This window comes from Dipteris shenzhenensis, chromosome 5 (genome assembly GCF_047967505.1).
Source record: "Dipteris shenzhenensis isolate YYH24624 ecotype China chromosome 5, Dip_SZ_1.0, whole genome shotgun sequence".
Lineage (NCBI taxonomy): Eukaryota > Viridiplantae > Streptophyta > Polypodiopsida > Gleicheniales > Dipteridaceae > Dipteris > Dipteris shenzhenensis.
This window is the reverse complement of record NC_141600.1, coordinates 9,518,206-9,771,056: the sequence shown is the minus strand read 5'-3', so window position 1 is coordinate 9,771,056 and position 252,851 is coordinate 9,518,206. Positions and strand designations below refer to the sequence as shown.

At 42.6% G+C, this 252,851-nt stretch overlaps 5 protein-coding genes and 2 pseudogenes across 8 annotated transcripts; 2 read left to right on the top strand and 5 right to left on the bottom strand.

The window, feature by feature from the left end:
- Positions 1-23,222: 23,222 nt before the first annotated feature.
- On the bottom strand, positions 23,223-29,125 carry LOC147901598 (formyltetrahydrofolate deformylase 1, mitochondrial-like). Its single transcript, XM_087375178.1, has 8 exons — positions 28,811-29,125; positions 28,529-28,650; positions 27,765-27,915; positions 27,574-27,647; positions 27,326-27,485; positions 23,992-24,090; positions 23,786-23,872; positions 23,223-23,554 (listed from the first exon to the last, which is right to left on the bottom strand). Exons 1-8 carry the CDS (start codon positions 29,123-29,125, stop codon positions 23,405-23,407), a joined length of 1,158 nt encoding a protein of 385 aa, XP_087231304.1. The 3' UTR covers positions 23,223-23,404.
- A 15,578-nt stretch (positions 29,126-44,703) lies between these two features.
- Positions 44,704-46,532, top strand: LOC147901597 (jasmonate-induced oxygenase 4-like). The gene is made up of 3 exons (XM_087375110.1): positions 44,704-45,390; positions 45,558-45,882; positions 45,972-46,532. The coding sequence occupies exons 1-3, from the start codon at positions 44,804-44,806 to the stop codon at positions 46,203-46,205; spliced, it is 1,146 nt and encodes a 381-aa protein (XP_087231236.1). The 5' UTR covers positions 44,704-44,803; the 3' UTR covers positions 46,206-46,532.
- Positions 46,533-57,967: 11,435 nt separating this feature from the next.
- On the bottom strand, positions 57,968-65,041 carry LOC147901596 (uncharacterized). Of its 2 annotated transcripts, none has more exons than XM_087375263.1 (6): positions 64,823-65,041; positions 61,205-61,280; positions 60,970-61,105; positions 59,437-59,517; positions 58,986-59,141; positions 57,968-58,804 (listed from the first exon to the last, which is right to left on the bottom strand). In XM_087375263.1, exons 1-6 carry the CDS (start codon positions 65,008-65,010, stop codon positions 58,242-58,244), a joined length of 1,200 nt encoding a protein of 399 aa, XP_087231389.1. In that variant the 5' UTR covers positions 65,011-65,041; the 3' UTR covers positions 57,968-58,241. The 2 variants fall into 2 exon arrangements, with proteins under 2 accessions (XP_087231389.1, XP_087231390.1); XM_087375264.1 differs by having other exon boundaries at positions 64,818-64,949.
- A 37,069-nt stretch (positions 65,042-102,110) lies between these two features.
- Positions 102,111-222,806, bottom strand: LOC147901593 (serine/threonine-protein kinase 12-like). 3 transcript variants are annotated; one of them, XM_087374482.1, is made up of 12 exons: positions 222,666-222,806; positions 222,000-222,388; positions 213,173-213,241; positions 212,896-213,003; positions 200,523-200,608; positions 179,263-179,383; positions 179,061-179,140; positions 166,756-166,818; positions 166,029-166,150; positions 111,543-111,628; positions 111,173-111,297; positions 102,111-102,496 (listed from the first exon to the last, which is right to left on the bottom strand). In XM_087374482.1, the coding sequence occupies exons 2-12, from the start codon at positions 222,336-222,338 to the stop codon at positions 102,358-102,360; spliced, it is 1,338 nt and encodes a 445-aa protein (XP_087230608.1). In that variant the 5' UTR covers positions 222,339-222,388; positions 222,666-222,806; the 3' UTR covers positions 102,111-102,357. The 3 variants fall into 3 exon arrangements, with proteins under 3 accessions (XP_087230608.1, XP_087230611.1, XP_087230609.1); XM_087374485.1 differs by having other exon boundaries at positions 166,038-166,150; XM_087374483.1 differs by having other exon boundaries at positions 222,677-222,806.
- LOC147901595 (uncharacterized) lies at positions 156,101-157,435 on the bottom strand (annotated as a pseudogene).
- On the top strand, positions 177,890-178,962 carry LOC147901594 (uncharacterized; annotated as a pseudogene).
- Positions 222,807-243,679: 20,873 nt separating the features above from the next.
- LOC147901592 (proline-rich family protein) lies at positions 243,680-245,540 on the bottom strand. The gene is made up of 3 exons (XM_087374847.1): positions 245,156-245,540; positions 244,581-244,718; positions 243,680-244,492 (listed from the first exon to the last, which is right to left on the bottom strand). Exons 1-3 carry the CDS (start codon positions 245,369-245,371, stop codon positions 244,091-244,093), a joined length of 756 nt encoding a protein of 251 aa, XP_087230973.1. The 5' UTR covers positions 245,372-245,540; the 3' UTR covers positions 243,680-244,090.
- Positions 245,541-252,851: the final 7,311 nt, after the last annotated feature.

Below are 252,851 nucleotides of genomic sequence, written 5' to 3'. Positions count from 1 at the left end.
TTCATGGGATCATAGTCCATTTGATAATATTTCAAAGGTCATAGTGATTATTACTTTGCATACTATCAAAGTGAGAACTCACAAGCTGATGCAAGCCATGCCTTGTTCACCTATTTGTTGGGCTTTAATTTGTTAATCTTCATCCCATCATAAATAAGAAAAGCATCACCCTTGATAATTAGAGGGAGGATCAAGTCGAATGGACATTGTGTCATGTATCATCCCTAAAATTATCCTACTACTTTTTTACCTCTTTTTATAAAGTTGGGATTCTATTCCAAAGGTAGGGACCATGTGCCCCATAATATAGTCACTATCATGTGTGACTGCATTAATCTCCTCGATCTTCACTTTTCCTTTGTTCTCCCTTGGACTCTCTTCCTTTTGATTTGCACCCCAATTTGCATTCTTTTTCTTATCCTTTTGCTCTCTTTTTAGCTTGTAGCAATCCTTTTTCATATGGCCCTTCTTGCCACAGTGGTAACACTCAATGTTCCGTGCCTTGGATTTGCTACGAGACTTCCCTCTTTCTTGGGACTTCCCCCTAAACTGTGATCTGTGCCCCTTTGCACATTTAAGGCTGCATCCTACTTGTTGCCATCCATAGACTTCCATCTAATCTCCTCGGCCAACAAGCTACCCACAACATCATCAAATTTCAGTACTCCACCAGGTGCAGAGTTACTGACAACTGTACGGAAGGTATCCCATGAGGATGGCAATGAACATAATATAAATATTGCCTTAGTCTCCGCATCAAAATTCATCTTCTGAGCCTGAAGTTGGCTGAAAATAATATTGAATTCATTCAAGTGAGAAGCAATGGAGACCCTGAAAACTGCCACATGGCATGGAGGAGATATCCCACATGCGAGCAAGCATATGGATGTAAGTACCCTCACCTATAAAAGGGAGATTCATTTGAAGTAATATAAATCAAGCACTTTGCACTATCTCAAGATTCTCTTTATGAGTCCAAGCTAATCTATCTTGGAACCTAATTGACTTGAGGTACATGTCATGAGCACTCTCTTCATCATGTTTGCACTTAGGTTGCATCCTCCTTAGATTAGTGTTGTATTAGGATGTTGTCTTAGTGACTAGGAGAGTATGATCCTCACTTTGTCATGGTATCAGAGCTTAGGTGCTCCACAAGCCTAGGTAGATTAGTGAGTGTTTTCTTTCCCATGCTTTGTGTATAGAGAAATAAAATTTGGCACACCCATAGTACCTTTAGGGAGAGTTCTTATGTGTGAAACTATGTCCATGGAAGACATTTCAAGATTGATGTTGCTGTGAAGAAGGTGCTATTGCAAAAGGTGTTTTTACAAAGATGTTTCTTTACAAATGAAGACTTGCAGCTCTATGCGCAAGCTCTGAATAGCCTCCTTCAATTGCCTCTTACCAAGGGAACTCTCTATCAAAGGCTCCAAAAGTCATACGAGGCTCTAGCTCCTAGTAGCCTTATCTTTTGCATTGCCTCGACGTAGCCGTGACTCTAAGTACTCTGATGGCCTTCACTCAGCCAGTGTTTGGTAGTAGTCTTAATAGACCTTCAGTAGCCCGCAATAGGCATACAAGGCCAGCAGGTACCTCCATCAAGTGGTGACTTGAGTAGAGCTCAAGAGAGGACTAATGCCAGTAGCCTCTCAGCTCGACCAGCGACTCCACACCCGGCACTACCAACGAGCTGGCCTCCAACAAGCCTCCAGTCGCTCTCCGTCTATAGCCTCTTCAATGTCTACTATGCCATTGCCAGTGAACGGCTCGACTCACTTGCGCCTTTGATTGGGCACCGTTGTCACACATGCCATAGCTACTTGTACCAGTGAGCCTCTGCATCAACGTCCATCTCCAGGACCGAGCTCCTACCAGCAACCATCGCCTCAGCTCTTTCGCAGCCCACAAGCTTCCAGACTCGACTCCATCAGCAGCGACGGGCATCTCCTTCACAAGCCAACCTCAAGGAAACTTACAGCGCCCTATGCGAGTAGCTCACGAGTCATGCTATATCCAATAGCTAGATGCCATCTTCCACAAATGAACGACTCTACGCCTCTAGAAATAATGGATGCCAGTAGCCCAAAGCAAGCTCCTGGATGTTCACAGCACTAGATAGCTTACCAGACTCCATCAACAATTGCTCCAACCACTGTAAACATGCATGGCCTTCAGAGGCGCTCCAGCCCGACAACTTTAGAGGCGTGGCCTTTTGAGAGCCATCTGAGGAAGATGATGCCACGTGGCTAACATAACCATGGTTAGTAAATGTTTGGTTAGCCACACTCAAGGTCAGCATTGGACACGTGGTAGGATAAGATTTAGCCATGGTTAAGTTTTCTTAGACTTGGGTTAACTCAATCTGGTTAGGAGATTGCCACATGGCATAGTGCCACCTAAGCACAATCCTTTTGTAAGCATAGTTTGAATTCTGCATGTGAATCCCTGTGCCACATCATCAAGACCCCCTCTTCACAAAAGCTTCGACAAGCCATAACTTGCAATCCAAGAAGAATTTGGCCACGCTCCAAAAAGGAAAAGTCATCATCTTTTCGAGCTCTCTGCTCTATCAAGTCAGAATCATTGTATGCAATTAGACACTGCCAATATTGAAAGTAATCAATTGGTAAGACCTTTGCAACAAATGGAAAAGCAAAGCATGAATGCACACATCATTGTCATAAGCATGCCAAAAGCTCAAGTGCATGAGATGACCATAGCACAAAGCATGGCATCCACACATAAAGCATTAAGGCACATGGAAGAACAAAGCATCATGCATGAAGCTACACCAAGCAAAGAAGCAAACACATCATCATCAAGCCATGAGTAGAATTACAGCAACAACATGTATTGAGACACAAAAACCTTGCCAACCTTGCCTATATTTTGTAAATCAAACCTGACCACCTAAGAGTAGCTATGTAAGCACCCAAGGGAGGATTTGATCTTGTAACTCACATCTGACCACCTTGCAGTAGCCAAAGGATTATGGCACCAAGGGGAGGTGTTGAGAGTTATGGTGCCATGAGCACATGTAGAGCAAAGGTATGAGTAAAGGGAAAGCTGCCACATGGCATGGAGGAGATATCCCACATGTGAGCAAGCATATGGATGTAAGTACCCTCACCTATAAAAGGGAGGTTCATTTGAAGTAATATAAATCAAGCACTTTGCACTATCTCAAGATTCTCTTTATGAGTCCAAGCTAATCTATCTTGGAACTTAATTGACTTGAGGTACATGTCATGAGCACTCTCTTCATCATGTTTGCACTTAGGTTGCATCCTCCTTAGATTAGTGTTGTATTAGGATGTTGTCTTAGTGACTAGGAGAGTACGATCCTCACTTTGTCAACCCCTTCCTTCATCTGCAACTCAAACAACCTCTTCATGAGGTAAACTTTATTAGAGGCAGTTTCCTTCTCATAAGTGGCACACGGTATCTTCCACAAATCTTCTGTAGTCTGTTCATTTACTACTGTGAAATAAAATGACTCTACAAGATGAAGTCTAATAGTAGATCTTGCTAATGCATCCAACTCATTCCAATCATCCTCAGACATATCTACAAGCTTAGCTTCAATACCTGCCAAGGGTTTAATCTGCTTCTTTTGAATAAGGACATCCCTTATCTGTTCTTTCCATGAATAAAAGTTTGTCCCATCAAACTTTTTAATGCTAAAAAACTCCTTTTCAGACATGGAAGAGGATGCCATGATGCAAATGAAACAAAATCCCAAATGCTAGTACTTACAAGAGAGAATCACACCAAAATACCAGGTGCACCCAAATGTGTATGCCACAATAGAGTGAAATATCACCAAAACTCAAAGCTCAAAGCATCAAAAGAGACAGCTGACTCATGTGCATGTACTATGCATCCATATGAGCAAATCTAGCTCAAAAGAAAATGCCAATTGCAATGGCAATCCAAAATGCCAATAAGTGCCAAATGGCTCAAGCATAAACACTGTCCATGGGCATATGCATCAATAATATCTCATCCAAGAGAGCATAACACTATCAGTGCATCACCTGTAATGTGTCAAAGCTGTCCCTCGGCATAAAATAGCATCCATGTGCAAAGCGTCCATAAAAAATAGCATCCCACAAGGCAATCTGGGCCTATCAGCGCATCCAATAAGGATCACAATGCATCCAAATGGCCTATAAATCATCCACTGCAACCCAATGCACACCACGAATGAGCGCACATGGCTCAAACTGCAACCAGAGTGATCTGCATAAGGTATGCTCAACAAATCATGGTCCCACGGCAATGACCGCTATTGAAAATAGAACCTGAGATGCCTCAAAGCATGGGTGCCATTGCATAATCGGACTTAGCAAGAAAATCTGCAAATATATCTCTTCTCTTGGAACTCCAAAATCCCAACCGATGAGTGAGAAATGGGAGTCAACACTTATCCACTGCCATGTGGCATAAATCTAAGGTTTCAAAACCTTAGAATGAAAAATGCATAACAGAGAGACGAAATCCAATACACAAATATCTATAACTCTGAAAATACTCCACCGAATCACACAAGAACTGATAGGTAGGGGTTTTTGGGCGTCCAGAATGCAATGGAACAGATGGTTTTAGAAACCGTGGTCTCAATCATTAGGTCTAACACACAGACTGAAAAACGTTTTTGGAAACTGAACTGTTTGTAAACTCCACCGGAGTGTGAATGATGAGCAACATAGAAGTTTTAGGACCTCCTAAGTCCACTAGGACTGACAAATCTGCAAATGGTTGCTCCAAACTTGAGTTCCAACACCCGAGCAGAAAAATGTAGAAATTGACATAGTGAGTCAGAAATCCAATGAAATGATCCCAAATTCAAGAATGAAGGTGTTTCCAAGCTCCTGAGGTGAAGTGGACACCAAAAGCAAGCAATAGTTGCCTCTACAAGTCAATACGGAGTCTCTGTCATCGAACGGAATAGGGAAAAATTTTAAAAATGGCTTTTTCTTTGAAAACACTTAACATGCTCTCAAAACCACTTCGCAAAACCAAAGTGACTTTTCCAAAGGTTCCTTCAAGATCTTTGCGCACTCGGATGCAAGTAAAATCACCCACAAAGCCTCCCACAGAGCTTCTCCTTCCACCCACAGAGCTGCTGAGCTTCCAGGCATTCACGCACGCTCAGCTAGATCACCCAGGCTCTTAAAAGTTTGTCATTGCCTCCTCGTCCTCCTTGGTGGAAAGAAGTGGATCTTTTTTTGGAGAAGTTTTATAATAAGCACACTTCCTTTCCTGGACTACCTGATCCTCCTTCCTATGAGCCTATGGTAATTCAACTTGGCTAGCTACACAACAGGAGCACTAGCAACAACAATTGCCACCAGGTGCATGGATTGAGGAGGTATTTTCCACTGAGCAATGCCCTGAACAACAAGTGGTGGATTGGTCAAACCCACATCCTTTGTAGTGTGGCTGATGAATATGGAGTAGGATCGCAGGCTGAAGATTTAGTTGCAAAAGAGGCAGCTGGAAACTATTGGTGCTAGTTCGAGAGGAGGAGAACTGGCAAAGCAGTTGCTGAAGGAGTGCCATGAAAGTAGTGATCTAGGACTGAGCAAGGTGGGAGTAATTGATGCACTTGTTCAGTGTATTTTTAGTTTGGATGATGAGTAGAGATCCGGCGATGGCTTTTGGGTGGCCTCGTAGAATTAAAAAACACCCGAAGTGCGGGATGCTTTTGGACAGGCAAAGATAAAAGGTACCCAGAGTGCTATGTGCTATTGCACAGGCAGGGTAAAAGATAACCGGAGCACTATGTGCTATTGCACAGGCAAGGTAAAAGATAACCGGAGCACTGTGTGCTATTGCACAAGCAGGCAGGCGATGAAAACAAAGGACGTTCAGATAGGCATTTATAACTAATGATAGTTCATGTTTTTCTGGATGGATTTGGAAATGAGATGCTTCTAATTCATGTGTATTGACTGAAGGATTAAGATTAACTTACTGCACCTGTTTCTCTGCCGAGGCTACGCCCAAAATGATTGTTGCACTGATGCACATGCACTATTTGTATCTATCATAGGGATGGGTATCTGTTATGGATTTGCACAGTCCACCATGAGGGCCATGTGTTATTGTATAACCATGCGGCTTAGTAGCAGTGACTTTAAGGGGTGTGTGAGGGTAGGTTAGCCACAATAATTATCGGTTCAGTCCTCCAAGCGGTTGAGTCTTCAACAGCCTCTTCTCTAATCGACATATGGTTCTTGTACGCATGCTATTACTAGCATTCCGACATTGTTCTTTACCCTGTTGTTGTGAGAGCTCTTGCTCCGAAATACACAGATCCTCACTGTTATGTCTCTATTTGCATTCTCGATATTCCTTTCCCATAGCGTATGCGCGTAGTTATGACACTACTATAACATACCGCCAGCAAAGGCATGACGCCCATCTCACGTAGCCTCCTATGAAGAGCATGATATCCAAGGAGAGTAGCTTCTCCCATCTCCTCCTTTATAGGGTCCCATCCATAATCTTTTGCTTGCATTAAATTGAAGATTATTATTTTTAAATAAATATGGAATATGAGTTAAATAATATTTTTAAAATATACTTATACTCACAAATTGAGCAAGAAAGGTTTGCTTTCCTCCTTTGCCCAAGCATTGCACTATCCCCTTCTCTATTCTTTTGCATGCTGCATCCTTTTAATGTGTCCATGCTTACATTTTTTGTGTGATATAAAGGTAAAAATCAACTGTTGAAAATAAGGGCACTGGTGATGTGTGTAAATACAATGAATTTCAAGCTGAATATGTGATATATTAAATTTAATAGAATGATTTTCAAGTTACCTTTTTGTTTCTTATTTGTTTATGAAAGAAACTTCATGAGGCCTTTGATACATTCAAAGGCCTCGTGGGATTTCCCACACGTGCTTTTCACTTGCATTAGATCATAATAGAAACTTGAAAATTGTTAGGATACTAAATGCAAGAGAAGAGTGTTTTGCATATAAGACATCCATATAAACTAGTACAACTAGGAAAAAAAGATGAGATTAATTACATAATACAAGTACCACATTGTCAATAAACTAGAGTTTTCTTATCTTTGATAATGGTTTGCAAACCCGAGATCTCAAGCAAATTCCATTTGCACTTTATATTCATTAAAGTGTTTTTCCTAGCTTATGCAATGGTGGGTACTATGCTCAAACAGATTCTCATATACATTATATATTCAATAAAGAGTTTTTTAATAGCTTGCATAGATATGGTTTGTAAAACTATCATATTAAAATAGAATCTCATTGTAATTTTATTTTCATTAAAGTATTTTTCATCGCTTTTGTAATGTTTTGGAAAAGATAAGGTACTAATTGTTCAAAAAAATGTTATGACATGTTTGTTTTCCATATAGGATATGGATTCTGGAAATGAGTCATCAGGTACACCATCACCACCACCTATACATGGGCTCTCTAGCACCCATGTCCCCTAGTAGTAGCTACCATCATCCACAGAGGAGGATTCTCCATTATGAGATACCCAATGCAGATTTGAGGAGAAGAGCACATGTTGGTATGTAGATTGCAAAGGCCTTCTCCATAGCATAAATTAAGGATATGTGGCGATCATGAGATGTTTAGAGGTAGATGACCAGGTGCACCAATACCCACGGTATATATATCTTTAATACATTCTTTTAAGATCTATTGTTTTGTCTTGCTCCATAATTTTATAACTTAAGAATGTATAAATATGAATGATATTTAAGGACACAAAGACAAGATTGCCTCAAATCACACTTAAAGAGGAGGAGCAAGAACATTCATTACATGATCTTGATGATATTTCTAGCAATTTTAGTGGATGTTTGACTCGTTGTAGGCATGCGATGTTAGCTTGCAGCAAGATATTAGTGCACGACCATCATCAACATAAAGTACTGGTGCTATGATAGATACCTCTGGCAACTATCCATTTCCTTCTAGGTTGGCACAGCTTGTAAGGAGTTATGATTGCAATGCATATATGGTGCTGGGCTACAGCATGACCTTCCTTGTGATCAAGAGGAGTTCTCTTATTATTGTCATCAATACATGATAGCTCCATCTACTCTCAGTGGTACTGGTTGAGGATTATATATCTTGTGGGATGTTTATGTACCGAGTGATCATGTTGCCATTTTGTGGCCCTGAGTGTTCATGGGGTGATTCTCATCTGCTATCTAGATATATGCTTAGTTTGTCAACATATGGATTATGCATGGATGTTGCATCTCCTTGAGAGGAGGGGGGAGCAACTTATGCTAATTGGGTATATGTAGATGGCAGGCCTTATACACAAGGCAACATCGCAGGATTTATAAATAGCTCCATGGGATATAAAGGTAAGACGAATTCTATATATGAGGAACGTGTAGGACATGATTCTAACTATAGGCTTCGTCCTGTAGGGTGATACGTGGTGGTTGCAGCCATAAGGAGTCTATCCGCATTTGTTTGTACATTATTCATCTCATAGGGAGATACCTACTCGCAGGTGACAAAAGTTAGCAAGATTATCCCTAGATGTTCCATCATTGCCCAAGAAATGGATAGCTTCTATGCTAGCCATATGGATTTTCATACTTGGAACTCTCTTATACAATGCAAAATGATTTTTAGTAATTATCTATGAGGATGAAAGTAAATCAAACATCAAAATGTCCTTTTCATGATATATGATTTTGTATGAGATTCTATGAGTAGTTTTTTGTTTGGTTTTGGGATCGGTTTTAATATGTAAATTGAGGATGAAGATAATGAGATGGATGGAAATGTAAAAACATGAGATGGATGGTTTTTCATGATATAGGATTCTAACAGATTTGTAATCATTTATAATATGTGGATTGAGAATGAAGATACTGCGATGGGTGGCAACGTAAATATGGATAGATAGTTTTTCATGATATATAAGTATGCATGGGATTTTTTTGATTGGTCTTCTAATCGGTTTAATATGCAAATTGAGGATGAAGATAATGAGATGGATGGCAATGTAAATATCATCTTAGGTCCTCACCATGGACCTCATATTTCTCAATTATCACGAGAACACATCAGGATAATTAAAGAGAAGGTGCCTGCACTATACCAATGTCTAACATCGAGTATGATAAATCCTAAACAATTATTGGACAATGAACAAGAGAAAATGTATGATGATGGACTCAATTATATGTTTGATGATTGGTTTACTCATGATGTCAATACCAATAAAAACAATGGTGTGGATAACATTGCAAAGTTGAAAAACGAAGCTACAACTCCAACTTATGAAAGTGCAGCTGTATCAAGACTTTAAGCAAGCCTTCTAATCATGAATCTACAAGCACAATTTGGATGGAGCAATACCTCTATATCAACACTCTTCAAGTAAGCCAAAAGCTACTTAATCCTTACATAAGGGACTATGATTTTATGTCTTTCACTTAGTTGTTTTTCTCTATCTTGTAGGTTACTACATACAAAAATATTTCCACAAAACAATACTCTACCTGCATCAAGGATGGAGGCAAGTTCACTAATCGCTTCATTAGGAATGGAATATAAAAGCTATCATGCATGTCCCAACGATTTCATTTTATACAGAGAAAATTTTAAGAACAACACAAGCTATCCCCAATGTGGAGAGTCGCGCTACAGAAGTGATAGCAATGGTTAGTGATCCACCAACGTGCAAAGAACATTCTTGAGGCACTTTCCAATCATACCACTACAAAACATATTTCAACATCAAATGTTGGGACAATACATGGGATGGCATGCGAAGAATTTAAGTACTAACACTTGCATGAAGGATGACTTCCTAGTGGGCTAGCCATTTGGCTCTACTTGGGGTTCAATTCTCCATAAGTTACAATGATTTGAAGATAAAACACTAAGCATTTATTATATAATTGACTTGGAGAACACAACGGAATCACCAAGGGGTGGTTGCCAATATCTATGGACTTTTGGTAGTCCATCTGTCGATCATTTGTTGGTCCATTGTCAGTCATCCATTCACTCAAATGGTGTTTCCTCTTCATTATGTGATTCTTGTCCTCATGGTAGCCATCATGCTTCCCATGTCACCATCTCTTAGAACCCAAGTCCCCCCCCCCCCCTAACACTCTCCTCTTAGGGGGTCTTACAAATGGGGAGGCAACCCCTTAATTTCTAACAATACCCTAAGAAGAGAAAGCAGAATAAGAACTTCTTCCTTTGTGCCCATGCGTAATCATTCCAATGAGTGAATTCTATAATTGCCATGTGGAGTCATTGTCCTTGGACCTCATGTAACGTCTTGAAATCACAGTCCTTTTTTGGTCCATCTTATCATATAGGAAAAAAGAGATTCAGGCTTGTTGCCTAATATTCTATAGGAACAGAGGACTCTCCCTCATTCTGCTAAGCCTCATCAATCATCCTTGACCTGGGGATCATCATCCTCATGCTCAGCCTCAGAAGCATCCTCTGCATCATTGTCAGAGTGCTCATGTGATCGAAATCCAAGATACGGTTCAGGATTGCAATCTACCCTAAACTTGTTAAGAAAACACAAGTTTGCATTAACAAATAAAGATCTTTCACCTTTTGAACCCCAAGCCTTTTACTCTTTTTTGTTGCAATGTTCCCAAAATTACTCCAGAACCGCTCAACGGGTGAAGAGCTAGCCCCTTGGCTGAGTATACAAATGGACATACCCTACAACAGTGGTGTATCTACCCCATAGCCCTCCCACCAATGAATAGAGGAAATCTTGAACACCTCTGCCTGTGCATCCTCCAATCCAAATAACCCTTTTCCTTGCCTATAAAATGACAACTCCTCCCACACCTTCCTCCTATCATTTGCATTGCATCTACTCCCTCACCTTCCTCCTATCATCTGCATTCCATAAAGTCATCTCAATATCTACTCCCATCCTTGCACCACCTCCTTATCTATTTCTATCCCCTTCCCTTGAAATTTTGGATCCAAAACAAAGTCTGTAGCCTCTAAAGGTGAATGGTATAATCCATCGAGAGGTTACAAGTGCCCTAGTCTCCTCCTTCAAGCATATAAGTCATCAATGCCCTGAATAGTCTCAATTATCCTAACCAACCCTTCATACATCTTACCAATGCAAGGAATATCCCCATCAATAAGCCTCAACATCAAAATAATAGGCTTTCATACCCGAAGCAAGAGGAAAAAATCATCCCAAAATATGTCATCCAAGACAATGGTCTTGCATCTTTGAGTCCTTACAGTGCTACACTCATGCCATGTGTCCCACTCACTTCTTGAAATGGCAAGCTATCTCAATTGAATTTTCAACTTAAGAAGATGCCTCAACATGATGAAATTATATGTAAAGAGCGTCTCAAAATACTTCAAGAGATTCTTGTTTGGGGATATCTTGCAAAAAACAGCCAAGATGTAGTGGTGGCACATGATGAAAGAGAGAACATGATTACCCATATCAAAGATAGGATCCACCCAATCCAACTTACCAATATCTTTCAAGAGATTATTCAGCCCATGTTCTATGTAAGGAGTGAAAGTAAGATGAGGGTACTTCACTTCAAGAATCCTCCTCGTTGACTTGTTGGCATTCTCACCATCTAAAACAAAGTAGACGACTTGCTGTGCCCCCACATACTCTATACAATGATGCCCTGAATAGAGTGGCTCCTAGTGTCACTCCATCCATCTCCCATCAATGTGGTGACATTGCGTCTCAGCCATATGTCTTTGATGGGAGCCAAAGCATGCTCTATGGCTATCTTCTCTGTCACCAATATGGTGGTGCACAATGACTCACGAAGTGTAAGATGGACCAAATGCTGCAATCTCCTTCACCATATCAATGAAGTAAGGATTGTGGGCTTTCACTATGGGCACATCTGCTCCATAAAAGAATCGGCCCATTACTTCATCTACCGTGACCTCCTCCCAGTATGCCATGAGGCCACAAGGCTAGCATGCAAGACTCTCAAATCGCCCGAACTGGCAGCCCTTGAAGGTGTGGATGAAGCTCTACTCCCGAAGAAGAAGGCAAAAATAGAAGAAGCAAGAGTTGCTACACCTAGGGCTGGTGGTGGTATTGGTGGTCGACCTCGAGGATCAAGAATGGTAGGTTTCTTGTTTGCCTCCTTGTCCACTCTCTCTCCAAGTGCCACAAAATGTGCATGGTCATGATTGGAAACATCAGGGCGGCTGAGCACTGAGTAGTGAGCAGAGAGAGAAGGGGGCTGAAGGGAGTGGAAGGAGTAGAAGGGAGTGGAAGGAGAGGGGGCTGAGTGGCTAAGTGGAAAGTGATGGGATAGATGGGACGACATGAGGGGATGGGGTGGGTGGCATTGGATGAGAGGAATGGAGATGGGTAGTGGGCAGGTAGGTAGAATATGGATGTAGATGGGAGATATATGAGGATAGATGGGGGATGGAGATAGATGGTATATAGGGAGTGGGTAGGAGGTAGATATAGATATGGGTTGCATATGAGCTAAATTTAGGGGAGAAGCATATAGGAGTAGATATGGACTGCATACCAGGGATAGATGGGGGATACATATGGGCTGAAATGGGTTGAATTTAAGGTGAGGGATAGATGAATATAGGAGGTAGGTATGGGGTGCATGTGGTGTTGGAAAGGTCACCTCCCCAGGCCTACAAATGAGGAGAGCATGGGGGAGGGAGACCTAGGGTAAGATCTGCCCAGAGAAGAAACTAAGGTGGAGAGGGGGTTGCCACATGGGCAACACCTCATAGAGAAAGAGAAGAGGCTATCACATGGGTAGCACACAGGCTGCCATGTGGGCAACAAGCCAGGGCACATACCTGGAGGTACAAAAGCAACCTAGAGCAAGGTCTCTGGGGTGAATGGATCTGCAGCAGAAAGGGAGGATGACAACATTCATTTTTTATGTCATCTCTAGCACCAAATTTCACTGACATAGCTTTATCTATCTCTTCGGGTATGGAAAACATTGTGCCAATTCTATCTAACCCTTGAAAATTTCCCACATTGTAGGACAATTTCTAAAAAAGGTTCCAATTGGCATTGTGACGGGGTAGTTGATCAACTGGCTAGGGCGGCACTATTCAATTGGGGTTGAGTTGCATGTAGATCCATTACACTTGGGTTGGTGGTGGCTTCAATCATCGTGTCAATACCGTGTGGTGTTAGTTCCATGCCCTCTGCTATTGCTCTTTGGTTTGTGTCAAATTTTTCATGTTAATGTCTTACCCATTCCTTCAAGGCTTCATACCGAGCTATCTCCATGTTGGCATTGGGATAGACTTTGCTTCTTGAAGCACCGGGGCCAGATGTGCTTGGTGTTGATTCACTTTGTGTTGGGGTTGGCAAGGCTTGTTTGGCTTTTAGACTCTTTACTTTTTGAGCATAAATTAGTTTTTCTCGTGCTACTTCCTTTGGGACTCTTTGCTTTTTTAGCATAAATTAGTTTTTGTTGTGCTGCTTTCTTTTTCTTTCTTGATATCACTAGTACATGTTGGGATACAAAACTTTGTGTAGCTACACTATGATTCTCAATGCCAACTTTGATTCATTGGGCTATTGAGGCTTTGCTCTGAGTGGGGAATCCATGCATGCATGCCCAACTCCACAATCTCTACACATAGGCTAAAATGTACTTGGGCTTCCTTTGTGTCGGCACTCAACAATTTGATGGTTTTGTCCACATCCGAAACACTTAATGGATGCTCAATATGTGGTTGGTCTTACTTAATTGGCATACATCGTAAATGAATGCTTCAGCACCATCCATGTAATACATGGGGTATCCTGTTTCATAGTAGTTGATTGGGATTTCTTAGTAGTTGAGGCACTAGTGTGCTCACAGGGATGGATTGACCCATGGCACTTGTGCATTGGATGCGAGTGTTGGCTGCCTCTGTAAACTGTAATTGGTGCTTATATACTACAATTTGTGTGCTTGTTGTTGGTACTAGTGGGGCCAGGGTTGTGCAACCATCATATTATAGAAGCATGTGTTGACCTTGTGGCCTGCAACATTGCAAATGACACACCATAACCTTGGGGGTTGGGCCACTTTAGTTAAATTGAGTCCTTAGGAGGATTGGGCACTCATTGGCCGTGTCGTTGGCCATACAGTGTGGGCACCATACATTCTCTCTTCTTGCATATTGTCGACTTGTAGATTTTGCTCAATGGCCTGCATCATTTCCTCCTTCACCCTTAAGGCCATGGCTTCCACCCGATCCTTAGTGGTGAGATTCTTTGTGGAAGTGCTTCCCTTCTTCACCCTTAAGGCCATGGCTTCCACTAAATCCTTAGTGGTGCGATCCTTCGTGGAAGAGCTTCCCTTCTTGGAAGATTTCTTGTCATGATGAATTGATTTTTAGTCATCACTATAGCTATCACAGGCAGTCATGTAGTCCTCAATATCAATTGAAGCTTCACGAGCATTGCTAAAATGCGCATAGTTGCTGAGATTTTTAATATCTTTGCATGTTCCGATTTTCTCTTTTTTGTGCATTTCCATATTTCCCAATTGGAGGGTTGGATAATTTTGTAGCCTCTTAGTTTGGAACCTTTTTTTGAATTGTTTGGATAGCACTGCGTAGCTCTTTCCTCTAGAAGAAGTTCTAGGTACCATTCTAAGGCCCCATTGGTTAAGGCCATGGGAAACCAGTTAGCTTTAGTTTAATTTGATTGGTCACCTCTAGCACAATATGTTACATCAAAGAGTTGAAGGAATCTTACAGGATTCCCTCATCCATTGTACTTTGGCATTTTTGATTTACCAAAGTGTCTTCTCCTAGGATTGTTGTTATTATTATTGTTGTGTTCTTGATTGACTAAATCTTTGGGATTTGCTTGTCATCTAGTACTTGCAGAGTGTCAAGGGTAGGAGAAAGATAGGTAGTCGCTAGCCTTCTTCCTGATCTGTGCATACACCATGCTTAATTGTGGCTTTCGAGTGAGTTAATATGATTGCAAAGTCTGTAATTGATTTCAACCTTCGTATCCCAAAAATGGTAAAAAATATGTGATCGATGGATCAAAATAAGTGCCTACATGGCAGCGACTACCGAGGCCTAAAAAGATCCCAAAAGTTTTTTAATTTAGATCTTTGCATGCGTCAAATCTAAGTTCGATCGGGGTGCAATTTGGCCTCCAAATGACCAAGATAAGGGCCCTCAAAGAAGGGGCTAAAATGGGCAATTTTTTAAACAAAGGCCATTCTCTCTTTCTTTTTTCTAAAAAGTAGGATGAAGACCCAACTTGCCTAATGTACTATAGTTAGTTTTGTCTAACCTATGGGTTAGTTTCTATCCTTCTCTCTCTCTCTCTCTCTGTGTGTGTGTGTGTGTGTGTGTGTGTGTGTGTGTGTGTGGACTGTGGAAGTGAGGGGGGCACAATGATCGAAAGGCTAATCAACAATGCGCGCAGTGTCCTAAGCATGGTGTGAGCATGATTTTTGGTGCAGGCGGTATTTTCAATATAGTGGATGCAAATCGATAGCGTTAAGTGTGATTTTTTATGCAAGCGATATTTTTAGTGTAGTATATGCAAATCGACACCGTTGAGGCAAGTTAACGATAGTGACAGATGGGGAGCATTGATGGTAGGGGCGGTGGTGATGTGATGCTTTTGGCGACACTTGAAGATCGACATGCTGTGCTTGAGGGTGCACAAGGCATGGCACCAAAAGGTTGTACAACATGAGCGCTTGTGCCACCTAAGGGCAGTAAGTAGTAGCAGCTACCTGAGGGCATGCAACAGGTAGTGACAATTGCCTAAGGGCATGCAGCCAGCAAGATAGTTTCCTGAGGCAATTAATGAGTGGGGGTGAGAGCGTGCAGCGAGAAGGGAAGAGAGGAGGGGGGTTAGAGAGAGAATTGGAGAGAGGGTTAGGGAGAGGAGACAAGGTGAGAGGATGGAGGGGGGGAAATGGTGAGGGGTGGTGGGGGAGGAAAGGGGTTATGGAGAGAGAAAGGGGTGGTAAAGGGAGAGAGGGGGTGGCAGTGGTGGAGAGAGGAAGGTGGTGTGAATGGAGGGATAATGGGGGAGATAGTGTGGGGTGTATGGAGAGAGGAAGGGGGTGGGAGAGAGAGAGAGAGAGAGAGAGAGAGAGAGAGAGAGACAGAGAGAGGGGGGGGGGAGGGAGGGAGGGAGGGAGGGAGGAGAGAGAGAGAGAGAGAGAGAGAGAGAGAGAGAGAGAGAGAGAGAGAGAGAGAGAGAGGATGGAGGGGGGGAAATGGTGAGGGGTGGTGGGGGAGGAAAGGGGGTATGGAGAGAGAAAGGGGTGGGAGAGGGAGACAGGGTGGAGAGAGGAAGGGGGTATGAATGGAGGGATGATGGGGGAGAGAGTGTGGGGTGTGTGGAGAGAGGAAGGGAGTGGTAGAGAGAGGACTGAGGGTGGTGGTGGTGGAGAGAGGAAGGGGGTGTGGATGGAGGGAAAATGGGGGAGAGGGTTTATGCCTTAAATGGTGGAGAAGTCAGTGGTGGAGATCGAGGGGGGAGTGGGACGATATGGACAAAAAAAGGGTTGTGGTAGTAGGGATGGAGATGGCGGGAGGTGGAGGTGGAGGGGGGTGGGAGGAGATGGATGAAAAAAGTGGTGGTGATGGTGGGAGATGGACAAAAAAAGTGGTGGTGGAGGGGATGGAGAAGGTGAGTGGAAGGTGGAGGGTATGGATGCCAAAAAGTGATGGTGGGGTGAAGGCAAGTATTTGACGAAAAAGTGGTGGTGGAGGGGATGGAGAAGGTGGACAGAAAGTGGAGGATGGAGGGGAGGAGTTTGACGGAAAAGCTAACTAGGATTCCAGGGAGTTCAAGGTTGAGGAGTACAAAGCTAGTCTCCTTCGTGATTTCAAGGGGTAGAGGGGACAAGGGAGGAAGGAGGAGATGGAGGGAGGTGAAGATAGAAGGAGGAGTTCTAGAAGGGAGGAGGAGGAGGAGGAGGAGGAGGAAGGAGGGGGAAAAGGAAGGAGGAGGAGGAGGTGCAGTAAGGGGGAGGAGGAGGAGATGGGAGTAGTAAGAAGAGGAAGGAGGGGGAAAAGGAAGGAGGAGGAGGTAGAGTAAGGTGGAGGAGGAGGAGATGGGAGTAAGGAGTACAAGGGTAGGGAGTGCAAGGGTAAGGGCATGCTAGAACATGGTAGTGTAAGGGAGCATGAACACAATGGAGATCAATCACATGAACACATAAGTGAACTTGAACACTGAACTGCAAAGAGTGAGCTTCATTCCATTGAGAGAGATTTATACATGTTGGTTCTGAACACTGAACCGCAAAGAGTGGGAGATTCATTCCATTGAGAGAGATTTATACATGTTGGTTCCTACACAATTCGTAGGAACCTCAATGGTGGGACCTCTTTTGTAGCAAACCTCTTGGATAAGCGTCCCTCCACTTTTTGGGGGACCTCTTGGGCCTCTACAGTTTTTGGGGGACCTCTTGGGCCTCTACACTTTTTGGGGGACCTCTTGGGCCTCTACACTTTTTAGGGGGGGACTTATAGGGTCTTTACACTTTGTGGGGGGACCTCTTGGATCTCTACACTTTTTGGGGGGACCTCAAAAAGTGTAGGCTTTTAATATTTCTCTCTCTAGTTTTAGTATGTCTCTCTCTAGATCCTGATTTTGCAAGTACCATTGGATCTTTTTCAAAGAGGATTTTGGATAACCTCATCCTTTTAGATTCATCATACCATCTTTCAATCTCAAGATATTACAAGCGAAGCTTTGTCGCTACTCTACACACACACTTAACTGTACTTCTGGCCCTTGTTGCTACATGGTTAACACCATTTCTCTATAAATCCATGTATTCTCTAACTACATTTTCATTTTGCGATTGGGCATTCGGGTGGAGGAGCTAGTTCTTCTTTATTTTTGCATTGCATTGGGGTTGAGATACTTTCTCTCTAGTATGTCTATACCTATGATCCTTCAAATGTCACATGGTGTATCTTTCTCATTTTCATCATACAATGTAATATCCATCTCTCTAAAAGCCTTCAATATCTTCATACAACCTTGAGCATAATTATAGGGAGATCTTTGTTTCATCAAATGGATATGTTGGCATGCCTAGGGAATTTTGGTGTCCTCACATGAAGCTAATTCTTTTGTGGAGATTCACCATGCATGATTTCCCAAGTTGTTAGCACATCTCAAATGTGGCTTTTGGTTCAATCCAAGCAAGAGATAGAAAGTGTTCAAATGTAACTATTTCATCTACATATAACCTATCACCTCCCAAAATCACCTCCCAAAGCCATAGAAGCAACAATAAAGGCTGCGATTGAATACATTATGGTTCTATTCCTACACGTGAATATAGTGAATCTCCTTTGTCAACATGCTTGAGAAAGAAGAGGTTGCACATTGATAAAAGATTAATTAGTTATGGGAGGAGGTGGAGGACGTATTTCATATACAAGGCTTAGGTGAAGGAAACAAGCCCCACAATGTGTTGTGTTTGTATAAGAAGAGTTAGGAAGAGAAAGTTAAAAGCCATGAGGACACAATACCGTGATTTGAATCATGAGAGCAACAAGGTTATTACTTGAATGTAGGAATTACTCCTCTAAATAATGATTAGGCTGAGTATGCAAATCTACAGATCGACATTTTAAAACATTCATAGCTTGGAGAATGTAAGGCTGCAATGTGTGCAAAAGAGGATAAGATGCTTCAAAAGTCCACGTCTGAGGTTTACACTTGTACGAGGAGGAGACAATAGAAGGGGATTAAAGTTTTCTAGCTAGTGATATTTTAGTAGACTATGGGGGGAGGGGAAACTCAATAATGTGAAGATACTAAATAAAGTAAGGATTTGGGTACATAGTATATGTCTAAACCTTGAGCCAGGTGACATAGTAGAAACCACTACCAAACGAGATACTAATATTTATATATGTACATGTGGTCCCTATGTGGTCTCTTTAATTTTTTTTGACAAATGTTCAACAATTTGAAAAATACAAATAAATATTTCAGAATCTTTATAATTGGAATGCACCAAAAGAAGACCAATATACCACACTATATAAGAGTTCCAAAAGAATTGAAAGAGCAAATTTATGCAGATGCATCTGCCTTGTGTATTATAAAAAACTTCAAGTAAAGGTGTCTTTCAATTATCCCAACGTATACAATGATCCAAATTTTCTAGTCACAATGATTCATTGCATTATGACATCATGGGAAGGTCCTCTTCCAAGCACATTATATTTCTGGCTTGAATATACAACAAATAAAAGTAAAAAGTAGACCTTCCTTGTAGACGTGTATTTGCTTATGGATAAGAAAATTATTGATAAGTTCAAAGTTGGACTATTCTTGGTTGGGCATACTCATGATCAGACCTATCCAAATATTCAATACATTCTCTAAGGAGATTGAAAGGAATGAATGCGTTCACTTTGATAGAGATCATGGTATTTATGAAATAATCTTATACTCCATAGCTAATGTGTATCACTTGAATGAGATTGTAATTTTAAGAAGTTAATACTAGTGGCGAAGGTGAGGAATATTGTATCAGCATCATATCTCATACGAAGAAGAGCAAGTCAAAGAATATATCCATACAAAAAATAATATACCTCATTTCCAAATTGGATACCTCACATCATTCATGTCCTTTGTTCCTGTCTATGAAATCCTTATGTCAATGCAAGAACCTTTATAGACTAATAGTAAGATCAAGCAGGCACATGCTCAAGGAAGGGATATCAACCATAAATTGTGCACATATAAAAATAGATGTTTGATGAGAAGTGAAAAACATATTTTAGAAGCAAGATTTTGCGATGTGGTGGAATACTTATTTTGAAGACCATGTCCTAATCCTTGGTGGTTGGTTCCAAGACTATGAATACTACTTTATGCAATTCATTTTTATGCTTAACACCCTCCGCTACTTCAAGACAATTTGCTCAACCTTTATTGCTTGAGGTAGAAGCTTGTGCAAATCTATCCACACTAGAAACGAGTTACTGGAACGAGGATGAGTATCAAAAGGTTGGCTCTATGATTGCAAGTCTTTCGCAAGAAAACCCTTGTATTCATTTTCATTTGCAAAGGTTATGGAAACCTACAAGATGGAGCAAATCTGGCTTCCATCAAAGTGCAATGGTTTAAAACTACCAAAGCTAACCCACTAATGGAAAATATGTTCATGAATGAGCTACAAGTCCCAAAAACTGAAGAACAAGGAGTGCCAAGATCTCAGCATCAATTGGTGTTCTTAATCAACAAACATAGTATGATTTTCACCTTACAAATGATAAACACCCTAAAAAGAAGACAATAGACATCCTTTTTCAAAAGGTTCGATCATATGTCACACATCTTGTTGGCTCCTCAATATTAATTGGCATGCAAATGAAAGCCGCATTAGGTCTCTCAATAGGAATAAAAAGAATACTCTTGCTGATAGTGCTAAGAAGGATGAATCATCCACTTCATCTAGTTATATTGACTATCTTGATCGTAATGTAGATGTTGATCAAAAGAGTATGCACTCGTAGAGTAAAAGGATCTACATTGTGTGCTTGGCTCTGTAACAATAATAAAAGTTCATACCATCTTCAACAATATTGTATCAAAAAATTGGACCAATTTAATACTCTTTTGACTACAAGAAAAACAATATATGACAATCTACTAAGCTTCTAAGAATTATTGAAACCATGTGAGCTTTCTTAACACCTAATTAATACTATAACATGACATAAAACATCATGTTAATGATTTGAGAAAACACAAGAACAACTTTTAGAATTCCCTTATCCATGCTCAATGTACATTACCCTTACATTATGATATTTATTAAAAGGAGGAAAAACAATAACGTGTCATGGTTAGACCATATTCAATAGTGTTTGGTGGATAAGACTCACGATAGGTACAATTCTAGAAAACTTTCCCTCTCAAAATTTTTTTAATTAAAACATTTCCTTGTCCATGCTCAATCTACATGACCCAAAAACCATGAAACAAGTCATGGAGGGATGAAAAACATATCATCATCTAACCCTCTTTGAAATTGATAAGTGAGTACACATTTTGAATTCGAATTTGGCATTTGATTGGGTATAAGTGAGAAGTTAATTGTGCCTGAGAGGGTTTTATGAGTTTAATTTAGTATCTTATAGTCCATGTAAAAGACATCTTTAATATGTCACTAAATTTCTACCAATTTGCTCATCTCAAGACATAAATGTCCCAAGAACTTTGTCATGTTACCAAAGTAGTTAAGATTGCCACAAAAATTAATCTTAAACTTAGGTCTTTTTCTTAGTGAAACTATGCAATTGTTCAGAAAATTTGGGGATATGCTATAGTGTTTAGAAAATCTGGGGAAAACAATCTTAGCTTTTTTATTTTAAAAAATTCCATTTAGTTCTCGTTTATGCATGATTTTACCCACTTTATACATGATAGCATTACATGATAAGACTGCATCATATACATGGCACTAACCCATAAACTTGTTAACCTCCTAAGATGGACGTCTCCCTTTGTTGATCCTAAAATGTGCCATCACACGTCACCTTCTAGGACCTATGGCAGCAAAGATCGTGGCATCACAAAGGTAATCCTTTCTTAATCCCTAATGGGTCGCTCATGCTCTAAATTTTGTATTATCGAAATGAGACATGCTTTTACTGAAACTATTTGCAAATCGCTTCTAATTTTGGAAGAAAATTCTAATGAGCGTAGGGAGAGAGGAGGTAGGTGAACGAAGGGAGAGAGAGAGACTAGGTATTAATGGGATGAACGAAGGAGAGAGCGAGTGACTAATGTATTGATGGGCTGAGCGGAGGAGGGAAAAGGACAGAGCGACTGAGAGAGACTGAGGTATTAATGGTCAAAGGAGAGAGAGTGAGAGGCTACGGGCTAAGCAAGTGAGAGACTGAGGGCTCTCTATATACGCGCGCTGCAGCCAATCTGAACCTTCTTGAGACGAATATTTGAAATCCCCTTGCATTTATATTGATTGCCTTATCACCTTCCGCCACAAATACTAATAGAGAATAAAACTCATCATGGGAACCGATTATATATGGCCTTACCTCAATCATATTATTCGCCTCTCCCCCATTCCACCACAAATACTGATAGAGAATAAAAAACTCATCGTGGGCAGCACCTATTATATATGGCCTTACCTTAATCGCCTTATTCACCTTACCTTAATCCCCTTACTCGCCTCTACCCCATCCGGCCACAAATACTAATAGAGTATAAAACTCATCGTGGGCACCTTTTTATGTATTGCCTTACCTTAACCCCCTTATTCGCCTCTACCCCGTCCGCTACAAATACTAATAACTCATCGTGGGCACCTATTATGTATGGCTGCCAAGAGACTGAAGGTAGCCTGCATCCCACTCCACACAGTTCCGTAACAGCAACTATACGAACTTGAACAACTTCCTCCAACTTGAGGAGAATGTTGCCCACTTCATGGTCTTCCTTTCTTCATCTATAAGAGGCTAAGGCCGTTGGCAACATCTAAAAAAGCTGCCTCTCTTCCCACAGCTTCTTTAGTGCCTAGCTGCTCTCCTAGCACATATGATGTAGAGTCGTGCAAAATAAGTGACTTCAGGAGAGTTTTGGTTTACTATTTTGACAACCTTACTTATTTTCGATGGCTGCACAGGTTCTCCACTATCAAAGCTCAATGCACGCATTAATCTTTCTTGACTAAAGCTTCTTTGTGCGGAAATACTTGGTCAAAACCATTGCAAAACAATCAGCTTACCTTAAAGACAGTAAAGTCTAACACCTGTAGAGCATAATTCTTGAAAAGGACTGCAGTACACAATTTCCCCAAACCTTAGTCCTTACAAGCCATTAATAAGATACACTAGGCTAAGAAACAATGGCCAGTCAGTAACCATACCTAGTACGAAAAGCCCTTGTAGGATTAGTTTTCACTGAAACAATTAATCGTGAAGATAAAAATGAGAAATGGAATGGTCGTACACCAGAGGAAGCTTCCGCTGTTGCACTCTTGTCATTTTTATAACATACCTCAATTTAACCTTGCTGTTACAAGTGCTTGCATTTAAAGCCCCTAGAAGAGTAGGCATTGACTGATTTGTTACAAAACCCTAGGGACACTAGTATATGTATATACAATGCAAGGAAGAGGACTTCCAAATATTTCATTACTAATACAACCTCTCCAAATGCTATTGAACGTGTGAGACACGATTTCAGCACTGTCTTGATATTTTCTTGCTTTAAAAATTCAAGCTGAAGAAGAAATTGATGGTGGATCACTAATAGCAGTTGTTGCAATTAGACAGCAGAATGGTTTTAGAATTTGAGTTTCTCATTATACAACTGGGGAGACCAATATAGCAGGTCAAGAGGGTATGACAAAAATTATACAATTAGTCAAAAAGAATAGTTCTGTTGCCACGGTAGCATATAATCCGCAGCTCACAGTAGTATTTAATGGCCTTGGCTAGGCATGCCTTTTCCAGATACTCTGACTTTGTGGCAAAAGTAGAGAGCGTGTCTCTATGAGATACCCTCTCCACCTGCAGAAAGTCGTAAAAGCCTTTTGAGCTTGTACTGGGTTTGCATGTGGAAATTTTTCAGACGGACTAGAAATTTACCAGCCCTAAATAGCATTATCAAGCAAACGTCAACTGTAGCTCAAGACTACAGACTCCAAGAAAAACGGGCAAAATAATCCTCAACCATTCTATAGACGAACGGACTCTGAAATCCTAAACACGATCAACACTACATAAGCTAAAAGCACTTACCATCTGTTCAATAATCGGTCCATTATCCAGTTCTTCTGTCACAAAATGACTTGTTGCACCAATCAATTTTACTCCAGCTTCATAAGCCTGTAACATAGGGCAACATGAGGTGTAAATACAGGATATACAAGTGCACAAGCCAAAAACAAATTAATATAGATAATAATAGAAGCAAGACAAGGCTTCAAATCTTAATGCAAGATCACCTGTTTATACGGATTCGCGCCTTTGAAAGAAGGCAGTAGACCATGATGGATGTTGATTATATCTTTTCCATATGCTTTTAGAAACTCTGATGACAAGATCTGGATATTCATGACAAGCACTTCAATGTTCACACCAAAGTAAGTGTGCAACAAAATTGAAATGCATATATTATGAAAATTTCTCAGTCCACATAGGTCAAACTCGGTCAAATACACCTGTGACTCGCTAGACTAACAGTTTAAGTAAAGGATCTATACCATAGTTCATTTTGCCCAAATGGCTATGACTTGTTAATGGGACAAGTTGCTTATTTAGAATTGTTTATCATGTTTAACTGGGTTATTGTACACATAGTGATAATAGGTATGTAGAATGTCTTTGCCCTTGAAGGATTGAAAGTATGTCCAAAGGGCTAGATTATGGAGGCTGTCATGTCTATCCTGGCCAAAGGAATATCTGAGACAACCCTGCAGCCTAAGTATGTCCAAAGGGCTAGATTATGGAGGCTGTCATGTCTATCCTGGCCAAAGGAATACCTGAGACAACCCTGCAGCCTAGTAGAGCCTAGCTCCCACCAAGGACCCTTGAATCTGATGGACAATATAAATTGCTACTAGGATCCCGTCTTTCAGGGGGGCGTCTCAAAAGAATGCTCTTCCTAGCTTGTCCTGGCAAGGTCAGGTTCTTGAATTTCCTCCAACATCCCAGGAACCTACATCCGATAAGCAAAAACAGCAACCTGTCAGCTATGGTCAGAAGGGTCCTCATTGCTGTCTGCAAGTGGAAGCAATTCAGGTTCTTGAATCTCCTCCAACATCTCAGGAACTGTCCACCCGGCTGCCAACCAGGGGGCCATTGCGGCTCTTGCGTAAGGAACATTCTTTGAGGCCTTACACAGTCACGGGATTCATGCACATTGTCCAGCTCAAGGGATGGTGAATAGGGGCCCCCTGGAATGCAAACTGTGATGATCCCTCCAATTTAGTAGAGTGCAAGGGCGGTTTGCAGGCCAAATAATCCAAAATGTCTACCACTGCACACTAGAGGCATCACTCACTGCAGCCCCACCTTGTAGGTCCAAGTCACGAACATGGAGGCATTACCCCACAATCTAATTCCCTTGCTGCAGATGGTCCTCACCCATTCGCACCCAATACGTAATCTCCCAGCTTCCGGTGTCCCAAGTATAGATGCTAACTCATACACAGCACTCGCTCCATGCATAGCCTACAAGTCACAGCCAAGAGACCCCAACCACTGCCCTACTATCTTCATCAGAGAGTGAAGCCAAAAAGGATCATAGCATACGGATACCCAAAAAAGGATGGCAAACGCTAGCCAATGCTTCAATCAGGCCCCTTTACATCCAGCACCTGTCCAAGTAACTGTCTGGTAGCCTAGTGCCTGAATCCTCAAACAACCAGTATAACCTGTTCTTGAAAGACTGCAGTACGAAGTTGCAGCTCTAAATGGTGTATATTAGAGCTTCTTCTGCTCTGTTCCAGCAGCCAACAGCAGTAATCTCCCCATTCTTCACACTTCTGGCAAGCTAAACCAGTACAGCACCACAAGAAGAAGGTACTCGCACATGCACACTGCTGACTAAGTTCAGCAGTCTAGCAAAAAAAGCATGGAATAATCAAGTCTGAGAAGGCACTGGGACTGCTTGCTGAGTCATGCAGCTAAACCTCTCCTTGCTTTCTTTGCTGGCGCCCCCATGTAACCCAACCTGAACTGCTACAGGAACCTAACCTGCTGCTGACTGCTGCCTGCCTGCTCATGTGACAGGTTGGGCTGTTCTAGGCCTGCTTGCTGATGTGGCTGCCATGCTTGGCAACAGCCTCAGGTACAGTTACCATTAGCTACTTTGAACATATCTCAAATATTACCAACTAATCATTATTAACCTTGAGACCCTCCAACCTTCGCCACTACACTCCCTTAGGGTGTTCCAACTTCCCTAACGCTTAGAGTTTAATATTGGCTCCTGATAGGGTCACATCTTGTCACCAGGATAATGTTAATTGACTTGGGGCTTTTTTAAAGAAGGTACCTCTCCTCCTCATCTTTGCTATCGTATCTGTTGACAGTTAATTACAAGATTGTGTTGAAGGCAGTAACCAAATTCCACAAATCTCATTGCTTCCAAACCAATCCTTTGATATATTTTGTACTGACAAAAAAGCATCACGCTCAAATTTGAAGAAAACATACCGAAGCCCTGCTCTCAGACTCAAACTAGAACAAGAGAATCCTTCCAATATCCGTCCAAAGTCTTGCAAACCTACAATTCATAATCTAATAAATAACACAATCAAAGATATACAAGGCTCTCCAACCTCACTTATCAGATATTAACACAGATGCTGTGATTACGTATGTCAATGTATTTCGACATTGTCATGTTCCATCAGGACAATATGCCAAACAAAGACTACCACTCTGGTCTGCATTCTTTCGAATTCGTTGAAGTGCTCTATCCTGGCCTTTTGGCGCTGGACACCCTCCTTCCAATGCCTTGGATGGATCTAGACCTACCTCAGTGCCAATCAATTATTCTGCACTGACCAGACATTTGGTGACTGCCAACAACTACCTTATTCATTGCCTTTTAAATCATCATCATGCAATTGGCTCCAAGCGGTTGTAGGGGCAATGATGTCCATAGAGGTTGAAGCTTGATAGGACTGGCACAGGATGGCATGGTGGGGTCTTCAACTCACAGAAGTTCAAGGATGAGACGAGCATTCCTAGTCATCTAGAGAGTGGCTCACTAAGCTGAAAAACTTTTTCATCTTCTAACCCCAAGCATGAAGGTAGGAAAATAAAATAGACTAGTTTACACTTGCCTGATTATGACCATTATAGTGTAGACCCTTTGCCAAGAACCTCCAGAATGCTCGACAGTTGGGAAAAATTGGGCCTCAATTACCATATTATTTGTATCTCAACAAGAAAACATCTTCAATTGAGGGCTGCCTAGTCTTAGCTCCATTTCTCTAATTTCTAAAAATCAGTGCTAGCCCTCCCCATTGCAGCCTCTCTATAAAGATGCCTTTAAAGACATATTACACTTAGATAATACAGTATTTCTAAATTGTTACTGTATAACTGTAAAAATTAATTAAGAAAACGAAAAAAACAAGCAGTACATACACTGTCCCTCTTGCAATAAAACAAAAAGGAAACAAAATCAAACAAGAATATTGTTTCAGACACTCTGCAAGAAAGTAATAAAACCCTTCCTGCCCAGGCTTCTAGCTTTTCATCGTCTAACAGAATCATGAGGGCAGCTTCAACTTTGAAGTAAGGACAAAAACACAGAAACAATACCTGCATATAATGAGCCAACACTAAGAAATCTGTACCCACAATAAGATCCAAAATATCCTCTTCTTTCCTGCTGTCCTTGTTTGCAGGTATATAATGGTAGGGTATTTTGTGACGAGCTAGGAATCGAATGACATGTGTGTCTTCTTCTCGCATGTGGTTACTGCAAATGTGATGAAATGTCATCATTTAAAGTCTACATTCTGTTGTAGCAATGCAATTTGAAAGATGCAATCCAAAATGACTGTGACCTTATGACGCAGATAATTTGCACAGGAATCTTTCCTTCTTGCCATTGATATAACAAGTCCACCAAGCAATGGTCCTGCACTTCATAAGGCAAGATAAGCAGAGCTGTAAAAAAGTCTATGGAAAACTAAAATTACGAATCCGTTTTCTGTCTATTTAACAGCACCTTTGAGAACTACATGAGAGCTAACACCTTTCGGGAGACGAGCACAGCAATCCTCAGTGGTGGATCTCTATGAAGAACTCTAACAATTGACTTCTTAGCGTTGAAAGCCTGCTTCAATTTTAAGAAATCGTCATCCATGACATTTCGGGGCCACTGCACAGGATCAAAGACAAACTCACTGGCATACGTATAAGAATGTCTGAAGCCCATGAAAAATGCAAAAATTCAAGCTTAAAGTGCAATGCCATTATTGCTTGAAATTGTGAAAAAAAACTAACTTCCTTGGAGATCCAGGTGCTAGACGAATAAATACTCAACGGCAAGCATGAGATATGCAAGGCTACTTTATATCCAACGCACAGATCGATACAAAATGCCAAGATTTTGTTCTCTAAGAGGCGAATGCAAGTTGACACTCAGGAATCACGAGGGCATGGCATTTCCTTCTTTAGGCGTGACTTTATTCCACTGCCTTACGGATTACGATAAGAAAGCTTGATAAACTTCCATGATATTGCATCCCCACCCCTGAGCTCACTTGATATTTATACAAAGGGTGTGGATGATGCCACACAGATGCAGGAGGCTCACCCAAGGCTCAATACTGGGTACCCTGGTAAGGTTGCCTACAAGCACTTATGAATTAGACACAGGATAAACTCATATCGCAAGGCAAAGAAATCTTCCAGCTATCACAATTTAGCAGTAGAAAGACAAGTTGACAGTGACCGGTTTCAAGTGGATTGCGGCTTGAGGCGTCGAAACAAACATACGAGAAAAGCGTTACTTACGTCCTTGCAAAGAATGCCGGTTGTTTTACGAAGTCCAAATTGACGTAGACTTCGAAATCAAGGATACTAGCTCCTCGGCTGGCGATACACTCGGTGATCTTGGCGGTGATACCGACCTGGTCCTGCAAATGAGGGGCCGAGGTCATTTCCAAGTGCGGTGGAAGGAAATAGCAGTGCTAAGGCAGAGAAACGACGCAATTCTCAGAAAATGTAAGAAGAGTGAGGCGATGCGAGAAAAATGAGAGGGAAGGTACGATAAAGGGAGGAAGAAAGCAAACTGACAGGGCATTCGAAGGCATGGACGCCATGGAGGAGGGGGTCGGGGGGCTTGATAAGGGGGGGGGAGGTGGAGAAGGCAAGCAAAGAGCAATGGCGAGCTCTGCAAAGCAGGGAACGAACACCACCACCCACTCTGTGCATGCTGCTAAGATGATAGATGATGAAGATGAAGATGATGATCATATGATCAACACCACCACCTACAAATTCAACAAGAATGGTCACTAATAGCTTGGTTCTTTCCCCACCTCTGGAGCACTTACAAACATTGCTCCTCCCACCTGCCGCATTCCCGAGCACTTTTCGATCGAACCTCATCCACTTCGAGGGCCACCAGAAGGTCACCTATTTTCACCATGGTTTTTTTTTCTAATCCATCTAACTTAGCACACCCCTTACAGGATTTGAGGGAGGGAATAAGACAGAATGATCCATTCACACTTCCGACCTTGACTATCGGGTGCAATGACTCTCCCGCTAGGCTACTTGCCCATCCCTGATATTTTTATTTGTACCATGGTTGCTTTGAGCTGTTGATGTCTTAGCTTTTACCATGATTGGTTAGAAAATTCTAGAATTGAGTAGGTCTACTATCTCTCTATGAAAGTGGCCCAATCAATGGTGGAGATGAATCCTCCATTGACCTCAAACCTTTGCATGAAGGGAGGGGGTCAATTCCTACAAAAGGAGACACACAAGAAGTTGTCCATGAGGAGACCTTTCCCTACATGAAAATGGAGAATGTGGAGCCACTTTTACCTCAGAGGGAGAGCAATCAAACTCGCAAGGCCAAAAGGAAAGGGTTAAAAAAATGAGGCCTCCATCTGCCAAGGCTAGAAGGAAAAGGTCAAAAAACCTTACGTTACAAACAAAGCCTCACCATGTGGGGCCCTCCACATTTTTATAAAGGAGTGCAATATGGTTGAAGCTAGTGTCTATAAACAAGTGCTGGAGGGTTAAACATCATTAATGCATTAATTCCTCTATTGCTTACCGCTCAACCCATCTTGTAGACTTTGAACTTCTTGCAAATAGAGGAGCATGATCTAACCACTCTCTCTCTCTCTCTCTCTCTCTCTCTCTCTCACACACACACACACACACACACGCACGCATGCACGCATGCATCATCAAGTGATGAATTTAAAGGCCTCTTGAACACTCATCGTTGGATTTTTCTATGGTGAGATGTGCAAAAGTTATCCAAGGGTAGAGCATCATAACACATTGAGCCCATCGCCACTTGCATTTGTACGGGCAAAAAGACAATAGTCCACAAATGACATCAAAGTTGATGGGGTGGTGGCACTCCACTTAGAAAATTTTTGTGGCTTGTGTGGAATCTTGCCCCACTTATCCTATTAGGAATGATATGGCCTTCAATAATGAATGTCCTTTTCCAACATGGATTTCAACCTGACCATAGCTTAGACTCGACTCGATGATTTTATGTATGTGGAAATATCCATTAATCTTGTTGATATCAAGATACATATATGGATATTTCAATCATAACTTTGGCTTTGTTCTTGGAAATGTCTTCAAGGTTTTTCCATGATTACATCAATGATGTCTTATCTTTTATTTAAAATAATGAGGATCGACTGGGTCTTATATGTACCCCAAGCTACCCTAAAGCACATGCGCACGAGCGAGCATGTGTGTGTATGTGTGTGCATGCATGTGCGTGAGTGCGTGCGTGCATGTGTGTGTGTGTGTGTGTGTAGACTACAAAGGATGAAATATTATCACAAATGGTAATGATTATGAAGAACCATGTAGACAAATCAATGAGTAAAAATACCAATTTTTTAAAAGATTAAAATTTTGAAGCATAAAATCTTGTAGAGTACTCTACCCAGGAATGTTCATACCTACCACCTTCTAATACATTAGAACATGACATTATCCTTACTCTAGTTGGAAAGAGAAGCTTCATAGCATAGGTAGACTTTTTATCAATGGCCAAACTAATGTGGAAGACCACACCATGGGCTAGAAAATTATTAAAGTTATACATACTACACATTAAGACTAAGTAAAGTACCAACAAAAAATTGTTAATTTACAATAGAATTCCATTGGATGTACATAAGTATTTGAGAGTAGGAAAATCCATACTTGGTAAGAAGCATAAATAAAAGTAAAAAAAATTTCTAAAAAATAATAAATAAATGTAAAAAAAGACCCGTTTTCTAGGTTAGTCTTGTGATGAAGCATTGCCAAAATTAGGTGCTTTTGATTATCATACTTTTATCCACTGATGAAGTAAATATAAAAGGATTAACTAGCAAGCAAAAACACAATAGGGATACTTTCCGTACTGCTATCGGTAACTCTGCACCTGGTGGAGTATTGAACTTTGATGATGTGGTTGGTAGCGTGTTGGCCGAGGAGATTAGACGGAAGTCAATAGAAGGCAATAAGCAGGATGTAGCCTTAAATGTACAAAGGGGTAGATCACCGTCCACGGGGAAGTTTCAAGAAAGAGGGAGGTCTCGTAGCAAAGTCTAGGGCACGGAACATTGAGTGTCACTATTGTGGCAAGAAGGGCCACATGAAAAAGGATTGCTACAAGCTTAAAAGAGAGCAAAAGGATAAGAAAAAGAATGCAAATTGGGGTGCAAATCAGAAGGAAGAGAGTCCAAGGGAGGACAAAGGAAAAGTGAAGATCGAGGAGATCAATGTAGTCACATATGATAGTGACAATGACATTCTCTTCATGTCTAGTTTATCTGCAGAGTTGCTTACCCCTTCAGATGATGCATATTCCCAGGATTGGATTTTGGATTCTGGTGCTTCATTCCATGTTACTCCCCATAGGGAATGGTTCTCCACTTATGACAGTGGAAAGACAGGTTGTGTGCATCTTGGAAATGACTATGCATGTGACATAGTGGGAGTAGGTGACATAAAGTTTTCTTTTGCAAATGGGTCTGCATTTATTTTGAAAAATGTGAGACATGTGCCTAACCTGACCAAGAGTCTCATTTCAATGAGTCAACTAGATGATGCTGGTTTTCAGACCATCTTTCGTTCTGGGAGTTGGAAAATTCAGAAGGGTTCTATGCTTTTGGCCAGGGGTGCCAAGTGTGGGACTTTGTATCCCTTACATGTATCAGGGGTGTTTGATCATGTTGTTGCAATAACTGAGCAGCCAAGCACTTCTTTATGGCATTGCCAGTTGGGCCATATGAGCCAAAATGGGATGAAACTCTTATTCCATTTGGGTTATGTACCGCATTTGAGTTTCTCTGATTTTGAATTTTGAGCAATGTCTCTATGGGAAGCAGACTAAATCAGCCCATAAAAGAAGGGAAAATAAAGAGTTTGAAAAGCTTGATTTGGTGCATTTAGACGTATGTGGTCCCATGCCTACATGATCATTAGGCGGAGCTAAATACTATGTGACATTCGTTGATGATGCAACTAGGAAAGTGTGGGCTTATGATATAGCTCGGAAGAGTGATGTGTTCCAAGTATTTCAGAAATGGCTGGCCTTGGTTGAGAATCAGTCATGTAGAACGCTTAAATGCCTACGGACTAACAATGGTGGAGAGTATCTCTCTCATGACTTTTAGCATTTTTGTGATACACGTGGGATTAAGAGGGAGCTCACATCCCCTCATACTCCAGAGCAAAATCCAATTGCAAAAAAGATGAACGGTACCATTCAAGAAAGGTTGCAATGCATGCTTTCCAATGCAAGTCTTTCTAATGGTTTTTGGGCTAAGGCAATGAAGATTGCAGTGCATGTGATCAATAGATCACCTAGTAAGAGTTTGGATCGTGGTATTCCTGAAGAGGCATGGAGTGGCAAGAAGCCCTCTTACTCTCATTTGCGTATATTTGGGTGTGAGGCATATGCACATGTGCCAAAAGAGCTTCGAAAGAAGCTAGATCCTAAGTCTAGGAAATGCATCTTTCTAGGTTATGGTGAAAGTGGAGAGATGGGCTATCGTCTCTAGGATCTAGAAACAAAGAAGATCATATGCAGCCATGATGTAGCGTTCAATGAGAAGAAGATGCATAAGGCACCCATGAGGGATGTGGAAATGAGGAGAATCACTTTCCAGGATGTGAATCCACCTGCATATGTTGATAGACAGCAAGCTGTCCATGCACCAAATGTGCAAGAAATGGTACCAGCAAGTACTCCCACAAGTACTCCCACAAGTATACAATCAAGGGTAGATGATGGATCATCTATTGGTGGAAATGATGAGCCAAATGTGGCTAATATGCAAGTGGGACAGCAAGCTGAAATGCCCTTGAGAAGATCATCTAGAGTGTCTAGACTGCCTGATAGGTTTGTTCCAGGGGTAGACTATGTGATGCTTACTGATTGTGGGGAGCCTTCTTGCAACAGAGAGACTATGATGCGTGAGGATCAATGCGAGTGGGAGTATGCTATGCAATCAGAGATGAGTTCACTTATGAAGAATAAGACTTGGGACTTGGTTTCTTTGCCACATGGAAAGAAAGCATTGCCATGTAAATGGGTTTACAAGATGAAGGTCACAGGTGATGATGTGCCTATGTACAAGGCTCGTTTGGCTGCTAAAGGGGTAAAGCAAGAGAAGGGTGTGGAATTTGATGAGATATTCTCTCCGGTTGTGAAGATGACCACACTTAGATGCATGCTTGGCCTAGTGGCAGCAAAGGATATGGAGCTTATGTAGATGGATGTCAAGACACCTTTCTTGCATGGGGATTTGCATGAGAAAATTTACATGGTGCAGCCAGAAGGCTTTGAAGAAAAGGGCAAAGAGCATTTTGCAACCTGAAGAAGAGTCTCTATGGTCTTACGCAAGCGCCTAGAGAATGGTATCAGAAGTTTGATGCTTTCATTCAGTCCCAGGGTTTTCGAAGGAGTGAAATTGATCCACTGCCTCTACACTATAAAAGGGCTAAGGATAATAGCTTGATACTCTTGGCACTATATGTGGATGATATGCTATTGGCTAGCTAGAATACTTATGAGCTAGATGCATTAAAGGCCAAGTTGCATGAGGCCTTTGATATGAAGGATTTGGAACTTGCAGGTCATATTCTTGGTATGCGCATCACGCGTGATCGGAGTAGGAAACTCCTTTGGCTTTCATAGAAGGAGTATGTTACAAAAGTATTGCAGCATTTCAATATGGAGGGCGGGAAGGCAGTGAGTACTCAAACTTAGTCATACAGATAGTCCCAAATCAGATGAGGAGAGAGCCGTGATGGCCAAGGTTCCTTATGCATCAGCGGTTGGGAGCCTTATGTATGCTATGATAGCTACTAGACCAGACATTGCATTTGCAGTGGGAGTTGTTAGCTGGTATATGGCTAATCTAGGAAAGAGGCATTGGGAGGCAGTTAAGTGCATCATGAGGTACATGAAGGGTACCAAGGAGACGTGCATCTACTTTGGTAGAGGAGACATGCGTGTACTTGGGTACATAGATTTAGACTATGCAGGGCATGTGGATAATAGGAGATCCACTTTTGGTCATGTGTTCACCTTTGCAAGTGGTGCAGTGTCATGGATGTCTCGCGCACAAAAGTGCGTTGCTTTGTCTACCACAGAGGCTGAGTATGTTGCAGCCACAGAGGGTTGCAAGGAGGCTATATGGCTTGATCGGCTAGTGGGAGATTTGGGGATTCATATAGGTGTACCAACATTGCATAGTGATTCCATGAGTGCTATTTAGATAGCACGGAATTCGGTCTTTCATGCAAAGACCAAACACATTGAGGTCAGGTACCATTTCATCAGGGAGGTACTTGAGGACAAGCGCATAGAGCTTGTCAAGGTTCATACAGATGATAACCCTATAGATATGTTGACGAAGAGTCTACCTAGTCAGGGGTTTGAGTATTGTCGTGTATTGATGGGCATTGGATAGTATGCTCACTGGTTGTTCACTCTCAGTTAGGTAGTCCAGGCTCCAAGGTCACGGTCCACTTACTTGCCACCATCCAAATAATACATATATTAGAACAATATAGCTTCATTTGAAAAGATAGGTAACGCCTGTGCTCCTTGGCTTGTTATCGCTTTACCTAGGAATGAAAACTTTCTTCTAGATTCTAAAGTAAAAAATATGAAAAAAAGCAAAAAATCATAGGCGGGGTAGTCTGCTCCCAAGAGATAAAAAAATGAATGAATTTATAAAGGGGGTAATCCACACCCATTAATTAATTTGATACTCTAGATTTATTAGATTACTCTAGATTAACTAGAATAATTTCAATGAAGCAATTGCTTAAATAGAAGTAATTAATTATATGAATAATTTCTAAATATTAGCAATTGATTTATTAAATCTTAAAATGAATAAATGAGAATGTATAATAAATATATATATAAATAATTTGTTATCTATAAATGCTACCTTGTAAGGAAAAATAAACAAGAGTAAAAATTTATCATGCGCATGTGTGTATTTTAGAGTCTAAACAACACAAGTTTAATTAAATCATGCAATTGAAATGCATAAGAAAAAATATTCATTAAATAAATCCCTTATAGAAAAAGTATAATACAATAGCTAATCGAACCAAATTTATTATAATAATAACGTATAATAAAAGAACTTAAAGGAGTACACGAACCAGCTAAGAGAGAGAGAGAGAGAGAGAGAGAGAGAGAGAGTGTGTGTGTGCACGTGCGTGCGTTCATACATACATACATATAAACAAATAAAAGCACTACAAATATTAAGGCAATAAGAGAACATGAAATGGAAAGAATTGCGCATAAATGTAGAGCAATGTATATACTGATCGAAGAGCAGTTGTCATTGTCTCAGGGGGGTCACTATGTATAAACCCTCTATATCATGTGCGTTCAAGGCCTATTTTTAAAATCCCTTATCTGTAAACTTTTCATTAATAAAATGTATCCCATTTCTCTATAAATCCGTAAATATTAATAACTTTTGTTTGCACATTTATTGCTATCATCCTTTTTCATAATCTTTATATTGTCGTACTTTATTATTTATCACTTTAGAATATGTAGAGTAGTTTTTGTTCTTTGGTAAAAGCAATAACAAGCAAGTTGCCTACCCACTTGAAGCTATGTTGCTCTAACAGCTAGTTTCTCTTGGATGGTGGCAAGTAAGTTGACCTTGACCATCGTGTTGGAACTACTTGACAGATTCGATACTATTAGACTTATTTTTGAAACTCTATTGGCATCAAGTCATTTAAATTCAAACTAAAATTGAGTTCTTTATGTATTTATTTTTCATATGTGAATAATTTTTATTTAATTTTTTAAAATCTATTCTATGAATGAATCGATTGTATGGTTCATTTATTGTTGGGATTAGTAAATCTAAACACACACATTGATCTCCCAACTAGCCCTTGGTCGGTCTAGTAACATACAATCATTTTTTAGTTTAGTAATAGCTACTCTTTCCTTTGATTTCTAACAATTGGTCTCCTTTGCAGACCTACCACCAGCCTCCAGGTGACCACTGCCATTGACGAGGGTACTATTTGTGTAGGATGGCAGGCAGCAACCCTATGAGCAGCGGGAGTTAGTACTCTAGCAACGTCTGGCTTCCGTGTAAGTGAGGTAGAAATAAAGGCATTGGAGTACTAGAGGAGAGGAGGGGGTATTTAAGGTTTGGTACTCAAGGGTGTGCCGCCACTACATGCGGAATACAAACCAAGAGCACATGAAGCATTGCAAGGCATAGGAATAGAAGGTCATCCATCGTAGTTTAATTGGGAATAAGGAGAAATAAAGAGTTAGGGCCAAGGGGGTTTCGTTAGTGAGAGATATAGGGGGTTTAAAATTGGTTTTATTAGTGAGAGAATAGGGGGGTTTAAATAGGAGCTTAGCAAAAAAGGTTTGCATAGTAAATAGGTAAATGTAGGGGGTTTAATTAAGGGGTTAGGATTAGTTTAGATACCTTGATTAAGTAGAGCCATTAAGAAAAAGGAAATTAAGAAATAAATAAAGGGAAAATTACATGAAAAATTAAGAGAAGAGAAAGTAACTAAGGAAAAATGATGAAGGAGGTCTTAAAAAATTTATAATAAAGGGAATTAGAATAGGTGATGTAAAAATAGGAAAATAGAAAAGGAGAAAAGGGTTTAAGAAAAATAGGAACTTTGGGAGAAAAAGGAGAAATTTAAAAAAAGGGGGGGGGGGTAAATGAAATAAAGAAGAAAAATTAGAGATAATGAAGAAATAATTTTAAAGAGATAATAAGAAAAATTAGAGAGAAAAGCAAAGGAAAATAAGGGAAAGGGAAATTTTGTAAAGGAGAAGAGGGAAATAAGGGGTTCTTGAGGAAAAAATTAATTAAGGAAGGGCTTGAAAGGAGAGCGGGAGAAAAGAAGGAAAAATCAGGGAGAGGAATTGAATGAGGGGGCGGGGGGGCGGGGGGGGGACCTTGTGCAGGGGGGTAAGAAGGTGGGAAGATAAATAGAAAAAAGTGGTTCAAAAGGAGGAAAGTGGTAGGAAGTGTGTGTGTGTTTTGATAGCACCTTTTTTGTGGCGGGTGATGATGGGGGTCTTTCCATTAGGACAGCTTTTAGGACACAGACACATTGCTCCTGCAATTTGTCACCGATGTTTGGCTCCACAAGAATCTATGCCTTATCTACTTTGGCATTTTCCACACACTAGAGACTTTTTGGGTCTTCTTCGGCAATATTTGAGAACTAGATTTTCTACTGCTACCTTTGGCAAATGATTTTTGGTTTTTTGGGATTCACCCACGTAAACAATATTATCTCATTGACATCAGCACATTCTAATTCCAGTGACGTACAACTTTCAAATTCATGCATGGATCTGACTCCATCTACTATCACACAGATGTAGATACAGAGCAAGAGTTCAATGATGATCATATAGACTTTTAGCAGATAAGTCCTCATCAGTACGAGGCACTCACAACTCCAACAGCATGGGAAGAGACATGCCCCAATGCATTCACTTCCTTAGGTGATTCCATTCACACATCCATCACTGATGCTTTCACCTCTAATACGGAGCATGTCACATCCTTGGACATAATTTCCTTCAGCAGTACAGATCATTAGATCACTCTTCAAGACATTCAGCATTGACTCAATCATGCTGCATTGCATCACTCTTGGATTCCAGTGGTCACCACCTCTTTTGATCAGCATATCATTCCTCAGCATGAGGATATTTATGCATCAGTGCAATCCTGCCCTAATGTAGTGGATATCATTAGGTTCAACCATAGTGTGACCTAAAAACCTCATTGTTTCAACATGCACTTATGGCTGTCGTACCTGATGTAGACTAGTGGTTGGATCCAGGATTTCAGATCAATCTCGACATCAACATTTGGCACCGCATATGCCTCAAGGATACCTTGTGATTTTTCAGTGATTTTTTAGGCTTGTAGGCCTTCATACTATCAGCTCCTTCTTGATGAGTCTTTAACAGATGCCACATCCCATGTCGACACATGTTTAGCCATACACACATCAAATAACCTTCACCTCATGATAGTTCAGTATATGGGATCGACAAGTTGCCGTACCTTATCAGTTTTATGGGCCTCTTCTTTAGTAGAGCAGTGTATCATACTTGCACCTTCGGCCCCAAATTTTCATCCCCTGGATCTCACTCTATCCACACCGAACTATGGATAATGCTTTTCAGCATGCATAAGATGGTGAAGTAATTGAAGATTTTAGTGTGCAATTAGAAAAGCATATTTGGTGGCTTCTCACGATTCATTTCATAATCATCCACCCATTTCTCCTTCCTCATACTTCCATGGCAAGGACTAAACAAGCTTTCAAGGAGACTCGAAAGTCATGTGCACAGATAGCACAAGAGATCCATAAGAGAAGGAAGAAACTAAAAGAGAAGGTAGAAAAGCAGCAAGAGAAATGAATGGGGAAGGATACTACAGATCCCCCTTTAGAAACTGACTCTTTCAATACATCGGAGGAATCAGATAGGGAATCAGATCATCTTTTGGATGAAGTAGTGGTGGAAAGTTTTGATGATGTTGAACAAATGGAGAAATGGAAACAAGAACAAGAAAGAAAACACAATGAAAGAATAGAGACGATGAAGAAAATCAAATCCCAATGTGAATAACCATGGGGACAATCTCTCAATGTCATTCTAGATGGGAGGCCTCTAGTGGGAGGAAAGAGAACATCACAAGCAAGTCCAAGCCAACGGCCCCCACAAGCAAGTCCAAGTCAACATCTCCACAAAGCCAAAAAAAAACAAGAGGATGAGGCCAAGAGGTGGTCGCTGTGGTGGTGGTAGAGGCGGTGGCAGTGGTGGTGGCGGTTGTCAACACTATCGCATGAAAGCAGGGAGGAGGAAACCCTATCATCTTCAGGAAATAGTGCAGACAGTTTCTCATCGTCAGGAAACCCTATCAAAAATTGTAAATCTTGCAAAAAAAAGTATTCTGTCATCGAGGAAATAGCGGGTAGATATTGCAACATGATTTCATCCAATACAACGTCCCCTCGTTCTTGACCCTCGACATCAGCCATCAAGACCTCTTCAAGTTCCAAAGCACTACATGGTTCTGGTTGTTGACGTTTAACCTAGTCAATGGCTCTACACTCTCTTCCACCTTTTTAGGGTCTGTGACACTTGGTTCTGTTTATGGTCCTGCCCTCTCTTGCTCCATTTGTGGTTGCTCTTGAGCTGATTCTTTGTACATCTAGATGGCCAACCTTTCCTGCATGTTGACATCAATGATCTCTTTCAACATCAGGAGCTTCTTTAATTGAGAGGATTGCTGGCACATCTTGCAGAAATTATGGAACATCGGGGTCTTCCATCTCAAGTAAAACAAGGTAGTAGGCCATCTTCCAAAATAATACCATTTGCCATACTCTCGCAAATGGAGCTCTTCTAATTCCATGTCTCAGAATTGCAAAAAGTGATACTAGTAGTAGAGACATCTTTACAAATCCTCTACATCTTATGTTTGAATGATGGATCCATGCAACAACACTCAAACAATAGGTCACAAGGCACCCATGCACGTGCCTCAATGCCAACTGGAACAGTGTATGGCCAGATGGTTTCCTCCATGAATTGGATCACCTCTTAAAAGATGTAGTGATGCTTTAGGATGGTTTATGCTATATCAAGCTGGCAATCAAAAATCTCGTAGAGCTCATCCTCCCTACTTACGTAGGGGGTAGTAGCCACGAAATCATGGAAGGCAAGGTGTGGGCCATGAGCTGTGTTGTTAGGATGTGTGTGAAGATAGCGAGGAAGTGAGAACACAATGACGAAGGTATTGTACCTTTATAAAGGCCCACCTTTTATAAAGTCATAAATTAATGAAATAATAAACTAAGGTACTATTAAGACATATGGAAGAACAAATGATAAAAATAATAAACATATTGCAATAATAAACTAAGGTAATATTAAAACATATGGAAGATCAGATGATAAAAATTAACAAAGATCAAAAGATCGACATTTCTCTTATACAAACAAAAAGATCAAAATGTCCACATATATATTCAATCAAAATGCAGACAACAATTTTACATGGAGGTTTCCAATGATTGTACAATGATGCAACTTCAAGCCGTCTTCTTACTTTCTTCCCATACAAAGTAAAGAAAAAGGAGAGAAAAAGTCATACTCATCAAATGTTATAGCAAGGTACTCTCGAATGTCTTTCAATGTCTAACTATTTATAACTTCAAGACACCTGATAGCACATGCGGCATACAAATTTGTACATCTTTCATCACTTCTACTACACAATCTTATGCAATCCAAGGATTGTGACTATTATTCCAATGCCTATATGCATACCTTATGGCTAGTGTTTCTTTGGAAACTAGACATCTAAACCTCCAGACTTTGTTTTCAAAGTTAGTATGCTACATACATGTTGGGGCTCACCGACTAAATCAAGTATGCCCAAATTGAGTGCATGCTTGCCCTTATCAACATCGGTCGGTTTAGGAAGCGGGGCTTTAACTTTTGCTCCCACAAAAAAACATGCTATTTTTAAGCTCTTAAATATGAGCCGATATGCCCTTGTACTTATCCCTGTAGTATCACAAACTCCCTGTGCACTAGTTGCATTGAAATGCTCTACAACTTTGTTCATTTACTCAGATGTTATCTCTGATTTTAGACTTTTGAATTTTGGATGTTGTATAACAGACTCCAACATTTTTTTTGTAAACACTTCACCCATAGCACCATAATGTTCATTATGGATAGACATGAGTTCTAAAACACTCCTACAAGCTCTCACTCGATGCTTCCAATGACCACTTTTCTTGGATATTTCATCCATTGGACACAATTTCCTCTTACGTAGTCTTGGACCCATTGGAGTATCCTTCATGAATGATAATGTTTTCTCTAACTTCTTGATCTCATCCTTCAGAGCTGTGTTTTGCCTCTGTAAGTGAATTGCATTTATAGTGCTCTCTCCCAATTGAGCATCTAATGTTTGAACCTTTACTTGTAATTCTTGATTTTTCTTCTCTATGCCATCATATGTAGACATTTGAACACTTGTAGCTTGCATAGATGATACAAAATGTTGATTTCAAGCCTCCAACATTGCGATCCTTTTGTCTCTTTCATTAAGCAAAGATTGATATTGGGCTATGAAGGCTACTTGCTCCATGACCAATCAACCTTCGACAATATCCTAACAAACCATTCTCACCCTTACATAGAAACTTTATTAAACTAGTCAATCCATGAAATTGAGGAGTCTGACAAGTTTGTGGATCTACTGGATATATTTTCCCTTCTAACCACAAATCCATATGTGCTTTTCCTTGATTTTGAAGAGCTACTAAATCACTTTCACTTGCTAAGGAGGATTCATTTCTCTTTAAAAATGGTGCATTCTCTGCATCTATTTGAAAATGGATATCCACCTCCGAGCGGCTTTTGCATGATTTCATGCACTTTCCACCTAATATAATATAACATTGACATCAATAAATAATATACAAACATGACATGTTTTAGAAAAGTATCAAACTAAGCAAAAATGAAAACCCCAATTGCATGCAAAATCTAACGATTAAAACCTATAAATTCAAAAAAACATTTATTATCATCAAACACTGTTAAACTATGTGAATGAACAATACCTCACAGGAATCTTTGAAGAAAAAACGTGATCAAACTTGTCCTCCTCAATGGTCCCTCTTGTAATCCAGGATGCTGAAATTGATGGATTTTTCTCCAATACTAATTATATGCTTCCAAACAACTCCAAATCTATTTCTAATCATCTTCTGTAAAAAAACTCAATAGTAAGCGTGTATCTTTTAAAACAAAAAAAATCTTTCTTCCTCTTTAAATCATGTATTGAAAGAAAACAACAAAATTACCAAAACAAACTACAAATTAACTATTTCTTCAAAGTTGCATCATAAAATCTTATTATTTTCATTGTCTTGCATTGTTCTAAAGGTTTTCTCACCTGAATCTCCATGCAAGTTGCTCTGATAGACCCTGATTTGAGTTGAAAACTAAAAACATTCTAAAACTACATGAATAAACAATACCTGATTCTTGGAGCAAGATTCTTTGAAAGAAAAATGTGATCAAACTTGTCCCTCCCAATGGTCCCAAATGTGTTCCAGGATTGATGAAGTTGATGGTTCTTTCTTTAAAACAAATTATATACTCCCAAACATCTCGAAATCTATTTCAAGTAATATTCTATAGAAAACCATTGATAGTAAGAGTGAAAAAGACTCATTTCTCATGGAATTTCTTACAAAACAAACAAAATTTTCAATGTTTTTAAAGCATGAAAGAAAACAAAACAACACAACTACACAAAATGAACTACGAACTAACTATCTCCTCAAAGTTACATCATTAACAAATAAATCTCGTCATAATCACTGTGTTGCATTGTTCCAAAGATTATCTCACCTGAACCTCCATACAAGGTGTTTGGATGGACCCCAAACCTTCACAAATGGTTCGAAATCATGCACCCTTAGAGATTGCAGCAGCTGGAAAAGTAACTAGTATTGAGAGATGGGCAAAAGAAAGATTGATTCTCATGCATCAGCAAACTGCAATGCCTGAAAGTCAATCTTCTTTGATCCTTCTCTAAGAATCTCGTCTAGTAGCTCCTTCTAAGCTCCAAACACCTTACATCATTCATGGCTCGCTTAGAACATTGATTGCCTTGTCTTCCTGAATGAAATGATTTTAGATTGTAGGAGAATCTTAGATGAGAGAGAAAGTGGCAAGATTTGAAGGAGAAGTGCCCAAAATAGAGAAAGAAGAAGGTAGGTTGAATCTTATTCAAAAATCTTGAATGTTTTGAAAGAATGAGAGTGAAATGGGAGGGAAATACATCTAGAGAAGAGAAGTGACAAGATTTTGGCATGAGAGTCCATCCCATGAGAGGGAGAATAGAGAAAGAAGCTTCCCGCTCAAGAGCCAGTAGGAAATTTGAAAAGAGGACTGGAGCAAAGAAAAATTCGAAATGGTACTCAAAAATGAGGGGGAAGCAAGAGGAATCAGAGAGAATGAAAGGAGTGTGGTAGTTGGATGGGAGGATTTGGTTTCAGGTCAAATGGTTCAAGTTTGGTTGAGAAAACTAGGTTTCTCAGTTTGGTTATAATTAAAAAACGTGATGGGAGAGTTGAGGCAGCAAGTGGGTGCTCCACCTCATTGTTTGGGACATTGAATAAAGAAATAGAGAAGTCAAGCCACTCCTAATATTCTATTGCCCTCCACCAACAAATATTCTATTGGGTTTTATTCACCTTATTCTTCCATGTCACTAGCCCAAGGGCTCCCTTATAGGACCCTTTTTGAGTCCAAATTTTTTGTAATGCTTAAAAAAATAATAAATAAAAAGGTATTTTCGCTTCTATTGAGCGTTGCCTTCACTAAGGCCTCCTCGTGTAGGCCAAAAAGAGGCATGGTTTTTATGTGTAACTAATGGTGTCATTTTGGATATTCGTGGAAGTGTCCTTCTTGGTTAGGATGCAACACATAGGTGGGTGTAGCGTAGTGCCCACTATAGGCCAAGTTTTGTATAGGTCTTTTTTTTAAAACTAACCACCCCTTACTATTATATTTGGCATTAAAAATAAATGTGTCATTTTCAATGTATTGAAAAAAGAGGCATGCTTCTGCTCTCAAGGCACAAATTATTTTTGAAGTTTGAAAGTGAAAATGATAGCCTCATTTTCAATGGAGTGAAAATCCGCATCTGTGAAGTTGACTTCAAGAGGATCCAAATAATTGTTTAAGGATCCAAAAGAATTATTCCTTAGATGCACCATCCCGTGGGCAAGCCATTGTGGATTGAATGGGAGCCCCTCCTTAGTTATAGCTTTGAAGGAGAAGTGACCTCATATTTTCATGTGAAGGAACCCCCCTTCTCTAAAAGAGAGTTAATGAGGGCTCCTCAAAGGAGTTTGTGTGAAAGATTAAAAGCTCATTACGGCACATCGTTGGGTTGATAAGAGCATGTTCACCACACGGCCTTGCAGACCACCATTTTGCTATCCAAGATGACCTGCGACCGGTTTTTCTCCTGGTCCCTATTCTAGAGAAGAGCCAAAAAAACAAAGTGAATGATATTTAATCATTCATAAAGATAAAAAAAGCAAACAAAAAGGAAATGGTATGGAGAGAGAGAGAGAGTAAGAGAGAGAGAGAGAGGGCGGAGGTTTGGAGGAGGGGAGGGAGAAAAGGTGGAGATGGTGTGTGAGAAGAGAGAGAGGGGGTATGGATTAGTCCAATGAAAAAGAGTGAACATATATTGTGCAATAGGAAAAATGCACTTCTAAAAATGCCTAATTTCTACGTTGCCAAAAACTTTCGATGTGTGAACAAGGGTAGGCTTACTTTATTTGCATGGAAGATCACGTGGGGAGGCTATAGCGGATTGAACGTGAGGCCCTTCCTCGCTCTCCTCGTGCTCTTGTTCAATGCACTCCACACTCGCAATTCCTGTGTCCTCTCGTCGTGCCCATCGCCCCCGTTGATGGTGCCTGTTCATGGTCTCCTCTCCCCTTTATATCTCACTCCTTGCTTCCCTTCCATATTCCACCTCCCCTTTGCATACTGCCTCCCTCCTCATGGCTCCCGCTGCTGATTCCCTCCACGCCCATGAACAGCCCACCACCCCTTTTGGTGAGTCTGACTTGGTCGAGAAGTTGGCCGGGTCCGATATTCCCTCGAAATTCATCTTGCCCGAACAGCACCGCCCCTCTGTCTGTCTAACCCGGTCCAGCGATGAGATCCCTCTCATTGACATGGCTGGATTGTATGATGATAGGCGCGAGGAGACCCTTGCGATCATGCACAAGGCCTGCCTTGAATGGGGCTTCTTCCAGGTCAAGAATCACGGCGTGGCTCCCTCTGTGATGGAAGCCATGAAACAGCAAGTTGAGGAGTTTTTGGCCTTGCCAGTGAGCGAGAGAGCTCCAGGTGGTGTGAAGAAGGGCGTGGCAAGCCAAGGCTATGGCAGTGGGTATGTGAAACCAGACACCGGAGCCAGAGATTGGAGGGACTACTTCCTTCTCCGAACGTACCCAGAATCCATGAGAGACTACAACACCTGGCCTAAAAGCCAGGCCTTCAGGTATTTAGTAACCAAGAACCTCCTCGGATTGTCCTCTACTTTAGCCATGGAGCTGTGCTGTCTGATTTTTCGAAGAAGACAAGCTTAAAATATCATTTTTTCCATTGATCCCTGTTGTTTGATTTTCGAAGAAGACCTGCTTAAAATCTTAGTGCATGTCGCTGCAGGGAAGTGATTGGCCAATACACCCTTGAGCTGAAGAAATTGGCAGAGAAATTGCTCGAATGCTTCTCCATCAACTTGGGACTTCCCCCAAATTACATTCAGCAAGCCGTGGGTGAACTTCACCAAGATCTTCTGATCAACCATTACCCTCCTTGCCCCCAGCCCGATCTAACTGTGGGCGCCAACAAGCACACCGACCTGGGGGCCGTCACATGCCTGTGGCAATTGGAGGATGTGATTGGACTGCAAGTGCTGAAGGATGGGGAGTGGGTGCCAGTGAAGCCCCTCCCGGGAGCGTACATCATCAATGTCGCTGACATGGTTGAGGTACTGAAATCTTTCACCGTACTTTGATTCATTAACTTCCTATGAAATCCACTGACCGAGCTCACAAACGACGACTGATGGGTGTGCAGGTTGTCACGAACGGCATTTACAAGAGCATTCAGCACAGAGCGGTGGTGAACACGACGAGAAGACGCGTCTCCATAGCTGCCTTCTATGATTTACACCCAGAAGCGGTGGTGAAGCCAGCACCGGAGCTGTTGACCCTGGAACGTCCAGCTACGTATTCACCAGTGCGTTTCTGTGATCACGCCATGAAGCTTGCCATTGAGACTGATAAGATTGGGGAGAAGGTTAGCCATTAAGTCGGGCAAGCGACCAGCTCTTCGCACCTATACGCTACAGAAATGTAACTGTCGTTTCCGATCCGTTTAAGCAGACCAAGACCGTTGTATCGTCGCAATAATAGCTGAGTACAAAGATTTCGTCGACAATTTTGACATAGAACTCTGTTTTTTGGTATCACTATAAAAGGCACATATGTACATACGTTATACCTATATAAAAGACCTTCCTTTTCTTCTATAAGAGGCAGATATGTACATACGTTACATGCTTACTATAATCCGATCGGCCATGTAGATAATTAAGTATTTTCTTATTAATGCAATTTGAATGTAGCTTTGCCTCTAGGACGTTGACTTTTGGTGTAGCACTTTGGAGGATCTTGTATATCATATGGTGCTTTATTTAGAAACTCACATTTAATGCTCTATTTAAATATTCAATTCGGTGTAAATGATTGTTATTCTTGCCCACATTGCTTAAGTCACCACTTCTCTTTTTACTAAAATTCTCTAATTGAAGAGGAACTCTAACTTAAGCTTGGGAAGAAAAAAATTATAGGAGAGGAAAATTGAACAAAATGAGTATTATAGGTAAATGTGTGTAAACATAAATATGGCCATAGACCTGCAGGAGGAAAAATGCTTTTGTAAAAATTGTGATAACAATGGTATTTTATCAATTATAAATGTAGAGAAAAGAGATGAAAGTTTTATTTGTTGAATGATGAAAATGACATGAATATAGGCATGATATTAAACATAAAATTATAAAATTAATAAGTTCAAAGAGAAATAGCGAGCTATGGCATGAATGTTAGAACATAATAGATATATTCAACCAAAGCCACATTGGTCAATAAATCAACACTTATGCATCTTTACCAATGAATCTATTTATAATAATTGGTATGAAAATATATAGATTCTTTTCAATTCTTATCAATAAAAATTTAAAGGAAATAAAAGAGCTATCTTATTAATGTTATATCATAATAGATTTATACAACCAATGCGACATTGGTCAATGAATCAACACTTATGCAAATTTATAATAAATCTGTTGGTATGAAAAGATATAGATTCTTTCCGATTCTTATCATGGACAAGTGTAAAAGTAAGCAATCCATAAATGTCTTGAAAGTAAGTGTTTAAAAAAGAAAGTTGTTTACGTGGTCTTATATTATATTATTGAATTTCTCAATGAATGAAAATTTATCCAAGCTTATAAATAAACCATTGACCCCACAACTAAATTAACATAAACCTTCACACATGCAACTTTGCATTTGACAAAATTTTATACATGAAACATTGCATCATGATAGTGATAGGGAAAAAATGAAGCAAAAAAGGATAGCATTGCACCATGACATAAATAGGGCACCAAAAGTAAAAGGTTGGGACATTTTCATTACTTTAAATAGCATAATCTTTTTTTATATTATTTCTCAATGCTTATTCATGGAAAAACATATGACAAGCTTCAGAGTTAATGTTGATATGTGTAGTCAGAGTAGCATCCTTATTATCATTGGTTTCACCTACTTTTTCTCAAATTTTAGTTTTTAAAAAAGAAAATATATTCTTATGATCCAGACTTTTTTTGACATTATTTGTCAACACTTATCATGAAAAAGATGAGAAATGTCAAATTAAGCATAGATAAGATCTTTAAGGTTAGTGTTGAAATTATTCTAAGAGCAAGCATCTATTAAAATCATTCACAAAACTGCAACAAAAAACATCATCACTAAAAAGACTCAAGCTCAAGGAGAGCTCAAGCAACACAAACTAGTCAGACCAGCCAACTGAGTAGCTATAACACCCCACTCTATATTGACTCATGGACACTACTGCTATTGTAGATGGCACTATGTCGACAAGAAACAAAGGCATGAATGGTAGTGCACTCAATATCTACACATGCTCTACAATGATTTGACAAGTAGGTTGATTATACAATAAGTAATGACCACAACTATGAGTGTTACGCAATAGCTGAACAAAGCAAGCTAGGCAGACTAATAATCCTACAATGATGCTCAAATGACCACACAACTATGATAGACTCTACAATTCAACCTCTTCCTTGATGATCTTCACCTCCTCTGCATTGTCATTGCAGGTCTGCCATCACTTCTACATTTTCATTTCTTTTATAGCCACATGCACCTTCACGTCATTAGCCCATGTGGTAAACTACGAAGTGTAAGGTAGGGTTGGATGGGTTTGTAGGTCTAGTTAGCACAATTCCACGTGGTAGATAGGCCTATTTATATTTCTATGTAGGACCTAATACACATCATCACAAGCCAATTAGTAATTAGAAACATGGTAGGGCCACGTCTTTAGACACTTGGTAGGGCCACATTGACAGTATCACCTCAATTGCCACATCGTCATGACTACCATGTGCACAAGTCCATCCATCATACATTTCATCATGCCATATCAACATCCATGTCATCAAGCAACATCATCATTTTTAAACCACTCCTTGGATAAAGTTTGTTACAATTATCAAATGGCCATAACTTTTGATTCTTAAGGAATTTTGTAGTGGTATAAAAAGAAAAAATGATTAGTAGATTATGATCTACATGTAGAGCTCATCAAATCTATATGTTTGAATTTGCATTGTTAATAATCATCACACCTCATCCTCAAAACCAACTCCTAATCCATTGCAGCATCTTTAAATCATCACATAAAATGAATAAAGTAAATCTTTTATTGCATTTTATGCATTGGTGGAATGTAGTTGTAGATTAGCATAGAATTAGAGGAGATCCAAATCCAGCAACCCAAGTAATCCATTGCCTCAACCACCCGATTAGCTCCCCTGCCATATCAATTCTTTTAGCTCTATCATTGATGTTCACACTTGTACATCTGACAATAGCTCACTATTTTTGGCATTGGGAAGTTCATCACATGAGAGATTTGTGACACTTGGCCTCAGATAAAAGACAATTGCATATATTTGCACACCCATGCCACCCAAGTAAATTCACATTTTGTTGACTATTTCTTTTCACATTGGTTCCTACACACATCCACTAGGATATTTTTTGAGTACTCTCACATGCACATGATTGAATGGATCATGCTTACAAAGTGTTACAGGGAGTATCAAAGTATTACATCTTGAAAATTTAGCATAAGCTCCATACTGGCATCTCATAGTGTTCTCATAGGTAGGCACTGTCAATGGTACATGGGTAAGCCTTTAGTATAGAGCACTGGAGAGTCTTAAACATGGAGATACTCACACTTAGATTATTCTAATGATATACTAGTTACATACTCATGCCACCGAAGTAAAGCCAAATTTTTGATTATTTCCTTTGGCATTTGTTCCTACACACATCCACTAGTCTTCTAAATCTATTTGGCAATTCTTGTCACATTGTTGTCATTAGCTTACTATAGGCTTGAACTTTGGGACACATTTTTCCACCATGACCTGGATTAGGTATTTTTTGAGTACTCTCACATGCATGTGATTGGATAAATCATGCTTACAAAACACTTTGTTTTTACAAGGAGTATCAAAGTATTACATCTTGAAAATTTAGCATAAGTCCCATGATGGCATCTCATAATGTTCTCATAGGCAGGCACTCCCAGTTGTACATGGGCAAGCCTTTAATATAGAGCACTGGATAGTCTCTAGATGGAACTACCCATAGTTAGATCATTTTGATGATATACCAATAACACTCCAAACAAGATCCTTGAGTGGAAAGAGAATCTATTTTAAACATTTGTGTATGATTTTGATGCTCACCTAATAGGTCTTGAGAGATTGAACATGGATGTATCACACAATTGCATGGATCTGATTCCACATTTTGATCATGCACATTGTAGGTAAGTCCCCTACATGAGGACATCAACATAGATTGATTGTATTGATGTATATCCATCACACCTATGCATGGATCCAACTCCATCTACTACCACCTCACATTATGTAGAGACACAATGGGAGTTCAGTACTGGTGACCATGTGGGTTCCTAGGTAAGCTCTTAGTATGAGGCTCTCACATCTCCAAAAACATGTTGAGATAGATGCCTCAGTGCATCCAACTCCTTAGCTAATTCCATTCCAACATATCACTAATTCTTTCATCTCTAATATGGATCATATTATCTCCATATTATAACCATGAACTTAGTTTCCACCATCACCAGTTCAGATCAATAGATTAGTCTTTAGGACACTATAGCCTCGACCCACATTACAACACACTTGGATCGAAATATTACCACTACAACATATCAACAGCTTGTACCTCAACACGAGGACATTTATGTATTAGTGCATTCTTGCATCAAGTTTAGCTATAAAGAAACCTCAAGAACCTCGGTGTTTTAGCATGCACTTATGGTTATAGTATATAGTACATACTTGATGTATATAAGTGGTTGGATCCAAGACTTCAAATCCCCTTCTGACAATAACATTTGGTAGCTCGTATGCCTTAGGAGCATTTAATGACTTATTAGTACTTTAGGCTTCTAGGCCTCCTTACTACTGTCAACTCCACTATGAGACTATGATAGATGCTACATCTTATGCTAATAACAAATGTTTGGTCATGCACACAATAAATCGTGCATTTAGCTCATAACAATTAAGCATATAGGTGTGCTTTTTCAGTTTTTTGGCCTCTTTACTAGAGCATAGTATCATACTTACACCTTTGTCCCCTATATTTATGCAACCCCTAGATCACTCTATCATCATCAACTATGTTAGCCTTCTACAACCTCGCATCCTATGATAGAGGTTACTATGCTACAACATACCTCAAATAGTGTTATCAGATCTTCGGGGTTGCTAACCTTCTTATTTGTCACAAGCATTTGAATCATGTTCTCTCAGTTACACCGATCAACTTTACATTTTGATTCTTCATCTACAAAGAAGCTACATAATCCATTGAGACTTATGACATGTTCATCTTTGACATTTTCAAAACACAGTTATACTTGTAGGTATTCACATAATCACATCGATTGGATTGATGAGCTTTTGATCCAAAGGGACTTCATTATTTTTGGCATTCTTTCCTCTTCCTTTCGACTTATTTTTGGGGTTTTGTTATCAAATAAAAAGGATGACCTACAACTTAACAAGGGGGAATGTAGTTTATGTACAAGATCTACAAAGTTGTACTCATTGTAAAGAATTTCACTCTATAGTCATTGTTCTAACATGCACATGCCACTTTGATTTCTTTAGTTTTATTTTTTAGTTTTGGTTGCTACTTGGTTGCTATCATACAAATTCCAATAAAATCTAGAAAAAGGATCTTGTACGTGCTCCCTCTACTTATATAGTGCAATTTAAGAGGTATAAAAGATAAGCGTACCATAGATAGAAGAACATAGGGTCAAACTCTAACCCTAACCCTTACCCTACAGGATTCATTTATAGATTCATTGTTATGTTCAATACAACATAGTGTACAATAAGCTATGGTGTGCTCTCCACTCTTCTCCCACCATTCTCCAACAAGCAACCCATGGTTTGTCACTATTGTCATGCAATTCAGCAATGTACTTATTGGATACCTCTCAATAATTTTGTTTCATATTTCAAAAAGGTGAGGATCACACCCACTTTTTCTTTTAAGGAATCTAGGAAATCATTTATGAATTTAATAAAACTCAATTCTTTAACCATTCAGCTTAGGGAATTTGCTACCACATTGAATTCCCCCTTCTAATGTTTCAATTGAATATTAAATTCTTGCATTAATTAAGCCCATCTAGCCTCTCTTCCTTTCACTATTGGTGCCTATGTAATCTATTGCTAAGGGAGTTGTTGAGAGTGTTGCCATCTAATGTCACTACGCCAACACCCTCCATTCAACACCTCCCATCCATTCTTCAAGCTAGCTACATCTAACGCTTGCTAGTATAGTTTCGCTAGCGAAACTACCTTTCATGAGAGAGATTCTATTTCATGTGAAGTTCAACCTACAAAATGGACATTCTAATGCCTGCAACAATTGACACTCATAACAAATGTTCCTAAGGTATGGTCTCCATTCTTTGAGCTAGTTGCATCTGACGCTTGCTAGTATTGTTTTGCAAGTGGAGCTACCTTCCATGAACTTGCTACTATTTCATGTGCACTAGTCTTAGAAGGTTCAACCAACATTATGGTGCTCGCAATGATCAAGAGTTTGAAACTCTCAACAAAAATTCCTAATGTATGGCCTCACACTACTAATAAGCCTTAGCATTTGGTTATCTGATAATTTCTTGATCATATATTGTCTCAAACTTAGCAGAGACAAATTTAGCACCATATAAATAGTGCCTTTATGCTTCAATGAATAAATTATAGCATATAGTGCTAGGGTCAATGCACGATCAAGTGTACCCGATTGTGAAACTATTTTCAAGGCAATTTTGGGGTCGCGATGTGACACGCTGGTGGGCAATGTTTTGAATTTGGGGTGGGCTCGCACTTTTGCCGATATTTTTTCTAGCATAATGATTGCCTTACTGGCATAATAATGAGACCTAATCTGTCAAAACTTGCTATTCTAACCACTACAAAGCTCGACACATGTCGCTACATGAGCAATTATACCCTCCTTTGAGTAGTCTTTATGCAACATCTTTGTACAATAGACCTTGTACACAGTCTATCCTATCATCTCACCACTTTTTATGTATCTGTGGCTCACCATTTGTCATCTACCCATAGCTCACCACCACGGGCCCTACATTGATGTAGATTCACAACCATTGCACTGATGACGTCTTTGAGCGACCACCATGCTGGTTCTTGGAGGTGGTTGTAGCTACTCCTAATTAAACCAAAGAAAATGTATTTACATTAATTGGATGGGTCATGTGAGACCCACATTGAAATTGCATCAAGTTTAAAACAAGTGGTTAAAATCTACTCCTAAACAAAGGAAATTCTATTCCCTTATGTGCAACCACCACGCTGGTCCTATTTTAGTGCGGGTTACAGTTAATTCTAAAGCAAGGAAAATGTATTTTCTCGCAAACAACTGCACTGGTACTATTTTAATGTCATCATTGCACAAAGTTAAACATTTTTCTTTGTTTACAAGCTAATCCTAAATGAAGAAAATAATTTTCCCTTCATTTTAAAGTTAATCCTAAATGAAGGTGTTTCCTTGTGCAACCGCCGCACTGATTCTATTTTAGTGGGGTTGTAATTAATTCTAAACCAAGGAAAATATATCTCCTTGCCATGCTGGTTCTTGGAACTATTTTAGTGCTACTTGCAGTTAATCCTAAAACCAAGGATAATGTATTTTCGTGTGCAACCACCACGCTAGTTCTATTTTAGCACGGGTTGTGATTAATCCTAAACCAAGGTAAATTTATCTCCTTGCAACCACTGTGTTGGTTCTGTGAACTATTTTAGTGCTACTTGCAGTTAATAATAAAACCAAGGAAAATGTGTTTCCTTGTGCACCAATTGCTAGCAACAACTGCTACTAACACAATTACAATAATAGTATTATTTATATTAAAGTTGAAACTTAAAAGAGATTACACCTGGCTACTATGACAACTCAACCATTGTTGAGAGAAAAGGTCGAACAAAGAGATTACATCTAAAGATAACTTATAATAACTCAACAATTGCTAGAGCCTCATCACATCCAAAAACAACTTATGACAACTCAGTAATTGTTGAGAGCCTCATTAAGAAAAAATTGAACAAAAGAGATTCCATCTACATCCAAAGACAGTTTATAAAAAGTATCAACTCACCAATTGCTAAGAGTCTCATGGAGAAAAAATTGAACAAAAGAGATTACATTTGTAGGAGCTCAACAATTGCTGAGGGCCTTAGAGGCCCCCCAACAACACTAGAAGGAAATTAAGCCATAGCGATGGTGTGGTAGTCCTCACCCAGATTAGCTAAGTGACTAAATCTCCAACCTATCAAATGGCGCATACCTTTGCCATTGACCTTTAACAAAACTAGCAATATGAGGAAGCACATCAAATGCACTGGCAAGCTGAGCCAATTAAGAGAGATCAATCCTTGAATTAATGATCCATAGGTCCAAAGGTCACCATACCACATTGCTCGTAGGCCAATCCGGCCTAGGTCAAGCAAATGTGGCAGCAACAAATCTGACCTCTCTTTGAGTTAACAACTACATATCAGGGAAATTCTAAACTCTCGACTATTCTCGAGACCTCTCTAAAGTAGGCTGATGACACATCTCCTGGCCAATCGCCTCCACTTTCACAAACCTCCTAACAGTCTCACCACCACCTTCTTACAAATTTTACCTCCTTATAGGCACACACTAACTCCTCCTTGTGCTCCAAGCTTTCCTCACCTTCGCCTTCTCTCTCAATATAGCTTCGAGTGTGCTCCATTTCCTACACAAAAACTTATAGCATAAGGCTGCTTATGGCCAATTGTTGACATGATGAACATGAAACCAAGAAAAAGGGTAGAATATTCACCCTCTCCACGATGTTCATATAAAAAACAATCAGGCATGTAACATGTTCTCTTTGTAGTCCCTCTCCATTGGAGCAAGTTCTTGCCTTTGCTCATCAAGAAGGCACCTTAGATAAGAAAACAAATGTTGGAAGGTTCTTGGGTAGTAGGCCAAGATCTATAGGAAGGACACGCTACTAGGAAAAGAGGATGGCAAGGAAAGGTTTCGGGCAGAGAGACCGTAGCAACAAAGTAGAGCAAGGGCAGATGAGAGCAAAGTAGCCAAATCATGTTTGGAACCATAGTTAAATACACCTTAAATTAATAATAAATCAAGCCATCGCGATGACTGGAGTGCCATCCAAATAATCATGAGTGATCTCCATAAGCTACCTTAAATTAATCAAAATTTGAGCCACCTCGGTGATTGGAGGCCCAATTGTGCCATCCAAATAATCATGAACCATCTGAATAAGCTACCTTCAATTAATCACAATTCAAACTAGTGCGGTGACTCAATTCAGTGCACTAAAAAGATTTTGCCCCAAGAGTATAACAATCATTTAATGTATTTTGAAAAGGTAGGGAGGGTGGGGTAAAACCCCTGAACCTATATAGAGTAGGTGTATATAAGCTGTCTAGTGCCCAACCAAGAAAAGATATAAGCCCTAATAGAGATGACCCTAAAGAATAAATGGTCTATACTCACTCAACCCACGGCCCAAGACTAGTGCAGACTACAAGTGACTTGCACCATTAGCACATGGAAAGTAGACAGATGGGCAATAGCAGAGAAAGAGACGTCGAATGAAGCCTCGTGATGGTCGAGCAACCGTCACGTAGACTCAGAGATAGTGATGAGCTGCTCATTAGCATACACAGTGGCAGAGTTGTGTGAAGAGTCAAAACCTGAGCTCGAGATGACGTATGAACATGTGAACACTTCTACAAATGTCTCACAATAAGAGGCGTCAACAAAGAAACCAAGTGCTCTTAGTAGAAAAGGCGATCAAGCTAGCATAAGACTCTCATAATGACTCTCATAATGATGTCCAAGAGATACAATGAAGACAACCTGGCCTAAAACCCAGGTGGCACGAATGAGAGTAAAAGACCCAGGTAATACAGTCGTGGAATTCGCGGTCAAGTGTATGCAAGTTCATTATGAAATTACTCGCACTGTTGAAAACAAGAAAGCGAAGAATCATCTCTTAGAGATTCCACCATATCCATCTCGGCATTGGCCCTGAGTGACCAAATGATTTTCGTTCCAGCAACACTTCGACCTCACAGTCTCAAAATTAGCACGCTCTAACTCGCACTCGCATTTATATATTCCACCGTCTGCAACTCCTTTTGTAGGCAAACAAGCACGAAGGGATGTCATGGTAATAGTAGATACTTTAATCGACCACTCGTCCACATAATTATAAACACAATTCCGCCACCTAGATTCCATGCAAGAAATTAACAATCATATCATGTCGTCAAACCATACAAACACAGACGACAAACGAGAGCACAGTCCTCTGTAAGTCCCTCTCACTATTCCCCACAACACCGACATGCAACAATAGGAAGTTGCATCTCATAAAATCTTGGGGATTCAGAAACTAAGCTATAATAGTAAGTCCGAAAAAGCAGACAACTGAAGGAACCGCTCAAAACTGCTTCGACTGAACTGGACAACACAAGACCCACTTACGCCCAACCTCAGAACATCACCCTCTTTCTAAAACTGACCAATGGCTTGCAGCATAGGCTACACTGACCACCTTCCTTCATCCTGACGAATCGCGAAGCAATTGTAATTACCATGCTACACCGACCACCTTCCTTGCATCGTGACGAATCGCAGAGCAATTGTAATTACGATGCCGATGGAATCGGATACACAGAAATAGAAATATGCCGATGGCGTGCAGCACCGACCGCCTTCCAGGAAACCTAACGAATCGGAGACAAGCTGGCACAACAACGAACAAACACTAGAGATCCGAAGACAGAGGTAGGCCGAGATCATAAGAGGGTAAAGAGACAAAACTAGGCCGAGAGATCCAAAGACAGAGGCAAGCCGAGAGCATAAGAGGGTGAGGAGACAGAGGCAGGCTAAGAGGGAAGAGCGTGAAGGTAAGAAGATGAAATTTCCAAACCCTAACCGAACCTCACCATCCCACCAACCTAATGGTCTCGCTAACTCAAGCCGTCCTAAAAATACCCTTGGAGGGCCAAAAAAAAAGGCCCATGATCTTTGAAAACCGTCTTTTAAGTCTTTTGAATGTCCAAATTGTATTACCAGGAATAATGGATTGAGACACTCAAACAAGATGAATTTCATTCATGTGGCTTGGAGAGAGAGAGAGAGACACACACACACATACACACACACACAAGGGGGGGGGGAGAAGAACGAGAAGAGAAAGGGGAGAGGGGAGAGAGAAAAAGAAGAAGGAGAAAGAGAGGAAGAGAGAGAGAGAGAGGGAGGGGGAAGGCGGGGCGAGGAGGGGACGGGAGGGGGGGCCAAAGAAGATGAAGTCACTAAATGCATGTATTAAAAGCCCCTTACAAGGAGCATACTTGAACCAATCACCTTAAAATAAAAGAAATGTCTAAAGAAATACCGATTTTTCCTTTCTTATCACACATCTTCACTAAAGCCTTCCTATGGCAAGCCAAAAAAGCAACATTTTGAAAAATGGTCATCCATTTGCGCACCCCCCACCTGCTTGACATATGTATGGAATAATTTGTTGAGATTAACGACCTTTAGAATCAGTAAATGCCCCCATAGATTTGCAGCAGGCAGTCTTTCCATCATGGAGCAAGTAACTACTAACTTGAAATTGAAGTTGAATCCTACTATTTTATCAATTGTTTAAGGAAAAAAGAGAATGAGTAAAATAGTGGACATGAGACGCGACACAGGGTCCCTTAGGACCCGATCCTCCCTGCAAATGTCAGGGGTGGTGATTTATTATTGATTTTGTGATCTCCATATTTTGGAAGCTGAAGTCCAACAAATACATGAATAAGGCGATACTCTAATTGATTTCGTTGCAGTTTTTACAATATTGTCACATGGACTACAACCATATGAATAAAGGTGTAGTCATCCTTCAATCTTGCATCCATCTTGGATTTCCTTGCTCCCTCGCATCGACAACATGCATTAAATGAGAGGAATGTTGTAAGAATACAGATTGAAAACACTTTTTTTTGAATGGACCAGTAATTGAAAATATTTATGTTATAATATATAATATTGAACTGCAATCAGTCAATAACCAACCCTATAAGCACTTAACAAATGGCATGCTGCATTTCTAAAGAGAGAATTTTATTACAATATACATATATATAGGTTTAACCATCAAATGCTTGAAAGTTATAGTTGTTTACGTACCCCCAAAATTTCTCATCACAGAATATGAAAGAAAAGAGAACTCCAGTCAGGGGTGTCAAAGCATCCTCTAGTCTTGATAAAAGTGTACACAAACTTGACACCATTTGTGGATTTTCAGTGATGTCTCAGTTTTCACCAGTACAAGTAAAATGCTTTGATCCCCAGATCAAAAAGTACATTTGGCTTAGTAGTTCACAGACAATAATTCCCTTATTAAACGACCTGCATCATTTCTGTTCCATCGTCCTGAGGCTGAATTCTGTCTGTCTTGAGAAGGAATTGTGCAATTATATGAGAAATAAGCCCCTTGACAATTATTGTGAATTGCTTTATTCAAATAATGTTCCGCATCATGCCATGCTTCCTGAAAGCATCCTTCCCCAACACACGGTGTGCCTTTTCCGCCCTTTACATGGGAAACTTTCCCTTTGAGACTTCGGACAGGGGTGGGGTTACTTACACATAGTTGCCAAGAAGCTATATTTGTGTCATCTGATCTTGAAAATTCTTCCACAGAAATTTGGCTTCTGGATGTAAATGCAGTCCCTAGGAGCACGATGCTCTTCTGCAACACACCAATGGCTAACTGTATCATTGAAAAGCAAGCAAGGAAGCAAGCAAGATGCCAAGTCTGCAGGTGGTTTGAATATAGAATCAGCTGCCAGGGATAATTCACTTCAATTTCGCATCCACCCTTCTGTTGCATTATGATAGATCCAGCAAACACCCTATGTCCCTGCGAGGTGCCTTCATACAGCCCAAGGATGTGAAATTACTTCCAAGCATATTCAATTCCTTCACAAAAACTTCAAACATGTCTTAGAAGAATGTCCTAGATGTGATCAACAGACTAATTAGTACTACTACAAAATGCTGCCATACAAAAAGAAATGCTACGAGTCCCATAAAAAGAAAAAATGACCTGTACCAGGCAGTTCAATCGGATGACTACTTTCTTTCCAATTGTCAGCGGCACAGACCAGCAGCATGCTCTCATGGTAAGCCTTGAGAGCTATTGACCCAGACTGTACTTGCCGGCTCTCTGGGATAGTGCTTCCAGATCTTGATCTTGCCCCCTTTTTCTCTTTCCACCAAACATTAAACATACACAATCAGGACTCCCATAAATGTCAAAATTTATCAGAACAAGATAGCTCATTATTGACAGATGCTCTCACATAAATTTACAGTTCCTATATTAAAGCTGGTGATTGGAAAAAATTTAACACCTAGTCAAGAGTGTTTGCTAATTTTAGACACGATTAAACTATTCTTGCAAACATTAAAAGTTAAGCTCTGATCTGGCAATCGCACCCATGAAATCGCATTAGCAATGGTAAATTCCCAAAATGATACATGATATCCAAATACCATATTACCTCCGACTACATTTTCCTGGCAATTTGTTGAAGCTATGGCCTCTGCAACATCCACGTCAAGCCTGTATGCCCCAATGTCATCTGAAAAGTCCCCACTGAACATTCAGGATAATCAATCTGTTTGGATTGATTATATGGATTGCAATCTTTCACAAGATTTATCTTAAACAGATAAAAAAACTCCCCAAAAAAAAGAAAACTCATCCAAAGCTTGCCTGAGCAAATAGAAAGATCATCTAAGGCTTACCTGTCTGCTTAGCCTCCTTTACCCCTGCCTTTTTCCTTTGCCACTCACACACATCCTCTAGCCCCTCACACACTTAACTACACTACGTGTATGGAATGAAGAGGGGGATAGATTTCATGGCCATTAAAAGAAAAAAAAAGTAAAAATATACTTTTTGGAATATATTTTTTAAAGAATTGGGTTTGGTTTTGTGTATGTGTATGTGTATGTGTATATGTATATGATAGTTATGCTGCGAGGGACTTGGATGCTACTAGCCTTGAAGTGTTTTCTCACTGTTTTTGAGTTCTTCCATTAGGCTCTCTTTTGGAGTCTAATGTCATGTACATTGATTTCATGTTAATTTTATAGCTACTGGTTTCACAAAAAAAAAGTATGTGTATATGTATATGTATATGTGTATTTGTATGTGTATGTGAGTGCACTATGTACTAGAGTCTATGTATGTGCACTATTTTTTGCATGTGAGTGTCCTTTGGTTTTTTTATCATGTGCACTGAGCAGTGTAGTCTGTGTGTGTGTGTGCGCGCGCGCTCTCTTTGGTTTTTATCATGTGCACTGAGCAGTGTAGTCTGTGTGTGTGTGTGCGCGCGCGTGCGCGCGTGTGACTATGTGCACGCGGCGTATGTGTAGAGAGAGAGAGAGAGAGAGAGAGAGAGAGAGAGAGAGAGAGTCCATATATGATAGACGTTTTATATTGTATACAGTATTTTATATACATCATATATTATGTAATTTTTAATGTATCACTAGAGCGCACTTCTAGGAGAACTCCAATCCAAATCTTGAACGTTTGTAAAGATTTCTGGGTGACACGGATAAAGCTTTCTCTCAGCTGTTTTCACGAGCTCCATAGCATCAACAGCTTAGTAGGAGAGCCCATTTCTTACCAGAATATATGCGCCTGAAAAATATTTGTGAAGTTCATCCTAGTTTTTGTTCTTTGACTCAAATGAATATGGCTGTATTCAGCAAAAAAATTGAAAGAGTATCTCCCATATAAAAGCATGTATTCTTCCATTCCAAGGGCTGAAAGGTGGCGGCCAATAAAATTATATACATATTTCATTCGTAAATGGGAGTAACTTTTGATCATGACACATATTTCATTTGTCCATCTGTGACTTGGCCAAAGCACCAAAACTTGACAATCACCTTTGATAAATGCCAATAGCCTCTGCAAGAAAAATAACTTGTATATGTGTTTATTTTAAATCTACCAAGCGTTCCAGGCGTACATGTGGTGTAAACTTTGCAAGAATTGTGAGAGAGATATTTTATCCTACCTTGAATGACAAAAGATTGGTTCCATAACACCATTCCGTCCCTCGCAAACATGGAGATTCTTCCCTCCAATCCAGAGAATTTGCTTGTTGGCAATTGGAAAGCATAGTATCTGCTTTGCAGACTTTGAACCCACACCTGTCAAAATGTTATTCAAAGGCAGATTCAATAAAATAATAGAATGTTTTTTATACAATCAGATGTGCAGGAAAAATGTGTAATAAAAACTGCACTTACATTCTCTCCTATTTCCAAAGAGAGCTGATATTTGCATCCTTCCATTTTTCCGTACTCATCATAAGAATGTATTTGTCTAAACGTGGAAACAAACAAACAGAGTCATCGGTCCCAACCAACTCTAATCAGAAAAAAGAAGAGTTTACTAAGCATTTCAATATGTATGTTCCTTTTTGCATTCTTCAACTGTGCAAAACTACTTGAACGTAGAAATGTGTGTGACATGTCAACTTTTAAAAATGCAGCCTCTAAATCTTTATTGCCTGGAAACCAATGTCTGTGCATAAGGGATGCAATATCGACCCGTTGATCGTTTCCATTTCGACAAACTTCAAGGCAAAAGAAGTTTAGCCTCTCTAAGCAGAATTTTATGTCTCCATGATAACTCGTAGTCATTTACATTATGAATGATAAGACGTGGTGATCCATCAAAATTTTACACAAGCTTAAGCCTGACAGGACCCCGTTCCTGTTAGTGTAAGTATTATACTACAAATGTTGCGAATATTAGGACGCGTTCAAAAGTTTGAGTACTTCGTCAATTGTCCTCTGCCTGTATTCAAATTGTTTTTGCTACTTAAAAATCAGCCTTCCCAGGACTTGTCGAGAAGCAACACCTTGAAAAAGTTGTAATGTGGCTGGTAAAGAGAGTGACATTTCACTCTGACATACAATAACCATGGTTCTCAAGGGGATTAAATGAAACATGTAAACCCTCAGAGACTTAGGATGAGGTATTTTGTGTTCCTCTTGCACAAAGGTGAAAGCAGTCTTTCCATAAATTGTGGGGGAGGACCTCATCATCTAGCAGCATAAAGCTGCCATTGATATTCAAGTACCGTTTCAAGCCACAAAAGGGAACGTGGTGGCCATTTTACTCAAAAACCGCCCTTCACAAGACCAACTTGTTGCATCAAGAGGCATGGGAATGGCCCAGAAATTGAAATCAAAGTCGGGTGCAAGAGTGGCATGTAGTCGTTTGATAGGGATTTGCAGGTACACTGAAGGCACTGTTGCCTCCCTCGTTGCAACTTGCAACACGATTTTAACTCTGGCCAAGAGTCCGATAAGAAAGGGGTGATTTCACATATGATGGCTTGAGTACAAAGGCGTGAAGCATTCGATATAGAGAAGCCTGATCATTTAGACCATAGCAATGTCACTTTAGAGGTGTATGTACCATGGTCCACAACTGTAAACGTTCTGTATACAACTCAAATACGATTGCATTTATTGATCTTCTTTTCTTTTTCCTTTTTGTTTCATTACAAAGACTTCTATTCAGTATATGAAATGGCCAAGAGCCAAGAAACAAGAGGTAAATTGCCACTAAGAATATGCAAGGATAAGCAAATTCTGAGAGAAACCAAGACTGTGGCTGTCACACCATGCTAGTAAGAGACTCAGAGAAGAAAGAACTGCCTCTCCACTCTCTAAGAAAAATTGATCTCCTGGCTGACACAGATCTCAAAGTCCCCTACATCCTAGACATGGTATGTGTCCAGACGCTAACGATGGTATGAGCAGGGTGGACCTAGGTGCTATCTAAAGACTCTATACATCAGTAATGCTAGCAACAATCTCCCAACATGTGTCCACCTATGCAGGTGGAGTTCTGTACCAAGAGGCAGAAGCGGTGTCAAGACGACAGCTCTCTGCCGAATCAAGAAAGCCCAAGAAGAGACCTGGCCCTCATTAAAAACCTGAGGCCTTGTCAAAGAGAGCCAAGTCACTGAGCCCCAAGTAATGAACAAAGAGGATGACAAAAACCTACCCAAAATTCTTGCAATCTCAGCCCAAATGATATTGGCTAGTCTGCAATCCTAAAGCAATGTTCAATCTACTCCTCAGCAAACAAGCACCAAGGGCAAGAAGGGTCAACAGTCAGCTCCAAAAAGTGCTTCTTCCCCTGATGTACCACAATCGCTCCATGAATGAAAAGCAAAAGAAAAGACAGATTTTCATCTTCCTGAGGGATTTCCAAAGTCTCCTAAAAAAGACCTCTACGAATCCAGAGTGATCTCAAAGCTCTCCAGTGATGAGCTCTAAATGATCTCCATCCCCTGGCTCTAATCCAACACTTGCTGACTATAAAGACAGAGAAAGGAAAGCTCTAGGAATGTATAACTGCATCAATCCACTCCCATTCACTTGGGTCCCGTTGTAGAAAATTTATGGGAACACCTCCATAAAGCAAAAGCCTCCAAATCCCCAGGGTAGTGCCATTCAGACAAAGGTCAATGTACCAATCCTTAGCACAAAAGCAAATGCTCCACATGACCCAGCACTCTAATTGGCTCAAGTTGTGCATACAACGTAACCCTCATCCAAAGATCTAACCAATCTACCCCCAGACTGCATCGTGAAGACCAAGGTGTCTCCGCCTATGTCCCACATGAGCCCAATGATCTGCAGAGAAACACCAGTCATCCATTTGACAAGCCTATGCTGTGCCCCACAATGGGATAGCTGCATGTATCTGAGCAATTCTTTTACCACAGCCTTTGAGGTGACTAATCATCTACGTTCTGTGCTCTTCGGAGAGGTTCTTAAAAGACTTCCAAGATCCCACCGAAGAAGTGTGACCTCTCCCACTTGGACCACTGCAAACAACCAGAAACACCAAAGGTCTACAATGGTCATCCAATATAGTATCACTGGCTGTCCATCAATCTCATCCTGCAAAATGGGGAGAGCCCTCCACAAAGAACCTCTGAAGCTGCACCAAGTGGTAAGAAAGGCATCCTCAGAGATGTAGAAGTAAAAATCAATTTGGTGCTATGATCTATCCAAGCACTCCTCACCTGTAGAGCTGAGTTTAATCGAAAGCTCAGCTCCTCGCGCTCTCCTTTTTAGCCTCCCCTTTTTGCTCCTAGGGCAAACACTAATTAGGCCTCCTCTTCCCCCTTTATTACAAACTTCTTTCTTTATCTCCTACGTCAACCTTGCCACCAAGTGACTCCAGATCTTGACCTTCCAAACAATATAGCTCGTACGATTTAATTCCCCAATCTCACCAAGACTCAAGATTGACATACAGGAAGACATGACAAGATATAGAGCTTTTGATTAAACACGCTGCTTGAAGTTGAAACACGGGACTTTCTGAAATTGGAGTCTGCTCCTGCTTGGATGGATGCCTTCGTTAGTGTGACCTTTGGCTCTGATATCATCTTAGAGAAAGAGTTCTACTTGCTGTAGCAAACCTATGCAGAAGAATCTTTGGAAGTGTAAAGAATCTCCCGTAGACAATTCTATAGTTGATGTTCACAATGACCGGCAGGAAAAATATGAAGGTAAAATCAGCGCTTCGTGGATGTACGTCGTATTGAGCGACGAGGAACGCCGCTTCAACTTCTCCCTCACACAGGGAAAGCATTAAGTACTTCCGTCCTAAGGCAATTACAGACTGTTTATTGCCGCTGGAAGTTGCATTTTTAAAAAAAAAGATCATGAAAGGAGGTCTTATGAAATATGCGTTGCCAAGGGCGCGGCGCTGAGTGTGTCTATTGCACAAGCATCCATGATCGTCCTCTACGATGTCGTTCATTTGCGAGAAAAATCACAATACTCCCAAGAGGAAGATACTAAGGGAGCGTGAGGGGCAGGAAACCTGACCCAAACAGCACGAAATGGTCGAAATGCAAAGCCGATTTAACGCTGTGGTGAAAATCTGGGATGGAGTGGTGCTGCAAAACGTCCTCCGGAGAGAATTTCTGTGCAGAAGAGAGATGGAAGAAGGGAGCAAAAGCAAGGTGGAAGGAGAGAAGGAAAGACGTGAGGTAGCTGAGGGAGGTGCTCGCCATGGCAATCAAACTCTCTCCAATCAAATCACTCTCATGCAAGCGCACAAAGTTGTGAAGCCACGAAATTGGAAATTACACCACCTGGGAATGCCAAATGTTCTGGATCCAAGGGGGCCGTGTGCCCTCTATATTATATAGAGGCGCACGAGCCCCTCCTTCCATTAAATGAGTTCTAACATGCTTCCTATCATGGGCACAAGATTCCATTAAATTCACAATTTGATGCATGAAACTTTACCAAATGGTGCAAAATGTCATGATAATCATTTGAATCATGCCTTGCCATTTGTTTTGATATGTGACATGACCCCATTTGGATTTGTAAATCAAAAGATCCAAGACTTTGAAATTATCATGTTTTGGGTCAAAACAGGGAGCGCGTTACGAGCGCCTCTTAATGAGCGTCCAAAACATGAGAATTTCCATGTCCTGGTTTTTTTTAAAATTTTATTTACAGAGAACTTCTTGGATCTTTTGATTTACAAATCCAAAAGGGGTCATGTGACATATCAAAATCAATGGCAAGGCATGATTCAGATGATTATCATGACATTTTGCACCATTTGGTAAAATTGCATGCATCAAATTGTGAATTTAATGGAATTTTTCCCAATTTCTTGCACCAAATTTAGAGTAAGGCTGCTCATAATAGGAAGCATGTTAGAACTCATTTATACATTGGGATAAAAACAATCAAATATATAGAACACTTTTACCAAGGTAGACTTTCAATAACATGATCATGTTCAATGTTGAAGTTTTTATTCAATGATGCACTTCAACTATATACTACTTTTTGGTTGGTAGCCAAAGCATTTCTATGCAAGTTCATCTCATGAGAATAAATAACACTATCATAATCATCTTCAAAATTGTAGTGATACTATAAAACTTTATTAACAATGAGTACATACATATAGTGAGGTTATGTTTTTCTCAAGTGATGCACTTCAAGTATATAGTACCTATTATTGATAGCCAAACCACTTCTATTTAAGCTCATCTCATGAGAATATAGAACACTATCTCCAATGTGCACTTGTAACATTATATTATAATCATGTTTAATATTGAGGAAGCACTATAAGTCTTTATTAATGATGAGTACATATATAGAATGACATTATGTGTTGGTGGCCCAACCATTTTTCCTTCGCTCGCTTTTTCTCGCTCACTAATTTGGCCTTGCTCGCTCAGCATTGCTCGCTTGATCAACTGCCTATCTATCGATCTATCTATCTATCTATCTATAAACTAAAGTGTATTCTATTATAAGCTTTATGAATGATGCTGTTCTTTTATATTCATTTTTGTTGCAAGAGTAGGTGGCTAATTGGCAACAAAATTCCACACAAGTTTGAAAGCGTGATTACCTTTGTGTAGGAACCTTACCTTTCACCTACATGTATCAAACTCTTGAAAAGACTGAGCAACTATTGGTTAAAGATACAGTGCAATAGGTCCCCCCCATTGAAAAGAAGTCAGATCTGCATCATGGAACTCTTAACATGTGACATGAAATTCTCAAAAATAAGAGATATTACTAGTTGAATAAGATGTTTCGATCATTTAAAACACAAATCACTTTTGATCAATAACATCTTATATGTTGTGTGTCCAAGTCATTTCATTTTTGTTTCATACAAAAATAGCATACCTTATTCACCCAACTAATTCAAGCCATGCATCCCTTATACATTACTCAATCCATGTTTCAAGTTAGAGAGTATAGTCTCTGTGCAACTTCAAGTTTGTTGGTAGAGTTGGCACTCGATGAATCCTCGGTGCAAGGTAAAGCTTTTGAAGATGCAAGCCTCGAATAACTTGATATTGTTGCCTGGAATGCTCCCACTAGCTTTGAGATGTAACTTGTGCTCTACTCTCTGAAGGCTTGCTACTTTGCAAGCATTTTTCTTAGAGTCCATTGCAAACATACCATAGCTATTTGAATATTGTACCATTATTTTCCTTCCTCATCAAGCTCCTCCTTATATCTTGATTAGGTTTTCAACTTTCCTATCTCGTAGTTGGGAGAGGGGGAAACACAAGTCACAAGAGCACGAAGGGAAAGGCGTTATCAAATCAAAGTGCATGCTAAGAGGGAAAATTGATAGAAGCTTGGAGACCAAGGAAACGAGAGAAACAAGGACTTTCAAGAAAAGAAGTATAGTTGGTAATATGTTACCAAAGCACAAGACATGAAGTTTGAAAAGATAATGCATGAAATGTGAAGCTTTCTATAAGATAGGTAGCTATGTTTGGACTTCCATAAGCATACACATCCCCATATTGAACTTCTTAGTAACCCCCAAATAAGCGCTTTGAGGCCTAAAATTTTGAAAAAAAACAAAGTGCAAAATGGCACGTGGGTGGGTTTGGTGCCTAGATTATGAAATGTAGGCTTCCTTGACACATTCTTAGGGCACATTTCAAGGAAGTGCATGGGAAAGGAAACAATGCAAAATGATAAAATGATGTTGGATTTCTTCAAAGAGAATTGCACATGTATTAATGGAATATTTTCTATTACATCCATTTAAGGGTAAGTCAAGCTACAAATATTAGCAAAGACCAATGTTTTATGATACCCTGTAGTAGCTCCATAAGAGGAGTCGAACTTATTTAATATTTTTAGTTGCAAAAAAATTTAGGGAAAGTTGTGGAGCATGCCCTTGATTGACTAGTGCAATCCTAGTGGGGTTCTTGTGCAACATTACACACTACCTAAGCCATTATAAATATTATCAGTTGGTGGTCTCCTTTAGGTGTGAGAAAGCTTGAGTCATGCACTTTTGATTGAACACTTGCTTGCATGTATGTGTAAAATAAATTTTTGATATTTTTAAATAAATCGTTAATCCTATACGATCTAGGATACATATGTGACATGCAAAATAGCATTTGCAATGGTTTCTTGATCTTAATCAGAAATGAAATTCCATTATAATTTGGTCTCATATTCAAGTTGGAATGTTGACATTATTTTGAACACCAAATTAGTTAAATTCCATTGAGCAATGCATAAGTTATGGATATTGCATAGATATGTTCAAATTCTTTCAAATACAATATCGTACCTCCCTGCTAGTGACCCATGAAAGTCAAGAAAAGGAAATGCTAGATCCTTTGAAAGGGCTAGCATTGATGGTACAAATCAGATTTGGTCAAATTGAAGATGATACTTGAGGGGACTTGATTAGATTTGACATAGACCCTAACCCTTTATATGCACTCTCACATTTTGATATGATAAACAAAGTACTGAAACCTCCTAAAAGGAGGTAAGCTTCTGTTAATAATCGGAAGTATGTAAATCTTGTGGTATCACCCATGTGAGCCTTGGTAGCAATACTTTTTGAAATGCAATGGCACTCTCTAAACTACCCTAAATTGAGGAGTGAGGAGCATAGAGTTAACCATATACAGGCTCAAAATTGATAGCCCATGTGATCATCAGTTAAAGCATTTATGTAAAATTCACGCTCATAAATGAGATATTTTCTATCCCTTCAATTTCTACTTGAATACAGATGAGAATGACATAATTGTGTAGAATTGTTTGGCTAGTCTAGCTAAGATATCCACCATAAATTGAAGGCAATAAATAAACTTGGAAATCTTCCCAAACAACATTGTATTCTCAATTTTTGTGGATGACAACAATGCCTCCAATGATTCACAAATCTCATGAAGCGCTTGGTGCCTACTTAGCCAGCCTACTTAGCCATCAAACTTTCTGTCATCAACTCATATGAAGTATCACACATCCAAAACTTTTTGGCATCGATGTTCTTATTGGACTTCTTGAAAACAATTCAATGTTCAAACTCATGGACTCATCAATATATGGGGCAATGTTTGATTCTCTAATGGCATCTACAACGCACAAATTTTTCTTATGTGCAATGCAATATATATTTGTCATAAATGGACTATCACTCTTTTAGAAAATTTGCCAATCTTCTATGTTTCCCAGTCATAGTTGCAAAACCATTGAAACCAAAGCACATCATTCTTCTGCTATCCAAGATTTTCATGATAGATACTCAAAATTACTACACAATGCAAAGGCTAAACCACTCTCAATTTTTCAAAAGACCTAGAAAGATTGTAATAGGTTCAAAATCCTCTGAACATGACTATTGTCACTCCCAAGTCCATGTTTCGAGGGTATTGGTCACCTATAATCGTGCAGTTGCTCATTGTAGCATAGGTGCTCACAAGTGTAGCATAGGTCGTTGGGTCGTATCATGATGAGAGGTGTAGGCTAAAGCATGGAAAGCATATCTCATGCATGCATGGGTGAGAAAGAAGGCTTGATCACTATGATGGATGGAGGCCCTCGCCTCCACGAGAGTTCAAGGGTTTAGGAGGGGGGTGCAGGGTTTAGAAGGGGGATAGGGTTGAGAGAGCTATCTAGGAGTTCCATGGTTTAGAGAGCATTGCAGGCTTTAGGAGGAGTCTAGGGTTGAGGAATGGAGAGCAAGTCTCCTTCATGACTTTGAGAGGTAAAGGTTGAGGAGGAGGGACAAGGGAGGAGGAGGGAGGAGGCAGGAGGAGGAGGGAGGAGGAAGAACGGAGGAGGAGGCGGAAGGGAGGAGGAGGAGGAGGGAGGAGGAGGAAGAAGAGGAGGGAGGAGGAAGAAGGGAAGAGGAGAGGGAGGGGGAGGGGGAAGAGATGGGAGCAAGGAGTACAAGGGTAGGAGTCCAAGGGTAAGGGCATGCTAGAACATGAAAGTGTAAGGGAGCATGGATGCAATAGAGATAAATCACATGAACACAATAGTGAGCTTGAACACTGAACCCCAAAGAGTGGGAGCTTCATTCCGTTGAGAGAGATTTATATATGTTGGTCTATACACAAATTGTAGGTACCTCCAGGGTGGGACCTCTTTTGTAGGGGACCTCTTGGAAAAGAATCCCTCCACTTTTTGAGGGGACCTCTTGGATCTCTACACAACGTGGGGGAACCTCATGAGTGCCTACACAAAGTGGGCAAACCTCATACCTCCCTCCACAAAGTGGGGGGACCTTTTGAGTCCCTCCATAAAGTGGGGGAGGCTCAAAAAGTGTAGGCTTTTAGCCTTTCTCTCTCTAGATCTTGATTTTGCAAGTATGATTAGATCTTTTCTAGAGAGGATTTTGGCTATCCTCATCCTTTAAGATTCATCATACCATTTTTCAGACTCACGATATTACAAGTAGAACTTTGCCGCTACCCTACACACACAATTATCTCATCGTCATTGCTCTAGACTGCACTTCTGGCCCTTGTTGCCATAGGGTTAACAACTCTTCCGGACTGATTTGATTACCCGTCCTCAGTTTATGGTTGAGTTCAAAGACGATGTTGTGTTGTTCTTGGTGATAGATGGATCAAGCTTGTTGTTGATCTTTTCCTTGTAATCCACGAACACCGTAGATTGTTTGCTCAATTTTTAAGAAGCTAGTGTCAACCATTTCTTCAAACAAACACGCATACCACCCTTGAAGAGATATGTATCTTTGAAAGTTGTTTGAGCATCTATCTGTTGATTTGGCTTGAAACTGAGCATGGGTAAATGGTCATCAATGGTGAGGGGCACCTCCAAGGGTTACTACTAAAGCTTCATTTTATTTGGTGCTCTCCTTGAGTGTTTTGTCATAACTACCTTGCATCTGTGATGCATGTTTGTCAAAGGCTCTTATGAGTGTTTCTTGGCTGGCCCATTTGACCTTCGAGTATCTATTGATTAGCAGCCAATTGTAAGGAGCATCTTCCTTGTCTGGATCATGCTGATTGGCATCCCACTAGTAGCCCACGGGGTACTGCATCAAATGTGGGGCGTGTTCATATTAGTTAACAATAATATATACCTCGACGGATATAACCCACCACGTAGGATTTATCGCATTGCACCTCCTCACCACATAGAAGGATTAGTAGCCACATCAAATATACCTCGAAGGAGGTACCCACCACATAGTATAACCACTCTGTGGATAGCTAGATCATTCAAGCAAATAGTGTTACACCCCAAGAGCAAGAGTGGAAGAAAGGTTAGGATAGGAATGGACTCTTGCCTTAGCATGGCCAAGTGGTTGTAGCATGAGAAATAGGGAGAGTGATGAGGAGGAGTAGGGTTGGCCCTCCCTTCAAAAGGTGCTATGTATAAAAGCTAGAAAGTTGCTTTTGTTCTTCAGTTGTAAGTATGCAAGTTTGAGAAATAGAAGACTTCCTTCTTTTCAAGTGTTGTTGTCTATGTTTCTCATGCTCTTGCCCTTGTGAATGCCTCTCACCCCCTTTCCCCTTCTTTATCCATGCATTTCCTTCCCTTCCCTCTCTCTCTCTCTCTCCATTCCCCCCTTTGAGGATTCACATTGTTGCAACTCTAGAAGCCATTGAAGTGACACCTTGGACCGCATAGGCTTGCATTGCTCCCACAAGGAGTAGTAGGAGGTGTGGAGTTTCCTTAGCATTGCTCCAAGATCCCCTTCCCGCATGAGTCACCACTGGAGACCACACATTTCTGGCACCATTACCAGGGAAATAGACGTATGCTTTTGCTTGCACATGCTTGCTCCATTATTTCCCATTGCCATGAAGTGGAGTTTAGTGTAGAGAGTGAGTTGAGAAAAAGCAAAGAAAAGAGAGTGAGAAGGAAGAGAAAAAAGACTCTAACTATTTTTTGGAAGTTTTGTTGTAGTTTTGTGTTCCTTAGAGGTCTCAAAATCTAGAAGGAGTGCTTTGAATCATTGCTAAACCTTGGATAAAGTCCCATCCCATTGGAAAAGCTGAAAAGTGATGATTGGGTTGAAGTTTCAAGGTCTTGGGAATGAGAAACAGTCCATCTTGGAAAAGAAATCTTCCATTTTGGTCCAAACTTGCTTGTTTTTGCTACTTTTGGTTGCTTCTTGTTGTTTAGTAGGCAGTTTAGCTAGAAAACTAGTCCTTACAAACTCCAAACACTGTATAGAGTCCCAAGAAGCTCAGAGAATCCTCAAAATTCCATCGACAAGGGGTTTCCTAGAGAGAACTGTCGTTTAGCCTAACGTAGTGCACGTTAGAATAATAACCCCATGCACGGTGAGTTATTTGTTTGCCAAGATACCATTGACTATGCCGAGATATCGTTCACTTCACCGAGTTAAACTACTGGCATTTTAACATCTTTTGACATGAACTGATATCTTGACACCTAACCAAATCTCTAATAGCTGGCATAATTAATGACTAAATCTTGTTGAAAATAGAGGTCAACTCTAACTCCATGCATAGTGAGTTAGCATCTCCACGCACGTTGAGTTAGCATAAACTGAGTTACTAACCCGCTACATATGCAACCTAACCAACTCCATGCACATAGAGTTAGTATCCTAGTGCCCGTTAGGATACTAACCCAGTGCACACATGGGTTAACAGATTGACTGAAAAAGGGAATTGGAAAATCCATTGGCTAAACCTCCCGGAGAGCATCCACCCTGAGATACCTAAATGCTATTGAGATCTAGAAAAACCCTAGGAGCTGAGCCATAACCGGAAGATAGTGCATCCAACAAACTTGATGTTGAGACAAGGGACCACTTTAGCATCAGCCTCATCCAAAATTTCAATCCCTAGCTCATACTATGTACAAGAATCTTCATAAGGCAATAGTTCAAGTTCAAAAGACTCAATGAGCTTTGATGTCAAAATAGGAGAGAACCCAAATTTAGAAGCCACTATGTCTCCCAACCCCAACTCGGTTAGGCCCCAATCGCGTACACTTTCAACCACAACCTCGCGCCTAAGGGATTCCTTCTCTAATTTCATGGGGATGGTTCAACTTGTCAGATGCCGACTTAGTTAATCCCTTTGCTAAGCAAACTAGGGTGAGTGGAGAGCAGCACGATCCTCCACCAACATTAGATAATGCTCAGAACAACCCCATGCTTGCCTCGATCGTGGGTCCTACGGTTCATGTTCAATTTTATGAGGGTGAACCCTCCTTCACTCGAACCACTGAGGTACCTAGGTTTTGGCCATCGAGGCCCAAAGGGTAGGGGAATGATCAAATGGACTTTGGGGAGAACACCTTGCCACACCTAATGGCCCCTCATCCTAACCTGTACTCATCGTGCATAGGAACCCAAGAGGGCACTCCTTAGCCTAATGTAGTGCACGCCAAAATAATAACCCCATGCATAGTGAGTTATTTATCTGCTGAGATACCATTGACTATGTCGAGATTCGTTCATGTCACTGAGTTAAACTACTGGCATTCTAACATCTTTTGAATTGGATTGATAGCTTGACACCTAACCAAATCTCTAATAGTTGGCATAATTAATGTGACCAAATCTTGTTGAAAATAGAGGTCAACTGTAACTCCATGCACAGTGAGTTACCATCTCTACGCACGTTGAGTTAGCATAAACCAAGTTACTAACCCGCTGCATACGCAACCTTACCAACTCCATGCACATAGAGTTAGTATCCTAGCGCCTGTTAGGATACTAAGCCAGTGCACACGTGGGTTAACAAATTGATTGAAAAAGGGAATTGGAAAATCCACTAGCTAAACCTCCCGGAGAGCATCCACCCTGAGCTACCTAAATGCTATTGAGATCTAGAAAACCCTAGGAGCTGAGCCATAACTAGAAAATAGTGCATCCAACAAACTTGATATTGAGACAAGGGACCACTTTAGCATCAGCCTCATCCAAAATTTCAATCCCTAGCTCATACTATGTACAAGAATCTTCATAGGTTGATAGTTCCAGTTCGAAAGACTCAATGAGCTTTGATGTCAAAATGGGAGAGAACCCATATTTAGAAGCCACTATGGCTCCGAACTCCAACTTGGTTAGGCCCCAATCACGTACACTTTCAACCACAACCTCGCGCTTAAGTGATTCCTTCTCTAGTTTCATGGGGATGGTTCATCTTGTCAGATGCCGACCTAGTTAATCCCTTTGCTAAGCAAACTAGGGTGAGTGGAGAGTAGCAAGATCCTCCACCAACATTAGATAATGCTCGGAACAACCCCATGCCTACCTTGATCGTGGGTCCTACTAGCTCATGTTCAATTTTATGAGGGTAAACCCTCCTTCACTCGAACCACTGAGGTACCTAGGTTTTGGCCATCAAGGCCCAAAGGGCAGGGGAATGATCAAATGGACTTTAGGGAGAACACCTTGCCACACCTAATAGCCCCTCATCCTAACTTGTACTCATCGTGGGTAGGAACCCAAGAGGGCACTCCTTAGCCTAATGTAGTGCATGTCAGAATAATAACCCCATGCATGGTGAGTTATTTGTCTGCTGCCGAGATATCATTGACTATGCTAAGATATCAGTCACTTCACCGAGTTAAACTGCTAGCATTCTAACATCTTTTGACATGGACTGATAGCTTGACACCTAACCAAGTCTCTAATAGCTGGCATAATTAATGACCAAATCTTGTTGAAAATGGAGGTCAACTCTAACTCCATGCACAGTGAGTTAGCATCTCCACGCACATTGAGTTAGCATAAACCGAGTTACTAACCTGTTGCATATGCAGCGTTACCAACTCCATGCACATAGAGTTAGTATCCTAGTGCCCATTATGATACTAAGCCAATGCATACATGGGTTAATAGATTGACTGAAAAAGGGAATTGGAAAATCCACTGGCTAAACCTGCCGGAGAGCATCCACCCTGAGCTACCTAAATGCTATTGAGATCTAGAAAACCCTAGGAGCTGAGCCATAATTGGAAGATAGTGCATCCAACAATATTGAGACAAGGGACCACTTTAGCATCAGCCTCATCCAAAATTTCAATCCCTAGCTCATACTACATACAAGAATCTTCATAGGTTGACAGTTCAAGTTCGAAAGACTCAATGAGCTTTGATGTCAAAATGGGAGAGAACCCAAATTTAGAAGCCACTATGGCTCCGAACTCCAACTCAGTTAGGCCCTAATCACGTACACTTTCAACCACAACGTCACGCTTAAGTGATTCCTTCTCTAATTTCATGGGGATGTTTCAGCTTGTCAGATGCCGACCTAGTTAATCCCTTTGCTAAGCAAACTAGGGTGAGTGGAGAATAGCAAGATCCTCCACCAACATTAGATAATGCCTGGAACAACCCCATGCCTGCCTTGATTGTGGGTCCTACTAGCTCATGTTCAATTTTATGAGGGTGAACCCTCCTTCACTTGAACCATTGAGGTACCTAGGTTTTTGGCCATCAAGGCCCAAAGGGCAAGGGAATGATCAAATGTACTTTGGGGAGAACACCTTGCCACACCTAATAGCCCCTCGTCCTAACCTGTACTCATCGTGGGTAAGAACCCAAGAGGGCACTCCTTAGCCTAATGTAGTGCATGCTAGAATAATAACCCCATGCATGGTGAGTTATTTGTCTGCTGCTGAGATACCATTGACTATGCTGAGATATCATTTACTTCACTGAGTTAAACTACTCGCATTCTAACATCTTTTGACATGGATTTATAGCTTAACACCTAACCAAATCTCTAATAGCTGGCATAATTAATGACCAAATCTTGTGAATGGAAAGATCTCACCTGCGATACATTGTGTCGAATTGCCCGTATCGATAAATAACCATAGTGTGGTGAGTAGATGTTATGTCATGCCTATAGGTGCCATTTACAAACATCTCATTCTTGGTAGGACGTGGTGCTACACGGTGGTCAATTGTCAATTGACGGCGTGAACACACAGCAACACTGACCAATGATGGAGGCACCTCAATCATCTCGATCGGTTCCCAAATCTTATGCCCCTCAGCAACTTGCCAGTCCAGCATTACGCAAGCCTTTAGCCACAAGACAGCCGCTCCATTAAGTGCTACCATGGCTTCTTCGACCACTTCTACTATCATCAAGATAGTAGATGCATCCCACCCTAACATCAAAAGGGCTAATGGAGGGGCCACCCATGTTTGTACCCTCCGCATCAACATCCCCTTTCCCTATCCCTCTCATCAGGAGAAAAGAAGCTCATTGAATCTAGAAAGAAGTGCCTCCTATCTATACCCAGCACCCAGTAGAAAATCAGTCTCAATGTGTGGCTTTTCTATCCCCCTTGCTCCCCATGCCAATTTTACTGCAAGCCACAAGTCCAAGAAAAGATTAGACAAGAAGACACTCGTCAACAAACAAGAAGCAAAGGAGCTCGATGTGATGGATTCCTAAGCAACTGCTCCAAGATCAAGGTTACTATGAGGGTAATAAGTATATCTGGGTGCCTAAGGCCTCCAACCTCGCCACCCCATTGACCCTTGAAGTACCCATTGAGACTGTGCCCTCGGGACCATCTAATAGTAAGGCAACAGTGGCACCATAAGAATCTACTCCTAACATGGGGGTAGAACCACAATAACCTACTATTAGCTTCCCCATGAATACTCACACCAAGACAAGAATGTAGCAAGTCCACTTTACCCATGGGTCCTTATGTTACAGGCAAGGCTGACACTCACAAAACTGTAGTAGTAGCACAAGAATCCTCTATTATGGCAAAGGGTGAGGAGGTTCAAGACCCCAAAATGCTCTAATGGGTGCCTAAAAGGAAGTCACCAAGTCTGAGCTCTTCTTCTATGCTAACGTTGATGATTGGCATGGTGGTTACACATGAACCTACTCCCAAAAAGGGGATCAATACCATAAGAACCCACCACGGTCTCCATGGGAAGTGTACCTGCAACAAGCTCCGACATGGCCATAAGTGCCACGAAATCCTGAGCACTACCTAAGGTTTATCAAGACTTCCAAACCATACTCCTTCCAATAGATGCTTGAACCCCATGCACGTGACTTGACACAGACAAGCTGAGGGCATCGTCAGTTCATAACTTTAAGGCTCAGCTCTAGTGCACTCACAAAATATGCAATTTGGAGAGATGCCAGTACACCTCCATGGGGTTTAACCCTTCCATGGATACCTTGCAAATTGTTATTAACCTTAAAATTTTGGCTTTAGGCTACCGTGCCCTAGCTTCCCCTATCGCTTGTCGCTTCATACGAGCAACTTCCTTCTTTAGCTCCAATGGATGGCTTGTAGTGTTTGGAGGGTCAAGGGACCATAATAGCATTTAAGATTGCTATTGTTGATGTAACCAACACCATTAAGGATCGCGATTCTACATGATCCTTGTGGTGTGATTTCCACAACCTGGTACGGACCCATTCCTTGATACTTTAACTTACACTTCGTGTTCCTCATGCTATATAGAAGTGGACCTTTCTTTAAGTCCTTCTTTCAAAGGTTGCGGTGGTGGAACCACTTTTTGTGGTGTAGTTTCTCGACTTTATGCCATAGGCCACTTTGAACCTTGTTTCATCAAGCTTTTCTAGCTCAATTAGAATTTTTAGAATTGCCTCCTTAGATAATCTATCTCTAATCACAACTCTAAGGCTAGGAATGATAAATTCTATAGGCTTGACTACTTCCACTCCAAATGCTAGGTTGAAGCTATGCAAATGGTGGTGACCTTATATGATGTCTGGATAAGTTAAAGTGCCGCAATGAGTTTATATTCTCAGTTGTGCATGTCATTGTGCAACACAAGGTCTTGTTCAAGCTCTCAGCTTGCCCATTTAATCTAGGGTAGTAGGATGTGGACTTCCTATGAATGATGAGGAACTCACTCATTAAAATGCAGATCATATCATTAATAAAATGTGTTCCTTGATCACTCACAATTTTTAGTGGAAGGCCAAATTGGAATATCATGTTCTCATATAGGAACTTGGCGGTTGTCCTCGCATCCGCCTTCCTGGTGGCCTTGGCCTCTGTCCACTTGGTAAAGTAATCTGTGGCCACAATGATATATGTGGCCTGGGTCCCTTTAGTTGCCAGACTGATTGGTCCCACGAAATCAATATCCAACTTTTCAAAGGGCTAATTTGTAAGGACTCCCATTAGAGCCATATAGTTTGGATTTTGGGGAATGGAGACTCACCTAGTAGGGTCACAATGTTTAACAAACTTGGCCACATCTACAAAAAGAGTTGGCCACCATAATCCTGCTTCCAACACCTTACAAGCTGTAAGCTCTCCAACGAATTGACCACCTGTGATGCCCGAATGGGCTTCATCCAATACCTCCACAAATTTGACCTCATGGCTGCAGCGATGCATTATGTTGTCCTTGCCTAGGTGATAGAGCTGGCTGGATATTAACTGATATGGACTTGCATCTTTAATGAGTTTCTTGGCCCGATCTTTATTAAGGGACTTATCTTGAGGGAATCCATTTGTCAAATCGGGGGATCAAGCTCTCCTAGTCACTGAGACAACATCCTAATGCAACACTAATCTAAGGAGGATGCAACCTAAGTGCAAACATGATGAAGAGAGTGCTCATGACATGTACCTCAAGTCAATTAGGTTCCAAGATAGATTAGCTTGAACTCGTAAAGAGAATCTTGAGATAGTGCAAAGTGCTTGATTGATATTACTTCAAATGAACCTCCCTTTTATAGGTGAGGGTACTTACATCCATATGCATGCTCACATGTGGGATATCTCCTCCATGCCATGTGGCATACCTTTGCTCTACATGTGCTCATGGCACCACAACTCTCAACACCTCCCCTTGGTGCCATGATACTTTGGCTACTACAAGATGGTCAGATGTGAGTCACAAGATCAAATCCTCCCTTGGGTGCTTACATGGCTACTCTCAGGTGGTCAGGTTTGATTTACAAAATATAGGCAAGGTTGGCAAGGTTTTTGTTTCTTAATACATTCCATTGATGTCATCTTTTGGCTCATGGCTTGATGACGATGCTGTATAGTTGACATGCTGGTTCTTCAATCTGCAATCTTCTTCCTTATGTAGCTTTATGCATGATTCTTTGTTCTTCCATGTGCCTTGATGCTTTATGTGTGGATGCCATGCTTCGTGATATGGTCATCTCATACACTTGCGCTTTTGGCATGCTTATGACAATGATGTGTGCATTCATGCTTTGATTTGTCATTTGTTGCAAAGGTCTTACCATGAGCTTTGTTTTACTTCAATGGCAGTGTCTAATTGCTAACAATGATTTTGATCTGATAGGCGCATAGAGCTCAAAAAGACGATCACTTTCTCTTTTTGCAACATGTCCAAATTCTTTCTGGATTGGAAGTTATGGCTTGTCGAAATTTTGATCAAGAAGAGGGGCCTTTGATGATGTGGCTTGGCTGTTCACATGATACTTGCAGGACTGTGCTTGGCAAGGGGTTACTATGCTGAGGTGGCCCTATGCCATGTGGCAGTCTTTTAACCAATTGTAGTTAACCCGAGGTTTAAACAAACTTAATTATGGTCACACTAACCCATGCAACTGAACCTAACCCAGCTTGACTGGTGAGTTTAACTTAACTAGGATTGAGGTTTACCATGGTTGATCTTAAACCTTAGTTAACCACGTGTTAGGCAAGGAGATGCTGATGTGGAGAAAACATTTGTTCTCTGTTGGAGTCTCTGTCTCTGCTGAACCTTCGTCGCGTTTACATCTTGAGGTGCAGAATCCTAAGGTGCATCCTGAAGGAGGTCAAACATAAACAGGGCACCTCCACTTTGAAAGGAGTACTAGCCTCATCATGCAAGCCTTTAAAGGAGGTTGGACATAAACAAGCCCACTAGTGGAGCTCCACTTTGAAAGGATCATTGCCCTTCCATGCAAGCCTTTGAAGCACGTTAGTAAACAGAACAAGGTTGCTAATGAGCCAAAAGGGCAAAATGAGTAACCTCATCCATAAGAATGCTAACTCCTATATCAACGTCTAAATGGGATCCATTAAAAACAACTAGATATAGGCTAGCTTTGTGCATTTGGAATATCTTGAGACCTCTGGAGTACTACGAGAGAACACAAAGCCTAAGCACAACACACAACATTATAACATGTGTGCAATGTAATGCAACCAGCTTGTAGGAAGAAGAATATAGAAGAGGAGAACACAAAGACTAAGCACAACACACAACATTATAATATGTGTGCAATGTAATGCAACCACCTTGTAGGAAGAAGAATATAGAAGAGGAGAACACAAAGCCTAAGCACAAACACACAACATCATAATATGTGTGCAATGTAATGCAACCACCGTGTAGGAAGGAGATAGAAGAGGAATGATGTTGGTAATAATAGGCATGTTGGTAACATCATGTATGTTAAACAGTAGGCATGGCAAATAGGGGAGCAATGGAGAAATAGGTGATAAGTAGTGGAGAAATAAAGTTTTTGTATGGAAAATGGGGGAGCCGATGAGAAGCAGCAAACAGCCCATGAGCAGTGAAGAAATAGCAATCTCCATAGATGACGGTGCTCTTTTATGCCTACATCTAAGTATTAGCAACCACCAGTAATTCCTAGTCAACCACATGCCATTTGATTAATTGGCATGTCCAAATAATCATGAGTGGCTTTTAATGAATCAAAGTTAGTATGGCCCTTGAGGGGTTCCCTTCAGGAGCAAGGGCCATATTGATAGGCCATATATATCCCAGTGGCATCATTCACCTTTCAAACCATCATGTGACAAGTAATTCCATGTAACTCGTCATGTAAGGTGGAATAAACTTCCATTACTCTTTTATGCATACATCCAAATAATCATGGATTACTTTTAATCAAATTAAATTTGAGCTAAACTAATCACACATGCCAACCTAGTGGCATGTCTAAATAATCATGAGTTGCCTTTAACTAATCTACATTCGATCCGAATTAATCATGCACGCTATCCATTGGCATATCCAAGTCACCTTCAATATATCAAAATTTGAACCGAATCAACCATGCACACAAGCTTGGTGGCATGTCCAAATAATCATGCATCTAATGCATGCAAGTTAGCTGGGGAACCAATCAAGTGTCGATGTGGCTAGTAATTCACTACTCACTCTAATTACTTTGCACACAAACCGAGTGGTGTATGTAAGCCCAATGGACTGCCAAACTAAGTCTTGGTATGATTCATAAAATTAACTAGTCACTCTAATTATTGTGAACACAAGCCCAACAGTGGAAGCAAGCCCAATGGTTGTCATCATGTCTGTAGTTTGAATAATCATTACATTCTTAAGTTGACCAACACTTGTACACACTGAAGCACCCTTGCATCTAATGCATGGATATCAAGTGGCTTCATTACCTATGGGGGGGCTACAAATTTAATTCTTGGTGGCTAGTAATTGACTGCTAGCTCTACATACTCTACATGCAATCCCAATGGTGCGTGCAAGCCTAGTGGTTGTCATAGTGGCTGCAATTCAAATCATCATTACATTCTCAAATTGAGTTGTATACTTGCATTTAATTAACTAAGTACTTTGCATGCAAGCCTGCTTGTCATCGTCCTTACATTCTTATATTGATGCCACCCTTATGCACTCCCTTGCACTCAACCATCTTACTCGGTTGCAATTCTTGACCTTTTTTCCTTGCACCTAGCCATCTTGAACTTCCTGCAAGTTCTATCCCCTCTTATACTTATGTTCCCTCACATAATGGATCTGTTTGGACATAACGAATTCCATCTAGCTCCTTCCCAATGGATTCCTCTCCAGCACACCATCTAGCCCCTACCTAATGGAATCCCCTCCTATCTTGAAACTATAAGACATAGTCCCATCTAGTTTTCCTCCAATTTTGAAATCATGAGATATAGTCCCATTCAACTTTAGATGCCCGATATGTGTTCTCTTGCCAACTTCACCAAGATGACAAAAGAAGTGAGCATGAAGGAGGGATATATTGTCAATCATAATCAAAACATTTGTATTGACAAAAGCATGATTGAAAAGGCATCCACACCCTAGAGGTAGTTGACAAGCTTGTTACATGGAGAAGGCATGGAGAAACAAGGACCTTTTAGATTTACTCCCTAAAGCTCATATTCATAGACATGTTGGAGTCAAGGTTTCAAGATTGTTAGCAAATGTTCAGGCTATTTTGAAGGAGATTGCATTTTTTTTCTAACACTAGAGGAACCATGACGTTCTAGCAGGTTCAAGTAGTAGTATAGCAATTGAATGGACCTCCGATCTCTTACTCAAGGGTGATCTCTAGGACTGTGGTAAAAAATTTGAAGAATGTAAAGGATGGAAAATCCTTGAAAATGACTTCTAAGAGTTGGATCAACTCGATGGGCACTTGCCTCACGACAATCTTTTGCCAATATAAGAGGGGGATGAGGAAGCTACAAATGGAAGCCACCCATGCATCATCGATAGTGCAATACTAGAAGATCCTCAGGGAGGATACAAAGGCCAAGGTAGAGCTGGTACAAGCCAAAGGTAGAAGCAAAGTAAGCAAAGTCAATATAGGCACTAGATCAAGCTGATGCCACTAAGGACCAAGCAACATTAGCTAAAAAAAGGATTAAGTACCTACGATACTAGATTGAAGATAGTATAGCATATGAGAACCAAGAAGAGGCTGATCTAGCAAAAATAAAAGAACAACTTGATGCTCATAGAGCAAAAAATGAAGTTCTTTCATTAGGGGAGAAATATGGTCTCAAAAGGGCCTCATAATGAGGAATGGATTAGTGAAATATTAGTTTGCATAATCCAATCCAATATGTAGGGGTCATAATTGAATACAAGGTAGTTTTCATAGCCTATACATTGTTTTGGATTGCAATTATGGTTAAGCATCCAGCAAATGACAAAATAGTCTTTATTTATAGTAGTAAAATTACAAAATAGACTTTATTTATAGTCTACGTAGTAAAATAGAGTGTCACCATTGGCTTGGTAGCTTAATGGTCAAGGCTCTTACCTAAAGTGTAGGTGGTTATGGTTTCCATTCTTGACAATGTGCATGGCGCATTTTTTTTTTTGGTGGGTTGTTAGATATCAATGCTCCACTCTCATGTAACTACGCAGGAAACCAGCTAACTCTACTTGTAAGCCCCCCTTATGAGGAGAAGGCATTTGAGTAGCTCGTTTATCCGGTAGGTTCTAGTTTGTGGTGGACACCAAATGGGGGCCATGTGTGGCCTGATGGCTGGATGGAGTTGGCACACTGCCAACTAGGCTACATGCAAGAGCAGGAAGGCATCCCATGACTGACTGCATTGAGGGTAGATGGAGCATTTCTCGAGGTAGTCCACTCTCGAGTTGCGAGGCTCGTTTAGAGTCCCAGATGATCCTGGATGGTTGTGGGCCGAACGGAGACCGTAGGTTAGTTTCTCTATTTTGTGCACCAGTTCTATCGTGTGGTCAGTGGCCTATTTTGGGACCGACCCCTAGTCGACCGTTTTGGGCGGACTGGGTCGGTCACCCAATTGAGCCCAACCAACTATGACTGGTAGCTATATAAGAGCAAGGCCGTGAAGCCCATTTCATCACTGGCTACAGCAACCCTGATTCCTTAGCATCCAGCCTCCGTCCTCTACTGTTTCCAGCTCGCCATCGAAGCTTCTTTCACAGGAGCGCATGGTTGGGAGGCAGCGCCATCTATTGTATCAATTCTACAGTAATCAAATTTTTTATTCTCCATACTATCTGTTTTCTCTCTTGCGTACGAGATCCTGTTATCTGTTGAGGACAGACGTTGTATTGTTTTCTTACATGGTATCAGAGCTTGGACTCTAGCAAGAAGATTTGGTAGTGTGTTTCTATTTGCAAGCAGATTGTGAGAGATGGCCTAGCCCGCAAGACTGCGAATCCCACCGTTCGACGAAAGCGGAAAGTTGGACGGCTCTAACGATCCACTCTGGAAGTTCAAGATGAAGACCATCCTAAGCGCATATGAGCTTTAGGACACTGCTACTGGGGTGGATGTGAGGCCGGTTGCGAGACCAAATCCAGCCAATGCAGGACAACAGATAGTACCAACTGTGGATGAGATTCTCGCGTGGACAAGAAGAAATGCAGATGCGCTGTGTTCTATTGTTTGCAGTGTAAGTGATTCCATCATGGCATTAATTCAACATGTCACCACAGTGGAGGAGGCATGGATGGTCTTGAAAAATCAGTACGAGACCACAAATCAGACGCGAATTCAGAATCTAGAGACTCAACTCGCGAACGAGAAATTGTCTGAGTCCGAAGCGGCAGAGAAGTTCATCACCAAGGTGAAGAATCTGCACGATCAGATGACTGCAGTTGGCATCACCATCACCAGTGAGAATTTAGCATGAAGGTGTATACAGATTCTCCCACCAAAGTATGATGGTCTTGTTATGGCACTGAATACATAGAACAGAAATCCGCCCCTCAACTTTGAGGATTTCAGCGCGATGCTTCTGGAGGAGGAGATGCATCAAAAGATGAGGACAGTCGCATCAATTAGCGGAGGATGCTTCCTTCCCAGACAACCAGGACCAGGATATCCATCCAGTACCACCACCAACAGCAGACCGAACTCCCCCAATGGTGCTTGGGAGGATTCAAGATAAAGAAGATGAAGAAGAGCCTGCAGAACCACAACGGCAAAAGCCATTCCCGAAGTGGGTAAAGCAGATTTTGGATGGCAGAGAACCTCCAGCCATTGAGGGGGAACCATCCGAACACCGCCGGTCCAAGAGATTAGAGGAGCAAAGAAGAACGCAGGAACACTTGGTCAACTATGCTTTGATGACAGAAGTGATCTGTGCTGATGAACCCAAGTGTCTTGAAGAGGCACAGGGTGATGATAGGTGGATGGAGGCTATGCAGTCGGAGTATGGCTCCATAATGAAGAACAACACTTGGGACCTTGTGGATCGTACACTAAAACGCAAGGTAATCGGCACCAAGTGGGTGTACAAGACCAAGTACAAGTCCGACGGCACGTTGGATAAGTACAAGGCTCGGCTCGTGGCAAAAGGATTTGCACAAGTACATGGTTTTGATTATCAGAATACTTTTGCTCCCTCAGCTCAACTAACCACAATTCGCAGTGTTTTGGCTTTAGCTGCCCAGGGAAGTTGGCCCGTGTTTCAGATGGATGTAAAATCCGCCTTTCTGAATGGGAATCTCAAGGAGGAGGTATATGTGGAACAACCACCAGGTTTTGTGATCCCCGGTTGAGAAGGTAAAGTCTGTAAACTAAAGAAGGCACTTTACGGGCTGAAACAGGCCCCACGAGCATGATACCAGTGAATTGATGCTTACTTTCTGCAAAACAGGTTCAGGAGGAGCCCATCAAATGCAAATTTGTATATCTTCAGAGAAGGAGGTAGGTGTATGATCGTGGTCCTTTATGTGGATGACCTTGTCATAACAAGAAACCATGAAGAGAAGATCTCGTAGATAAAGCATTTGCTAGGAAGAGAGTTTGAAATGACAGACCTGGGACTGATGCATTTCTATTTGAGGATTGAAATTTGGCAAGAGCTGAAACAGATCTTCATTTCACAGCTGAAGTATGCTGGAGAGATACTGAAGGCATTTGGCATGGCTGAGTGCAAGATAGTTGGTACCCCTATGGAGGTTGACGTGAAGCTCTCAAATGAGGATTCATCACCACTAGTGGACGAAGCGAAGTACAGAAGGCTTGTGGGCAGTTTGATTTACTTCTGCAACACACGGTCGGACATCAGCTTTGCGATTGGTGTATTAAGTTGGTTTTCCACCGGGAGAACCATTGGAGGGCAGGGATGTGGGGGCTGAAATACATCAAAGGCACACTTGATTATGGCATCACCTATACCAAGGGCAACATCTTGACCAGATTCTGTGACTCGGATTGGGTAGGAGACGTGGACAGCAGGAGATTAGTGACAGGTTACTATTTCTCACTTGGATCTGGAGCTGTGTCATGGGTCAGCAAGAAGCAACCCATAGTTGCTCTTTCTTCTACCAAGGTTGAGTACAAATCAGGATGCTTTGCTTCTTGCAAGGCAGTGTGGTTGAGGAGGACTTTGGGGGACATGGGTGCAGTGCAGAACAAGCCTACGTAGTTATCATGTGACAATCAGAGTTGCATGGCGATTGCAAAGAACCCTATGTTCCACGCTCGCTCAAAACACATTGAGATTCAATATCACTTTGTACGCGAGCTCATCGTGGATGGAGAGGTCGACATGGTGTTCTGTCTAATCACAGAGAATGCTGCGGACATCTTCACAAAGGCTCTTGGAAGAGACTCGCTGGAGAGGCATCTTCATCGACTTGGCATTGGACCGAAAAAGTAAGTTCACTTGCGAGTGGACATTGAGAGGGGGTGTTAGATATCAATGCTCCACTCTCGTGTAACTACGCGGGAACCAGCTAACTCTACTTGTAAGCCCCCATATAAGGAGAAGGCATTTGAGTAGCTCGGTTATCCAGTAGGTCCTGGTTTGGACACAAGATGGGGGCCATGTGTGGCCTGATGGCTGGACGGAGTTGGCACATTGCCAACTAGGCTACATGCAAGTGCGGGAAGGCATCCCATGACTGACCGCATTGAGGGTAGATGGAGCATTTCTTGAGGTAGCCCACTCTCGAGTTGCGAGGCCCGTTTAGAGTCCCAAATGATCCCGGATGGCTGTGGGCCGAACGGTAACCGTAGGTTAGTTGCTCTATTTTGCACATCGGTTTTATTGTGTGGTCGGTGGCCTATTTCGGGATCGACCCCCAGTCGACCGTTTGGGCGGACTGGGTCGGTCACCCAATTGAGCCCAGTCGACTAGGACTGGTGGCTATATAAGAGCAAGCCCGTGAAGCCCATTTCATCACTGGCTATAGCAACCCTGATTCCTTAGCATCCAACCTCCGTCCTCTACTGTTTCTAGCTCGCCATCGAAGCTTCTTTCACAGGAGCGCATGGTTAGGAGGCAGCGCCATCTATTGTATCAGTTCTACAGTAATCAAATTTTTGATTCTCCATACTATCTGTTTTCTCTCTTGCGTACGGGATCCTATTATCTGTTGAGCACAAACGTTGTATTGTTTTTTTACAGGGTGGGGTGGACCACTTGAGGTGTTGATATATGCATGGCAAGCTCACACATAGTGCAACTTGCACTAGTCTAATTTGTGGTCCTTTTCACATTCACATAAGGATATAATTTCCAATGATTTAGCCACATAACGGCACTAAAGATCTCTTCCATAATACCCAATTGCTAGAGAACTTCTATAGAAACACCTTTTTAAAACACACTATTGTTAAGAAGAAATTGTTACCAAGGTGAGATATACTTGGTGTTCATATAAGGCATTTGGTACTAGTTAAAGGACAATAATCGCATCAATTTGCATGTCCTTTTTCCCCCACATTCTCACAAGAAACACTTTCTATTTTGCACTTGTAGTGAAGGTACTTACACTATGAGCACCAAGTATCAAACCAGAACCTTCAATCCTTGAAATTTAAAACGTTCATGTTAGACATTGTCCAACTAGAGTACACTTGACACAAATTCACCCAAAATTTTACTATAAATCACCAAATTTGGCATGACTTGAATTGCATTTTGTGGTCACTTTTTGCAACATCAGGATTAAAAAGTTACACAATAGGAAATCTCCTTTTGTGCCACAATGGTAGGCTTTCTAAGTTCAAGTTGATAGAGAACAAAACTTAGATCTCTCAAGCTAAGTGTTGGCTAGTGAATTACCATGTGTTGCAATCCTAACACTTGCATGTACAAGTAATAGATATAAGTGATAGTCTAGTTTTTTATATATTTGATAGATATAAGATAATATATGAGTGTCTCCATGCAATCATTAGCCATTGTGGTGGTTAGTGTGATAGAGTATTTCTAATACAACCCTCGCTAAGTCAGCCCTCTTGTCCAAAGTTGGTGGTGATATCCCTCAAGGATGGCCATCAAATCCCATTCCAGCTGTACACTGGCGTGTAAATCAATGGGTGGTGGGAGGCACTCATTTCACAAAAATATCTGCCAAAGTTATATATGAGGGTTTTATCGAAGCAGGTCAAGTTGGAGGATCTGAATGCCAAATGGGATCTCCTATATAGTTTGGGCTAGTGGAAGGCGGGCTGTTGTGATATTTAGAAGGCTTGGATGTCAAGAAAGTTGAGATTTTTGCTCTAGAAGTTTCTGCATTAGTGGGTTCCTATGCGTGGGCGCTTAGCTAAGTAAATGAAGGTTAGCCCAGTTTGTGTGCTGTTGGAGCATGTGAAGCACTTATTATGGGCTTGCTTGGTGGTGAGGGAGGTTTGGAAGCATTTAGAAGGAGCTATACATCGTTCCAGGATTATGGGCTCTTTTTCTATTAGGGCAAATTGAAAAATGACACTCTTAGGAGAGACCAAGCGTCTCCCCTTGACCCTAGGGAATCTATTGATGGTTTGGACGATTTGAAACTCAATGTGTTTTTGTCATGCTGTATCTATTGTCTTCCATGTTCAGACAATCTTAAGGGAGATGAAGGCTTTGCTCTTGGATCTAGGTAAGGTGGTATTGAAGAATGATTCTCTTATGGGCTTGTGCCTATTGGATGTGTTATATGTCTTTTGACGTTTCTCATTACTGCTTTGCATTGCGGACTACAAGCAATATGCCCTTATAGTTGGCCCAGTTTTGTATTAAGTATTTTCTTTTTGGGCTGGCCACCCTTGTAATATAACCTGGCTTTCTGTTTTCCAAAAGTAAGCTTCTAGGACAATCCTCGATTTTTAAAAATATACAAAACAATTTCGAAGTGATATATGAGATGTTCAGGATTAAAAACATAAACCTCCATTTTGTACCTTTGAGAAAATGTCGATGTACTCTCTCTCTCTCTCTCTCTCTCTCTCTCTCTCTCTCTCTCTCTCTCTCTCTCTCTCTCTCTCTCTCTCTCTCTCACATACAGTTTCATGACACTCAGGCACGAACGACTCTCGGCTTTACGACGCAGGTAAGTCCTTCGAGATCAACTAGTGATTTCCATGAATCAGGACCTCACCCCTCTACAGGTTGGAGGAGAGACACTCTTTGTTGCAGCAACGGGATCAGGCCTAAAACGAGGGGAAGTGGTCAATGGTACGAGAGGGACGACTTCTTACAAGCCCCCGTAGGACACCAGCCCCCTCCCCTACATAAGGAAGCGAGGTCTATGAGACTCAAATATCCGAGACCCTATCCTGCACCATTTGGAATTGTAATGGTACCTTATGGTCAGAACCAGGGAACTTCTCGAAATCCTATACAGGTCACAACATAGTCTTTTACACAGAGAGACATCAAAGTCTAGAGTGCTCACTACCAGTAGTCAGCAGGTGTACATGGGACTTTGCCTACAGAGATGAGACGAGGGATACAGGGGGAGTTTGAGGGTCAGGTGGAGTAGCAGTCCTTTACAGATCCACACTTTTGGGGACCATTTCAATAGAGCAAAGAGATGCACATTCGAGGTTTCTTTGGATCCAGATTCGGCACATGGACAGGTGGGATCTGTTTGTTGCAGTTTGTGAATTCCCCCCTAAGACCTCCCACTTTGCTAGAGATATTCGAGGTGAGGATGAGAAATCTCCATTTGCTACTCTTTATCAGTCCATTGTTGACTTTTCGAGCCGCAAAAAAGTCCTAGTTGGAGACTGTAACACGAGGACAGACGTCCCTCATGTACCACTCCTCAACTTCAAGGATGATGCTACCAGACATTGATCTTGAGGATACACATATGCTATGGGTTTCGACTGACAGCAAATGAGGTCCGATCACATCTTATGAGCAGGCCCTATTAGACCTCGGGAGAATGCATGATCTCATTATTTATAATGGTCTTGATAGATGGCCCAGATCAGGTGGTTTCATGTGCTTTTCACATGGGGGAGGCTCCAACGTTATTGATTACATCATGGGATCCCCTACCTTCATGTCTCGCATCACTGATTTTACCGTAGCACCTCTCTCTCTAGGGGTTGATCATACCTATCTTTTCTTTAGCATTTCCACTCCCCGTCGCACAACACCTTCCATCCCACTGAGTTCTTACTCCACCTATCATGATATACGCTTTGATCATGATCACTCACCTACTTACTCTGGTCGTCTATACATACTTCTTGCTTATATTGACTCCATACCCCTAGTAGAGGATCGTGCTGCCCTGGTCACCTGCTCACTACACGAGGCTACCCTTCATGCTTTCCCTCACACCACCTGCTCCACCCGCCCACCACCCCCTGGGACCATACCTTGTAATAGCTGGTATGATGATAAGTGTAAGGCTTTACACCATCAGCTCAGATTCAAAACCAAAAATAGTGTTCCGAGCGAACCAGAGACGTTACGCAAGTATCGTTGACAACAGGTATGCAAAAAGAAACTAGACTTCATTCGTCGGAACGAGGAGTTACTAAACATTTTATTTAGTAACAACTCTAAGGACTTTTGGCTGAGGTTTCTAGAGGGACGGTCCCCCTCGCCATTCACTGACACTCAGGTTTGCTATGATTATGCATGCATACTCTATGACATCCCAAATTAGCCAGTCCCTAATGTCTCACATATGCCACACCCCAATCATGCACCCTCTTCACTAGGGGGGATTGGATGTCGTAATGAAACTTCATAATGGCCGAGCGAAGGATCATGAGGGACTATGCACTGAGTTCATTGCATATGGGATTAATCTCCTAGCCCCGATCTTAGCAAAGCTCTTTAATGAAGCTGTGTGTTTGGGGTTTCCACGCACCTGGACCATTAACACTATCTCACCCATCCACAAGGCAGGGGATCTCATGAGCCCGGAGAACTACAAGACCATTACGATTGGACATGTCATGTCCAAGATTTATGCATCAGTACTTGATTCCGAGGTCAGCAGATTTGTGGAGTGTCGAAGACTTAGAGCAGCATGACACATCTGATTCCAGCATGATCATGGAACCATGGACCACATTCTCATGCTCATATGTATCATTGAGGAGACAAGGACACGGAAGCAAAGGGTTTATTGTTCATTTGTGGATTTCCGCAAGGCATTTGACACCGTTCTGAGAACCCGCCTCATACATCGCATACAAGATTTGGGTTATGACCAGGAGATCATTTGGGTTGTCATGGCACTTTATGAGAGAGTTTCAGGCAGAGTTCGAGCAAGATCTGGGTGGACAGACGAGATCATGAGCATCATAGGGGTCATAGAACGGTGTCCATTATCACCTACTTGTGATGCAGACACAGGGGGGAGTAGGTTGCTCTCTGGTGGGCATGCTGATTCGGATATTGCTTTAGGCAGATGACATGGCTCTCTTGTCTTCTTCAGCAGAGGGGCTCCAGAGACACCTTGATGCACTACAGTCCTTTTGTGAGTCTCATGATTTAAAGGTCAACCTAGGTAAAACCAAGGTTATGATCTTCAATACATCTCGAGCCGTTATGCGCCAGGAGCAATTCACATTTGATGGATCACCTGTTGAGATAGTTTCATCATACACTTATCTTGGGGTTGTCTTTTTCGGACCCATCTTCACTATGAGACCCGTGATGCACACACGCTTGAGCAGAGGATATGCTTCATTGGCCAAACTAGAGAGGCAGTGCTTCCGCTCGCACTTTCAGGATCCACGGACCAAGTGTTTGCTTTTTGACTCCTTGGTCTGTCCAGCGAGAATGTACGACAGCCCATGTTGTCGAATACAGAGTAGGCCCGTGTAGAGCGGCTATAGGTTTTGATGTTATCATTGATGATTCATGGTAAGCAATCTATTCCTCGCCAAATCATTTAAGCTGAGTTTGGGTCACCCCCATTACAGCTAGATGTTGCATTTCAGGTCATCAAGTATCCGTATCGGGTCAAGGAGTATGGGGATTACACCTTTGGGCGTAGCAAGCTACCTTGGCTAGCACTGTCCTCTTCTATAGTATGAGCGACTGGGGCTCTATATGGATACACTACCTCCCGCTCCATTTTCTCCCCTCCTATCACACGAGGTCAACCAGGTTATTCGTGAGGATCTCTTACAGCTACACATATTTCGGACCTGGTTGGAACCGAGTAAACTCCCAATGAAGCTTAGCTTCTACATAGATCACTTCTTACATATCACAGCTGAGGGTTTCAGTGACCCCCTAAGATACACGCAGATCTACTTACCCCACTCACTGAGGATCTCTATTGGACAATGGTTCCACGTCTCTTCACATTGACTTCGTATCAAGAGCAACAGAGTTGAGCGACTACCCAAGGAGAGGCACATATGCACATTATGTGACATGCAATAGGTTGAGAAAGAGGAGCACTTCATCTTCAGGTGTCTTGTTTACTATGAGATCCGAGGGCGTTTCTACTGCCTCTTCAAAGATAGCTATGGGATTTTGGCCTCATTCCTCTCCTACCCAGAGCAGCGATGTTTGGCATGTTTTATTCATGAGGTACTAAGACACTGCGAGAGGATACTTGGAGCATGGAGACAGGAGCAGACTTTTTCCTTGGCTGATCCGTCTCAGAGCTCTATCACAGAGTTCTTTCAGCCAAATCACATGGACCCCCATAGGATGAGGCCTCGACATGATCGTGACCCGGAGCCAGTGACCCGACAAAACTCAGACAGAGGGTTGCCACACATATCACAATTGGGGACATCCCCTCCCTATTTAGAGTCGGGGAGCCCGATCGACAGTGGTTACGATAGTATCCGTATCGGGTCAAGGAGTATGGGGATTACACCTTTGGGCGTAGCAAGCTACCTTGGCTAGCACTGTCCTCTTCTATAGTATGAGCGACTGGGGCTCTATATGGATACACTACCTCCCGCTCCATTTTCTCCCCTCCTATCACACGAGGTCAACCAGGTTATTCGTGAGGATCTCTTACAGCTACACATATTTCGGACCTGGTTGGAACCGAGTAAACTCCCAATGAAGCTTAGCTTCTACATAGATCACTTCTTACATATCACAGCTGAGGGTTTCAGTGACCCCCTAAGATACACGCAGATCTACTTACCCCACTCACTGAGGATCTCTATTGGACAATGGTTCCACGTCTCTTCACATTGACTTCGTATCAAGAGCAACAGAGTTGAGCGACTACCCAAGGAGAGGCACATATGCACATTATGTGACATGCAATAGGTTGAGAAAGAGGAGCACTTCATCTTCAGGTGTCTTGTTTACTATGAGATCCGAGGGCGTTTCTACTGCCTCTTCAAAGATAGCTATGGGATTTTGGCCTCATTCCTCTCCTACCCAGAGCAGCGATGTTTGGCATGTTTTATTCATGAGGTACTAAGACACTGCGAGAGGATACTTGGAGCATGGAGACAGGAGCAGACTTTTTCCTTGGCTGATCCGTCTCAGAGCTCTATCACAGAGTTCTTTCAGCCAAATCACATGGACCCCCATAGGATGAGGCCTCGACATGATCGTGACCCGGAGCCAGTGACCCGACAACTCAGACAGAGGGTTGCCACACATATCACAATTGGGGACATCCCCTCCCTATTTAGAGTCGAGGAGCCCGATCGACAGTGGTTACGATAGCCCTGATTAGACACAGAGCTATAACCAAGAGATGTGCCAGGGCTGCACCTGTGAGTGGCCGACAACACTCTGTTGCCGATTTATGCCCCCATTGCCTCATCCCCGATGTTCTGATGATGATGAGATTGATATATAGTCGACCACCAACATGACTATGTTGTACTTATTGTTGGGGTAAAGGCACATTGCCACCCTTCTAAATGTTATGACACCTATGCCTGTCTTAAGACAGTCATAGGGTGAATCCCTAATCCTAATAAAACTCTTGAGTTTGTGGTGTGGCTCAACACATTATACACACCCACACTTCTTATGTCTCCCTCTCTCTGTCTCCATCGTTCCACTCTCACTCTTTCCCTCACAAGTGGTATCAGAGCCTCTACCTCTCCCTCTCATTTCCGGTCTACCCCTCCCTCTACGCCTTCCTCTCCCCTCGGGCCTCGTGCCCTCTGGCAGCGGTGTTCGAGCAGGGCGCAGCAGCAGCAAGCAGGGCACCGCCACACGTAGCAGGTGCGCGACCCGCCATGCACAGCAGGCGCGCACGCAGCCACAGCTGCAGCAGCAGCAGTAGTTAGCTGCTGCTAACTGCTACCCGCTACCAGGCGGGCGCAGCTAGCGCGTGCACCGCACAGCACCGGTCGCACAACCCGACTGCATAGGCAGCCGTACCGGAGCGTACAGAAGCCGTACAGGTACGGCCAGCCATACCGGTACGGCCAGCCATACCGGTACGGCCAGTCGTACCGGCTATACGAAAGCCGTACAAGCAGCCGTACCGTACCAGCTGTACGGACGCGGTTGTATGGACACCGCGACAAGCAGGTACAGGTCGAAATTTTTTTTTGGGGATCCATGCCCTCGCAGGTACAGGGTACAGCAGGTACCCTGTGCAGGTACAGAAGGTACAGCAGGCACTTTTTTTTTTTTGGAGAAGAAGGAAAAGAGAGCACACTCTGCTCTGCATTCCCGGAATTTTTTTTCAGTTCTAAAACTGTGTGTTTGAGGTACAGCAAGTACACTCGTGTCCCTCGTGCTTAAGGTGACTAGTGCCACAGTGTGTAGTGGTTGCACAGTTATTTTGTTTCGGGAAGGTCAGATGCCTTAATTTGCAGAGGGCTTTTATGCTTTTGCTGAGTGCAAATCTCAGTTTTCGGGTGACAATTTCAAAGGGCTTTTGCCTGGAAGTGTATGCAGTGTATGCCTTGAGGCAGTGTGGAGCTAGGGTGCCCACATTGGTCTTGTTTCCACAGTGTATTCAGTGACATTTCTTGCAGGTCACATTCTGTGTACGACACTTTGAAAATCTCAGTTGAGCCACGCTTGGCCAGGGCGCATCGAGTTTACTCGGTCCCTAACTGTCCATCGTTGACAGTGCTCAAAAGATTTTCTCTTCAGTGTTTGTACGTTGGGATCTGTGTTACTGTGTACACAGGGCCGTTTATGCATTACATTGTCAGGTGAAAGTGCCAGGAGAGCACTGTATTTTGTATGCTACCTCAGTGTTGAGGTGTTTTTCACTTGGTACAAGTGTCAAATCAAGGGGCTTTTGCCCAGATTTTGCTTGTGAGCACTTGAGTTACTGTTTGAGAACTTTAGATGCCTTTTATCCCCTTGGCAGAAGGGTGATTGTTTGGGATTTGTCCCATACTTTGTTGCAGGTTTGTGACAGGCTGAGGTGTTTGGAGCCTTTTTCAATGGACAAAATAGTGTATGACAAGTGGTTTATGCATATAAAATCAGTGCAATACCTCATCTGAGGTGGGAGAAGTGTCCAGGACAGCAATGTTTTGTGCTTCGTCAGATGATGATGCACTGATAAAGCACTTGTGGAACAGCTGCAACATTCTGAAGTTACTGTTTTATGCCTATTTGAGCACGGTACAGTGTGTCAGAAGGTACAGTGACTGGAGGGAAAATTTTCTGTTTTGCTGCAGATTTTTTGACAGTAAAAAACAGCACTATTGTGAGTGCTCCTGGCTCTTGATAGAGCAGGTTTTCTGAGAAATCAGAATTTTATTTAGTCATTTTTTGACTTACAGGGAGTCAGGCACTTTCCTTATCTGATATGGCATCAGGGGGAAGTGAATCTTCAATACTGAACATAAAGAAATTGGAAGGGGCACACAATTATGCATTATGGGCAGAACAATGTTTGAATGTACTTCTGCTAAAGAAGATTTCTAAGCCCATAAGGATGAAGGGTGTCAAGCCATCTGGGATGGCAGATGATGAGTGGGAGGAGCTTGATTTGTCCGCAAGGGCTGCTATCATGCTTACTCTCACTAATTCTCTTGTGTTCAATGTTCAGGCTAAAAAGACCTCTTATGGCCTATGGCAGAGGCTAGAAGAGTTGTATGCCCAAAAGAGTTCAGCCAGTAAGGTTTATTGGTTGAAGAAGCTTGTCGACCTTCGCATGAAGGAAGGTACAGCTATGACCTCACACTTGAGTGAGTTCATTGCGATCTTTACACAGCTTATTGCACAGGGATTGAACCTTGATGAGGAGTTCAAGGCTACTTTCTTGTTGTGTACCCTCCCTGAGAGTTGGGACACTTTCAAGACCACCCTGTCTAATTCAAATGTCACTCTTATGTATGCTGATGTGGAGAGCTCTCTTCTCATGGAGGAGATGAGCAGGAAGAATAATGCGGGTAGCAAGTCTTCCAATGCTTTGCAAGTACAGGAAAGAGGTAGGACTCAACAAAAGGGGAGATCTGCTGGCAAGTCCAAATCTCGCAGTCGGTCCCGTGGCAAAAAGGATATTGAATGCTTTTACTGTGGCAAGAAGGGACATGTGAAGTCTAAATGCTTCAAGTTTATACGGGATCAGAAAGCCAAGAAGGCTGAGACAAAGGATGCAGGCAGTGGAAGCAAAGGCAAAGGCAAGGCTAAGGCAGATGACTTGGATGCAGTGAATGTTGCAGCAGAGGACAGTGACAGTGACAGACATGATCTATGAGACTGCGAAAGCTTGGTACAAATGAGTTGTGGTGGTGGAGCTACTAAATGAGCATCCACATCAATGCAAAATGCAAAAATGTAGAATGGTAGTACTAATTCATAAGTGTGAGGGAAAGAGTGAGAGAGTGGAACGATGGAGACAGAGAGAGGGAGACACAAGAAGTGTGGGTGTGTATAATGTGTTGAGCCACACCACAAACTCAAGAGTTTTATTAGGATTAGGGATTCACCCTATGACTGTCTTAAGAGAGCCATAGGTGTCATAACATTTTAAAGGGTGGCAATGTGCCTTTACCCCAACAACCTCCCACCTAAAGGCCAATGTGCCTAAAGGGGAGAAAAGAATAAACAATTACAGCAATATATAGTTACTGTATACAAGACCATAAAATAAGAATGGTCTCATCCTAATCCCATGATGTGGCGACAATGTACAAACCGCTCTGTAGGCAAGCTCTTAGTGAGCAAATCTGCAGGATTATCATCAGTATCCACCTTCACAAGCTCAAGCCGCTTGTCTTCCAGTACCTCCCTGATGAAATGGTATTTCACATCTATGTGCTTGGTCTTCTGATGAAAGACCGGATTCTTTGCCAACATGATAGCACTCTGACTATCACAATGCAAAACTGGCATATCTCCTGTAATGCCCAAATCTCTCACCAGCCGAGTAAGCCATATTGCTTCCTTGCAAGCCTCAGTGGCTGCAACATATTCAGCTTCAGTGGTTGACAGAGCAATGCATTTCTGCAACCGAGACACCCATGATATAGCACCTCCTGCAAATGTGAAAATATAACCGGTAGTAGACTTCCGGTTATCTGCATTCCCTGCATAGTCTGAATTTGTAAAACCATGTACCAATGCATCCTGCCTACCATAGCATATGCACAAGTATTTGGTACCCTTGAGATACCTCAAGACGCCTTTCACTGCTTCCCAGTGCCGCTTGCCTGGATTTGCCATATACCTGCTGATGACTCCCACCGCAAAAGCAATATCCGGACGAGTGGCAACCATGGCATACATCAAAGAACCAACTGCAGATGCATACGGAACCTTGGCCATTTCAGCCTTATCATCATCTGATCTGGGGCTGTCCTTACTGCTGAGTTTTAAATGTGGAGGCAACGGGGTACTAATAGACTTCCCCCCCTCCATTTTAAACCTCTGCAGTACTTTGTCAATGTACTCCTTCTGTGACAGAAACAAAAGTCCCTTGGACTTGTCACGAATAATCCGCATACCAAGAATGTGGTTTGCATCACCCAAGTCTTTCATGTCAAAAGACTTATGCAGTTGTTTCTTCAAAGCACTAATCTCCTGCTGAGATTTGCTGGCAATCAGCATGTCATCTACATATAGAATGAGTAGCATCAAACTGCCATCCTTTGCCCGTTTGGTATACAAGCAGTGATCGGTCTCACACCTATGATACCCTTGGGACTGCATGAAGGCATCAAACTTCTTGTACCATTCTCTTGGTGCCTGCTTGAGTCCATACAAGCTCCTCTTGAGCTTACACACAAGCTGCTCTTTCCCTTTAACAGCATATCCCTCTGGCTGACTCATGTAGATCTCATCATGGAGATCTCCATGAAGAAAAGCAGTCTTCACATCCATCTGACATAAATCCATGTCCTCATGAGCAACAAGAGCTAACACTGCTCTCAAAGTAGTCATCTTGACTACAGGGGAAAAGATCTCATCAAAGTCAATGCCCTTCTCCTGCTTAAATCCCTTGGCAACCAATCTGGCCTTATACCTCGGTAAAGCATTTGAATCCACTTTGACTTTGTAAACCCACTTGCACGGCAAAACCTTTCTGCCTGCAGGTAGCTGCACCAAGTCCCATGTATCATTTTGAAGTAAGGAGTCCATTTCTGACTGCATGGCTTTCTCCCACTTCCTTTTCTCTGTTCTTCCCATAGCTTCCTTGAAGCTGGAAGGCTCACCACAATCTGTCAGCATGATAAAGTCAGCCACATTATTGGCTCCTGGAACAAACCTGTCAGGAGGCCGTTGTACACGGGTGCTCCTCCTAACAAAATGTTCCATATTAGGCTGTTGTCTAGCCTGTTCGTCATGCATGACGGGTGGCTGTACCACCATATTTGGCTGTTCTACAGCGCCATTTGCTGGCATATCCAGTGGTGCATCATTGGCAAAATTGTCTGGCTGATTTTCACCCTATATACCCTCTTGAACAGGGTTATTTACAGCAGCCTGCTGCTGCATATTAATGGGCATTCTTTGCTGTCCGACATCATCATAAACAACCCTTTTGTATTCCACAGGTTGCACGGGTTCTTTGTGTACACTATCCTCTTTAAAGATGACGTCATTGCTGCGTATAATCTTCCGTTTGATGGGATCCCATAACCTGTACCCCATTTCACCTTCGTCACCGTAACCCATGAAGATGCATCTGAAAGATTTTGGCTCCAGTTTGGTGCGCAGTTCTTTGCGTACATGAGCAAAGCACTCGCAGCCAAACACACGTAAGTGCTTGTATGAAGGTGGCTTGCCAGACCACACCTCTGGCACTTTCAGCTCCAAAGCCTTGTTCGGCGACCTGTTAATTAGGTGAACTGATGTTTGCATGGCTTCTGCCCAAAAGCCATGGGGCAATGCAGCATAAGACAACATACATCAAACTTTCTCCTGAATAGTTCGATTCATCCGCTCACTCACACCATTTTGAGATGCATTATGAGGGGCTGTGAGTTCCTGTTTAATGCCCTTAGCTTCGCAAAACTATACAAAAGCATGTGACACATACTCACCCCCATTATCGGATCTGAGGCATTTCAGCCTGCGTCCTGTCCGATTCTCAACCTGAGCGACAAACTTCTTGAAAGCATCTAAGGCATCGCTCTTATGCTTCAAGAAATAGACCCACACTTTGCATGTGGCATCATCAATAAAAGTAATGAAATACTTTGCACCCCCTAGTGATAGCTGTGGCATCTCACACAAATCAGTGTGCACTAGATCAAGCGGTGCTCTTTTCTGGGGAGTTCTCCTCTTATGAGGAGTCATAGAATACTTTCCAAAAATGCAATTATCACAAGTAGGCAAATCTGAAAATGAAAGAGACGACAGATAACCCAAACGTGACAGTTCTTGCATTCCTTTAACGGACATGTGTCCCAACCGGCTATGCCACAATGAAACCTTTTGGCAGCTCGGTTATGGCAACAACATGATTACCTACACTGGAAACATAAAGAGGGTACAAGGTATCACTCTTATAACCCTCAGCCACTACAACCTGGCCATCAGTAATTACCCATTTGGAATCCCCAAATGTGGTGTGATAACCACTATCATCCAACAAGCCAGTGCTAATCAGATTTTTCTTGATTTGCGGCACATGGCGAACATCATCAAGCATAAATATGCGTCCATCAGGGAATATTATCTGTATATTGCCAATCCCTGCAATCTGACATGCATAGTTGTTTCCAAGGTGAACAACTCCATGAGTACCTGTGTAGGAAGTAAACCACTCCCTATGAGGAGTAACATGAAAAGAAGCGCCTGAATCCAAGAGCCAGGTGTGCATGTCATGGCCATCAACAACCAATGTATGTGCAATTACATCAATCTTCCAAAGACTTTAATAAACTTTCTTTCTTTCTCTTTCTCTCTCTCTCACTCACACACATGATTCCTAGGACTCTCCCAACTAAGTGAACTCTACTTCATCTACATTTTTCTTTGATAAGAACACTCTGGGCGTCAACATAGCTTTGAAAATTTCTCCTTTTAACATTAGTGAATTGACATATATGAAGTCATCATTCCAAGCCCTTTATGACATCACAAGTTAACCCACCTCAAACTTATTCCTAATAACCTAGCCTCCCTCTTCAATAATTACTATGTAAAACATCTATCTGGGTCTCCAAAAAATGCTTAACACATGCGTGGACCCTTGCCCATATATCTTGGCCAATAGTTCAATATATGTCCCTTCTCCTTACATGACTAACACCATTATGTTATCTATAGGTAGGGTTCACACTATTGTAGAGCAACTACCATGGATCACATAGATTGTTTAAAAATATATGTAGTGCTTGACGAAAATGTTAGTGAGAATGGCAAAGCTAGTAAATCCAAGCATGATCTCTTCCTTAAAAACAATGCCCCTATGCGTTTTCTTAATTGAGAGGGCACATGTCCAAAGCTACATGAATTGTTCTTCAAGAGAAATGGCTGCTATCTTGAATTTAAGGTGACTATTGAATCTCTCTCTCTCTCTCTCTCTCTCCAATCCAAACAAGTTGCATGGCATAGATCTCAAGGTGACTATAGAAAGTAGCCCTCCAAAGACCATGATATTGGGCCCCCCTCACAAGTCGATCAAACACACAAATCCACCTGAGCTTGAACACTTCCAAATCGTAGAGACTCCCACAATTTTACAAGGACCAATTATTGCCAAATAATAGAGAATGAAGTAATTTAACAACCTACCTAACTAGAGAATCATCGATCTTGTACCATGGGGTTCACCATGAACTTAATCACATCAACTCCACACTAAGACAATACATTTTGTCCAAGATTTCAATAGACTATAGATTCACTTTGGGACATCCATTAAATCAAGCCAAATGACCACAAGATAGTTTGATGCTCAACTTTCTATGAGAACCCTAAGGAGACTCAACAAGGGTAGCAGTGCTTAGCTTCGATTTGTACTAGGTAGCTCTATTAAAAAGATTGAGGCATTTCATAAAAATTTAATGCACAATCGCATCACCTCTTTCTTTCAAGACGAGTTGTTGAGAAGTCTAACACAAAGAGATCCTCAGACACTACTCTAACCCACTATACAAATAGATGAGATTGTCTTTCTTATTGGTTGTACGCGTCTAACTAGAAAAGTAGACATCTTTAACCTACTAACCAAGGACAAGAGGGGAAAATTTTGAGGACACGTGGCAACTTAGATAAAATTAAGCTACCACATGTCACAAAGAAGGAGCTCATGGATGGAGGCTTTGAGAGCCACGAGGAGATGGAAGGTCAATGGAACAAAGGGAGGAGATGGAAGGTCTCAAAGCCTTGGTTTAAGACTTGGCCATAGACAAAAGAAGCAAATTGGAATCCTGAATCTAGCATTGATGAAAGAAGCTAGCAGAAATCATTCAAGACATAGGGGAGATTGAGGCCTACCTTCCTTACATCTCTAGAAGAATGATTATTTTAGTATATGGCAATAGTATGTACCATGTACTAGCTTACATCTCCAACTCCATTTCTTTTTTGAAAGTCTGTTTGGCTACCTATCAAGTGTTGTCATTATCTACCTTATCCTTCTCAAGAGTGACCCCTTTTCCTATCTTTGTGATATGAACATAGGCTGCTGTTTTTCCCTTGACACTTTCCAAGACTTTCTACCTCACAATTAGTCTGAGATACCATGTAACTTCTGTTTGTACGTCATTCAATCTCTAATAAGTTGTGCAGGGTGGGCCTATGCTTCATCCCATTTTTTTTTCAATTGCATCCCCCTAAGACAATTCTACCCACAAGCACAAAGCTGTGGTTCTGATGTACTTCAAACAAGTTGATATCATTTTGCCCAGAGGGGATACTTGATTAGGTCAACACAAAGATGCCTGTGACTTAGCGAACATTTCTTTTCTTATATATGCATGTACTCGGACAGAGTGGGAGCGTGCATGCAATGCACACCCCTCAGGTGCATGCACATGCAAATAAGTCACACATTAAGCTTTGAAGGGATGCAAAACTTGAGCAGATCCAAAAGATCCCTCAACATTTTACGAGACTTCTAATAAGATCAGATCAATGCACAAAGAAAGCCCTTCCAAAAGAAATGCAGGTCTTTATGCTTGGAAAGGATACATGGAGTTGAGCAGATCTACAACATCCCTATATAATTTTGTAGAGCTCGTCTAGTCAAATAGTTGATTGGATTTCCCAAAAGACAAGCAGGATCCTCCAAGTTTACAATACATGAGTCACAGTCACAGCCTGATTTAACAGGACTAGGAAAAAGTTGTCTAGACCACTGAACAAAAATTTGCCACCTTCCAAAAAATACTCTGTGAACATCTATATTTAATGCTCTCTAACCGGTCTATGATGTGCATAAAATTTGGTCTTTTTCCAGGGTTACTATCCCAACACTCTTCAATCAACCTGCACATGCGATGAGAAGCAACCTTAGAATTGAGAAAAGAGGACACAAAGCAGCATAACATACAAGTGCCTAATAGTACCACCAAAATGTCAGGATATAACAGACCAAGATCATGCCGTGTGCCATGGATATTTCTAGCGCAGAGTATCTTGCTTAATTTAATGCGCAAGGAAAGTTATAGAAATCCGAAAGCGGAATAGCTAAGTTGTCGTGCCATTTTGGATCATTTAACCTCATCAGACAGTTTGCATTCATATAAATCCCTAATTTTCACCGAGAGAATCTTTGAAGCACAGAAAACAAAGAGTCCCATAGTCCTCATGCTGAGCATTGAGGAAAGGTAGCCTAGATCATGAGAAAAATAAAGACCCAAGCTAAAACAACATAAAATTGAAAGAAAAAGCCAAAAACAGATGGAAGATTGACGAACATCGCAGACCCCTTTATTTTCAACACTGAATGTTATTAACTACAAGATTTTCTATAAATATATATCTAGATGGGTGCAAAAAGCCCAAACTTGTCCTGATGGTCTGAATTAATCGTGTCCAAACTCATGAGGCAAAGATCCGATGCATTTATGATGAAGGCTACACTCTGATCCAAAACAAGCCCACAGTCTTGATCCAGGTGATAACTGCCCATGCAGCGATACTTCCATTTTAGTCTCTTTCGAATCGAACGCCTCCAAGCAAAAAACATTAGAGAGGTTGTGAATAGGGCAACCCACCCCTATAATGGAAAGCCTTATCACAATATCAACGCACTTGGAAGTGAGTAAAAACTTTGCGACACAGTTTCGGTGTTCACTAATACAAAGAAAACAGATGTCTATACAAAGAGCAACCCCAAATTCATCCCACCCTTATAAAGTGAAAGACGTATCATAATATCAACACTTGGAAGTGAACAAACACTTTGTGACAAAGTTTGTGTGCACTAATACAAAGAAAAAATCTGTCTATACAGAGAGCAGGCCCAAACTCATCCCATAAAACAAATATAACAGTGATATTATCCCCATGATAGTTACCCACAAGGTGGAATACCAAAGCTATGCCATGCCTAGCAGGAATAGCTATTATGACTTTTCGACCAACTTCATCGATCACCACGTGTGGGTGTAGCCTAAGGATTTAAACAAGAGGCACGGGGTGCCAAGAGCACTGCCCTTACAAGAAAGAATAGAATCTTTACTTTTTGGTCACAACAGTTCAACAGATCTGGCTGAGAGTGTCTTACAAGGAAGGAATAGATCTGTCTTCTATTGCGGAACAACGGGTGCAGGGAAAACTCACACCATGCTTGGGACAACGCAGAGCCTTGGGGTTACGGTCCTTGCACTAAATGATTGTTTTCCAACCTGAGGTAGCGCAGTAAGGAAGGGGACTATGTGGTATGCTTTTCGTATCTTGAAGTATATAATTGAGTCCGTGAGGGAATTGCTCTCACCTGGAAGACTGCTTGTTCTAAGGGAAGACAGCAAACATGCATTGTATCTTTATTCTGCGATGTGCCTCTGTTTCCATCATCAGTCGAGTAAGAAGTCCTTTTCTTTTCAAATGGTCGCTTATACTATTTAGGCTATGCAAGGCATTATTGCGGCAAAGCTCATGCAATATCAAGAATATTCCCGCAATGAGGTTGGTGCTCCTGTAGCACAACACTGCTACCATTACATATGTGGAGAGAGAGAGAGAGAGAGAGAGAGAGAGAGAGAGAGAGAGAGAGGATCTCATAGGGGATGGATGCACACAGGTAATGGCATTGCTTCAGTAGGGCAATCAAGATAGAACCACAGAACCAACAAGAGTGAACGAGACTTCTCCCCGTTCCCATGCGATCTTGCAGGTATACTTGCCTCACAAAACGAGTTCTCATGATGTTAATTTTGAATTCGGATTTGGGGGTAAAGACTCTGCTTGAACATGGCTAGCACAGGTTAGAGTAGAGTACAAAGTGCAGCTGCAAGAAGACTCGCTTTAGGCATCTCACATTGGAAAGCTATCGCTGATTGACTTGGCTGGTTCAGAGAGAGCTTTAGCAACAGATCAGCGCACTATCAGGTCACTAGAGGGTGCCAACATCAACATACCCTTGCTAGCCCTCAGCAAGTGTATCAATGCTCTGGGAGAGGGCAAAAGGCACATTCCTTTCTCGACAGTCAACAAAATAATACAAAAGACAGAACCTAGAGGTGAAATTTTTCACATAAGAACTTAAAATATGTCAACACTATAGTAAAAAAAGCCTTCATGCATTCGTAGCTTACGACCATCTCTACAGAAAAATGTGTTGTTTTGAGGCTTCAGCAGAAAGCACTTTCCAAAAACTCCTCTCTCTCTCTCTCTGTGGATCTCTCAATCTATAGATATCCGTTCAACATTTGATCACTGAGCGTGTTGTTGAAAGGCATACATAGCTTCTATAAAGTGATACGAAGAAGAATCCACTTAGTGCAAAAGAGAACGGATGAGCGAAAGAGCACTCAATGTAGGCCTCCACAACTGCACATCCAATTAGAGCCCAAAGAAAGACCTTCCAACTCTTAAAGGTATTTATCAGCACGCTGCAGCATCTGACTTTTGATTTTTTGATACTGCTGCTGAGATAAGTACAAGGCTGTTTTAGGTGTGGGACTTGCAGGATTCCTTAGGTGGTGCCTTTCAAACTTCTATGATCGCAAACATCAGCCCGAGTAATCTGTCTTTGGGAGAGACTCAAAATACCTTACACTGCGCCGATCGAGCCAAATAGATTTGGACCAAAAGCTATCATGTTCCGGTGTTTATGGAAAAAGAGGGAAGCAACCCGCTTTTCTGTGTTTGGATGCTAATACACAATAATTTCTTTAGGCTTGCGAGGCAGATTCAATTTTTGGAATCCGGTTCAGAGCAAGCGAGGCTAGTATTAGAAGCAGGTAGACACTTTATAGGTCAAGAGCGCAGGATCAAGAATCTGCAAAGAACTGTGCAGGTGTTAGACGAGAAGAGGGATCAAAATTGGCGAGAGTCAACTTAGCGAGCACAGCATTGATCTGAGTCCATCCGCCGCGAGCACAGCTATGGAAGGAGGTAGCAATCGAATTCCGTGACCACGCCAAAGCCCAAGCCCCACCCCCACCCCCCCTCCTAGTGCAACAGTGGACAGGTGCACCTGAAACAACACCGCCGCCACACCTTCCATGCTCCTTCAAGTGAGACCCAATCAATCTCAATCACAATGTGTCTTGTATTTGTGCTGTGCTGCACCTGGTTGACACACGACTTACTTGTTTGGTGTTTGCATGTTGCATGTGAAGCCAACGGAGAGGAGAAGAGAGTGAGAGAGGAAGAGAGGGAGCGGAGAGCTTACCTTTCTTTTTTGGAAAGTCTCTTTTTCCAATGTAAAAATCCACCTTAGCAAGTCCGCATTAGACGGGCCCTCAAAGGGCAACTCTCTCATTGCTATAGCCTGCCCCTAGCAGGGCAGTGCTAAAAATGCACAAGGATATATTAACATGCTCGCACATGCACACATATCCACACACCGACACTTGCATTGGGATGCTCATTCAATTGCACCAAATAAATTCAATGTAGAATTGAAATCTTATCTTTAGTGCTCTAGTTTACCTCATCCATTGGAACTTCAATAAATTTGAGTCATACCAAGCACTACCTTATCAGAATTCTGCAAAGAAAGTACCATAATGTAATGCCCACATGGCTTTCAAAACAAGTTTTCCTAATAATTTCCCCCAACGATACTTGTTGATCGATAGGTGCAGGGCAACGCACCAAACGCAACCTTCTACGTCAATCATCTTGATGGTGCCTCAAAGATTTGAATTTCACTGCTCCTCTTGCATAAATAAAGATTACTTTGAGATGTGTTGGTTGTAAAGCATATACACAAAAAATAAGAATGTATCTTCAGGCACGTGGTGCTGACAATAGCTTTTTAATAAGCATCCACCTTGATACGACAAAAATTTTATATTCTCAATCACCCCATCGGCATGGCACCTCAAATTGTATGTCAGCATAATGTCCATAATATTGTGGCTTGGAGGTGGCAATACTTATTCTCTATGGAATGCTGTGATTCAGCATGCCCATTTGCATTGCTAAATAACAGGGGTTTTGAGCCTGCATCAAACTAGTCATAAGTGCATGGTTAGCCTCATGAATGACTTGTTTGGTGTGGATCTCTCATTGTCCTTGATGGAATAGACTGCACATTTGCATAATCTTGAACACTTTTCATACCAGTGTGGCTTCTTGATTCTTAACTGCAAGCAGTATAGGGGGATCTCTTGTTCAAGGAAGCAAAGTCTCAATATATGCATCTGCTCATGAATCTACATGTGGCTATACCATGATCTGCACATAGAGCTAACATCAACATCAAACAAGGCTAGCTCATGTGCTCCAAATATGATTTTCCTCTACAGTACAATGTTACTAGTAGAATACATTTTTTTGGCTGGGTTGTCGAACAGGTATAACTCACCTACTTTTACCGACCGTTGCCCTGCAATCATGGTTGCTACAAAACCTTTATAACTCCTAGGCGACAAAACCTTTATGACTCCTGGGGAGCAATCATGGTTGCCACAATATCTTTATAGCACCTAGGGAGCATGCTAAGAAAAAGCCTAGCCATCTGAGCCGAATCCGTTTGCTGACCAACTGCTGAGAGTTGATCCCTCGCTACCTTCACCTTAGTCATGTGATCCTGTACCAAGTCCCCCTCCTCCATAGGCATGTTGTAGAGTTCCGTCTCTACGGAGGATTCTAGATACGTTGTTGATCTCATACATGTCCTTTAGAAGAGGACCGAGTCTGCAATCATGCAAATGACTATGACTAGGGCCTCTACATGACGTAGTACCCACTCTCTCTCTGCATCAGGATCTGCTGGCGTCACCACTACCCCAGAAGCATTCTTGATATCTTAAGGCCTTAGCTCTACTCTTGTCGTAATCATCCAGATCATCCTTACCAACAGGTGGCTCTGGAGCTTCCTCTTCAAGAGAGGATAAAGTCAAGCTTACCCGATTCCCCAAATCTTGGGATGGGTAGTCTACTAGCCCATGACAAGGATGTGAGGCTTAGGAGTTCCTTCATTGAAATGTAGGAGATAATGTGTGTACAAGGCTGAACTGAGATCTCCTTCCAAAGAGGTTCTCACGTTCGAGCTTCCTGCACTAGTGAGTCTTTCTCAGGGCTCTGATATCATGTTAGAAAAGAGAGATGGAGGTTTCTTGTCCTAGCCAACGATCCCGCAGTAGAAAATTGTGTAAAACATTCCCCACAAATCACAAAGTACTAGCTTAAATCTCACTCCTTTCCCTTATTCTGTACACAAGTTAATGAAGACAGTTAGTGGAGCAGAGTAGAAACAGTAAATATGTGTATTGCTCACAGATAGACAAAACCTTGTGCAAAGGTGTGCGCAGTGTGCCACCATCTAGCAGATAAGGTACTGCCTAGATCTGACCCCTGGCACCACAAAACTGTTCTCCTACCTCCTCCTGGCACCTTCAAAACACTGTCAGCTTGCATGCTCTCCTAAAGCTTCAGTGGGCTGAGTAGATGCCCTACAAACAGACAGACTTCCTTGCTGCTCCAGTGGACAGCCAACGGTGAGATACTGTTTGTACCCTGATCCTTGACCTCCTTGCTGCTTCCGATCTGTAACCAATCCTCCACAGGCCTTTACATAGGGCTGGAATCCCCCCAGAATCAGCAACCAGATCTGCACACTGGCCAGACCTGATCTGCCATCTGAACCTGCTCCAAACCTGCCGCCTGACTGCCACATGGCAGTCGCCTGTTGGGCTAACCTGTAGGCTGCCAGGGTCATGATATAGGCCCTGCAGACAGCGCAGCAAAGAGCAGCATTTGCTCAGCAGAAATGTACAGCAGGTAGGGGCTGTGCTAGAGTATGTGTGCTGCCCTTGCAGAGCCTTCTCTGCTCCAGTCTGCTGCTGCCTCTAATGCAGTCCTGTCCCAGCCCATATGGGCTTTGTCACAGCCCCATGGCCGGCTGTAGACACCACATAGACAGCCCTTAATCCAGGGCATGGGTATAGCCCACGTGGCAGCCTTCCATGCTGTCCATATGGCAGCCCCTTTCCCATCTTTCTCTCCCTCAGACCTGCCCTAATGGCAGCCTCTCTCAGAACCCTATTTTGATGCTGGCACAATTCCCCCATGTCCTCAATTGGGGGCTCACTGTGGGGAGGTGCCCTATACAATCCCAACAACGCATGCACCATGCTAGTTCTATTCTTTCTTTCAGCTACACTGCCAATCATGGGGTGTTGGGCATTGTAAAGTAATGATTATGTGATAATCTTAAAGACATGTCACAATCAGGAGCTACTAGATGCCATGTTTGCATATTATACATAAGCTTTGTGGAGGAATCCGCCGCTTGCCCTTGAGAGGATAAAATGCCTCTTGGATCGGTATTACCTGGCCTTCACACTTGGATAAGTTGGCATAAGTCCATTGATGCAAATTTTTAACCCGGCAAATATAGGTAAATTCCTCTTGTGATGCAAGTTTTCAAGGAACAACCTTTATCAGCGAAAGCCCTCTATCTAGCCCTAGTTTCCCATTTTTAACCTTCCTATCGTCATTGCCTTGAAGACAGTTTGTAGCTTGACACAAGCAAACAGCCTCATCTTGAGTTAATGCCCGAAAATGACTAATTACTGTCAATCCTTGACATGTACTTTTAGCTTTTGTAGCATCTCCTCTGAGAGTACGCATAAAATTCTTAGCATAATCAAGAATAACATGCTGCATACATGTGACAAAAGCTGTCCATGCATAATTAGCATCAAAATGACAATTTGTCCAAAGAGGAGCAATTGCCTCCCTCACCATATTTTGATAAGGCTCATGCTGCAAATAACTATTATTTATTAGAAGCAGCCTTCTATCTTGCAACCTGTCATCCTGGCTTTCATAAAATGATAATTGCAGCCACAGAGGAGCATGATCTGAATGTGTGGAAGCATAATTAGCCCACATGTTACAAGTGAAAGCACCATATTGCTGCGCATTAAACATATACCAGTGATCTAAGTGGCCTCGATAAGTAGAGTCGCATTGTGCTGAAAGGTAAAACCCGGAAGCAAAGCCAAGTCACTTTCCAGAGGTCAACAAGACCGAGCTGAGACAACAATTGAGTCCATTGCATTCTCTCAGAGGCAAGCATATGTGTAGGACCCGATGTATTGTCTCTAGGTTGCAGCACGTTATTCAAATCCCAGAAGTCACACATGTATCCTTGTTTTGTACAGGGGAAGGTATAACATCTGAAGGCATCTTATGTAAAGCCACGGGACATTGTGAAGCCATGTGACCAAATTTTTTGCATTCAAGCAAGCTCCTGCACAAAGACACCATTAATCTTGTACAATGCATTACCCTTTGCCACATTATTCACAGCAGTGACAGAGTACAATTCTGGGATGGGGCCATCCGTGTCCCGCAAGATAAACCCCTCGTGCATCACTTCTAAACAAGCTGAGCCTCATGAGATGCATTATGAGAGTCATCCTGACCCATGGCCTGCTTCTGCCTGTTATTATGAGTTGAAAGTTTTGTCATATTGATAAGAAACCGTAAGAAAAGTCTTTGAACCTGAGGTATATAATATCACCCTAAGATATGAACAGGTAGGCTAGAAAATCATGATAAAGAGATGATGTTTAAAAGGTTAAAAACCAGTACATTAAGAGAGCGAAAGGGTATGTGAACTAACTGAGCTTATACACACAATGTCCCTAGCAAAGACAGCTAGATAAGAGCTGTCTACACAGAGTGAGAGCAGAAGTTTATACACAGTGAGAATCAAGGCAGCAGTATAGAACTGAAAACTAAAGAGAGGTAAAGGCTATATGGAAGCAAAGTAAAGGGAAAGAAAACCCAGCAAAGAAGGCACACAAATACAAGGAAATGGAAGCCCCCACTCACATGCATACACTCTGTGGGCAGTAACTGAAAGTAGTCATGGAAAAAGGGCGAGAAAAGAGGTGACAGGGGCAGCAAAACTCTAAGAACTGCCACAGACAGAATTTGCGACAGCAAGGAAACCCAAAGCAGGGCTGCAGGAACCTCTGAACCGACAGAGCTGCAACATCAGCAGCTCCTAGGAGAAGTTTGCAATAGAAGTACAAGTCCTGGGCGCTGGAGGAGGTCGTACAGCAGGTTAGGGTAGCACAAAGGATCGATCAGGAGGCGCATCTGCAAGCTGGGCAAGCTGATGATTCCCGAAGGCTTGGCGCACGTCCACCAGAGCAAGGGCGGGGAAAGCACCCCCTAAACAGTCCATCAACTCAGATTTTCCATAGCCACTCTCTCCAAGCTCTCCACACACCAACCATGCACACTCTCACACTATGCGCACACCTTTTTTTTTGTGAAAACCATTTATATTATTTTACAAGAAACTGAGAAACTGTCCCTAGAAAAGAGGGGACAAGTAGTTACACTGTGTGCGTGCGCACACACAAATATGTACATATACACAACTGATTCAGACAAACCATTGAAAAGCATGTTGACATTCTTTGAATGTGTTCCACAAAATGACGAGACTACGCAGCCTTTATATTTTCATAATGTATTGTAATTTATCTGTAGCAATTAAAAAATGAAACCAAAAGCTCTTACTTCTTCAAGTCTCCTGGATAGCGCCTCGGTGATGCTTTAAAAGGAGGCCTCATATTCTTATCTGCATAAGCAGCTGGAACTTCCTTGTTTTCCATACGAGGAAAAGGTAGACAACCTTCAATCATCTGAGCCATCAAACAAAGTGTAAAGGAAACTTTTGGCTACGCCATCTGCATTTAATATCTAGCTCATCAAATGTAGACTCGTCAACATACTTTCAAAGGAAATCTGACTTAAGAATTCTAGAAATCAAAATGATCAATGTAGTTCAATGTCACAAAGAATTCATGGAACAAAACAATGTAGATATAATTGATCAAGGAAGAAACACACTAAAACCAAATTCTTCTACACAAAAGTGAGTACGAACCTCTTGAAGAATCAATCCAAATGCAAAAACATCCACTTTTTGGTCATAGGCCTTCCTTTGGAACACTTCAGGTGCCAAATAGCGACCTGATGCAAGAAATTTCAAATATCAAAACAGCTCAAGTTGCAAGAAGACACCATAAAAGAGCTAGCATAAAGCCTATAAGGAGGCAAGTTGAGACCTGGATTGAAGTATGTTCTTGTACATCTACAATCTTCTTTTTTAAATGAAAATCGGTCTTTTAGAACCTCAAATATATTAGTTACTATACTCAAATTACAAAAGCATATGAAATTATACATCTAGAAGCTATTTTTTAACAAAGTTATTCAAATCCTACACTCAACTTCAAATATCTGACCTAGTGCACCCAATAGACAGCCAGTCAAGACATCAAAACTTCAAATGAGAGTACTTCAGAGTTCTTAGGGCTCCAACATCCCCGTAAAGGTTGATGAGAATGAAACTGTGCACACATGCAAGACAAGCCTTCATGGTCTACAACTTGCTTAGGAATAGCTCTAAGTTGCTTAAGCTTATTTCTTCTTGCTCTCAAAAAATGGGGAAAAAGAGAAGGAAAGGAAGATTTAATGATGTCTATGGAAAGCCAAAGATGCCTATGAGACCAAACATTCAAATTACATCATGCAAAAGAAACCCCGGGGGCTAGAGGTGTGTAGTACACCTCTACAAACCTGATGTGAATGAAGTTGAAAGAAGGATGGAAATTGGAAGTCTCACATAGTCATGGCAGATCTTGGATCGACTTGAGAGCCATAGAAACTCACCAAGATATGCCTGGGATCTCAAGTAGTGACCCCTCTCCACGATCCTCCATGAGTGACCTAAGCACTACTAGATCTAGAAGTCTTGGTATCTTTGGAATATGCCTCAGATTTGTTGATGACATTATCTATATATACCTTTGTAAGACTAGAATAAGTCCAATCATACAAATTTAGATTTTTTGTTGTTCTAAAGATAAAAAATCTAAATAGAAAAAAAGAAGAAAATGAAAGAGAAGAAATAAGAGGTAAACAAAAACTTTTATGAAATACAAAAGGAAGACATACTTAGCAAGCAAAGCAACACTTATGTCGTCATCAGTGCCCAAGCATAAGCAGCTATACTCGGTTTCTAAAGACCCGCAGAGTCTCTTATTTACTCTACTATGTACTGAGGATTCGAGGATATGGTAGGGAAATTCTCAACAATAAGGAAGTCTTGCTAGATAATTGAGTCAATATTACAATAAATAAATGACCATGCCAGTGAATGTCATTAATCATTACCCCCCCTCCTCTCTCTCTCTCTCTCTCTCTCGCACACACACACACTTTTTTTTTGTTTTTTTAAGTAAAACTTTTGATTGATTATATTACAAGAGTAGCGACCTCAAAACGAGACAGCCGAAAATACATAAACTGAAAATCTCAGTGTATGCTAAATATACATGATCTATGCAGTGTGTTTGCAAGAAATCAAAGAAGAATTGCTGCAAAGAACGCTTAAAAATCTCTCTCTCTCTCTCTCTCTCTCTCTCTCTCTCTCTCTCACACACACACACACACACACACACACACATATGAAATAGAATAGAAGGGAATGGAGCTAAATGGAATGACTATTCATGTCCATTGGATATCTAACACGATATATGGGAAACAAGGACTATAAAATCCCAATAACATGCATAGCTCTAGTACGGCAGCCACTATAGATTGTATCAAAACTACACCTAGGAGATGTGTGTGCACGCGTGTATGCGTGCGCGCGCGCGTGTGTGTGTAGTCCATGTGTGTGTGTGTGTGTGTGTGTGTGTGTGGTGTAGAGAGAGAGAGGACCTGCAGCCCATCAGCCCCTTAGCCTCTTCAGATAAGCCCATATGCTTCAGCTGCCTGCTGCGCCAACTCCGTGTTCATAAACCGCTGTCTCAGGCTGTAAATCCCTGCCCTACAGTCCCGCCAGACTTCCGTACAGGTGTACGAACCTGTACGGACTGTTCCACCTTGTTTAGGCTGCTGCTGCGGGCTCATTCTCTGCTTCTGGGTTGCTGTCTGTATAGGGTTTGCTCACGGGCTACTTCTACACACTGGTTTGAGGGGTTTTCTCTTCCCCTTTCTCTCATCTTTGGTTTCTGGGTCTTGTACACTATTTCCATCGCCAGAACTTCTCTTTGCCTCTGATCTATAGTTCATCTTGGATCTTTTCCTGGTTTTTTCTCTTTTCCTTCTTCATAACTTGTATTTTCTTCTCTCTAAATCCCTAAATATCTCTTTCCGTTTCTTCTCCTTGCAAATACACTATTTCTTTTTTCTTGGTGGGTCATTTTTTTGGGACTGTTTTCTCTTTTATCACTTTACAGGTATCCTCTTTTTTGGTTCCATCTTCTTCAGAAGATATGGCTGAATACTCTTATGAAAAAACATTTCAAAAGGATAGATCGATTCAATGCAAAAAGAAAAAGCAGGCTGAGGGTCAGCATGACCCTGTGCATGATTTTGTTAAAGCACAACTGGTTTATGATGTCATTCACGAAGGATTTGCAGACACGAGGAAAGAGTGGAAAGACTCTGTTCCATCAGTTGGTCTCATGGTTGAAGTGGATGAAATTGTGGATCCAGTTAGAGAATATGCCAAAAATGTAGTCATTTTATTTTTCCCAGGTCGGATGCCACCTACTGCAGAGGTAGGCAATTGGTTGACCCGCACCCTGGCTGGTTTGTTTGTTCGTAAGGTACACTATGTAGCTCGAGGCTTTTTTGAGGACATCATGGTAGATGAGATTCACAAGCAAATGCTTTTGGAACATTCGCCACTTTTTTTTGGGCAGCAAATGGTGCATGTTTTGCCATGGTCCCCCACAAGGGATTATCAGGCTCTGATTCGACATCAATGTCCGGTCTGGGTTGAAGTTGTAGACTTCCCCCCATGCATGGCTTCACTCTTACCTAAAATTGCAGCAACTTTAGGCAAAGTGGTTTGCCCACCGCAGCCTAACGGCAACTCTAATCGATTTTGTATTCTCTGGGATACTGATAATCCCACACCGGAGTCTTATTCAGTCACGGTGAACAATGTTGACATGGGCAATGCATTTGAATGTAAAAAATTTGGGCACATGGCTTCACAGTGTCCAATGAGCCAGCACAAAATGCCTCTTGCTACTTTGCCCGCTCAGATGCCTAATAAGGATGCTTCTGCCTCTATCGGGAATAAAAATAAAGGTAATAGACAGTTTTTAGTAAATTAGGATAAAGGCAAAGCCCCAGTTATTGCAAATGGGAGTGCTTCTTTCCCTTCGCTTCCTGTTATTCAACCTTCAGCAAAAGGACCAAAAACTCAAACTGATGGATGGCAAAGTCCGAGAAAAGTTATTTCTGTTCGACGACCTCCACCCCCTCGCACTTGGAATGGTAAATCTTCTAGTGAAAACTCTCCAGAGGTCAACTCTGGAATTGGAATCACATGGGCTGCAGTGACAGCTAGCAGAATTCTCTTCCCTGAAGAAGAGGTTGCTGCATTGCTGTCTACTCCTCAGGCGGATGTTTCTTCTCAGGGAAGAGGCCCACACCCTGAGGTAGACAAGGGTTGACATCCTGAAGTTTGTTGTTGTACATAGCTATTTTTCTACTATAAATATCTGTAAATATGACTGCTCATATCAAATGCTTTACACTAAATGTTCAGGGAATGTGTGACAGTAGGAAATGGAAATCTGTGTGGCTGTATATCTATCGATTTCAGCTTGATATAGTGACACTACAAGAACACAACCAACATGTCTATGCAGGAAAGACAAGTCATTACTGTGGCTCTGATATTTTCTATGCTCGGGAACACCCTTTCTCAGGTGTAGTCATTCTAATTAAGCATGAGCTTCAGCCAGTTATTGCTTTAAATGACAATCAAGGCAGATGGATTATTCTTCAATGCATCATTCAAGGCGAGGTGTTTGAATTTGCTTCTGTATATGCACCTCAATCTTCTCGGGATAGAAGTGTAATTTGGGATGCCATGCACCGATATCCATGGAGATCTCATGCCTTTATATGTGGGGATTTCAATAATGCTCCGCAACACGGTGACAATACATCAGGAAATACTCATATGTTAACCTTTGAAAGGCATGCATGGTCTCAATTACTAATTCATCTTGATTTGGTTGATCTTTGGAAGGAATTGCAGCCTTTGTCACTAGGATACACTTCCCAACATAATGCCCTTTCTTCTTATCAGGCACATTTGGATCGCTGGTATAGTGTAGCTCTGCAACAAAATGATGATTTTACATGCAAAATGTGGGTTGACTATGCCTTTGTGCATTCAGATCATGCACCATTATGGTTGAGGTTATCTTTTCATGATATGCGAGATGATAGATTGCCTCAAAGGCGACATCTAATTGTGAACAATAGCTATTTGCAGCATGTTGCTTTCAAGGCAATGGTTACTGAAGCATATCAATCTCTGTCTTCTCAGAGCCACTTTGATATTGATAATGCATGGGATTCTTTTGTTTCCAAAATGCAAGTTGTAATTAGAGGTTATGGCAAGTCTTACATGAAGACTCTGAGGGAATTTGTGGCTCAGGCCAAATTGACTTGTCAAGACCTCACTGAACTCAGTCACTTTCGTCCTTTGTCCTTGCATGAGCAAACAACACTTTGCCAAGCTAAACATTGTCGTGAACCTCCTGACACTTGACTTGTGGACTTAACATGAGAAACAAAGTTGCTGCCTTTGCTTTGCAGCACCTCAGGACTTATCAATAGGTACAATAGCTTACTTAAAATCCTCCATTTTGAACCTCCTGACAAGATACTTGTGGACTTAACATGAGAAACAAAGTTGCTGCCCTTGCTTTGCAGTACCTCAGCACCCAATGAAAAGAAGAGCAAACCTGGCCTTGTCATTGTTCAAACCGCTACTCCAAAACTGTCCTGACAACTCCTCATTCAGCACCAACAGGTTTAGATCTGAACCCTGTTGTACTTCTTACTTAGCATATTAATGCTTGGAAAAGAACCATCTATCTTTGCATTCCATGACCAGGGTTCCTTTTTCAGTTTATTGAAGGACTGGATGATCTTACAAGCTTTTAGCCTCCTTACCTATAGGTACAAGACCTGCTTGCTGATACATGTGTACTCTTCCCCATCGCCATGGAGAAAGGCTGATTGGAATCCAAATGGTGGAACCTGCATCTGCATAGAGCTGCAAATGCAATCATGATCCTGCTTTAATACTCGTCTAGATTTATTGCTCGTCTAAGAGAGACTAAAATAAAATCGTTTAGTCTTCACAAGCAGTTGTAGCTTGGATGAAGAGATTTTGGAATACTTTTTTATTAGCCTTCTCTTTTAAGTGCTAGCCTTCGTCATGGATGAGTCTGCCCTTCACCTCCAGAGTGCGGACTTTGTATAAATGGGTGCTCAAGTATGTGTAGGTGTGTGGATTTGTATGTATGAGAGCATATGTTTATATTATGGTCTACACCCTCTGTTGGGCGCTGATGACGTCAGTGGGGATGTCATAGTAGCTAGTCCCTGCTATGCGTGATGGAGGTTATGGTTTTCAACCTTATGAGTGACTATCATGAGATTGAAACTGCACCGTGTTGTGTTTTTAGAGGCTGAGTTTGGGAACGTATCCTGTTTTAATACTTTTTGCAGAAGTGTCAAAAATTGATGTATTTCCTCATTGTTTAAGTATCCCTTGGGAACCAATCTTTCGTTTGTTTGTCGATGCTATCAGAGCCGAAGGTGGTATCCTCTTGATCTTCTCCAACAAACTGAAATAGGCGTTCCTCCAGCAAGGAGACCTTGTTTGAGTAAGGTGATGTAATTTCAGTTTTCAGTTTAATATTGCATGCAGTTCAAAGATTGTCAAGTATTTCACAGAGGCTTTCATGTGTGACTCCTCCCGACTTTGGAGAAAAGTGGGAAATCATATGAGACTAACTATATCATCTGAAAGGTAAAGCTGCAAAGTCATTTGTTTGCAAGGCTGATATGGAGGCGATGGATCCAACATGGTAACTTTAGCAGATCTAGTAGTAGCGCGAAATTGGCACATAGAGACGCAGAGGCACTCTTCATGATAGTCAGCACCACTTCAGATTTGGTCATAGCTTGTGGATACAGCAGCGGAGGCTTGGAAGATCCTGATAAATGTTTACGAGCCAAACAGCACATCATGCATCCTTTCCCTCTAGAATCAAGCGTTCACTATGAGGATGGAGGATAGGGACTAGATCCATGACCATCTCACTAAGGTGAAGGTTATGAGGGACCAGTTGGATGCAATTGGTCACAAGGTGGACACAGGTCAATTGGTGATGCTTGGACTTGGCTCTCTTCCTAGAAGCTTCAATGGGTTCGTCATGCCCGTGATGACAATAGGATGGCGGTCTGCTGTAGTGATGTTTGTGGAACTTGGGCTGTTACTACTCCAAGAAGAAGCCCAAGAGAAGCAGTACGATGGAGATGGTGGTGACAAGGCTCTTTTTGCAAAAGAGGAGGGGTAAGATTGGAAAAGGCAAACCCAAGGATGACGACAAGTCTAAAGGAAACAAGTTAGAAGACAATGGAGAGAGTGGAAACAAGCCCAACAACTCTAAAGGAAAGAAGTAAGAAGACAACGGAGACAAGAAAAAGAGGACTCAGGATCTAAAGTGTTTCTACTACAAGGAGCGAGGCCACATAGCTTAAGCCTGCAACTAGAAGACGACAGAACAAAAGACAAGGAAGGCGGCAATCCCAAAGAAGAGTTGAAGCTAGAATCAACAAATGTTGCAAAAGAGGAGCTCTTTCTATCATAAAGGATCACTCAACTCATACCGTGAGTGAGGATACTGATGGATGGTATGCTGACAGCGGTGCCTAGAGACACATGTCCAAGAACTGGTTCAAGGTATTGCAACCTGCACATCTGGAGACATTGGTGGCTGTTGGAGATGGTAAGAACTGCTCAGTAGATTGGGTTGGGAGCATTCCATTCTCCACGAATTTAGATGAGGAAAAAGGCACGTACAAGTACTTGTATATTTCTTATCTTTGCAAGAATCTTCTTTCTGTTAGCCAGATCACAAAGAAGGTGATGAACGAAGAATTTGTCGACAAAGTTATCCTAATTTGATCAAAGGATATGGGAAAATTCATGGCAAGAGAAACATAGGAACAAGAGCTGCACTAGATCAAGGCATTACTAGCCCATGTGGATGCAAACGGTTCAAAGTTGTGACGTGAGAGATTTGGGCACGTTAGCTACAAGACTCTTAGAGATGCAAAGAGCTGGATTTGTGGATCGACTTCCATACATCGTAGACAGTGCAGAGGTTTGCTAGACTTGCATGGAGTGGAGGGGAAATAAAACAAGGAGGCATTCCCAAAGGAGGCCACACAGAGAGCCAAGGTCCCATTGGAGTTGGTTCATTTCGACATATGTGGAAAGATGTCCACGACATCATTCTCCAAAGCCATACTATTTCACTTTTATTGATGATTTTAGTGGGATGACATGGGTCTATTGCATTGCAAAGAAGTCTCAAGTCTTCAATAAGTTCAAGGAATGGAAGGCAAGAGTCGAGAAAGAGTCGGGAAAGGAAGTCAAGACATTCTAAACAGATAGGGGGAAGTGTTTACTTCAGAGGCTTTTGATGCCTACTTCAAGAAAGAAGGGATCAAGAGATAGGTGACTAGAGCACACACATCCCACGGGGTAGTAGAGAGAAAGAATTGAGTAATCGCATAGATAGGGCTATGTATGCTGAGGGGGAAGAAGCTTCGGTGTAGTCCATGTGGTAGTTCAAGGCCTTGCTTCAGAGGCTTTCGATGCCTACTTCAAGAAAGAAGGGATCAAGAGATAGGCGACTAGAGCACACACATCCCACGGGGTAGTAGAGAGAGAATTGAGTAATCGCATAGATAGGGCTATGTATGTTGAGGGGGAAAAAGCTTCGGTGTAGTCCATGTGGTAGTTCAATCTTGAACAGAACAAAGACTAAGGCGTTTGACGGGAAAACTCCATACGAGGCATACTATGGTAAGAAATCCATCATTTCTCATTTAAGGTTTCTAGTTTTGATGCTTATGTACATGTGAATAACGCATATAGAACAATGCTGGATCCCAAGAGCAAGGAGTGCATCTTTGTGGGGTACAGTGAGGGTTCAAGGTATGACCTACAGACAAAGAAGCTAGTGATGAATAGAGATGTTGTTTTGCAGGAGACAAAGCCCAAGCAACTATGTTAGAAGCTTCAGTTGTTTCCTAGAGACACAAGCTTGCTATTACACAAGAAATGGAGACAAAGGATCTAGAGACTGAAAATTGAGAGTCAGATGTTGAGGCACCTAAGCCAACAAGACAAAGAGTAAGCCACCAAGATGGTATCTGAAGACTTTGGAGGATTCATGAGTCACAGACATTCCAGTGTGCCCATTCAGAGGTAAGGAGATCTTAGAGGAAAGCTCAAACCGCGGGACTATGCTCTAATGGTGTAGATCTAGAAGCTCATGGAACCCCAAGGACCTTTGAGGAAGCAAGGGGTATTCCAGAGTGTCGAGCTGCTATGGAAGAAGAAATGAGGCCACCTCGAAGAACCATACATGGGACTAGACCTCGAAAGAGGAAGATCATAGGAACCAAGTGGGTTTCATGATAATGTGATGGGAATTTGGATAAGTACAAGACAAGACTTATCATCAAAGGCTATGCACTAGCCAAGGGAGTCCACTACGGAGAGACATTTGCTCCTATAGCTAGGTTGACTAGCATATGCATAGGTCATAGCTTTGGATGCCCACCATCAGTGGCCAATCTTTCAAATGGATGTGAAGTTTGCCTTTCTAAATGATGAGCTTTAGGAGGAAGTTTATGTTGAGCAACCAGAGGGCTTCTGGCAACCAGGTGAAGGAAAAAAGGTATGCAGGCTTTGTAGGGTACTGTACGGGCTGAAATGGGCCTCAAGAGCATGGTACCAAAGGATAGATGACTACTTCCATGAGATAGTCTTATCTCGTAGTCCATCTGATGCAAACCTTGACCTCTTCACAGAAGAGATAAGACCATAGTTATCATCCTTTATTTTGATGGCTTAATTGTTATAGGTGATCACAGGAGGAAGATCCAAGGAGCCAAATGACTCTTGATGGAGTTTGAGATGATAGATTTAGAACTTCTTCACTACTTTCTCGGAATAGAAGCATGGAAAAAAAATAACAGCATTCTCAAATGTCAAGACAAGTATAGGAGGTAGTGAACCCACCCCAACGGAGGTCGGGACAAAGCTGAGCAATGAGGACATGTCTCATTTGGTTGATGCACATTGTATCGAATGGTAGCTTGTTGTATCTGACCAGATATAGCTATTGGAGTGGGGTTACTCTGTTACTTCCTCATCATAGCCAAGGGAGGATCACACGATGGATGGATTCAGGGTTTCGAGGTATTTGAAAGGTACATCCAATCATGGATTATGTGTTGCACTTGGAACGACGAGCTCGGTGGATTTTGTGATTCTGATTGGGATGGAGATTGGGATAATGGCGCTTAATGTCAGGCTACTGTCTCATCCTTGTGTCAGGTGCCATATCATGGCTCAGCAAGAACCGAGAGTTACTGGCATGTTTGGCAGCCTGCGACTCTGTTTGGATAAGATGGATAGTGGTGGACATGGGAGTTGTTCAGGAGGTGACTGTGATCATGTGATGATAGGAGTTGCATAGTGATGGCAAAGAACACGATATTTCATACTCTACCAAAGCATATCAAATTTCAGTACCACTTCATCCGAAAGTTGATAATGGATGAGATCGTGGAGCCTGCTTTATTGTCTGACAAAAGATAACATCTCCGACATCTTCACAAAGGCTCTTCCCAAAGAGCAGTTGGAACATCATATTCGACACATGGGCAGTGGCCCATAGTTGAGTCATTGAGGGGGGGTGCTATAAAAATGGTCACTAACCCAACTATGAACCCCCATATGAGGAGGACAATGGGTTAGTAGACCTGGCTAGGTTTCGGCTTACATGGAACACCAGCACTAACCTATGCACAATGTCTGCGCCTGTGTGGAGAGACGTCTGCAGCAGTACGTGCAGCACAGCAGGGCCGCATTGCAGCAGCTTGGAGGCAGCAGCAACAGTCGGGGCCGGCAGCGGTCTGGTCCTGCAGATCAGCTGCTGGGTCGGCCTATTTTGGGGCAGGTTCTAGCTCCTGCTCCCCTATATTTTGGGGTGGGGTGGGGTGGGGGAGTGGGGGTCGGTTATGTTTGCACACTCCGTCAGACATACTGAAGCCCTTCATAGGCAATGTAGAGTGATTCTTTATTGTTCGTTTAGCCAGTACCTTTGCTGGATGTGTTTAGCTCTTCTTTAAGCTGTTTTTCCATGCTTATGGAAGAATAAAAGTCTGGGTTCGTCGTCTTCTCTTTTCTGCTGTATTTTTTCTGAGTGACAGTTTCAGCATATATATGCACCTACTTTTGTGAGAAAGATCAGTGAGAGTTTGTATATGTCCCGCTGCATATAGAGTTACTGTTCAGTAGGCCCTTCAACTCCAACACAAAGGTATCATCTGTGCGTCTAAACTGATAAATGTGCTTCGCACAAATGTATATTTCCCTGAATCATGTCAATGCATGTGCTCCAAAGTTTGGTAGTGGATGCACCCAAACCACTTGGCTCCAAGCTCATTCATCAACCATTGCACGGGCATGGTGCTTAACTACATTGCCTTCAAGCGTGTGAAGACTTGCATAGAACTTTTCGATAGTGACTATCTTCCCATCTTTCATCTTCTCTTGTAAATTAACTTCATGCAAAGGCTTGCAAATGTGCCATGAAAGGTTTTATTATCTTGGGAAATTTGTGGATGAGTGAATCCTCAGAGTTGAACTTTGCTATCCACAAAAGTATACTCCCTCACAGACCCTTGAAGAGGCAACAAAGGCATACCCCCACAAACCCTTGAAGAAAGACGCCTTCTTGTGGTCCATTAAGCACACGAGAGCTTTGAAGATTTATATTATGCCTTGAGAATTGCTCTAGTGTTGGTATACTCTAACTATTCAAAGCCATTTTTCGTGGTGAGCTGCTTTTAGATAGGAGCATGGAGTCACCATATTTGAAAGTAGAACATATGGAGCAGGACCCTTGGGCACTTTGCCAGAGAATGCCCGAGGAAGAGGAAAAAGAAACGGCCTAAAAGGTCCACGGGTGTAGTGCCTCATAGCACAACCCGGCTGGACCTACTTCACGACCTACTGCACGTCCTGCCACTTCTCGCGCTGTTGGACCTTCCACCTCTTGCCCAGGACCATCAGCTTCTTGTCTTGGACCTTCTTCTACAGTGTCGAGCAGGACCATTAGCACGTCATGTTCCTATCATCTCCCGTTGGGTGCCTATAAGAGTTGCGGAGCCAGTTCCACCTCAGGAGGCTTGTCACGACGCCACGAACCCTCCCTTACAGGCAGGAGATATTCTTGTCCTAGTTCCTTGTGCTTGCTCCTCCCTCATATGCTGCTGTGAAGGAGCTTCCATCTTTGGAGCAACTCATTGCCGAAACTTGGGCCGTAATCCATTCTAGTGACATTTATTTGGCCGAGGCCTGTCAGGAGCCCCCTTTCCCGTTTGCTTTACCTTCTTTACCTCTTGAAAGAGGCAAGGGGGTTATAGCTTCTACTCCTTCATCCGCAGGGATCCTCCGCGCACCGCGCACCAGTTGCCTCATTCATAAATTCTTTTGCAGTTCTGGTAGACATGGCAGAGTTTGAGTTAGAGGAGGAGTTTGTACCCTCGACCCTTGGGAAACACCGTGTTCAGATCACTGTGGATAGAGCTTCCCCTTCTACAGGTATGGGAGTGCTTTCCCCAGTTGACATCCCTCCTCTTGAGGGGAGGATTCTTTCCCAAGAGAGGGATATCTCCGCTACCAGGTCGGGTAGGGTTTTTCATCTGACCTTTTCCTCTCGCCGATGAGGATTGTTAGTTGGAACGTTTAGGGCCTTGGGGGTGTACATCACTGCCACTATAGGCAGCTGATTCGTAACCAACTTCATCTAAGTGTTACTGGGCACCCATTGATATTATCATGATTCTAATGAATCCATATTGGATGAGCATGGCATATCACTAGGAGTGTCACATTATATGCAGTGGTCTAGATGGGTGAGGGGACCTACTTCTACTGTAGGTGCTTGGAAGGCTTTTAGACAGCTTCTAGCGGATCAAATACTCTTATCAGTTGGCCACCTCAGAGGCAGCCATACCAGCAGATTGGATAGATACAAATGACTTGCCGATCACAGAGTCCACTTGGTTGGGAGCTTTCATGGGAACGGGTGTTCCATTACATGTCATTGCCTTGCAGGATGTACATGAGGAGACCCTTGTATTTGATGTTCAGTCAGGAGGCAGACTTCTCACATCTTCACATGATATTCTTTTGGAGGTTGCCTTCCAGCCTGTTAGTATTGCAGGTTACATGGAATGGGACACAAACTCACTGTGGTATCTTGATCCTGACTCTGTTCTCCTAGCACTTGGGTCTTGGAGACTCTGGTTATATGGTGGCTCTTCCATCAAGTTCTTGCAGTGGGAATGGATTGATAAGGGCACTGAGAGAAGAGCATCACCTTCTTTCGTTACACGGTCAAAAATGCCAGGAGATTTTAGCTTAGCACTAGAGGTTGGAGGCCCTCCGGAGCTCCTCATTGGGATAGTTTTTATATTTTTGTAGAGGTGTAGAAAAACTTTGGAGGAGACTCTGGAAATCCCTCAGAAATAGAAAGATCACTCTCTTCTTTTGGCTTTCTATTCATAGAGGGATTGCACTGAACCTATGGAGATTCAGGTACGGGGCTGACCCTACTTGTCCTCGATGCCACACAACAGTTGAGTCAATGCAGCATTGTCTTTGGGAGTGCAGACAGTCGAGGACGATATTTGGAGGGCCACATGTACGGATGCGATGGAGGGTTCACACGTTCACCCTTCCTAGTCTATGGCTAGTATATGGACTGATACTATACACATGATGATGGCCAATTGGGCGAGCATGCAAGGATCCTCCATAGCAGCTACAAGTAGGAGAAATTTTTTTTTCAGAGTTTGAAGAGGATCTCCATTCTTCTCTGAGTCTTCTTCAAGGTTGAGGTGGCATTTTCAGCCTCTACCTTGGATTTTTGTTAGCTCTTTTTGAGCTATTTTTTCTTTCATGCATGACATGATGTACTCCCACATTTGAGCTTGCTCCTACAGCTTTCATTCATACTTAATGAAGTAATATTTTTTAGAAAAAAAAAAATCTACCACGTAAGAAAGGTTGTTAGTCCCAAATGGTTGGAAGAATTCCCACCCCATTCTCTCTCTCTCTCTCTCTCTCTCTCTCTCTCTCTCTCTCTCCCTCCCCCCCCCCTCTTTCCCTCTTGGGATTGACGTCTGTTAAGGCCTCTTTCGTCTTTTGGCAAGTGCCTCTGACAATAAAGAACTCTGTGTGTGTGTGTGTGTGTGTGTGTGTGTGTGTATGTATATATATATGTGTGTGTGTGTGTGTGTGTGTGTGTGTGTGTGTGTGTAGAGTGTGTGTGTGTGTGACAGAGTGGAGCGTGAGCGCTTGGAGAGAGCGGAGAACAGATCACCAGAGCCCCGTTCAGCTTCCCCCGTCTGACCGTACCCCTGTACGGCTGCCGTACAGGTGCCGTACGTCAGTACGATACATCCACGCTGTTCTGCCTACGCATCCTGCGTGAATTCGCTCCAGCCCTCCGTGTGTGTGCATCGATATCTGCATCTATAGGCTTCGTTTCATTTCAGTTCCATCTTCCATCCGCATCTCGTCTCTCACCCGTAACCCTGTACCAATCCTCTTCCGTACGTCTGTACGGCCACCGTACGGCGTCCGTACATTCCGTACCTTTCCATACAAGTCCAACTTTCGTATACTTTTGGGGCTTTCAACCGGAGTTTTCCCTACCTGGTTTTTCAGCCAACTCCTACCTATCCTTTTGCTCTTTCCTTACCAGTTCTACACTTCCTCTTCTCTCTTGCGGGCTTCCTCTGATCTTTCTTTGGGACTGGTTTTTTTGGCTTTTACCACCCTTATACAGGTACTTCATCCTCGAGCTTCTTTTCCTACCAAGTCATAACAGAGTATTCATATGAAAAAGCATTTCAAAAGGAGCGTTCGGCTCCCTCCAAGAAACAAAAGCAGGTTGAGGGTCAGCATGACCCGATGCATGACACGATTAAGGCTCAACTAGTATATGATGTAATGCATGAAGGATTTGCAGATACGAGAAAAGAGTGGAAAGACTCGGTTCCTTCAGTTGGCCTCATGGTTGAGGTCGATGAAATTGTGGATCCAGTCAGAGAGTATGCCAAGAATGCAGTCATATTATTCTTTCCAGGCCGGATGCCACCTGATGCAGAAATAGGCAACTGGCTGACACGCACATTGGCTGGCTCTTTTGTTCGTAAAGTACATTATGCAGCCAGGGGCTTTTTCGAGGTTATCATGGTGGATGAGATCCACAGACAAATGCTTCTGGAACATTCACCTCTCTTTTTTGGGCAGCAAATGGTGCATGTCTTGCCGTGGTCTCCCACAAGGGACTTTCAGGCTTTAATCCGACACAAATGCCCAGTCTGGGTTCAAGTTGTTGATTTTCCCCAATGCATGGCCTCACTTTTGCCTAAAATTGCAGCCTCTTTAGGTAAAGTGGTCTGCCCACCACGGCCAAATGGTAATTCAAACAGATTTTCCATTCTCTGGGATACTGATAATCCCACACCGGACTCTTACTCAGTCACGGTGAATAATGTGAACATGGGGAGTGCATTTTATAAACTCAAATGGGGTTTATTTGCAGGGGCCTGTTTTGAATGCAAAAAGTTTGGACACATGGCTTCACAGTGTCCACTGAACCAACATAAAATGCATCATGTCACCTTGCCAGTCCACATGCCCATTAAAGATGCTCCTACTCCAGTTGCCAACAAAAATAAAAGCAGTAAACAGCATTCTGGGAGTCAGGATAAAGGCAAAGATTCAGTAGCTACCAATGCGAATCTTACTTCACATTCACCTCCTGCTACTCAATCCTTGCCCAAAGGAAAGCAACCTTCAACTGATGGCTGGCAGAGCCCAAGAAAGGTTATTTCTGCTCGAAGAATTCCACCCCCCCGCACTTGGAATGGTGCCTCTTCTAGCGGAAACACCCCGGAGATCAATACAGGAATTGGAATTACATGGGCTGCAGTAACAGCCAGTAGAACAGTCTTCCCTGAAGAAGAGGTTGCTGCTTTGCTGTCCACTTCTCAGGTGACTACTTCTCAGGGGCGAGGCCTCGACCCTGAGATAGAAATGCAAGGCTGACCTCATACATTTTGCTGCTGTACATAGTTGTTACATTACTATAAATATCTGTATATATGACTACTCACATCACCTCTTTTACACTCAATGTCCAGGGCATGTGTGACAGTAGGAAATGGAAATCTGTGTGGCTGTACATCAACAGATTTCAGCCTGACATAGTGGCATTACAAGAGCACAACCAACATATTTATGCAGGCAAGACAGGACACTACTGCGGGTATGACATTTTCTATGCTGGGAAGCACTCTTTCTTAGGGGTTATCCTTCTGATCAAACATGAGCTTCAACCAGTCATTGCATTAAATGACAACAAAGGCAGATGGCTTGTTCTCCAATGCATTATAAGAGGAGAGGTGTTTGAATTTGCTTCAGTTTATGCACCTCAGTCATCTGGAGACAGAACTGTAATTTGGGATGCCATGCAACAATACCCGTGGAGATCTCATGCCTACATATGTGGGGATTTCAATAATGCTCCACAACAGGGAGACAACACTTCCAGCCACGATCATATGTTATCTCCTGAAAGGCATGCCTGGTCTCAACTACTTTTCCATTTGGATCTAGTTGACCTCTGGAAGGAATTGCAGCCTCTGTCACCGGGCTACACTTTTCAACATAATGCTCTTTCCGCTTATAAGGCACGACTGGATCGTTGGTATAGTGTTGCTCCACAACAAAATGGGGATTTCGCATGCAAAATGTGGATTGACTATGCCTTTGTGCATTCAGACCATGCACCACTATGGCTGCGGTTATCTTTTCATAAGATGCCAGATGATAGATTGCCACAAAGGCGACATCTAATCATCAACAACAATTATTTGCAACATGCTGAATTCAAGGCAATGGTTACTGAAGCAGCTCATTGTCTTTCATCTAACAGCCATCTTCATGTTGATGATGCCTGGGCTTCTTTTATTTCTAAAATGCAAATGGTGATTAGAGCTTATGGCAAGTCTTAAATGAAGACTCTGAGGGAAACCATTGCTCAGGCCAAGTCTACTTGTCAAGACCTCACTGAACTCAGTCATCATCGTTCGTTGTCCATGCATGAGCAAACCACATTATGTCAGGCCAGACATTGTCTTAAACTAAATGATCACAGGAAACTGGCAAAATGGGAGACTAGAGCAAGACAAAGAGCCTTCACAGATAAAGGTTGCTCTTCCAAAGAATTTTTCAAGAGTTTGCATCAGAGGAGAATCAAAACAGAAATTTGCAGAGTGCTAATGCCTGATGGATCATGGACTACTTCACGGTCACAGCTTGCCTCTGTTTGTGTGCATCACTTCTCTCAGCAATTTGGCTCTGTAGCTCCTCCCTCGCAACAGGTTTTGCTTGCACGAAATTTACTGTTGCAAAATGTTTCTCCAATCATTTCCCCTACTCAAGCTTTGGAATTGGAGGAATCCTTTACTGAGAGGGAACTGTCAGATGCCATCAAATCATGTGGCAGATGGAAATCCCCTGGATGGGATGGCTTAACAGTCGAGTTTTTTCTAGCTTACTGGCCTATTTTGAAGCATCCATTACTATCTATGGTGAATGCTGCATGGCAACATCAGAAAATGCCAGACACATGGAAGAGAGGTCTTGTTAAACTCCTTCCTAAAAAACAAATTTGTGAGTCTTTGGCAGACTGGAGACCTATCACTCTTATGCCCGTAATTTACAAAGTCACTACCAAAATGATTGTTGCTCGGCTAAAGGGGTTTTTACATGATGGGTTGCATCCTGCGCAATATGGCTTTGTCCCGCATAGGCATATCACCGATAACATTGCTAATGCACACATTGGAATTGAATATGCCAAATACACACAGCAGGATGTTTTGTTATTGCAAGTTGATATTGCCAAAGCTTTCACATATCACAGTGTCATCATTGTATAGAGTGTTATTACCTCCACCTTGGATTTCCGACAGAGCAAATACTGTTTGGCATATGGATCGTCCAATGAAGTGGTGGAGAAAAAGGCTGCGTCTCCTTTGGCATTACAAAGTCCCTCTTCGACAACAGCTTTTCCTATGGCGAGTTCTCCTTGGCATTTTTCCATCTGGACAGTTACTCGCACACAGACATATTGCTTCAGCTGTTTGTCACAGATGCTCGCACTCTACTGAATCAGTGCTCCACATCTTTTGGTCCTGTCCAAATACTTCTGATCTCATTGCTCTCATCAGACAGAGGCTTCGACAGCGATTTCCTACTGTTACTTTTGGCGGATTTTTCTGGTTGTTTGGATTTCATCCCCAGAGACAGGGTTTTGATTTATTTTTCGTATGGGTGCGATATTGGACCCTATGGACTTTATGGATGGATAGAAATCATAGAGTCTTTGGTGATCCACTATTTTCATCCTTCCTTTTTTTCAAACGATCTCTGCAACAATCATTCTACGATTGTTTTTAGACTCGTTTGATTGATCAGGATGTGTATACAGCCTATACTGAGATCTTTTCTTGAGTAGTAGCTCCTTCGCTTTTGAAGCAGCTATGAATGTAATTATTCTATAGAAATAAAGATTTCTTCTCACAAAAAAAAGTGTGTGTGTGTGTGTGTGTGTGTGTGTGATGTCAGGCTCCTTCAGAGACTGTTATTCATTTGCTTTGGCACTGCCCGTGTACTAAGATCCTCCTCAGGAGAATTTCATATTATCTTCGGATCCGTTTCCCGAGTCACAGATTTGGCAAACATTTCTGGCTTTTTGGCAGATTTTTGAAGTCTTTGTCTCAATACTCATTATTTCTCTCTTGGGTGTGATATTGGGCTCTTTGGACAATCTGCAGTGAGCATAATTTGACATACTTGGGTCGGCAGATTCACAAGTCATATGAATCTTTCCGAGCCTCATTGCGGCAATCCTTATATGATGCCTGCTATGAGGGTGATATGGATGCTTCTTGCATACAGCTTTTCTTTGTATGTTTCTGAACTTTGGGATACTCTCCATTTTGGAGACCTCCCATCATGTAAATTTATGATCATATAAATATATGCACTGGATATTACCCAAAAAAAAAAGTGTGTGTATGTGTGTGTCCCCCCTCTCCCGCTCTTGGGATTGACGTCTGTTAATCCCTCTTTTGTCTTCTGGCAAGTGTCCTTGACGTTAAAGAACTCTCTCTCTCTCTCTCTCTCTCTCTCTCCCCCCCCCCCCCCTCTCTCTCTCTCTCTCTCTCTCTCTCTCTCTATCTCTCTGATTAAGACAGAGGAGCATTTTCTTTGTGCCTGCCCAGCCTACTATGAGATCAGGGGACGATACCACTGCCTCCACCAGGATGGGAGAGGCTTCGGCGGACTATCACCATTGATCTACTTCCATGACTAGGTCTGCATTGGGCTCTATGTGCTTGAGATGTACCGACACAGGGAGACTCTATTACGATGGATCAGAGACCAACAGGATAGGATTAGACCACACGATACACAGGATGACTAGACACAACGATGTCACAAGTTTTTATGCATTTGAGTGAGCTCCAAGACATAGCGGCGTGAAGGAGGAAGAGCTAGCTGATATGTGGGCAGTCTGGATTACCGAGAGTCACAGAGGCCACCCGTGACACGAAGAGCGACTAGAGCATAATCTATTGAGGTTCAACCTATCACAGCTTTCCTCAGAGGAGACCGCCTGAGACGAGGGGTCACTCTGAACATAGCTCAATGGGTTCAGAGATTGAGGAGACCACGGCCCCCTCTGCCACCACAGCATGAGACAGCCCAACAGACACAGATCCGAGACATTTGCAACGCGCACCACAATGCCAGGTTTAGGTTTCTGAGTTTCGGCTCTCAACCTATTTCAAATAGCATATGTTTTGTACTTGATCTTTGCTCAAGCTATTGAGCTCTTTATTTCAGCATAGTACTCAGCAAGGGTCTTAGCGCGCCCTTTGCTCCAACCCATTGAGGCTTATATGAGCTTTTCCTTTTGGTGTACTTCACTTTGTCCCATAGGCCCACGAGGCCTCGCACGGACGATAATACATCTCTCTCTCTCTATAAGCCATCCTTTCCCATCACCTTTTGTAAAACTCGTATGGGTCTTGGTGGTTGAGGCTCTAATTCATGTTGTGGTGTGCATGTGTTTGATCCTTGGGATCAACGTCTAATAAGCCGTCTTTCGGGTCTTTCGGGTTTTTGCAAGTGCCCTGGATGTTCAAGAATTCTCTCTCTCTCTCTCTCTCTCTCTCTCTCTCTCTCTCTCTCTCTATGATTTCGGTCCTAGGGTATGTTTATTGATCATTTGCCACCATACCAATATTCCCCCTTTTTATGTCTAATGAAATGCTCCCTTTTTATGTCTGACTTATAGCCACACACAACAGTGATGGCCTTGTATAAAGAGCACTTCCTTCACTTAAGTGAGGTGCTTTCATCTAGGCTCTAGGATACCTATAGATCCATCTCTCACATGCGGTAGGGATCACCATGGGATAACTCAAGACCTCATCGCCCTAATTCCAAATTGAGGCAACTCTAGAGATTTCCGCCACACGACATCATAGAGATCCACGACTCTACACACTTTGTGACACAGAATATCCCCCTCACAACCATAGATGACCAAGATGGATGCGTTCATCCAAGCTAACTACAAATCCATCTCTTACATGCGATATGGATCACCATGGGATAACTCAAGACCTCATCCCACCCATTCCAGAGAGGTAGTGGCCACATGACATCGTATAGATCTATGACCCTGTACTCTTTGTGACACAAGTGTCCCAAAGGGAGGTGCCATTGCTTTTTGACCCACGGATACACAACCATGAGCAGAGTCATTAACTACCTAGATCAAAGGTGTGCCGAATTCTTTGTACATGAGGTCAGCTAGACTCGTAGGGCCTACCATGGATAATAGGTGGCCTCAGATCACGATCTTCTTCTTGTCAAGATCAAGACTGAGACTCTCACACACGCCAGATTAGCAGAAGGCTAGACCCATCCAAAATACTATCATTGCAGCACCTCAATGCTAGGCTACTTCAGGTCATCCCACGAAGAGGAGGCGAGGATGTGAGCGATGGATCTTTGATATGTTCTGGAGACATTGAGACTCCCAATAGGACCCTAGTCAAGCATGCGGAGCGTAGACTACTCATTGCTTACATAGGAAAGGATAGGGCATGACTGGAGCCTTTGGAGCCCTCTTCACTTCTTACTCATCCGTTTCTAGTTGTTTTTATTTCATCTTTAGTACTTTCCAAGAGCTGTGCTAGATACCCTTAGTTCCCCCCATGGGGGATATATCTCCATGATTAGATTCGGTTTTCTTTGGTCTCATAGGCTTTTTTAGCCTTCAACTGAAATAGAGACCAGATAGGGCAGTATCATGGGGGACAGAAATGGATCAAGTTTAGTGACACATCAAATATTTCTACACTTTCAAGTTGGCCCTTGGACATAGTGGAGTAGAGGAGGAGGAGATAGATGATATGAGGGCATGATGGCTTAGTGGGATGAGGTGACGAGGAAAGGGGCAGTCAAAGACGCAGGCACCACACACGATGCAGAGACGGATTAGAGCACGCACGATGGAGCTTCAGCCCATCACGATTGTGCTCTAAGGAGATCGCCCGAGCAGAGGCGTCACTCTCGATGAGGCCCACCGGGTATAGAGATCACGGAGACCGCGTCCCTTACAACAGTGAGAGACAACGTGGCGGACATAGATACGCCATATTGCAGCTCATAGGAGAACCACCATGGCACTTGGTTATGTGTTTTGACTTTTAGGTCAAGTACCATTTTTGAGTTTAGTTTATCATAGTACTCAACAACGGGCCTTAGCGAGCCCTCTACTTCAGCCCATAGTGGCTTGTATGAGTTATTGTTTGAGTTTGTACGTTGTCTCATAGGCTCGCAAGGCCTCCCGAAGATGGTAAGACATCTCTCTCTCTCTCTCTCTCTCTCTCTCTCACACACACACACACTTTTTTTTTTTGTGAGAAGAAATATTTTATTGCTGTAAAATAATTACATTCATAGTTACTTCAAAAGTGGAGTAACTACTACTCAACTGAAAATCTCAGTGTGAGCTGTATATACATCATGATCAATCAAATGAGTCTAAAAGCAATCATATAACGATTGCTGCAGAGATCGTTTGAAAAAAAGAAAGGATGGAAAAGTAGGATCACCAAAAACTCTATGATTTCTGTCCATCCATAGAATCCACAGTGCCCAATAGCGCACCCAAACAAAAAATAAATCAAAATCCTGTCTAGCTGGATGAAAACCAAACAACCAGAAGAGCCTGCCAAAAGTAACAGTAGGAAATCTCACTCGAAGCCCCTGTCGGATGAGAGCGAGGAAATCACAAGTGTGTGGACAGTGCCAGAAGATGTGAAGCACAGATTCAACAGAATGTAGACATCTGTGGCAAGCAGCCGGAGCAATATGTCTATGCGTGAGTAGCTGCCCAGATGGAAAAATGCCAAGTAGGACTCGCCAAAGGAAAAGCTGTTGTCGAAGAGGGACTTTATAATGTCAAAGGAGACGTAGCCGCTTTCTCCACCAATTTAGTGGGCGATTCATATGCCAAACAGAATTTGCTTTGTCACAAATCCAAGGCGGAAGTAATAACACTTTATACAGAGAAGGTACTGTGATATGTGAGAGCTTCAAAGGACGGGCTAAAGAGGAAGAAGAATGTAGAATCCAATCCTCTAGCCTATTTTGAAGTTCCAAACGAGGTACCAGCAAGAACGGTTAAAGCATTTCTGAAATTTGATGCCATAAAGGATGGTAAAAAGCTCCCAAATCAGGTTCTTGTATAGCCAAAGGAGTGTGGAATACTTTGGACCAATAAATATTCTCAGCCCTGAAGGAATTTCCCGACAAAGAATCTCTGCCATTCCATTCCAAGTGGGATAAAATATGCTTCCAATCAAGAAGCAAACGAGAGACAAAAGGGCAGCCTCTGATCTTGCCTTGAATGGAGCCAAATAGGAAATCCCACTGTGTAGGCTGCCAATTCCCAAAAGCAGAAGTATCAATATGCAACAAAAGAGAACGGATCATGAAAGCCCAAGGCTGATCCCCTTGCATAAACTGCAACATCATCTTTCCCCTGTGAGCAAGTATATGCATTTGAATATTGAGTATGTTCAGACCCTCGTGCATCTGTGGAAGCAGAGACGATGCATAGAGAGTAATCTAAACTTTTCTTGCCATTTTCTGAACACCAAAAAATCTCCATGATAGCAGACATAAAGGAAACCAGATCTGCCTTAGTGAACATGATGAGAGGCAGATAGAATTGTATGTATGCTATCAAAATGGATTGCGTTATTCGCAAACGAACATGTAATGGCCAAGTTGCAAGCTTCCAATATTCAAGTTTCGCCCTCAACACACCTCGATTGACGAATGGGTTCCCATTCAGTCAATCCGTCTCCGCTCACACCGGCCGCGAGAACTGTCACTTTTTCAAAAGACGAGCTGCAGCAATTGTAAAAGGATTTGGAGTATGAGTGTTCCACGACTCTCTTCGCACGCATTCATGGCTCACACCCCTCCAGGTCACAAGCTAGAGATTGGATGCTGGCGGAGCTTCCTCAAGACCTCGCCCCCCACCTCAAGGATGTTCGTTTGTTGGGACGGGGTTTCTTTCAGGTGTGCCTAGATTCCCCGAACGTCACGAGAGACCTGCTACAAGCCAGGTTTCTACTTCTAGGCTACAGGAGGATCTTTTTGTTTCCTTTTCAACTGGGATTTGACCCAGTTGAAGAGGACAAGCAGGGAGTTTCTGTTTTGATCAGATTCCCTGGTCTTCCCTCAGTTTATCACCGGCTTCTTTCAGTTATTAGCGAGAGGTTTGGTATGGTGGCAGAGATCCCCCCTCTCCCTGGCGAGCCCTCTTCGGCTGCTGAGGCGGTCAGGATGGACGGGGTATCCAGGGTTAGGGTCATTGTCCAGGACCCCAATATTTCAGATGACCACATCATGCTACAGCGACCCGATGGGTCTTTCTTCTGCCAAAGATTTGAGGTTGCAGGTCGGCACGACCAGTGCAGGATTTGCAGATCCTCGGGGCACTTCGCCAGAGATTGCCCAAAGAAGAAAAAGAGGCCCACAAAGCAACCAGCTCGCACTAGCTTACGACAGAGAGCTGGAGCAGGACCTACCGCTCCACAGACACGGGCACCCTCCTCTCCTAGGGCTACTCGAGTCTCTTCGGCACCCCGCACCACCTCTGGCCCACGGTGGGTTACGGTCGCGGCTAGGCCCTCTACTTTAGTTCACTCCACCTCCTCTTCGGAGGATACCCCCTTGGAGCCTCAGGAGGAGACTACTGTTCAGGAGCCTTGTTCGACTCCTCCACCCTTGGATCAGGCTGTACCTTCCTCAGCAGCGCAGGTTGTTGGCACCTCGTCTGCACCACTTTTTGATCAGGATCCAGTACAGGTGCCTCCCTCTTTGGACAGAGGGAAGGGGGTTTTACATTCTCTTCCTGCTTCGGTAGGAATCCTTCGTACCCCCTCCCCAGGACTGGCTCAGCGGAACTCATTTTCCGCTTTGGAGGACCTCTCTAGCCTCCCATATGATGATTTTGTACCCTCTACTTTTGGAGAGCCAGTTATCGACATCCCTCTTGAGAGATCCTTCTCTCTCTCACCTGTGGACTTTCCTCCCCTTGGACCTCGTGTGTATGGCAGGAGGTCTGCTCCGGTAGAGGTTTCTTTTTCCGCCACCAGGTCGGGTAAGGTATTCCAACCCACTTCCTCCCGCCGATGAGGATAGCCAGTTGGAATATACAGGGATTGGGCGGCATCCCTCATCGCCGTCGCAGACAGCTGATCAGAAATCAGCTCCATCCAGGTGTTTCAGGTGGTTCCCTAGACATTCTTTTTCTTCAGGAACACAAACTGGATATCAGAGATTGCTCCAAGTCAGGTACGCTGCTCTCAGGCCGGACTTTTTGGCTTCCTGCCTTGGGAACCAGAGGAGGTACATGCATTTCAGTTTTAGACTCTATTCTCCCTCTGGTCATTGGACACAGTACCATAACCCCTCTAGGGCCCAGTGGGTTTTACTTCTGATTAACAGACGTAAGGTTGGTTTCCTCAACCTTTATGCTCCGAACAACAGAGGGGACCGTGTTTTGTTTTGGAAAGAGTTGCTCCCGTGGGCTGACATTGCATTCGTGGATTATTAGAGGTGACTTCAACATGGTTGAGGCACCTTCTGCTAAGAAAGGGGGCAGAGAAGGTGGTATTCACTTCCTTGAGAGAGCAACCTGGGATGCCTTCTTGTTCAGGTTCAGTGGCAGAGATGTTTGGTCAGATGTTGCATTTCTTGTTCAGTCTCAGTCACTTTTGTTTTCATGGTCGAACCATAGGGTGCAGATGCCTATCCATGCTCGGATTGACAAATTCTATGTGGGTGACTGGGCTCTTGATAGAGGAGGGACAGTTTGCATTGCACCAGGTGTTTCCACTTCAGACCATTTTCCGGTAATTTTGTCCATCTCAGAGCCTCATCTGAGAGGACGGTCTCACAGTATCAAGATCCCCGACACCTTATACACGGATGAGACTCTCAGAGAGGCAGTGTTGGAGATCTGGGTTTCTCATATGCAGGGGGGGTGGCCAGTCCTTCACATGTGGCCACAGCACTTGCCAGTATCAACGACTTCTATCACTCCGTTGCTAGAGCTCGGCGAGGTGAGGTACTCAGGCGAGAGATCGGTATCCACCGGCAATTGGCAGCCCTACAGAGGGAGGAGCAGAAACGACCATCAGATGCTTGGATACAGGAGCGCCTTGCTGCGGCAAGGGCTCACTTGCAGACCTTGCTTGATCGGAGAGCAGAGTATGCCTTCCATGCACGGGAGTCCTTTTGGATACAGATGGGAGGGAGAGTCAATAAACACTTTTTCTCTACACTTGGTCCCAGACATAGAGGAGAGAGTGTCAGGCAACTTATTGACTCTAACGGCGTTTCCCATCCGGAAACCGTCATGCATTTAGCGACAACTTTCTATACCTCCCTACTTTTCGCAGATCGGAACTCACAGGCCAGAGAGGTCGCTAGAGATGAAGTTTGGCAGAGTTTACCTGTGTTGGTCACCCCAGAGATGTTATGCTCACTTGATGCACGCTTTACCAACACAGAGTTCAAGACTGCTCTCTCTGCCCTTCATAAGGGCAAATGCCCTGGTTCCGATGGTCTTACTCCTTTTTTTATAGCCTTTTGGAATATGATAGGTGATCATATTACTTCATCCTTGCACGGCATTTGGGAATCGGGTGAGATGCCTGACTCACTGACCGAGGGACTCATTCACCTTATCCCGAAAGATGGCAACATGAATTTTTATCCCATTGGAGACCCATCACTCTTTTGGGCACTCTTTACAAAATCCTTGCCAAGGCGATCAGCATCCGATTACAGCCCCTTCTTCCAGACCTCATCCATGATACTCAGACAGGCTTTGTGCATGGCAGGAGCATTTTTTATAATATCTTTTCCTTTTGGGAAGCCACAGAGTGGGCTATGCAGAGTGGACAGAGGCTAGCAGTTTAACTCTTGGACTTCGAGAAAGCCTATGACAGAGTAGATTGGGGTTTTCTTGAGGGCACTCTTCTACGGTTTGGATTTTCAGATGCTTGGATCAGAGGGGTGGCCTCCCTTTACAGATCAGCCCACAGCCAGGTTTTGATTGGAGGGGTAAGGGGTGACAGCTTTCAGATTTCCAGATCAGTTCATCAGGGATGCCCTTTAGCCCCCTTCCTCTTTCTTTTTGTGGCAGAAGCTATGAGTATCTTCCTTAGATCTCAGGCTGAGCTTTTTGGGCTGAGATTGCCCTTGAGACAGGAGCAGGAGCTTTTTGACTGTGAGTTGGCTGATGACACTGCTATTTTTATTGAGGCCTCTTCGCAGTCACTTGATTCTTTCCGGACAGCCTTGAATATTTTTTGCTCAGCTGCAGGGGCACACATTAACTAGCATAAATCCTTTGGCTTTTGGATCAGTGATGAGGACACTCCAGGCTGGGGAGTTGACATTGGTTTTTCCTAGATTCAGAGGGGTGTTCCTATCAAGTATTTGGGATGCCATGTAGGATTGGACATCTCTCCAGAGTTGTGGTAGTGAACCAGGTTCTCTTGGCCACCTCCTGGTTTGTGTGTTCTTGCTGGTGCCGGTCTAGGGATTGCATCACTCAGCTCATCACACCAATCATGAATTTTTTATGGAGTGGACTTGATGGCACAGCAGATGTTGTAGCAAGGGTGGCCTGGGAGACCATTATTCTCCCTACATGTGAAGGGGGCCTTAATGTCATTGACCCGGACTTGCAGTGCAGGGCATTGCTTTGTAAGGTGGTGGTGAGGGGACTCATGCCTGGGCAGGAAACTTGGAAGGATTTCTTTTTTGAACGCATTCAGGCTTGCACACCAACCTTGGGAGATGATTGGGTGAACAGCCTGATGATCTCCTGCCTCTCCTCTCATGACTGCCATCCTAAAAGCTTGGGGGAGCTTCGGGAACACTCTTCGAAGGATTCCACCTTCTACCGTCGAAGAGATTGATAGGCAGCCAAACATTTGGAATGATAGTATTCTTGACAAGCATGCCAGACCACTGGGCACTTCCCATTACATGCAGTGGTCTATGTTGGGGTAAAGGCACTATGGCCACCCAAGTACAATTAGTACACTTAAGTACAGTTAGTACTTTATTTGTTAAGTACACTAAGTACACCGTACTTAGTGTTGTAACCTTATCCTTTCATATAAAAGGTTGATTGTGTGCTAGGGGAGATACACACATATGTTTTATCCCCACACTCTTGTGTTTTATCCTGCTTGTGTGTGTCGGTGTGCTCCTACTCTCCCCTTCCACAACTGGTATCAGAGCCACTCTCCCTTCTGCCTATTCTGCAGCTGCCTGGCTTTTTTTCGCCTTTCTTGTGTGTGCCCAAACGTGGGTCTTAGCAGCTGCCAGCAGCACTGCCATCGCCAAGCAGCGGCGCCAGCAGCAGCGCCAGCAGCCAGCGCCGTCAGCAGTGCCAGCAGCCAAGGCAGCGCTAGAGCCGTCGAGGCTGTCCGTCGCCAGCGGCCAAAGCCACCGGCGACGCCAATAGCCACCAGCGCCATAGGCGCCAGCAGAAGCGGCGCCACCAGCGCCATAGGCGCCAACAGCGACGCTACCAGCGCCACAAGCACCAGCAGCTCCGCAATCTCGTTATGGGCACCAGTATCGCTTCTTTCCCCGCCTCCCGCCAAGCGTCCTCGCCCTGATTTCGTGACAAACTGTAGATTGATGCCTTTGGTATGCCTTAAAATCTTTGGAGAGCTCTGGCTTACAAAATGATGCAGATTACACTCCCGTGAGTACCTAGTCGGTGTTGAGAATTTCAAGTCACAAGGTACAGAATCAAGGGGCTTTTGTAGCCACAGCCAAGCATTGGCTTATACACGCACTTGTTTGCGTATATCCTCCTGATTGGAGTTGATTTGTGCAAGGATTTGATGCATTTTATGACTTACGGGGCAGTGGCAGATGCATATGAATTGGGGCTTTTGACATTGTTATGCATATCAGTGTTGGGGGAAACACCTAGATGCTTTATGAGATCAGTGGGGCTTTGGGAAAGCGGTGTATGCACTAAAATCTTCAAAAAAATTGGCTTCCAGTCAAGGGGCTTTTGCCTCATTCAAGTTCTAAACTGTGTAACACAGTTATAGAGGCAAGAGAAAGTCTAATTCTGACAGTTTTGGACAGTTATACAGTCAATTTCTGTTGCTGTACTAGAAAGTACAGTCAGGTACTGTCCGGAGTCAACTTTTGGACTGTAAACAGTCACTATACTGAAGTTTAAAGTGCATAAAATAGTGCTGTTTTCACTGTTACAGCAGGGACATACATTGTGTCAAATAAAGGTACTGCTGTACTCTACTACAGAGCATCAATTAATGCATTAAGTATTGCTGTTCTGGATCTGCAGCAGGCAGGAAACAGACAGTATTTACTGTTAAGTGGGAGAAAGTTGCAGGTCATGTGTTCCATTGCAGGAATTAACTTTTGAGCACAACTACAAGTGCATCTGTGCACTTAGTTTGCAGGGAGTCAGGCACCCAAGTGTGGGTTATATTTCTTGCTGATAGTAATGGCTTCATCCTCGGAATCTTCTCTTCTCAATATTAAAAAGTTGCAGGGTGCTGCTAACTACCCAATGTGGAAAAAGATGGTCCTGAATGTGCTAATTCTTAGGCAGTTTCATGCTCCTATTATACACAAAGGTGTGAAGCCCACTGGCACAACTGATGATGCTTGGGCAGTAGCTGATCTGTCAGCAAAGTCCATAATTGAATTGTCACTCCATGAGAGTGTTGTTTGGAATGTGGATGGTGAAAAAACAGCCTGGGGTGTGTGGAAAAAGCTACAGGACACATATGAGCAGCAAAGTGTAGCCACAAAGATATATTGGTTGCGCAAGTTCTTCAATCTGAAGATGAAGGAAGGGACCTCCATGGATGCACATCTCAATGAGTTTAATTCAATTGTCACTCAACTTGCAAATCAAAAATATGTGGTGGATGAGGAAACCAAGGGTATGGCACTCTTGATCTCTCTTCCTGAAAGTTGGGATACATTCACCACAGCTGTAACAAATGCAAACACTTTCATAAGTTTTTCAGATATCACAGGGCTGATTTTGCAAGAAGAGCAGAAGCTGAAAGCTCAAGATGCAGTAAAGCCTAACAATGCCTTAAATGCAAGGGGGAGAAGTCAGCAAAGAGGCAAATCTCAGGAAAGGGGAAAAGGGAGGAGCAAGTCCCGCTCCAACAAAGATGTTGAGTGCTACTACTGTGGCAAAAAGGGACATACCAAAAAGCAGTGCTTTAAACTGAAAAATGATAAGAGAGACAAAGCCAAAAACACTGATGCGTCAGATGCAAAAGCAATTGTACCAGTAAGCAATGGCAAGAGCAGTGTGAAGATTGAAGAGCTTCATTCTACACACGGTTATGACAGTGAGGGAGAGGTTCTATTTCTCTCTACTTTGGATGCTCATTCTCTCCGTGCAGGAGATTTCGTAGACATGCACTCTTGGATCATTGACTCAGGTGCCTCATTCCATGTTACACCTTACAAAGAATTGTTTGTAAGATATGCAACAGGCAGTAATGGAGTCGTTTTTCTAGGGGATAATCATGCATGCAGTATTGTTGGTGTTGGAGATGTCAGGCTTATATTTGCTGATGGTACTCAGCTTATGCTTCACAATGTTAGGCATGTACCCGAAGTCAAGAAAAATCTGATTTCTACTGGCATGTTGGATGACGAAGGTTTTGTGACCAGCTTTGGTCATGGTTTCTGGAAGGTCACCAAAGGTGCCCTGGTTGTTGCCAGAGGCTCTAAGGTTGACACAATGTATACTCTTCATGCTAAAGTAGGTAATCATGCTGATATTCATGCCACCGAGCTGCCGAATATTTCTATGTGGCATAGCCGGATGGGACATATGAGCATAAGTGGAATGGAGCAATTGGCTCGCCTTGGCTACTTACCGTCTCTTAAATTTTCTGATTTAAAGTTTTGTGAGCACTGCATATATGGTAGACAGTTACAGTGTCCTCATAAAAGGAGATTAGGACATAAAGATGCTCAACTTGAGCTTGTGCATACAGACGTGTGTGAGATGCCTAGTCCTTCACTTGGAGGTGCACGGTACTTTGTCACATTTATAGATGATTCCACAAGGAAGGTGTGGGTGTATCCTCTTCGATTGAAGAGTGATGTCTTTCCAGTGTTCCAAAAATGGCTTGCTATGGTTGAGAACCAAACAGGCAGAACACTGAAGGCTTTGCGGTCAGATAACGGTGGGGAGTATATGTCTAATGCATTCAATGCATTTTGTGATGCTAGAGGTATTAAAAGAGAACTCACTGCTCCTTACAGTGCAGCGCAAAATGGCACTGCAGAGCGTATGAATAGAACCATACAAGAAAAGTCTTGCTCTATGATGTCACATGCTGCTTTACCTCATGGATTTTGGGCTGAAGCTGTAAAAACAGCAGTACACCTCATCAATAGGTCACCAAGATGGCAGAGTGCCAGAGGAGCTTTGGACAGGAAAACCTCCTTCCTATAAGCACTTGAGGGTCTTTGGCTGCACTGCGTACGTGCATATACGCAGAGAAGATCGCAGCAAGCTTGATCCTAAGTCTCTTAAATGCATTTTTCTTGGATATGGTGACAATGGTGAGATGGGTTACCGCCTATGGGATCCTGTGAATAAGAAGCTAATACGCAGCAATGATGTCTTATTTGATGAGTCATGTATGTTTAAGGCAGCAGATAAGCCTTCTGATGCTTCAGAGGTTGACATTGATGACTCGAGACATCCTGTACAATTCAGGCAGGCTGCGAATCAGCCACAACAGCAGCGTAATCAGCCAATGCATGATGCTGCAGCAGGTCCAAATGGACAGCCCGCAGTGGCGGAAGATGTACTACGGGACATGCCACCTTTGGAAGACCTCCCAGGCATAATTCTGCAGCCTGATCTACTGGAACAGCAACCTGTTTTAGGTGAGCAGCAAGTTGGACAGCAAGACCAATGGGTCCGAAGGTCCACTCAACAAATGAAACCGCCAGACAGATTTGTTCCAGGAGCAGATTTTATTATGCTTACAGATTGTGGAGAACCTTCCTGTTACAAGGAAGCTGTGCAAATGCATGATAAAAGGCTATGGGAACTAGCCATGAAGTCTGAAATGGACAGTCTCCATAAAAATGGTACTTGGGAATTGGTGCAGTTGCCTAAGGGCATGAAAGTACTGCCATGCAAGTGGGTGTATAGATTGAAAGTCACACTTGGAGCTAAGCCAAGGTATAAAGCCAGGTTGGTTGCCAAGGGCTTTAAGCAGGAGTATGGTGTCGATTTTGATGAGATCTTTTCTCCAGTGGTTAAGATGACCACACTCAGGATTGTACTTGCTTTGGTTGCATGTGAGAATTCAGAATTATGCCAAATGGATGTGAAGACAGCCTTTCTTCACGGTGATCTTCATGAGGAGATCTACATGCAGCAGCCAGAAGGATTTGCAGTCAAGGGCAAGGAGTCACTTGTATGCAAGCTTAAAAAGAGCCTTTATGGGCTGAAACAAGCACCAAGGGAATGGTATAAGAAATTTGATACCTTCATGAAGTCCCAAGGTTTCAGAGAAGTGATGACGATCACTGCTTATATACCAAAAGGGCTGCAAATGGCAGCTTAATCATTCTCATTTTATATGTGGATGACATGCTTATTGCTGGTAGAGCTCGTAAGGAGCTTGATGACCTTAAGAAAAGATTGCATGAGGCCTTTGATATGAAGGACCTTGGTGATGCAAATCACATACTGGGAATGCGGATACGGAGAGACAGGGGACAGCGTTTGTTGTATTTGTCTCAAACCAAATATATTGGCAAAGTATTGCACAGGTTTATATGGAGGGGGGGAAGACCCTTAGTTCTCCATTGCCTCCGTATGTGAAACTCAGTGCAATGGACAGCCCACACTCAGACGCTGATAGGGCTGAAATGGCCAAGATTCCGTATGCTTCAGCTTGTGGCAGTCTCATGTATGCCATGGTTGCTACCAGACCTGATATTGCGTTTGCAGTGGGAGTGGTTAGCAGGTATATGGCAAATCCAGGCAAGAAGCATTGGAATGCAGTGAAAGGTATCATGAGATACCTGAAGGGCACACAGGAGTTGTGCATATGCTTTGGCAAGCGAGATGCAAAGGTGCATGGTTATGTGGATTAAGATTTTGCTGGTCATCCCGATAACCGGAAGTCTACTACCGGTTATGTTTATACATTCACTGGAGGTGCAGTGTCATGGATGTCAAGGATGCAGCAGTGCATAGCCTTGTCTACCACGGAAGCTGAATATATTGCAGCTACAGAGGCATGCAAGGAGGCCTTATGGTTATCTCGGCTAGTGGGAGACTTGGGCGTTACAGGTGATATTCCATTGTTGCATTGTGACAGTCAGAGTGCTATTCAGTTGGCACACAATCCTGTCTTTCATGCAAAGACAAAGCACATTGATGTGAAGTATCACTTCATCAGGGAGGTAATAGATGATAAGCTGATTCAGCTTGTCAAGATTCACACAGATGATAATCCAGCAGATCTGTTGACAAAAGGCTTGCCTGCAGAGCGATTTGCACATTGCCGACAGTTGATGGGTATAGGTTGAGCCTCATTTATTTTTACTTGAGGGCATATTGCCTTTAAGTGGGAGGTTGTTGGGGTAAAGGCACTATGGCCACCCAAGTACAGTTAGTACACTTAAGTACAGTTAGTACTTTATTTGTTAAGTACACTAAGTACACCGTACTTAGTGTTGTAACCTTATCCTTTCATATAAAAGGTTGATTGTGTGCTAGGGGAGGTACACACATATGTTTTATCCCCACACTCTTGTGTTTTATCCTGCTTGTGTGTGTCGGTGTGCTCCTACTCTCCCCTTCCACAGTCTAAATGGGAGAGAGGCCCCGCCTACACAGTAGGCACTTGGAAATCTTTTATCAGGCTACCTGAGGATCAGAGACTACAGTCCGTGAGTCACCTCCGAGGGGTAGCACGCAGGATTCAGCAAATAGATGCAGCCATCCTGGTGGAATGGACAGTTGAGTTGCCTATTACTTCCACCACCTGGATGGGGGCTTTTTCGAGGACATCAGTTCCTTTACAGGTGATCGCTCTCCGAGGTCTCACGGAAGACGCACTGGTCTTTGATGTTGGGGATGGAGGTTTACTTTCTCTTTGTCTTGCTCTAGTCTCCCATTTGGCCAGTTTCCTGTGATCAGTGATTTGAAGACAATGTCTAGCTTGGCAGAGTGTTGTTTGCTTGTGCAAGGACAATGGACGAAGATGACTGAGTTCAGTGAGGTCTTGACAAGTCAATTTGGCCTGAGCAACAGTTTCCCTCAGAGTCTTCATGTAAGACTTTAACTTGCATTTTGGAAACAAAAGAATCCCATGCATTATCAATATCAAAGTGGCTCTGAGAAGACAAAGAGTGAGATGCTTCAGTAACCATGACCTTGAAAACAACATGCTGTAAATAGCTATTGTTCACAATCAGATGTCGCCTTTGAGGCAGTCTATCATCTGACATATCATAAAAAGATAACCTCAACCATAAAGGTGCATGATCCGAATGCACAAAGGCATAGTCAATCCACATTTTGCATGTAAAATCATCATTTTGTTGTGGAGCTACACTATACCAGCGATCCAGATGTGCCTAATAAGAAGAAAGGGCATTATGTTGGAAAGTGTATCTTGGTAACAAAGACTGCAATTCCTTCCAAAGATCAACCAAATCAAGATGCATCAGTAATTGAGACCATGCATGCCTTTCAGGGGTTAACATATGAGTATTTCGTGATGTATTGTCACCCTGTTGCAGAGCATTATTGAAATCCCCACATATAAAGGCATGATATCTCCATAAATATCGTTGCATGGCATCCCAAATTGCAGTTCTATCCTGAGAAGATTGAGGTGCATAGACAGATGCAAATTCAAACACCTCGCCTTGAATGATGCATTGAAGAATAATCCATCTGCCTTGATTATCATTCAAAGCAATAACTGGCTGAAGCTCATGCTTGATCAGAAAGACTACACCTGAGAAAGAGTGCTCCCCAACATAGAAGATATCATATCCACAGTAATGACCTGTCTTTCCTGCATATACATGTTGATTGTGTTCTTGTAATGCCGCTGAAATCTATTGATATACAGCCACACATATTTCCATTTCCTACTGTCACACATGCCCTGAACATTAAGTGTAAAGCATTTGACATGAGCAGTTATATTTACAGATATTTATAGGAGAAAAACAGATATGTGCAGCAGCAACCTTCAGGATGTCAACCCTGCATTTCTACCTCAGGGTCAGGGCCTCTTCCCTGAGAAGAAACATCTGCCCGAGGAGTGGACAGCAAAGCAGCAACCTCTTCTTCAGGGAAGAGGGTTCTACTAGCTGTCACTGCAGCCCATGTGATCCCAATTCCTGAATTGACCTCTGGAGAGTTTCCACTAGAAGATGCACCATTCCAAGTGCGAGGGGGTGGAGGTCGTCGAATAAAAATAACTTTTTTTGGACTTTGCCATCCATCAATTGGAGGTTTCGGTCCTTTTGGTGAGGGTAGAATAACAGGAAGCGAAGGGGAAGAAGCAGTCCCATTTGAAACCACTGGAGCTTTGCCTTTATCCAGATTCACAAAAAACTGTCTATTACCTCTATTTTTATTCCCAAGAGAGACAGGAGCATCCTTAGTGGGCATCTGAACAGGCAAAGTGGGAGGAGGCATTTTATGCTGACTCATTGGACACTCTTTCACACACACACACACATTTCTAGTGAAAGATTTGATTGATTATATTACAAGAATAGTCGCCTCAAAAAAGAGGCGCTAGAAAATACATCAACTGAAGATCTTAGTATAAGCCAAATATACATCCTGATCTATCCACACACACACGCATATTTTTTTTAGTGAAATCTTTTATTTCTGTGTGGGAAACCCCAAAAAGAGGTAAAAGCCCACCAATAGATACAAAGAAAAAGTTTACAAGTAAAGCCTCAGAGAAAAACTCATCAGGTAGCCCAGTAAAAAGTTACAGGAGGAGAATCAAACAAAAGATCCTCCAATTTCAGATTGTTGCTTTGTAAAAAGTGATGCAGTGGAGTAACTACACCATCAATAAGAACTAGTTGTTTTTTGCCCTTGTGATTCTTCTTAATATAAGCTAGCAGCCGGAATTTTTGAATCAGTGTCAAAAACCTGTTGTAACTAAGGATGAAAAGAATCCAATGAAAAAGGAACCTCTGCATCCTGAACAGAAATAGACTCTGGCACGATCATCACAGGCAAAGGAGCTAGATCAACATCAGTACCATCTGAAGAAGGAGCTGCATCAGATAAATCACGACTCATCGTTTCAGCTTCACTCCGAGTATCAACCTGAGAACATGTACAGCATCCTGTATAATCCCCTCTTCAAGAGGAACATCCATATCCTGAGGAGAAGAGGCTGTTGGTGCTCAATAGGAGACTAAGCCTGAGCTTCTTTAGCACCAGCACAAAGATCGGCCTGTGATTTATCTACCTTCCTCCAGTAATGCTTCGGAGCAGTGAATGAAGGCTTATCCAGTGAAGCCATAGCAGAGAGCAGAGGAGAAGGGGGAGTAATCTTGGCTGCTAAGGAAGGAGCAAGAGGAGTGGTCTTGGAAGCAGAAGGGCAAGCACGTGCAAAATGACCAACCTGGCGGCACCGATAACGGGCTGTAGGAAAAGAGGCAAAATGCAACCGAATGCGCATCTGATGGGCAAAACCCAGATCAAGATCCAAAGTAGAAGGCACTGGCTCCATCATATCCCATAGAACACAAATACGAATATCCGGAGTGGCCTGCAAAAACTCCCATCTCGAAACATGAAGAGGCCTCCCCAAGAGCGTTGCAAGGGTAGAAAGATGCTGAAAAAGAGGAACAGGCAGCGCTTTGAGGGTGATCCATACCGGGCAATGAGTCAAAAGAGAAGCTGCCGGATCAAAAAGAGGATCCCAAGGCATGACATAAGGAAAGAAACTTGCCCCAGGAACCCCAGCACGTATGACAAGGTGCTCCACCACCTCTGTCGAAGAACAGTGGGCATAATAAAACCCTTTGCCCATAAAGACAAAGGAGGAAATGAGATCCGGACCCACAGCAGCTTCATCCCAACGACGAAGGTGAGCTGCAGAAAGAACCCTGCCCATAAAGTAGAGACAGATCCCAAGCTGCTGAGCCTGTTGAAGACCAGAGATCACAAGGGTAGAATCCAAAGAACAAACCAAAAGAGAACCTAAAGAAGGAACTTTTGTAACGGAGGTAGCACACATCTGGCGAAGAAGATCCAACTGGAGAGGAGAGGAAGGTCCATTTGCAACATCCAGCTTCGCCAATTTGAAAGAGCACGAAGGAAGCAAAACACATCTCTTCCACCAAATGAAAACGCGTGTGGGAGCAGAGGCAGAAAGAGGAGCTGAGGCAGAGAACACTATGAGGCATCTGTCGAAGCAACAGGAAAAGGGGAAGAAGAGGCATCAAGGAAAGAGCAAGACAGAGAGGGCTGCTCCAGAAGAGGTACAGACTGCACAAAAGGAGCAAAATCGGGCTGTACGGACAGACTATGCAAAGGGGCTGTACGGAAATCAAAGGCGACATGATGCTGGGACTGTACAGACGACCGTACAGTCTGTATGGAATGCAGAGAGGGTATGGCCGAGTGCAGGAAAGGCGTGGATGAAGACGGGCAAGGTACGGATGCAGGCTGAAAAGGTACAACAGCAGGCTGCAAAGGTACGGGGATGTGCGGAGCAGGGATAGAGGATAACGGAGCAGGCACGGGAGGCTGCGAGCAGGAAAGCGAGGTAGGTTGGGGCTGTACGGGCGAGGGGGAGGCTACATCACTCTCCATCGCTCCTTCTCACCACACACACACACACACACGCACTCACGCACGCACGCTTTTTATATAGTGAAATCATATATTTCTGTGTGGGAAACCTCAAAAAGAGGAAAACAACCCAACATGAAGTACAAAAGTTACAAGATTACAAGTATGCTTTCGACAGAAACCTCATAAGTCTACCAGAAAATATAAAAAATTGATTACAAGTCGCTTGGAGGAGGATCAAGTAAAATATCCTCTAAAGTGAGATTAATAGCTTGCAGAAAACCATGTAACAGAGTGACATCACAATCAATAAAACAAAGTTGCTTTTTGCCCTTGTGGTTCTTCTTAATATAAGCTGGCAATCGGAACTTTTGAACCACAAGATCAAAAACCTGTCTCAACCAAGGATGAAAAGACTCCAGAGAAAAGGAAACATTTGCAGCTGGAGATGAAAAGCCCTGCAAAGATGTTTGTATTGTAGCAGAGTTATCAATCAAAGGAGGTTGAAGCTCCAAGGAGAAGGGAACCTCTGCATCCTAAACATGAGCATCATGAGCTGAAAAACATTCCAAAGTTTCCTCTATTGCAGGAAGTTGCTGAAGAGGAGGATTCCATGACCGCTTGTATAACAACAAAACTTTCCATCAGAGAGGAAGCATCCAACATTGCAACTTCGCTCTTGGAAATAGAAACAACAGCAAGATCACAAGGAACAAGAGAATCTGGCACTATAGTAATTGGATCCGAAACTTCCAAAACAACAAAAGATTGAATCTTTAACCGCCGTGTCTGCTTGAACTCTTCTCCAAACCTTAGAGAGTTTACCAAAATGCCTAACTTTCTATATGATAGAAAAAGAGATAGGAACAGGAGGAATTGGAACTGGAGGATCAAAAGGCTTCTGAGCTGAAGCTGAAGAGCATGGAGAAGGACATACTCTAGCAAAATAGCCCAATTGCCGACATTTATAACAAGCATTAGGAATGGAGGCAAAATGAAGTGGAATCTCGAGGGGGTGAGGCTGTCCAAAATCCACTTCCAAGCATGAAGGAATCAGCTGCTCCATATCCCAAAGAACACACACCCGTATATCTCTGCTTGTGACGAGAAAATCCTGCTTGGGAATGAAGAGAACACGGCCTAGCAGAGCTGCCAGAGAGGGCACATGCTGAATAAGAGGAACCGGCAAATCTTTGAGAGTAATCCAAACAGGACAAAAGCTAAGGAGTGATCGGGCTGGGTCAAATAAAGGATCCCAAAGCATAGCAACCGCAAAATGACTTGCCCCACGTACTCCACCCAAAGTAAGTGAAAACAGTGTCCACAGAAGCACAACGCGCAAAATAAAATCAATCTTGCCAACATCCACTGCAACCGAAGACCAGGCTTGTAAATTGGACACTGTCATGACTCTCCCCATAAAATATAAACAAACACCAAGCTGTTGTTCCTGGCGAATGCTTTGAAGCAAGGGTTCGAGGGGGGGAGAGCTCGGCGTAAAGAAAGTCCAATAGTGGAGGGCAAAAGCATTGAATCATCACACAGTTGACAAAGCAGATCTTTCTGAAGCGAGGGAGAGGAGAAGGCTGAAGAATCAAACTTGGTTGCCTTCACCCCTCTAGAAATCAACGAAGACAAAGAGCCTCTTTTCATATTGCGAACATAGTGAAGGGCAGGAGAAGGAGAGCTCTCAGAAAGAGAAGGAACAGGGGAAGAAAAGAAGAGGGGCTAGAGAGGCTGTAGCAAAGGAAGATGGGGTAGATACAGAGGGGCTGGAGGTGGACACGGGCTGCAATGGGCTCTGTACGGACAGCAGAGGGATGGGAAAAGAAGAGGACGAGGGCTGTACAGAAAATGGAATGGATAGAGGCTGTACGGACTGCAGGAGAGGCTGTACGGGCTGCAGCGGGGAGGGGACAGACAGCAGCTGAGGCTGCACAGAAAGGAATGGGAGGGACTGAGGCTGTACGGACTGCGGAAGAGGCTGTATGGAACGCATCAGAGGCTGTACAGAATGCAGCAGGGAGGGGACATGCAGATGTGGCTGTACGGAAGGAAACGGGAGAGGTACAGAAGGGGAAAGAGCAGAGGCAGACGACAGGAGGTCAGCAACAAGGCAAAGCGGGGGAGCAGAGGAGCTCATCATTGCACGCGCACACTTTTTTTGGTAAAGTCTTTGATTGATTATATTATATGAGAAGAAACCTCAAAATAAGGTGCTACAATTACATCAACCGAAAATTTCAGTATATGCCAAAAAGACCTCATGATCTATGCCGCGGGTCTACAAGCAATCAAAGAAAGATTGCTGCAGAGAACGCCTAAAAAAGCCAAACAGACAGAAAGTAGCATCACCAAAGACTTTACAATTCCTATATGTCCATAAAGTCCATACTGCCCAGTAGTGAACCCAAACGAAGAAAAGATGAAAATCCGGTCTGGATGGATGAAACCCAAATAGCCAGAAGAACTTCCCAAACGAAACAAATGGGAATCTCACTCGCAGGCGCTGTCGAAGCAGATCAAAAAACTCACGAGAGCACGGACAATGCCAAAACAAGTGAGGCACAGTCTCCGAAGAAGCAGAACATCTGTGGCAAAGTGTAGCAGCAATGGGTCAATGAGCTAATAGCTGTCCAGATGGAAACACTCCCAAAAGAACTCGCCAAAAGAAAACCTGTTGCCGAAGCGGTACTTTATAGGCCCAAAGTTGCTGTAATCTTTTTCTCCACCACTTGGCTGGGCGATGCATTCACCAAACAGAATCACCTCTCTTTGAAACCCAAGGTTGAGGCAAAAGGATTTTATACAATGCAGGTACAGTAATCTGAGATAGCCTCAAAGGACGAGAAGAGAACCTAGGAGAAGTCAAAGTCCAATCTTCCAGCCGGTCCTGGAGTTCCAAAGGAGAAATCGGAACAAAAGGCGAAAGCATAGAAGTAATTTGTCGCCACAAAGGACGATAATGAGAGCCCAATCCATATGTAGTGGCTACTAGAGAAAAGGGGAGCACAGTACCAGCATCATCTATAACATCAGCAACCAAGGTGATGCCTTTAAACGAGAAAAAGTAGAAACGTTGAGGTTCTTGTAAAGCCAAGGGAGGTTGAAAGACTTTCGACCAGTGAATGCTTCAACTCTAAAAGAATTCCGAAGCAAAGATTGCCACCGATTCCATTCCACATGAGAAAGAACATGCTTCCAGTCCAGAATCAAGCGGGAGACAAAAGAGCAGCTAGGCAAAGTGCCATCAGTGCAGCCAAAAAATAAATCCTAGTGATCGAGTTGCCAATGACCAAACGCAAAAATACTGATATGAGTGACTAGAATCCTAATCATAAGAGCCCAAGGCTGATCACCTTGCAGAAATTGCAGCAACATTTTCCCCCTGTGGGCAAGAATATGCACATGAATATCCGTGATGTTCAATCCACCATGCATCTTGGGAGAACAAATGTGATGCATCAAAAGCAGCCTGAGACTTTTTCTACCATGTTTGGATCGCCAGAAGATTTCCATAAAGACAGACATGAAAGATGTAAGATCTGCCTTAGTAAACATGATCAATGGCAAGTAAAATTGAATATATGCCACAAGGATGGACTGCTCTATTCGAAGACGAACGTGCAAAGGCCAGGTTGCCAGTTTCCAATACTCAAGCTTTTCCCGAAGCTTAGCCAAAACTCAATCAGTTTGTTGTCGGCGAGTGAGTTCCCACCCCAAAGGGTAACGAAGATGACGAACAAACTGAGTGGGTGGAATGATATCCCTGGGCCATAATAGACTATGCCAATCTTTGGAATGCAAAGGGAGCAGCTTAGACTTCTGAAAATTAACATGAAGACCAGCTGCCAAACCATAAATAGAGAGGGCCTGCATCAAGGCACCAAGATCATGGGGTGTATTCTTCGGGGTAAAAAAAGAATCATCAGCATAAGCTTGAGCAACCATGCTGCGATTAGCATCCAATTCCAAGCCATGAAGTGATCCTGTAGCCACAAGATGATCAATATATTGCAGCATAGGATGAGTAGCAATGGCATACACTAAAGCACTGAGAGGGCATCCCTGGCGGACCGAACAATGAAGAGTCCACTCATCAGAGATATCCCCAGAAAAAATGCAAGTCGCATTGCTATCTCTGTAAAGCCACTAAATAACCTGCTGCCTTTTTGGTCCAAACCCCAAAGCTTGCATAGTTTGCAAGATGAAATCCCATTGAACTATGTCAAAGGCTTTTGCAATATCTACCTGCAAGAGTAGAACATCATGCTGCGTGTATTTGGCATATTCAATCCCAATATAAGCATCGGCAATGTTATCTGTGATATGGCCGCGTGGAACAAAGCCATATTGGGAGGGATGCAACCCATCATGCAAATAACCTTTAATCCGATCAACCACCATTTTGGCAAATGATCTTGTACATGACTGGCATGACAGTGATTAGCCTCTAATCACCAAGTGAATCACATAGCTACTTTTTGGGAATCAGCTTGAGAAGACCCTTTTTCCATGACACAAGCATCTGCTGATTTTGCCATGCTATATTTACCATTTGCAGCAAGGTGAATTTAAGAAGATCGCAGAATGCAAGAGAAAATTCAACAGTGAGACCATCCCATCGTGCCACAGGATCTCAGTGCATCAGACAATCCCCTTTAAGTGAAGGGATGTTCAAGTTCCAAAGCCTGAGCACTAGACAGAATTGGATGAATATGCTGCAAAAGAAGCTAACGTGCAGACACCATCGGAGGAGAAAGAGTATCCACATGCCCAAAATGAGTGAAGAAGTGCTACACACATAAATCAGCAAGCTCTGAACGAGATGTTGACCAAGAACCATCAGGCATCCGGATCCGATAGATATTGGCAGCCTGTCTTTTGTAGTGTAAACTCTTAAAAAATTGCTTGGAAGAGCAGCCTTTATCCAAAAAAGCCCGTTGTCTGGATCGAGTTTCCCATTTAGCAAGCTTTCTACGATCATTGGATTGAAGAGAGAATTAAGCCTGACATAAGAGCATGCTTTCCTCTGAAGACAAAGGGCGAAGATGAGCAAGCTCAGTCAAACTCTGACAAGTAAATTTGGCATGTGCTAGAGTCTCCCTAGTGGCTTGCATATAGGGTTTGTCATAATCTCGAATAACTGCTTGCATCTGAGCAACAAAAGCCTACCAGGCATAATCCAAACCAATGCGTATCTGACGAGAGAGAGGTTGAATAGCATCAGAGACCAAGGTTTTAAAGTCAGCATGCTCCAGATAACTATTATTAATCAACAAAAGCCTTCGGCAAGGCAATCTGTCAGTGGGAAATTCATGTAAGGAAAGCCTTAACCAAAGAGAAGCATGATCCGAATGTGTGAAAGCATGATCAACCCAAATTTGACAAGTAAAGGCATCACAATGCTGTGGATCAATTTGATACCATCTGTCCAAGCGTGCTCGATGAGAAGATTGAGCATTATGCTGAAAGGTATAGCCCGGAAGCATGGGCAGTAATTCCTTCTAGAGATCAACCAGGCGCAACTCAAGCAAAAAATCAGACCATGCTCGTGTTTCAGAATCCAACATATGAGTGTCGCGTGAGGTGTTGTCACCCGATTGAGGGGCATTATTAAAGTCACCACAAATGAAGGGATGTTGTCGCCATGGATAAGTATGCATGGCAGCCCAGATCAAAGCTCTATCACGAGAAGATTGGGGGGCATAAATCGATGCAAATTTAAAAAGTTCCCCTTAAACAAGGCATTGAACAATAATCCATCTACCATGGCGATCATTGAGAGCCACAACAGATTGAAGGTCATGCTTTATGAAAAAAGCCACACCAGAAAAGGAGTGCTCTCCAACATAGAAGATATCATAACCAGCAAAATGGCCTATCTGACCAGCATACATATGCTGATTATGCTCTTGCAGAGCAACTATATCAAGCTGCAATTGCCTGATATACATCCAGACCAGTTTCCATTTGCGACCATCACACATTCCCTGTACATTGAGAGTAACACACTTCAGATGATCAAGCATATTTACAGTTATGGGACAGGTATGTACAGCAACTAACGGGCTGTCTACGTTTGCATTTTCACCTCAATGTGCGAGCCTCTGCCTTGGGATGAAGCATCAGGCTGAGGAGAGGACAAAAGTGCAGCAACTTCTTCAGGAAACAAGGTTCGATTTGCAATCACAGCAGCCCAGATCAAGCCAACACCAGAGTTTTCAGCAAGTGTTTTCCCACGAGAGGATGCACCACTCCAAGTCCTAGAAGGCAAAGGTTGCCTAGGGGAGATCACTTTGCGAGGAGTTTGCCATCCATCAGTAAAAAGAATTTGCCCCTTTTCCTAAGGTGGAGAGGACAAAGGCACAGTAAAGGAAGCATTACCATTTGAGAATACCGGGGCTTTGCCTTTATCTTGAACAGAGAAAAATTGTTTGACTCCTTTGTTTTTTACCACAGAAGAGGCATTTGCATTCTTATTCAAAGGCTGAAATATTTCAGCTTGCATTGGCATCTATGGAGGTCGGGAAGGGCATTGTGAAGCCATGTGCCCAAATTGCTTGCATTCAAAGCAAGCACCTCCAAACAGCCCCCGCTTGAGCTTGTAAAAGGCACTCTCTCCATGGAAACATTATTCACAATAATTGAATATGAAGCTAGAGTGGGATGATCCGTATCCCACAAAATACAGAAGCGATTCAAATTTCCATTGGGTCGCGGTGGACATACCACCTTACCAAGGGAAGCTGCAATTTTAGGTAGAAGAGAAGACAAGCATTGAGGAAAATCCACAACTTCTACCCAAACAGGGCAACGATGTCAAATCAATGCCTGATAATCCCAAGTGGGAGACCAGGGCAGGACATGGACCATCTGCTGGCCATAGAAGAGAGGAGAGTACTCCAACGAAACCTGACGGTGCTCATCAGCAGCCATGATGATCTCAAAAAAGCCCCTCGCTGCATTTTGACATAAGAACCACCCAGGGTTTGAGTCAACCAATTCCCAACATCTGTTGTAGCAGGCATCCGTCCTGGGAAGAAAATTATAATGGCATGCTTTGCATACTCCTTAACTGGATCAAATATATCATCCACTTCCACCATAATGCCAGTGGTGAGTAGTGGATCTTTCCAACCTTTGCGGGTGTCTTCAAATCCTTCATGCATAACCCCATAAACAAGCTTAGTCTCAGCAGAGTCATGAACGGAATCATCTGAATCCATCACGTGTTTTTGTTTCTTGTTGGAAACCGACTTGTCTTTGTGAAAGGTTTTGTCATAGGGATAATCCGCCATTCGAGTTAAGGAAAAGGCTTGGAAGCAGCAACGCTTTACAAGAAGGAAAGCACAGCAGGTATAAAATTGTACGTATTTTTCTTGACTGTACGGACAAAATCGTACGGATTTTTGACAATACAATTCATTTCTTTTTTCCTAACAACAAAACTGTACGGATTTTTCCCCACTGTACGGACAAAACTGTATAGATTTTTAGCAATACAAATTTTTTTTCCTGACAGCAAAACTGTACGGATTTTTCCAACTGTACGGACAAAACTGCACGAATTTTTCTTGCCTGTACAAATAAAATCGTACAGATTTTTAAATGTAGGTTTTTTTATTTTATATATATATAATTTAATTTAAATAATATTATTTTATTTATAAATTTATATTTTGAATTTTTAGACAGAGCGCACGAACACCAAACGGGCGTCAAACGAAACCTCGAGGGCGTCAAACTGAAGGAGAAACAAGTAGTTGTAGCGTGGAGCACGAGGGCTAGCACGGGATCTCTCTCTCACACCACACACTAGCCACACACACTTTTTTTTTTTGGTAAAATCCAGAGCATTGTTTTTATATTGTCATAACTTTATAAAATGGGAAGTCTCCAAAATGGAGAGTATCCCAAAGATCAGAAGCATAAAAAGAAAAGCTCTACGCAATGAGGCTCTGAAAGATTCATATGACTTGTGAATCTGGCGGCCCAAGTATGCCAAATTATGCTCGTCCCAGATTGTCCAAAGAGCCCAATATCTCACCCATGAGAGAAATAGTGAGTATTGAGATAAAGTCCTCCTAAATCTGCCAAATAACCAAAAAAGTTTCCCAACTCTGTGACTCGGAAAACGGAGGCGAAGATGATCTAAAATTGTCCCAAGCAGGTTCCGAGAAGACGGGCAGTGCCAAAGCAAATGAGGGACAGTCTCTGATGGAGCCTGACACCGTAAGCATGTGGATGATGCAATGTGGCGTTTGGCAAGTGTGATTCCCACTGACAATGTGCCAGTCATGCATCTCCAAAGAAAAAGTCTTTGTTTTAAAGGCATTTTACACCTCCATAATATTCGGAGATTCTTCCGCCACCATGAAAGGGGATGCCTGATATGCCACAGAGTATTAGCATATTGATGAATCCATGGGGCAGGCTGAAGAAGCTTGTAGGCTTTTATGGAGGTCAAAACAAGCAGAGGAATAGGATGAGAGCATGTGGCAGAGGGGTGCAATTGCCAATCCATAAGCCTGTCTGTGTCAGCCACAAGAGGAATAGGTAGAAAAGGATGCAAGAGATCAGCAATTTTCTTCCATATCAACCTATGATGCATTCCCAATGCATAAGAGGCAATGGCCTGAGGAAAAGATAAGACATAGCCCTGATCATCTATCACATCATTGATGTATCTAATGCCCAATTTCATGAGATTATATGCCCGAACAGGTTACTGTAAAGCAAGTGGAATGTCAAAGATGGCACTCCAATGAATACTTTCTTTCCTCATTGAGTTTGTCCCCGAGCAATTATCAGGAGCCCATTTGACCTTAGAAAATACTTGTTTCCAGTCCAGTATCAAAGCAGTAGAGAAAGGGCAGCCAGGAATCTTCCCTACAAATCTCCCAATGACAACCTCCCAATGCTCAGTAGTCCAATGGCCATAAGCAGATGTCCTCATGTTGACACACATGGATGCTATCATACAAGTCCATGGCTGTTGTTGACGGAAAAGAGTGTTGAGCATAGTCGCCTTTCTTGCAAGTACATGATATCTGATATTGAGAACATTAAGACCTCCATGCATCCTAGGAGAGCACACCATTTCCATCTTCAGCAGTCCCAATGCTTTCATAGCAGTTTTTGTCCTCCATAACAGCTCCATAGCTTGAGACATAAAGGCTGAAATATCCCTAGAGGGCCAATGTAGCAAAGGCAGAAAGAACTGAACATAAGACATTACAATAGACTGTACTATTCTGAGCCTGACATGAAGTGGCCAAGTAGAAATTTTCCAATATTCCAATTTATGTTGAAGTCTTTGGAAGATCCATTTTAGCTGCTGCTTCTTGGTGATATGCCATCCTATAGGATATCCCAAATGCCTGACAACATCTTTAGAATGCACTACCTGACCTGGCCAGAGAATAGAATGCCAGTCACATTGTTTTAGGGGAAGCAATTTGGATTTGTCAAAGTTGACCTGCAATCCCGCTGCTAATCCATACAATGATAATGTGGTCATAAGCATGCGGACTTCCCGGGGAGAGTTCTGTGGCATAAAGAAGGAATCATCAGCATATGCCTGTGCCAAAAAAGATGCAGCCCCAGGGATTTTAAGACCAGTCATCTGTCTTGTGCTTGTAAGATGATCAAGATACATCAAAAGGGGATGGGTCGCAATAGCATAGAAGAGACACTAAGGGGGCAGCCCTGTCTGACTGATCTACCCAATGTCCATGACCGAGATAGATGACTCCCAAGAATGCACTGAGAGGTAGAGCCAGAATAAAGCCAATAAATTGCATTTGCTATCTTGGGACCAAAGCCCAACTTTGTCATGGTCTGAGAGATAAAATCCCATTGAGCAGTGTCAAATGCCTTAGTGATATCTACCTGCAATATGAGCACATCTTGATTTGAGTACTTAGCATATTCAATTGCAGTCAATGCATTGGAGATATTGTCATGGATTTGTCTTCGCAGCACAAACCCATACTAATGAGGATGAAGGCCCGCATTCAGTATCCCATGAAGCCTATACACAATCATTTTGGCAATGAGTTTGTATACTACAGGCATCAAAGTAATAGGCCTCCAATCTGACATATGATCACACAGATTTTTTTTAGGCACAAGTTTGATTATGCCATGCTTCCAAAGGTGCGGCAATTGATTTTCTTGCCAGGCAACATTGATCATTTGTAAGAGAACATCTTTCAAATCATCCCAAAAAGAAATATAAAATTCCACCGTAAGACCATCCCAGCCAGGGGACTTGTATTTGCCGAGATGGGGCAATGCATTATCAAGTTCTGTGTCAGTAAAAGGTCTCTCGAATGTGAGAGCATCATCCATTTCCACTAACACTAGCCACACACACACACATAACAACACACACACACACACACTTTTTTTTTAAATAGTGAAAACTTTTGATTGATTATATTACAAGAGTAGCGACCTCAAAACGAGGCAATCGAAATTACATCCAACTGAAAACCTCAGTGTATGCTAGATATACATCATAATCTATGCAGCGCGTCTGCAAGCACACAAACACACACTTTTTTTTTGTGTGGAATCTTTGAGTCATTATATTACAAAGAAGCTATCCCTAAAAGGGAGAGCTATAATATATCAAGAGAAAATCTCACTGTAGGACAAATATACATCATGATCAAAGACACGAGATTGCAAGCAATCAAAAAGCGATTGTTGCAAAGAGTGTCTGAAGAAAGAGAAAGTGGAAAAAACAGGTTCACCAAAGACCTATGATTACGATCCTTCCAGAGAGTTCAGAGTGCCCACTACCGAACCGAAACAAAATAGAAATCAAACTCCTGTCTGGGTGGATGTACACCAAAAAGCCAGAAGAACTTACCAAAAGAAATTTGAGGAAACAAAGCTCTCAAAATTTGCCCAAGTCAGTCCAAGAAAGCACGAGAGGAATGACAATGCCAAAAGAGATAAGGCACAGTGTCTCTTGGAGCCAGACATCTGCAACAAATAGAGGAAGCAATATGTCGTCGTGCTAAGAGTTGTCGATGAGGAAGAACACCCAACAAAGCTCTCCACAAGAAAACTGCTGACGGAGAGGAATCTTAGAATGCCAAATCTGTCTCAAAAGTTTCCGCCACCATTTCACAGGACGATGAAGATGCCAAAGCTGATTTGCCTTTTGCGAGATAAATGGCGGAGAAAGTAGAACTTTATAAAGAGAAGAGACAGTAATATGTGCAAACTGCAGAGGACGGTATGACAAGCTCACAGAAGAGAGTCTCTAGTCTTGAAGATGATCCTGTAGATGCAATGGAAGAACCAGCTGAAAAGGCTGCAGCATCAAAGTAATCTTATGCCAAAGTGGACGATAATGCATTCCAAAGCCAAATTTGAGCAAAGTACGACAAATATTGGTAGCTTGTCGCTTATGATGTAAGCTTTAAAAAAAACCCTTCGACGAGCAACCTTTATCCGAGAAAGCTCACTGACGAGCTCTTGTCTTCCATTTGGCAATTTTTCTATGATTATTACTTTGCAAACAATGTCTAGCTTGGCATAAAGATATGCTTTCTTCAAGAGACAAAGACTGAAAATGACTGTGTTCAGTCAAAGATTGACAAGTAGATTTTGCCCAAGCAACCATATCCCTCAATGTTTTGAGATAATTTTTGCCATAATCCGAACAACTGATTGCATACGAGCAACAAATGCATCCCATGCATAATCAGTATAAATAAAACTCTGAGGTAAAAAAGGTTGACATGCATCATACACCGTGGCTTAAAATGATCATGATCCAAATAACTATTGTTAACCATGAGGAGCCTTCTATGTGGAAGCCGATCATCCGGCATGTCATGCAGAGAAATCCTCAAACATAGACCTAGGTGCATGATTAGAATGCACAAATGCATACTCAATTGACAAGGTAGTAGTAAAAGTATCAGAGTGCTGAGGATCAACTCTGTACCACCTGTCCAGTCTAGCTTTATAAGGCAACAATGGATAAGATGCTGTCCAAAGATCAGCAAAATTGAAATCAAGCAAAAATTTAGACCAGCTCTGCCTCTTAGAGGCCAACATATGTGTATGGCCAGATGTATTATCCCCTGAATGAGGAGCATTGTTGAAGTCACCACAAAGAAAAGCATACTGCCTCCATGGATACCTCTGCATATCTTCCCAAATCTGTCCTCGATACGGGAGGATTGAGGAGCATAGACAGATGCAAATTTAAAGATATTACCCTGTACAATGCATTGCATAACCATCCATCTGCCTTGTGAATCATTGAAGGCCACATAGGGCTGAAGATCATGCCTGATCAGAAAGACCACTGCCGAAAAGGAATGCTGTCTAGCATAGAAAATCTCATAACCGTGAAAATGACCATGCTGTCCAGCATACACATGCTGATTATGTTCCTGCAAAGCTACCACATCTGGCTGTAAGTGATTGAGATACCCCCAGACTGTCTTCCATTTAGAAGCATCACACAAACCCTGTACACTAAGTGTCAAACATATGAGTTTCGACAGCATATTTACAGATTATGTACAGCAGAGGGAGAACTGAAATCAGGCCTGCATATCAACCTCAAGATCCGGATCCTAGCCCTGAGGTATCATAACTGGTTGAGAACAGCTGCCCATGTAATACCCACTCCTGAATTTTCTTCAGGAGTATGACCAATCGAGGATGCACCATTCCAAGTGTGAGAAGGTAAAGGTCGTCAAGCTCCGACAGTTTTCTTGGGAGTCTGCCAAACCTCTTGCAAAGTTTTGTCTCTCCCTTTGGGCTGAGAGGTGGAAGGCATAGAGGGAGAGGCATTCCCATTGGACACAACAGGTGTCTTGCCTTTTTCCTAAGCTGGAGTAAGAGGCTTGACACCCTTCTGTTTGAGAACGGGCTGACCCATCATTTCTTTAGTAGGCATCTGAGAAGGCATATTTTCCAAAGGCCTTTTATGCATAACAAGAGGGCACTAAGAAGCCATGTGGCCAAACTTCTTACATTCAAAACATGCACCTACAAACAGGCCCCACTTGAGCTTGTAAAAAGCACTGCCCATATCCACCTGATTCACCGTAACAGAATAAGAGTCAAGAGTGGGATGATGTTGCAAAATGCAAAATTGGTTGGAGTTCCCATTTGGCCGCGGAGGGCACACCACCTTACCCAATGATGCTGCAATTTTGGGTAAGAGAGAAGCCAAGCAATGAGGGAAGTCAACCACTTCCACCCATACCAGACAGCGATGGCGAATTAAAGCCTGATAATCTTTGGTGGGCGACCAAGGCAAAAAATGTTCAAGGAGCATCTGTTTGTGCAGTTCATCTATCATAATAACCTAAAAAAACCCCCAAGCAGCATAATGCACTTTCCGAACAAAACAACCACCTAAAGTCCTGGTGAGCTAATTTTCCACATCTGCTGCAACAGGCATGTGTCCCGGCAAAAAAATAATAATAGCATGCTTGGCATATTCACGCACGGGATCAACGATTTCATCCACCTCCACCATGAGCCCAACAGTGGGAGCAGAGTCCTTCCAATCCTAGAGCGTGTCTTCAAAGCCCTCATGCATAACATCAAAAACCAATTGAGCGCCTCAAGAGAGGCATGCATCAAGTCCTCCTAACCCGAGTCCTATTTCTGCTTCTTGTGCATGCAGGTCTTGACAGTTTCCATGGGGAAATGAAAAGAGTAAAAAGGAGATGCTGTAAGGGAAAGACAAAAGGAAAAAGAGAGAGAGGCTGAGAACAGCAGCAAGTAAACGAACTGTACGACTGATAGAAGCTGTACGGAAAGAAGAGAAGGGAGCAGTCGAGGCTGTACGGACTGACAGGGGTTGTACGGACATGCAAGAGCGTACAGAACAAAGATACTAACTGAAGAAGTTGTACCGAAAAGCAGAGAAAAGTACAGACTATACGGATTTTTGACAAAAAGTACGAACTGCATGGATTTTTTACAAAAAGTACAGATTGTACGGATTTTCTGTACGAAATTTCTGACAAAAAGTACGGACTGTGTGGATTTTCTGTATGGACTACACACACTTTTTTTTTAGTGAGAAGAAATATTTTATTACTGTGAAATAATTACATTCATAGTTACTTCCAAAGCGGAGTAACTACTACTCCACTGAAAATGTCAATATAATCCATATATACATCATGATCAATCAAATGAGTCTGAAAACAATCATAAAACGATTGCGTTAGAGATCGTTTGAAAAAAACGAAAGATGAAAAAGCAGGATTACCGAAGACTCTATGATTTCTGTCCATCCATAGAGTCCAAAGTGCCCAGTAGTGCACCCAAACAAAAAATAAATCAAAACCCTGTCTAGCGGGATGAAGACCAAATAACCAGAAGAATCTACCAAAAGTAACAGTAGGAAATCTCGCTCGAAGCCCCTAACGAATGAGAGCGAGGAAATCACAAGTATGTGGACAGTGCTAGAAAATGTGAAGCACAGATTCAGCAGAATGTAGAAATCTGTGGCAAACAGCCGGGACAATATGTCTATGTGCTAGCAACTGCCTAGATGAAAAAATGCCAAGTAGGACTCGCCAAAGGAAAAGCTGTTGCCGAAGAGAGACTTTATAATGCCAAAGGAGACGTAGCCGCTTTCTCCACCACTTTAGTGGGCAATTTATATGCCAAACAGAATTGGCTCTGTCAGAAACCCAAGGCAGAGGTAACAACACTTTATACAGAGAAGGCACTATGATATGTGAGAGCTTCAAAGGACGGAGTGAAGAAGATGAAGAACGGAGAGAGTCCAATCCTCAAGTCTATCTTGAAGTTCCAAACGAAATTTTATGCCACAAAGGACGATAATGAGCTCCCAAACCATACTTGCTAGCAGCCGCAGAAAAAGATAAAAGAGTACCATCATCCTGTAGTATATCTGCCACAGAAGAAATACCCTTGAAAGATATAAAATAAGAACGCATGGGTTCTTGTTAGCCAAAGGAGGGTGGAATATTTTGGACCAATAAATATTCTCAGCCCTCAAAGAATTTCCCGACAAAGAATCTCTACCATTCCATTCCAAGTGGGATAAAATGTGCTTTCAATCGAGAAGCAAGCGAGAGACAAAAGGACAGCCTCTTATCTTGCCTTGAATAGAGTCCAATAGAAAATCCCACTGTGTAGGCTGCCAATGCCCAAAAGCAAAAGTATCAATATGCAACAAAAGAGAGCGGATCATGAAAGCCCAAGGCTGATCCCCTTGCATAAACTGCAACATCATTTTCCCCCTGTAAGCAAGTATGTGCATTTGAATATTAAGTATATACCTAGATGAATCCAAGAACATTCCCGAACTCATCCTCTAAAAACACAACATAGTGCAGTTTCAATCTCATGATAGTCACTCACAAGGTTGAAAACCATAAACTCCATCATGCATAGCAGGGACTAGCTACTATGACATCCCCACTGACGTCATCAGCGCCCAACAGTGGGTGTAGACCATAGTATAAAAATATGCTCTCACACATACAAATCCACACACCCACACATACTTGAGCATCCATTTATACAAAGTCTTCGTACTGAGTTTCTGTCGGCACTCCGGAGGTGAAGGGCAGACTCAGCCATGACAAAGGCTAGCACTAAAGGAGAAGGCTAGCACTAAACCCCCGTGCATCTTTGGAGAACACATACAATGCATAGAGAGTAATATGAGACTTTTCTTGCCATTTTTTGAACATCAGAAAATCTCCATGATAGCAGACATAAAGGAAATCAGATCTGCCTTAGTAAACATGGTGAGGGGCAGATAGAATTGTATGTATGCTATCAAAATGGATTGCATTATTTGCAAACGAACATGTAATGGCCAAGTTGCAAGCTTCCAATATTCAAGTTTTGCCCTCAACTTTGTGAGCACTCAATCAGTTTGTTGAGAACGAGTGAGTCCCCAACCTAAAGAATAGCCAAGATGTCGAATCAATTGAGAAGTTGGAACAATTTTCCCAAGCCACAAAAGACTATGCCAGTCTTTAGCATGCAACGGCAATAGCTTGGATTTCTGAAAATTCACATGGAAGACCAGCAGCTAAACCATATGTAGAAAGAGCCTACATAATTAAGGAGAGATCGCTTTGAATATTTTTCGGAGTAAAGAAAGAATCATCAGCATATGCTTGAGCGATCATACTACGGCTACCAGGAATTTCCAATCCGTGCAACATGCCAATGTCCAAAAGGTGGTCCATATATTGAAGCATTGGATGAGTGGCTATGGCAAATAGTAAAGCACTGAGGAGACATCCTTGCCAAACAAAACAACCGAGAGTCCAAGTTGTAGAAATATCCCCTGAAAGTATACAGGCAGCTTTACTATCTTGATGTAACCAATTAATAACTTGCTGCATTTTTGTGACAAATCCCAAGGCCTGCATTGTTTGTGAAATAAAGTCCCACTTAACAGTATCAAAAGCTTTGGCAATTATGCCTACGAGAAACAAAACCATATTGCGCAGGATGCAACCCATCATGTAAATAGCATTTTATCAAATCAACAATCATTTTAGTAGTAAATTTGTAAATGACTGGCATAAGCGTAATAGGTCTCCAATCAGCCAAAGATTCACAAATAGTACCCTAGACAGGAAGCTTCGTATTAGTTTGTAGCTCGATGGACCTCACATCTACATGTCTTAGATATAACACAAGCAGTAGTAGTAGTGAGGCATTATATTGCACCTCCCAATGGAACACACTGGAAGGCTAACAAAAGCTTATCATCTGCATCAAGAATACATAAAAGATAGGCCGACATTATGCCAGAGTACAGGGTCCACCTAACTCTTGCGACTCTGATTGGGCAGAAGATGCAAAGACACGTAGATACATCAATCAGCTTTACCCTTGGCTCAAGTATAGTCCTTGGAAAGGCAAGGCGAAATGGCTTCAATGCATACTTTCACATCTTGGTATAGAAAGGAGGGATATACAAAGAATTAAAGATACTTAATAAGAACCATAGCTGCATTGCATTGCCACAGAATCATGCGTACCCAGCACATAGATGTGCAGTATCACTTCATCACAAGAAAGTGCAGAAGGAACGATCAAATAAGCACCATTTCTGTCCTTCTTTAAGGAGTATGTTGCATTTTGTAAGCAAATGAAATTTACACCTAATTTTTTTATCACCCTGTTTATCATTGCTCAGAAAAAGCTAATGTTTACTTCATGCTTCTTACTGTAAATTAATACGTTTGATTTTATGTGGAAATTTTCAGGTGGGACGTTCATCTAACAACACCTGCTAGAAGAAACGACACCCCCATTCAAAGGCACAAGTACAATTGCCAAATAAATCATGCCAGATGATGTTTACTTCATGCTTCTTCCTGTGAAATAATGTTTGGTTTTGTGTAACGTCTCAGGTAGGACATTCATCTAACAACACCTGCTAGATGAAACGACACAATTTAACCCCATTCAAAGACACAGCAAAATAGACATATCACAAGTACAATGGCCAAATAAATCATGGCAACAATTTGAGCCAATCCCAATAAACATATCCACCTTGAACAGTATGAAATCCTACTGAGCAATTGACCAAGTAGCTGAGTCAAGAGGCTTACATAAGCTGCCCTTTAAAAAGAAAGGCCCATCCTCCTGGGGGATATGAGATGCGAACTTAAATGCCTTGCTGTTTCCAAGGTCTGCCACCTTTAAATGTCCCGTATCATCCCGCAAAATGTTTCTGATACCTTATTGAGACAGTGAAAAGCTTGAACAGCTTCTACATAAAATTACAATTAAAAATGGCTTGAAGCATCTATATCAATGAAAAATGTATTGGCCTTTTAAATTGTCCAGACTAATTGCAACGGAGGGTACTGGCAATACATAGAACCCTTAAAGCGTAGAAAACCACAAAACCTCAACCATAATTCCAACTCCGAATCTTACACTAAGCAGAAAATCTGATAGTATCTTTTCTTGGTTGCTTGTAATTGTACAGGATGAAGGGGTGAGTCAAGGAAGGAATGGGGATGAATACCTAGATATAACCAATGCTTCAGTGTGTGCATGTATGAAAGAAAGAATGTTTTTTCGTTTTTCTTTTTTCTTTTTCTGTTTCTCTTTTTGTTTTTTTGAAGGGGGGGGGGGGGGGGGGAGGCGTATGTGTTGTAGACTTTGCATGCAATAGTCAACTTGTCACGGTAAATACAAAAGGTCATTAACCTGTTTTCAATACAGCCCCAAAATGAGTTCCAATGAACAAAATAAAGTTTTAGAGCATGATTGGTATGCTTATTGCAAAGAAAAAACTTTTGATCGAACATCAAGAAGATTGGTGCGTACTTGGGCTTCAAATCGCGATGGATAATGGCATCCGGTTTGTGCTCATGCATGCAATTCAACCCTCTGCAAAAAACGTACTCCTCGTGAATTGCAGGAGAATAAGGAGTCCATACAGAGAAATACACAAGACATGTAGCCTGAAAAAAGCAAAGGTTTTTATGTTAATTTACTTGCTGAAACTACTTTCCTTAATGAAGTATCTTGGTTTCATTATATCCAAAATAAGGTGTTGCTATTGACAGTGACAAGATCAAAGCAATCATGCTTTGGCCTACTCCAACTAACTTTTCTGTTGAGAAGCTTTCTAATAGTCATAGGAAGCATGTCAGAGATTTTGCAGAGATTCTATCAGGATAAAACACCATTTCTTTAAACCTACTCAAGGACGAGCCATGGCCCTTCTCAAAAGCAAGGTGACTTCTCCTTCTCTTCCCATATTTCTAGACTACGGAACAGTTTTTGAGGTAGAGGCTTATGCCATTGGGACAGTTCTTTCTCAAGAAGGCCATCCAGTGGCTTATATCAGTTCAGTCTTAGCTAATGGCACACTGATTCATCCCACCTATGATAAAGAATTATATGATTTGCCCCGGGACCTCAAGCATTGGAGACATTATCTGTTGGGTACAGAAGTCATTATCCACAGAGACCACCAGCCTCTGCAATAACAGAATACACAGAGTTCTATAGGCAACCCAGGCAGGTCAAGTGGGCCGCCTATCTGCAGCAGTTTCACCTTCTTAAGGATAAACCTGCTCTCATAACAAGCATGCAGACTGTTTATCTAGGCCACCTTTGCATGCAATGATCTCTGTTTTTTATCTGCAGATTCCAGCCTTTTCTAAGTGGCCAAAATGCAAGGCATCAAAGTTTCCTTGCAAAATACAGGCACTGGACTATTCAAAATGCAATGAGACGAGGAAGAATCAAAACGCAAGGCATTAGAGTCTCCTCAATCCCTGCAAAATGTAAGGAGCTGGAGTTTCCTTGCAAAATCCAAGGCACCAGAGACATTCAAAGTACTACCGTCAAATAGTCGTATCTGTTATGAGTTGGCCAAACTGTGTGCGCCACATGGCCCCTGGAGATTACAGTAAGTGAAAGACCATCATTCTTCACTGCAGGCCAGACTGTAATGCATTTACAGAGATATTTTGGTTGGCCACATCTAAGACGTGCTGTTGAAAGCTTCATCAAATCTTGTGGCTCTTGCTAACAAACCTAGTATATGAAGGTGCACAAAGGGTTATACTCTCCTCTTCCAGTCCCTTCCAGGCCTTCGGAAACATGTTACCATGGATTTTCTATCTAGCCTCCTCACCACTAAGAAGAAACATGACTGCATTTATGTGGCCGTTGATAGATTCACTAAGATGGCAATCATTATGCCTAGCACCAAGCATTGTGATGCAGTGCAAGCAGCCAAACTGTTCTTTAAGCATGCTTGGATAAACATGTTATGTCGTACAGGAAAAAATTTACAGTACGTATGGTACAACGGCTTTGTAAAGTATTATATATTTTCCCCCAAAAAAAAGAGGGAAGAGGGGGGGGGACTAGTGACTAGAATCCATAGAATGCACTGATTAATCACCATCAACAAACCAGTAGATTCTGCCATAGTTGACTATTGATGTACCTACATCGTACATGGAAGTAAATAATACACAAATAAATTCAATTGAAACTGAAAGCTCAAAGTTGAAACCAATTACTAGATCAAGATTGTCCAGCATACCAAAGCAACAATTCACAACTTAGTCTATGTTCTACAATCTATGGCGCTGTGTGGACCATGGGGGACTACAGCTCAAAAGAGAAGGATGTGCAAAAAGGGGGACTTTGTGGGCTGCAGGAAGGGGTAGGAAGTTTTAGGTATATTTTAGAATTACATATATACATTTGTAGGAGAGGGACACATTTGAACCATACCTCTTTTAAAAATTGTACTTTTTCCCCCATTGGAATAGCTTCTTCATCACCGCAGATTTGCATAGGAATTTCTGGAGGAGGCTCTGGAAATCCCTCAGAAATAGAAAGATCACTCCTTTCTTTTGGCTTTCTATTCATGGAGGGATTGTAGTGAACCTATGGAGATCACGATTTGGGGCTGATCCCACTTGCCCTCGCTGTCATTCTGCAGAGGAGTCGGTGCGACATTGCCTTTGGGACTGCAATCAAGCGAGGACTGTTTGGAAAGGAGTTGCTCGGATACTCAGCATTTTTCATACTTTCCCTTTCTTCATGACTTGGGGCTCGGTCGCATGGTTATCCCTTATTGGGCCCAAGGTGTTTTATGAGGGTGAGCCTTCTTCTTGGGCACTCTCGATCCGCCGACACGTGATAGAGCCCTACTCTCTTCAGGATGTACCACATATCCCTTTCAAAGCTTCACATGTTTCAATGGACACCTCTTGGGAGATTTTGGCTAGCATTTCCTCTTGGCACATTTGGACAGCCAGATGCACAGAGGCCTTGGATGACACCCAGATACACCCATCACAGGTGTTCACGGGTATTTGGAGTGACACGGTTCACACTTTGATAGCCATATGGTCTAGCATGCAGGGCCTTCACGGGCAGCCTCTTCTAGGAGGACTGTATTTCTTCGAGTTTGGAGGGGTTCTCCCTTTTTCTCGGAGGTTGCTACAAGATTGAGATGGCACTATCAGCCCCAATCCTTTCTTTTTGGCTCTTGAGCTTTTCATGCATTGCATGGTGTATCCCGTATTCCCGTATGGAGCTTGCTCTAACGGTTTTCTTTAATACTTAATAGAAGTCTCTTTTTTGAAGAAAAAAAATATTATACTTTTTTAAACACATACAAAAGGTATACATACCACACTGTACAAAATGTGCCATATTGTACTGTACCGAAAATTTTGTACTCTACACGTACCAAAACTCCTTGCTTTTTGGTCTATCTATATAATCCAACCGTACAAATTTAGATTTTTTGATGTTCTGAACTCCAAACATCTATCTACCTATCTCCATTGTCTCTACCAGAGATGCTAGATTTCTCTCTACTTTTTGGACCACCTTGTAGCAAATCTATGGACACTCAGATCAAACATTCTACAACTTAGAATCCACCCGCTATTGGTCAGATAGAGGTTGTTAACAAGGTTTTAGTTTGTCAAGACTCGGAATATGTATCTTCCATACATGCAACATACCTACAACAAAGTCCCTCATTCTTCCACTGGTAAAATTCAATTTTAAGTCTATTATGGCTTCCAGTCCGCTTTACCTATGTCTTTGACTTTGCAAGAACCGCAATCCGCCCCCCCTCCCCCCCCCCTTGCGCGCATGTCGCGTACCCCCCCCACCCCCACCCCCCATGCCCCCCCCCCCCCCCAAAGCCTCTTCTTCCATCTTTGATTTTAAAAAAAGCCACTTCTTCCAAGGCAGTCAAAGACATTGCCAAAGCAGAATCTTTTCAAGTATCTCCAAGATCTGCCACACCTACTATGAGACCCACGGATGATACCACTGCCTCTTTCAAGAGGGGCACAATTTTGGTCCACTCTAATGGTTGATCCACTTCCATGACAAATTCTGCATTGGGCTCTGTCTGATTGAGATGCAACGACACAGAGAGACGCAGCAGATCAGACAGCAACGGGGTGACCGCATCGTATGATGCTGAGGTAGACCGAGCACAACGACATGTCACGACTACTATGCATTTGAGTCAGCTCCAAGGCATAGTGGAATGGAGGGGAAGGAGCTAGCTGACATGAGGGCAGTGTGGATCAGCAGAGAGAGACGATGCGGCGTTGCCGAGCGAGGGATGCAGAGACCACAGACCACAAAGAGTGACCAGAGCACGATAGGTCTATCTCAGCCCTCCTTAGTGGAGACTGCCAGAGATGAGGCGTCACTCTTGGCATAGCCCTCAGACAGTCGAGGAGACCACGTTCTTCGCCACTATGAGAGACAACCCAGAAGACGCAGCTCCTAGATAACTTTGCATCCCACCCGCGAGCCACCACAGTGCCGGGTTTCGGCCTTTGAGTTTCAGTTTTCAATTTCAGTTTTTGTTTGAGCTCTTTAGCTTAGCTTAGCATAGCACTCAGCAAGAGCCCTAGCACGCCATTTGCTTCAGCCCATTGAGGCTTGTATGAGTTTTTTCTTTTGGTGTACTTTGTCCCATAGGCCAGTGAGGCCTCTCCAAGACGTTAATATATCTTTCTTCTTTTCTTTTTCTATCACGTTGAAATTCCGTTTGGTGTCATATGTTTATGTTTGTATTTGTCTTGGGTGCAGATGCCCTCTTAGAAGCTCCACCCTTTTAGCCCCATTGTATCTTGTTTTTTTTTTCTCATAGAACCTTCAATCTTTCAAAGAATTCTCTCTCTCTCTCTCTCTCTCTCTCTCTCTCTCTCTCTCTCCGCTCAGCCTCCCGCTAGCCTCTCCGCCCCTCCGTCCCTAGCCTCTTCGCCCATAGCCTCTCAGCCCCTCTGCCCCTAGCCTCTCAAACATGGTTGTAAGACACGTTAAGACACGAGTGTCCAAAGTGTCTTAAAGATAAGACACGTAAGACACGCCATTGTGGTTATGATAATAAATATTTAATTAATATATGTATAAGTATACAAATGTACAACTTGCTAGCATAGCTAGCTGCTAGATTCTAGAAGTACAATAAGCTACACTTAAATAATGCAAGAAGAAAGAATGCACTTGTACAATGTAAGTAAGAGTCAAGACTCGTCACTCAAGACTTAAAAGTTAAAGTTAAGACTCACGACTGAAGAGCTCGCAAGTTTTGAGTACTTAAAGGTTTAAACTGACAATTGAATCTTGTCACATGTGACATGAATGAAAATGCATCTTGATACATATAATTGAAAGGAAGCTTTCGACTCTCAAGACTCAAATCTCTGAAGATTCATCCTAATCTGAATCTATGAGGTCACTGCCACTGCTAGATCCAAAGTCACCATCAATGATAGCATGGCTAAGTCAAACTCAATCTGTGTTGTTACTCCCCACCTACCCAAAAAAAAAAAAAAACACAAGTGTGTCTAACGGAGTCTTAAGGTAAGACACGTGTCTTAAGTGTCTCAAGTGTCTTATCATAAGACACAAGTGTCTTGACAACCATGCTCTCAGCCCCTCCGCCTTCCTAGCCTCCCTAGCCTCTCAGCCCCTCTGCCTCCCTAGCCCCTCCCCCTCCCTCAGCCCTCTCTCTACTATCGCACCAGCCCCCCCGCAACCCCCCTGCTGTCGCATCTCCTCTGCTGCCCATCACCTCCCATCCGCCATCCTCTGCTGCCCGTCACCTCCTCTGCTGTCGCTGCTGCCGCGCCTGCTGTTCATGTGGGCAGGACTCTAGGCCTACCACAGGCCTCTAGGCTTGGCCATACAGCAGCTGTGCTGCTGCCTTAGGTCACGAACAGCTGCGCCAGCTGTCCCAGCAGTGGCGAGCAGATGCGCCTGCTACTCAGCTCTGCTCAGCTGCCCTCAAGCCTGCTACTAGCCTTAGGCTAGTACTGGGTATCGCTGCAGTCCATTGGCCCCACTCGAGGCTCCAACAGGCCCTCATGGCCTAGCTGCACAGCTCCGCATCAGCTACAGGCGACCTGCAACACACCAAGATCAAGAAAGGCCCGCAATCAAGGGGAAAAGGGGAGGTATCCTGTGCAAGAATGTAAGATCAATATTTATCTACAAGGTCTTCAAATCTATTTTGCACTCTGCCTACACGAGGGTGTGTGGAGGACATTTGGGGAAAACAAGCCTTGGAATCTGCTCTGACAGCCCTCTCGAATGGGACAGCCCACAAAGGTACCACTGAAGTGCTCACATGCCTCAACAAAATATGTCTCGTGCTAATTGAAAAAATAGACAGCCTAGAGGCCACAAATCTGGCCTTATTGGCTGAAAAATCCCATGTTGACAAGACCCTTGCTGAGTTTTAAAAACAGGGAGGGAAAATACAAGAAGAATGGAGGAAAGAAAAGGCCAAGAAAGAGGACTGGGAACAAGAAAAAACAGAATGGATTAATGAGAAGGTAAAGCTCCAAGATAAGATGCATTCACTGGGTGTTGAACTACAGCAAATGAAGGATATGCAAATGCCTTCAGAGGGGAGTTGTAAAGCCATGGAAATACTCAGAACAGAGAATGCACTCTCAAAAAAGAGATGGCGGCCATGCAGGCCACGATGATTGGGAAACATGCTGAGATCACACAACAACTCAATAAAGGGAAAGAAGATATGCTTGAATGGACAGCAGTGGTTAAAAAGGGATCAGTTGCACCCAAGAAGGAAATTATCTCTGAGACTCTAGAGGAAGAGAAAAGGAGATCCAGCAAGGTCTTGAATGTGCTTGTAAGGGGCTTGACGGTGGGAGATACCCCAATGGCAGATGCCCAAGTTTTGTTCACTAAAATGGGGGTTAATCTCACATGCGAGACGGCCTGGAGAGTAGGTAAAGCTGAAACACCAATGAGACCCTTAGTACTGAAATTCCGGAATGCCATGGATAGGTCCACCATTCTGAGCATGAGAGCAGCATTGAAAGGGATCAGGATATATTTGGATGATGATCTAACCCTCCTACGGCAGGAGCACAAAAGGGAGGGAATGGTACGAGTAATGGCAGCAAGGGAAAGTCATTATCCGCAAGAGACCAGCCAGGGAAGAGAAGGAAGATGGGGAGTTATGACGGTGCTGGACCAATTGGATGAATGCACATAATGAACTCAAGATGGCAGTGTGGAACTGTAATGGCACACTCTGGTCTGACCCAGGAGGATTCTCGGAGACATACACTAGGAGAGACATGATCTTTTACACCGAGACACATGAGAGTCTAGAGAGAGGACTGCCCACTAAGGCAGCATATACATGGGAGTCAGCTCATCGGAAGGAAATGAGGGGAGACAGTGGAGTGCGTGGCTCCGGAGGAGTGGCCATCCTCTTCAGATCACATTTGAGACCCCTCATTTTAGTGGTTCAGAGAGAGGAACACTCGTGACATATGTGGGTCCATGTCCAAATACCTGATGCCCGACCAATCTACATGGCAGTGTGCTACTTTCCCCCAAATACATCACCTTATGCACACGTAGTCACTACGAAGGGACACATCCCATATGAGACGATACATGATGATCTCATTGAGTTCTCTAGACTAGGAGACAGCCTCCTTCTTGGGACTTCAATGCACGCACAGGTGACAGGCAAGTGGGCCTACTTGACTTTACATCAAACTCTCTCATAGTACCAGAACTAGACACTCCAGAGCTTGGGACAGTGAGACACTCAACAGATGCATCACACGTGACGGGATACAGCCGCCATCTACTTTACCCGGGGGCTATCCATGACCTAATCATATATAATGGCCTACAGAGATGGCCATTATCTGGTGGGTTCACTTGTTTCCCGCATGGTGGAGGTACTAGTACAGTGGATTACATACTCAGTCCCCTATCCTTCACCTCATGGGTACACGACTTCATTGTGCCCCCTCCCCCGCTAGGTGCTAACCACTCATACCTATCCTTCAGTATTTCCGCCACTACGCCAGTCACATGGAGAGGCCCCCCCACTCCCACTTGTGTACAGGTCCACTTTGACCGGACCCTTGACCCCGTTTACGTGAGCCATTTGGCACAGGAGCTCCCAGGTTTACTACTTGGGGACGAGGTAGACCTCACCCATGCATCAGACAACCTTGCCACCGTGGTCACGAACGCAGCTATCAGATATTTCCCTACGACTCAGCCTGGGCGTGTTTCAGTAGGAAAGATACCTCAGAACCCCTGGTATGATGATGAGTGCAGAGAGATGAGAGCTCACCTCACGTGTGAACAAGCCCTTGGCCACTTGACACCACCCATACGACGGACGAGGTGATTAGTTCGTTCAGAGGAGGGGATCCTACTATTGGATGGGGGCTCCTATCAGAGAGGAAGCCACCTATCCCCATCACAGACCCGGGTGTTTGGCACACATACATATGCTCTCTCGATGATGTTCCGATGCAGGCACCACCTGATATGTCCACTATGCCCAAACCCGCCACTTGTCACTTGTTCACTGCACAGAATGTGCGGGCGGCACTCTGTCGGCTACATAACCAAAGAGCACAGGATCATGAGGGGCTACAAACGGAGCATTTCGCACACGGGCAACAGGTTTTGGCCTCGATCCTAGCACATATGTTCAACCACGCCATATGCCATAGCTTTCCACCCTCCTAGAGCACTACCACCATCGTCCCAATACACAAGGCAGGTGACCCCATGGACACTTGGAATTACCGCACTCTCATGATTGGCCACACTCTGGCCAAGATCTATGGATCTGTACTAGAGAGAGAGATCAACAGTCACACAGAGGCACATGGGCAGCGTGCCCTAGGACAGGCAGGATTTCGAAGACAGCATTCCACCCTAGACCACATCTTCACAGTGAGGGCTATCATTGAGGAGGCGAGGTCGAGGCGTCAGAAAGTCTATGCCTGCTTTGTAGACTTTCGGAAGGCTTTCGATACTGTCCTACGATCCCGCATGATCAGGAGACTCCAGGAGATGCAGATCCGAGAGGTTCTGATTTGGGGGGTGATGAGCCTATATGAGTCCGTCAAGGGACAAGTTCGCGCCCCAGGAGGCCTATCAGGCTGGGTGGAGAGCACGATTGGGGTGAAACAGGGATGCCCCCTCTCACCGACTCTCTTTGGCCTCTACATTGATGAGATCACATCCTCCACTCTCTGCCAGTCGGATAGAGGATTCCAATGCCAGTCTCAGTAGCCTCTTACGAGGTAGATCCCAGGATCTATGGAGGAAGGTCACTATTTGAAAGGTGGCATCGATCTGAAGGGGTCATAGCAAACTCTACCTGTACTATCTGATGGGGGACTGAGGGCTTACTACGAATCATCCTGGATCCCATGATTATCTGTAGCCGCTCAAATCTCTTCCACTCTGCTGCTGAAATATCACACCCCCAGAACGGTGCTACATACATGGCAATTGGTCTCACTAGGGTGTCGAAAAGCCAGCACTTTGTCGGTGGGTCCTCATTGTGCGCCTGGAAACACTGTCGCTCTAAACGGGCCAGAGCACCATATCCTCGTGTGAGGCATGCTCGGGCTGCATGGATCATCGTGAAAGCTGGCCCAGTGAAAACTGCACCCAAGTATGTGTAGGACTGCACAATCTCTACTGGCTGACCTCGGTAAGTGAAGCTATGTCGATGGAGCACTGGGTATGAGGTGTTGAAGATCATAACCTTGGTCTTCCCAAGGTTAACTGTCAGATCTCTCTCTGTGCAGAACTCCTCGAGGGCCTCCAGATGTCTCTGTAAACCCTCTGTTGAGGACAACAAGAGGACTATGTCATCCGCATATAGGAGTATCGGTACCAACAAATCAGCCAGCGGTGACCCCTTGGGAGGCGGTCTATGATACAGCATGGTATGCATGCGTCTCTGCTTGGTTCGCCGGTCATGGCATTCAAATGGACAGGCTCCCTCCTTTTCAATATAGCATGGATGCACCCCCCGAGCTGATTCTGCAAGATGAGATTAACCGCATCACACGGTTAGACCTCCTCCAGCTTCACACACTTCGGATTGGGGGGGGGGGACCAAGATTTCCCCACCAAGACCTAGCTCTACTATGACCATTTCTTGAGAGTATCGGAGGATGGCCTCACCATCAGACCCCAGTATCTTGAGGACAGAGGAGTCTCACATGCACTGAGGATTGCCATTGGATAGATGAGAGTCTCCTCCCATCAGCTGAGGATTGAGGTAGGGAGAGCTGCAAGCATACCCAGAGAGCGGCACACTTGTATGCTATGCACGATGGGTCAGGTCGAGACCGAGGAGCACTTTCTTTGTATATGTCCCGCCTACTACGAGATCCGAGGGCGCTACCATTGCCTTTTTCAGGAGGGACACGGGTTTGGCCCACTCTCACGACTAATCCACTTCCAGGATCATGTCTGTATTGGGCTCTACCTAATGGACATGCGGAGACACAAAGAGACACTACTACGACGGATCAGAGAGCGCCAGGATGCGACGACCACGTCACAGGACACTGAGGTAGACCAAGCGCAGAGGCAGGTCACCGACTTCTATGCATTTGAGTCAGCTCCAGGGCACTCGGGAGTAGAGGAGGAGCTAGCTGACATGAGAGATAGATGGGTCAGTAGAGGGAGTCAACACAACACCACTACTGGACGAGGGTCACAGGGATCTCACATGTGACAGGAGAACAGAGCACACACGATTGAAGTTAGACCTATCTCAGCTCTTCTCAGAGGTGACCAACAGAGACGTGGCATTACACTTGACATAGCCCATCGGATCCACAGATCGAGGAGACACGGCCCCCACCACAACACCAGACAACTCGACAAATGCAGATACGTGAGCTCTTTGTGTCACACCAAAGAGCTATCACAGAGCTTGGATGCATGGAGCCAGATCATGTTCTTGGAGCATTAGCCAGAGCGCCTAACATGCCCCACTCATGTTACACACTATTTGGCTTATTTGGCCTGACTTGATATGATGTACTACATTAGTATTTTAGTTTATGTGTTTTCTAGTATTCAACGAGGGCCTTAGCGAGCCCTTCGCCCCAGCCCACTATGGCTTGTATGAGTTTACTTTGTTTCCGCACTTTTGTCCCATAGGCCCGCGAGGCCTCCCGCAGACGTTAATCATAGTTGCATATGAAACGCGTTTCATACTCGTATGAAACCCGTATGAAACGTATAAACGTTTCATACGTATGAAACCCGTTTCATACAGCCCCAATTTTTGGGTAGGGTTCAAAAGGGGGCAAAAAAGCGATTTGACGCATTTCGCCGTACGCCCGTATGCTCCGTCTGTGCAGCCTGTACGCTCCCTCTTGCTCATTCTCGAGGTTTGTGCCCCCAATCATCCCCAATGTGCATTCAATCGTCCTTTCTACAGCCTACCCTTCTTCTTGAATTTGGCGCTGCATCCTTTCATGCAGGCTGAAATCTGCTCTTTCTGATGTTTCTGAAATCTAACGCTCCTCTCTTGATTCATCTGCTCCTCTTGCATGCATGATGTAGGCTGCAAAGCTGCAATTACTTTTGCTGTTCTACATCGCTTTTTGCAAGCAAGAAGATGCCTCAAAAAGGTAGTGCGTTGTGGAGCAATGTCACCTTCAATTCCTTTGGTGCACACTATGATAAAAGTGGCACAGGCAAGTGGACCTGCAACTTTTGTGCTGAGCCGCATCATGGGACATTTCAGAGATTGCAGGCTCACTTTTCTCGAACAAAGGGCTTTGGTATTGGCCCTTGTTCTCGTGTGCCAAAGGAGGTGTATGATGGCTTGAAGGCCTGGAAAGCTAAAATGCTAGGGATTCCAATAGATAGAGTCAGTGCATGGGATGAGCTTGAATTAAATATCTCAGCTATTCCAGCATCAATGAGGGAGGAGAATGACATTTTGCAGATGTCGCAGTCTTCAGGCTCCACGCCCACAGCTAAAAGAAGTGCCCTTCCCTTGTTTAAGCAAGGAGATATGAAGGCAGCCATGCAAAAGGCAGCTATGAAGGAGGCAACTAGAGAGGTAACAAAGTTGTTTGTGCAATGTGCATTGTCTTTCAATATTACTTGAACCGCTCGTTGGAAGTCTACTATGCGAGCTATCTCGCGTATTGGGTGTGAGTGGGAGGGTCCGAGCTATGAGACATTGCGTACAAAAGAGCTTCGCCATGAGAAAGAAGCATTGATGAGAGAGCTAGAGCCTCTGAAGGAAACATGGCAGAAGTATGGTTGCACCTTGCTATGTGATGGCTGGTCAGATGTGAGGAAAAGAAATGTCTACAACATTCTAGTTTCCTCTTGCAAAGGAACTATGTTCCTTTGTGCTATAGATGCATCAGCTTCAGGGACAGTGGTGACAGGTGCATATATATGGTCTCATTTGCGCACAGCTATTCTTGAGATTGGTGTAGCAAATGTGGTGCAGGTGATCACAGATAATGGCTCCAATTGTGTGTCCATGGGAAGGATGCTTGAGGATGAGTTTCCCACTATTGTTTGGACACCATGTGCTTCTCATAGTTTGGATCTTGCCATTGAGAACATGGCAAAGTTGCCTTGGGTTTCTCATATATTTTCTAAAGCTTTGAGCATGGTAAATTTTGTAACCAAAAGACCCAAGGTCTTGAGCATGTTCAGGGAAAATAGTGATCTACTAACTTCAAGAATTATTGGATTCCCCTTTTCACTTTTGGAGCCAAAAAGAGAGAAGAAAAGCTCATTAAAAAGTATGTCTCGTAGCTTACCTTGCAATATCAAGAGCAAAATCTATAGCTTTCAAAGTATTCAGAGAACCGTTCTTTTTTAAATAGGTATACAGATCCCCCTAATTCACAACCAATTACAAAATTAGAAAATGATACTGTTCATAAATGCAGAACATTAGACTTCGATACTATTTCAATCAGCAGATAGTCGTAATGACGCTCAGGCATCTACATGCATTACCTTGGGTAGGTATTCAAAAATGATCATCATTGGGATACTTTGAGTAACAGCACCAAGAAATTGCACAATATTAGGGTGGCGCAGCTTCTGTATGAAAGCCAACTCAGACTTGAATGCAATCCTGTGCAATTGGCAAATCCAGAAAGAGGACTTTTTCAAACCAAGGAGTAATTACATATAAAAGGACTTGAACAATCAGAAACCATCCTTCAATCTTGATAGGATGAACAAGAGAAAATCATTCCTGATATTTGTAAATAAACAAATACTAGCGATGCCAAGAGCTCAACGTTGTGACTAACTTAGAGCTTTCAAGAACCTAAATAAAAGGAGCACAATGGGTCTATCATAGAAGGGATTCCACAATCAAGCCTCAAACTCCTTTATCCACCATCAAGCAAGCTGAAACCTCTCTTGTCAGACATTCACTCACAATGACATCCCAAAACATTGAAAAAGACACAAACATAACAGCAAGAAGGCATGCATTTAAACAACAACTGCATCCACCAGCCACCTCAACACATTGATCAAAATATCCTCTCAAGTTAACAGTGTAATTCTTGCATCCCTAAAGCTCAACAAGAATTGAGCAATGAAAGAGGACAAAAACAGCATTGCATGACGCTAAACCTTGCCTGGTTCTGGCAATTTCTTTCCTCTTGTAATGCACTATGGGGCTTCATCTAATGATTCATCAAAAAACAACCCCCCTAAGGACACATAGGATTTAGCAATAGGAAGACAGATGTGAATGATTAGACCAGAAGGAATACTCCCACTCATGGTGAGAAAACTCTAATGTATGCACAATAGCTATGCACCTTTAATGATTGATCGAATAATCCCAAGCTGCACATGTTATAAATTTGTGTGCATCCTAGTTCCCTTGTTCTCAATTCTTTCATTAACAGTGCAATCTTGTTCCAGTGGTAAACATTATATGTTTATCCATCATATCTATTTATCTATATATCTATATATGTATGTATAAGGAACATTCAACATGCCCAACTCATCCTCTAAAAACACAACATAGTGCAGTTTCAATCTCATGATAGTCACTCATAAGGTTGAAAACCATAAACTCCATCACATATAGTAGGGACTAGCTACTATGACATCCCCACCGATGTCATCAACGCCCAACAATGGGTGTAGACCATAGTATAAACATATGCTCTCACACATACAAATCCACACACCCACACATACTTGAGCATCCATTTATACAAAGTCTTTGTACAGAGTTTCTATCAGCACTCCAGAGGAAGGGCAGACTTAGCCATGACAAAGGCTAGCACTACATACATACATACATACATACATACATACATACATACATACATACATACATACATACATACATATATATATATATATATATATATATATATATGTATATGTGTGGGGTGTGTGAGTGTGTGTGTGTGTGTGTGTGTAGGTGTAGTGTGTGTGTGTAGTGAAGCGCGTCGTTGCGTTGAGCTTGTGAAGGGTACAGTGCGAGGGTCGTTGCGTTGAGCTTGTCAGCGTCTGCTGCTCTCCAGCCCCCGTTGTGACCTTTGTACGGTTACCCGTACAGGTCGTACGGTGTTTTTGGACGCACAAATCCTAGCCTACCTCAGCTTTTCCGTCCAGGCCTGCATCAACTGCTGCTTTACCGTTCCTGTTGTAAATCTCCTAGGTGTGCCTACGTTTGCTTGCGCTGTGTAAATGCAAGCTTGGTGAGGTGTCCGTCGCTCTCCGTTTTGTCCAAGTCAAGAAACCTGAGCGGCCCCGTTCGTACATTTGTACGATTACCGTACAGTGTCCGTGCACTAGTATCTTTCCGTACTTCGTCCATACGCTGTACCTTTCCGTACGTCGTACCTTCCCGTACAGGCCAGTCTTCACGTTCTCAGTCGTACCATCGTACTGTCTTTTTTCTTTCACTGCAGCCCGTACATACCTCCGTACAACTCAGCATCGTCGTACAATCTTGTCCTACCTGCCTTACAGCTATACTCTTCCTCTCTTCTTTTGTGAGCTCCCGGTGGATATTTCTTTGGGACTGGTTTTTTTGGCTTCTTCTACCCTCTTACAGGTACTTCATCCTCAAGCTCCTTTTCTTACCAAGTCATGGCAGAGTATTCATATGAAAAAACATTTCAAAAGGAGCGCTCGGCTCCCTGCAAGAAGCAAAAGCAGGTTGAGGGTCAGCATGACCCGATGCATGACACACTTGAGGCTCAACTAGTATATGATGTAATGCATGAAGGATTTGCAGATACGAGAAAAGACTGGAAAGACTCGGTTCCCTCACTTGGCCTCATGGTTGAGGTTGATGAAATTGTGGATCCAGTCAGAGAGGATGCCAAGAACGCAGTTATATTATTCTTTCCACGCCGGATGCCACCTGCTGCAGAGATAGGCAAGTGGCTGACACGCACATTGGCTGGCTCTTTTGTTCGTAAAGTACACTATGCAGCCAGGGGCTTTTTCGAGGCTATCATGGTGGATGAGATCCACAGACAAATGCTTTTGAAACATTCACCTCTCTTTTTTGGGCAGCAAATGGTGCATGTCTTGCCATGGTCTCCCACAAGGGACTTTCAGGCTTTAATCAGACACAGATGCCCAGTCTGGGTTGAAGTTGTTGATTTCCCCCAATGCATGGCCGCACTTTTGCCTAAAATTGCAGCCTCTTTAGGTAAAGTGGTCTGCCCACCACGGCCAAATGGTAATTCAAACAGATTTTGCATTCTCTGGGATACTGATAATCCCACACCGGACTCTTATTCAATCACGGTGAATAATGTAAACATGGGGAGTGCATTTTATAAACTCAAATGGGGCTTATTTGCAGGGGCCTGTTTTGAATGCAAAAAGTTTGGACACATGGCCTCACAGTGTCCGCTGAACTCACATAAAATGCCTCATGTCACCTTGCTAGTCCACATGCCCACCAAAGATGCTCCTACTCCAATTGCCAACAAAAATAAAAGCAGTAGACAGCAGTCTGGAAGTCCGGATAAAGGCAAAGATTCAGTAGTTATCCATGCGAATCTCACTTCACATTCACCTCCTGCTACTCAATCCTTGCCCAAAGGAAAGCAACCTTCAACTGATGGCTGGCAGAGCCCAAGAAAAGTTATTTCTACTCGAAGAATTCCACCCCCCCACACTTGGAATGGTGCATCTTCTAGCGGAAACACCCCAGAGATCAATACAGGAATTGGGATTACATGGGCTGCAGTAACAGCCAGCAGAACACTCTTCCCTGAAGAAGAGGTTGCTGCTTTGCTGTCTACTTCTCAGGCGACTACTTCTTCTCAGGGGCGAGGCCTCGACCCTGAGATAGAAATGCAAGGTTGACCTTATACTTTTTGCTGCTGTACATAGTTGCTACATTACTATAAATATCTGTATATATGACTGCTCACATCACCTGTTTTACACTCAATGTCTAGGGCATGAGTGACAGTAGGAAATGGAAATCTGTGTGGCTGTACATCAACAGATTTCAGCCTGACATAGTGGCATTACAAGAGCACAACCAACATATTTATGCAGGCAAGACAGGACACTACTATGGGTATGACATTTTCTATGCTGGGGAGCACTCTTTCTCAGGGGTTGTCCTTCTGATCAAACATGAGCTTCAACCAGTCATTGCATTAAATGACAACAAAGGCAGATGGCTTGTTCTTCAATGCATTATTAGAGGAGAGGTGTTTGAATTTGCTTCAGTTTATGCACCTCAGTCATCTCGAGATAGAACTGTAATTTGGGATGCTATGCAACAATACCCGTGGAGATATCATGCCTACATATGTGGGGATTTCAATAATAATCCACAACAGGGAGACAACACTTCCAGCCACGATCATATGTTATCTCCTGAAAGGCATGCATGGTCTCAACTACTTTTGCATTCGAATCTGGTTGACCTTTGGAAGAAATTGCAGCCTCTGTCACCGGACTACACTTTTCAACATAATGCTCTTTCTGCTTATCAGGCAAGACTGGATCGTTGGTATAGTGTCGCTCCCCAACAAAATGGGGATTTCGCATGCAAAATGTGGATTGACTATGCCTTTGTGCATTCAGACCATGCACCACTATGGCTGCGGTTATCTTTTCATAAGATGCCAGAAGATAGATTGCCACAACGGCGACATCTAATCATCAACAATAGTTATTTGCAACATGCTAAATTCAGGGCAAAGGTTACTGAAGCAGCTCGTTGTCTTTTCTCTAGCAGCTATCTTCAAGCTGATGATGCCTGGGTTTCTTTTATTTCTCAAATGCAAATGGTGATTAGAGATTATGGCAAGTCTTACATGAAGACTCTGAGGGAAACCATTGCTCAGGCCAAGTCTACTTGTCAAGACCTCACTGAACTCAGTCATCATCGTTCGTTGTCCATGCAAGAGCAAACCACACTATGTCAGGCCAGACATTGTCTTAAACTAAATGATCACAGGAAACTGGCAAAATGGGAGACTAGAGCAAGACAAAGAGCCTTCACAGATAAAGGTTGCTCCTCCAAAGAATTTTTCAAGAGTTTGCATCAGAGGAGAATCAAAACAGAAATTTGCAGAGTGCTTATGCCCGATGGATCATGGACTACTACACGGTCACAGCTTGCCTCTGTTTGTGTGCATCACTTCTCCCAGCAATTTGGCTCTACAGCTCCTCTCTCGCAACAGGTTTTGCTTGCACGAAATTTACTGTTGCAAAATGTTTCTCCAATAATTTCCCCTACTCAAGCTTTGGAATTGGAGGAACCCTTTACTGAGAGGGAACTGTCAGATGCGATCAAATCATGTGGCACATGGAAATCCCCCGGATGGGATGGTTTAACAGTCGAGTTTTTTCTAGCATACTGGCCTATTTTGAAGCATCCATTACTATATATGGTGAATGCTGCATGGCAACATCAGAAAATGCCAGACACATGGAAGAGAGGTCTTATTAAACTCCTTCCCAAAAAACAAATTTGTGAGTCTTTGGCAGACTGGAGACCTATCACTCTTATGCCCGTAATTTACAAAGTCACTACCAAAATGATTGTTGCTCGGCTAAAGGGGTTTTTACATGATGGGTTGCATCCTACACAATATGGCTTTGTCCAGCGTAGGCATATCACCGATAACATTGCTAATGCTTACATTGGAATTGAATATGCCAAATACACACAGCAGGATGTTTTGTTATTGCAAGTTGATATTGCCAAAGCTTTTGATACAGTTCAGTGGGATTTCATTTCATCGACTATGCAGGCTTTGGGTTTTGGCACAAAAATGCAGCAACTCATCAATTGGCTATATCAAGATAGTGAAGCTGCCTGCATGCTTTCAGGAGATATTTCTCCATCCTGGACTCTTGCTTGCTCTGTCAGACAAGGATGTCCACTGAGTGCTTTACTTTTTGCCATAGCCACCCATCCACTGCTTCAATATCTGGATCACCTCTTGGACACTGACCAGCTGCACGGTTTGGAGATTCTAGGCAGTCGCAGCATGATTGCTCAAGCATATGCTGATGATTCTTCCTTTACTCCAAAAAATACTCGGGCTGATCTGTCCATGATTATGCATGCTCTTTCTACATATGGATTGGCTGCTGGCCTTCAGGTAAATTTTCAAAAATCAAAATTGCTGCCTTTACATGCACAGGACTGGCACAATCTTTTGTGGCCTGGGGAAATTGTCCTTGCTTCTCAATTCATTCGACATCTTGGTTATCCTCTAGGCTGGGGACTCACCCGTTCACAACAAACTGATTGGGTGCTAGTAAAGTTAAGGGCAAAACTTGAATATTGGAAGCTTGCAACTTGGCCATTACATGTTCGTCTGCGAATTACACAATCCATTTTGATAGCATACATACAATTTTATCTGCCTCTCACTATGTTCACTAAGGCAGATTTGGTATCATTTATGTCAGCTATCATGGAAATTTTCTGGCGTTCAAAACATGGCAAGAAAAGTCTCAGATTACTCTCCATGCATCGTCTCTGTTCTCCAAAGATGCACGAGGGTCTGAACATTCTCAATATTCAAATGCACTTGCTTGCTCACAGGGGGAAAATGATGATGCAGTTTCTACAAGGAGATCAGCCTTGGGCTTTTATGATCCGCTCTCTCTTATTACATCTTCATACATCTGCTTTTGGGAATTGGCAGCCTACTCAGTGGGAATTTTTATTTGGCTCTATCCAAGGCAAGATCAGAGGATGCTCTTTTGTCTCTTCTCTGCTTCTTGATTGGAAACATATTCTATCCCACTTGGAATGGAAAGGCAGGGACTCTCTCTCAGGCAACTCTTTGAGGGTAGAGAATCTCTTTTGGTCTAAAGTATTCCATCCACCTTTGGCCATACAAGAACCCCGACGTTCTTATTTTCTCTCCTTCAAAGGCATTTCATCTGTGGCGGATGTACTTCAGGATGATGGCACAATTCTATCTTTTTCTTTGGCTGCTCGCAAATATGGCTTGGGAGCTCATTATCGTCCTTTATGGCATAAAATTTCAGCAATGCTCCAACCGTACTTGCCGGTACCTCATTTAGAAATTCAGCATCGGCTTGAGGATTGGATTTTACGCTCTCCTTCCTCATATGTCCGTCCTTTGAAGCTTTCACATATTACAGTGTCATCACTATATAAAGTGTTATTACCTCTACCTTGGATTTCCAACAGAGCAAATACTGTTTGGCATATGGATCGTCCAATGAAGTGGTGGAGAAAAAGGCTGCGTCTCCTTTGGCATTACAAAGTCCCTCTTCGACAACAGCTTTTCCTATGGCGAGTTCTCCTTGGCATTTTTCCATCTGGATAGTTACTCGCACACAGACATATTGCTTCAGCTGTTTGTCACAGATGCTCGCACTCTACTGAATCAGTGCTTCATATCTTTTGGTCCTGTCCAAACACTTCTGATCTCATTGCTCTCATCAGACAGAGGCTTCGACAGCGATTTCCTACTGTTACTTTTGGCAGATTTTTCTGGTTGTTTGGATTTCATCCCCAGAGACAGGGTTTTGATTTATTTTTTGTATGGGTGCGATATTGGACCCTATGGACTTTATGGATGGATAGAAATCATAGAGTCTTTGGTGATTATGTGCTTTCATTCCCACAAGCTTGCAGGACATTCCCCTTGGGTCTGCATCATCGGCCCATTTGGAGAATACTTACAACTATGTTGCAGCCATTTGTTCCTGTTCCTCCACTGTTTGTACAGGACAGATTGCTAGACTGGAATCTGACTTCCTTATCCCCTGCTACCTGTTCGCTTCCAATGCATAATCTGGCCTCCTCGATGGTTTACAGATTTCTTCTTCCACCGCCATGGATTGATAAGCATGCCAACACTCTTTGGAATTTGGATAGGCCTCTATCTTGGTGGCAATCACGACTGAAGAAAATTTGGAAAGCCAAATTGCCATTGAAACAGCGGCTTTTCTTTTGGAGATGATCACTCATGTTTCTCATTTGCTGCGGCTTCGGTTTCCCTCTACCAGATTTGGGAAACTCTTCTGGATGTTTGGATACTTCTCATCCCACATGTCTCCATTCCTCCTTTTCTTTCACTGGACTCGTTTTTGGGTACTATGGACTATTTGGACACAGAGATTGCATTCTAGGATGGGACAACAGTTTCCACAGTTATATGCTTTCTTCAGAATGTCCCTCAAGCAATCTTTATATGATAGTTATGCTGCGAAGGACTTGGATGTTACTAGCCTTGAAGTGTTTTCTGACTGTTTTTGAGTTCTTCCATTAGGCTCTCTTTTGGAGTCTAATGTCATGTACATTGATCTCATGTTAATAATATAGTCACTGGTTTCACAAAAAAAGTGTGTGTGTGTGTTCATTGTCGTGTTAGAGTGTGTGTGTGTGTGTGTGTGTGTGTGTGTGTGTGTGAGAGGAAGTGAGAGAGTTGGTGTGTCGGAGCTGCTGCTGCCCTGCGCGCATCTGCCTGTGCGTCCTTGTGGGTGCCCATCAGGTCTGCCCGCTCAACCCCAGCGCCCATTAGGAGCCTCCTTCAGCTACGTCGCCCGTTTTTTCCTCTGCCGCTGCTGTCCATCTGATCCAGCCGCCTGTTCTAGTTCCTCTTTTCCTCTGCTGCTGCTGTCCACCTGTTCTAGCCGCTGCTGTCCGCCTCTTCTTGCCGCCTGATTTGCTCCCTTTTGCTGTGTATTACCCTTTCCCTACCTGCGCATATCCCCTGCTGCCCTCTTCCGTCCTGATTTTGGTGTTTTTATTGGCCCCCGGCTGTCTGCTCTCTTCTTCTTTTGCTATATCAGTCCTGCCCTGTTTGCCTCCATGGAGGACCTTATCAAAAGTTATTCTCGGAAGGACTTGTTCCGGGACCCCAAAAGACAGCAAGTTGAATTGCCTACTTCAGCCTCTGAAGATGCTCACTATGTTTTCGATATGCTCAAGGATGAATTCCACCAGAGCCGGAAGGAGTGGGCCAAACCTCCTCCGGCACTTAAGTATAAGTTGAAGCTGCCCTCATTGGTTACTCCTCTCCGGAAATTCTCTCAGCAAGCGGTTATCATTTTTTTCCCTGGGAAGTTACCCTCTGCAAATGATGTGGCTCAGTGGGTTCAGGCTTTGTTGGGAGGTTGCTTTGTTGAAGGAGTATACTTTGCTTCTTGAGGTTTTTATGAAGTGCACTTTTTGGATGCCTCATATCATCAGCAGATATTGGAGATGTCCAGATCACCCAACCCCTCCTTCTATTGCGGTAGAGGTGGAGGATGTTCCCTTGGGCGAAAAATATTTTGACTTGAAATGGGGAGTATTTACCGGTGCTTGTTTTACTTGTCATAAGTTTGGCAATCTAGCTTCATAGTGTCCCGCAGTTCTGCACCAGCTCCCACCCACGGCTATTGCTCCAGAAAATACTACTCCTCCAACTTATGGTCCGGGGCCTAAGGCTATGCCTAGCAAGTTGGGTGATGTGACATCTAAATCTGCTCTTCCCAAGGAGAGTGTGGTCCATGTTTCAGCCAAGCAAAAGGATAAGGGAAAGGGCAAAATTCCAGAATCTACTGCCTCCCCCCAGGGTGCCTGGCAGCAGCCCAAAAAGGTGTTTGCGCTTAAGCCACGACCATTACAATCTCGGCATTGGGATGCCTCTACTTCCACCCCTGGCCAGGCCTCTACCCCTGTTGATAGCCTGACTTCTCGACTGTGGGTTGATGTGCTCAAGAAGGGCATTCATGTATGTGACAATGATGAGGACGATAGAGCTATTGATCCAGGAGGCCAGGTGGATGTCGATGTAATGGCTGATGCCTGACATCTTGTACCTTTACTATGTTTTTCGGTTCGGCTGTATATATCTCTCATGTCTGCTTCAATTACTTGCATTACATACAATGTCCAAGGTCTTTGCAATGTCAACAAGTGGAGACTTTTTTGGCACTATGTATATAGAATGCACCCCGACGTTATTTCCTTACAGGAACATAATCAACACTTCTTGGCTGGCCAGCAAGGCCACTTTGCTGGTTATGACATCTTTTATGCTGGTACAATGCACTTTTCGGGGGTATGCATGCTGGTGAAACATGATATGCAGCCCACGGTTGCTTACAATGACCCCCAAGGTCGATGGATGGTAATCAGATGCATCTGTCATGCCGATCTTTATGAAATAGCATCGGTTTATGCCTCTCAAACTTCTGCGATAAGAGCTCAAACGTGGGCCTCCCTCAAGCAATATCCATGGCTCTCTAATGCTTTTTTGTGTGGGGACTTTAATAACTCGCCTGCCATGCAAGACAACACCACTCATCGATCTCACATGATCCCCACTGAGCTTCGACATTGGGAGGATATGCTTTCTTCCTTGCATGCAGAAGATTTGTGGCTCTCAACAAGGGATGGAGATATGGGTTATACATACCGTCATAATGCTTTCACTCATTACTGGGCTCGACTTGACAGATGGTATTTGTTGCATGCTCAGCAGTATGCTAGTTTTACATGTGCATTATGGGTTGATCATTCCCTCTTGCTATCTGATCACTTTCCAGTATGCTTGACATTATCGATAGCACGGTTGACAGATATGGTGAGAGTGGCTGTCTGCCCCCTCCTCTTACATGCTCAGGAGGATATGGATTTTGCTTGGATCAGTCTTGCACATCGCCTGCAGGCTGTTATTCAAGATTATGGACGGAGTCACATGGAGAACCTCAGGCTTAAGCTGAAATGGGCTCAATCTCACAAGCAACAAATGGATGTACTCAGCTCTTATAGGCAGCTCGCTTCCTCTGAACAGGATTCTTGGGCTTATGCGGTTCATATCATCCATCAAAATGATCTTCGCAAATTAAAGAAGTGGCAAATCCGAGCTCGCATGAAACCCCTTTTGGATAAGGGTTGCTCCTCCAAGGCCTTCTTTAAAAGTTTGCATGCGGATCGACAAAAGGAGGATATTTGCAGGATCAAGCAGGATGATGACACCTGGACCACCTCCAAATCAAAATTGGAATCGCAATGATCTAGTAATTTTCAGCATCTCTTTTCTCCTCAGCCTGATTATTCGATGCAAGTGAATGCAGCTAGGTTTCAATTTCTTATGCATGTTCAGCCTATATTGTCTTTGGAACAGGCTCATGCATTGGAGCAGCCATTTATGCATAATGAACTGGATGATGCTTTGAGTCATTTACGTAAAGGCAGCTCTCCTGGTTGGGATGGATTGACTATTGAATTTTTCCTTGCATTTTGGGATGATCTCAAGGACACTCTTCTTCTTATGATCAATCATGCTTGGGCAAAACAATCTCTTCCTCCTTCTTGGAAGAGATTGTTCTGAATGGATAGGCCTTTATCTTGGTGGCAATCAAAACTCAAGAAAATTTGGAAAGCTAAATTGCCATTGAAACAGAGGCTTTTCTTTTGGAGATGTATAGTGGGAGCTTTTTCCATTGGGGTGAAATTGGAAGCACGTCGTATTGCTTCCTCTTCCTGCCCCCGTTGCTCTCATCATCGTGAGACAGTTTCCCATTTGTTATGGTCTTGCCGGCACTCTCGGATATTGATCACTCATGTTTTTCATTTGCTCCGGCTTTGGTTTCCCTCTATCAGATTCGGGAAACTCTTCTGGATGTTTGGATGCTTCTCATCTCAGATGTCTCCATTCCTCCTTTTCTTTCACTGGGCTCGTTTTTTTAATACTATGGACTATTTGGACACACAGATGGCATTTTAGGATGGGACAACAGTTCCCTCAGGCATATGCTTTCTTCAGAATGTCCCTCAAGCAATCTTTATATGATAGTTATGCTGTGAGGGATTTGGATGCTACTAGCCTTGAAGTGTTTTCTCACTGTTTTTGAGTGCTTCCATTAGGCTCTCTTTTGGAGTCTAATGTCATGTACATTGATTTTATGTTAATTTTATAGTCACTGGTTTCATCCAAAAAAAAAAGTGTGTGTGTGTGTGTGGGTCAGTGTGTGTGTGTGTGTAAATGTATATGTGTGTGTGTGAGTGAGTGCGGCCTCTACTCTCCAACCTCGCCAAGATTCCTTACAGGCTCCCTTTCTGTCCGTACAACTGTACGGTCGCCGTACGATTTCCATACGACCGTACAAACAGCTAGGGTAGGCTCGACTTACCTCTGCGCAGATCCGTACCTGTCTACATCGCCGTTCTCTTTTCTGACGTATGCGTTCCATACGTCCGTACAGCCTCGTCCGTATTTCCGTACAGTGCAGTCCTTTCCGTGCCCCGTCTGCATCTCCGTATAATCCAGCCTTTTCCGTACAGCCCCGTTTGTATTTCCGTACAGTCCAGCCTTGTCCGTACAATCCAGAATCTTTTCCGTACAATTTTGGGTCTTGCTCCTGTGCTTTTCGGTACAGTTCTCTGTCTCGTTTTTTTTCACTCTATACTTCTCCGTACAATCTTTCTTGCCTTGCCGTATTTCAATCATGGCTTCAGGTTCGGATGTTTGTACATATGCTCGAAAAGAAAGACCCGCAGATGCCAAGCGCCGTCCTTCACAGCCTGCATCACAAGATGATGAACTTACTATGGAAGCTCAATACGTGTTTGATACACTTAAGGATGACTTTCAGCAGTCACGACAGGAATAAGGCAAACCAGTCCCAGAGGTCACATACAAATTGAAACTGCCATCCCTCGTGAATCCTCTCATGAAGTTATCTCAAACCGCGGTAATAATTTTTTTTCCAGGAAGAATCCCAGCAGCCAGTGATGTTGCACAGTGGATTAAGTCCATCCTTGGAGGATGCTTTGTAGAGGGAGTATTTTTGGCATCTAGAGGCTTTTATGAGGTGCATTTATCAGATGCTTTGTGCAAGCAGAGGCTACTTGAGCTTTCTCCCCTCTTTTAAGGGAAGCAGATGGTACATGCTATGCCCTGGTCCCCAAACAAGGATTATCAAAGTCTTATATGACATCATTGTCCTGTATGGGTTGAGGTTGTTAACTTCCCGAACTATATGCATGAAGAATTGCCTGGCCTGGCTGCTTCTTTGGGACAGGTCATTTGTCCTCCACGCCCTATGGGAAACCGTAACAAGTTCTGCATTCTCTGGGACACTGATACACCTACCCCTCCTTCTATTGCAGTGGAAGTTGAGGGAGTGCAATTGGGAAAAAAGTATTTTGAATTGAAATGGGGTGTGTTTGCAGGAGCTTGTTTTGCCTACCACAAGTTTGGGCATCTAGCCTCTGAATACCCAATGGTTCTGCATCAGCCCCCTCTCAATGCCTTGCCGCCCCAAACACAGGAAAACAAATCACTTGCTGGAAAAGGAAAAGATAAAGAAAAAGAGAAGATGAAGGAATTTGCGAGAACTGATCAGGATGGTTTTCAACAGCCTAAGAAGGTGGTTGTATTGAAGCAACGCCCCTTTCAATCTCGTCAATGGGATGCTTCTTCTCCCTCACCAGGACAGGCTTCTACTTCAGCTCCTGTCTATCAAAATTGGGTGGGGGTTTTGAAGAAGGGCATCCCCATATGTGATTCTGAAGAAGGGAAGAATGCTATTTCTTTCATGGATCATGAGGGAACGCATCTTGTTCTATACTTATATGTTACTGTATATACCTCTTTCATGCATCAAACACTTAAGTGCTTTACATACAATGTACAGAGCCTCTGCAATGTCTCAAAGTGGAGGCTTTTATGGAATTATGTACATAAAATGCAGCCAGATATTGTTTGTTTGCAAGAGCATAATCAACACTCGGTTGGTCATCATGATTATTTTGGCGGTTATGACATATACTATGCTGGTACCACTACCTACTCAGATGTATGCATAATGGTTAGACATGAGCTGGAGCCTCAGTTAGCCTTCAATGACAGCAGTGGCAAATGGATGGTCATACAATGTAATGTCAATGGTGATATTCTTGAGTTTGCATCAGTCTATGCCTCCCAGACCTCTGCCATGAGGGCTTCTTTATGGGATTCTTTAAGCAAATATCCATGGAGATCTAATGCATTCATCTGTGGAGATTTTAATAATTCCCCTCTGCCAAGAGATAACACCACTTCAAGATCTCATATGCTATCATTGGAAAGACAGAAATGGGATATCATGCTTCTTTCTGTGCAGGCTGAAGATTTATGGCTGCTTCTCCAAGGGTCAGTGCCTGGATATACTTTTCATCATAATGCACTTACTACATACTGGGCAAGGCTTGACAGATGGTATTTGTTTTACCCACAACAATATGCAGATTTTAGCCCTCATCTCCTCGTAGATTTCTCATTGGGCTTGTCAAATCATGCCCCATTATGGATGAATCTGCACCTTGGTATGCCACTGGATGATTTGCCACCCCTTTCCAGTAGATTATTGCATGTTAATCAGGCTTATTTCCGACATCGCTATTTCCAGCAAATGATCAGACTTGCAATTCATCCCTTGCCTTTCATGCCCAGGAGGACATGGATTATGCTTGGGACAGCTTTGTCTCTCGTATACAGAATGTCGTTAGGGAGTATGAAACTAGCATATGACTAAATGGAGGAATGAGGTTAAATGGGCAAAAAGGACAGCACAACAATTGACTGAATTTTCACATTTAAGGCCTCTCTCTGAATCAGAAAATGATTCCCTTTCACATGCTCGGATTAAATTGACTGCTAATGATCAGAGGAAATTGCACAAATGGCAGATTAGAGCAAGAATAAGCCCCTCATGGATAAGGGCTGCTCATCAAAAGCCTTTTTCTAGGGACTGCATGCTACTCGAAAGAAAAACTCATGTCTAAGGGTAAGGAAGCTAGATGGCTCTTGGACGCACTCTTTCTCTGATCTCCAAGATGAATGCCAAAATTATTTCCAGAATTTTTGTTCTCTGCTCCTGGTTCCCCATCAAATCAAATGACTGACGCGAGGACTGAATTCCTCCAATATGTTTCTGAAATAGTGGAAATGGATGATGCTCTTACCTTGGAGAGACCTTTTACTGATACAGAACTTGATAATGCATTGTTCCACCTCAGCAAATACAAGTCCCCTGGCTGGGATGGCCTTACGGTGGAATTTTATATTTCTTTTTGGGATGATTTGAAAGATGTCCTCTTGCAAATGATCAATGTTGCCTCACAAGAAAATCGCTTACCGCACTCTTGGAAGCATGGCATAGTCAAACTTGTGCCCAAAAAACATCTGTGTAACCATATGTCAAATTGGAGGCCTATTACTTTGATGCATGTAGTTTACAAACTCATTGCCAAAATGATTGTGTATAGGCTTCACGAGATATTGAATGCGGGCCTTCATCCTCATCAGTATGGGTTTGTGCCGCGAAGACAAATCCATGACAATATCTCCAATGCATTGACTGCAATTGAATATGCTAAGTACTCGCATCAAGATGTGCTCATATTGCAAGTAGATATTGCTAAGGCATTTGACACTGTTCAATGGGATTTTATCTCTCAAATCATGACAAAGTTGGGCTTTGGTCCAAAGATAGCAAATGCAGTTTACTGGCTTTATTCTGGCTCTACTTCTCAGTGCATTCTTGGGGGTCATCTATCTCGGTCATGGACATTGGGTAGATCAATTAGACAGGGCTGCCCTCTTAGTGCTCTCTTCTTGATCATCTTACAAACACAAGACAGATGACTGGTCTTAAAATCCCTGGGGCTGCATCTTTTTTGGCACAAGCATATGCTGATGATTCCTTCTTTATGCCACAGAATTCTCCCCGGGGAGTTCACATGCTTGGGACCACTCTATCATTGTATGGATTGGCACCGGGATTGCATGTCAATTTTGACAAATCTAAATTGCTTCCCCTGAAACAATGTGACTGGCATTCTATTCTTTGGCCAGGTCAGGTGGTGCATTCCAAAGATGTAGTCAGAGATTTGGGATATCCTATAGGATGGCATATCACCAGGAAGCAACAGTTAAAATGGATCTTTCAAAGACTTCAACATAAACTGGAATACTGAAAAATTTCTACTTGGCCACTTCATGTCAGGCTCAGAAAAGTACAGTCCATTGTAATGTCCTATGTCCAGTTCTTTTTGCCTTTGCTGCATTGGTCCTCCAGAGATATTTCAGCCTTTATGTCTCAAGCTATGGAGATGTTATGGAGGACAAAAACTGCTGTGAAAGCATTGAGACTGATGAAGATGGAAATGGTGTGCTCTCCTAGGATGCATGGTGGACTTAATATCCTCAATATAAGATATCATGTACTTGCAAGGAAGGCGACTATGCTCCATACTTTTTTCCGCCAACGACAGCCATGGACTTGTATGATAGCATCCATGTGTGTCAACATGAGGACTTCTACTTATGGTCATTGGACTTCTGATCATTGGGAGGTTGTCATTGGGAGATTTGTAGGGAAGATACCTCGCTGTCCTTTCTCTAATGCTCTGATACTTGACTGGAAACAAGTACTTTCTAAGGTCAAATGGGCTCCTGATAATTGCTCGGGGACAAACTCAATGAGGAAAGAAAGTATTCATTGGAGTGCCATCTTTGACATTCCACTCGCTTTACAGGAACCTGTTCGGGCATACAATCTCATGAAATTGGGAATTAGATATATACATGATGTGGTAAATAATCAGGGCTATGTCTTATCTTTTCCTCAGGCCACTGCTTCCTATGCATTGGGAATGCACCATAGGTCGATATGGAAGAAAATTGCTGATTTGTTACATCCATCCTGTTCCTCTGCCTGCCTTGACCTCCATCAAAGCCTACAGGCTTCTTCAGCCTGCTCCATGGATTCAGCAATATGCTAATACTCTGTGGCATATCAGGAAGCCCCTCTCATGGTGGCGGAAGAATCTTCGGATATTATGGAAGTGTAAAATGCCTTTGAAACAAAACTTTTTCTTTGGAGATGCATGACAAGCACATTGTCAATGGGAGTCACACTTGCCAAACGTCGCATTGCACCATCCACATGTTTAAGATGTCGGGCTCCTTCAGAGACTGTCCCTCATTTGCTTTGGCGCTGCCCGTGTTCTAGGAACCTCCTCGAGAGAATTTCAGATCATCTTCGGCTCCGTTTCCCGAGTCACAGATTTGAGAAACATTTTTGGCTATTTGGCAGATTTATGAGGTCCTTGTCTCAATACTCACTATTTCTCTCTTGGGTGAGATATTGGACTCTTTGGACAATCTGAAGTGAGCATAATTTGGCATACTTGGGTCGGCAGATTCACAAGTCATATGAATCTTTCTGAGCCTCATTGCGGCAATCCTTATATGATGCCTGCCATGAGGGTGATATAGATGCTTCTTGCATAGAGCTTTTCTTTTTATGTTTCTGATCTTTGGGATACTCTCCATTTTGTAGACTTCCCATCTTGTAAATTTATGAGCATATAAATACAACACTGGATATTACTTTAAAAAAAAGTGTGTGTGTGTGGGTGTGTTTTCCGGGCCTCATTGCGGCAGTCCTTATATGATGCCTTGCATGAGGAAGATTTGGATGTTTCTTGCATTCAGCTTTTCTTTTACTGTTTCTGATGGATAGGGCATTGGCTCTTTTCTCGAGCACTGCCCTGTTGTAAAATGGATGTTTCATAATATAATGTTCTTAGTTTCACCCAAAAAAAAAAAGTGTGTGTATGCTCTCTCGCATCAAATGATCTCCCCATCCTGCTTCTATAGCTTCATCGCTTCGAATGGAAAGCCTTCACTGGTGTGCTTTTTTTTACTCTCCTCTTGCTGTACAACAACCAATCAGAGCTTACAATCTCATGAAGTTGGGCATCCGGTTCATTGATGATGTGGTAGATACTCAGGGGCATATTCTCTCTTTTCCGGTAGCATGCCAAAACTACAATCTTGGGATGCATCATAGACCCATATGGAAAGCTATTGCAGATCTCTTACTCCCTTTGGTTCCGATTCCAACATTGGAAGTAAGAGACAGGCTTCAAGATTGGCATCTTCAGTCTTCAAGTCCAGCATTATCCTCTCAGCCATTGCATCTATTGACTTTCATACAAGCTTATCGATTGATATTACCTTCTCCATGGATTGCTCATCATGTAAATTCTCTTTGGCTCCTCGCAAAGTGATCTCCCCCAGGCCACCTTTGCCTTCTCGGACTTGGAGTTGTGCATCCTCTCATGGGAAAATGCCTGCTGAAAACTCTAGTGTTAGCTTGACCTGGGCTGCTATGACTGCAAATCGGACCTTGTTTCCTGAAGAAGAAGTTGCTGCACTTTTGTCCTCTCCTCGGACTGATGCTTCATCCCAAGACAGAGGCTCAAACATTGAGGTGGAAATGCAGACGTTGTCCCATAACTGTAAATATGCTTGATCATCTGAAGTGTGTTACTCTCAATGTACAGGGAATGTGTGATGGTCGCAAATGGAGACTGGTCTGGATGTATATCAGGCAATTGCAGCCTGATATAGTTGCTTTACAAGAGCATAATCAGCATATGTATGCTGGTCAAATAGGACATTTTGCTGGTTATGATATCTTCTATGTTGGAGAGCACTCCTTTTCTGGTGTGGCTTTTTTGGTAAGGCATGACCTTCAACCTGTTGTGGCTCTCAATGATCGCCATAGTAGATGGATTATTGTTCAATGCCTTGTTCAAGGGAAAAATTTTGAATTTGCATCGGTTTATGCCCCCCAATGTTCTCGTGATACAGCTTTGATCTACGCTGCCATGCATAGCTATCCATGGCGACAACATGCCTTCATTTGTGGTGACTTTAATAATGCCCCTCAATCAAGTGAACAACACCTCAGACCACACCCATATGTTGGCTTCTGAAACACAAGCATGGTCTGATTTTTTGCTTGAGTTGCGCCTGGTTGATCTCTGGAAGGAATTACAGCCCATGCTTCCGGGCTATACCTTTAAGCATAATGCTCAATCTTCTTATCGGGCACGCTTGAACAGATGGTATCAGGTTGATCCAAAGCATTGTGATGCCTTTACTTGTCAAATTTGGGTTGATCATGCTTTCACACATTCACATCATGCTCCTCTTTGGTTAAGGCTTTCCTTACATGAATTTCCCACTGACAGATTGCCTTGCCAAAGGCTTTTGCTGATTAATAATAGTTATCTGGAGCATGCTGACTTTAAAGCCTTAGTCTCTGATGCTATTCAGCCTCTCTCTCATCAGATACACATTGGTTTGGATTATGCCTGACAGGCTTTTGTTACTCGGATGCAATCAGTTATTCGCGATTATAGCAAATCCTATATGCAAGCTACAAGGGAGACTGTAGCACATGCCAAATTTACTTGTCAGAGTTTGACTGAGCTTGCTCATCTTCGCCCTTTGTCTTCAGAGGAAAGCATGCTCTTATGTCAGGCTCAATTCTCTCTTCAATCCAATGAACGTAGAAAGCTTGCTAAATGGGAAACCCGATCCAGACAACGGGCTTTTTTGGATAAAGGCTGCTCGTCCAAGCAATTTTTAAAGAGTTTACACTACAAAAGACAGGCTGCCAATATCTGTCGGATCCGGATGCCTAATGGTTCTTGGTCAACATCTCGTTCAGAGCTTGCTAATTTATGTGTGAAGCACTTCTCCACTCATTTTGGGCATGTGGATACTCTTTCTCCTCAGGTCGTGTCTACACGTCAGCTTCTTTTGCAACATGTTCATCTAATTTTGTTTGATGCTCAGGCTTTGGAACTTGAACATCCCTTCATTGAAAGGGAATTGTCTGATGCACTCAGATCCTGTGGCAGATGGAAATCTCCAGGATGGGATGGTCTCACTGTTGAATTCTTTCTTGCATTCTGGGATCTTCTTAAATTCACCTTGCTGCAAATGGTAAATACAGCATGGCAAAATCAGCAGATGCCTGTGTCATGGAAAAAGGGTCTTCTCAAGCTGATTCCAAAGAAGCAGCTATGTGATTCACTTGGCCAATCATTCACAAGATCATTGCCAAAATGGTGGTTGATCGGATTAAATGTTATTTGCATGATGGGTTGCATCCCTTTTAATATGGCTTTGTTCCACGTCACCATATCACAGATAACATTGCCAAGTGTGTGTGAAGCCTCAACTCTCAATGTAGTAGTGTGGCCAAAATCTCGTGTCTTGCAAGTTTTGAACCCAGCCATTATTATTATAAAGTTACGGGTCTCATTTTTCGCTCTACTCTTTTAGGTGCCTTTCCCTATTTTTCCAACAAGCCCTTGGGGAAACCTTGTTGTATGGACGAGTTAAAATATGTATATGATCCATAGGAATATCTCCTCACCTACCCATTTATTCATTTCAGCAATAAACCTTGGATACTTTTATTTTGGGTTTATTAATATCTTTATCACAGACTATCATATCCAAGTTGTTTACCATTCATCATAGGATGTCCAACTCAAAACTAAAGATCTATTCATTCATACTAAGATCCATGGAATAGTCCCTTGCATTGTAGTTAATCTTATGAGAATTATCAAAAAAGATTCCTCCACAGAATGAAATTGGATCTTTGTACTAAGACCTGGGACACGATATAATCTCCAAACTATAAAGGCCATGTGGTGAACAAAGAATAGGCAAGCCTTTGAAGAGTTAAATCATTGTATAAAGTTAGATCCATAAGTTACAAGGTAGAAGTCTGCCAATGAAATAGCATATAAAGTTCCTAATAGTTTCAATTAAACCTTGGAGCAAATTATCAACGGTAGCTATAAAAGGTTTCAAGTAGAAGATTAAGCCAAGAAATTCAAATCTTCAGAGACTACAACCTCCATGTAATATTCCATTTTCATTCCCATGACACCCTTTTACTTCCAGCCAATAAATATCGAAATTGTAAAGCTGAATTTGTATCCCTTAGTACTTGGCATTCAACTCATATCAAAGTATATATAATAACCCAAAATCTAACAAGCTTTCATTGTGAGGAACCCTTTTGGAATCGGTCCTATGGATGCAATGCTATAGCTACATCCGTCATAAAGTGGCATCCATGTAGCTTGGCTCTTTCAAAAAGAACTCTTTAGAGAAAACACTCTAGGAAAGTGGGTGAGCAGGCAGATGCAGTACCTTACACACAAAAATAAATGGGTGATGCAATTTAAGCCATGCTCTAAAGCCTCAAACAAAGGTTAGGGTGATTTTCAAACTTGACAACCAAAATAATTCGTAACGTTATGACACTGGTCAAGAAACTGCATAGCTGGCACAGACTAGAATCAATGTTCACTTTTTCATGTTTCAAAAGTACACTTTTGAGTTCAAAATGTACTAATGCTAAACAACATTGCTCTTCATTCTGCCCTTCCAGATTCTAGAAAGTAAACCAAGTTACTAAGTGTAAGTTTATCCCAAAAAATCAGTGGCTCTACTACTGTCTTAGAGTGTTACTGCTAACCAACTCAAGAGATACAACTCCAGTCCAAGACCTGGAGTTTAAGCTAATGCAACTAGTTCTTGGAGTGCTACTTAGTCTTGGCATTAGTTTAAGCAACTAAGTTGCTACTTATTCAGTCACAGCTGTGCCTCTACTTGATTGGTTTTCGAATGGACCTTCATATGCTGGCACCTTGTAATGTGCAAACAAGTAATATCGAACAAAAAAGAGAGAGAATTCAAGAGAATACTTCTTTTTTAAAGTAAAGCAGAATGCTGTTTTTTGAAAGATAGATCTGGAAAGTTTCAAGTACTAACGGAGGAGAAAAGAGGGAGTCGTCATTAACATCACAAGATCACAAGATGATGTTTCTACAAACATAAAATAGGTATTTCTTTAGATTACTTAGAGGTTCTCAGCGTAGGCATGGGATTACTTACAGATCTTTCTCAGCATAGACGTAGTTATCTTTAAGAACCTTCACGAACACTTTTATACCCCGCCATGTTGCCACTCGATAGCCTTTCTGCAACCACACAATCCAAACCACCTTGCAATTAATCTAGACAGACAAGCTCACCTAGCATTACTCACCATCTATGCTCTCTTAGACCATACTCATATGTCAGGTACAAAGCAAAGAAGAGAGCAATTCAGCCCTCGACTTCAATCCATATCAGCAAATAATTGGAAGCTCAACTGCCGCCATTATGCACTTCACTAAAAGCACATCACACAATACACTTCGCTCTATCAGCCAGCCGCCTTTACCTATAACTTCTCAACTCAAGGCTCTCTCTCTCTCTCTCTCTCTCTCTCTCTCTCCCCCCCCCCCGTGTGTCAAGCTGCCTCATAATGCCCACAAATTTGCTCCATGGAGAGAAGCACGTGACAACAGCAGCAAATCTTGAACGTGTTCCTAAGACACCAAAACTAATCGGGCCTGCATTCAGCTTAGATCACTCATGGATGGCACATGACAAGAATTGTTCGCCACAAAATGAGTGTGTGTGTGTGTGTGTGTGTGTGTGTGTGACTACCTTCTCTTGTACATCCTCTGAAGAAGCTCTCTCAGACTGCAGTCATCATCTTTTTCCCTGGGAAACTATCTTCGGCTAATGATGTGGGACAATGGGTAAATTCCCTCTTAGGAGGCTACTATGTGGAAGGAGTTTATTTTGCCTCTCGAGGATTTTATGAAGTTCATCTCTTGGATGCCTTGACAAAACAAAAGATGCTTGAAATGTCCCCTTTATTTTTTGGCCGTCAGATGGTGCATATCATGCCTTGGTCTCCTAATACAGACTATCAGAATCTCATCAAGCACCAATGCCTTTTTAGGGTTGAAGTGGTTGATTTCCCAGATTACATGAGAACGGAGCTTCTTGGCTTAGCAATGACATTGGGACAAGTGATCTGTCCCCCTCGTCCCACAGGTAATAAAAATCGCTTTTGCATCTTATAGGATACTGATAGACCAACCCCTCCTTCCTTCTATTGCTATTGAGATTGAGGGTGTTAATTTGGGAAAGAAATATTTCACTTTGAAATATGGAATTGTTGCTGGAGCTTGTTTCTCTTGTCACAAGTTTGGACACCTAGCTTCTGAGTGTCCCTCTATCCTTCATCCTCCTCCTCCAGCTGCCATTCCCCAGCCATCTAATAAAGGAGGTCAGAAGACTTATGTGGAAAAGACAGAAGCCAAAGGGGCAAAGCCTTCAGTTCATACAGAAAGTCAAGTCATTCCAGCTCAAAACAAGGATAAAGGAAAGGGCAAGCAAGTGGAAAAATATTCATCTTCTCATGAGGGTTGGCAGACTGCAAAGAAGACAGTGCCTCTCAAACAAAGACCTCTCCAATCCCGTAATTGGAATGCTTCTGCTCCTTCTCCTGGTCAACCATCTACCTCTTCTAATAGCCCAATCTCAAAGGCATGGGTCAATGCAGTCAAGAAGGGTATTCCGCTTTGTGAAGAAGATGATCTTGTCACGGAATTGGATTCTGAGGGTCAGCAAGACCCTGAGGCAATGGCAGAGGCCTAATGCCTCCTTTTCTTTCTGAGGATTACTCATTTCTTGTACATATTTTCATGCGTGCTTCTCTTAAATGTGTCCTCTACAACCCGAATAAATGGAGACTGTGTGTCAGAAAGAGCATAATCAGCATTCTTTTGCTGGCCAGCATGGGTTCTTTTCAGGATATGATATATTTTATGCAGGCTCTGATCAATTCTCTAGGGTGTGCATTCTAGCCAGACATGATTTGCAGCCTTGTGTAGCATATAATGATCTTTGTGGCCGATAAATGATTATCCAATGCATGATCAATGGAGAGATTTTTGAAATTGGTTCCTTGTATGCCTCTCAAACTTCAGCTTGTAGAACTCGAATGTGGGATTCCATAAAGCAATATCCTTGGTCCACTAATGCTATACTTTGTGGTGATTTCAATAATTTTCCTCACTGGAAGGACAATACCACTCATAAATCCCATATGCTGCCCTCTGAAATTCAGCAATGGGAACATATGATTTCACCACTTCGTACCGCAGATTTATGAACAGCAACTCACCCTTCAATTTTGAGCTTTACATATCATCATAATGCTTTTACAGAGTATTGGGCCAGGCTTGACAAATTGTATCTTATTCATGCTCAGCAATATGATGATTATACATGTCAAATGTGGACTGACTATTCTCAACAACTGTCTGATCACACTCCTCTTTGGCTAAACTTTTCATTTGGTATGCCTCTGGATGATATGTAGAGCTCTCCAGTCAGACACTTACAGGTCAATCAATTATATCTTTCTCATGAAAAATTCCAGCAAATGATTCGATTGGCTTGCAGGCCATTGTTATCACATGCTTGGGAGGACATTGACTTTGCCTGGAACTCTTTTGTGCATCGCATCCAAAATGTCATTAAGGAATATGGAAGATGGTACATGGCAGAAACCAGGCATCATATCCAATGGGCAAAATCACAAAAGCAGTCCTTGGTACAGATTAGCCATCAAAGGTCCCTTTCTACTTCTGAACCGGGTTCATTGTCTTGTGCTTCTTCCATAATTGATGCCAATGATAAATGCAAGCTTTCCAAATGGCAGACAAGGGCTAGAGTTAAGCCTTTGCTAGATAAGGGCTGTTCCTTAAAATCTTTTTTTCGAAATTTACATGCATATAGACAAAGTCAATCTATCATGAGAGTCAGAAAATCTTTATTGATGGTGATGTTACTCCGTTACATGGTTTTCTACAAGCGAACAATCTTACCTTGGAGAATATCTTGCTTGATCCTCCTCCAAGTGACTTGTAATCAGTTTATATTTTCATCAGCAAACTGATGTGGTTTCAAATGACTTGTAATAAGTTGACATTTTCAAAGCAGACTTCTGAGGTTCTTCTCAGAAGCATACTTGTAATCTTTTCAACTTTTGTACTTCATGGTGGGTTTTTTTCCTCTTCTTGAGGTTTCCCACAGAGAAATATATGATTTCACCAAAAACAAAAAGTGAGTGAGAGCTATGGAGTTTGCTTGCTGCTGCAGCCACATCTACGATTTCTGCGCCTCCTTGAAGGTCCGTGCCCTCCCTGCGAGCTCATCAGGGTCCGGTGCCTTCCAGCCACCGTCGTGAACTTTGCAGCCTCCCGTACCGCTTGTACGGCTATCCGTACAGGTTGTATGACTGTTCCGTACAGGTTCCAGCCTGCCTCTGTTGTGTCCGTACAAGTCTGTGTCTGCTGCTGCTCTTCCGTACCTATTGTACAGTTTCCTCGGTGTGTGCGCACTGCTCGTGTTAGAGACTCACTGTTCCCACCTGTGAGCCCCCGTTTTGTGGGGACAAGGGGCAGTGAGAGTAAGGAGGGATGGGAAAGAGAGACTCAGCAAACAGCAGAGATTTGGGGGGGGCTCCATGCCTTCCTAGAAGCATGGACTGGCTGCACAGGGCACCCTTTTATAGGGGCCTGTGGCAGGGCCAGTCGGCCCAACTAGGGCCACCGACCAGGGCCGACCCTGGTCAGTTTTCCAGACTGATCTGGTCGGTCACCAGTCAGGGGACCGACCCTGCTGGTCGGCCATACCAGCAGGCCTGGGCAGTACCAAAAAGGCCCACACTTCCCTTCATTTTGGCATCCAGTGCAGGACAGAAAGCCTCAGTTTTAGGCTGTGCTGTGCACTCAGATTTGGCATCTTCTGACAGAGAGAGTTCCTTCAGTTTGTCTCAGCACTTGGCTGAGTTTTGTATTGCTCCCCTGGAGCCAGTTTTCTGCCCACCATCCGGTGGATGAATATATTCTCTCTCTGTCTAAGTTTTCTCTGAGTGAGTATTGTATCTGTGATCAGTTATCTGAGTTGAGTGTTGCTAGAGCGGGAGAGATCTTGGCTGGAGGTTAGAGTGATTCTTTCCTTCTGTTTTCTAACATGGTATCAGAGCCATAGGCTCTCGACTCTTCTTCATCAAAAACACTCTCTGAAGGAAGGAGTTCCTTGGCTGTAAGGCAACTATGTTTTCAGTTCAGTTCAGTACAGAAGGTCAGTTCATTTATTTCTGTTTCAGTTATTCAAGTTCTTTAGCTATTCACCGAGATGGATCAGCGATCAGAAGCCTCTACATCCATTGCTCATCCTTCCTCCTTCTCCAGTCATCTTCCTTCTTCATTTATCCCTAATTTCGGTGAAGCTGGAAAGCTTGATGGTACAAACTTTCCAATCTGGAAAGTCAAGATCCGAAGCCATCTGTTGGCACGAAGGTTGTGGAAGATTGTCAATGGGACCGAAGAAAAGCCGGAGGACATTGTGGACAAGAGAGGTGAAGTTCTAGCTGAAGCAGATGCAGATGAACTCTGTGCATGGGAGGAGAGGGATGCTCAGGCCTTAGCAATGCTTATAGGCACGACAGCAGATTTTGTGATTCCTCATATCCAGTTGGCAGAAACGTCTTCAGAGGCGTGGACCATACTGAAGGAGCTGTATGAAACCGATAATACAACCGCCTAGTTCAATGCCTTTGGTGTAGCTGATCCCAAAGGTGCAAGTACCCTTCAAATACCTCAGTACTCGTAAACCTGCATTCCAATGATTCTTCCTGGGAGAAGCAGAGAACTGACATAATAGCCCAACTGCATAACAAATATCAGGGCGCGTATTGGTAAGGTAAAGCAAACTTCCTACCAATCGTCGATACAAAAGAGTATCAACCAGCTGAGATGTGTCGTGAACACTTAGCTTAAGCCCGACCTCCATGGGAGTTAATGCTATTCTGCAATCCTCCATCTAAAATCTCTTCAGAATTTCTCTGCAATATTTCTCCTGTGAAATGAAGATCCTGTCTTTAGCCTGCTTTACTTCAATCCCAAGGAAGTAATGTAATAACCCAAGGTCAGTCATCTCAAACTCAGACATGAGTAGCTCCTTGACCTGTGAAATCTTCTTGACATGATCACCTATCAAGATAAGATCATCAACATAGAGGATGAGTACCAATCGCAATCCCTTCTCAATGAACAAGTAAAGGTTTGCCTCAGAAGGACTCCGACTAAGCCCAATCTTCTGAAAGAATATATCAATCCTTTCGTACCAAGCTCTGGGGGCCTGTTTCAGCCCGTATAACGCCTTCTTCAACCTGCAGACCTTTAATGGGGACACTGGATCTTGAAAGCCTGGTGGCTGCTCCACATATACCTCCTCCTCCAGGGTTCCATTAAGCAATGCGGACTTCACATCCATTTGAAAAATAGGCCACTGGAATTGGGCAGCAAGGGCAATCACTGTCCGGATAGTAACCATGCGGGCTGTGGGAGCAAAAGTTTCATCAAAATCCATGCCTTCAGTTTGAGCAAAACCTTTCACTACCAACCTTGCTTTATACTTATCCAAGCTGCCGTCAGATTTGTATTTAAGTTTATATACCCACTTAGTGCCGATGACTTTCCGTTGAAGGGGCCTGGCCACTAAGTCCCATGTATGGTTCTTCAGAATAGCATCCATCTCTGCCTGCATGGCAGCCTGCCATTCGGGATTGTCCTTCGCCTCCGCGAAGATTCCTGGCTCAACAATCTGAGCCACCAAAGCAAAATTCACGGATGGGGTCTTTTGAAGACGTTGAGACCGACGCAATCCGGAACTGCTACTCTCAGGTAATGAGGTGACACGAGACTCTTCCAATGTCCGGAGGTACCATTGGGGCAACTTTTTCTGCTTCTCTGTGGGAGGAGGAACGGGAACTTCTGTTGGAACATCCTGCTTTTCCTGAGTATCGGGTGGAATATCAGCTTTTGATTAGGTAACCTCTTGAATGGTCAATCTGGGACGGGGTGGGATCGGGGGTTGAACAATCTCCTCCTCCTCAATCTGAGGCTCCTCCTGGGGTTCAGATTCTTTTTCCGCGAAGACAACATCACGACTGATGAGTATTTGCTTCTTTACTGGATCGAAGAGGCAGTAGGCCTTGGATTCTTCACTATACCCAACAAAGATACATTGTCTGCTTCGGGAATCAAGCTTGGTCCTATCTTCCTTGGGCACATGCACCCACGTGTTAGAACCAAAAATGCGGAGATGAGTAATAGAGGGCTTCTTACCATAAAATGCTTCATATGGAGTCTTGTCCTTGACGGCCTTCATCTTGGTCCGGTTGAGAATGTGTACCGCTGTATTGATAGCTTCACTCCAATAGGCTTTAGAAAGATTTCTCCCTCGGAGCATAGCAAGCCCTGTCTCGGTGATGGTTCTATGCTTTCTCTCGGCTACCCCGTTTTGCTGAGAAGTATGTGCCGTGGTGAGTTGTCGCTTGATCCCATGCTTGCGACAAAATGTATTAAACTCACTTGAGGTGAATTCTTCCCCCCTGTCTGTGCGAAATGTCTTGACATCTTCCCCTGTCTCCTTTTCAACTCTAGCCTTCCAGTCTTTGAATTTCTCAAAAGCTTGTGACTTTTTAGCCAAACAATATACCCAAGTCATTCTACTGAAATCATCCACAAAGAGAAGTGAATACCTGGATCCTGCCCATGATGCAGTAGACATTGGACCACAAATGTGGGCGTGAACCAACTCAAGTGGTTTGCTGGCCCGAAACGAAGCTTCTTGTGGGAACTGCCTTCAAGACAAGCCCTACAGACATCATCCTTGCCTGTAATTGGTGGAAGTCCATCCACCATCTTCGACTTTGACATTTCAGCAAAGATTCCATAGCTGACGTGACCGAAGCGCTCATGCCAAAGTTTGGACTTTCCGTGATCATCATGAACCAACATTGCACTGAGACGGTATAGTCCATTCTCTTCAACACCCTGTGCCACCACTTGCCCACTCCCTTTGGATGTCACGGTAACCTTGCCATCTTGAAAAAGAACTGCCATGTTGTTTTTGTCCCTCTGACTTACAGATAGTAAATTCTTGCAAAGGTCGGGTACATAAAGTACTCCAGAGATATCCTTCTCCTTACCCGCCGTGGTAATGAAAGGAATGCTACCTATGCCCTTCACAGGACATGTCCGGCTATCCCCAACAGAAACTTTGGAATTCGGGTGTGTACTGTCCATGGTTTTGAACCACGTCCTTGTTGAGAGTTGTGGTGCCATGAGCACATGTAGAGCAAAGGTATGAGCAAAGGGAAAGCTGCCACATGGCATGGAGGAGATATCCCACATGTGAGCAAGCAAAATGGATGTAAGTACCCTCACCTATAAAAGGGAGGTTCATTTGAAGTAATATAAATCAAGCACTTTGCACTATCTCAAGATTCTCTTTATGAGTCCAAGCTAATCTATCTTGGAACCTAATTGACTTGAGATACATGTCATGAGCACTCTCTTCATCATGTTTCCACATAGGTTCCATCCACCTTAGAGTGCTCCATAGATCCTGAGGCACACATATTTTGTCATGGTATCAGAGCATAGGTTTAGCTCTCCTAGTTTAGCTCATTAGTAGTTCACTAGGATTGCTTCCATTCCTAGATTAGTTGTAGGCATGTCTTAGGAGCTCATGAGTTCTCCTAGGTTAGTTTTAGTTTTAGAAGGAGAGTTCTTATAAAATTTCCGTCTTCCCATTCTGAAAGAGAGCAATTCCTTCATAATCTTCTGTGAGAGAGAAAGAGAGAGTTCTTTGTGTGCTTTTCATTGAGAGAGAGAGACTAGCATGTCCTTCAGAGGGAAAGCAATGACTAAAGCTTCACGCCCGAAACTAAAACTCATAGCTGACTATACACAGTGAGGCTCATAGATTTCAGGGCCTTTCAGCTAAAACTCAGCTATACACAGCAAACGGAGGCCCATAGCACGCCCTACAACCCGCTTCTACAACTAAAAGCATCATAGCAATCGAGCAGTGCTTCAGCTTCTACTTAGATGTGCCTCGACAGGTAGGTCTTCAGCTCCAACAATGCTCCACCGGCCTGATTTTGGTGACTCCACAGCGCTTCAACTACAACTCTGCAACTAAGCTCTCCAAAGCTCCAACGACGAGCTTCAGTGTATTGCAACCTCCAAAGCCCCTCACGACCAACGAGCGGCCTCCACAACAGCCAGCCTGCTCTAGCAAAACGAACTCTGGGCGGCAAGGGACCTCCAGAAGCAAAGAAGACTCTCAGATTTCCTCACGGGCGACCTCCTAAGGTGCAGCATAGTTTAGAGATGAGGCTTCATCTACAAGAGCGCTCTGCCCAAGCTTTGCAACAGCAGCCAGGCAAGTCCACAACGGCCCTACAAAATCCTTGCTATGTAGCGCCAAGTTCTCCAAGCAACGCCTCAGCCGCCTCATACGTCCTTGCGAGCTCCAGCGCAGCAGCGTCTACCAAAAGCACGACACCCATGAGCCGCAACTTCTGCTTTTCCGCTGTCAACTCTAGATGACGAGCAATGACCTGCAATGAAAGCTCCACAGAGCTCCAATATCTACAGCAAGATGAACTTCTTGCGAATGCCACCGACGAGCCATCTTCATCGTCGCCACCGCATCGCCGTCGTCGCTGTAAAGTCTCTGCAGCCGCAAAGTTTGTCTAAGGTGTAACCTTAAGACACGTGGCAGATAATAACTAACCGGTGTTAGTTATAAACATCCCTGGTTGAGTTTGTGGTTACACTAGGGTTAGCTCACCCTTGGTCAAATGGGTAACTCTGGTTAAAGTTAGGGCTAGTTAAGCCACATCAGCATGCACAGTCAGCAGTGCCTTCTAAGCACAGAGCCTCTTGTTAAGCACAGTATGGAATTCAGCATGTGAATCCCTGTGCCACATCATCAAAGGCTCTCTTCTTCATAGAATCTTCAACAAGCCATAACTTGCAATCCAGGAAGAATTTGGACATGCTCCAAAAAGGAAAAGTGATCATCTTTTCGAGCTCTACGCGCCTGTCAGATCAGAATCATTGTGTATGCAATTAGACACTGCCAATATTGAAAGAAATCAATTGGTAAGACCTTTGCAACCATTGGAAAAACAACGCATGAATGCAGAAAGCAAGCCGAAAGCACAAGTGCATGAGATGACCATAGCAGAAAGCATGGCATCCACACACAAAGCATCAAGGCACATGGAAGTACAAAGCATCATGCAGGTAGCTACACCAAGCAAAGAAGCAAAAAAGTCGTCATCAAGCCATGAGCCAAAAGGTGACATCAATGGAATGTATTGAAAAGCAAAAACCTTGCCAACCTTGCCTATTATGTTTTGTAATCAAACCTGACCACCTGAGAGTAGCTATGAAAGCACCCAGGGGAGGTATTGACATGTAAAAGCCACACTTGACCACCTTAAGTAGCAATGCATGCACTAAGGGGAGGTGATGGAATGTAACTCACATCTGACCACCTTGCAGTAGCCAAAGGGTTATGGCACCAAGGGGAGGTGTTGAGAGTTGTGGTGCCATGAGCACATGTAGAGCAAAGGTATGAGCAAAGGGAAAGCTGCCACATGGCATGGAGGAGATATCCCACATGTAAGCAAGCAAAATGGATGTAAGTACCCTCACCTATAAAAGGGAGGTTCATTTGAAGTAATATAAATCAAGCACTTTGCACTATCTCAAGATTCTCTTTATGAGTCCAAGCTAATCTATCTTGGAACCTAATTGACTTGAGATACATGTCATGAGCACTCTCTTCATCATGTTTCCACATAGGTTCCATCCACCTTAGAGTGCTCCATAGATCCTGAGGCACACATATTTTGTCAGTCCTTCTGTTGGACATGTGCTTAGAAGCACCGCTGTCAACATACCAACCCTCTTTCCCTTCACTAACTGCATAAGCGGAACAATGTTCACTGAGTAAGAATAATTGTCCAGTTGTCACATTGGCAGAATCACTCTTAGGCTCTTCTTTGTTTTTGGCTTCTCTTTTCGGCTTTTAATCCACCTTCTTCTTCCGGCATTCTTTGGCGGAGTGGCCAAGCTTTTCACAGTAAAAGCACTTCATTTTCTTCTTACGTTCAGCGTCCTCTGATTTCTTGGAATCCTTTGACTTGCCTTTGCCAGGCTTGTCTTTGGCAACCAATGCCTTTTTGTCGGTTTGCGTAAAGAGTTTCTCTTGGGCCTCCTCCTGAAGTAGGAGTGGACAAAGCTCCTCAAAGTTGATTGGCTTTGTCTGTTGACCCGCAGTGACCGTAGTCACAAAACTTTTGAAACTCCGTGGCAACTTGTGGAGTGTGAGTAATGCTAATTGACTCGAGTCCACCTTCTGACTAACCGTCGCGAGCTGATCCCGCACAACTTTCACCTTCGTCAGATGATCATGAACACTATCACCCTCATTCATATCAAGGTTATAAAGCTTCAAGTGTGACTTGAAAAGGACAGCTACCCCCCCGGAGCCTCGCACTCTATTATCTCTCCTCAACTCCCTCCTGTGAGCTGACTCCCATGTGAATATTCTTAATGTGGGCAGCCCTCTCTCTAGGCTCTCATGTCTCAGTGTAGAAGATCATATCTCTATTACTGTATGTCTTCGAGAGACCTCCCGAGTCAGACCATAGTGTGCCATTACAATTGCATATTGCTATTTTCAGTTTGGTGTGTGCACACGTCCCATGGGCTCGATACTGTCATAATTCCCCATCCTCTTTCTCCCCTCTGTCTACTCTTTCTCTGATGATCACTTTGCCATCTCTGTAGGCAGCCCATTTTCCTGCTTCTCTTGCTGCCATTATTCGTACCATTCCCTCCCTCCTATGTTCCTGCTGTAGGAGAGTGAGGTCATCATCCAAGTATGTCTTTGTCCCTTTCAAAGTTGATCTCATACTCATGAGGGTAGATCTATCAATGGCAGTCCAGAGTTTCAGCACTAAAGGTCTTATGGGTGTCTCCGCCTTGCCTAGCCTCCAAGCTCTCACATGTGAGATTGACACCCATCTTGGTAAACAAAGCTTGGGCATCTGCCATTGGAGTATCTCCTACTGTCAAGCCTCTTACCAACAAGTTCAAAGCTTTGCTGGCCCTCTTTTTCTCTTCCTCCAGAGCCTCAGAAATGAATTCCTTCTTAGGGGCTGCTGCTCCCTTTTTAACCACTGCTGTCCATTCAAGCATCTCCTCTTTCTGTTTAGTAATCTGTTATGCAATTTCTGCATGTTTGCCATTCATTGTGGCCTGCATGGCAGCCATCTCTCTCGAGGCTTGCACTTTCTGCTCTAGGTTCCTCCATGGCTTTGCAGCCCCCTTCTGAGGTCACTTGTGTGTCTCTCATTTGCTGTAGTTCAGTTCCTAATGCGTGTACCTTGTCTTGGAGGTTGGTTCTCTCGGTTTCCCACCCTTCTTTTTCTTTTTCCCACTCTTCATGCTTTGCCTTTCTTTCCTCCATTCCTCCTGTATTTTTCATCCTTGCTTCTTGAATTCTTTGAGTGCCTTGTCCACATGAGCCTTCTCAGCCATTAGAACCACATTGGTGGCCTCCAAACTGTCAGTCCTCTCAATTAATGCAAGGCATATTTTGTTGAGGCAGACCAATACCTCATTAGTCGCTTTGTGAGCTGCCCTGATGATGAGAGGGCTACCATGGCATTATCTAGGGCTTATTTTCCCCATGTGTCTTCTACAAAGCCTCGTGTTGGCATTTTGTTTTGATGTCTTAGCTCCTTGCAGCCTTGAATCTCATCACTTGAAACCCATGTTTGTTGATCTGATTTTTCCCTCTTGTTTCTGTTTGCAGGTCCTTCATCCCCTTAGAGAGAAATGGCAGGTAGATGCACAAACCAGGGTAACTTGACAGAAACTATCAAAGTTCTCTGGGAAAAAGTAAAGTTTTGTGACCTTCCTACATTTAGGTTGTGTCCAACTAGTTGTTTCTCTTCCCTATACCATGTCATTATCTTCGAGAGCAGCACTGAGCTCCCCCAACTTCTTCTGTAGAAATGGCTTCCATCCATTGAACTCTGACCATTCACAACTGCACTTTCTGTCTCAGGACTTGATAAAATATCTGACTTCATAAGAAACTCTGTAAGCTCCATACATAGAAAAAAATCAATAAAGAGGAATCCACTAGCTGACTTGCTGCTCATGGTGAGGATTCTCTAATTGTACTGAAAATGTTCTTCATCTAGGCCACATTTTCTGTGGTTCTTTCCAATACCTCCACTGCTCCTCTTCCATCCTGCAAGTACTGTCTAACGCAAGGAAATTTTGTCCCATGAAATATCTTTATTCATTTAGATACTTCAAAATATTATATTTAAGCCACCTCCTTTTTGTGACAAGCACTGCTTGCAAATTGATTCTTTCATTTAAATCTCTAAAAGAAAAGGTCAAAACCCAGAACTACACGAGAACCCATGAATGCATCAGTTCTGGTGCAAAGTAGAGTATCCCACACTCACCTTGTTCACTTTGATGTTTTCTGAAAAGTCCAAGTCTTCGAGGCTGACTTCATACTCTGGTATTTCAAGGGGGTTTGACACTCGCATTGAGGCTTCATGTCCAACGACCTGTGAAACATAGAACATATCAGGATACTGCATACAGTGAAGTTGGCTGCATATTTGGATTCTTTTCTCAAATCAGTGCAAGGGTGAGTGTTGTTGGTCTCCTTTATTAGGGGGGGAATGATTGAAAGTTAGAAATACAAGGCAGAGTTGATTTGGATGACACATTGACCTTTGCTCCATGTTTCTCCAGAAGCTTGCAAACATCCTCGTTTTCATAGTGATGTGCATCTGCAAGGGGCTACAAAGGTTCATGCAGCATCAGTTTGACCAAAACGAAAAAGTAGACACATAGATGTTAAACGTCACACTAACTACTCAACAATTGTGCAGAAAGGCATGTTGTGGAAAACGGGCCATGGCTAGAACCTGGGATTACCCAATTCTAAAGATATATACAAATTAGCGCCCTCAGGTTACACTTGCTGCATGCTGTGAAAGGCAACAAATCATTTGCATGCAAACACCTTCGTTCAATCTAAGCTGAAGTCTCTTGGAAAAAAAAGTCAATCGGATATATCAAAATCCAACTTGATGAAAGATAGCATAAGAACTCAACTAGAGATTTGTGTCCTCTTGGGTGATGAGGATTCATCCAGGAGGATTTGAAGTTTTCTTGGTTTCTGTTCTACATCCTCATGAGGGGGTGCTTTTTCCCCAACAGTCGGGTGGATGAGGACATCAATCAGGGATTTCGTGCTGGCCAGAGTTGAGCATGGGGTTTGTGCTCCTGTTGCTCCTCTTAATGGTTGCTTTGCTGTATATCCACCAGGAGGACAGCAAGAGGAGGAACAAGTGGATCGATGGCTGTTTGATTTCAGTTCTGCAGCTGGTCGTTCTTCCCTCTTCTTAGCCTTGGCGTGTCCTTGGCTGGTCTCCTGTTTGTGGGGGATTGGTTCACCCATCCTTCCTAAGTTACAGCTCTTCTTGAGCGGCCTGATTGGCAGCTTGCAAAGATGGTGACACTTGCCTCGTTGAGTGCTGCTGCAGGCCGCTTTTTGCTGTGCGCTCCTACGTAGGGTGTGCAACAATGTAAAGAAAAATAGGAACGGGCAGCCCAACAACAAGAAGACCTGGACCACGAAGGACAGTAGTGGCTACGCAAGACCAACCCCTTGGTGTTCACTACATGGCTCAATCAGTTTGAGAGCTATTTCTTGGAGGTTTACACCAAAGACAACGAGAAGTGCATCCTCGCATCTATGTATGTCATAGATGAAGCCATTACTTGGTGGCACAAATGGCACCAAGATGACTATGATGCGGATCAACAGACCCCTCAATATACGTAGATAGAGTTCATCAAGGACATCTTGACCCAATTCCTTCCAGCTAGTATCTCATTCATCAATTCTTCTAACAAGGCCCTAATGAATCGGTCAACCATTATGCCACCCGCTTAGCTTGGGTAGCCATTCAATTGCAGAGGGGGGAACAGAAAAGACCGGTATGTTTCTCCATGGCTTGCGCTCGGACATTCAGTGGTACGTGCGTAGTTTTTCGCCTGAAGTTTGTAGCAGTGCTTCCTTTTTCAGAGACGATAGCTCCAACAACGTCAAGAAGCCTAGGAGCAGGCAGCCCAAACAACAACAAGAACTGGACCACAAAGGTCAGCTATGGCTACGGTACTTCCTGGACTGGAAGAGTAGGCCAGGTATGGCAAGGAGAACCGTTGTTCTTATTGTCAAGTGGAAGGCCAGGATTGACCACGCTACAAAGAAACTCTAGGCAAAGAAGGTTATTTAGTTGACCCTATTGTAGCTTCACGTCTTGCAAAAAAGACTTCCCTTGTCATTGAGGAGATCGCAGATCAATATAAGGGGAGCCTTACATGTTGCCTTACATGTTTCCTACCATGTTTCACTTTTACAACCAGATCCGTGGGCAAAAAGTTCTCATCCTTGCAGCCTTAGGGAGCTCCAAGGGCATTATCTCCACCAAGGCAGCTAGTGCTAGGCAGACATGGCTGACTCTTTTCCGGACAATGACCATCGCCTTGAATGGTGCATTAATATGAAAGCTGCCACTCGGACAAGATGGGTAGGCAACAAGGCCACCCAAGGTCACACCAACACAAGCTAGGGACGTCATATTGGGAGCCAAGTGCTGGCACTAGTTCGAGGTCACCCAACTACTCACCCTCAATGAAGTTTTTCTAGCCTTGTCTTCGCAGCAACGTCCACGAGTGTGTTTCTCACTATCAGATGTGTCAGAAAGTGAAGGTTCCTCATGTGAAGTTGCCTGGTCTTCTCTCCTAACCGAATAAATCAACATGGATTTTGTGGGAAACCTTCCACCAACCATTGGTTCCTGGAACACCATGCGCTTGACCATTGTGGGCCGGTTTAGAAAGTGTCATGCCCATTTCATGCAAACACTGTGGGTGGGTCTCCCTACAAAGAAGCCTTCTGCGAAAACTACAAGTCCCTGTTTATTAGTACATCCAAGAAGGTGTATGAAGCCGATTGCATCACCGACTCATCTAAGCAAATCATTGCATTTGTAGAGCGTTCGATGTGTCTTGGCTCAATCCTTATATGGGTCCAGCACTCACCGTAGTCCCGGATGCAGAGCAACCTGAGACTGTTGACAAGGCAAAGGTGGATGAGCGTGAACAATTTGTGCTTCATCATTTCAAGAAAGGTGCCGGCAACCGCCAATGCGTGTCTACAATCTTGTTCAAATGTCGGGGCTCCCACGAAGCACCTTGGGTCGACAAGGATTTTTTTGCATGATTTCCTCTCCGCACATAGGAAGCTTTTCATCTATCCTAGTTCCAACTTCAGCGCAAAGGGGATGTCATGGGCATCTAAAAGACCATGGCATGGGTGCCTTGCTAGCATCTCTGCAGCCAGGGCAGCAACATACATGACAGGACAACAGCCGTATAGGCTGTATAGCCTGTTGTGTTGGGATAAGTATGATCAAGGGCTTGCTCTATGGTGCATGTGTGCATCTAGAGAGTCACATGTGTGTTTGTGTGTGTTGTAAAGGCACATCAAGTGCTATGATGTGTCTAGTATGTGACCTAAGTGATGATGTAAAACAAAGGCAATCCCACTGATGTAGGGATTGATTCCCAATGATGTAGGGGCTGATTGCCACTTATGTGGGGAAGGTATTACCTTCTCCCCCTTTCTAGAAGAGAGAGACCTCTCTCTCACAATCACATAGAGAACAACATATTGCTTTCATTGTGCTCTCACACCTCTTTCTAGATGCATCTGTTCTATCCTACAGGATTCTACACTTGGTATCAGAGCCTCAGGTTCTAGATCTAGCCTAGCCTACCATTAGATGCCTTCTCTAGCATAAACTACTAGTTTCTCAAAGCTTCTTCATCTTCTCCATTTTCCTCCTCCTTCCCCAAATCTTTGAGAGCTCTGTTCTCTGCCTACAAGCGACCATTGCTCAAACCCTTTGAGCTGCAGACTCCTCACGTACGGGCGAACTTCCAGCTGCAAGCATTTAGGGAAATTTCTTCTGTACACGCAACGCCAACACGAAGACTCCTCGACGAACTTTCGCACAATGCCGCCTCTATGCTTACCTATCTACAAATTCCTCTGAGTCCGAGCTGGACGACACTGAAGGCAAGCTGCTATTGAAATCTGAGCTCGTTCGGTCAAGAAATTGAGGCACAACAGACAAAAAACCAGTCAGTCTTCTCAAGCTTGGCTTTGGCGACCTGGCGCAACATTGCGCCCCTCCTTGGTGGTGGACCTTCTCTGGTATAAGGCCTTTTTTCCTGCATAAAAATCCCCTTGAATAGAGCTATAAGCTGTGAGAATTGCACCCTCCAAGTTCAAGCCTCTGTTTTGGACAGTTTTGACAAGGTTGTGAGTTTGATGCTACATTAGATGCTACTTTAGCATTTCTGATGTTTTAAAGTGTTGAATAGCATCAGTACAACTGTGGCTACAGCTTTGCTTTAAGTTGCTATACCTAGATTTGCTTGGAATACTTTCATTTAAGCCACCTCTATGAAGCATGCAAGTGAAAGCATCATTTCCATTATGATTTGTAGTATGGAATTTGGTTACAAGTCTTTGCTACACTAAATGCTTGTACTTTGAAGTTTTTTAACTCTTTCTAGCCTTGTAAGAGAGTAGACACTACCCATTTTGGATTAGACCCTCTCATGGCTACCTTCTTAAATATGGGTAGGTTCAATGGTAAAGGCTTTCACACATGGCAAATGAAGGTTAAGTTTGCATTGATGAGGGAAAACCTCTGGGGGCTTGTCAAACCCGCTTCAACTTCTTCTTCAACAGCCTCTAATGCTGGAGAATCCTCAGCTCCGACACACTCGGCACGAGATCCTACTAGAGAGGAGAAAGCCTATGGCATCATTGCTCTTGGCTTAGGAGATGACTATATTCATCACATTTCTTATTTGGAGTCTCCTTCTGAAGCTTGGCAAAAGCTTGATATTATTTTTTGTGCTAGCTCTCACATCTCAAAATTGTCTCTTAAGATTGCTTTCTTTGAATTAAAGATGGCTAGTGGCACTCCTTTGGCTGCCCATGTCAATCATATGCGGAGTCTCATGACTCAACTTGCTTCTATCAACTCTCCAATCACTACAGATGATGCAATAGCAGTGTTGCTCAAAAGTATGCCTGAAGATTATTATCATGTTGTTACCACTTTGAAAAATCTTCCTAATCCTACTCTTGAAGGTCTTATTACTGCTCTTCAAGAAGAAGAAAGACACATGGAACTCCGGAGAGGCAATGACATAGCCTATGCCATAAAAATTCAAAAGGGCAAGTTTTCACCTTGCAAACATTGTGGAAAGACTAATCACCTCTCAAAAGATTGCTTCAAAATCAATCCTTGCAAACATTGTGGCAAAAATAATCACCATGAAAAGTATTGTAAAGCCAAAAAGGAAGCAACTACAAAGCCAGAAACTGCCAATCTACTTTCAGTTGATGTGCCTTCACAAGATGAGGCCTCCTATGAAGACTATGCTTTTTAAGCACTTTTTTGTTTATCATCACTTGGTCAAATTTTGAGGTTCTCTGCCTGGAGTAGTACTCCAAAAAGAATATGTTATGTAAATCATCTCTGGTCACCATATGATGTAGACCATGTGATATGTGTTTTGACTATTCCATTTCTGTGAACCTCACACCCTTGGGAACCCTTGCTAGCATGAGATCCTAGCCATAGATTTATCCTTGACCACCATGAGATGGCATGAGAAACTATGAGACTAGATGTATCCTTGACACTGCAAGAGGCAACCCCTTGAGGGGGGGTATGTTGGGATAAGTATGATCAAGGGCTTGCTCTATGGTGCATGTGTGCATCTAGAGGAGTCACATGTGTGTTTGTGTGTGTTGTAAAGGCACATCAAGTGCTATGATGTGTCTAGTATGTGACCTAAGTGATGATGTAAGACAAAGGCAATCCCACTGATGTAGGGATTGATTCCCACTGATGTAGGGGCTGATTGCCACTTATGTGGGGAAGGTATTACCTTCTCCCCCTTTCTATAAGAGAGAGACCTCTCTCTCACAATCACATAGAGAACAACATATTGCTTTCATTGTGCTCTCACACCTCTTGCAAGATGCATCTATTCTATCCTACGGGATTCTACATGCTGATGTCATCCGCAAACAAACACGGCAAGCAGGAGCAGGAGCAGGTGCAGGACCTGCAAAGCTACAGACAAGGGTGACAAACAGAACGAGAGCACGCACGACTGACATCAACAGGTCAGCAATAGGAAAGAGCAGCCGGCTGACACATGGCAGCCTGTCAGGCCAATTGCAGCAGTCTACAGCCACAGATGCAGTCGTATGTTACTTTTAATATAGTCTGCTGCCCAAGTATGCTGTTGTGGCTTTAATGCTCAAAGCTTCTAAAGATTTGAGTCTTGACGACCTGATTGCTACCTTGATGGATGAAGACCGCAAGATGAAGAAAGGATGTACTAGTGATAATAGATTATGAGGTTGCTTTGTTAGCAACTCAATTTGAAAAATCAACATAGGTAATTTGTGGTAAATGCAAGCAAGGTATAGCTTGCAAATATTGTGGCACGCCACGATATGATGAGAAGAAATGCTTTAAGGAAAAACGATGGCAAGAAGGAAAAAGGAGTGCAAGCAAATTTTGCAGCAGCTGAGACCATTGATAATACAGGGAAGGTTATTAACTATGTTGGCATTCTGGGAAGAGCATGACTTTGAAGTCTTTGTGCAGTGTCATAGCATCCCTATGTGTTGTCAATTTGTAAGCTTAGTTGAGCATTAATTGAGAGCTACAGATGGGCTGTATTCTTAGCAATGTTCTTTCGTAAGGGAGATCAACAGGCTCTCAAGCTCTTGCCTTTGCACTCGAAGAAGTGAATCCCTCTGTCATTGGGCCCTGAGCAAGAAGGTTGCTAGGCATCGTTGATCGGATGAGCCAAGAAAACTTAGAGTGGTCAAATCCGCTCTTGAACAGGCAATGGTAGCATTCTCATAGTACCTGACTCATCTAATTGCAAAGTGCTTCTCTAAATCAATCCCCTGCATGTCTCATAAGGTGCAGAGCCGTCCTTCTCATGGAAGGCCCTCTGCTTGTCCTATCTCAATACGTACTTGCTGAGAGGACACTCAGAACTGCCCCACCAGGATCCTCAAGGTGTGCGAGAGATGGATCTGAGTATAGCCGGGGGTATGTAAGAGCTCTAGAAGATTCTCTCTGATGACCTCATTCCCCTCGTGATAGGTGAGGATCTCAAGGCTAAAAGGGTGGCAATCTCAAGGCTAAAATGGGGCCCCAAGGTCCGAGTGCAACTACTCCTCTGATCTCCCTCTAGCACTAGTGCCATAGACGAGGTCAGGGCCAGCCAAGAAAGCCTACTCCATCCTGATGTCATGGTGCCAAAGTCCCTAAGTCCGTGACCATCTCAAAGGCTGCATCAAGCTATGATGGAGTAGCTCCAAACTTTGCTAGTAAGATATGGTGTGGACCCGATGACTTGCTGTGGATCATCCGTGCAAGAAGTAAAACTTGTAGTCACTGCACTCGGGACCAATCTGCCTCTGATTGACCTTGGCCCTAAAAGGGGCCATCCTAGCTGGACAAACAAGAGAGTCGAAGACTTGGTCCTGGAATTCTGAAAATGGACCGATGTTAAGAGTCTGGAAGGCCTTTACAGTGGTTATTACTACTGCTCTAACTGATGTTAAGAGTCTGGAAGGCCTTTACAAAGATATGATACGTTATGCTTAGTTGGTGAATGGTTGATGCATATACCTCACATGAAGTGAGAGGATAATTTGCAGATCAGAACATTTCAGTTATCGAGTCGAGCAAGTGTAGCATACCCCCTACTCAAACGAACCTGTATGGTTGGTCTCATCATGCAGATCGGGCCTAAAAAGAGCACTCCCACATATGTATAAAACGCAACAACTTTCAATAATGCCCTGTCGAAAGTGAAATGCTCTCGGTGGGTGGCTGCCTAGGATGTGTTGAAGATCATAACCTTGTTCCCAAGGTTATGTGGGTCACAGAAAGTCTGAAATGCGTCCAAATAACCTTGAAGACCTCATAGAGTAGGGTCACATCATTTGTGTATAGGAAAATCGGAACTCGGGGTTCGGACAAGGTTTTTCCTGCCCCACCTAGTGTTGCAATGAATGACTCAAGCTCATCAATGTACAGTCCAAACGAGGTCAATGATAAAGGGCATCCCTATTTGACCCTGATCTTGATCTCCCCTATCCACTATCCAGTTGCTCGTAGAGTCTCAAGACTACCCAAACGATGTCCCAACTGTACCCAAAGTCCTGTAGACGCTTGAGTAGTTGAGCCCTTGGCACTCTGTCAAAAGCCTTGCAAAAATCCAGACATTTTATGACAAAATATGACACTTTACGGCTCGATATAAAGCAACTCTGCTTTAAATGAAGGTGAAAATCATCTCTTTCCCTCGTAGTTTTGGTCTCTAGAGTCTAGATTGCAATTGAATGGTACTAATCCCAAACTGTTAATAGTGCTTGCTTTGCGTCGTAAATGCGGATTACTTATTTTCAGCATCAAAATATGATTCTATTTCCTTAGTAGCAAGCAGGCTAGGCGAAATAGCAAGCTTAAAAACTACTGCTTCATGGCAATAGACTGCTAGCAGACCAGTGCCTTGCTTGCCCCTAGGACTTCAGCTGGACTCTCCCTCTTCCCCCATAATATCTGGGTGCTTGGTTGCCACTCTTGCCGATCCGCTTCGCCAATGCTGAGTCTTTGGAACAGGTAGAACAGGAAGATCTGGTTGAGCCTTGGGGCCTCCAAGTAAGTCTTGGCTACCAGCCTTACTATTGAGAGCGATTCGATTGGGCCGATAACATGGCCATGTGCCTCTATTGAGTTTCCCCCTCCTCGGCATGGCAAGGGTCCACGTACCTTTTGGAAAAGTGCGAAGTTATAGTAGCCAAAGAGTCGGCAGAACATAGTCAATTCCACACAATGGGCCTGGGGTATAGTGCTTGCCATTGAGCGTCGCTTCTGCCGGAAGTATGCGTCTAAGCTGGCCCTAACATTACAGATGTCACCTCTCTGTCTCTCCTGTTCCACCAGCCTTCCGTTTGAAAAAATAAGATGTTGGAACTTCAGACGAGCTGCTAGTCCTCTCCTTTTTCTATGATTGGGAAACCAGAAGCAGAAGCTACCATTTGTTTGTAAATCATGAAAAACGCGAATCCTTCTATGATTCTGGGAAATCTATGATTCTGGGAAACCGGAATATTTGTTTGTTGTAAATCATGAAAACGTAAAACACGTAAGCAGCCTCTTTCCGACTCTGAACTTTTTGATTTTGGTTTTGATCTTCGAAACAGGCGTCTCTACGCGGAGTATGTAAGGTAGAACGTAAGCTGTATTTTCAAAGTGAAGCCGCTAGATTCGGCACTGTTGCTTCGGCAACGGTAACAAGAGACGGAACGAATAACGAGGGCATTACGAAAACTGTGTTTGTTCGACGCATGACATCAGCATACCGTGCTCCCCCATCGGTCTTGAGCGTTCACATCGGCTCCCTTCCGTATGAGCAGATCAACCACCTCTGCATTGCCCTCGCAAGCTGCAATATGTAACGCTGTTCGATTGTCGAAATCGGTTAAGTTTACGTCAACACCCTGCGCGAGCAACGACTCAATGCCCGCCACATCGCCCTGATGCGCAAGGTAGAGTAGCTGAAGCTTTGACTTGAGCTCCTCTGCCGCTATGGCGTCGCTGCCATTCGGCGTCTGGTGCGAGCTGCCTTCGCTCGGTGCTAAGGACGATTGTCTCCATAATAGCCTAGGCAGTTTTGCGATGTCTGCCTTCCCATTGTCCATCGCTCCCTTTCGATGCAGCACACTACTGTCTTTCTTCTTGAAGCGTCGACCTGGCGCATTTGTAAGGTCAGATTTTTTATGAGTCATTCAACATCTCTGTCTCACTCTCTCGTTCTACTTCCGTTCATCCATCTCTCTCTCTCTCTCTCTCTCTCTCTCTCTCTCTCTCTCTCTCTCTTCCGTTCATCCATCATCTCTCGCTCTCTATCTTCCTCTCTCCCTCTCGTTCAATCTCTCTCTTAGACATACACATTCGCACGCACTAAACGTCCACGATCTCCTTCCATACATCAGAACTTCATCTGTGGAAGACAGCAGACATCTCACCTAGGGTTCACCTACAAGCAGCAAGGCCAATTACGACTCGAAATCGGGGAAGCGAGAGAGATGAGCTGCGGCGTAGAAGAGGCTCAAAAAAGGAGCTGGTGAGGAAAAGAGCAGGCTAGGCGAAGAGAGCGAGAAAAGAAGCAATATGAAGGAGGCGATCAAAAAGAGGAAGCGCCATAGCCTGCTGTGAGCTGGGCTTGTCCGCTGCCTTTCTTCTCCACCACGGGCTCACGGACGGCACAGGTCCCATAACATCGCAGTTATTGCCCTCACAAACCAGCTCCCGATGTCTCCTTTAACCCACGCTTGTTACATAACTTCTTCTTTTTTTCTTTTTTCTATTTTGTTGTTACATAACTTTTATAAGCATTCATGTGGTCACTAGCTAGTCTACCTATGGCTTTCTACCACTTAGTAACCACTACTGGTAGGGCACCTGCCTACCTCCTCGGCAGCAGCCACTTTCGAGTCCTGTAGCTTGCTGGGCAAGCCCTTGGAAGGGTGCCCCTAGATTGGGCCAAATGGGTGGGTGAATAGGAGACTTTGGTATTTAGGGTGAGTGGCTGTGTTATAGAGAAACGATAGAGAAACCATAGGGTTTGCAGTGGAGCGATCAGAAAATAGACAATACTCAGATACAACTGAAGAACGGAACTCAGAAAACATAGTGCCTGTCGGTAATATGAAAAACTGAATACAAGAACCTCAAGCCATCGTGTCTGAAGGACCGTGGCTGAGGTGAATTTGTAGAGAGACAGTAGAACAGATAGCCACAGAGGGAGCGTCACGCAGTCCTCCGTGTAGCTCAATGATGACGAGGATGATGGGAGCTGGAGCTGCCCTTGGAGATGGCTGAAACCAGCATGCTCTGAGGAAGGAACCTTCAGGCTATCTGGAATAGCAATAGGATGAAGAAAAGGAACTGATCTAAGGCAGAAGGAGCTGTTATGTAGCAGAGGAGCAGAAGGGGACAGATCTGGAGTAGGATGGGACAGATCTGGAGTAGAAGGATCTGATCTGGAGAAGAGGAGCAGAAGGGGACAGATCTGGAGTAGGATGGGACAGATCTGGAGTAGGATGGGACAGATCTGGAGCAGAAGGAGCTGAGCTGAAGTAGGGGAGCAGATCTGAGCAGAGGAGCAGAAGTTGGGAGCAGATCTTGGAGTAGAGGATGAAGCAACCAGGAGGCATGAAGGAGAGGCAGGAGAGGGAGACAGCAGAGGAGAGGTAGATGGAGCAGGCGGGCCTGCAGCAAAAGATGGAGGAGATGAGGATCAGCTGCAGGTCCTGTCCTGTCCAGGAAGAGTGAAAAAGAAGAGTGAGGGCAAAGGCCTCTTATAGGCCAGACCTAGCTGGTCGGCCAGCTGGTCGGTGGGCCTGCCAGCTGGTCGGCCAGCTGGTCGGTTGGGCCTGCCAGTTGGTCGGTGGGCCTGCCAGCTGGTCAGCCAACTGGTCGGCTAGATCTGGTCGGCCAGACCAGCTGAACTTGCAGGCCATTTGTTTGGCTGAGAGAGCTGGCCTTTTGGCTGGCCTGTAAGCCATTTGATTGCCCCGTAAAGTGGGAATTGCTTAGTTGCTTAATATGTGTGAGTATTTGAAACCCTCAATTAGGGTCCCCTAATTAAGGATTTTAAGAGTGTGCATTATTCAAGGGGGTTGAGTTATGAAAATAAGGCACAATGCTATACTACTAAAGATTTTTGTTAAGTATATTTTAGGGTTGAGACTAAATCCAAACAATACAACACGAGTACTCGTCTCAAAGCTCTTGAAAAGAAGAAGTCGGTATAATGAACATCATACTATAGAGATATAGTGTTTGCTGCAAAAAAGGATCCAAATTTCCTTGCTAATAACACTTTATGCATAGTAGCATGGGTACCAATGGAAATGGAATTGTGTTGTTAACATTAACTTTAATGTAACTGAAGTAATGTTATGTTTATAACATAACATCACAGTTGGACAATTAGCTTGGACAAGGTTCTTGTAGATTGTCCTTATTTTTTCAAAGTATGTTATAGGACCCATCCTCCTATAGGTCTCCAATCCTCAGTAAGTAATCTTCAACCTTCCATTCGATATTGAGTCACCAATCCACAAGTGTCAAAGTAAGTATGTTGAGAGATGGAGTCTCTTAGAAATACTTTTTAGTTTGGTCCCTTGGTCACCACCCATGGGATCTTGATTATTTACCTCTTGGAAAGCTTCACTTACAAGTGATACAAATGTATTTTCCTTAAACTTCAAGAAAGGGACCACAAGGTCAAATGCGATGCTCCTTCTATATGCCTTTATTCCTCAATGAAAGCATTTCATAGTGGATAGATAGAGAAAGGATTCTCACGGAGAAGGGCTTAAAAAAGGAAGGTGGGGAAGTGCGAACGTGGGCTTGGTTAGGCTAAGTGCTCTTTGTCAATTGTATATATGAGGTAATATAACATGAAGAAAAGTAAAATGTGTGCAAGTCTATAAAAATCTATAAGTTAAGAATCATCTTTTAAAAAGTTAATAGGACATCCTCTTTTCACTACCTTTGGAAGGCATATATGAAGCGTTCTACTCACTTAAAAAACCTCTTTTTCCCTACTACATGGAGCAAGAAGTATTCAATTCTTGAAAGAAACTTAGCTATAACTATGGATGGGATTTGTTTGACTTTGAGTATGCTTGGCTTGAAACAAATATATACATAAGAGTGCCATTAGAGGAGCGAACATTTTGTTTTCATGTACTAATGTATTAGTGCCATGAAACAAAAGGTTCCCATCCAATGTTATGCCCACCTAACTAGAAGAGAGGTATATATTTAAAACCACAATTTTGATTAGTAATTTGCTCTAAAGTTCTAAAGCAAATATCATGTGCAAATAACAGCACAAAAATCTGTAATCAATAATTATGAAGATTAAAAACAAGAAGAGATCTTAGGAACATTGTTGTAAGAAATAAATGTTTCAGTGAGATTGTGTTTCTTATATGTGTAAGTCCATTATCTATGATTGTTAAAACTACCATAATGTGTCCTTGTTAAGCCCATTATCTGGCGATTATCAAAACTATTGCCATCAGTAAGCTTGTCCATTGAAAAGAGTGTTAGTAGTATTTTAAAGCCATTCCTCCTTTTTGAGAATCAAAGGTGGTGTTTTCTAAGAAATGGAATGGAATTTGAAAAATGCTTGCAAATTTTGCTTTCAAAATTTTGACTTGCTCTCCTTTCTTTTCTTTTTGGTTGTTTCTATCCATTTGTTCATATTTGTCATTTGATTCTTAAATCTTGGTGGCTTTGCGAGTTTTATGATTGGCATTTCTTGTTCTATCCCGTGTTTGAGTTCTTTCAAGATAGCTATAGGCTTAGCTTTGGGTTTGAATATGTGGTTAGTTTGTTTTTAAGCCTTTCAAATTTCCTTATCATAGTCTAGTAGGAAAGAATTGTTAGGGAAGGTTTAGATTATGTTGCATAGGTAGGATTAGTTGTTTGGTAAGATTAGATTAATAGTTTAAGTTCATTGTTCCAAACATTCTCTTAGGAGCGAGTTCACCTTTCGTTTGCTATCTTCTTGGCTCCTTTTGTGACTTCTTTCTTGTTTGACCCTAGGATTCTAGTCTTGGTATTGATAAGTTGCAAATTTGATGGGTCTTGCTAGATCATCCATCTAACCAAGTGAGACTTCTTGTCTGAATGTTTCTTCTTTCCATCCCAATCTTCCTTTTGTGAGGCCTGCCAAGAGCCTTTCAGACTACCGAGGTCTTCTTTTTACTAGACAAGAGTCCACAACTTTTTTAAGTCATAAATCTCCTTTATCACCATCTTGTTGTGGGTTGCATCTCACAAGTGACAATTGGGCCATTGGTTTGGCCTCTAAGCTTCAAAAGTCAATGCCTATAGCTTGGAAGCTTCTTCAACTTGATTCCTTGAGTCATCAAAAACAGGTGGTTCTTCTACAATTGGGCCATATTTGTTCTTTGTTGTGGGCTCCTTTGGGCATATAATGGAGCAAGATCTCTTGTTATGGTGGTTTTCACCAAAACCTAAAGGGTCCCAATTAATCAAGTTTAGGACTATCCTTCAAATTGGTATGCTATTGATCTATCCTTAGTTTTTGCATAAATTAGTATTGTCCATTATCCTATAGTGTCCTACCTTTACAAAATGTCCTAGCTTTTTATTCATTTTCTCTAGAGAAAAGAACATCCAATTATAAATCCTTGGTGACATGGACACCCAAGAAAATGTACATCCCCAAAGAAGGGTATAATGCAAAACACAAGGATATCCCCTTGGTTGACCACTCTATGGGGGATCTCCAACGATCATGTAGTTTGCTGCTCTATAACCCACCTATACCTAGTCTATATATCCCAGGGAATGATGCTTGCTATATCAGCTCCTATCTATGAGCATGTCTAGGTGTTCACACCATCTTTGTGAAGTCTGAATTATGGGATAAAAGTAAATTTCTACCCTAACTAATTTGAAGGACAAACTCCCTTGAATGTCCTCATACCCACAAACAAGCCCTCTGCCTATACCCATGCCACAAGCCACCATCATTTCTCTTGAATTTTAAAGATGACCATCCTCAAATCTCTCCTTTAAACCTCATGTGTTAGTGCAGGCAATCCCAAATGCAATGCCTCTACCACTCTTATGTGAAACCACGTCATGAGAATGCAGATGGAAAACAACCAAGCCCAAGCTACAAGGGCTTAGTGTGCCAATAGCCAAAGTAATTGAGAGATATTCTTTTGCCTATAACTATCCTAGAGCCTGTACCAAAGATATTCAAGAAACCTCTGAGAGAGTCATTGTTTGTGCGTATGTACTGATGCTCTATGATTGGCATGCCATTAATCCTCCCCATCTTGGAAATCCTACCCATGCCTGCATCTCTCAGAAAACTTATCATAACCTCCACGATAAATAGAAAAATAGAGGAGGGATTGTGGCTATATGAAATATGTGCCCTTGGGCTCGTCTAACTAAAACTTGGCTATGTGCCATGGAGTAGAGTGCTGACAACCCTACTGCCCACAGTCTGAGGAAGTTATGTGTTTTTTATATGTGGCTTCAAATTTCATCTGGTCTACATGTGTTCATAAAAGCATACTCTTATGACCAACGTGCCTTTATTCTCTTTTTCATGCAAGTATGCCATTTGTGATTAGATGGGAAATCATAATAGTATTGATTTGCCTCAACTTTATTTTGTGCAAAAAAAGTTGTACGCTAGTGACTCTTATGTATCTTGACTAACATAACCTTTGTTTTGTCTACCTTCACAATGGGGCCATAGGGACAACCTTATTTAAGCTTGATGTCACTATTGAACATCATTGAGGCACATCTGGCATCCCACATGTCTGTATTTTCCCCCACTGCCATTTGCTATTGTCGTACTTCTTTTGTTGGCTTCCACAATAGGCAATGTGAAAAGGTTTTTTGAGCCCCACAAAGTATCAATGGGATCCCTCTTTTAATAGTCGGCTCTTCTCCATCAACACACTATAAGGTTACCAAATGATCCATTGCATTATGTCCTTTACAAAAGCATACTTTACCCTTTTCTCTTTCTTGTTGATCTTTTATACAATGGTTAAATTTTGCCTCCATCATTGTTCCAACTTGTTTGACCAAACTCACATAATGGTTCTATATTACTCATTTGACTCTTGTCCCCCCCCCCCCCTTTTATGTAATGGTTTTATCGAAATCTCCTTGAAATCTCTCTTATATGGTAGACTTTAATGTGTCACACATCCATGTGCTTGCTATGCTACTTGCTCATTTGAGCATCACCTTTTCTAGAATCCTTATGAAGTCCCAATCCACCTTATCAGAAGCCTTCTCAAAACCAAGAAGTAAGAATAAATTATCTTAGTGGAACTATGCCAATGTTGTGGCCTCCCAAATTTCAGTGAGTAGATATTTGATAAATGATGTTAAAGTGGACCTAAGTTAACATGTCACCATCTTGCAGATAACTAAACTAATGTTAACTTGTATATAAGATATTGATCCATGCATCATGTTTGCAAGTACCAAGCTAAGGAATGACAAAATTTTATAGACACGAATACCAAGGTAGAAACTTGTATATAAGATATTGATCCATGCATCATGTTTGCAAGTACCAAGCTAACGAATGACAAAATTTTATAGACACGAAGATAACACGTCACCATCTTGCAAGATGTAGATGCACATAAATATCCATCCTCCGTCAAACTGAAACAAATGTGTAGACATGCAGATAACAAGTCACCATCTTGCAACCTATATATGCAGAAAAATGCCCATCTTCCATCCAACACGATTTATCATGCTAGGAAATAACAAGGTAGAGAATTGTTGAAAAGGTGGTCAATGCGTTACTTTCATCATGTTAGAAAGTATCAAGATAGAAAAGGATATCTATTCCATCCCATGTACATGTAATACAAAGCTACCATAAATCAATCATGTATCCATTGATGATTTCCTTGCATATGTGAGTAATATACATGTGTAGAAATAGTTCTTACTAAGAAACACATTTATGATACCCTTCGATTGCTACCAAGTAAGGGTGGTTTTTCATTTCAAGAAAGGCCTTGCTAGGTCACATAATAGTTCCCAAAAAAGGCTAGAGACAACCATTCCATTTTTTAGTGACTCTTTACTATGGTACAATTCAAATAATATTTGGATTCATACATGCCAACCCCAATCCTCCAAATCCCAACGTCTCTTCCCTTTGCTCATACAATAACTTCTTCATTGGGTATGCCTTCAAAACAAGATCCTCCTACTCCACCGGCTTCCCCCATCAATCCCAACTCTCATCCTTCTCCACCTTGCAACCCTGCCTTTCTAGCTCGACAAGACAATATGCTTGGTGACTAGGAGGTCACATTTGGCATTGACACAATCAATGAAGAGGCCACTAACACTAATATGAGTCTCCCATAAGGGGAAATTAAAGACTAGTCTAATACACAGCCACTTCTCCTAGTAGATTCGAAGTCTCAGGTGGACACAGTGTAAGTCACATTGATGTCAATCCCCCCATTGACTCGTGGACATAGGGTTTAGACTATTAGTCTTTTTGCTCATGATAGGGACTCACATTTTGAAGACAATGCAGATCTAGCCACCAAATATACTTGGTTACTTTCAGAGTGGATCCAAGCTTTAGTAGGAATGACCCCCCTCTTGTCCTTTATATATTCCTATAGAAGAATGGTTTGAGAGGTTTGCCCATTCAATTTGGTTCCAGTAGGTGTTCATTGATGAGAGTTTTGATCCCCTTCGAGAGCTTCAGCTTATGAATGGGGGACTAGCACCTCTGATGACCACATTTTTGGTTTGGCCATCTGACAATAGAAGGCTTTTGATGCAAAGAGGGGCCTTAGCCCATCATCTAATAAATAACCCATCCTTGACTATGTCATAATTGCCCTCCTATTTTGCTCCATTACTGAGGTTGGTGGAGCAACTACTCGGTAATGCATTGACATAGGTAGAGACGTTCTTTGGACACATCATAGATATTTGTTGCTAGCCTTCATATGATAAGTGGATCTGGGCCCTAGCAATACATTTTGTGCCAGTACAACACCATGTTCAAATCCCAAGCATGGTTGCACCCTAAACTTGGTTAGATGGTGCATTACCTAATCAATGCATGGGAGAGGTCTCACGTCATATATAGTTTTGTAATCGGAATATAGATACTTTGTACTCATATCAAAAATTGCACATACTAAATTAGAGTCATATTTTGTGAATATTGAGTTGATGCTAGCTGGGGCTAGTTAGAATAGAGCCAATTAGGAGAGAGAGAGAGAGAGAGGGAGGGAGGGAGAGAGGGAGAGAGAGAGAGAGAGAGAGAGAGAGAGAGAGAGAGAGAGAGTTTGGATGAATATGGTTGTACATTACACCATCGCTTGAGTAGCTGCACTGCACAAGAGCAAGCTAGTTATGGGAATGAACAACTTTGATAGTTTGTCGGTCTTATGTCGCTTACTACAGTGACTATTTGAACTAATTTTGTCACTAAACAATGCCGCCCATTTGCATGTGCATGTGCGTATGTCCTCTTGAACCGATTTTGGATTGGAGAAAGGCTTGTTTGGACCAATCATCCATGGCAATAGGACCCAATGCTGATGGCAACTCTACTACAGCTAGAGGTCCAATGGGTTTAGGGTCACGGGGCCTACTATCCCAACTGTTTGAAGAATCAGGAACCAAAATCCTAGTATCCATGAGAGGCTTGGTGCCCTATAATTGACTGGAAAGAGACACATTTGGCTTGGCTTCCCATCTCACAATGCCTTTGGTCATGGGTATGGTTAGTTGAGTGTTGCAGGATGGTGAGACAAGGCAACATGTGCATCCCATGACTCGGTCAGCATGACAAGCTTCTCCTTTGATGTTAGAAGAAGGGGCCATCGGGGTCGCAAGAGAAGATTCATGATAAGGGTTTCTTGATCTTTTGCAGTGGTGATTCACTACTCTACCTTTGATCCCTTTATAAAGAGCCAAGAGTAGGGCTCTCCACCCATGCAAAACAGATGGTATATTCATGCAATTTGCCTTGGCATTTTACCATCTTGTCATCCTGACATTGCCGGCATGGTTAGATTGCAAAGTAAATGCAAACCTAATTGTAACATAATTGGAAAAAGTGAAGATGCATCCCAAATGTAGCTGATTCACTTGTTCTACATATCCTACCAAAGAGCCTATTGACTGTTCTCTGGCTTGTTCTCCTACATAGCTCAAGGGTAATGCGTCAAGCACAAAAGCATGGAAAACAAGCGATGGGATATTATAAAACTTTTGCACGTGAGAGCCTCAAAAAGTAGTGCTTGTTGTAAGAATCCATGCGCACATTCGACCCTTTAGGCTATATCTAGATTACACAATCCCCTTGGGATTTTGCCATCTAACATGTCATCCAAAGCTTAGCATCCAAGTGTTAAGCTCAGCATTTAATGCCACTTGAGTTGGAATGTAAGTCTCATCTTAAGTCATCCCAAGTTCTTATCGAGTCTTTTCAAGCTCAACATCTAGTGTCACTTTAGTAGGAACTCAAGTCTCTTCTCATGCCACCTCAAGTTCTCATCTCAGGTCCTCTCAAGCTCTCTATCTAGTGTCAATTCGGTTGGAAGCACTGCATCCAGTTTGTTGTTGGGCAATGAATTATAGCTAGTAGCATTGCATCTAGTGTGTCCTTGGCTTCAGTTTTGGTAGCACTTTACTAAAGTTAATTCAATTGGATGCATTGCTCCTGATGTGGTGATTGCCTCAAATCAAAACCTTTGAATGCCCATTTTGATGTGCACTAGTGCACATCCAAAATGGGCTTTAGAGAGCCTAGTTTATGCACCCCCTTTGAGATCCATATCCCTTGTATTCGAGGTCCAATGGGGAATAACTTGAGGTCCCCTCGGCTTGAAGTGGCCTCAATTTGGGATATATTGTTAGTTTTTCATCTCTATCCTTCATTTGTGTGGCTAGATCGGCATTTTTTGCATGGCCATCTTGAATTGTAATAGCATATATGGTAAATGAATTAATTTTCTCCTCTAGCTCCACCATCACCCAACATTGTGAATCCACATTATTTTGAGAAATGCGGAGCAAACCCATTGCTTCTTGATACTAGCTCACCAACAATACGTGCTTGACCTGCAGGTCATATGTGACACCTTCAAACTTGCTAACTCGACATCTACATGTTGCTACCAGTGATCCATGAGGTCATACAACTCATCATAAATGCCCATAATCATCGGGTTGTCCTCTTGTCTTTCATGGAGTAGTAGTTGGGGTGGAGCCCAGTGTGTCACAATATGTTATGGTGTCTCAGCCCAATGTGTCACAATATGTTATAGTGTCTTAGCCCAGTGTGTCACAATATGTTATAGTGTCCTAGCAGTGTCTAAGCTGGTCTCTTTCAACTACTGCCAATTTGTGGAAATAACATCTTGAGGCATGGCATTTTCAAAATGGAGCAAGTTATCTATGCTCTCATGTAGAATAACATGTAGAATAACATGCTGGAGTAGTGTCCCAGTACTATCCAAGCCGATCTCCCTCAGGTACTACCAATTTGTGAAGATAACATCATGAGGCATGGATATTTTCAAAATGGAACAAGGTATCTATGCTCTCACCTGGAATAACATGCTGGAATAGTGTCCTAGCACTATCCAAGCCGTCTCCCTCACCTAGAGGCATGGGATTTTCAAAATGGAACAAGGTGTTTATGCTCTCACTTGGAATAACATGCTCTCACTTGGAATAATATGCCTGGGGGTCGGAAGAAAAGGCATTTCTTGTGCAGGGTTGGGGGGGCATTTGTGTTGTTTGGGTAATTCATCCCCTTGCATTGGAGTAGTCCAGTACCTGAAGTTGTCTAAAAAATTAGTTGGCTTACTTCACTCATTTGTGTCTGTGCCATGTGGTTGAGAAGGGACTTCTCATTGGCACCCAATGTCCATTTGCCTTGTGCTCTGTCTCTGCATTACCAAGAGGTTGAGTCATCAAAGAGTCCACCTTTGTGTTTTGCTCCCCTAGCTGATTCATGGGATTTTGATCTACTAGCACTTTAGAACTTGATCACACACTTTGGTCATCTGCATGTTCCTCTTCTCTTTAGGCTATGTTCCATGAGGAGGTAGCAGTGCTAGTTATTGCGACGGTGGTGGAAGTGGATTGGAATCCTTTGGTGAGTGAGGGCTAGTAACAAGGGGAGCCAAATATGATTCATCGATGGGAGTGGGGGTGCTCCACAAAGCAAATAAGAAGTCTTCTCAATTTAACTGAAGGGGGCTTGGGTGTAGAGGAGGACTTCACAACATGCAACTCTTACTACTCCAGGCCTCTCCTGAAAGCAATATTTGCTAGATCATGCACAAATGTGACTCGAGCTTATAGTCTACTCGTCCACTCTCACAAATGGCCTAAAATTGTGAACTTTTTTTAATTAAAAAAAGACCGAAGCCTGACATGGTCTTCATATGCAAAGAGGGACTTTGCGACATAGCTGTAAGGGCTATACCCTATGCTCTTCTTCAACCTGATGTATTTTGAGAAAAAATTAAAGAAGGGCTACATATCATGTATGGCTTTGTTGGTAAGGTACCCCTGCAAGTGCAAGAATGTATTAGTTGGGAAAAACTATCGCAATGGGCATTTCTTGGCACCTGTGTAGTTTTGAAACTACCTACCAGTATAGGAGTAAGTCTAAAAGCATAAAGCCATTTATCAAGATGAGCCTACTTATGGTTGATGGTGAGGTTCTGTGTGTCTACATCATATGCCTCGAGCAATTCTTCTATGACCTCGGCATCCCAAGTTTCTTGCCATGGTAAACTTGTGAATGGGTGTATATAGGTCATGCCTTTTTAGCATCTTTTTTGTAGTCTTTGGCTGCTAATGCAGCGAGGTGGCAACATCTTCAAAGTGAATTTGTAACACTTGGCAAATCACTCTTCGTGCTGAGGATGAGGTCATGAAGCCATGGGAAATGCCTAAAGGTGACATAGATTTGCAACACTTGGCAAATCACTCTTCATGTTAAGGATGAGGTCATGAAGCCATGGCAAATACCCAAATAAAGGTGACATAAATAAAGAGGACAAATAAGGAAATAGAACAACAAGGTGCAAAGAAGTTGAATGTCCTAAAGTTTGAAGTACTTTGTGGATCATGCAACTAGACGCTTGTAGGGATGTACCATCAAAATTACTCATGCAGTTGGTAAAGTACGTTCATGTCCACTCCTTCATGACTCAATTAAGGCAAAATTAAGAGACTACAATGGGAATTGCTTGCGAAACTTGCAAATCATTGAGAACACAACAAAAACTATACACAAGAATATGCGCAATCTTTCAAACCTCACAAACAACAAAGATGATAAGCACCTACGTGCGATCTCCCCCCATAGGAGTGGTGCTCGTCTTCCACGTCCTATGTATTTGATTTATTCAACAATTTCGAGAAACAATTGATACAATCTCATGTCCATCTCCTCCATGCCTGAATTGGAGATAAGCCATACACACCCTTTCCAAAATAGCTTGCCTTTTCTAGAAATAGGGTTTGCTTTTCCCACTTTAGTTAATATGCTTAGGCTAAGCCTCTAATGTCCAAAAATTAAAATATGTACATGAGCATTTGTAATTTCAAAAACTAGTCTTTTTGAAGTAAGCCTTGTTTATTCCCTGCATCACTGATTGTGCTGTACATGCAGAAAAATGCTTGTTGTTAGTAGCCATCACTCAAGTAATTACTCTTCCCTTGAATTCACAACATCCATCAATAATGCAAATATTTCAAGAATAAGAAACTTTGGAATAAATCACTGATATTATTCAATCTTTCAGCATTTAAGCGATGCAAAATCAACAAATCATAGATGGATGGTGCACACATGCGACACATACCATCGCATGGTGCACGCACTGCTACACATGCATAAAATCATACAGACGGTACACATAGTGCTACACATACCATCATCGCATAAGTGGTGCACACACTGCTATACACTCATATGGCCATAGCCATATATCCAACCATGTGTATGAATGGTGCACACACTGCTACACATACCATTGCTCATCACATAAGTGGTGCACACATTGCTACACACTCACACAAATAATGAGCACACACTGCATAAGCTGTGCGATAAAATGCTATATCCCATAACTAAATACTAAAATATCAAAAAAATAATGGGATAATCCCAATCCTCGTAACATCCCTCTTGCTTGATATTGCAATTGTGTGCAATTGCATGATAGAAAGGTAGTCAACAAATTAGGGTACTCAATAGTCAAAATTCTAGAGAAGTCCTCAGTGAATTAGTCAGCCAGCTGCCTCTACTTGATGCTTAAGATAGGTAAATGAAGTAGGAGTAGTCTTGCCATAGACAACTTGAAATGGTGATTTACCTGTAGTAGAGTGTGTAGTATTGTAGGCAAACTATAAAATGTGTAAATATTTGTCCCATTTTCCTAGTTGACTCGATACATAAGCACAAAGCATGTCACAAATAGTATTTTGTGTGACTTCAGTTTGACCATTGGACTCCAGATGAAAAGCTGGGGAGAAGTCTAACTTCGTACCAAGATTATTGAAAAGTGTTGTCCAGAAGTTACTATAGATTTTACTATCTTGGTCTAACGCGATTCCTTTTGAAAGGCCATGGTGAACAAAGATATGCTTGATGAACAAATAGTAGCTTGAATTGCTGTCAAATTCTTTTTGCACGAAATAAAATAAGCATGTTTGCTAAATCTATCTATGATAGTTTAAATCATATCAAATCTTGAGCTAGTTGTAGGAAATCCAATAACGAAATCCATAGAGATTTGTTCCCATGGATCGGAAGGAATCTATAACAGCATAAGCAAGCCTTGATATATGCCCTTGTAGCTCTTGACTTTTTGGCAAATAATGCATTGTACAATAAATGATACAACATCAACTTTAAGCTTGGGCTAGAAAAAATTTTGAAGGCTTTGGTGATCAGTCTTATTAAGTAATTCAGAACCCATAAGATAGTGCTTCCAAAGTTCTTTCAGCATTTAAGCGATGCGAAATCAAAATCATAGATGGATGGTGCACACATGTGACACATACCATCGGATGGTGCACACAGCACTACACATACCATCATTGCATAAGTGGGCACACACTGCTACACACTCATATGGCCATATCCATATATCCACCCATGCGTACGGATGGTGCATGCACTGCTACACATGTCACTCATCGCGTAAGTGGTGCACAGACTGCTACACACTCATCGCATAAGTCATGTGCACACATTGGTACACACTTATATGAATAAAAAGCACACACTGCATTAGTTGTGTGACAAAATGCTAGATCCCACAACTAGATACTAAAAGATTAAAAAAATAATGGGATACTCCCAATTCTTGTAACAAGACCTGTCCTAATAACCCATGAATCAATGGTAGTGATAGCTCGTGATTCACTTGTCCTAAGAAGTCAGGAATCACTTGTGCTGATAACTAACTCAAAAATAATTCACTTGAATATTTTGCACTTTATTTGATCCCAATTCGCCTATGTTGGAGTTTGAGTGGGGAACAATCTAACATCCAAGTGCACTCAAAATTGGGGCCCCTCGGAGGCCCATTTTGATGTGCGCTAGTGTACATCCATAATGACCCTTTGGGATCCTTATTTTTCACCCCCCTTGGTCCCATCTGGTCCTATTGGAGGCCATATTGGCAATTCAGGGTCCCTCTTGGTCCAAGTGCACTCAAAACAAGGTCTCTTTAGAGGCGCAATTTAATGTACACTAGCAAACATCCAAAACATCCATAGAGTATTGCTGTTTTCTAGCCTAGCTCAGCCTTTATTGTGTGGGGTGAAATTTAGGGTCCCCCCAAAAAAGGTTTCCACCAAAATTAAAAACTAGGGCCCTTGTTTTCCACCCCTTGATCCCATCTTTCCCTCTGTTGGACTCAAAATGCTCTTTGGAGGCTCATTTTGGATGTCCACTAGTGCGAATCCAAAATGAGATTGGAGAGCACCTATGTGAGGCCTAAGGAGAACAATTTAGCATCGAAAGGAAGCATTCAAGGAGTTGCACCATTGGCGCACATGAAACATGTCCTACCAAGTGCGTCTCATTGTATTATCCCCTTGGCCACTCCCTCTCAAGTAGGTTGACTGATGTACAAGTGGACTACTATGTGCAGGTGCTACTTGGATGTTAATAGAGATGGAAAGACGCAGAAAAAATAGAGGATCACAAGTTTGTAACTGTAAGTTACTATGCTAGATTTATGTGTAACTTTGAGGTTCCTAGCGGGATGTGTTAACAAGTTTGATTAATCTCTTAGGCATATCAACGAGGCTATATCATGCTCTCTGGGAGAATCAATGGCAAGATGATATGCAATGAGGCTTCAAATAACTAGGCAATGTTGAGGCCATTGAATAGACATGATCTATCTCCATGCACTGTAATCACCATTGAAGCCAATGAGAGAGAATTTAATTTTGAGGACAGAGATGTTGGAAACCAACCCCATAGTGAGGGGATGGGGATAAAGGGGGAAGGAGATAGGAATTGATAGGGCCAAGGAGATGAACAGGAAGGAGATGGTGGAGCATTCGGGTTTGTAATTGATGGATAGGCCCATATGGATGAGGATTGTTAAGCAACCCCCATTCAGACCATTGCCATGGATGAACCGAGTAGAAACTTGCCACAGGGTGCTGGGACAAGGAGATTAATCTCAGATGTACTAGGTAGCTTGTTTATGCATAAACAAATAGAGCACCCCTAATACCATTGTGCAGACTTCTTCCTAATAAAGCCATAAACACAACTTCAAGAACAGATATATCCCTTCAATTGCACCTTTCCTTATATCCCTACACATGTCAGGAAGCGATGTAGCCTTCCCAGTTTACCCCCTAGATTTGTTTGGATAGGGGCCCACATGGTTCACCATAAATGACCAATTTGAGAACGTGCTAGTAGGAGAGTGACAATGCTCTAAGAGTGTGTGGTATGGAAATCATAGGTTGAAAGTCTAGCTTGTTTGTATTCAAGATGGTAAAGTTTTTATGCGATTTGTTTTAGTGGTGCAACTTCATGCAATTGTTCCCATGTTAAATCCTAAGATTAGTATGAAATCTTTTATAGCCTATGAGCACTATCTGTCTCGACATATCCGTGTGCAATGTCAATTTGTTGTCATAAAAGAAGGTTGCAAGGGAGAACTCCTACCAGCCTTGAAGTCCAAAAATGAGTATGTCTTTCCTCATTTATGAATATCATTGCATTAGGCTGAAGTTGTCGATGTTTACTTATTCATTTCAATGAATAGAGTGGCCAGGGTGCATGTCACACCAATGCTGTCACATGAGATCTTTCTATCCAAAAGTTTGGGGTGGTTGACAAGTCCTTGTTAATGGACCAATTGACCAAGGAGGAAAAGAGATGGGTGGAGATTAAGATGGCTACTGAGCAGAAGAGAACTGCCTTGACCTAGTAAATGACTCCACCAGTGTTTATCTTATCTTATCTATGCTAAAGTTGTGTCATTGCCCATCAATTGATCATAGAGGTACAAGTTTGCGGGAGTATTTATGACTGACAATGTTTATGTAGGAGGAATTCTCTAAAGACATCAAGAAAGTAGCAGTGACCAAAGTAGATGCCAATCTCTCTAATGAGAAGTATTCTAAAAAGCAAAACAAAGCACTGAGGGGCATGAAACCACCTTTTAGCAAAAAGCTTACAAGATGCTGCACATTGCAAATCCTTGCATTGGAGATGTATTCCTTTAATGCTGTACAAATTTGATTGGAACTTGTTCCCATAACAAAGGAAAAATTATACACATTCTGTTAGTCATGGTTGGGGTAGAGAGGTATGGCTCAAAATTATGTATGTATTTGCTTGATGATTCTCAGCATTGAGATGATTTCTAATCAGCACAATTGCATCATTTTGAAGGAACAAGGAAATATTATGCATGATGCTCAATGATAAGGTTAAAGACTCCTCTAGCCTCATCTTTGGGGACAATAAAGAAGGTGCATATGTATGTCAAATAGGATACTTTTTAGGAGCACATGTTCCATCAAGGACAAAAGCTAGTGGAGGAGTTATGGGTTGTAGGGTTGGAATTTCCTAACGTGTTTGACATTTTTTGGAAAGAGCAAAGAGCATTTCTTTTTGATTTGGTGTGCCTTGAGTTTTGGACCACCATGAAGAGTTCAACAAAACTAGAAAGATAGCCAAAGATTTGATCTCTACTCCAAGAGACTTGTTGATCACGACTAGGAGGAAGAGAGCTTCAGTCATTACTTTACCCTATATGTAATGCAATAGAAGCCATTCAACACACCTTTCTTAATTGCTCCACATTTGATAGCCTTCACTTTATCCCATGTGCACACATGTACTACCCTCGCACTCTACATGTATCTACACACACTCGACACATTTCTTATCTTCACTACCTAGCGTGCTCATCCTCTCCATCCATTAGGCTTTGTGTATTTACCCATTGAGATTATCTCCTTAACAAGCTCTACAAATGACACCAAAACTATTACCTGGAAATGCCACAAAACCCCCTCTGCAAAGTTCTTACCAAAATTGTAGGGTGAGATTTCCCCTTAACTTTTAGCCACCCACCTTTGTGATATTTGTTGCGCCCTTTCACTCAGGCTTTCAAAATATATTTGGTTTTAATGTCTCCTCACTATTCCATCATGGTGATGATGATCTCTTCCCTCTTTAGGAATATAACTTTCAATTGCTAAGGCATTGTCACTCATGATTTTTTGAAATACAATTATGTCTAGCACATGCTTTCACTATGATTGAAGATCTTCAATACCCTAGTAGGTGTTACTTTTTTTAAATATATTTATTTCTAATGCATGATGGCAATGGAGATCCTTGGCAATATAGCTATATTCAATGCAGGATGTTGATAACCATCCTTGATAATATAATTATATTTAATGGATTAAAGGGAAAAAATATCCTTGGAAATATATTTATATATATAAGAATATACCCAATCATACAAATTTAGATTTTTTGTTGTTCTTTATTCGAACTCTTTCACTAAAAAAAACTCTCAAGTAGTTTATGTTTTGATAGAGTATAATCTCACAAGCACTCTTATCTAATTATAGTTGCTTGCTTCTCTCTTGTTTTAGTGGAGCATGTTAAAAATAGGTGTCTCCAAGTTTCATCACATTCTCTATGGTTATTTGTTGACCATGCTCGCTCCTCTATGTTCAACATGGAGGGGGGAGGGAGGAGGCACACATATATATTGACCATAATGCTCGTGCCAACTCCTCTTTGTTCTACATGGACACACACACACACACACACACACACACACACACACACACACACACACACACACATACACACACACACACACACATCTTTGTTCTACATGGACACACACACACACACACACACACACATACACACACACACACACACACACACACACACACACAGGCTCTTAAAAATAGCAAGAGACTATTTTTTCAAAGAGGAAATACACACACACACACACACACACACACACACACACATACACACACAGAGGCTCTTAAAAATAGCAAGAGACTATTTTTTCAAAGAGGAAAGATATACCTTTGTAAGACTAGAATATATCCAATCATACAAATTTAGATTTTTTGTTATTCTGAAGTCCAAAAAACTACACAGAAAATAAAAGAGAAAACAAAAGAGAAGAAAAAAGAGGTAACAAAAACTTTTAGAAAAACAAAAGGAAGGCATACTTAGCAAGCAAAGCAACACTTATGTCGTCATCATTGCCCAAGCATAAGCAGCTATACTAGGTTTCTAAACACCCACGGAGTCTCTTAGGCAAACCCAGTGCTAACTAAAGTATATCAAATAAACAAAAGAGAAAGAAAACAAGAAATAAAGAAGAAAGGAAGAAGTTGGCTAAGAAAAAACAAACAAGCAAAACAAGAAACAAAATCTTCACAAAAATAGGAATAAACTCTCTCTCTGTCTCTCTCTCTCTCTCTCTCTCTCTCTCTCAATTAAAACATAAAAAACTAAATGGATCCCTTACACTTATGTACTGCTTCCTAAAAGATTCAAAACTACATTCCTAACTTAGAAGCACATGCGTACTCAAACAAACTCTCTTTTGAAACGAAAGAAAAACGGGCTATTTAGCTCCCCACTTTTTGTTTTCAGCTCATGTTCAATCATTCTAAACATGCCTAAGGTCGATACACCATAGATAAAAGACTTCATATCTAAGATTGTGCGTACCTTTTTCATTATTTTTCTTGGATTATACCTCTTGTGTACTACTAAAGTGATCAAATTACTACATTGAGTGATGAAAGGCTCCTTAGTTATACAAAGGCGGGAAAGTCTACGTAATTGGGAAGAAATGACTCCATATTTTGCCAAATCAGAAATGTTTGAGTTAATGTGAGGCATTTTCATAATATGTAAACCACTACATTTAGGTTGTTCACGTTTATCATATATATCAATCTCTAATCCTTCGAAAGATTGAGAAAGTCTAAGATCTAAGAAAACACAAGAACCCCCTCTTGAAGTGCAATTCAGTTCACAAGAGTCACAAGGATAGATTCCTTCTCCAAAAGTACAAGCATCTTTGAACATAAAGTCTTGAAAGTCAGGAACATCTAGTACAAATAAATCATCTATAAAATGCCTAACTTGGCTAAGCTTATGTAAAATGATAGGGCAGGTATTGATAGGAATAAGACGCTACATAAAATCAATTTCATAAGTGAAAAGATAAAAGTTTGCTAAAAAGATAGCACAATTAGTGTCCATGGGGATTCCTATAATTTGTAGAAACAAAGAATTGCCTACTCTGATGTAAAGATTATCTAAAAGAAAATCTATCCAAGAGCAAACATCCTCAACGCTTACTACCTTGTGTATCTCTTCTTTTTAGAATCGATGTAATGATCTTTATTATTTAGCCACAAAAAGTCCAAATAGAAAGCTGTTTTCTCAACTTTTAGCACTTTGCATCTATCTTTGTCAAATCTCAGCTTGAAAACTTCAACCACTAGCTTTTTTATTCTAAACTTCAGATCTTCTAACTCAATCTTTGTGTAAAGCATAGTAAAATCATAGGTTTGAAGGAGAATAGGAGACTCTTGTTCCTAAATGCTTCGAGAGGAATTAAAGAATTTAACAACAAGAATCACTTCTACAGAGTCATTTAAAATCTAGCTTGAGTGTGAGGGGACATCTCCCTCCTTTAATAAGTCCAAAGCTCATGGACGCTAGGAAACATGGCTTTGAAGCAATTGCTTAGCCATTTAGAGACATCTGTCAAAGTAGTCTCACAAGCAGCTGCAATAAATCTTGGCTTTTTTGGAGTTTTGTGAAACTTCCAAGCAGCACACAGAAAAGGGATACTTGGATTGCAAACAAACCTAGTAGACGTGCAGAAACTCTGGAGTTTTGAGACCATATCCTTTTGAGAAACTAAGGCAGGGGCGTAAGTTTTGGCAAATGAGTTCACTTCTCTCAAAAGACATTCTAAGTAAAACTTTTTGCCCAAAAAAAAAAAGTTATTGGAACATTTGTCCATATAAGAAATGATAAATTTCGTATGGAATTTTCAAAGAAGAGTTTCATTTTCTTTAGAAAGATGGTTACTTTGCTTTGAGCAATTGACACAAGTGTCTTCTTCTAGTTTCAAAGCAACTTTCTACAAAATCTTCTTTTTCCATTCTAATAAGATATTTTGAACTCCTAAACGTTCTTCTATTTGCAAGGCAAACTTTGAGATTCCCTTATTGATAGCTTTTAAAAGGCAAGACTCTTTAAAAGAGAACAATCTAAATATTTGCCTTTCATGAAAATGTCTCTTGAGTTACTAGAAAGCAAAATAGAAAGTATCAACTATGACTACATGTCCTAGATCAGCATCAACAAAGCTTTGGAATCTCTTACTTTTACAACAACAAGGCTCTATAAGGATAGAGGATTTTGAATGCTCTGAATGCCTTTTACCTATCTCTCCATAGTCAAAAGCCTTTTGTCCTAAAGTATTTACATACTTCCTAACTACTACTGGATGCTTCCAAATTCTTCTCACATAATGATGGAGAGAATCCATTACTTCAGGAGACCTCGAAATTGAGTTCAAGCCTAGCTTGTCAAGACAGGGAGAAGTAAGAAAGTCAAGAGTTTCTTATATAGAAAAGCTCGTGTAAAATCTCACAAATTACCATCTTCCTTATAGAACTCCAAGGAGGGGATCAATATTAAAACCCGTGAAAGATTGCAACATTTTTCTCACCAACTATAAGCATGCGCACGATTAGTTCTCTAATTAAAAAGTACATTAGATTTAGACCAAGGATCCTTCTTTCATAGTCCTTGTAGCATGGCCATAATCCTTAAATGCCTATTTACAAAAACTATATCAAAGACACAGCGTTGAGCCACATAACATCGCATAGAATTAACATAAATGTAAATGTGAGAGCACAAACAATGAACCACAAACACCAATAATACTGAGGCCAGATCAAAATTACACGTTAGCTCCCTGATTACTTGCAGCAAAGTGTTTCCAAGAGTTCATTCAACTTCATTCCACTAAGAACTTACTATACTTTTGCTATTCTTGTAAATGGAACCAACTGGATACGCGCGTTACAAGAGTCAATTTTCTGCATATCATGCCTGAGGAGGGGCGAGCGTCTTCCTGCTGAATTAACGAGAAGATGCAGAGAGAAACGGGGAAGGCCAAGACATCTATGAAGCGTCTTAGGCTAAGATGTATGGTAGCAGCGACTCAGAAAAAATTGGAGGGCTTTCCTTGAAGCATGAAGCTAACCTCTGGATCTAAGATTTAGCTTCATCAACTTCAGAGGTAGCAATTGAGAGCTGAGTATCAGCTGCAGCTTCAGGTTGAGAGGAACTCAATTCAACCTCCATTGGACTAGCCACTTCTGGAGCAGCCTGCACTGGAAGAGTCTCCACAGGAGAAGCCAATTCTGGAGCAGCTGCTTCCACTGTGGCATATGGCTTGAACTTTTGAATGTAGAAGCTCAGAGATGGACCACTATATGGAGCTTCTGGAGCCACTGGAGAATTGCTGTTGCTCACACTCTGCAACACTGTTCCTGTTGCTAATATCAACCCCAAAGCCAACGCCACAGATAGTACTACAGTTTGTTCTGAACCTTCTGTAGAATCTCCTTGTGTGCCTGAGCTGATTACGGTTTCAGATACATATATAGTGGGCTGCACTTCAGGAAACAATCCATATCAATAGAGACTCCCAAGGATCATACCAGCATCACAAAACGACACACCCTTCAGCTGTACTTACTTCGACAGCGTAGATATTTGTCTGCCCGGCAGTGTCCTTCTCCACGTAGCCGGTCCACTTCTTCTTGCCCATGGGAGGAAAGGTTCCACTAATCTTAGTCTTCTCTTCAGCCACCCAATCCATGCTAACCTTGCCCACCTGCCGCAAATGCGTGATGCATAAGTACTCAACAATTTGGCTCTTCATTATAGTGCAAATAGAAATCGTCTGACACTCCTGTCCCATTGGGCAGTATTGCAAACCAAGCCTTCTCGTCACAGGATGTAGCCAGTAAGCGGATCAGAGATAATCTTCAAAGTCTTTGCTCCATTCAAATATATTATGTTTTCTGTGTGCGCTACAGGTTGACTACTGAAAGAAACTCGGGACAATATGCATTGATTAGCATCCTTACGCATGTTCAAGGAGGAGAGCGGGAAACCTCCCAAAAAAGTGGTAGCGTGTCTGACGCATGCTCGCCAAGTTACAATTAAAAGATGTCTTGGAGTAGCAAGTCTCTTTGAAAGGATGAAGAGGTCCATTTGCACATCGCTTCAAGTGGATAAACGAAAACGGAAAAAGCACAGAGCACATACCTCTTTCTCAGGGGCACACTCCTCCTCATTACATTCTTCAGGGGCCGAAACGGCTCTAACATTCGGGGAAGCCCTTCGAGATTTGCAGCAATTAGGAGCTCTACGAGGTTGGATGAGCTGCCAGAAAGAGGCACGACTAGAGTAGGCGGTGGAAGGGCGGAGGGAGCCGGAGCAGCCGGTGCAGCAGGCAAAGGCCTGAGCCACGCGAGCCGACATGGCGGGAAAGGCGATTGCAGCAACAAGTTGAGAACACAATGGACGGAGAGTGTTGTGGCGATTGGAAGGATGAAGTGGGATGTTGTTAGGATGGATTGAAGCACGATGAGGAGCTCGATTTGGTGGCTACGGCGATGACGGCGATGAAGATGAAGATGGTAGACTCTCAGTGACAACCTCGTAGCAGTTGCTTGTGGGTCGAATCGCCCCCACGTGGATCCATCCCTACCGTCCATCCACCCCCTCATATCCACCACCTCACTATCCTCACCGTCCATTCCTTAATCACTCCAAGGGCTTGTAGATGTTCTCTTTCATTTGGAAAAAGTCTTGCTAACCCATTAGTTGTGTAGTTAGTACTAATCTATGGTTACTGTTGTGTAGTTAGCACTAATCTAGTGTTTAGTGTAATTAGGGTTGTTGGAGTTCATCTCCCTCCTGCTCTGCATGCATGTTGCCTTGCTACTCCTACCTTCTGTCGTGCTACTCTTCCTCTACATGAGCGGCGCCTTTAACTGCTACTACTTCGGTGCGAGGAGGCTCCTCTGCCATTGTTTGTTGCTAGTTCAGTGTGCAACGACTCTTTTTTCTGCTGTCGAAACTTCTCTTCTTGTGGTCTGATGTATCAGCACGATGTTCTCTACTTGTGGTACGATGTTCTCTGCTCTTCAGAGGCGAGCACGGTTCGTGGAAGTGGATTCGAGGGGCGATTCTCTGGCTTTTTGGGCAGGGGTATTGATTTCCCTGGACCTTTATCTAACATATATATTTTGTGTACATATGCCTTCATCTTCGGCTTCTAACATTCGTTTCATTATTTGCAAAGGGGATTTTGCATTGCCGAGCTTCTGACGTGATCCGATTGATTGTTTGTAGAGGAGCTTGCATCGACATGCTTGCAAGGGGGTTTCATGGATTTCCTACCTTGGTTTGTGTGTTACTGCATCTATTCGCCACATATCGACTGTGAATGTGTACATTTTTGCAGCATAACAATCTGAGGTAACAATTACTTACATTTGTTTTTGTTTGCAAATTAGAACCGTGGCTCCTAAGAAGATCTAGAAGGATTGTAGCATTTTACACTTTCTTGACTTTGTTGGTTGTGAACTAGTCTACCAAATATTCAATTTTTGATTAATACACTGTATAACTGAAACTCTTTGCTGTCTTTTTGCAAGTGCCCGTACATGGCCGGAGCGCGTAGTGGAATGTTCTCTCCAAATCCTGTTTTGACAAAGGCTTATAGTTTGTTTACATTTTTTCGCTAGCAAACCATGCTATTCTCGTGTACACAAACATATCCTTCACTATTCTCTTATAATGTTTCTATAAATAGGCAAAACCTGCTTCTAGGTGGGTCAACATTTGCTTGGGTGTAGCCAATCGCAGAACTATTTTCGGAGCCATTTTGGGGCTGTGATGCGATGTGTTCTTGTGTGAATATTTAAATTTTGCGTAGACCCGCGCTCTTGCCAAAAATTTTCTCGACATCGTGAAGGCGCACTGGCGTAATAATGAGATGCAATCTATTTGTTCAAAACACCACATAGCTCAACACATGGCAGCTCTACACTGCTTCACGCAGCGCAACCTCTGGCCTACACCGCCTGATCACTTATCATCGCTCCAGCTTTGCCACCTGTCATTGGACACACACCCATGCAGATCATTAAAATTGAAGGTTGGCTTTGAGAGACCACCGTGATGGTTCTTGCTGTAATAATTAGACGCAATCTATCATTCTGAACATTGCCGCCACAGCGCAAACTCTGGCCTGGACCACTTGTCATCATGTAGCCTTTTGCCGTAGCCCATGCAAATCATAGGTTAGTTTGGAGAGAGCATCGCGCTAGTTATTGGCGTAATAATGAGACGCAATCTATCATTCTGAGCATCGCCTCAGCGCAGTCTCTGACCTGATCACCTGTCATCGCCCAAAATTCAACGTTGTCTTGGAGAGACCACCGTGTTGGTTCTTGGAGTTATAGCTCTGTTACCTATTTTTACGTATTACAGGAGGAGGTCTATGATGACTAGCACACTGGCAAACAGAAGGAGATCTATGAAAGCCACCACGCTGGTTCTTGGAGTTATATATTTGTGTACCAAGGAAAATGTATTCCGTTGTGCAACCAAGCAAAATGCAATTGACGATGTGGTCCTTGAGGGGTCCCCTCTAGGGGCAAGGGCCATATTGACATGCCATTTCTGTCCAGTGGCATCCTGGATATTGTATAATGCACATTGATATGGCCCTTGTCCCTAGAGGGGACCCCTTAAGGGCCATATCGTCAATTGCATTTTCTGAAAGTTTAATTATATTTTTCTAGATGTATCTTCATGCAACCAAAACGGTGGGGTCGTTGGACTTATTTTAGCGCTATTTTGGTCATAAACCAAGAAAATTGTAGGCCTTCTTTCCTGGTATTTTAGTCCTTGTTGCAGTAAATATAAATGAGGGAAAAAGTACAATTTATCGAGTGAAAATTGAGCAAAAGAGATTACAATGTACATCTACGTCCAATAACAGGTTATATAAAAATTAACTTATACCGAGCAAAAATTGAACAAAGGATCTTACATTTATAAAAACTCGGAAATTGCTGAGAGCCTTAAAGGCCAAAAGATTACAATGCATACTGACAGCCTCAAATTGAACAAAAAGAGATGACATAAATGCCTTACAGACCAAAACATTACATCCAGTGAGTGAAAAGATTGTTGAGAGCTGAGCAAAAAGACCGTTGAGAGTCCAAAGATTACATCCAGCCATTGCTGAGAGCCTCGTTTGAGCAAGAGGGAATTTGTACAACTCAGTTTTCTACCAGTCTAGCTTGTTGCATTAAAAAATTTTAGGGAGCCAAAGGAGGATATGATGGAGAGACCGAAGACCAGAGACCGAAGACCATGCACATTGCCAGGACTCAGATTATGGCCCCCCCAGCAAGTCGAGATTACTCTGCTCTGAAAATATTGAGGCCTTCATCGACATCTACCGGGAACCCATATAGCACAGCCATAAAGAGGCCCTATGTGAGCATGTTATCTAAGGTGATGACATTTAGATGTGTGGGGAATCGCCTGTGGGAATGAAGGGTCTCCATTAGTGCTGGCATTTCTACTTCAGGTAATTTAATGCAATCGCCTTATATGAGAAGGTAGATACTATTGGGATCACAGAGCATTGAGGGGGGGTGGTACTAGGCATGTTGAAGATGAGTGGGTGAGCAACAGATGAGTAGGGGAGCAATTGCAGTGACGAGAGTTGGAGGAGGGAGCATGGAGCAAAGTAGAGCAGGGCGGAAAAGAGCTAGAGGAGGGGTGTGGAGCAAAGTAGCAGAGCATGGGTAGATTAGAGTAACGTAGTAAAATGCCAAACGCCATGGATCTTATATATTTTATAAAGTTTGAGCCACTGCAGTGGCTGGAGCCCGGGGTTCCATCCATATTAATTACAGGTTGCCGCAGTGGAATCCCCCAGACGGGCTGGTAATCATGAAAAGATGCCATGTGGTGCCACTCCAGTGGTTGGTAATTAACTGCCAGCTCGGTGGAATCTTAGCCACGACAAATGTGGCTGATGAGAGCCACCACCACCGGGCAGTAATTCCCACAAAGGTAAAACACGAAGCTCTAATAACTATTACCATGTCTAATCACTCATTACCATGCACTCTAGTTCTCTACTGAGCATGCGAGCCGGGTGAATGGTAATATTTACTGCACTCGTAGTGATCATGCATGCTAAAGGGCAGTGGTGGGTGAGTGGTGACACGATGAAATCGTAGCCACGACAGACATGGCTGATGGCAGCCACCACCATCGGACAGTAATTCCCACAAAAGTAAATCATGAAGCCTAATCACCTCTAATCCCTCATTACCATAATTTACTGCACTCGTAGTATTCATGCATGCGAACCCGGTGGTGGTAATTGGAAACTGAGTAATTGCGGGCCACTGCGGTGGTTGGTAATTAACTACCAGCTCGGTGGGTCTTAGCCGCCACCATAAATGTGGCTGGGAATCTTAGATGCCACCACCTCTAATCATTCATTACCATGCAAGTCAGTACTGCTACCTTGAATTATTCAAAATTCGGGCCAACCACCGCGGTGGCTCTCACCTTGTTAGTGTAGTCGGGATACGAACCGCTATTCCATTCCCTTAACTGTTTCCTCTTCTATCCCTCTTGAATGTTTCGTTCTCTCTTGCAATCTGAAGCCTCCACTATTCTATTTCCTTCATTGCTTCATCTTCTATCCCTCTCGACCATTTCTTTCTCCCTTGGCATACCCAAAAGACTTTGGAATGCTTTTGTTCTATCTAAAAATGATGTTGGATGGCATCCTCGCAGAAACAGACCCAGAGAAGGAGGAAAATAGTTGCAAGGACATGCTTCGGTGGTGGGTATATGACTTGGAGTCGGCACAAACGATGAATATTAATTTCCCTGGCTATTGTTTTTCCTACTCCTTTAAGGTACTTGCCAAGCTTATGATGTAGGTTTCTTTTGGCAGGACATGATTGAGGCGTGAAGATGGAGTACAAAGAGCAGGATGAAGAGGACCCCCAGTGAAAGGAGGAGTTACTATGGGCGTATAAGTCGGTAGAGTCAAGCAAGCAGTGTGTAATCCGAGTGTGTGAAGAGGTCTACGATTGTGCAATAGGTGGCCTCAAGAGCTGGGAGATGCTTGCTATAGAGAGGTTGATAAGATAGTTGGGAGTCTGGAATTTCCTTGAAAAAGCAAAATGTCATCGTGTTTTAAAATAATAAAAATCTTGCAGACATTTCTTGAACTTGTGGATATTCTCATGGTGCTATCGACCTACTTCCATGTTAGTACTTAAATGCTTTAAGGAGCCTGATGGTTGAAATCTAATGGTTAGCTATAACCAGTCTAAAGGGCACTAGTACGGCAGTAGTGTAGGGATAGCATGGTAGTAGTGTAGGATAAGTTATCGCCAGCGTGGTAGTTCATTGCACTAGGATATGAACAGCCACCAGCATGGTGGTTTGCTTTTATTTTTACAAGATGAATGGATTTGTTATGGGAAACCAGCGTGGTGGTTGTTGGGATATACTAATAGCAAGCATGGGATGAAATTTGACGGTTAACGAAATGATAAATAGTTTAAAGGACACTGTTTTAGTATAGCAATGTGCAACACAATTTAGGATAGCATGGCAGTAGTGTTAGGATAGCACGGTAGTAGTGCAAGATTAGTGCAGGATAAGTTATCGCTAGTGCAGTGGTTGGTTTTGTAAGACATTACAAAGATATGGTGTTGTAGGCATAAAGTCAACCTTATGGTTGACCAGTAGTACTTGGATACTATATATACAAAGTACTTGTATTGTTTCATTTGAACATTTCTATTGGAACTTTCTTGTGTGTGCACTCTTGCTCACTTGTGTTCACAACCTGTCTCCACTTTGTTCCTACATTTGGTATTAGAGCACTTCCATCTCTAGAGCCCATTCCTGCACTTGCTTCTAGACTCCCGTGAGCTTTTGACCTATTGAGGTCCGATTTTGACGTTTTTTGAAATTTTTGAGCTGCCTGCATACAAACAAACCTATCCCACACCATTTCAAGGGATTTTTTTTCTTTTTGTATGTACCTCTATATGGATCTGTCTGTACAGTTGCACAACAATGCTGGGACTCCGTACGACTTGTTGAAATGTGATTTCGAGTAATTTTTGGTTGTTTCTCGGTGTTTTTGCTCAGATCTAGACTCTTTTCAGCTCCAGTCTCTCCTGGGTGTGTTCCAGCAGCTCTAGGCATCTCCATACTTCTCTAGGCTCTTCCCTACATGTGTATTGTGTTCAGAAGTACTCTCGATAGCTTCATTCAGCTCCAAGTAGCTCACTTCAGCTCCTTTGTCATCTCCAGCTTGCCCACACAGTCAGTGGACTATTTTGCACGTGGTTCGAGCCAAGGTGCACTTTCAGTAAGTGTTTTGAGTTGTGTATTTTGATTCAGGATTGTTTTTGTAGCCCATACTCTTGCACCCTCAGGTGCAGATACTCTGAATTGTTGGGTGCATTTGCAGCTACTTTATAGTTGTGGATGCCTTTGAGCTCCTCTGGATGCATTTGAGCACTCGTGGGTGCGTTATTTCAGATTTGAGTTGTGCATTTTCAGTTTGGGATTGCACTTCAGATTGCAGCAGAATGCAATGATTGGTTTATGCCATTTTGGCAGTGATTGCATTGTATAGTCAGTGGCATTTCAGAGTAGCCAGTCATACTTTGCATTTGTAGCAAGCATTTGTTTGGGATTTGTAGGCACATTTGCAGCTAGTTGCACTTTTGGGACTTGCAGTTCTTTTTGCATGTACATTTGCAGCTTGTGGGTATCCCATTTTGCATCATGTCGACTCTTTCAGATAGTTTTGGCAATTTGTCCGAGGGTGACAAGCGGGATGGACTAAACTATGCCTTGTGGTCATTCATGCTTAATAACATCTTGGTTGTTAAGGGCTTGTGAGATATTGTTAGTGGGGAAGAGGTGAGGCTAGCTTGCTCATCTACATCTAGCACAGCTTTTTCGGGTTAGGTAGACAGCAAACTGCTACATCCCCTCCTGCTAGTCCCATAGCATCGATGGAGGAGTAGAAGAAGCTTGATCGCCGCAATGCCCAAGTGATGTTTTTGATTGCCACAAATGTGAAGAGGCACATTATGACGACTATTGAGCCATGCAAGGATGCAAAAGCAGCATGGAAAAGATTGGCAAACATGTATCATGTTAAGAATGAGGCAAGAGCCATTGCCTTGATAAATCAACTCAAGGATCTCGAGATGCAGGAAGGCTAGGCCATCACTAATCATATTGCCAGGATCACTGATCTACGTGATCAACTCGCAAGTATTGATGAGGAAATAGAAGACAAGAAGCTCGTCTCTATTACTCTCAATAGCTTAGCGCCCTCATATGGCACATTCGTGACTTCATTGACCATTGTTCTCAGGGCTAGTTTGATGAGTTGGTTGGGCTTTTGTTGTAGGAAGAGGAGAGAGGCTCAAATTTTGCCAAAGCTTCTTGTCAGGGTGAGCAAGTGCTTGCCATGGGTGGAAAGGGCAAATTTCAAAAAAATTTTGAGCCAAAACAACTCAGCCCAAGGAGGGGAATGCAAGCAGTTCAAGCAAAAATAAGAAAAAGGGCAAATGCAACTATTGCAAGAAGCCAGGACATTACATCACATAGTGTCAGAAAAGGATTTCCAATGAAAAGAAAAGGCAAAGGGATAGCTCTAGCAGTAATTTTGTTGCCCCCACTGAAACTCATGCTTCAGATGCACATGGTGAAGCTCATCTTGCCCAAGGTGATAGAGATTTTGTGTTTGTTGCATTTAATGAAAAGATGGAAATCAATCAAGGGATTGTTGCAAGTGATACATGGTATATCGACAGTGGTGCTACTAAGCATATGACTCCTCACTAGGAGTGGTTTGAGAGCATCACACCTG

Bases quoted from the DNA above. Each gene is read 5' to 3' on its own strand.
- LOC147901598 (XM_087375178.1), bottom strand. From the start codon at position 29,125: ATGAGGTTCGATCGAAAAGTGCTCGGGAATGCGGCAGGTGGGAGGAGC. The intron at 28,651-28,810 runs GTCAGTTTGCTT...CCTCATTTGCAG, and splicing joins TCCATGCCTTCGAATGCCCT to GACCAGGTCGGTATCACCGC. The intron at 27,648-27,764 runs GTGTTAGCTCTC...TATGAAGTGCAG, and splicing joins CTGTGCTCGTCTCCCGAAAG to GACCATTGCTTGGTGGACTT.
- LOC147901597 (XM_087375110.1), top strand. From the start codon at position 44,804: ATGGTCTCCTCTCCCCTTTATATCTCACTCCTTGCTTCCCTTCCATAT. The intron at 45,391-45,557 runs GTATTTAGTAAC...ATGTCGCTGCAG, and splicing joins CCTAAAAGCCAGGCCTTCAG to GGAAGTGATTGGCCAATACA. The intron at 45,883-45,971 runs GTACTGAAATCT...ATGGGTGTGCAG, and splicing joins ATGTCGCTGACATGGTTGAG to GTTGTCACGAACGGCATTTA.
- LOC147901596 (XM_087375263.1), bottom strand. From the start codon at position 65,010: ATGGCGAGCACCTCCCTCAGCTACCTCACGTCTTTCCTTCTCTCCTTC. The intron at 59,518-60,969 runs GTAGGATAAAAT...GGGACTTTTCAG, and splicing joins CCAATCTTTTGTCATTCAAG to ATGACATTGGGGCATACAGG. The intron at 59,142-59,436 runs GTAATATGGTAT...TTTGGTGGAAAG, and splicing joins CCAGGAAAATGTAGTCGGAG to AGAAAAAGGGGGCAAGATCA.
- LOC147901593 (XM_087374482.1), bottom strand. From the start codon at position 222,338: ATGGACAATGGGAAGGCAGACATCGCAAAACTGCCTAGGCTATTATGG. The intron at 179,384-200,522 runs GTAAGTAATCCC...CCAATTGCACAG, and splicing joins GTCTATGCTGAGAAAGATCT to GATTGCATTCAAGTCTGAGT. The intron at 111,629-166,028 runs GTAAGCCTCTTG...TTCTTGCATCAG, and splicing joins CTTTTTAAAGGGCAGCTTAT to GTCGCTATTTGGCACCTGAA.
- LOC147901592 (XM_087374847.1), bottom strand. From the start codon at position 245,371: ATGTCGGCTCGCGTGGCTCAGGCCTTTGCCTGCTGCACCGGCTGCTCC. The intron at 244,719-245,155 runs GTATGTGCTCTG...CATTTGCGGCAG, and splicing joins AGTGTGCCCCTGAGAAAGAG to GTGGGCAAGGTTAGCATGGA. The intron at 244,493-244,580 runs GTAAGTACAGCT...CCTGAAGTGCAG, and splicing joins CAAATATCTACGCTGTCGAA to CCCACTATATATGTATCTGA.